This window comes from Chiloscyllium plagiosum, unplaced genomic scaffold, assembly GCF_037043375.1.
Source record: "Chiloscyllium plagiosum isolate Xiang-an unplaced genomic scaffold, Cpla_swu_hap1 HiC_scaffold_32, whole genome shotgun sequence".
Lineage (NCBI taxonomy): Eukaryota > Metazoa > Chordata > Chondrichthyes > Orectolobiformes > Hemiscylliidae > Chiloscyllium > Chiloscyllium plagiosum.
This window is the reverse complement of record NW_028270170.1, coordinates 36,573,312-36,817,104: the sequence shown is the minus strand read 5'-3', so window position 1 is coordinate 36,817,104 and position 243,793 is coordinate 36,573,312. Positions and strand designations below refer to the sequence as shown.

Sequence of the window (243,793 nt, the reverse complement as noted above, 5' to 3'; positions counted from 1 at the left end):
GCATGTTGGTGGATATCTCTTCTCCAGCTTGGGCAGGTTTGAGCAAGAGATTTCCACAAGTTGGGGGAAATGTTGCATTCTGCAGATTTCGAGGACATCCATGAGGTGTTTCCTTTGCCCTCATTCGCAGTTGCTGTACAAAGCTCGGGGCAGCAAATGTGCATTGGGAATCACATGTGAAACATGCAAAAAAAATGTGGACCACCCAATGCAGTTGCATCAACAGTGACTGATCTCAAAACAAATTAAATGTTTGGGGATATTTTGAAGTTGCATAAGGAACTCCTTTTTGAACGGAATCTCGTTTCTCCCCAATCCTTTTTGTCAGGACAAAAGCAATTAATTAATTTTAAACAAATTCCAAATAGGCTGACATTTTAACTTCTTTATTACAGAAAAATGCTAATGTACACATTTTTGTTCAGTGTGCAATAAAGCTCCAATAATTCATTTAATAACCATTTATGTAACAACAGCAAAATACCATACAGGCAACTGGCTAAGTAGAAAAAGGTGAGATACAACTGCAACTCCTGAACAGAATCTTATTTATATAGAATTATATACAAGAACTTGTATTTATATTGAGAAATGTCTCAAGTGCACTTTACATATGGGGCAAGACATATACAAATTAAGAGAGCAAGAGGACACCTAATTGTAGAGAGGTAGATGGCAAGCTTAGCATGGAAAGAGATGACAAGTTTTATTAGGCATCAACTGTATATAAATGATTCAGAGATGCCAGTGTTGGACTGGGGTGTACAAAGTTACAAATCACACAACATCAGGTTATAGTCCAACAGGTTAATTGGAAGCACTAGCTTTCAGAGCGCCGCACAACTGCCTGATGACGGAACGGCGCTCCGAAAGCTAGTGTGCTTCTAATTAAACCTGTTGGACTATAATCTGGTGTTGTGACATTTTTAACTTTGTATAGGAACGGACTTTGCGGAGGGAAGAGAATATTAAGCTTTTTAAAAGGAGCCTGAGGTGGCTGTAAAAATGATAAAAAGATGGGACTGGCTTTAGAAATAACATTCCTGAGGATTATGTTGCAATTACTGAGGAAGCTAGTCTGTCAGTGACAACTAGAGCATACAGGCAAGTTTCCAAGTTGAAGAAATGGGAGTTTTCGACTGTAGGAAATTCACACTAACCAGTTGAGCGAGGCTCAATTGGGATGGAAGGGATCTGAAAGCAAGGAGAAATCCACAGAATTGCTGGAGAGCAGAAGGAAGCCATTCAGCCCACCATGCCAATTTACCTAGTGCCATGCACATTATTCCTTTGCAGGCAATAGCTGGCTTCTCTTTGGAATGTGTCTTGAGATTAATCTTCTGAGGAGCCAGCAGAGCTGAGCAAGTGGAAAAAGAAAAGAAAAACAAATGGGTGAGTGACATTTTGTGAAGGGAAGGTTCAGAGCTACAGCCTTTGAAGGTCAAGCAAGGTGATCACTTGGGAAATGAGGCCATTAGCTGAGGATGGAGTGATGGGCTTTGTAGAAGCAGAGGGCTGAGGGAGTGGACAATTGCAGAGGTGAAAGGAGATGGCTTTCAACTGCAGCAGAGAACGAAAATTCAGCTTAAGGTTAGAGAATACGGAGGTTGGACAGAATGAGGCTAGATATCCAATTACATACAACCCTGTCCAATTACATCATATGTAGGGAGGTATCTGGCCAACATGTGACTCCAGACCCACATCAATGAGGTTGACTTCTAAGTACCCTCTAGGCAATAAAAGTTGGCCTAGTCAGTGATGCCCATATTCCATTACCTAATAATAACTAATACAACTTGCTGGGTGGCCTGTCTTCTCCAATATCAGTGCTAAATGGATGGAGATAGTTTGTTCAGTTGACTAGCATGTGGTTTAGAATAACACCAACAGCATGGTTTGTCTTATTCTGGCTGAAGCAGACCCCATCACTCGCATCCTCACCTTGCCTTTCACTCGCAGGCAATTGAAAACCGACCAGGGACAGAAACAGCCAAAAAAATCGATTCAGAATGAAGCAGACAATGGGCCAGGGCTATGTATTCAGGCATAGCGCGCACATGTACACACCCACCATTGTCTAGAACATAAAAGCAGCCTTGCAAATACAGCATTAGAGCACCCCATCAGGTGTGGTGCATACTTTCCATCCTTCTTCTCCAGTGGTATGGATCCGTCACCCCAAGGAACCAACTATTCAGCTGTGGTAGATGCTTTTGAAGTTTTGCCCTATTGATATCCTCACCCTGATGTCATGCGCACACTTTCTCAGCAGGGGTCAATGGATAGCGATCTGCCTCCCTTGTCCCAAATTTGGAGGCAGTGTGTCCAATTGCAATGTCCTAGAACACTGCAAGAGGCCAGGGATTGAATTAGACACTGTTGGTGCAGTTTAGAAATCCATCTCTCCACAGTGGTCGGTCAGGGAGTCCATTACACTTTTTCATTTTCTAACACTGAATACTCATTACATTAGGTACTTTAAAGTCAGCAGGATTTCAAACTTTAATTTTTTGCCAAGTGTCTGACACTATAGGTAAAGGTGAAAAGGGTTAACACTTTCACTTCTTTAAGAGCTGCCAACTTTGCTGTATTTGAGGCTGTCAGTGTAAGAACCAAACTAACTCTTTTCTCAGAATAAAATAAACAAGCCCAGAACCTTAATTTGATTTCATTTACAGTGATTTTAAATAATATATATAACTCTAGAATCTTTAAGTTATTTACAATTTCTCAGAATGTTACGTTCTAAAAAGTTAGAGAGGTTACATATCACATAAACACAATCAGTAGTTATGAAGTAGAAGCAATCCGCAGATTAATAAAAACAGTTCTTCAAATGTTATGGAATTTGGAATAGGGCATTCATCACAAGAACATGCACAGCTACCGCCTTCGCCATATTAAGTGCTGTTGCTTGGTAACCCTTTTGCCTGAAAAACAGCTTCAACATGATTCCTTCCTAACCCAGATGCTTATTTTCAGAGACTGTGCATTGCAAGTTTAACAATTCCACTAAAATGACAAGCACAAGAAACTACTTTCCAATGAATGTATTAAATAATGTGCATACAAATATTGTAGAAAAGTCACAGTTGTATAATAACTGTATAATCTGGGACTAAGGCAACTCCACTTTAAATGTAATGAATGCGTGAATTTTCTGATGGGTTTTATTTTACACTGGTAGGAACACTTCCATTTTAACTGGTGTAATGTTAGGCAGAGTGTGGCAATTTTACTTTTAAAAATTCAACATAGAGTCATAGAGATGTACAGCATGGAAACAGACCCTCCGGTCCAATCCGTCCATGCTGACCAGCTATCCCAACACAATCTCGTCCCACCTGCCAGCACCTGGCCCATATCCCTCCAAACCCTTCCTATTCATATACCCGTCCAAATGCCTCCTAAATGTTGCAATTGTACCAGCCTTCACCACTTCCTCTGGCATTTCATTCCATACACGTACCACCCTCTGCGTGAAAAAGTTGCCCCTTAGGTCTCTTTTATATCTTTCCCCTCTCACCCTAAACTTATGCCCTCTAGTTCTGGACTCCCTGACCCCAGGGAAAAGACTTCGCCTATTTACCCTATCCATGCCCCTCATGCTTTTCTCAGCAAGCTCACTGGTCTCCAAATGATTCAATAGTTATCATTTATTCAATGAAGGAAGAGCATTTCATCAGTCAACTGCTGTTTAAGGCATTGTGTTTAAGATCTGTTCACCTGGAAGTGGTAACATAAGTAGAACAGAATTGATTCAGGATGAAAGGGGCATTATATTTTGGAGTCAGTGTGAAGTTCTCACTTTTTTTCCTACTAGGGCGGTAGTTGCCAAACCATCCCTTATAGACAAAGTCTCAACGTGTGGCATTCACACTAAGTAAAATAAACACTATACCTTGATGCAGTCAAAGGAACCATTCTGTTTAAATGGATCCCATTTACCATCCCCTGAGAAAAAGAACAGGAAGTGACATCACCAACCCAAGGATACCTAAACACATAAATAAGAAGAGGTCCACACCACCAGTGCTTCACCGGAAGCTCAATGATGATGTTACCTAGTATGGTGATGAAATGTCTGAAAATGAACCTTCCAGCTTAGCAAGCAAACTTACATCCAGAACCTCAACCTGAGCTACAAATTTTCTCAAAACTCACTAAGACTGAACTTCACATTGTATAGGAACAATATGGGATTGAAGATTGCCAGTTAACTGAAATGAGTTGTGGAAAAGAGAAAGGCAATCTACTGACAAACCTCTCAGAGTAAATATAATTTTTGTAGTTTTCCACCCTGTCATCATGTAGACGTCCAAATCAATAACTTACACCCTTTGTCCACCAGAGAGTATACTTTCAATCAATTAAATGTTAATTTTAACTCAGGGTGGTGTCATGCAAATTTCTGGCTCCTTCCCAAAGAATGTATTTTTGTGTTATAGTACATTTCCATAACATCTACCATCACAAAATGCCTCAGAGATTCTTATGTATATGGTGAGTCATGAGATTATATTGGAGGTCGGAAGTTTGCAAAGGGATACTCCCAGATCAAACAGCAGACTTGTGAAGATTACAATCCAGTAAATGAATCACCACTTAACACTGTAATCAATTTCAATGTCTCTCCTTACCCTTTTTCTTAGGAGCGTTCTCTGGATACTGCCCGAGAGTGACTACAACTGTCTTCATGGACTCGGCCATTGCTGCTCAGTTGTATACCAGAGGGGGATGGTGCTAGTGGAGGATATTGGAAGGTAGATCACCAAAGTCTGCCAATCTCTGCTATCAGTTTTGGCTTTCATCTCCCCAGTGAGAACCTCACAAATAGTTTGCATTTCTTCCAGAAATTCTGAATGGGATTGGTAGTTCACCAAATGAACATTGTGGACTAAGAAATACTGACATAGTTGAGTCCTGAAATATTGATAATAAAATATGTTGAGGAATTTTCAGTGCTCTTAGAGACAGTGGCTATATTGAATATCAATTTCTAATATTACAGTGTGGGAGTTTGGGCCTCATCATGCAGTGCTTTCACAGGCTAGGTAAAATGTTTCATCACCACCTCTCTGACACCACATACATCTCTATACTTCTCTAGTTTATTCCCACCTCTGTGGGGACACTGATGCCTGAGGCCTAGCACCTCTTCTCCATGAAGGAAAGGTCAATGATGCTGTCTCCCATTATGTGACCTACTTGGTCTCTCGGATTCAATGGAAGGTCACATGATGAGCTCACCCACTGTCCCAGAGGATTTTAATATTTGGGGTTGCAATGGAGACTTCAATTAAACAGATTCTTAAACAGACATTTTTTATAAATCTAGAGTGAAACTGACATGCCAATGAATCTGAATTAAGACTGCTAGGGCAACTAATATTTATAAACTCTGACGTGTCTGACTGGATCACACAGTTGTGAATGTCACATTGTTGTTGCTGCACTGCAACATTTTCTGTAGGTTATACCACACATGGTACATTTGCCCACAATGTTTTCCATCCCCTTATTTCTAGTGGCAACATTGAGCTTAAGTAAAACCCTGCAGAGAATTGCTGAATCTTTCAACACAACAAAAAGGCCATTCAGCCCCACTGGACCCATTCTGGCTTTTTGACAGAGCAATCTACTAAGCTGTTCATTCTACAGATATTTGAGTATATCTCCATTTGTCCATTTAAAATCATTACTGAATCTGATTCAACCGCTTTCTCCAGATCACAACCTATTGAAATAAAAAAAAAGTTGCACGTCATCTCCCCTCTGAATCTTTTGCTGATTATCTGAAATCTGCATCGTCTGGTTACTAATCCTCCTGCCACTGGGCACAACTATTCCATATTACTGTCTCAGAACTCTCAAAAAGTCATCCATCATTCCAGCTTGCTCTGTATTTCAATAATTCTTACAAACATACATAAGAACTAGGAGCAGGAATTGGCAACCCGAGCCTGCTCCACCATTTGATACGATCTTATCTCAGCCTCAACTTCACTCTTCTGCACGCTTCCCATTATTCTTTAATTGTTACTAATTAAAGTTCTATCTACCTCCTCGTCAAATTTATCCAGTGTCCCAGCATCCACTGTGCACTGGGGTGGGGAATTCCACAAATTCACAACAATTTAGAAAAAGCCATTCTTCCTCATCTGTGTACTCAATCTGCTACTCCTTGTCCTAAAACCATTACCTCTCATTCTAGATTTCCTCACAAGGGGAATCATCTGCTTCAAGTCGATTTGCATCCTTCTCCCTATTGCTTCCTTAAGTTCATTTGCATTCTTCAACTTTTTTGTGCCTTTCCTAAGATTGTTGATAATTGCTTTCTGCATAAGCAAGCTTCCAGGTGTTGTGTGCACCTCAATACTGTGCTCCATAGCAATGCTGATCCCTTCTGGCCAAATCTCTAACTAGATCCAGCTTCAGACATTTGCAACATTCCAAGTTTGTTCTACCTTTAATACTTGGAACATCAGAGACAAAGTCTCCACAATTTCATGGTTAGTGAGGGGTTCCTCATTGGAATTGCAAAGTCAGAAAGTCAACTCCAATTATTCTGGAGAGTAAAATTTCCTTTCACATTGGTATTATTTTAAATGGTGAAAAAGAAATGGAATCTAGAAAGATGCGACTGCTACTTCAAACTCATTTTTTTCCAATTCTTTTCTTGGAAAGCGTCAATTCCATACTTTCTCACTCTTCCCTTTCCTGTAATGTATCATATTAAACCTGACACTGCTTTACCACTACTTCATTTACCTCATTCGACCTCCCACTCTTCTCGAACTTTATTGGTATCCTGCACAATGGGCCTTTTATCTAGGTTTTCAAGTTGGGAAAAAAAAATTACTTGATCATCAAGTAATCTGAGAACATCAGGAGTTGTACAGTAAATAAACTACACAGTGGAATGACTCTTCATAATTCGCTAAAGTGCACATTCTAACTCCTCTAAACTCCACCTCACACTACCTACCACAATTGTACTATCCATCGTCAGAATGTCCTTTTTGAGTAAAACAGTTTCTTTGAAGTGTTAGAGGAAACTACACTATTACATTGCTGTAAGAACACAGTGTATTCAGTTCAACTCCAGCATTATAACCCTAGCTTGCTTGACTATCTGACTTAACAGCCCGGATAAATCATTTTCAATATGACTTTCTCCCACAGGTTTCAGTTACTCATGTGTGATATAATCTCCAGTGTTACAATTTTCCCAATTCAATGTGCTTTCATAAACTGCACAATCAATCATTATACACAATATCAATAAATAGCAATACATAAACATGAACATCCAATACCTTGGGAAGTTAGATCCAGTTCTTATTACTGATTTCAGATCACATGTAAAAATGCCTCAGAATAGAGAGAGAGAGAGAAAAGCACACTTTAAAGTGCTGTGTGCTGATTCATAACAAATTAATCTTGCTGGGCAGAATCCCAAGGACTACCATGAGCCACATAGTGAAAGCAGCAGCTAGAAAGACTTTCTCCAAAAATCATTTCCAGGCGCGAGTTGAAATAAGCACAGCACCTTGGCTGGATCCAGACATAAGGATCTCGGAATATTGAAAACAAAAACCACAGGCACAGCAGCAAAGCAAAGTTGTCAATCAGATGAGAAGGCTCATTTGTACTGTGCCTCAGGGCTCAAGACACTGTCCACCCAGAATGTGACCCATTTGGAATAATGCTTCTCCATCTATAAACATGAAGTTGAGTCAGACCAGGTCCTGAGAAACAGCCTTTCTTCTTTTTGCATAAGGCTATGTCTGCTAGGTCAAATGCATGCAGACACATCTAGCCCCTTATTACTCTAGGAATGCACTCACACGCACACATACATACACACACCAGTCCTCTGTTAGGCTACACTGCCCCATTCTGTTGCTCATCTAAAAATGGTCAATTCCTGGCTTTCATTAAAAAGGTTTCGGTATTGGTTAAGAATGAACTCTACAATCTGGTTCTGGTAGACCATGTGGACTGCGATGTTTCCTGTCTCTGTCTCTGGTCGCAGGAGGGTGGGACCAAACACAATCGCCATACTCTGGGAACTCATCCGATTCTGGTTGCGGTAGTCTATCACACTAGAAGAGAGTGAAGGAGATTATTATAATTTGGAAAGCCACATGCTATTTTATATCACCATTGTTCAATCCTAGAACATACCATTAAAATTATCCTTGCATTCGCTTTGAGTCAATGCCCATATTAGAAAAGGGACAAAAATATTGGAAAAGCAGGCAACATAGCGCATCTCTCAAAAAGATTTAAGTACAAACATTTCAACCCCATCCAGCCCTCAATGCATGGCCAAGTCCATATCAGTAGTTCCCATTGATCAATTAGGAACAAGAATAATAACAGATTTTTGCCTCTTTAACCCTGGATCAATGGGATACTGGGCTAAATTTACATAGTACACAAACAGGCCTTTAAGCCCAACTGCCTTTATCCAGTATTTTATACTTATTATTCTACTTGAGCTAATACTATCAGCATGACCCCTTTTACTCCTGTTTAGCTCGTACTTAGTCAGCTTCCACTCTAACTCACCAACACTTGTCATCTCAACTACTTGCAGTATTCAGTTCCACAATCTAACCAATCTCTAGGTCAAGAAGTTTCTGTTGAATTTCCTATTAGGTTTAATCAGGCATTTTTTATAGCCCTTGGATTCGGTGTCCCCAAAAAGTCAAAAACATTTCCTCAATGCCTACCACATCAAATCTTTCATAACTGTAAACATTAGCTAACTCCTCACAGATTGGAGTTTTTTAAATTCTATCTGATTCCTGGGAATTAGTTTATCAATGGATGACCTTGCTTGGAGACTGGTTGTGAAATGAATTATTTCCTCAATTTTTAAATGAAGATTCTCTTCTTGATTAAACTCATATAAAGCAATATGAAAACTGGCCAAGGACTGTGATATAATAAAAACCATAAGATCTGCGGATGCTGTAAATCAGAAACCAAAACAGAAGTTGCTGGAAAAGCTCAGCAGGTCTAGCAGCATCTGTGAAAAGAAATCAGAGTTAACATTTCTGGTCCAATGACCCTTCCAGACCCAAAACATTAACTTTGATTTCTCTTCACAGGTGCTGCCAGACCTGCTGAACTTTTCCAGCAACTTCTGTTTTTGTGCCACAATATAATAGCTAACTAAAACGGTTATTCTTGTGCAAGTTTGGCCAGGCAGCTGTTTGCCTCTGAGGCACCATGGCTGAGCTAAACTACATTCACACAAAACCACTAACCAAACAGGCCAAGGACTTCAGTTGCTTTCCCATTCATTAGGCTTGGCAAAATCAGGCAAATCGTGCCATATTACAATGACCATAACACAGATCTAATAACTCTGCCTGGATTGAAGATCAAACCTGCACCATTTCAGGTCTAAATCTTTGTATTTCCCTCATTTATTATAACTTATTGATGATCTCTGCACACTAAGTACTGCTATCACTTACACAGTGTTTCCTTCATCCTGTATCAGAGTGTTTTGAACCATCTGCTCTATTAATGCACTCCTTTACAAGCAGGGATTCCTTAGCCATCTCTTTCATATGGCCTAGAGTTTTAAATTCCTCTTGTGATATCATCAGACCTCTGTTTTTCATTTTTCTAAGTTTCCCTCCAAATCCCCACAACATTGATGAACTTTGACCCTTTATCTCAATTTGAACAAACAATCCTTGATGACTAATTTCCCCATAAACATCCACTTTAAATAAATCCAGTCCAGTATTGACTTGCCAATATCATGTGCGGCATGATCAAATATAAACATTTCTAATTGAATACTCTGGTGGAAGCACTCAATGTTAATTACAGCACAGGTTAAAACTGGTGGACTATATGGTAAGTCAAACAAGAGCCACCTAACTCTTGCTAATGAATGCTGTAATGAAAACTAATCACACCTTGTTATATAGTGCCCAACTTAAGACGACACAAAAATGTTTGTGGCCAATTAAAAATAATTATTTGAAATAAAAAACACAGTTTCTATTATAAAGTAGAAATACCATGTTTAAGTGTTTCACAACTTTACTCCTTAAACATCTTTCATAGAATCTCTACAGTGTAGAAACAGGCCTTTCGGCCCAACAAGTCCACACCAACCCTCCAAAGAGTAACCCACCCAGACCCTTTCCCCAACCCTGTTGTCCTATATTTACCCCTGACTAATGCTCCTTACCTGAACAATGAGAGCAATTTCGCATGGCCATTTCACCTAACCTGCACATCTTTGGATTGTGGGAGGAAACCAGAGCACCCGGAGGAAACCCACACAAAGACACAGCAAATGTGCAAACTCCACACAGACAGTCACCTGACGCTGGAATCGAACCTGGGTCTGTGGTGTGTGAGGCAGCAATGTTAACCACTGTGCCACACCTGCTTTCACTTAGAATCATCCAGCATGGAAGCAGACCCTTTGGTCCAATCAGTTCATGCTGACAATAAGCCCAAACTAAACTAGTCCCACCTGCCTCCACTTGGCTCATATCCCCCCCATAGGGCAGGTGGGACTAGATTGGATTGGGATATCTGGTTGGCATGGACGAGTCGGATTAAGAGGTTTGTTTCCATGCTGTACATCTCTATGACTGTATGTACTTCTCCAAATGTCTTTTAAATGTTTTAAACTCTGGCTATCAACTGATCTGCTTTGTCCTAGATGGCATCAAGCTTGAGTGTTTTTGGAGCTGTACTCATCCTGGCATGTGGGGATTATTTGTGACTTGTAGGTGGTGGACAGGCTTTGGGAAGTTGGGAGGTGAGTTATTTGCTGCAGTGTTCCTAATCTCTGGCCTGCCTTTTGGGGTTTTGTACTATGTAATTCATCCAGAGCGAAAACAGGTACTCACTTGCACAAATGTTTGAAGAGAACTTGCATGGTATCATGGTTGGACACAGGGAGTGAATGGATTAAATCTTTGATGTATGTCAAACGCTGTCCAGGATCTCCTAATTCTGTGGAGGAAAAAGAAGATAGCATTTTAACTTTTAGTGCAGTGTTTGGGGAGAAAACATTTTTCCCCAGTTTTGCCACAGTTGTGTTTTCTCACACCATGACCATTTGAAGTTGGTAACAGACTTGCAAGTCCTGCAAGTATCAGTCTGAAAGGTCCAGTGAAGTGCACCATAATACCATTCAGCTGAATGGCAGTTTAACGTAAACTAAACTTATGCAAAAAGAAAAAGAGTATAAATTCATTTGCTGCTGCTTCACCTTCAATCCAGCTTGTCAATAGAGGTCACCAGAAGAACTCAATGAATAAATATAACTCACTTATTTTACACACAGGGTCATTAGGACCTGTGAAAGGTCATGAGACTACAAAGGTGCTTTGCAGGAACATCAATTTTGGCTATTATGATCAAAAGCAGCAACACACAGGATACCTATCCTGCTGGATATCAATTTCCACCGCTTTCAGTTTCTCACTACAAGGCAGTGCACCTGACTGTTTGTTTGCTTAATTATAAACATGAAGAAAATCAAAGAGATTCCCAGAGGAGATAAGATTTCCTTAGTTCACCAGTCATCTTTTTGGCTTGGGTTTTAAAAAAAGTGAAACACCGCATTAAACTATAAACTGTATTTAATAGAGCTGCCAATTCCAGTTAATAAGAAACTAAATCAATTAACCTGCCTAGTTACAGATACTGAAAATGTACTGTTTACATGCTGGCTACAAATGAGGGAACTGAAATTTTCCCAGTTTGTCACGGATTCAAAGCTGGGTTGGAAAGTGAACAATTTAGTCAGGTTAAATGAAGAAGTGTGGCAGCTGGGGTATAGAATACAATGAAAGGTAAATTACCACTATGGCAGAGAAAATAGGAAAACAAAAGATTTTTTTTTTAAAATAGACGACAGACTAGTGAATGTTGGTGTTCAAAAGGATTTGGGTACACTTGCACACAAATTAGCAAAATAGAAAATGTAGGTGGAGAAACCAATAGTGGAAGCAACTGATACGTTAGCCTTTACTATTAATTAATTTTTTTCCTTTATTCTTGGGGTGTGGGCTTCACCGGCAAGACCAGAACTCGTTGCTTGGCCATTTCAGGAAGCAGTTAAGTGTCAATCACATTATTATGGGTCTAGAGTCACATATAGACAAGGCCACTACCCAGCAGATTTCCATCCTGTATTATTGAACCAGGTTGGTTTTTACAACAATCGTACAAATTTCACAATTGTCATTAACAGCACCAGTTTTATATTCCAAATCTATTTATTGCCTTTAAATTCCACTAGCTGCAGTGAGATTCAAACCCATATCCTGACAGCATTTGCCTGAGTCTCTGGATTACCAGTGCAGTAACATTACCACATTGTCTTTCTTCATTCTTGAAGCACAGCAATAAGGACGTTTGACGGCAATCTTTTATACTGCTTTCATGAGATAAAGTGCTTTGTTATCACTTACAACCAGTTCCCACTGACCTGACCATTTTCTATCACCCAATCTCAATTCCCTCTGAAATACAAGTATCTCCATAGAAACCATTCATTTTGAATGCAATATCTATACATTAACTAAGACCTTGTGTAGCACATTATATTCTTATCTTGTTAATGTTTTCTCAGCTTTTCCCCTGCAATGCGAACTGTCATAATAATTAAATGTTCTGATCACTAGTTGACTCTGTTTGATTCCAAAACCTCTTATGTATGCAAGGTGACAGTAAAACAAAGACGTGGGCGAGGTCACAGGCAATTTACACTTTTCAATTTATCAAAAAGCTGCTAGCAAAAGCAGCAATTGGGGCTTAAAATTAGGGAGCATTTGCACAAAGAATATTTCACCTTTACTTACTCATTGCATTGATAAAACTCTCAAAGTAGTTAAATGGGAAAAGTGGCTCAGGCAGTTCTCGGAAGAAGAGTTTCAGGGCCCCAGTGATAACATGGACATCATCCCATGGGCCTTCCTCCAGGTTCACACTTTCTTCTATGAAAGAAAGATAACAAATAAACAAGTTAAGCTACAGGGCCACCACTGACAAAGACTTACACATCTCCACATAACTGGAGTTTACCTGCTGAGCAATCCTTAAGTTACTTGACCTTAATATGCAATGGTCGAGTCACATCTTCCAATGAAAATGACATTGTCCCAATCCCAGTTATAAATTCCAGCATTGTTTGACTGGGTCACATGTTTGGCTGTGCGATGAGAAGAGCTGTGATCTCCAACCTGGTCAAGTAGGTTTTGACTCTCATTGCCAAAGTTTATACAAAGTTTAGCCTTATGGGGAAGAAACTGTCATCCCAATACGAGTCATTTTGTTACTGCCATGTACAAAGATTTGCACTAAAATTTGGACATTATTTCCAGTATAGGCAAAAATTGTCCGTTTGTGGTGCATTGATTGCTAAACCCTAGGATTTAGTGACTTTCTTGGTCACTTCAGAACCACATTTAGGTCCCACCAAATAAGGGTAACAGACTCAGTGTCCACATCACTAACGGCCTAATTTTCATCAAGTTGGAAGGGCTTGTGCCTTAGCCAAAATGATACTTGGGACTGGAATCAATCTGTTCCACTCCTGTTCCATCCATCATTTTTGTGGTGTGGGCTATTTCAGGTATTTCACAGAATCATTGGCACTTTTAAACATGCAGTTACCTTCAAACACAACCAAATTATGTCACCCATGTTTTTGAAAAATGATTTGTCATAGAGTTATAGAGATGTACAACATGATCAGATATCCTAAACTAATCTAGTCTTATTTGCCAACATTTGGCCCATATCCTTTCAAACCCTTCCTATTCATATACTCATCCATGTGCCTTTTAAATGTCATAATTGTACTGATCTCCACTACTTCCTATGGCAGCTCATTCCATACATGCATTACCCTCTGCATGGAAAAGTTGCTCCTTAGGTCCTTTTTAAATCTTTCTCCTCTCACCTTAAACCTATGCCCTCTCGGTTTGGACTCCTCTACCCTGAGGAAAAGACCTTGACTATTCAACTTACCCCTCATATTTTATAAATCTCTATAAAGTCACCCCCCAGTCTCTGACACTTGAGAGAAAATAGCCCCAGCCTATTCAGCCTCTCTCTACAGCTTAAACCCTCTGACCCCGGCAATAATCTTATAAATGTTCTCATAGAATCATAGAAGCCCGACAGTGCAGAAACAGGCCATTTAGCCCAACAAGTCCAAACCAACCTTCTGAAGAGTAACCCACCCAGATCCATTCCCCTACCCTATTACTCTACGTTTCCCCTGATTAATGCACCTAACCTATACTATGGGCAATTTAGCATGGCCAATTCACCTAACCTGCACATTTTTGGACTGTGGGAGAAAACTAGAGCACCTGGAGGAAACCCACGTAGACACAGGGAGAATGTGTAAACTCCACATAGACAGTCACCTGACGCTGGAAACTAACCTGTGTCCATGGTGCTGTGAGGCAGCAGTGTTAACCACTGAGTCACCATGAACTCTTTCAAGTTTAACAAAATCTTTCCTGCAGCAGGGAGAACAGAATTGAACACAGTATTGCAAAAGTGACCTAACAAATGTCTTGTATAGTTGCAAGATTACATCCCAACTCCTGTACCAAATGCACTGATCAGTAAAGGCAAGCATAGCAAACACCTTTTTCAGTACCCTGTCTACTGCGACTCACTTTCAAAGAACTTTGAATGTGCACTCCAAGGTCTTTTTGTTTGACAACATTCCCCAGGTCCTTTCCATTAACTGTATAAGTCCTGCCCTGATTTGCCCTACCAAATGCTGCACTTCACATTTATCTAGATTAAACTCCATCTGCCACTCCTCAGCCCATCAGCCTATTGGATCAAGGTCCCATTGTACTCTGAGATAACCTTCTTCACGATACCACCATGTCTTTTGACATTTGAGGGGAAGTTATAAATCTGCCAGAGCTCTTTGGAGAAGTAATCTACCCTTGTAGAGAGGGTGGATACCCTTCTTTGGAATTGTTAGGAATAGACTTGGATGAGTATAAAAAATGAATAAGGTCTTTGGAACTGACTTGCTGTCAAGTCATTTGAATACACTGCTTTTTAAAGTTTGAAATAAAAAACAATCAATCTGTTGACTTTTTTTTAAAAAAACAGCCCATGTGATTTCAATAGATATTTGTTGACGTAAGGCAGAATTATTGATATAGGTTTAGTGCTTTTTGACTGCATTCACAACTGATCATTATTGGATTGGGAGGGTCTTAATGTCACAATTTGATTAGCAGCCCATAGAGGTTATAAACTTGTCAGTGACATGGGGCTAAGGTTAAAATGTTTGCTTCTCCAAGTTATGAAGTAATTTTAAAACATTTCTTTAAATACGGGATTAAGTATTTGAAGAGAGTTAGAAACACACTTATCAAATTAGACTTTTTAAATACTATAATGTAAGTAGTAAATACTGAGAACTTTATTTCATTTAATCACAGCTGGGCTGCCAAAGTCTGTCCAGGGATGGATACTGGATGAGTTGGCATAGTAGGTGTAAGAGGGAAAAAGTGAGGACTCCAGATGCTGGAGATCAGAGTTGAAGAGTGTGGTGCTGGAAAAGTACAGCTGGTCAGGCAGCATCCAAGGAGCAGGAGAATTGACGTTTCGGGCATAAGCCCTTCTTGATGAAGAGCTTATGCCTGAAACATTTATTCTCCTGCTTGTTGGATGCTGTCTGACCAGCTGTGCTTTTCCAGCACCACACTCTGCGACTCTAGTAGGTGTAAGGGCAAAATATTGTTGACGGAGAGGATAGACAGGCACTAGTTAGCATGGATGGGGCATGTGGTGCCATTGGAAGAATTGGGAGGTATGAGCACTTCACAAAAGAGAGATTTCACAGTATGTTTAAAAGACAGAGGAGACTTCATTTAATATTCATTAAGTTTCTATTTGACTCTCGAGTGAAAACGTTCTGCTGTCTGTGTCTTAATTAGAACCAAGCCCCATGTCCCCATCACTCCTGAGCTACTGAAATACAATGACTTCTGTTCAATTCTTCAAATTTAAAATTCTCACTTATGTGGACAAATCATATGACCTTACCACTCCCTCACTGCCCTCTCGTGCTATCCCAAAAGACTGAGGAGCAGAAATTAGGCCATTCAGCCCATCGAGTCTGTTTCACCATTCAATCATAGCTGATACATTTCTCATCCCCATTCTCCCGCTTTCACTCCGTAACTCTTGATCCTCAAGAATCTATCTGAGTTTTAAATATACTCAATGATCTAGCCTCCCCAGCCTTCTTTGGCAATGAATTCCACAGATTCACCACTCTCTGGCTGAAGAAGTTTCTCCTTATCTCTGTTCTAAAAGGTCTTCTCTTTACTCTAAGGATGTGCCCTCGGGTCCTAGTTTCTCCCAACCATCTAATCTGTCCAGGCCATTCAGTATTCTGGATGTTTCAATTAGGTGCCCCCCTTCATCATGGGGCCCAACACTGCGCACCATGTGATCTGACTAGAGCCTCAGAAGTATATCCCTGCTTTTATATTCTAGTCTTCTCAAGATGAACGGCAACATTGTATTTGCCTTCCTAACTACCGACTCAACCTGCAAGTTTACCTTGAGAGAATCCTGGACTAGAACTCCCAAGTCTCTTTGCACTTCAGACTTCTGAATTTTCTCCTCGTTTAGAAAATAGTCCATGCCCCTATTCTTCCTACCAAAGTGCATGACCTCACACTTTCCCATGTTGTACTCGATCTGCCACTTCTTTGCCCACTCTCCTAACCTTTCCAAATCTTTCTGCAGCCTCCCCACCTCCTAAATGCTGCCTATTCATGTACCAATCTTTGTACTGTCTGCACAGAATACCCTCAAATCTTTCATCTAAATCATTAATGTATAAAGTGAAAAGTTGTGGTCCCAACACTGAGCCTCGGGGAACACACTTGTCACCAGCTGCCATCCTGAGGAGGACCTTTTTATTCCCACTCTCTGCTTTCTGCCAGACAGCCAAGCTTCTATCCATGCTCGCACCTTCCCTCTGACACCATGGGCCCTTATCTTACTCGGTAGCCTTTTGTGCAGCACCTTGTCAAAGGCCCTCTTGAAGCCCATAGTTGGTGACCATGTCTGAAGTCATTTCAATTCTAATTCTCTTTGCCTTTTTTCTTTCTTTTAGATGCACCTATAGAAGTTGCATCTTTGTTCATGTTTTTGGATGCCTCTCCAAATGGTAAGGTGCTATCAAATTCTACCTGATTAAGTTTCTGTGAACACTTTAGGAGCTTTTACTGTGCTAAATACAAGTCAGCAATGTAGTTTTAGCAAGCTTGAATTGAATTATTTTTTTTTGTCACATCTTTGCTAAGCGATGAAGTCTCACCATGATTGACTTTGTAACGTAGCTTCTGTATGATCGCCAGATTCCCACTGACTCTGTACAAGCCATCAATGTCCAAACCTAACAGGTGAGAAAAGGAGATCATTGAGAATTCTTTGCATGGCACAGCTTTCAGTTTGAAATTGGAGAGTCCTGGTGAGAACAGGCCAGAAAGGTTGACACAAGGATAGGACAGAACAGCAATGTCATTCTATTATGTCATGCTATTAGGTCATGTCATGCTATTAATACATCATAAGTATTATATATACTGATGTATGAATCAATGCAAAGAGAATTTGCATGGTTGCTAAGTGGTTAGCACTGCTGCCTCACAGCACCAGGGAGCCAGGTTTGATTCCAGCCTCGGGCGACTGTCTGTGTGGAGTTTGCACATTCTCCCCCTATCTGCATGGGTTTCCTCCGGGTGCTCCAGTTTCCTCCCCAATCCAAAGATGTGTAGGTTAGGTGAATTGGCTATGCTAAATTGCTCATAGTGTTCAGGGATGCATAGGTAAATGTAGAGTAATAGAGTAGTGGCATGGGTGTGGGTGGGTTACTTTTCAGAGGGTTGGTGTGAACTTGTTAGGCTGAAGGGCCTGTTTCCACACTGTAGGGATTTTATGATTCTATTCTATGAATTACATCGAATGTACAACATGGAGACAGGCCACTCAGTCCAAATGGTCTCTGGTATGTGTGTTTCACAGAAGTTCCCTCCCATGTCTCATCTCACCCCATAATTTATTTATCTAGCATTTCCTTAAACTATATCTTGTGATATTAAGTTCCATGTTTCAATCATGCTCTGGGTCAAAAGGAATTAAATTCTTAGATAAGGCTTTCTCAAATCAGGGCAGTGATCATATCTGAATCAAACAACAGAAAAATAGGTGCTACATCAATTCCCCCAAGATACATTCTTGATAATTTGTAATGATCCATAATCAGGATACTGGCAGAGTTTTTATATTCCGACTTTAGGACTAGATGAGATTTCGTCACATTCCCAAAATGCTGGTTTTTCATGCTTGGAAGTGTCTCGCAGACAAACCACGTCATGATGGGCTGTGCAATGTTCCACTGCTATTGATCCATGCATGGGTAGACTGGCTTCACTTCCTGTCTATTTGCTGTCAGCTCTCAAATTGTACATTTCCTGTTGGTGACATCATCTACCATGTGCACGTATATGATATCCAGCTTCATTGCTTTCCCCCCCCCGTTCTCCGTTCTGGATGGTGTGAGTGACAAAGGAGGGAGAGGAGACATTATGACAGAAAGAAGGGGGAATGAGAACGTGTAGAGCTGACAAAAAGAGGTATGTGAGCTATTCAGAGAGCAAAGAATGGACATCAAACAGAAAGAGAACCAAAGTGTCAGAGAAAGAGTTGGAGAGAAAATGGTAGAGATAGACAAAGTTTGAGGGTGGAACACAGAAAAGTTTGCTACAAGGAAAGGGAGGAATTTCGTTTTATCTGTTAATGATCATCACGATGAGAGATTGGAAGGTAAAATTAAAAATGTTTGAGTTATGTGTCTGAAATGATATTCCTCAGAAAAGGTCCAATGTTAAGTGAGAGTTCCCAAACATTACCTCGTTTCTCCACAGCTTGAATGCACTGCATCACAAAATGTGGCACTGTGGTGTTTTCCCTTTGGCACAGGTCTGCCAAACAGCAGCCAAATACTTGATCTGTAAAACCCAAAAATCATATAATGCTGAGTCTCTAGCCATTAAACACAAGCCACACTACAAAACTCAGAACAGTGAATGAAGATCAGAGGAGTTAAAGCAAGGCAGGACAAGGTGCTGTAAACTCGATGATATATGAATGGGTACATTCTCCTAGAATAGTGTCTATGGTAAAATGTATACCATCCATATTACATTTACAGGGCTGATTTAGTCAAATCATTGCACAGTTAGCGCAAGGATGTTCATAGACTTGTGAACTTCCCATCTGAGATTATTTTATATTCACAATATACGTGCTCCAACTCACCAATTACATTAACATGGTGGAATACTATTAACTAACAAGCATGCACTGATATAAAAAAAGACATGAACAGTGAAATACATGATTATACAGAACAAATTATGACTAGATTAATAGAGTATTATATTCATAAACCATTAGACTAATATTTCTGATAATATTCAGATTCAATTAAAATTATTCTATTGAAAAAATAGTATGTCACAATCCTCATCATTTACAAATGCATCTCAAGAATCCCTGAAGACTGGTACTTTCCAAAATTTAAGAGAAGACCTCTGCCTTCGCATTCCTCAATCCTGGTTGGGGAATTTAGAATACAAGTTATTGTCGAAAAAGTGAGGTCTGCAGATGCTGGAGATCAGAGCTGGAAATGTGTTGCTGGAAAAGCGCAGCAGGTTAGGCAGCATCCAGGGAACAGGAGAATCGACGTTTCGGGCATAAGCCCTTCATCAGGAATTCCTGAAGAAGGGCTTATGCCCGAAACATCGATTCTCCTGTTCCCTGGATGCTGCCTGACCTGCTGCGCTTTTCCAGCAACACATTTCCAGTACAAGTTATTGTCTCAGAGTAAGGGGTTCAGTAATTGGGACTGAAATGAGGATAAACGTCTTCATTAAAAGGGTTGTGAATTGTTGAAATAGCCCACCAGCAGACAGCCTTGGATCAGGCACCAGGTACATTCAAGACAAATGTAGATGGAGTTTTGGGAACCAAGGGAATTAAGCGATGTGAAGATACAGCAGGAGATTTGAGATGATGCAGAAAATCAGTATATTTTTCATATAAGCATAACCAGTTTGAATGGCCAATTGTCTTTCTTCACTTTATCTTTTTTCCTTGTTATGCTTTTTATGATATCATTTAAAATTTCCTGTACTAAAAAGAAAAACTCCCCGTATGTTTGAACATAGGCCTTATTGCAAACTAGTACAATAGGCCAAGTGTACTCCTACTGTACTAATTCCTGTGACTTTGAGGTGGACAAAATGTATAGAAATATAGAACAAAAACAAATTGTTCACAGTACATAGAAAATTACTGAGCAGCACTGCTGCTTCCGAGGCCTAGCTGCCTGTTCCACAGCAATGCCAGATTCTAGGAATTGTTGGGAAGGGTCTTGGAAAGGAATTATAAGCAAGGACCAGTGTGTAGCTTTCAGTTGCCACCCTCCCAGCTTCATCTGCACCCTCTGAAGTGGGCCGCTCACTTTTACTAGTCAGGAAACCTCCTGGTGGTCTCGCCTGCTGTAAACAGGGTTAATCATAGCTGTGCCACAAAGAGGCCCTTGTTTGAACACTTAAGGATCTTAATTAAGTGGCGGGAAGGTTTTCATAGCCACAAATGAATTTCTGTGACTAGAAAACGGTAGATTTTGATGCTGACTGATCAATTACCTTCAGGAGAGAAAGATTCCACCTAGGAGTCTCAATTAAAATAGATCATATTGTTAGCTGTTGGAGGGGCTCTAACTAAAACAAAATGGTTGGCAGGTTATGGTAACTTGTGCGATCTCTGAATGCTCTGTAGTTTTTTTTTTACTACGCTGCCTCACATCATCTTCCGTTACCTTGGATATAACCCTTTTCCCTCACACTTTGCAGTGTTGGTCTCCGCTGCAAGAATCTTTTCAATTTGATCTTGACTTTCTTGTGATCTGTGGTTTCAGTACTGCTGACCGAGGTACTTCTGGGAACCCCTGAAATAAAGGTCAAGAGAGAAAGAGTTAATCCTGACATCACTTCCTGTATACCGGGAGCAAGACAGCTCAAAGTAGGGTGCGACCAGGGAACTGCACAAATCTTTACATCACCCAAAAGCAGTTCAAAATGTTGTGATGTTTCAAGATGGAGATCGGTTTGCTCCCAGCATTTGATTCATTGAATCAAATTGTACAGAAAGAGACAATTTGGCCCATCACGTCACTTCAAGCTCTTTCAAGGAAGTTTCCTTGCAACATTTCTCCAAGTGTTTTTAAAGTCATTATTGAATCTGCTTCGACCACCCTTTCAGTCAATGCTTTTGAGACTTAACCCATTCTGTGTAAAACAAATCATTTGATCTCCCCTGTGGATCTTTTTACAATTACCTCAAATCGCTCTTCTCTGGTTACAGACACCTCCCCAACCCCGCCCAACATTCTTACTAAGTTGTGTACTAACCATTCAGAAATTACTGCACAAGCCTCATTCTCAGAAAAGTAATAGATGTGACCTACTGTGCTGAAAAGATATAAGGGGACTCCACACTAAACAAAAAGACCATACACAACTCAGCTTTAAAGGGAACATTGCTTCCGCCATTTGAAACATTTGGTCCTTATTTTAATATTGTTTCTTTTCCATACTTTCAGGATTCAGAATTTAGACCGGAGTTTCTAAGAGATGTGGGAAGGACTTGACAGTGAATTAAGTCATTGCAAAGTTTCGTTCCTGTTGCAATTGGAGAAAATGATTGTCAAACTATGCACAGCAAACAGCATAGAGATAAGTGACCACAATAACTTGTCTGCGTAACGCTACTTCAGAAGAAATATAAGGTAAGACTGCTTTGCTTTTATTCAAATGGTACCATGGGTTCTGTGATGCTCACCCACCATTTACCTTTAATCTAGAAGGTGGTGAGGCCAACAGTGCAGCACTCCCTCAGCATTATACTGGACCTTCAGCCTGGATTTTGTGCTCAAGTTTCTGAAGTAGGACTTTGAATCCACATCTTATGATTTGGAGGAGAGTAAAAGCAAAATACTGCAGATGCTGGAAATCTGAAACAAAAGCAAAGCACTGGAGAAACTCTAACTGATCTGGCAGATCTGTTCAGAGTGAAACAGAGTTCACATTGTGAGTCCAACATGATTCTTCTTCAGACCTGCTGAGTTTCTCCAACAGTTTGTTTTGATTCAGGACATTGTTTTGGAAGAATTTGGAGAAGAATTTAGATGGAACAGACCGCCAGGGAATATGAAATGGGGCCAGGATGCTGGAGAAGCTCCTGGTCATTGCATTGAGGGAAACTGAGATCAAAGGAGACGATGGGTCTACTGTGCACAAACTGTTCTTTTGACATAGATGTTCTGGAACGGACACAACTTAGAACTAGATCTTCATTTCGTTATTGTGACTAGGTCAAAATGCTGGAATTTCCTCCCTCACAGCACCAGTGTCCTTACACCATACGGACTGGAGTAGTTCAACAAAGAAGCTCACCACCATTTACTAAGGGTCATTTGGAATGGGCAAATGCTGGCCTTGCCACCAATGGTATAATTGAAAAAACATTTTTTAAAAATTCATAAAAGTGGGGTAGAAAAATGCCAGGGAATAGGCAATTATAGCACCTTGGGAAGTGATTGGGAATGGGAATGAGTCGCACACCCCATGTAAAAATAGAAAGGTCATGGGTGGATATGCATCTGCCTCAGCCTGTCAAAGCCCCTGGAGACAAGCAGACTGCATCATTACTCAAAAACAGCTATGGAATGTTCAGACCCAGTGAAGCAATTTTACAGAGAATAAGGGAGAGGTGAGAGAGAGAGACACACACACACATCGACGTGAGGTCCTGGGGGATTGGATCTGGGGTTTGGTTTAATTCTGTGATACAAGAATCGGAAATTGGTCCATCATTCCACCATTGCCCAATGGTAAATACACTACAAACTCATTCAGACATTTACCACGAATCCTCTTCTCATCCTTGTCTTTGCTGTTATATTTCTCTGGTCCAGTTACATCAGCATCAACATCATCTGTGCTGATAGTATCCACCTTAAATAGAGAAGCAAAGGAGAATACATTGAATTAATGCCATTACACATGGATGTTAGAGATTTGTGGGTATTTCTGAGAATTACAATCTGGAGGATAATGGATGAGAACATGCTTTGCCTCCGTCATAGCCGTTTCCATTTTTCACAAACTACACACTGGCTCTAGGCTAGACCTATCCTCATACCTGCCACATGTGGTATCTATGGTAACGAGCAACAAGTGAGGAGAAACTATAAAAATATTACAATCCTGGACTTTGGACATCATTCCAATACAAAAAGGTACTTCCCAAAGAGGGAGACACCAATATCGAAGCAGTAGCTGTATGAGAAAATCACAACCCACAAGTTCCCCTTTAAATCACACCTAATTCTGATTTGGAAATATCATCTACTCCTTCAACATTGCAGGGACCACATGCTGGAATTCCCTACACAACAATATTCTGGGAACACCTTCACCACATGGCCTGCAATAAAAAAAATATGGCTCAGAAATAGGCCATTCAGTCCTACCACTCCTTGTCAGTATTAATGCTCTATTTCACCTCTGCCTACCTTTTTCCTCATCTAAATTAACCATTGTAACCATCTCTCCCCCATAGTCTACCCTTCCATGAAATATTACTGATGGAGCAATTTGAAATCAAGATTTAATCAATTAGAATTAGGCTTTATTGTCACACCTTCCCCCTCACCTCCGTCCAAGGCCCCAAAGGATCCTTTCACATTCAATAGAAATTTACCTATAGTTCCACACATGTTATCTACTGCATCTGTTGCACCTGATGTGGTCTCCTCAATATTGGGGAGACAGGATGCCAACTTGCATTTTAGAGAACATCTCTGAGACACCCGCACCAACCAACCCCAACACCCTGTAGCTGAACACTTTAACTCCCCCTCCCACTCTGCCAAGGACATGCAGGTCCTCGGCCACCTCCATTACCAAACTCTGACCACCCAATGCCTTCCATCTTTGGACCCTCCAACCACAAAGGATCAATGTGGATTTCACCAGTTGCCCCATTTTCCATCTCCCCCACCTTATCCCAGTCCCAAACTCCCAACTCTGCACCGCCTTCTTGAATGGTCCTACCTGTCCATCTTCCTCTCCACCCTCCTCTCCGACTATCCCTTCATCCCCATCTTCATCTACCTATTGCATTCCCAGCTACCTTCCCCCCCAGCCCCACCCCCCTCCCATTTATCTCTCAGCCTCCTTGGCCCACAAGCCTCATTCCTGAAGAAGGGCTTAGGTCCGAAACGTCGATTCTCCTGCTCCACGGATGCTGCCTGACGTGCTGCGCTTTTCCAGCACCACACTTTTTGATGTGTATTCATTGATATTGAGATCCATATTCTTCACACTCACACATTTCTTCAGATTTGGATTCCTTTTTGACTGTGTTCTACGAGTGGCCTCAGTTACTTGGCTGTGGCAGATTGCAAATTTAGTCTTCACAGTCACTCCTCCTCCAGAGATCTGTAAAGGTCACCCCGTTCCTGCAGTATATTTCTTAGGATTTTCAACACAAATCCCCACAAGACACATTCTCTCTATAGCCACTTGATTGAAACTTTTAACTTTATTTCCTATGTACTACTTAATCCTGACAAGAATTGTAATGTTGAACTGTTAACTTATTTCTCTATTGTTCTATTCTTAATCTAATATTTTGTACCTAGGAACCTGTACCTCAGATGGTACCATGAATGGCAATGTTGGAAACATTTCACTGTACTCCTGTATCCCTGTACTTAAGCACACGTGATAATAAAACCTAATTCTAATTGATCAAATCTTTATTTCAAATTGCTCGATCAGTCCTCGGTAAAGAAACTGAAACCTAAACTTCCAATCCTACTGGATTTATATTTCCAAAGAAGAACAGACATTCTACAGCAATAACTTTGAGTGTTTGAAGAGCTTCAATGTCCCTTTCCTTTGGTTTGCTGACAGTAAATGTTCCGTCCTCCCAGTGTAATTTTCCCTCATCCATCATACGCAAAATATGTCTGGCTGCTTTCTCAGTCACTTACCTGGTGATTGATACTTTCACTGATTGTCTTATACCAGTCCCCGATGACAGACTCGGTATCGTACTGTATGAGGTACTCTGAGCCTCTTCGGGTTTTCAACTGAAGATGAAAGAAAGGACACATTATGATCATCTTGGGAGCAAGAAATCAGATTGACTCTATTCCAGGTGTTGCTCTGGGTTAAACACATAGCTAGGAAAAACTTCTTTGGGTTGACATTCCTGATCACAGGAAAATATCCCACTTCAGGTGATCTGTGAATCCTTCCCCATCCTGGGACTGAGGAGCCTAGTTATATCCACCCTCACCCGTACATTGAGAGTCATTCTTTGAGTGGACACCTAAGGAATCTCTCTTCACCTTCTGCAGAAGAGAAGATAAGAAGTATGGCAATCCTCTTACTGATTTATGATAGAGCCATTTGATTAATATTAAATGCACTATTTTTTTGTGAAGATCTCCAATAAATTCCAATAAATGTCAAAACTTCACCTTTACTGTCCAGAGGAGCCCTGAAAAAAACATGAGAGTGTGGAGACTCACTGGTCCAGTAATCCCTATCAGGCAGAGCATTTGATAGACCGGGAGATAGAAAACCAGCAATAAAGCCTACAGCTATACCCCCAACTATATGCAGGGAGGGCAAGTTAACTGAGCACACCCTAACAAGATGAAGAAATTGGATAAAGTTAAAAATCACACAACACCAGGTTATAGTCCAACAGGTTTAATTGGAAGCCCCTTAATTGCAGCCCCTGTTGGACTATAACCTGGTGATGTGTGATTTTTAACTTTGTACACCCCAGTCCAACACCGGCATCTCCAAATCAAGAAATTGGATGCACATCTTTGCCACTAGTACAGCATAACATAGATCATCAAAGATGAAGTAAAACCAAAGACAGTTCTGCGGAGAAACCTTTACAGTGCCACACTTTCCACTAAGTCCAGGGTCTAACTGGAGAATTCTGGCAAAGTGATTGGTATGCTAGGGTTGACAGGGCAATGGAATCAGAAGTGGAACTGAAAGCTGGGGAGGAATACTTCGTGTGCAGCCCCTGAGAGGTCACATGGTGTTGCCAACAGGAGACTGCACCAACAGCATGGGCAAGAAGGTTGCCAATGGGTCACTACGTGGGTGTGTACCCCCGGAGAAAAACCTCAGGAGTGGCAAAACCCTCAGCTTACTATTGCCTGTTTACCCATGGGTCAGTCAAAGCAGCAGTAGATGGGCACAAATGGTACAATAGGAGAAAGTGAGGACTGCAGATACTGGAGATCAAAGTCAGAAAGTGTGGTGCTGGAAAAGCACAGCAGGTCAGGCAGCATCCGAGGAGCAGGAGAGTCGACATTTCAGGCATAAGCTCTTGAATCAGGGAGGGCTTATGCCCAAAACATTTACTTTCTGCTGTACATTTCTAGCGTCACACTCAACAACACAAATGGTACAATATGCAGGTGGGGAGAGGGCACGTGTATTATTCAGCCAGTTGTAACTTAATTGATTGATTGATTGATTTAACATTGTCACAAAGACCAAGATACAGTGAAATGTGTTGTTAGTGTGCTATACAGGCAGATCATACCATACAAAGTACATCAGAATAGCAGAGTATTATAGCTCCAGAGAAGGTGCAACAGAGTAACCAGAATTAACATTCAAAAGAACTGTTCAAAAGTCAGATAACAGCAGAGAAGAAGCTGTTCTTGAATCTTTTCGTACATGTATTTAAACTTTTATATCTTCTGCCCAACAGAAGAGGGTGAGAGAATATAACCAGGGAGGGAGGTGTCTTTGATTTTGTTAGGTTGCTTTCCTGAAGCAGCAGGAAGTATAGGTGGAGTCAATGAATGGAAGGCTGGCTTGCATGAGGGACTGGGCTGTGTTCATGACTCTGTAGTTTGTTGTGGTCTTGGGAAGAGCAGCTGACATAGCAAATTGTGATGCATCCAGATAGGATGCTTTCTAAGGTGCATCTATAAAAACTGGTAACAGTCCCTGTGAACATGCCAAGTTTCCTTAGCTTCCTGAGGAAGTGGGAACATTGTTATGCTTTCTAGCCCATCACATCAACATGTGTAGATCAGGACACATTACTGATGATCATCACTACCAGGAACTTGACACTCTCGACCATCTCCACCTCAACACCATGGATGCAGATAGAGTGTGCTCTTCACTTAGTTTCCTGAAATTAATGACCAGCTCCTTCATTTTGCTGACATTGACAGAGAGACTACAGTCTTCACACCATGCCACTAAGCTTTCAATTTCTCTCCTGTATTCTGTCTCATTATTGTTTGAGATCCATCCCAAAATGATGGTGTCACAGCAAACTTGTAAATGGAGTTGAGGCAGAATTTGACCAACAGTCTCGTGGGCACCGGTGTTAAGGATTATGGCGGAGGTGGTGATATTACCTATTCTTACTCACTGCGGTCCATGGTCAGGAAGTTGAAGATCCAGTTACATTGTAGGCAGCCAAGACTTAGGTCTCAGAGTTTAGAGAGGAGTTTGTTTGGAATAATGGTGTTGAAGGTGGAACTGCAGTCAATAAGTAGGAGCATGATGTAGCTATGCTTATTATCCAGATGTTCCAGAGATGAGTGTAGGGCCAGGGAGATAGGGTCTGCTGGGGACCTGTTGCGCCAGTACATGCATTGTAAGGGATCAAGGCAATCTGGCAACTTATGAAACAGATTTTCCAACTTCTCCCACCCTTCATCTGGTGAAATTGTCTACCTACCACATTTTTTTGCGCTTAGCAAGCCAGCATTTTCTGAGACTATAACATTCAGAGCACACTCAATTCCAAGAGTTGAGGGCAGGAGTTTGTTTTGCAGTATTTTCTGTCACTCAGGATAGTTCAGAATATGAGAGAATGTAAAAAATGTCAGAAGAAATGAGTGAGTTGGAGAGAAGGCATCATGTTAGAAATGCTGATTTTCAGCTGCATAAAAAGGGAAGGTGACTGAACTATAGTTACTCAAGTGAACTAGTTGAGTGATCAGAGAAATCAAACAGCATTTAAATGGTTGCGTGTAGTTGGGGTTCAGGGAAGTCCCAGGAGAAGGAGAAGCAATCTCCATGATCTTATTGCTCAAAAAGGCAACTAAACTATATTGAGTTTGAATGGTTAGGGATAGAGGGTAGAAGTCAAGAACATTTGGATATCTCTGTGTTGTTAGTACTCATGCCAAGTTCTAGGAGTTACTAGGCAGCTAGCAGTCACAGTTAGGGTTCAGGAAAAACCTGTGGAAGTTCTGATGACTCACAAGGGGGCAAGATGCCACTAATAGTTCAGTACAGGTGTGAGTGAAAAGCCACAACTAGTATCTGCTTGCTGCAGCTGAGCAAGATGGAAGCTCAGGAATAAAACACAAGCAATGATTTAAGTTGGTGAAAATAGCTACTGGCAAAAAGCAAGAATTGTATCAATGAATAAGTTATTGGAGTGCAGTTTTCACATTCCAGGGGAGTATGGACCCAAGAGATGTGGATGATTGATCAGAGCAGGACAAGTCATTGAGATGGTCCATGGTGGGGTTGCACTTGAGAGTGAATTTCAAGGTCTGATCAGCAAAGGTGAAAAATTGTAATCCTTTGTGAATTTTAATGAGATTTGATGACCTACTATTTTAACATTTGGAGTGTGTTGCTGTGAAATCTATGAGCTGTCTTGATTGCATTTCCTATTTTTGTACGCTCTGCAAGAACTTGATTAACTGCCATTACACATGTTGAATACACATTAATTCCAGATGGTAGAAATAAGTTGTACATGCGTTGTAAATTGTATTACTAATATTATATAGTAAAGTGTATTGTTTGTTCAAAGCCATGGAAGAGAGTCATAGAGATGTGTAGCACAAAAACAGACCATTTGATCCAACTCGTCCATGCTGACCAGATATCCTAACCTAATCTAGTGCCATTTGCCAGCACTTGCCCCATACCCCTCTAAACCCTACTCATAGACTCATCCAAATGCCTTTTAAATATTGTGAATGTACTAGCCTTCACCACTTCCTCCGATGCGCCACCCTCTGCATAAAAAAGCTGCTCCTTAGATCCCCTTTAAATCCTTCCCCTCTCACTTTAACCCATGCCCTCTAGTTTTGAACTCCCCCAACCCAGGGAAAAGACTTTGTCTATTTATCCTATCCATGCCACTCGTGATTTTATAAACCTCTATAAGGTCACCCCTCAGCCTCTGACACTCCAGGGAAAAAAGCCCCTTCCTATATAGCCTCTCCCTATAGCTCAAACCCTCCAATCCTGGCAACATCCTTGTGAATCTTTTATGAGCCCTTTCAAGTTTCACAACATCCTTCTGATAGGTGGGAGACCAGTATTCCAAAAGTGGCCTAACCAATGTCCTGTACAGCCGCAACATGACCTCCCAACTCCAATACTTGATACTCCAACCCATAAAGGAAAACATATCATATGCCTTGAATCTTGAGGCTTTATTCTCTATGGATCTCATAGTTAACTACTTTCAAAATAAAGATTACTGTCCCAACTCAGATAACAGCATCTTTTGGTGATTTTGCCTAGGATCATAACAAAGTGGGTGGCCTGGTTAGAGATCGTTAACTGAAACTAAAAAGGGTAATTATTAATCAAAAGCCACTTTATAATATAATCTCTTGATAAGCCTGCTGGGTTTTTTTTGTTACAGGTAATTTCACCTACAGCTTTATAGTAAAACAGTGTTAATAATGTAAAGTAATTAGCTGCAAGGATTAATATCAGAATACAGACATTGTTGCTTAATACAAAGAGCAAAAACATTTAGCTCAAAGCTACAGTAAGGGATAACTCACCATGGCTCCTTTAACACTTTACTATATAATATTAGTAATACAATTTACAACGCATGTACAACTTATTTCTACCATCTGGAATTAATGTGTGTTCAACATGTGTAATGGCAGTTAATCAAGTTCTTGCAGAGCGTACAAAAATAGGAAATGCAATCAAGACAGCTCATAGATTTCACAGCAACACACTCCAAATGTTAAAATAGTAGGTCATCAAATCTCATTAAAATTCACAAAGGATTACAATTTTTCACCTTTGCAGATCAGACCTTGAAATTCACCTTCCAAACCCACATCATTTACTATCTAGAAGAACAAGGGTAGCAGATGCATAGGAACACCACCATTATCCTAATTTGCAAATATAATCACACCCTCGCTTAATGTTACTGAATCAAAATCCTGGAACTCCCTCCCTAACAGCAGTACGGATGTACCTACATTACATGGAGCAACTAACCTTCTCAAGGGCAATTACTGTTTGGTGCTAAATGCTGGACTAGACAGCAATGGATAGATCTTGTGCATAACCAGAAAAAAAAAGTAGGTAAAAACAATGACTGCAGATGCTGGAAACCAGATTCTGGAATAGTGGTGCTGGAAGAGCACAGCAATTCAGGCAGCATCCGAGGACAGGCAAAATCGACGTTTCGGGCAAAAGCCCTTCATCAGGAATATGAAGGGCTTTTGCCCGAAACATCGATTTTGCCTGTCCTCGGATGCTGCCTGAATTGCTGTGCTCTTCCAGCACCACTAATCCAGAAAAAAAAAAGTGCTGAGCACATTTCCTTAAAGTTGCTTTCTTTGTTATTTTGGAAGAGAGATTTGATTCAAATGTGTCAAGTTTTCCGATCAGCGTGGAATTTGTAATAACTAACTAGGGTGTGAATCCACAATTAGAAAAACAGACTTTAACGTTAAAATAAGTGTTTCACAAACAGCTGGAGAGTTTAGGATAAAGGTTGGTGGTGTTAGACAAAGCTGTTTTCCTTTAAGTTAACAGACAAATAATATTTTAATCTTTTCTTTTATATAATGTCCTTTTCTGGCAATTCGCAAGAGTATTCAATAATTTCCTTGCCAGTGTGATGGTTCTTCAGAAATGATGATGATATTTGGTCACTCAAGAAACTGCATAAGGTGTATTTTAACACTGCTGTACTGCAGCTAATGCATGGCTCTGTCTGACCAGGAAGCTCTCCAACCCGTGATTGGTGTATCCGAAGAATTTACAGATTAGTAAGTGGCTTGGCTACATATGACACACCTTCCATGATTGTCATGTCCTAAATTGGGATTTGAACCTGAAACTTCTGACCCAGATAGAGAAGGCTTCAACCCATTGTACCACAAGAGTTCCTGATGATTTATTTGCCTGTTTGATATTGATAGTGCACATCCTCACCTCTAAAACATTCTTTTTGCTCGATTTGTCCTTTGCTGCCCAGCCGATACTCGCTCCTTTCAGTTCAACCGTATATTCAGATACAAATTGGCCAGCACCTTGTTTCTAGCCAAAAAAAAAAGACATTCAACATGAAAGAGGCTGAACATCGACTTCCACTTGCTTGTAACTCATTTGTTTGATTACTTTCGCTTCAAGATTGTATATTATCTTTATGAAAAAGAATGTGAATTATAACCTCATCATATCTAACCCATTGTGTTGAATGGTTCACCAAGTGTTTTGGCACTCTACCATTAGAATACTGTTGGGTGTCCTTGACCTTGGATGATTTGATAGAGAGATACTTTGTTTCCCTGAAAAGTTGAGTCTGAATTAAGTAGCTTCTACAGCAGCAATTTTACTTGCAGTTGGTGTTGTAGAAAGGATACTATTCAATTGGCCATCATTAGATGTGCATAAACTGCTTTGATGTCAATGGGAAAGAAAAATTGGATGTGATATATAATGGTATATATACAATGTAAACATTTCTCTGGTTTCAACTGTGGTACTGACTGTTGTATTACAGGACAAATGTGATATCGATGAGTCCATTTCTTGTATCTGAAATAGACAAATTGGAATTCAAATCAGGTTGTGATCTATCATGCTGGATTGATTCTGGAGGTGCATTGTGCACAGAATTGGATTACCCAAAGCTTAGTTGATCCATTTAATTGAGGCTTGTAGGATCTTAGTAGGTAAGTTAGTTTCAGCATTAGTGGGAGTTAAAAGGGGTCAAACCAGCAGAGTTTAAAAAGGGACCACTAGGCGTGGCAGAAGAAAAAGCCCAAAGCTTTATAAATGTTTGACATTTTGTATAGTCAGAGTATTTCTCTGGGTTCTAGCAAAGAACTACAGGCCATTGCCAGTCAGTATCACCTATTGCCACACGACCTGACCCAAGGGCCCCTATTAGCATTAAGTTGGCCGCAATCACTGCCATAGATAATGACAAACTGTTTCTGGATGCCCACTTGGTGCTTGCAGCTTGCCAAAAGCAGTTCAGTGCTGCAATTGGGAATGGCTTTGCACTGGCACAACCTGGAACCACGCATAATCCCTCTGTTGAAGTGCTGTCCATTTTGAATGCAAGACCTATTGACGAATTGAGTTTTCCCGTATTGGTGCTGGGTTTATTTGCTCTTCCCAGGCAATGATGTGGTCATGAGCAAGGAAGACAGGAGTCAGAGCATAGAGTAGGTTTGCTGGGCCAACTTCTCATGCTCAGCAATTTTACATGCTTGTAAATCCAAGATGGATGGCTTATCATCGAGAATCACACTCAGTACAGGCATCAAGTTAAACATTCACAATAAAGCATAATTTATCTGCATAAATGTGGCAAGGCATAACTGTTAACCCATTGCATTGAGAAATAAATTACAACATGAGAAAAGCCCAACTGAAAAACATTCAGAAGTAGCCTTCAAATTTACTGTGGCAACCTAGTCAAGTGGATTGCCACTGTTTATAGTTGAACCCCATTGTTCATAGTTTAATATAAATGGCCTAATTTCAAATTCTATGTGGCCTACATTAAAACACTGCTTCCTCCCACCTCGTTTTGTTTATCAAACAAACTCTTGTTGACTCTAGACTGAACTATGCTAATGCTCTCCTGGCCAATAAAGCCATTCACTATAAGTACCAGCTCATTCAAAGCTCTGTTGCCCATATTCAGTCCCATCCAATTCTGATCACCTGACATATATTGGTCTGGCTGACAGACATTGGAATCTTTGTTCCCCCAGTGCCTCAAATTCCCAACCTAAGGATTTTAAAAAAATAGATTAGTATCGTAGAATCTCTACAGTGTAGAAGCAGGCCAGTCAGCCGATCAAGTCCACACTGACATTCGGAAGAGCATTCTATCCAGACCCACATCCCAATCAGTGCATCCACTATAGCTAATCCATTCAACCAACACATCCTTGGGCACTATGGGCAATTTCCCATGGCTAATTCACCTAACCTGCATGCCTTTGGACTGTGGGAGGAAACCGGAGCAATCAGAGGAAACCTACGCAGACATGGAGAGAATGTCTGTGTGGAGTTTGCACAGTCTTCCCAGGCTAGAATTGAACCTGGGTCCCTGGTGCTGCGAGACAATAGTGCTAACCACTGAGCCACCGTGCCACTCCCTTCTTTATGTCTGTAATGTTCTATAGCTCTACAACTACCTGTATCACACCCCCAAACAATAGCCACTGTTCCTTCACCCACATAGGTCTCAAAGCCTTGAATTGCCTTCCTACGTTTTCCCTCCAGCTTCTTTCAATTCTTTTATCGCCTCTTTAAAGCCTGACTTTTAATCTCTTCTTTTTTCTCCTCTTTTCAAGAAATGCTCTTACACATAACTGAACTTTTTTTTTCTCATTATCAAACCTCCTGCATTTTTTTTTTCACCCATTAGTCCCATTAGTCCCACCACCAGTCAATCACCCTTGTTTGCCATTTCAGTCTCTCTTTCTACCATCTCCTTATTGGTCTGAGCTTTGTCTGACTGCATCCTTGGGGACTTTTTTTTTCACTACAGTATAGGTGCTACGTAAAAGCAAGTTGTTGTTGATGATGGCCAAGGTGTTGAGATGATGATGATAATGGATTGTTTTCAATGGTTACCAGGGATTGGGGGTTTACAACAGCTAGCCAGCCATACAACTCATTCCTTTCAGGTTACACAGCCCAGGCTGTGAAGCTGAAAATGATGCTCATCAAATGCACTGTTTCTCTCAGATTTACTGTTTGGGGATATTCTAGATTTAATCTCATTACCAGTGTGCCTGCGGACTGACTCTTGGGATCTTTATAAAAGGTCAGAATTCCACCCTGCAGCACAGTCCATGAGGATGCCCAGTTCTTCCTAAAATAAAACACAAGGATCAGTATAACTCACTTCAACACAACAGGAAGGAGGAGCACGTTTCTAACCAATTAAGCAAATGTCTCATGAGTATTAGTTTAGCAGTCAACTGGTGAACATTTGGATACCCTCAGTTTAAATAGCACCGTCTGATGTGTAGGGTCTAGAAGGGACCATTTTCTCCGACACTGGCTTTAGTGTAATCATGAATGTTTCAGTGACCACGTTACCAACACAGAGTAACCAAGGGAATCTCTACCCCTTCCATTCCTATCCATTCTATTGCCTATGCATTGAAAGCAGAGCAAGGTTTACCCATTTGAACAGGATGTATCGCTGTACAATATAGATCTCAGCACCGAAGGATACGATTGAACCTACACTAGTGCTGGCTCTACATTGGAGCCATCCACATGAATTCCCCTTCCTTGCTGTTTGTTCTTGAAGGAAGTCCTGAGATAGATTTTCTGAACCCTCATTAAGTGTCTTGGAGGCCACAAGTGTACAACAGAGATTGTCAGATGTTCTCTAATGGCATGAATAGAATCAGGAAATCAATCTTCTATAACTTAGTACAAGTGATTGAAGTTTAGTAGCTTTATCGAAGTGATGAAACCCCATTGGTATTTAGGGTATTTGAAATACAATAATTAGAGAATAATTAACAGGGTGCAGCTAGTCATGTGATATTAAAAGCTGGCTTAGATCAGGAGTTAATCTACATTCTGTATGTGAATAAAGCAACATCCTGATTACTCAGTGAAAAACTATTGAATTTGCTTGGTGGTGGCAATAGTGTGTTTGTAAATCCAGGCACCCATGCACGATGCTGAGGATTGATGGTAACCACAGCCTGAATGTCAGCATTGTTCATTTATTGAGGGACAACAGCAATTTCCTGCAAGCTCTCTGTTTGCTCTATAATCGCAGTAATCAAAGTACAGCAAGAAAATAATGCACAGTAGGAATGCAGATTATGGGGATTGGTTTTATGGTGAGTTTCAAATGAAAGGTGAAAATATTGGCAATATGAGCGGAAAAATCAATATCTCAATCTGCAGCAGATATGAATTTCCAACCATTATAACTGGACCCTCAGCCCCTCCGCTGGCCAAATTGCCAATATACATCTGTTATTGTGTAAAGCTCTGTGCTGGTTCACATACACATAGATTTAGCTCCTACAATGAACATAAAAATGTAGTACAGGGTTGGGCTGCATTGTTTGCCCAGGAGCAGGAATCAGAAATGGAGACTATTACCAGGTGCCAAACCCACTTTGGTGGTGAAACAGTGATTCACTGTGATTTTCATAGGCGCCTTCTTAATTGGCCTGGAGACAGGTCTCCCATACAATTAAAGACTTTGGATCTTCAGCTTCACAATTGACCTTCAGCTCAAGAGCAACAGTAGGTTGTGTTGCACCATAAGAGAGAGGTTTCTTCACAATGTTATTAACTCTTTAATTCAAAGATAGCTTGAACAGCCACAACTGCTTGTGCATCCTCTGGGTAAAGGCCTCTGGGTCTGCCTAGAATTTTGCCCCACCCCCACCCCAGCCAAGCCCATGCCTCTATGCACCATCCGGCCCTTACCATGCCCCAGAATCTAGAGACTGACTGGCACTACCTTAATTTAATTGGCTTCAATTAAGCTTTAATGAATCTGATCGACTCCCATGTACAGTGAAAGCATACTGTCCGGCTACATAATGGTATGGCAATTGCTCCGCCCAGGAGCATGAAAAACTACAGGTGGTGGTGTGCATAACCCAAACCATCACAGAAGCCATCCATGGACTCCATTTACATGGCTTGCTGCTGCAGAAAGGCTGTCAACATCAAAGACCCTTTGCACCCAGGTAATGATCTCCTACCACCTCTTCCGTCAGGCAGAAACCAGAACACATGTACAAGCAGCTTCAGGAACAGCTTCTTCCTGGCTGTTATTAGATTGATAAATGGACTATCTAGCCTCAAATAAAACTGATATTGCTTATGTTGATCTTGCCTAACACACATACTGTGCAATATAACCTGCATGCCTCTGTCTAAGTCTTTTTGATTTGTTCATCCTTGCTTGCTATGATCTGCCTGTACTGCTTCTAAACACTGTACTCCAGCACGTGACAATAAGTCAATTAATGCGAGTGGGTAATCCTGTGAACAGACCAAAGGGGCTTTGGAGCTCAAGAACAAGCATGCCAACTTGTGGGGATATCTTTAGTTTCAGATTGCCTTCAATTAGCCAGTCTAATAACTTTCTGTCAAATGAAATTCTATCTTAACTGACCTCTGGGCAATAAATGCTGGCCTAATCAGTGACGCCTTCATCCTGTGAATGAGTGAAAAACAAAACTATAGTTTAACTATATAATGTTGGAGAGTTTAAGGTAGCGATTTATGTGATTGTTTGCCTTTACCTTGAAGCTTTAACATGACAATGGAGATTACAGTTACTGGATGATGGCAAGTCGGCTTACAGGATTGGAATTAATATGGTGGATCAGCTAATGGTTCAAAAAAATTGTCATTACTTCAAACTCCTGATTTTGGATTAATCCAATGAGACACACGCACAACAACAAGATTGCAGGTTTGATTCCTGATCAGTTGCAAAATAGTTCATTTCTGCTGGGTTCCTAATACCAAACAATATCTATTACTCCTTGTTAGAAGTGAGAAGGCTTTGGCTGAAGGCAGAACTGGGTTTGCCTATGTGTATTCATGTGGTCAAATAACCAATGGTCATCTATGAATAATGGCCAGTCAACTTGGGTTACGCATCAGGAGCGCCATCTTGAGGATTGGATGGAGGGGAAAAAAAATCAGCAAAGAACTAAAGCATACAGAAAAAGAAACAATATTTTTTTTTCCTGATTTGAAATATGGGAATCCTAGATATCCACACAGTATCACATATCCATGAGGACTGCCATTGGCAAACCACTTGCCCAGCTGATTAACTTAACCAGACTGTTTACCTTAAAATTCAAGGTGAAGCTATCAAAGATTACAGTTGGTGAGAAAGCCCCATATTTTTGGTGACAAGACGACAAACTAACCAAAAGTATTGCAAATAAAATTTCTAATAATGAGAATGAAGCCATGTATGTGGGGAATAACAATGAATAACAGAACCAAAGTCATAAATATTGGAGCTCAGAGTAATGTGAGCAAAATCCCAAGATTGAGCGATACGTCTGAACAAAAGAAAGAAGTTTTCAGCTGTGGCATTACAGTCCCCATTTTAAGAATAAAGCCCTATGCGACAAGAGTAAAGTATTGAGTAATGGGAGTAACTTAGTCTCACTTAAAACACCATGCTGTAAAGGAATTCTTGGCATTGTGTCCAACTCTGCAATCTATATGAAAGCAAAGTTCCAAATGTCAAAACAAATGCCGAATATACCATTTTAAAACTATAAGGTCTCCATATCCAAATATATTTTGACACTTATTAGTGAGTGACAACAAAATATGCCTGACTGAATTTAATAATATTGTACAAAATAACTAATACAGCTAACATAATATTGCAGAGCTAAAAGGAAACAATAGTTTAAAATATTCAACTGGTATGATTTACTCTGTGAAACAGTGAGGCATCTGAGAAAAGGCGATACAGGAAGGAACCAGTCCATTTTAATTTTTTAAGAGGAGCATGCTTATCATGAAACCACCCAACCATCTGTGAATTCAGCCACGAGTTTAGTTCCTGATCTAAAGCAGCTATGATACTGCACAAATGTTTCTCAGCTAAGTCAGAAAGGCTTCTTACCTCATACGCTTGCCATTATCTGCCACCTTGGCTTTGTTTAGAATTCCAGCTTTATCCAACGACTGAGACTAAATAATTGAGAAACAGCAAATGAGAAAATCTTGAAGTGCAGGAGCAATGAAAGCAGGCAGCAGTTCCAAACCCAAGCTTTACTGTGCAGCACCAGTCTTCCCTTTGAATACCTGCATTGTTTAGTGAACAGAAAATAGCTGCAGGCAAAGGACAAATGAAGGTTCAAAACACCAGAGCCATGGGCCTCAAGGTACAAAACGTTCATGCAGAAAATGGTCAGAACCTGTGCAGCAACAGATAGTTCCCGGCAACAGCAATTGAACAATAATGGCTCAAAAAGCTATCAGGCAAATGGAAAAAAATTATAATTTAAAAAGAAGAACCAGATGTAGTTAAAATATTTAGAGACAGTGAGAAGATGTCACTAGCAGAGAGGATCCCTATTAAAATATCATGCATTAACTGTCGGCTTTGATGTGACTGCAGCTGCGTGTTACACATGAGCAATAGGATTAGGGTAAGAGTAGACCAATGTGAAGGAAGAGGTGGCCTCGCTCACAGTCTGGAAACACTAACGTGGGGAAGCAGGATATCAGCACGGTTCCCAAGTGCGAGTTCGGCACTGTAATCAGACGCATTTCGCCTGTGCATAACTATTGGTCCCTTAAAGAAACAGAATAAAGATTAATTGACATCAAATCTTCTCAGTCAATTGGTTGTGTTCACATAGGGCAAATTCACATGAAGCAATTTTGGAAACATATATGGGAGGGCATAAGAAATGGGACCAAAAGCTAAGGGCTTGTCAAATCCTGGACAACATTTAAGGTGGACTATTGATTTATTTCAATTGTGTTGGATTGCATACAGCCTGATTGCATTGATTAGGGTTTCACTTGAGCACATATTAAGAGACACTCTCCTTTTAAAAGACCATTAATTGTAAATTTGATCTAATTTCAATTATTTGGTACTTTCAAAGAGTACAAAGGGGCATTCACACAGTCTTGTAGTACAGTGTCCTGACCTTTGGATCAGAAGGTGTGGGTTCCAGTCCCACCTGGCCTGGGAGGTGCATTACAACATGTCTGAACAGGTTACAAACAATTAAAAAGGCACTCACTGAAACAGTGGGCAGTTATGTCAGGCTTCTATATGATTGAAGTAAAAATTGGTTGCAGTATGATTAATCACCAACAGGTTCTCTGAAACATAACAACCTGATGCACCAGCTCTTTAAAAAGGAAGGCAGAATGTTTGTGACTCTAGTTATGGACCATGCATCAAACCTCAAAAATTGTCAATTTGCAAACATGGGAACTCAGAATGCAGTCACTGCATCTCTGCAATGTCCTGTATTTAGTAAAGTCACTCAGTGGGAATATTAGTGACTAAAAGGAATGAATAGTGCTGCTGCCTTATTCCTGTCATTTTTCAGGAAGCTTTGAGTCATTAAAATATATTATTTCAACTGTCTTCAGAAATCCGGTAGGAGGATGACAGAAGACAGCTGTGCTGAAATGCCCAGGAAAAAATTACACAAATACATGAGCCAACTAACATAGACATTCCAAACAGTGGGCAAACACAAATATATATCATTGCATAATTGCTGGTATTTTGGAGGGAATATATCCAGTCCATTTTGCCTTGCATATTCATCAAGCAATGGGGTTCATCCCATGAGCATGCATCATTTGAGTGTTGATACAAAGCCAATTCTCAAGCACATTTTGAATTCCCTGCTAATTGGATGATCCACAATACAATTCCCCATGCACAATTATTTATCGTGTTTCAGTGGGAGATCCCAATATACTTGCGGCTTTTCAAAAGCATTTATTGTTGAAGTTGCAGGGAAAGGCATGATTGGCAGCTAAACATCTCAGGATATTGATGCTTCAGGCAGAATAGAGTGGGAGGTAAAAGAGGTGGAGGAGTTGCATTACTGGTCAAAGAAAATATCACAACTGTGCTGAAGGAGGGCACAATGGAAGACTCGACCAAGGAGGCAATACAGGCAAAGCTCAGAAATTGGAAGGGTGCGGTTACAATGTTGGGGGGCTGTACTACAGGCCTCCCAACAGCCAGCGTGAGATAGAGGTGCAAATATGTAAACAGATCATGGAAAGAAGTAGGACCAACAGGGTGGTGGTGATAGGAGATTTTAATTTTCCCAAATTGCTTGAGATTCACAGTGTTAGAGGTTTAGATGGAGCAGAATTTGTAAGGAGCATCCAGGAGGATTTTTTAGAGCAGTATGTCAATAGCCCAACTGGGGAAGGGGCCGTACGAGACCTGGTGTTGGGAAATGAGCCAGCCACATAATTGAAGTTTCAGCAGGGGATTACTTTGGGGGTAGTGATCACAATTCCATACATTTTAGAATACTCGTGGACAAAGACGAGAGTGGTCCTAAAGGAACAGCTAAATTGGGGAAAGCCAACTATACCAAAATTCAGCGGAGCTGGGGAATGTATATTGGGAGCAGCTGTTGAAGGTAACTCCACATTCGATATGTGGGAGGCTTTTAAAGAGAGGTAGTTTAGAGTTCAGGAGAAGTATGTTCCTGTGAAAATGAGGGATCGAAATGGCAAGGTTAGAGAACCATGGATAACAGGTGAAATTGTGGGACTAGCTAAGAGGAAAAAGGATGTTTACATAAGGTCTAGGCTACTGAAGAATATCGGGAATGTAAGACCAATCCGAAATGAGGAATTATGAGGGCTAAAAGGGGTCATGAGATATCTTTAGCAAACAGGGCTAAGGAAAATATATAAGGAGCAAGAGGGTAACTAGAGAAAGGGTTGGCCCACTCAAGGACAAAGGAGGAAAGTTATGCATGGAGTCAGAGAAACTGGGGGAGATCCTTAACGAGTACTTTGCAACAGTATTCAGTGAGAAAAGTGACATGACGGATGTGGAGGTTAGAGATAGATCTTTGAGTACTCTAGGCCAAGTCAGCATAAGGACGGAGGAAGCTTTGGGCATTCTAAAAGGCATTAAGGTAGACAAGTCCCCAGGTCCAGATGGGTTCTATCCCAGGTTACTGATGGAAGCGAGAGAGGAAATAGTTGGGGCATCTTTGAACACGGGTGAAGTTCCGGCTGAGTGGAGAATTGTTAATATTGTCACCTTGTTTAAGGAGGGTAGCAGGGATAGTCCGGGCAATTATAGACCATTGAGCCTGATGTCAGTGGTAGGGAAGCTGCTGGAGAAGATACTGAGGGATGCAATCTATTCCCATTTGGAAAGAAAATGTGCTTATCAGTAATGGGCAGCATGGTTTTGTGCAGGGAAGGTCATGTCTTACAAATCTAATAGAATTCTTTGAGGAAGTGACAAAGTTGATTGATGGGGGAAGGGCTGTAGATGTCACATACATGGACTTTAGTAAGGCACTTCATAAGATTCTCCATGGTAGGCTGATGGAGAAGATGAAGTCGCATGGGATCCAGGGTGTTCTAGCTAGATGGATAGAGAACTGGCTGGGCAACAGGAGACAGAGAGTAGTGGTGGAAGGGAGTTTCTTCAAATGGAGACCTGTGACCAATGGTGTTCCACAGGGATCTGTGCCTGGACCATTGTTGTTTGTAATATATATAAATGATTTGGAGGACGGTATCAGTTGCCTGATTAGCAAGTTTGCAGATGAGACCAAGATTGGTGGAGTAGCAGATAGTGAAGGAGACTGTCAGAGAATACAGCAGAATATAGATAGATTGAAGAGATGGGCAGAGAAATGGCAGATGTAGTTCTGGGCAAATGCAAGGTGATGCATTTTGGAAGATCCAATTCAACAACGAACTATACAGTAAATGGAAATATCCTGGGGAAAATTGACGCTTACAGAGGTCTGGGCATTCAGGTCCATTGTTCCCTAAAGATGGCAACATAGGTCAGTAAAGTGATCAAAAAAGCACACAGCGTGCTTTCCTTCATTGGACGGGGTACTGAGTACAAAAGTTGGCAGGTCATGTTACAGTTGTATAGGACTTTGGTTCGGCCGCATTTGGAATACTGTGTACAGTTCTGATCGCCACATTTTAAAAAGGACGTGGATGCTTTGGAGACGTTGCAAAGGATATTGCCTGGTCTGGAGGGCACTAGCTATGAAGAGTAGTTGAATAGATTAGGATTATTTCATTTGAAATACAGAGTTGAGGGGGGACCTGATTAAGGTCTACAAAATCATGAGATGCATAGCAAGAAGCTTTTTCCCTGAGTGAGGAACTCAATTACTAGGAGTCACGAGTTCAAAGTGAGGGGAAAGGTTTAGGGGAGATATGCGTGGAAAATTCTTTATGCAGAAGATGCTGGGGGCCTGGAACACATTGCCAGTAGAGGTGGTAGAGATGGGAACAATAGCATCATTTAAGATGTATCTAGACAGATATGTGAATGGGCAGGGAACAGAGGGATACAGATCCTTGGAAAATAAGTGACAGGTTTAGATAGAGGATCTGGATCGGTGCAGTCTTGGAGGGTTGAAAAGCCTGTTCTTGTGCTGTAATTTTCTTTGTTCTTTGCACATTACTGAGCAAGCTTCGCACACAGTACAAAAGTAATGTTCACTAAATGTTCAGAGATGGGTCCAGAATATTTGGAACTAAGTCAGGCCAATAAGTAGTCAATAAAATGATCATACTTGTGCCCCCAAGATCACTGCCTTCTACACAGCTCAGGTGAAGCACTACGAGAAACTCGAGCCATATAAAATGGTGCTTTGGTAGCTTCAAGATGCGGGTCCCTTGTGAATTCTCCCTTTTCTTCATTTGTAATTGATGGCCAGACACCAGGTGTCTAAGCCCCAAAGTCTGGGATTCCTGGTTTAAATTGTCACTTCTTACTCCTATTTTAACACACTGTATACTCTCCTCTCTGACTGTAATTTTGGTTATCACTGCTAATCGGCCCAATTTTAATCAAATCCACTCATAAGCACATAGTTAGGCTCAGGCCTAGCATCTCCATCTTTGACTTGGTGCATTAAAAAAAATCTGATTATACATTTTGGAATGGCTTAAGTCATCTTACTACTATAAATTTGTGATATAAAAGGTTATTGTTGTTTAATGTTTAAGGGGAAGGGTGTCTGGTAGCTGTAATCTACTGATTCATTGACACAAAATTCTTTAAAAGGGTATTTGCTAGAGAATCTGTCCTGAGCTATTGTTTGAAACATGGAAATTATATGGCACAGAGGGAGGCCATTTGGCCCTCGTATCTGTGCTGGCCAAAGAAGAGCAGTCCAGCCTAATCCTATTCTCCAGTTTAAATACATCGCCCTGTAGGGTACAGCACTTCAACTATATATCTAAGTTGTTCTTCTTTTTAAAAGCTAATCCAGGGTTCCACCTCTACAACCATCACCACCTTTTGGGTGAAAATATTTCTTCTCAACTCCCTCTAAAATCCTTCTAACCAATTAAATCAAATTGATGCCATTGACTATTGACTTCTCTGGTCAATGGATTAGGACATTCCTAGCTGAGCCATTTATAATTTTATACGCCTTAAGTAAACCTCTCCGCCTGCTCAGTTTCAACAAAACTAACCCCAACCTGTATAATCTAGATTCCTGGCTAAAATTCTTCAAACCTGGTAACATCCTCACAAATCTCCTCTGTACTTCTTCAAGCCCAATCATATTCATCATGTAGTGACTAAAACTATATACAGTTGCCTAGAAATGGCCTATATTGTGTTTTATATCGTTCAATATAATGCTCACCCTACTGAGGGCTGGAGTGGAGCAGGCTGAAGGCCCAAACAGAGGAGGATGGGATGGTTGTTGAACTGGGGACCAGTGTGGGCAGTCAGCGGCTTGCAAACCCGGTCAGACCACGTATAGAAGCCCCTGCGCTGATCCACTGCAATGTAATGTTTATTTATAATCTGTTTACCTGACTGTAATATTTATCCTTTTAACTTTATTTCTTATTTTTCTTACTTACACTATGAATCCCTGTAAGGTATATAACTGTTTTTTTCTTTATTTCTCTATTTTGTATCTAACATTTGTACTTAGGTACTTTGTCCCTAAGACGACACCGTGAAAGATGACATGGTAAACTTTTCACTGTACTGTTGTACTTAATTCTAACTGAAACCAAATTCTACTTCTATGCTTCAGCTAATAAAGGAAAGTAATTGGTCTATCTTTTCAATCACCTTATCTGACTTGTTACTTATAGGAGTCTGTGGACATGCACTCCAAAGATTTTCTGTTTCTTTACACATCTAACCATTTACTGTGTATTCTTTACGTATTGCGTATTTTTGTTTGCCCTTCTCAAGTGCATTATCACATTTTCCACAATGAGTTCCAAATGCCACTTCTCTCTCTGTCTAAACACCTCATCAGCAGCCCTCTCACTTTCCTGAAGAAGGGCTTATGCCCGAAATGTCGATTCTCCTGTTCCCTGGATGCTGCCTGACCTGCTGCGCTTTTCCAGCAACACATTTTCAGCTCTCACTCACCAGCAACTTTTGTATCATATGAAAATTTCGCAATCACGCCCCCTATATTTGAGTCAAAATCACTGATAGGTATCACGAGAAGCAAGGGACTGAGAACTGAACTCTAATTGGGAACGCACAGACTTCCAGTTACAAAAGCAACTGCTGACCATCATCTTTTGTTAGTTCTGAATCAATTTGTCACTTGGCATTGGATCCTGCAGCTTTTTATTTTTCTGAACAGCCTGTTAAAAGTTTGGTGAAAATCCGTGTTAGATGCTTATAGTCCAACAGCTTTATTTGGAAGCACTGGCTTTAGGAGCGCTGCTCCTTCATCAGATGGAGGAGCGTCACTCTGAAAGCTAGTGCTTCCAAATAAAGCTGTGGAATATAACCTGGCGTTGTGTGGTTTTTAGCATTGTACACCCCAGTCCAACACCAGCATCTTCAAATCATGTTAGATGCATTAGCCTTATTGAATTTGTTGATTCTGTAACAAGAAGGGACAATCAGGTTGGTCCAAATTGATTGACGTTGACAGATCCATGCCTTTATCTATGCCCAATGATATAAGGTAGTGTCTCAACCACTCAGGCAAGACACCTGAATTCAAATCCCACATGCTCCTGTGATGTGCAACAAGTTGATAGAAACTATCTAAACCTGATGATTTAAATGGTGCCTCAGAGCTTTTCCAATAGTATGTCCTCCAACATACTGATCTGTAATTAATCACACAATCCATTTCTTCTTAACCCACAAACCTTAGTAGCTTTCCAATCCTCCAGCACACGTGAAAAATTATGGTCAGATCTTGAACTATTTTCCCTTGCTCCCCTTAACAGAGTTTTTGCCCCTGGGCATGGCTGACACTAGCCAGTTTGAATTCGGCGCATCTGGCAAGTAACAGCATTAAATACTGTGCAATTATCCTATCTCGAAACAGCATTTCCCTTAAGTGTGATTTAGTATCAGGAAAATTCATCAAACTTACCCGTAAAAGGTCCATGACAACAGTAACAGTTACATCAAGTCCCCACAATGATTGTAAACTCAAGCAGGTGTAAGTGACCATGGCCTCAAATTACAATGGCCAGTACTCTGTGAAGTTGTGCAGTGTCTGCTGGTCATGTAAAGGGAAACGAGTGATGGCTAACCTACACCACAACACGGCATTGGAGTCGAACAGCTCAGGAAAATGACCCAAGCAACCACTCTCAAAATGACAGCGAAATGGACCAGAGTCACAATTTTGAATGACAGCCTTCCCATGGTCCTTCATCTGGGAGGACAAGAAGAAAATTTAAAAGCCTCACTTTGTTTCTTGATAGTATGTGTTCCCAGACACAGTCAATCTTTTCACGTGGGTTGGAACACACTTTTTGTTCTATATTGAGTGAATCAAGGCCAGAACAATGAAAAGTCTCTTAGACTTGATGAATTAAAAGAGATTTCAGCACCTATTTTAAAACTTTGCCCACTCCCATTTCCCCACAAGATAAAATATCCTCTCAGCATCTGCATCCTCCAGCCCTCTCGATCTTTTTTACTCCTGCACAGAGGCCTTTCTCAGCTACTTTTCAAATGTTTGTCTGCCTCTGTAGTTGCTTGTCTTCACACTACCTCATCATTTCGTTACCTTAACGATATCTCAGAGGAGCAGCTCATGTCCAATGCCAGCAACTCCAGTGAAGCCAGCATTGGGTTTGCTGGGTCAGGCTAGTTCTGAGTTGCAAGCTGCCTTCCATAGGGATGAGACGAGACTGACCAAACTCACCTCAAGTCGAACACAACTGTCCCATCCAGTCCTCATCAGAAAGGTTAAATCAGGCTAAAAGTTCTGTGAATTTATTCACTCCTTCACTCACCTTCTCCTCTGTATTGTAACGCACTGATAGAACTGGCTTCGGAGCAACGCCATGGCGCCAGTTTGAGAAAACAAAATTTCCCTCTTGATCCACTCCATTCCCTGCATTGAGTTGACTGGAGGGAGTTCCATACTGAAGGAGTAAGGGAAAACATCAGTTATTTCACCTGGGCAAACAGGAAAAAATAGCCTAATAAAACACTAAATGCTGGAGAAACTCAGCAGGTCTAGCATATCTGTGGAGAGTGAAACAGAGTTAACAGAACATAGAACATAGAAAAATACAGTGCAGTACAGGCCCTTTGGCCCTCGATGTTGCGCCGATCAAAGCCCACCTAATCTACACTAGTCCACTATCCTCCATATGCCTATCCAATGCCCGTTTAAATGCCCATAAAGAGGGAGAGTCCACCACTGCTACTGGCAGGGCATTCCATGAACTCACAACTCGCTGAGTAAAGAATCTACCCCTAACATCTGTCCTATACCTACCACCCCTTAATTTAAAGCTATGCCCCCTCGTAATAGCTGACTCCATACATGGAAAAAGGTTCTCATGGTCAACCCTATCTAAACCCCTAATCATCTTGTACACCTCTATCAAGTCACCCCTAAACTTTCTTTTCTCCAATGAAAACAGCCCCAAGTGCCTCAGCCTTTCTTCATACGATCTTCCTACCATACCAGGCAACATCCTGGCAAACCTCCTCTGCACCCGTTCCAGTGCCTCCACATCCTTCCTATAGTATGGCAACCAAAACTGCACAGAATACTCCAGATGCGGCCGCACCAGAGTCTTATACAACTGCAACATGACCTCAGGGCTCCGGAACTCAATTCCTCTACCAATAAAAGCCAGTACGCCATATGCCTTCTTCACCGCACTATTTACCTGGGTGGCAACTTTCAGAGATCTGTGTACATGGACACCAAGATCCCTCTGCTCATCCACACTACCAAGTATCCGACCATTAGCCCAGTACCCCGTCTTTTTGTTACTCTTACCAAAGTGAATCACCTCACACTTACCTACATTGAACTCCATTTGCCACCTTTCTGCCCAGTTCTGCAGCTTATCTATACCCCTCTGTAACCTGACACATCCTTCCTCACTGTCAACAACTCCACCGACTTTCGTATCATCCGCAAACTTGCTCACCCAACCTTCTAGCCCCTCCTCCAGGTCATTTATAAAAATGACAAACAGCACTGGTCCCAAAACAGATCCTTGTGGAACACCGCTAGTAACTGCACTCCAAGATGAACCTTTACCATCAATTACTACCCTCTGTCTTCTTCCAGCCAGCCAATTCCTAATCCAAAGCTCCAACTCACCCTCAATGCCATACCTCCGTAATGTTGAGTCCTGTCATGATCCTTTTCCTGAACAGTTCTGAAGAACAGTTATAACGGGCTCTAAATGTTAAATTTATTTCTTTCCATAGATGCTGCCAGATCTGTGGAGCTTTTCCAGTGTTTCTTATTTTTATTTCAGCAGCAACAGTTTGGGGGGATTACGGGGTAAAACTATGCACAGAGCAGTTAAGTGAAGGAATGAATTGGAGGAATCGGGAGACAATCAAACCAAACTGGCTTTAATGGCTGGGTCAACAGTATTCCCAGAGCCCCAGCTGGACTCAACCAGGATGCTGGAAGGGAACAAGAATTTGACAGTAGGAACCTACAACGAGGGACAACAGTGCTGGAGGGTCAGGTTTCCTTGCATGGCCCAGGACACCCACTACTAGTATTTTACCAACAATGGAGCAGTATCGAGGTGCCCACCCTGGGTCAACTGAGGCCCTTAAGTGACCAATGTGTGGTCACATAATGTCCACCTGGTCCCTAATCATTCAACTGGGGTGATGGAGCACGGCTTAAACCTCAAATTCTGATAATTTTAATTGGAATCTTGGTGATCTTATGGAAGTGTTCTCCTCATTACAGTAGGGATCCTTTCCACACTAGTCTCAGTGCACGAACCGTGACAAGGACCAACACCGAGCATTCTTTTTAAGTATACCATTGTTGTCATCTTTCTACCTTCATACACTTTCTTTGGAGTGAATAGTCTGATGTAGGGGAGGACTTCTCAGATTGATTAACAATCTGTGATCATGTATGCTCCTATGATGGCTGTAGACATTTAAATATCAGGCTATGGAGTTGGTTATCTTGCACAGCAGGAGGATTTTATGGGCTTTCACATCTCATACAAGATTCACCCAAACTCACTGAAGTATTTCCCAGTGGACCTAATCCAGAGTTTCAGCTTGATCAGACATTCTGAAACGGGGGTCGAACCCTGTTCCGACAGCTGCAAAGCTACCACTGAACAGAGAAATACACAGTAATGTACTGAAATGTGTTTCATACTGAATACAAGTGGTTAGTCAACAAGACAATGACAACTACTTTTAAAAAGATAATACACAGTGAGCTACTTTGATTCACTCATCTGAAAAGGGGAAGGTATGAAGAGTAGTGTCTCTTCATAAATGTCAGTATTTAAGAAAACTCCTTCACAGCATAATATTCAATACTTGTGGAAATCCCTTACCTGAGGAAGTTCCCACTCAGATTTGGCTCCTTCTGGATTATAGTAATAGAACTTGCCATTGCTGTCAACATGCCTTATCCACTGAGAGGAATGACACAAAACAAAATTGAGGTCACACAGTATCACTTGCTTAATACAAAAGGTGGCAACTCTATAGGGAAATTAACTACTAAAGCCATTGCTCGAATAACTATAACATTAAAAGCACAGAAGTCAAGATGCTGAGACTGATGCAGAATTGTGAACAGACCCACTACACTAGTCTCAGCAGAGTTTAAGAGCTACAAGTCCAATTACAACATAACAGCCATACAGCTCTCCATGTTAACTTATAGTACAGACTCCACACACGTTTAAAGCAGTGCGCCTCACATGTACATTTGAACATACATATAGACCCAGTGTTCTATCATCAGCATTATTTTAATTTTAAAATGGATGTGGAACAGTGCTACTTGGTTACAATGTGTGCACAAATCACTAAAGGTAGCAGGCCAGATTGAAAGAAAAGTAAAGAAAGGTATACAGGATAATAGATTTGATAAATAGAAACACTGAACACAAAGCAAGAATGTTAGGATGAACTTTGATAAAACACTGGTTCAACTTCGAAAGGAATACCGTGCCAGTTCCTAAAGTACTGCATGCAAGCAAGGATAAGTAGTTTAGAGGGGGTATAGAAATTCTTGTGGATTATTGTTAACTTACAGGCTGTTAAATTCACTGGCTGGGCCAACACTTATTGTTCATCTCTAATCACCCTTGAGAAGATGGTGGTAAACTGCCTACATTTGCCCATTTTTAGACCACAGGATTACAGGAGCCAAGTGGACCTGGTGAAACCCGATGTAGTAAGCAAGTTAATGTTGGGTATGTGCTGTCTGGTAGCACCGTCAATAGCACCTCCCATTACTTTGCTAATGATTGAAAGTAGACAGACAAAATGCTTAATGGCAGGGATGGACTGGTCCTGCTTATGTGGACAGGACATAACTGGACAATTATCTACATTTCTGGGTAGATGCCAGTGTTGTAACTACCATAACAACTTGGCTGGGGGTACATTCTGAATGCTAGTTCTGGAGCACAAGTCGTCAATACTATTACTGGCATGAACCCATAGCACCACAGTATTTAATATTCTCAACCTTTTCTTGATGTCATGAAGTAAAACTTAAATTGGCAGAAGGCCTGCATCCATGATGCTGGGAACTTCAGCAGGACACTGACATGGATCATCCACTCAGCACCTCTGCCTGAAGATTGTTGTAAATATTTCAGCGTCCACTTTTGCACTGACATGTCTTCCATCACCGAGGACGTTAACATTTGTGAAGCCTCCTCCTCCAGTGAATTATTTAATTGTCCACCACCATTCACAACTGGATGTGGAAGGACTGCAGAGCATATAGCCAATTCATTGGTTGCAGAATTGCTTGGCTCTGTGTATCACTTGGCTCTAATGCTGCTTGGTTGGTACATTGCCTTGTGTTGAAGCTTCCCCTGGTTAAAAGCTCATTTTTGTATCCCTGCTTCTGCTCCTGGTATGCCTTCCTGCATACTCCAGTGAAGCAAGGTTGATCTTCTGGCTTGAGGGTAATCGCAGAATGGCAGTGTGATGGACCGTGTGCGTGCAGATTATGGTTGAATAGAATTCTGATCTGTGTATCTAAAGATGGGACTTTGTCTTCGCAAGGACTGTCATGGATAGATCAGTCTGTTACAAGTAGATTGGTGAGCTTGAGATCAAATCCATTTTCCCCTCTTATTGGTTGCTTCAACACCTGTCACAGGTCCAGTCCAGCAGATATACCCTTTAGCACTGGGCCATCCCAGTCAGTAATGGGGTTGCTGAGCAACTCATAGTAGTGGATATCGAAGTCAACCACACAAAGTACAGTCTGTGCCCTTGCCATTCTCAGTGCTTCTCCATAAGGCCCTCAACAGATGAGGATGTGTGGTAGGTGGGCACTGCAGATAGTCTGCTTGCCCATGTTTGACCTGATGCCATGGCACTTCATTGGATCCACAGTCAAGAATGGTTCCAGGCATGTGGGACTTCGATTACATGGATAGGTTGGGGAAGGTGGGATTGTTCTCCTTAGAGAAGGTTGAGAGATTTGAAATGTGTCTTTAAAACCCATGATGGGACTGGATAGAGTGTATAGAAATGGTTGCCAATTGTTTTAACGGTTGAGAACCAAAAAAGACTGATTTAAAGTACAAATGGACCAACAGTGACATGAGAGAAAAAGTATTTCTAGTCAGAGAGAGATTAGGATCTGGAATGTGCGGCCTGACAGCACAGTGGAGAAAGATTCAATTTTGTGATTTTCAGAAGAGAATTGGATAAGCACCAGAATGGAGAATAACTGCAGGCCTGTGGGGAAAGAGCAAGTACTGGAAATAGTGGAGCTGCTTTTGCAGACAATTGGCACCGACAGGACGGGCTAAATGACCTCATTCTACCATGAGGCCAGCCAGCAGGAGGACTGGGCTTTCCATTTTCTCCTAATGTGTGAAATAAGGGCATAATTTGCATTCTCTGGTCCATTAACGCAAAATGTGTACTTAATAATTTATTTTAAATGGGATAATTATGAAACTAAGGGACAAAATACGATTACATAAAGCATTGCTAAATTGGTCGATCATGGTGTTGTTTTGAAACCATAGTCTCTGGGGAAAAAGAAAGGCTTTCAGAATAGAAAGTGACAAATTTCACATGGTACTCAACAACTGCAACGGATACAAAAATGTTTCTCACTTTTTCTTGCGTAACTTCACTGGTATAAAGCAGCTGTCCATCTTGGTCCAGCTCAGAGGACCAGCCTGGGGGAGTCTGTGGTTCTATCGGTTGGTATAATGGTGAGTCCACTGGTGACTGTGGCTCGCTGTACTCATCCTGTGACCAGGCTGATGGCTGCCGCCGATGACCTAAGTATGACCCAATGTGAGCTGGAGGGCTCTCCTCAATGAATTCTGGGTAATCCTCTTCTGGAGTAGGAGGCTGAAAGAAATACAGAGGAGTGAGCTTTCACCATCAAAATGCAAGATAAACTTCAAAGGTATGAATGCATAAACAACCAACTGGAAACAGTAACTATATAAGTATAAATTGAGAAGATCAAATATTACACATGGAACAATTTGGGGGGGACCGGATTGCATTGCATTGTTCCTGCCAATTTCTTCCTGTTTCAATCCCTTTTTATACTGATTTATAAAGAATCCATTTCCTGTTCCCTTCTCCTGAAGACTGTACCTACTTGCTGGGATATTATTCCACACAACTGACTGTCCTTGATGCATATCACACTTCTGTGGTCAAACATCCTGGTGTCATTCATTACACCCACTTAGGTACTGTTCATATTCATATCTTTAGAGTGTCACTTGACTGCTCCATCACGGGAAGAGTTACAGACAACATATCCACATTCCCAGAAAGGCTCAGACTTCAAATATTCTAACTTCCTACCCAAGGGAAACTGATCCTAAATGAAACATCTCAACTGCAGCTCAACATAAGACAAGCTAATTCAGAAGTCATGAATCTGTCAATGAAGAGATTTCATTAACAACATTTGAGAATTCATTGATTGTGGATAGGGGCTCATTTGCAAAGACTAATTTAAAAAAAAAGATAGGGTCAGCAAACAGTCATTTGGGACATGTTTTCAAACATGAACATGACATGGTTTAAGCACATAGTGTTGACAAGCATACGTGTGCACTCAGTTCATCCTCTGCCTTCGAGAAAGCCCCTTTGAAGGGACCAGTGTGACGAGGAAACACTGATCTTGCCGCCTTCTTGAAAAGCCTCTGAATTCTCAACAATTCCTGAACTCACTGAATGGCATTTCGAGCAGTTCATAGCTTATCCTTTTTACTTTCAAAAATTAATGATTACTGGCCAAAGTATTTTCTTTAATTCGTGTATTAGCAAATGGCTTACTGATTAGTTACACTTTGATACTTCGAATTAGAAGTTGAACTGAGTTACATCTTTGCCAAATAAGTTCTGATTTCACAATAAATCTATAATTATGGTGTTTATTAAAGAAACCTAACTACTTTCAAAATTGTAATTCTAATACAGATCAAGTATATAATTGGTAATTGGGTAAAGCATTTAAATTCATGTTGTGACTAGACAGAGACAATTCACTCTTCGATCTAGCTATTAACATTTTGAATTTGATGCATATGATCCAGTATGAGGAGAGCTCATAGGAATTTGAGGAGCTGAAAGTGTCATTTGTGTACCATCTGTCTGTAGCTTATGCATGTAGTAAGTACAATTATGTCACGCAAATGACAATTTTATTCACTTTTGTAATGTAGGTATTGCTGCAAAGATGAATATTTGTGACCCATTTGTGAACGCTCTTGAGAAAACGGTGATGTGATGATACTATGGCTTTAAAAGGGATATTTTGTCCTTTTTTTACGAAGAGATGCTTTGTGGCAGAGGAACCGAGCTGTCTATTTGAATCCAATAAAGTAAACAGCTTGCGAGACCTTGGTTTTTTTTAAATGATGGAACAATAAAAGCAATAAAAGAATAGGTGAGATCAGGCTCCACTAGGGCCAGGATTTTTAGTTTTAGTTTCTCAGTAGCAGTTGCTGGGTTCTTGAAGCTGGGTTTGGAAGATGCAGTACATCTCTCCCTGCTACTCTCTCTCTCTGAGTTTCCCTTTGATATGCTTCCTCTCTGTTACAGCTAAAAGCTGAGGGTTCTCCTTCTGCTGCTGGAATTGCATGTGAGATTATCTATTTTTCAGAATTTGCCTTTGCCGCAAGTGTGTTTATGGGATGTTACTGTATTGGAACAGTTACTGTTTGGTAGTTGAATAATCTATTACTCTGTTAGGTTTTCCAAAAGAATTAAGTTATTTGGATTCTTCCTTGTGTTTTTTTTTAGCTATAATGTATGAATAAAATGTGTTTTGCTTCAAGACTTGTAGTTTGATCAATCGACTTGCATCCGGATTGCAACTCCTGGCACTTACCTTTAAAATAAGAAAAAGATAGGGTCAAGACTATCATCTTAATATATTCAGAGGGAATTAGGAAAGGTCCATAACATTAAAACTAAACTTCCTTCTAAATGTGGCAGTCCGAAACCTGAATCAGACATTAGTATTTCAATTGGTTTGGAATTGAACAGGTACCATATTATCTTACTAATTTTGTGCTGTGTCTGGTTCCAGCACATAAAAACAGAACTCATTATGTTAATGCTACTTGTGTTGTTTCAATGAAGCAGACTTTAGAGAAAACTAACCACCATGCCGACATTTTCACATGTTGGTTTTAAGGTTTCAGATTTTGGAACTTGAGATCAAGGATTAAGTTTATTTTTTTCCTGTGGAAAATACTTGTCATGTGTGATTGCAAATGGGACAGCTAATTTGGTACATCAGAGCAGCACAGTGACTCAGTGGTTAGCACTGCTGCCTCAAAACACCAGGGACCCGGGTTCAAATCCTGCCTTGGGCAACTGTCTGTGTGGAGTTTGCACATTCACCCCATGTCTGCGTAGGTTTCTTCCGGGTGCTCCGGTTTCCTCCCACAATCCAAAGATGTGCAGGTTAGGTGAATTGGCCATGCTAAACTGCCCATAGTGTTAGGTGCGTTGGTCAGGTTAAGTACAGGGTAGGGGAACGGGTCTGGCTGGGTTACTCTTTGGAGGGCCGCTGTGGACTTGTTGGGCCAAAGAGCCCATTTCCATACTGTAGGGAATCTAATCTGGCATTTTAAACAATCAGTGTGTCATCAACAGATTTGATAATAGTCCCTGAAAAATTTAGTCAAACTTGCTGTGTGTTATATTTGAGACGAGGAGAATTTTCTTCACCTAGACAGCAAATGTTTCATCTAAGCTGCATGTGAGCAGCAGGTCTGATGTTCCAAGCACAGCAATCAGTGTCAGCGCGTCAATCTCAGAATTGACATCCGATTCTGGAAATCCAGAAGCTATTTCCCTGCAAAGACCTCGGAGGGACAGTTAGTAAGAAAATTAGAGGGAATATTGCCAGAGAGTATGGTGAGCCTGTGGAATTCTCTACCACAGAACAAGTTACTAAATTGAATGATCAGCCATGATCATATTGAGTAGGATCAAAAGGCTAAACGGCCTCATCCTGCCGCGATTATTTCTGTTTCAATGCTTATTAACAGTCGTGATGCATGTTTATATTCATTCACAGGATGTGGGTGTCACTGGTTACATCAGCATTTATTGCCCATCCTAACTTCCCTGCCATCTTGGTGAGTTGCCATCTTGAACCATTGCAGTCCATGAAGGGCAGGTACATCCACATTGATGCAGGAGTTTGACTTGGTGACAGTTGAAGAAATAGTTGAGACACAGGATTATGAAAGTCATTTTTTTAAAAAATGAATTCTTGGAGTGTTGACATTCCTAACAAGGACAGCAATTATTGGCCAACCCTTGAGATGGTGATACACCTTCTTGGGTGGTTTCGGTCCTGATGATGAAAGTACTATCGCAATACTGTTATGTAGGGGGTTCCAGGAATACTGCAGAGTGAAAAGTGAATAACAATAAATGTCTGAGTCAATGTTGTTGGTCTTGGAGGGAAACCAGGACAGAATGGTGCTCAGATGTACTTAATGCCCTTGTCCTTTCAGGCAGTGGACATAGGTGGTTTGACAAGTCAATGAAGTCTCAGCAAGTTGTTGCAATGGATCCTGTAGTTAGTACACAATGCGGAATCAATACGTACTGCTGGTGAAGCAAGTCAATGATTAACCCGAAAAATGCTAGCCCTAATTTTCTTTTGTTTCATTAGTTTGTCTCTGGCTTTACTTGAGGCATTGTTTAGGTCTTCAACAACTGAGAAAGTAAGTGACAAACAATTTAAGAAGTCATAAATATCTTTCATATTTATATTCCACTGCCTCTGTCCCATAACATAATAGAAAAGAACATGAAAGAAACTGCTCCACTACTTTGACCTTTTAAAGTTAACAAATGATTTTCAGATGGAGATTCAATTATTTTCTGAAATAGATGCATGAGACTTTAAAAACAAAGTACAATAAAACACACATTGCAGCACATGTCAAATCAATTCATCACCTGAATAATTACCATGTGTAACAACTATGGACATAAAAAGATGGAATTAAATGGTTTTACTTTAGAATTAGGACACCAATGTCCAGGAAATATTTTTATTAACTCACAAATCATTTCCTGTATCCAGAGGGACAACTACGGACAAATTTAAAGGGAGCACAGAGGTTCCCTCACAGCCCAATCGAATTATAAGTCTCCCAAATTAAGAAGGGAAGCCCAAGAAGTCAATGCAGGCAAATGTGGTATAAGGTTCAATTAAAATGAGTCAGGATAAGATGATTAAATAGGCTGGAGTTTTAAAAAGTTAACAGACCAGGGAGTGTGAAACAGGTTAGTATGGGATATCATTAAGCTTTTTTGTGTAAAAAGAATTCAAATCAAAACCAGACAGATTTATTGCAGGTGTTATTGAATGGTTGTCGAAGGTTCCGGGATTTAGATGTTTCAGGAAAAACAGAGAAAATGGTAAAAGATGGGGAATTGGGGCACTGCTAGTCTAGGACAGTATTACGGTTGCAGAAAAGACGTTTGAGGACTCGTCTACTGAGGTAGTATGGGCTGAGATTAGAAACAGGAAAGGAGAGGTCACCCTGTTGGGAGTTTTCTATAAACTTCCAAATAGTTCCAGAGATGTAGAGGATGAGATAGCAAAGATTAGATTAGATTAGATTAGATTAGATTAGATTAGATTAGATTACTTACAGTGTGGAAACAGGCCCTTCGGCCCAACAAGTCCACACCGCCCCGCCGAAGCACAACCCACCCATACCCCTACATCTACCCCTTACCTAACACTACGGGCAATTTAGCATGGCCAATTCACCTGACCTGCACATCTTTGGACTGTGGGAGGAAACCGGAGCACTCGGAGGAAACCCAAGCAGACACGGGGAGAATGTGCAAACTCCGCACAGTCAGTCGCTTGAGGTGGGAATTGAACCCGGGTCTCTGGCGCTGTGAGGCAGCAGTGCTAACCACTGTGCCACCGTGCCGCCCATATGATCCTCGATAGGAGTGAGAGTGACAGGTCGTTGTTATGGGGACTGTACCTTTCCAAATATTGACTGGGAATACTATAGTTCAAGTACTGTAGATGGGTCAGTGTTTGTCCAATTTGTGCAGGAGGGTTTCCTGACACAGTATGTAGGCAGGTTGACAAGGGGTGAGGCCACATTAGATTTGGTATTGAGTAATGAACCTGGCCAGGGGTTAGATTTGGAGGTAGGTGAGCATTTTGGTGATAGTGACCACGATTCAGTTATGTTTACTTTAGTGATGGAAAGGGTTAGGTATGTACTGCAGGGCAAGAGATATAGCTGGGGGAAAGGCAATTACAATGCAATTAGGCAAGATTTAGGATGCATAGGATGGAGAAGGAAACTGCAGGGGACGGGCACAATTGAAACGTGGAGCTTATTCAAGGACCAGCGACTGCAGGTCCTTGATAAGTATGTACCAGTCAGGCTGGGAGGAAGTTGTTGAGGATGGGAGCCCTCGTTTACTAAGGAAGTTGAAGCTTTTGTCAAGAGGAAGGCGGCGGCTTACGTTAGAATGGGATGTGATGGCTCAGTTAGGGCACTTGAGAGTTACAAGTTAGCCAGAAAAGATCTAAAGAGAGAGCTAAGAAGAGCCAGGAGGGGACATGAGAAGTCATTGGCAGATAGGATCAAGGAAAACCCTAAGGCTTTCTATAGGTATATCAGGAATAAAAGAATGACTAGAGTAAGATTCGGGTCAATTAAGCATAGTAGTGGGAAGTTGTGCGTGGAGTCAGAGGAGATAGGGGAAGTGCTAAATGAATATTTTTTGTCAGTATTCACACTAGAAAAAGACAATGTGGTCGAGGAGAATCCTGAGATACAACCTACCACACGAGATGGGATTGAGGGGCATAGGTGGTGGTGTTGGCAATTCTGGAAAGTGTAAAAATAGAGAAGTCCCCTGGGCTGGATGGGATTTATCCTAGGATTCTCTGAGAAGCTAGGGAAAAGATTGCCAAGCCTTTGGCTTGATCTTTATATCGTCAATGTCTACAGGAATAGCGCCAGAAGACTGGAGGATAGCAAGTGTTGTTCCCTTGTTCAAGAAGGGGAGTAGATATAACCTTGGAAATTACAGACCTGCGAGCCTTAGTTCGGTTGTGGGTAAAGATTTGGAAAGGGTTATAAGACATAGGATTTATAATCATCTAGAGAGGAACAAGGTGATTAGAGAGAGTCAACAGAGTTTTGTGAAGGGTGGATTGTGCCTCACAAACATTATTGAGTTTTTCAGAAAGTGACTAAACAGGTGGATGAGGGTAAAGCAGTCGATGTGGTGTATATGGATTTCAGTAAGGCGTTTGATAGGGTTCCCCACTGTAGGCTATTGTACAAAATAAGGGGGCACAGGATTGAGGGTGATTTAGCAATTTGGATCAGAAATTGGCTAGCTGTAAGAAGACAGAGGGTGGTGGTTGATGGGAAATATTCATCCTGGAGTTCAGTTACTAGTGGGGTACTGCATAGATCAGTTTTGGGGCCACTGCTGTTTGTAATATTTATAAATAACCTGGATGAGGGCATAGAAGTTTGGGTTAATAAATTTGCAGTTGACACTAAGGTTGGTAGAGTTGTGAAGAGTGCCGAAGGATGTTGTATGTTACAGAGAGACATAGAAAAGCTGCAGAGCTGGGCTTAGAGATGGAAAATGGAGTTTAATGCAGAAAAGTGAGGTGATTCACTTTGGAAGGAGTAACAGGAATGAAGAGTACTAGGCTAATGGTAAGATTCTTAGTAGTGTAGATGAGTAGAGAGAACTCGGGGTCCAGGTACATAGTTCCTTGAAAGTTGCCATCCAGGTTGATAGGGTTGTTAAGGAGGCATACGGTATGTTAACTTTTATTGGTAGAGGGATTGATTTTGGACCCATGAGATCATGTTGCAGCTGTACAAAACTCTGCTGCGGCCACATTTGGAGTATTGCTTACAGTTCTGGTCACTGCATTATAGGAAGGATGTGGAAGCTTTGCAAAGGGTTCTGAGGAGATTTACTAGGATGTTGCCTGGTATGGAGGGAAGGTCTTAGGAGGAAAGGCTGAGGGACTTGAGGCTGTTTTCATTAGAGAGGAGGAGGTTGAGAGATGACTTAATCGAGACAATCAGAAGGTTAGATAGGGTGGACAGTGAGAACCGTTTTCCTTGAATGGCGATGGCTAGCACATGGGGAACATAGCTTCAAATTGAGGGGTGATAGATATCGGACAGATGTCAGAGATAGTTTCTTTACTCAGAGTAGTAGGGGCATGGAATGCACTGCCTGAACAGTGATGGACTTGCCAACTTTAAGGGCATTTAAATGGCCATTGGATAGGCATATGGATGAAAATGGAATAGTGTAGTTTAGATGGGCTTCAGATTGGCTCAACAGATCTGTGCAACATCGAGGGCCGACAGGCCTGTACTGTGCTGTAATGTTCTATTGGACAGAAAAGGAGATTTTAAAAAAATAATGAACATTGATGTTCAGTGCACCATGTGAGGCTGTCAGGCCGCATGAGTTGTTAGTGTGGAAATATTCATTGAGAGCAAAACGGTATTCCATTTACTAATGTCAAGTGCCCAGGTATTTCTGCAACCCTATTCCATCAACACAGTTATGTACACACGGACTCAATCTGTTTGAGCGGACACACCTAGTCCAGCAGTAAGATGGATTGGATGGGAGAGCCTCAGCGCCTCTAGATTTTCATTTAACATTTTCACCTGTTAAAATTAATAGAGGGAAAATGCTGTGGACAGCTTCATCTTTGACACCAGATTCACAATTCTGTGCTCTTAGTGGATGAGGTTTCAGAGGCACACCTTCCAGCAAAAGAGAGGAGGTCACGTACCCTCTGGTCCCGGAGATTATCCATGCTCTCTGCCGTATCTTCCTCCAGCTGTTCTGGTCGTTCCCACGTAGTCTCTCCAGTTACAGGATTGTAGTAGTAGGTCTGCCCACTGATTTCATCAAGATGCGATTCCCATTCCACAAAGGGATTGCTTGTACTGGAAGTGCGGGAACGTGGGGTTTGTGGTTCCTTCCCGTCTGGGCTATCAAATGGGGAGTCCCAGGTAGTCTCTCCAGTCACCACGTTGTAGTAGAAGGGCTGTCCAGTTGCTTGGTCAGTATGCGTTTCCCATTCTTCCAGGTGACTGATCAAGTTATCGCTGAGACAAGATGGTTCCTCTGTGAGCTCCTGCCTCAGCTCTGTCAAATTCTGATACACCAACTCCGACTTCGCTTCAAATGCCTTTAAAAACACAAAGAAATAAAATAAAATAAGATTCAGCGAAGAGAGTTGAATTTTAAAAATAACCTGCACTTCAATAATACCTTTCATCACTTCAGGACCTACTATACCAAAGTAAACATCGGGTAAAGAATGTATGAATCTTATCTTTACAACTTAATTATGGAATTCTTAAAAGTCGATATGAAATGTAAGAAGAGAGAGAGATTGGACTGATGTTGTGCCATTATAGTATCATAAAGGTGCTTGAATAAATGCAAAATACTGCAAATGCTGGAAATCTGAAAGAAAAACAGGAAGTATTGGAGAAATGCAGCAGGTCAGGCAGCATTCTGTGGAGAGAGAAACTGAGGTAACGTTTTGACTCTTTGGAAATGTCCCTTCAAAACGTTAAATCTGTCTGTCTGTCTCTCACTCTCCCTCCCTCCCCCCCCTCCCCCCACAAGGGGATATATGGCCAATAGTTTACTTTTGGAAAACAGTCACTCTATTGGCAACAGACAACAGCCAATTTGCCAAATTCTACAAATACAGTTGATGAATGATGCGGGAATGTTTTTTTTTTGTTTAGGATACTGTTTGAGGGGGGTATGTTGGCCACGATGTCCTGAGAAGGTGCCACGCAATGTTTACTTCCACCGTACATTCGTGACTCAACCAAAAGGCAGCAAGTCTGACTAGATACAAATCCAAAACACATGGGGATAGTACTTAAGAAAAGAATATTAATCTGAGTTAGGAGATCTTTGAGGCACAGGCGACCACTAATACATTTAAAACTAACAGAGAAAATGCATTAATGCATTAAGCAGTTCAAAAAAGGTTTACTTGATTCATAGAATCCCTCAAGTGTGGAACGTAAGAACCAGGAACAGGAGTAGGCCATCTGGCCAGTTGAGCCTGCTTCACCATTCAATACAATCATGGTTGATCTTTTCACAGCCTCAACTCCACTTACCCGCCCTCTCTCCATAACCCTTAATTCCTTTACTGTTCAAAAAAGTATCTATCTTAACTTTAAAAACATTTAATGAGGAGACCTCAATTACTTCCTGGCCAGAAAATATCATAGATTCACAGCCCATTGAGTGAAGAAATTCCTTCTCAATTCGGTCCTAAATCTGCTCCACCTAATTTTGAGGCTATTGTCCTCAGTTCACCCGCCAATGGAAACATCATCTCGACTTCTATCTTATTCATTCCCTTCATAATTTTATATGTTTCTATAAAATGCCCCCTCATTCCTCTAAATTCCAATGAACATAATTCCAGTCTACTCAGTCTGTCCTTGTAAGCCAACCCTCTCAACTCCGGAATCAACCGAGTGAAACTCTTCTGCAGCCCCTCCAGTGCCAGTACATCCTTTCTCATGGAAGATAACCAAAACTGCACGCAGAACTCCAGGTGTGGCCTCATCAGCACCTATACAGCTGCAACCTAACCTCCCTGTTTTTAAACGCAATCCCTTTTAGCAATGAAAGACAAAATTCCATTTGCCTCTTTAATTACCTGTTGCACCAGCAGATCAAACTTCTGTGTTCCATTCACAAGGACGCCCAGGTCCCTCTGCATGGCAGCATGCTGTAATTTTTTTTTACCATTCAAATAATAGTCCTTTTTACTGATATGCCTACCAGAATGAATGACTTCATATTTATTAATATTGTACTTCGTCTGCCAGACCTTTGCCCACTCATTTAAATGCTCTATGTCCCTCTGCAAAGTTTCACAGTCCCCTGCACACTTTACCCTCCCACTCATCTTTGTGTCATCCACAAACTTTGATACACTATACGTGGTCCCCAACTCCAAATCATCTATGTAAATTGTGAATAATCGCAGTCTCAACACTGATCCCTGAGGCACACCACTAGTCACTGATCGCCAACCAGAATAGCACTCATTTAACCCACTCTTAGCTTCCTGTTGGTTAACCAATCTTCTATCCATGCTAATACATTGTCCGTAACCCATTGTTATCTTATGCAGCAGCCTTTTGTGTGGCACTTTGCCTATTCCATCCATACCGACACTCTAAAGAACATCCCACCCAGACCTATCCCTTACCCTATCCCTATAAGCCTGCATTTCCCATGGTTAATCCAGCTAACCTATGTATCCTTGGACACTGGGCAATTTAGCACGGTCAATCCACCAAACCTGTACAACTTTGGACATCATTTCCAAGAGATAATTTTACGTGGAACTGTTTGAACACATTAGGTCTATATTCATTGGGGTACAGAAGAATGAAGTGATCTTATTGAAACATATAAGATGTTGAAAGGATTGGATGGGGTAAATACTGGGATGATGTGTCTTCCTGGGGACATAGTTTACGAATAAGAGTTCTCCCGCTTAAGCCAGCAACCTTTTTTCCTCCTCAATAGAGAGTCAGTAGAGTGTGTAAATGTCTTCCACAGAAGACGGCATGGTGGCACAGTGGTTAGCACTGCTGCCTCACAGCGCCAGAGACCCGGGTTCAGTTCCCGCCTCAGGCGACTGACTGTGTGGAGTTTGCACATTCTCCCCGTGTCTGCGTGGGTTTCCTCCGGGTGCTCCGGTTTCCTCCCACAATCCAAAAAATGTGCAGGTTAGGTGAATTGGCCATGCTAAATTGCCCGTAGTGTTAGATGCAGGGGTAAATGTAGGGGTATGGGTATGGGTGGGTGCGCTTCGGCGGGTCGGTGTGGACTGGTTGGGCCGAAGGGCCTGTTTCCACACTGTAAGTAATCTAATCTAATCTAAAAAAAAAGATAGTGGGGGATGAGTTTTTATTCCAAGACTGAATGAGATAGATATTGATAGGAAACAGAGACAAGGGTTATGGAGTACAAACAAAGAGAGTGCATTTGAGGACCAACAATCAAATCAACCATGATCTTCTTGAACGCTGTCACAGATTTGAAGGGCCAAATGGCCTACTGATGCTCCAAAGTCCTATGCCCCTCCCTAGGGGGAGGCAATGGCCTAATGGTATTACCACTGGACCCTCAATTCAGAATTCCAGGTAATATTCTGGGACCCAAGTTCAAATCCTGCCATGGCAGATGGTGGAATTGGAATTTAATTAAAAAAACAAAATTTGCAATTAAGAGTCTAAATTAAATCACGGTTGATTGTTAGAAAAACACATCTGGTTCACTGTTGCGCTTTAGGCAAAGAAACTGCCATCCTCACCTGGTCTGACCTACATCCATGGCCACATCCCATGAATGAATAAAGAAAATACACAACACTATGTGGAGCATAACATTCTCCTCAGGGGATCTTGGTGCTAACTTATGAGATTGGATTCAATAGCAGTGAACAAAACTCAGAAAATCAAAGCAGCTAGTTGCATCCAGTAATCTGTCATAGACTCATACAGAATCAGAGTCATACAGCAAGAAACACCTTATTTATTGGCAAGGTATCTCCAACCAGTTGTTGAACATGTAGTAGGGATGGCAGCACCCAACATGTGAAGCATAGGTTCTTTCAGTTCACCAGAAGCCTGATCCATCACTGATAATGGAGTATTACATTGCATAAAATACACAAAGCTACAGTCTACAATGAGGCTTGCAGAAGCTTCTCTTTCCTTTATAACATACAGATGTTTTCCCAGCCCTCTAATACTGGATTGCATAAACATCTTGTATTTGATTGCACATTTAATATCGTCAACCATCTCTTGGCCGCTCATAGGAAGTGTAACATGACAAGACACTGAGTCATAAGGAGATATTAGAACAGGTAACCGAAAACTAGATCAAAACTGGATCAACACACTTAGGTTAGAGATTGGAGAGGAGGAAGATCTGAGAGGTGATTAGGAGGAGGATGCCGTCACTTGCTGGCTGCATTGAATTGACTTTAGCTGAAAATGTGTTGCTGGAGAAGCGCAGCAGGTCAGGCAGCATCCAGGGAACAGGAGAATCGACGTTTCGGGCATAAGCCCTTCTTCAGGAATGAGGAAAGTTTGTCCAGCAGGCTAAGATAAAAGGTAGGGAGGAGGGACTTGGGGGAGGAGTGTCGGAAATGCGATAGGTGGAAAGAGGTCAAGGTGAGGGTGATAGGTCAGACTGGGGTGGGGGCGGAGAGGTCAGGAAGAAGATTGCAGGTTAGGAAGGCGGTGCTGAATTCGATGGATTTGACTGAGACAAGTGGGGGGAGGGGAAATGAGGAAACTGGAGAAATCTGAGTTCATCCCTTGTGGTTGGAGGGTTCCTAGGCGGAAGATGAGGCGCTCTTCCTCCAACCGTCGTGTTGTTGTGGTCTGGCGATGGAGGAGTCCAAAGACCTGCATATCCTTGGTGGAGTGGGAGGGGGAGTTGAAGTGTTGAGCCACAGGGTGGTTGGGTTGGTTGGTCCGGGTGTCCCAGAGGTGTTCTCTGAAACGCTCCGCAAGTAGTCGGCCTGGCTCCCCAATATAGAGGAGGCCACATCGGGTGCAGAGGATGCAATAGATGATGTGTGTGGAGGTGCAGGTGAATCTGTGGCGCATATGGAAGTTTCCTTTAGGGCCTTGGAGGGAGGTGAGGGGGGAGGTGTGGGCGCAAGTCTTGCACCTCCTGTGGTTGCAGGGGAAGGTGCCGGGAGTGGAGGTTGGGTTGGTGGGGGTGTGGATCTAACGAGGGAGTCACTGAGGGAGTGGTCTTTATGGAATGCTGATAGGGGAGGGGAGGGAAATATATCCTTGGTGGTGGGGTCCGTTTGGAGGTGGCGGAAATGACGGCGGATGATGCGCTGTACATGAAGTTTGATGGGGTGGTAGGTGAGGACCAGTGGGGTTCTGTCCTGGTGGCGGTTGGAGGGGCGGGGCTCAAGGGCGGAGGAGCGGGAAGTGTAAGAGATGCAGTGGAGGGCATCGTCGACCACGTCGGGGGGGAAATTGCGGTCCTTGAAGAAGGAGGCCATCTGGGTTGTACGTTTTTGGAACTGGTCCTCCAGGGAGCAGATGCGGCGGAGTCGAAGGAATTGGGAGAATGGGATGGCGTTCTTACAGGGGGCAGGGTGGGAGGAGGTGTAGTCCAGGTAGCTGACTTTAACCTACTAAAGCAGTTAACTATAAAATCAGATGGGATAGAGTGGGAGTAGATTCTGATCTGTTAAATAAACATTGTCACATTAACAGATAAATCAAATCCCTTCACTTTTCATGGAACGTTTGCTATCATTACATCAGAGTTACATCAGTGGCAGCAGTTTTGACTTTTCTTACGTTTCTACTTCTGGTATGACTGGACTTCAAGTCCCAATAATAGCTGTTCTCTGACCTACACTGCCAGGTTATGCTTTGGGACCTCCTGCACCAGACCTCCTGTCCAACCTTCTTCCACATAGCAGCTTCTCAGCACCAAGCTCAACTCATCCCATCCTTTCTTGGTGCAGTTTAACACATTCAGGAGGTGCAAGGCCAAGGAATCTGTTAAAATTGACTGCAACCACAGTCCCCATTCCCTGGACACCCAATGACTCAAGATTTCAACTACATTAAAAGCTATGATTATGAAATAACTGTAGAGAGGCCAGTATCCTGTCACCAAGTCACCCTTTATTTATACGTGCATAGTACTGGTTCAGCTTTGTCAGAGCCAGCTCTCAGAGTGAGCAGAACCTCTGACAATTCTGTGTACATTTATCAACCAGGACTCCTTGTTTGGACAAGGTTAAAAGCCCTAATCAGGGAACTCAAACCCGCTGAGGTCCACTTGGCTGACCTCATTATAATCCTGAAGAAGGGCTTATGCCCGAAACGTCGATTCTCCTGTTCCTTGGATGGTGCCTGACCTGCTGCGCTTTTCCAGCAACACATTTTCAGCTCTGATCTCCAGCATCTGCAGACCTCACTTTCTCCTCATTATAATCACCACAGGTTACAGTTAAAAGCTTTTTGTTGAGGATTTTCAGATTGCAAAAGTACTCCAGTAAAATGCAGGGAACTTCCTCTCCAAAGCCTTCTTCATTCACTGAGCTGAATTCCATGGAGTGGAATGGCAGCTGATGGGAAGGGGGCAGCAATGTGTATTGTTGGTGGCGGAGAGATGGGAGAAGAAGTGAAGCAGTAAAATAGGGCACAGTGGCAATGGTGTGCAACATGCCAACTCCTGCTGCAATCTTAACAGTAGGAGTGGCAACAGGTGACCCATTCAACCGAATTCTGATTGGAACACTCTAGAAGCTGATTGCCCACTTGAGGGCTTCTACCTACAACCACCAGGGCTTTACCCATGGTAGAGAGGAGGAGGGTCAGGAGATGAGTGTTAAGTGTCCAACCTGCCCTGTGAACCCTGGCAGACTGCAAGACAAGTCTATCAAGTAGGAGGAAGTGCCTCTTTTTGAAGCCCCTATGCAGATCAGAGGTCTTCCCCAGCATATTTTACCACTGCATTTTCCTTCCTCTTCCTTCCTGCCCTATTCCACTGGCCTATTCCACCAATGAGATCCCAAACGTGGCTTCAATTCTGGATGTAACACAGCACAATTCGCTCTGGGGCTCTGTGCAGTACCAAGAGTGGCTTCGGCTTCTATTGGCCGTCCGGTATTAGCAATGCTATCAGCACCTTAGCATTAGAGATATAGTGTTGTACAGCAGGAATCAGGTCTTTCAGTCCAACTTATCCATGCCAGCTAGATATTCTACATTAATTTAGTCCCATTTGCCAACATTTGGCTAATATCCCTTTAAACCCTTCCTTTTCATGTACCTTTGAAATGCTGTTGTAACAGCTTCCATTATTTCCATTCCATACATGCACCACCATCTGTGTGAAAACATTGCCCCTTAGATCCCTTTTAAATCTTTCCTCTCTCACTCTCAATCTATGCCCTCTAGTTTTGGACTCCCCTACCCCAGGAAAAGACCTTAACTATTCATCCTGTCCATGCCAGTCATGATTCTATAAACCTCGATAAGGTCACCTTTCATCCTCCGACACTCCAGGGGAAATAACCCCAGCCTATTCAGCCTCGCCCTGTAGCTCAAATGTTCCAACCCCGGCAATATCCTTGTAAATCATTTCTGAAGCCTTTCAGGTTTCACAATAATTTTCCTCTCGCAGGGAGACCAGTACTGTACACAATATCCCTCGATTAGCTAATACCTGTTAGAGGTGGGGCTGCTTTGCAATTTGCTTTGAGTGGATGCGTGTGTGCGGTAGAAGACCCACCTCAAGCCGCTTAATGGCCTAGTGACATTAAATGGCTGCTGGATGAGCCAGGGGCAAGCTCATCACCAATATCTACATGTGGAGTCAGGCCATCACTGCCAGTGTAAGAATTAGCCCACTGAAATAAACCCATTCCTAAAGACCTAAACTAAAGCAACAAGTTGTTATATTGTTCATGCAAAACATGCAGAACCTAACTACAGAGGAACCTTGATTATCCAAATGACACGGGCGGGAGTATTTTGTTTGTACAATCGAATGCTGGATAACACAGTTCAGCCAAGCATTGGGACCTTGTGATTTTTTTGCAGCTAATCTGAAATCCACATAATCGATATTCTGATAATCGAGGTTCCTCTATATTAATAAAGTTGCATTAAAACACATTTAAATTCAATTAAATACTTCAAATAAAACATTTTGCTGAGCCAGGACACACAAATAGATCAACGAGCAGGGACTTGCAAAATATTTGCATTCAAATTTGCATTTGCAGGGTAAAGTGCTTCTATTAAATTCTTGATTTTTTTCGGTATTCTTTCAAAACAGCATCAAATTTCTCACTGAGAAGAGCTACGTAAAGCTGAACATGTGTAAAGCCACACCCAGGAAAATAAATATAAACAGAGCCTGACTCGTGATGCATTTACAGAGATAGAGACTGAGTAAGTGCGAGGTAACGGGAGAAGATGGTGGCACTTATTCTGGCGGGACAGAGAAGATCGTTGACCTTTTTTTCTATGATGTTCCTCCAGAAGGCCAAGACCGTCCTGACCCAGAAGGCAACATTGGACCAACTTGGCATGGTCTGGTGCCAGTGCTGGGGATACTGAACGATCTGCTTCTGCACCTGCTCATCCAACAGAATCTCCACAAACTTATCCGCATTGAGGGGCAAACATTCTCCCATTTGTGCCGTGACAGGACAAATATCATGACCCATGCAGATCAACTCCGGCTTAACAATATTTGCCTGGGTGCACAATGACCTTTCAAAGATGGTGTTGGCACCAGGGATGCCAGTCCAGATATCCTGGCAGCGGTGAGTATCCCTGAATACAGCGAGTGATAAATGCAGCTCGAATCAGGTGAGATGTACACCATAGTTCGTTAGATCAGGAGAGTTTGGCAAGATATGGGGAGAGATCTCACTAAGGCTCAGAGAGAAACTCTCCATGAAACTGACACTCACAAATAAGAGTAAGATTCAGCCTTTATTTCCTTGAAATCAGCCCGTTACAATTTCCACATTTCTCATCGATACAAAACAGCTTCCTAACAACCAGTCTTGCTCCATGACAAAGCCTTTGTTTAGCATTTGAGTTTCTTAGCAACGTCATAACTCCTTCTTCCTGGAGTCTAAATTCATGCAGTGGCATGCCCACTGATATTGGAAAGTGCAGAAACCCTTCAGGGTATAGACAGTTACCATAACCTTCACCTATAGAATCAATGCTGAGGTATCCCTCTACATTGACATGACAAATTCCCTGGAACGTTATAATTCAAAGCTGTTGAAATTTCATTTTTAGCATTATGTCAAAGCGATCACCTACCCCATATTTGGGACTAAGAAAGAACTGCAGATGCTATAAATCAGAAGCAAAAGTTGCTGGAAAAGGTCAGTAGGTCTGGCAGCATTAGTGAAAAGAAATCAAAGTTAATGTTTCAGGTCCGGTGACTCTTCCTCAGAACTCAAGGGTCACCAGACCTGCTGAGCTTTTCCAGCAATTTCTGTTTTTGTCCCATTTTTGGGACCCATGATCCCATCATCATCCATATTTGAGACAGTTGTCCTGTGTCCAGATTATTTGCTGCTCTGCCCCACAGTATCAGCAGTAGCCTCCTATCCCAGCATTGGCCCCATCCCACGATGTCCCTTATTTTCTTCCTTCAAGTGTTGGTCACACCTCACAAGGTTGTGAAAAGTACTGTACAAATTCTCTGTCTGTTAGTTGTGTTCTTTGACTGTAATTCAGGAGCAGGTCATTTTACTTTTGAAACAACTGTAAGTAGATAGATAAAGCACACGCTCACACAACGGTCATGGGGTTGAGGAAGTTAGGAGGAAAGGGATGTGAATGTGAGGGGATCATCAAGCCAGCATCGACCAGCTGAATAGCCTATTTATGCGCGACAGATTCTATGGAATTCTGCACAAAGAGTCACATAAAGCTTCCACGTTTCCTCAATCCAATATAAGCAGCTATTCTTGCAAAATGCTAAGTACATGGTTATTTGTATACAAAGCTTTTCCAGTTGTCCTGCAGTTATTTCAAGCTTCCCATTCAGTGAAGGTATTAACCTATTTAATACATTAGCACTCCTACTAAAATACCAAAAGGGATTAAAGTTTCAATTAAAGCTTCTGGTTTTCCATTTGTAGTTAGAATAAGCAGAATGCCTTACGAGGAAAGGCTAGGCAGGCTAGGCATGTATCCTCTGGAGTTTAGAAGAGTCAGAGATGACATAAAAGATTAAAACTGGAATTAGAATGAGCTTTATTGTCACGTACTCACACGGGTACAGTGCAAAGTTTACAAGTTGCTACTTATGGCGCCAACTAAGGTACCTAGATGCAGATTCTTAAGTACAAATTCTTAGAGAAAAAATGTTTTAAAAATAAAGTAGTAAAAAGTGCAGCAATAAATTATAAATATAGAGAAACAAGATCCCAGAGTAATCGTCCTTGCAACCCAGAATTCACTGAGTTTCACGTCAAGGCTGGGGGTTCACGCTGGCTTACCCCCCAACATCACCGATACCGCCCGAGGACAGGAGATCAAAAGAAAAAGGGAAAAGAAGAAATCACAAAAAGAGAGAGAAAAATAATGAAAAGAAACGGATGGAGTGGATGAGTTCCAGCTCAGGAATCCTACTCCATTGCCATCTTGGATCCTGAGCGGACTTGACTAGGTGGATGTTGAAAGCATATTTCCTCTTGTGGGAGAATCTAGAACTAGGAGTTATAGTTTAAAAATAAGGGCCTGCCCATTTAAAACAGAGATGAGGAAACATTTCTCTCTCAGAAGGCTGAGTCTTTGGAACTCCCTTCTTCAAAAGGTAATGGATGCAGAATTTTAAATATTTATAAGACAGAAGTAGACAGATCCTTGATTATCAAGAGGATGGAAGATTATCAGGAATATGCGGGTATATAGAGAGGATGTTAGAATCAGCTCAGCCCTGACCTTATTGAATGGTGGAGCAGGCCTGAAGGGGCAGAGTGGCCTTGTTTGCAGGTATACAATTAAATATTTTACCAGGAGTGTAACTTCCTTCCACTCTAACATACATCTTCTGTCTCCTTTTCTCCCTCAACAAGATACTTTGCTAGCTCTACACTTGCTTAAAAAGAAACCTGTTCCTCCTCTGACAATAGGTCATTGACCTGAAACATTAATTTATTCTTCCCTCCATGGAGACGGTCAGACCTGCTTCCAGCACATTCCATTTTTACTTTGGATGACCAGCATCTGCAACATTTCGCTTTGCAAAGCAATGCTAATCGGGTCAAAGTGGAAATGAACACCAAGTGTTCATCTGGGGTCACAAGCTGATGGACAGCAATAGTCACTCTGGAAGTCTGACTGACTAAACCACCCTCCCACTCTAACAGACATTGCCCCCATGCTAACTCTTGGGTCCTTACCTTGAGCAGCACTAATTTTATTTGTATCTCGCCTCTCTTTTGATTCATTTCTTCCATGCTTATCTTACACTTCATGCAATAGAGTCCTAGAGATGTACAGCACAAGAACAGACCCTCGGTCCAACTCGTCCATGCCTACCAGATATCCTAAATGAATCTAGTCCCATTTGCCAGCATTTGGTCCTTATCCCTTTAAATGCTTCCTATTTATGTATCCATCCAGATGCCTTTTAAATGTTGCAATTTTACCACCACTTCCTCTGGCAGCTCATTCCATATACGCACCACCCTCCGCATGAAAAGGTTGCCCCTGAGGTCACTATTAAGTCTTTCCCCCCTCACCTTAAATCTATGCCCTGCACTTCTGGACTCTCCATCCCAGGGAAAGGACCTATTTACTCTACCTGTGCCCCTCATGATTTTATAAATCTTGTCAGTCTTTAAATTGCTTACATCACCCAAAAAGATCTTATGAGCCTTAATCTATTGAAACCCTGTTGAGTTTCTAAAGCATTTTCTGTTATTATTAATGTAAACGTGCTATTGTACTCCCCTCACCCCCATTGCCATTATTTCTTTACATCTTTTAAAGTTTGGATGACTTTCCCAAAAGTACTTACTCATGTTATTTAAAACATGATCTTCAAGAATATGATTCCAAGTGGGTTTCTCACTCATAACCACTGGAGCATCACGACCATCTGAAACATTCTTATTTACAACTGCCACCTGTTTCCTGTTCTTAAGGAAAATATTATCTCTCCGTGTCAAATGTCATGCATTACTGATCATGCATTAACTTACTTAAAATATCTCCCACTGATCCCATGGCACTAACTGTGGTTTCCTGTTAACTCAGGGATAACCCAGACTGATTTGAGCAGCCTATGACCTCAGCATTGCTCCTACACAGACAGGATTCCGTGATATAGGGAGGTCATTTCAAATGATGCCAATGCTTTGGGGCATCCCGAGTACTTGCAAGTGTTGTCAGATTATGGGTGGGTGCAGCAATGTTCAGAAGAGTCAGGAATGACGGGGGATGCTGCAAGGTGCATTCTATCTAAGAACCTATCAAAGAGAACAATATTTATTTCAAAAATGTTATGTCAACTCCCTCATCATGAATTTTCTCGGAGGTGGTGATGGAGAACTTCTTTTGAAATGGGACATTGGTATCGTTGGCTAGCCCAGCATTTATTGCTCACCCTGAAAGGGTCAAAGGGCAGGTAAGAGTCAAACACATCACTGTATGCCTGAAGTCACATGTCGGCTAGGCACATGTCGCAGTGTAGGAAGCAGCTAAATCGTAAGCAGTGAGTGCGATAATAACTAATTAATCATCTTTGTCAGCAATGTTAATTGAGGAATAAATATTTACCAAGATACAGACAAGAAATGCCTTTCTCTTCCACAAAACAAACACTTGGGAATCGCAGAAAAGGGTAAACTTGGCATCATCTTAATGTTTTATTCAATAGACAACACTTCAGAACCAGATCAGCCCACATTCTGTGCTTAAGTTTCTGAAGTGGGTTCTTGAACTTTCAACCATCTGAGTCAGAGGTCAGAGACTGCTACCACAGAACCTCTGATGACACCAGGGTCAAAAAGGAACTGGGCAAATGTTTCCAGACATTAAGTCATGCGTAAAATACCAAAGATATACCAAAATACTGAAACAGCAGAAATGAAAGTAGAATCAGACTTTGAGATCTGCAAAATTCCGCAAATAGAATCTCATACACAAAGGAGATGAAATTTGATAAATGTGTCTAAGGTTTCAACTGGGAAAAGCACCCAATCTCAGAGGGCATGCCAATCTGTACCCAGAATATGCACATGGACTGCAGCTGTTCAAGATGGCAGCTCGTCACTACCTTCTCAAGAATAGCTAGGGATGGGTAAAAAGTGCTGGCCCAACCAGTGAAGCCCACCCGCCAAGTGAATTAAAAAAGTGCTTAGTGGAACAATTATATGTTATCAACAGCAGTGATTATTGTGCCTGCTAATACCCTTCCATGTACAATCCACTTTGCAAAGCCACTGCACCCCAATTATTTTTCAGATCCACCATGGTAACTTAGTCCAGGGCTTGGGCTGATAAGTGACAAATAACATTTACACCATACAAATGCTTAGCAATGACTATTTCTTACAAGAGAGAATCTAAGTGCCATCCCTTTCATTCTGACATTCAATGGCATCACTGAATCCAAATAAACCTGTTGGACTATTATTTGGTGGCCTCTTCATTCCTGAAGAAGGGCTTATGCTCGAAACGTCAATTCTCCTGTTCCTTGGATGCTGCCTGACCTGCTGCGCTTTTCCAGCAACACATTTTCAGCATTGAATTATAATACTTGCTGTTATAAGGGATTGTGTACTTAAATGAAATATTTGCTTTTATAAGACTTTATTAAATTGAAGGAACATGAATGGGTTTTTAAATCTTTTTTTTTAAAAAAGTGGTGTATTTATTCACTATTCTAAAGTAACACTTAGAACATTAATCCCAAGGTCTGTCCATGGTGGATAGGTGGTGAGGTGGCAAGATGGGTGTCAAGAACAAAAAGTGGTGGAGTCATGGATTTGCACAGAGTACTTATACTACCTTAAGAGGTCGGAATAGTAGTCCATTTGGTCCATTAAGTCTACCCACTATACAACAAAATCATAGTCAATCTGAATCCTCAATTCAGGCCCTCTATTCTTTCTATCAAAGTGCAGAACTTCACATTCTATTTTATCTGCCATGTTTATCGTATTCACTTAACCTGTCTGCATGCCTTTATAGATTCTCATGTCATCCCCTCTATTTCCCTTCCCACACTAGTGTGTCATCTGCACATTTGGAGCACTGAAGGATGGACAGAGGCCCAGACGCTGACATTGATGGTCTATGAGGAATGTGTGGAGGGAATGAGTAGGGAAAGTGATTTAGTTGTGTTCTTTTTGAAGAATCAAGCATCACCGTGCCAATGTGTTGCGACAGGCTTCCGTCCAGCCCACCCCATGGCCAGCAGCCTCTTTTACCAATGTGATGGAGCAGAAGCCAGGCTGAAGCACACCCCGGGAGCAGGCACTGTTCATCACGGAAGAGGGAGAGTGTGAGAAACCATGTGAAGAGCTGGGATCCATTGCGACGCCATTGGAGGCAGGTCAATCGCTGGCTTTGGCACAGCAGCAAGAGTGAGCCGTGTGCAGAATGGCAGCAGCCTCCCAGCAGGCCAAGGTAGCCACTACGGATGCAGCTTCTCCTGGTGATTGGAGGCAATGGTGGCAACGTACCACCCACTATCGGAGGCAGTGGTGGCTGCAGACCTTTCAAGATGTCGGCACCGGCAAGACGATATCTCAGAGGGGGGCAGCTAGAGGGGGACTGTTGGTGAGAGGGTGCCAGGGGCTGGTCTGTCAGCACAACCAGGAACTCCTGGTGCAGTAGGCTCAGAGTCAGGATTCCTGGCAACATCCAGGTGGCAGCACAGCCAGGCAATCCCGGTTGCAGTTACAGCAGGCCCAGAACGGGAACTCCTGGTTTGCAACAAGGCAGCAGTGGCAGCAGCTCCCGGCTGCGGTAGGCCGGGAGCCAGGGCTCTTGTTTGCACGGCAAGTGTGGGTTTAGCAATGGACTCGGCATCAGCGGCGACGAGTTGGGCCCAACAGTGAAGAAGTAGTGCCTAGAGAGTGGTAGCCCCTACGTTGGTGGATCCGGCACATGTGGCAGCAAGATGGTGAATGAGGGTGTCATTGGTGAATTGGCTCAGGCTCAAGCAGATAACATGTAACAAAGATAGATTCTCTTTCAGTTTTATTTTTATTCTTAAACTATTCAAAGTGGTGCAGGATTATGGCGACAGTTGAGGCTTTTCATTGTATTTTATTGTATTATTCACTGTAAAATGCAAGTGACGATGCATTATTCAATAAGTTGTTCAATTCTGCACTCATTCCAGGTCACTTGGTTTACATCCCAGGGAAACCCCATCATCCTGGTGCTGGAAACAGACCATGCTAGCCACGTTTCCTGGTTTGCGATGCTAGGAAATGTCTCAATTTGTGAGAGCAAAAATCCAGACCTTTGTTTTTTATTTACCAATTGAGAAAATATAGGCTCGTAAAGAAAAAAAAATCTCAAGCTTAATCCTAAAACACAGAAGGAGATGTGATCAGCAGAATCTACAAGAACTCCACAATGCAACCTTGAATGTTGCTCTGCATGAAAAGTTATATCGGAGTCTGTTCATCGCTAAGTTAGCCAGAAAGTAAAAGCCATCAGCTGTTGATCCAAAACAGAATCCTAGTTGAACCACTTTTTCTTGTCTATCTGGAGTCATGATGGTCAATTAGCAGCCACATACTGCAGCACTAACTGAGATGAGTTAAATCAGTTCTGAAGAAGAGTTAATGAACTCAAAACGTTAATTCTGCTTTCTCTCTACAAATATTGCCAAACCTGCTGAGTTTCTCGAGCAATCAGTTAATTAAACACAGGCCAAATTTAGTCTGTTAGTTTCCCGAAATAAAATATGTTAGATATTGAAAGATGATAATTGCTGAGCTGACCTAAACAGGAAAATGATTATCTCACTTATACCAAATCTTCAACATATTTGTATAATTATTTATATATGGACATTAATACTGTAAACAGTATTCAGATATGATCTTACTAATGTCCTATATAACTGAAGCATAAACTTTTTACTTCAGTTCAAATCACCTCATAAAAAACAATAACATTCTAATAGCTCCCTTAATTAATTGCTGCATATGCACAGCAACAACTGATGATTCATGCATCCAGATCCTTCTGTCTCATGATACTGCACATCACTGGTACTGAAGTGTGACACTGCTTGTAGCTGTCTTTCAGATGAGATGCTAAATTCAGACCCAGCCTGCTATCTCAGGTGCACAAAATGCAAGAATTGATGGGGCGGGGGGGGGGGGGGGGGGGGGGAATGAAAAACCAAAGCCATCATGAGGTAAAATCTTCCTATGTAACGAATATTAGGCTTTAGATTGCAGCAAGTGACAGTGTAATAGCAACAAATGCAATAGTAATTGAAAAAACAAACAATCAGATAAATACTTCAAAGAGAAAAAGAAAGATTGGAGGGATATGGGTGAAAGAGCAAAGTTTTGGGACTAATAGAGTTGTTCTTCAACAAAGAAAATTTAAAACTAATGGACCAAATGGTGCCATTTTCAGTGAAAAGCTGGGTTTCTTGTTCAACATTTAACCCTCACCAATTCTACTAAAACAATTAATCTGATTGTGGAATCTGGAATGCATTGCTTGGGAAGATAGTAAATGCAAGAAACCCCACAACTTTTAAAAAAACGAATGTGGATGACCACTTGAAATGTCACAACATTTAAGACAATGGATCGAGTGGGATGCATGGAGGTAGGTTTGGACAGATTCTTAGCTCAAGGCAAACTACCAAGGACGGCACTGCTGCCTCACAGCACTAGGCACCCAGGTTCAATTCCAGCCTCGGACAACTGTCTGTGTGGAGTTTGCACATTCTCCCCGTGTCTGCATGGGTTTCCTCCGGGTGCTCCATTTCCTCCCACATTCCAAAAGATGTGCAGGTCAGGTGAACTGGTCATGTTAAATTGCCTATAGCGTTAAGTGCATTAGTCAGGGGTAAATGTCGGGAAATGAGTCTGGATGGGTTACTCTTTGGAGGGTTGGTGTGGACTTGATTGGCCAAAGGTCCTGTTTCCACACTGTAGGGAATCTAAACTAATCTGATGCTTGAAATCTGAAACAAACACAGAATGCCTGAGAAACTCAGTAGGTCTATCAGTATCTGTAGAGAGAGAAACAGACCAGTATAACAGTTCTGAAGAGTCATACCAGACTCAAAACATTAACTCTGTTCTTCTCTCTCTCTTTCTCTCTGCACTTGCTGCCAGACCAGACGAGTTGCTCCTGTATTTTCTTTGCTCATTGACATCAACTCAACATCATATTCAAAAACTTCAAAGCTTGAACTTTGCTCTCCATTTTGATATTTCACCCCGCCCTGTGTTGTGCTTTTGTGGTTTTACTTTCAGCAGAGCTGGCCTATATTGTCAGTAAAAGGTATCAACCTCTATACTAACATCATTACAACTCCCTTTGCTTTTAGCTCTGTGACACCTTTGCTCTCTAATATCCCTCAACCTCTAACCTCACCTACCCTTGTGCTCCAGCTGTTCCTCCCTGCTTCTTTTCCAACAGCATAAAACCCACTTGTCTACCTCTCTCCAATACTGGATTGGATTATAAATGTTAACCCTGTTTTGCTTTCCACAGATGCCACCACAGTTACTGCTGCACTATTTGTGTTAGCCTGAACCTGTTATGGGAAAGAACCAGTTGGTAGGTGGTAATGCAGGACTGCCTTTTAATGGACATGTACACCACAGGATGCAGAATGTCTGTCCAAAATAAAACTGTTGCAGACTTCACTTCTATTAATTTCATGAACGTGTTTCCAAAGATGGCTGTGGGTTATTTTCTTTTACCAAAAATTACAGCTGAAGCAGCAAAGGTCTAAACTTGCAGGAAAAGTGCAAAATAGATTAACTAAAGCTGAGCTTATGGAAGGCTGTGAGATGTTTGGAAGACTTGGACACAGAGATAAAGAACCTTATACTGCTCCAATACACACCCCAGGTTCAAGAAACCCCTCCTCAAACCTCTCCACAAGTTGATTTAAACACTCCATTTTGACCCAGCATTTGGTGCCCTTCTTGAGACTGGTGACAATGTTTTGTTTTATAGAGTCAAAGAGTCATACAGCACAGAAACAGACCTTTCTATCCACACAACCCAAACTAAACCCAATCCCACTAGCCTGTGTTTGGTTCATATCCCTCTAACCTTTTCTATTCATGTACCTACCCAAGTGTCTTTTAAATGTTGTAACTGTACCTGTATCTACCACTTCTTCCAGCAATTCATTCCCCATATAAATCACCCGGTCTGCGAAAAAGCTGCCTCTCAGATACCTTTTAAATCTTTCTCCCATCGCCTTGAAAATATATCCCCTAGTTTTGAACGCCCCTACCCTAGAAAAAAAGTCAGTTTAAAAAAAAAGACTTATTAATGTTCATGATTTTATAATGCTCTGTAAGATCACACCTTAACCTCCTATACTCCAATGGAAAAAAGTACCACCCTTTCCAGCCTCTCCTTATCACTCAAATCCTGCAGTTGAGGCAATGCCCTGGTAAATCTTTTCTGAACCCTCTCCACCTTAATAAAATCCTTCCTCTATAACTGTATACATTACTCCAAAAGTGGTCTCACCAATATCCTGCACAATCTCAGCATGATATTCCAACTTCTATACTCAATGATCTGAGCAATGAAGATAAGTGCGCTTTATGCCTTAACCATCCTTTCTACCTGCAATGCAGCTTTCAACGAAGTACGTACCTGAACACCTAGGTCTCTGTGTGACAACACTGCCCAGGATCTTACCATTTAACTGTACAAGTCTTGCCCTACTGGTCACTGGCCTCCAGCCTGAAAAACAACCCTCCATCACCACCCTCTGCCTCCTACTCTCAAGCCAATTTTGTATCCAATTGACAAACTCTCTCTGGGTCCCATGCAATCAAACTTTACTAATCAGCCTCTGTAGAACCATGTCAAAGGCCTTACTAAAGTCCATGCAGATGATTACCACTCTACCCTCAATCTCTGGTTACATCCTCAAAACATCATGATTCCTATGCTAACTATTCCTAACCAGTCCTTGCCTTTCCAAATGCATGTAAATCCTCTCTACTTAACCATTTAATAACTTAGCCACTACTTACATCAGACTCACTGGTCTATAGTTCCCAGACTTCTCCTTATAGAATTTCTTTCATAGAATTCCTACAGTGTGGAACAGGCCATTTGCCCCATCGAGTCCATACCAACCCTGCAAAGAGCAACCCACCCAGACCCACTCCCCCACCCCACCACTCCACATTTACTCCTGACTAATGGACCTAACCTACACATCCCTGAACACCATGGTCAATTTAGCATGGCCAACTCACCTAATCCGCATATATTTGGACCGTGGGAGAAAACCAGAGCACCCGGAGGAAACCTACACAGGTACAGGGGGAATGTGCAAACTCCACACAGACAGTCGCCCAAGGCTGGAATCAAACCAAAGGTACAATATATGCCGCCCTCCAGTCCTCCAGCACTTCACACGTGGTCATAGACACTACAAATGCCAGGGGTCCCGCAATCTCTTCCATAACTTCCCATAACATCCGAGGATACATTTGATCACGCCCTGGAGATTCATCACTTTTACGGTTTTTTTTAAAAAGACCTCCAGCACCACCTCTTTTATAATGTGGACTGTTTTCAACACATCAATATTATAATTCCAGAATTCCCTAGCCTCCATGTCTTTTTCCATTGTACATTAAATATTCATTTAGTATCACTGCCATCTCTGCAGTTTTACACATAGATGATCTCGCTGATCTTTAAGAGATCCAATTCTCACCCTCGTTGCTCTTTTGCTCTTAATGTACTTGTAGAATGTCTTTGAATTACCCTTAACACTATCTGTCAAGGCTGTGGCAGATCCCCTTTTTGCTCTGCTGATTTCTCTCTTAAAAATGCCCCGACTCCCCTTATACTCTTCAAGAGATTATAATGGTCCCATGAAGTGCCTTGGGATGATTTATTATGGTAAATAGTGATAGGTAAATGCAAGCCTTTGTTGTTGACTGCATGCGTTCGAATACATATGCACAGGTCTCTGGTTTCAGCCCATAGACAAAATTAGAAGGATTCGATCATATTTCACAAATAATTCCGATGGCAGCACGATATCAAGGAACCACCCAGTTACAGTTTTGACAGCAGTAAACTGATATCTTGTTTGTGCAATCTTATCATAAAATGTGAAGATATAAACATTAAGCAAGCACAACGTTACAGCAAACTAGTGAAGGTCCTAATGTTATATTGTCCTTAAATGGGTCACTGAAATGCTATTTCTATTCCAAACCCAGGTCCTAGTGATTACAACTCACATGGGGCTTGGAGTTAATGAACAAATTCTCTGACTGCTTCAATTAATATGAGACATACGTAAGACCCTAGATAAAAGGAATGATGATGTTGAAATGTGAGGCTGAAATTTGCCCTGAACTCATAGAAAATACAGAGACACTGGGCCGAAACGTCATTTGAAGATATGGCCAAGTGGTACACTGCAGTGAAGGACTAGATCAAAACTGACTGGAGATTCAGGTAAAAGGCTGGAAAGTGAAAGTAAGAATATTTTAATGCAGTTGTTGCAGATTCCCATCAAATAAAGTAAGCTTCCAGCTGCCAATTCAAAATACATGCGCAAGCATACACATATCTCAACTCTCAGAGAAGGTGGAAAATATGATTTAATGTTGCTCTGGCTGACATTTATTTCAAAACGGACAATGAAAAGCAAATTGTCTGACCATTTATCACATGGTTGTGAACCTTGCTGTCCTCAAAGTATCTGTGTCATTTCCCAATGTAATGCTGTAAAAATTCTTAATTGGTTTTAAAGGACTTTGGGATGTCTCAAGGTCAGGAAAGGCAAATTCTCTCATTATTTCTGTCAACTTCAAATGGTCCAGGACTGAAAAAAACAGAAATGTTCTTCTGCAATAAGTAGTACAATGGAGAGCTGATGAAGCCATATCTGAACAAAACCACCACATCTTGTCTGACCAGTTCTGCCCCAAAGACACCCAAAATACATGTTCTCACTCTCAACTTTACATAAGCCCTTCAATTAATATTTTATCAAAAATTATTTGTAGTTAATTGGAAATCACAAAAGCAAAACTGGAGTAGTGCAGCAATAGTCCATGATTATCATAAACACTTGAAACTATTCCACAGCCTTACCCTACCCCTATGGTGCGATCAGAACTACTCACACACTTAACCACACAGCGCGCTTATCATTTGGTCTATATTTACTGCACCAGTAACAAAATAAGTGACAACAATAAGCATGTAAGCCTGTGCAAGTGGTACACCTCAATAGTGTTGAAAAAAAATCTATTGAGGCGGTGGAATCAATGCCTCCCCTTTGCTAGTCATCTTCAGTTAATTTGCTGCTCCACGCACGACCTTACCAGATTCAGATCATGTCAGAGGTTGTGACTGAGCACGTTTCCCTTTTGTCCAGCTGCTTTTCAGAACATAAACCAATATGTTTCATCGCCTGACACAATCAGCCTGTTGAACTCTTTCTGATGCCTGCCTGCAGTCCTGGGGGTGAATGACGATACCATCTCCCTCTATATAATACACAGCACACGCTTCATAGACTTCTTCCCATGGGAAACCAACCTTGTCTCTTATTTGCTACGTATTGTGTAGTAGAATCTGAAGATTTATTTCAGACAAATCTATTCTCTTCAACCCACCTACCATTCTCGCTCTCTCTCTTTGGGCACCTCTGCCAAATCCTTCAAACAAAGGCATTCTTTAAAGATACCATGACATTACAGTTGAGCCATTTACTTTATAAATTATATTAAGCTCATTATCAAAGACTTCACCCATTTCTAAAACACAGTCTGCAGTTTAAATTTCCACTCCTATACCAACATGGGGTTCTTCAGCAGCAAACATTATCAAATCCCTGGTAGTTATCAAGTTGACTGAGCCAGCACTTGCTGCCAATCAATGAGTGTAAAGCATATCCCTGGGGTGCAACAATGACCCAATGAATCAACAGGACCAAAACTTTCTTCTCATTGTAGTGAAGGAATGAAGGTTCTCTGCAGAGTATGTTCCAATGATTATTATATGGGAGGAATCACTAATGCGGACTTGTGCCTTACCACTCGGTCATTCTGTGCTAGCACACTCAAGAGTAGCCAATCAGCATGGCACTGCTTTGACTTCTGACAGACAAAAAGCTAGTTAAAAAAAGCTGTAATGTCTGTAAATTATATACATGCCTTGTGCAGTACAACTGTACACTGGCGGGTTCTGCTTGGAAACAACTGTTGCACTGGTTTTAGAATGTTTTGAAGCTAAGAACAAAATCTATACATCAATGGGCTTGCAGTGAGTGAGTGCAGGGATAATAGACTGCAGCTTTGACAATCATTAGTTGGAGGAAATTAAAGTTTTTTTTTAAGCAGTCTTAACACCATTCAGTCATTTGGAGAAAACAGCAAAGGTACAGGGATCAATGGAAAACTTCCAAAATTAAGGCCATTAATAAGTGGGGGAATGGCTGCCCTCAAGCTTCTGCATGATGGCACCAAGGATAAGCTTATAGAAAACTGAGGAGGGGGCAAGAGATAGAGATCTGCCATCTACTCAAGGTGATTAATCTGTTTATTTTCTTTTCCCTCTCTTTTCTTCTTTTTACCTCCCATCCTTGGGCAGAATCAGCGATGTCTGGGGTAAAAGCCAGCACAGCCTCAGACTCCCAGCCTCCAGGTGAAGCCCAGTCCATTCTAGCTTGAAGGACTGTTATGATGGACTCTTATTTCTCTATTTTTCCATCTTATTGCTGGAGTTTTTATCTTTCCATTTCTTTTCCCCTCAGAATTTGTACCTAGGTACCTCGGGTATCTAAGATGTGAGTACATGTGACAATAAAGTGAATTCTAATCTAATCATGCATGGAAAGAGAAATCAGTGGAGACAATACAAAAGAAACTTCACAAATGAAAGCCAATACATTAGAAAATAGAACCATAGAAGATCGGTTGTACAGAGAAACACGTTGAAAAGGGTGCAAATGATGTAGATGGTGATGGTAAGACAATACCCCAGGATGTTAATTGTAATGTCCCACCACCAATGTTGGAGAGGTGCATTAATTCTTTTCCAATCCTACTTTTCCACTCGTCATAAAATTTTACATTTGACCAGGGTGGTGATAAGAGTTGAGAGCACAGTGCTGGAAAAGCACAGCAGGTTGGTCAGCATCCGATGAGTAGGAGAATAAGTCAGGAAGATGTGTTGGATATGCTAGAGGTTATGAAGGTGAACAAATCCCCAGGACTGGATGGGATCTATCCCAGATTGCTGAGGGAGGCGAGAGAGGAAATGGCTGGGGCCCTGACAGATATCTTTGTGACATCCTTAAATACAGGTGAGGTGCTGGAGGGTTAGAAGGTTGCTCATGCTGTCCACCTGTACAAGGAGGGTAGTAGGGATATTCTGGGTAACTACAGACCAGTGAGCCTGACGTCGGTGGTGAGGAAGTTGCTGGAGAGGGTACTGAGAGATAGAATCTATTTATATTTAGAAAAGAATAAGCTTATCAGTGATAGGCAACATGGTTTTGTGCGGGGGAGATTGTGCCTTACCAATTTAATAGAGTTCTTTGAGGAAGTGACCAAGTTGATAGATGAAGGAAGGGCTGTTGATGTCATATACATGGACTTTAGTAAGGCGTTTGATAAGGTTCTCCATTGTAGACTAATGGAGAAAGTGAAGTCACATGGTGTGCAGGGTGTTCGAGCTAGGTGGATAAAGAACTGGTTGAGCAACAGGAGACAGAGTAGTAGTTGAAGGGAGTTTCTCGAAATGGAGAAAAGGTGACCAGTGGTGTTCCACAGGCGTCAGTGCTGAGGTCACTGTTGTTTGTGATATACATAAGTGATCTGGAGGAGGGCACTGTTGGTATGATCAGCAAGTTTGCAGATAACACAAAGATTGATGGAGTAGCAGAAAGCATCAGGGACTGTCAGAGAATACAGGAGGTTATAGATAGACTGAGAGTTGGGCAGAAAAATGGCAGATGGCTTTCAATGCAGAAAAATGTGAGGTAATGCATTTAGGCAAGTCTAATTCTACAGCAAATTATACAATGAATAGAAGAGCCTTGGGAAAAGTTGATGGGCAGAGAGACCTGGGAGTGCAGGTCCATTTTACCCTGAAGGTTGCTGCACAGGTGGAGAGAGTGGTCAAGAAGGCATATAGTATGCTTGCCTTCATTGGACGGGGTATTGAGTATAAGAGCTGGCAAGTCATGTTAAAATTGTACAAGACATTGGTTCGGCCACATTTAGAAGACTGTATGCAGTTCTGGGCACCACATTACCAAAAGGATGTGGACGCTTTGGAGAGGGTGTAGAGAAGGTTTCCGAGGATGTTGCCTGGTATGGAAGGTGCCAGCTATGAAGAAAGGTTGAGTAGGTTAGGTTTATTTTCACTAGAAAAAAGGAGATTGGGGGGGGGGGGGGTCTGACTGAGGTTTATAAAATCATGAAGGGTATAGACAGGGTGGACAGAGACAAGCTTTTTCCCAGGGTGAAGGATTCAATAACGAGAGGTCATGCTTTCAAGGTGAGAGGTGGAAAGTTCAAGGGAGATACACGCGGTAAGTACTTCACACAGAGGGTGGTGGGCGTTTGGAACGTGTTACCAGCAGAGGTGGTAGAGGTAGGCACGGTAGATTCATTTAAGATGCGTTTGGACAGATGCATGTGTAGATGGGGAGCAGAGGGATACAGATGCTTAGGAATTGGGCAATAGGTTTAGACAGCACATTTGAATCGACACAGGCTTGGAGGACCGAAGGGCCTGTTCCTGGGCTGTAAATTTTCTTTGTTTCAGGCAAAAGCCTTTCATCAGACCAACCCCTTGGCTCACAGCTTCGTTCCTGATGAAGGGCTTTTGCCTGAAATGTCGACTCTCCTGCTCCTCAGATGATGCCTGACCTGCTGTGCTTTTCCAGCACCACACTCTCAACTCTGATCTCCAGGCATCTGCAGTCCTCACTTACACCGACGGCAGTGATATGGCCAATTGTATAGGTTTTAGACTGTGTCTGGTGCAGTTATGGAAAAATTCAGCCAGATTTCTTTCAGCAAATATGATTGATTAAAAATAAAAAACAAATAAACAAACATGCAAAGATTATTAACAAAAGAAGTTGAGACTGTGTGAAGATATATGAATTATATTTTAACATCACAAAATTTACACGACAAACGATAGTTGAGCATTCCACAGAACACAGCATACAGCAAATGAAATAAAACAGATCCCACAGTTTTCACAACAATCCACACCTTCCTTCAATGGAGCTGCACTTCTCTGGATTCTTAGAAATTGCATTCCAACCTTTACTCATTAACACAACACCAGCTTTTCACAAACAGTGAGTTTCCTCAAGCCAGTTTGCCCCTGGATTTTTTTTGAGCTTCAATTTTGCTCAACTGCCTCACTCCGTTATAGTTAACAACTGTATTAATTAGACATCAGCTTCTTTTAAACCTTTCACAGCGGTTAGGACCTCCTTGAGTTTCACCCAGCAGCCAGGACAGACACTCCTGCAGTACTATGATAATTCTCTGACTCTGATACATACAAACTTTCTTCCAGTTTCACTGCCATCTCCTTTGAACGCTTCAGTGACTGTCCTGAGTGAACTACTGAACTCCTTATCAAATGCCCTGCCATACTGTCAGACAGAATTGAATGTAACTAATATTTTGGAAGATCAGATATAGCACAGTGTGAGCACACTTGCTCAAAGTCAGTAGTTTCAACAGGCAGCTTGCTAGTTTGCTAACAAAAAAGTCATTATGTTCAAAAATGTCTGAAAGTTCATCCTTTCCAGTTGCATAACCCATTGCCCCCACCCTCAAACTCTCTTTCTGTGACTTTGGGATTCTATATTTGTGAAGGTTCCTCAACTGCTAGCTCATGCACCACAAAATGACAACAATTTAAAAAACAATTCTTCAGATAAACTTCATCAGCACTTTCTCACTGCAGGAAGAAAGAGGCAGAAATCCATTAGCAGATATCAGTTGCAATGACAACTCAAGTTTAAAAAGCACATGTACCACAGTAAAATATCCCAAAAGGTTTCAGAAAACATGTGAAACAAAGAGCTTTGGCAGACGGGTGTTAAAGGTTTACAGGTACAGGTGTTTGAAGAAAATTCCAGAGTACGGGATGACAGCAGCTGAGGGCATAGCCATCAGAAAGGACTGATACACAAGGAGGGAAAGTCACTGAGGGAGAAAAAGAGAGAGAGACGAGAAAGAGAGAGAGAGAGAGAGAGAGAGAGAGAGAGAAAGAAAAAGAAAGAGAGAGAGAGAGAGAGAGAGAGAAAAGGAAAGAAAGAAAGAGAGTGTGTGTGTGTGTGTGCATGCATGTGTTTTTGTGTTTAACAATAGGGAGGGTTAGGAGTTGCACGTAAAGGAGACTGACTTGCAGATGTCTTTAAACTTGGGAGATAAGTTTTTTTTGTTAGCAAACCAGCCTGTTCAAATCACTGACATAATACTAAACATTGTGACAAATTTTAAATGATAGAGAATCATAGAATAGTTATGGCACAGCAGGTCCTGTTGTGTCCTTGCCAGCTGTAATAGCTAACCAGAGTGTTCAATGTCAATACCAGAGTTTCACGAAAAAACTCAGGTCGGTCACAAGTCTATTTTAAATACCCTACAGCAATATACTTTTGTCATTTGAGTTTTCTGATATCTAATTTTCCCTTCTCCATTACAGCAGGCTGATTAACGCAGGCCATGACAAGTGACATAGTGAGAATGCCACTGGACTAGAAATCATTGCTAAAATCCAGCTGGGTCACAAGGCATGTCTTTCAGGGAAGGAAATCTGCATTCCTGATCTGGTTTGGTCTGCATGCGAATCTGGATCAACAGCTATGTGATTAATCCGGTTTCCCAGAGTAATTAACTCAGTTCAAAGATAAGTAGGAATGGACAAATCCCAGGAAAGAATAAATGACAACAGAAAGGGTCCTCTGTCTTGACCCATCTTGGGTGACCACAAACCCCTTGCAGGCAAGGAGCTTGACTTAGGTTTGGCAGTTCTGTGCTGCGAGGCACTGCAGAGTGCTTTGAATATCTCCAAAATACAGAGAACCTCGTATGAACACTCACCCTCCCACTGTTGAAAAATGTGGTGCTGGAAAAACACAGCAGGCTAGGCAGCATCCGAAGAGCAGGAGAATCGACGTTTTGGGCATAAGCCCTTCTTCACCCTACCAGTCCCCAATAATGTATCTGAAAGTGCTCGGTGTGGACTTAATGGGGTGAATGGCCTGTTTCCATGGTGTAAGGATTCTATGATTTCAAAAGGGAGGGAGGTATTACCCTGAATGTGTACTGTGCAATGTTTCCTGATCCAAGGAAAGTGCAGCAATTTAATGCAAAAACAAATTCAGTAAAGAAGAGGTAATGTGGCATTCGTTGTCAAGGAGAACAGTTCAATTGCAAATGCATTCCAAAGTCCTGAGCTATCAATGTATTGAGCCATCCTATTTGAAGTGGGTATTTTTGTGTTGCTTTCACTCCTTCATGTATGTGTTGTAGTCAGTTTAACGCTTTGTGCGGTACACTACTGGTTCAACTAGCCCACCCTCCTTCAATTTTCTTTGTGATTCTACATCATTGTATGCCCTCCCCTTGACTATTAATCCAGTCCTCTTTGTAAACGTAATGAGGTGAGACACAAGAAAGACTGCATTCCTGAACTCCAGATAGATAATCGCTACTGCCTCACTCATACCAACCAGATTTGTAACTATTTCCAACCTTACCCAATCTGAAATTAAGAGCACCATTTGAAAAACCACCTCATGCAGCCTTAATGACAGGTGTTAATTTCCTACCACTTTTGTGCCCACATAAACACCTGACATTTTGTTGAATGACTGTAATTAATGACTGACTGCTGGTCTGCTGCCAGGAGTCAGAAAGGGATTAAACTTTCTTTCGTTTCAACAATTGCGTTCCCCTCATTTGCAATGGAGCTCATCATTTGGTACAAAGTCAGTACCCACAGAGAGCCGCCAATGAAACAGAGGATTGCTTTGGGGGTTTGGCATGATGACTCAGTGGTTAACACTACTGCCTCACAGCGCCAGGGACCCATGTTTGATTCTAGCCTCGGGGCAACTGTCTGTGAGGCATGTGTACATTCCCCCCATGTTTGCATAAGTTTTCCTCTAGTTTCTTCCCACAGTGCAAAGGTGTGCGGGTTAGGTGGATTGGCCATGCTAAATTGCCTTTGGTGTCCAGGGATGTGCAGGATTAGCCATGGGAAATGCAGTGTTACAGGAATAGAGCAGGTCTGGGTGAAATCCTTTTCGGAGGGTCTGTGTGGACTTGATGGACTGAGTGACCTACTTGTACACTGGAATTCTATGATCTCAGGAGAGAAAGAGATGTTACCCTGAAACTACAGGGTAGTTGAAAGAGCACATTGAATGGGTGTTAAATCTCAGGGAGAGGCAGACTGGGGGAAGGAGACAGGAAGACTGAGGAATGGGCATTGAGGAGCATGGAAGAGGTACTCATGGAGAGAGATTGAGATAAACTGTTTTAGGGTATAGGTTTGCTCGCTGAGCTGTAGGTTTGATATCCAGACGTTTCATCACCTGGCTAGGTATCATCAGTAACGACCTCCAAGCAAAGCGAAGCTATTGCCTCCTGCTTTCTATTTATATGTTTGTCCTGGATGGGGTTCCTGGGGTTTGTGGTGATGTCATTTCCTGCTCTTATTCTGAGGGGTTGATAGATGGTATCTAGATCTGTGTGTTTGTTTATGGTGTTGTGGTTGGAGTGCCAGGCCTCTAGGAATTCTCTGGCATGTCTTTGCTTAGCCGGTCCCAGGATAGATGTGTTGTCCCAGTCGAAATGGTGTTTTTTTTCATCCGTGTGTGGGGCTACGAGGCAGAAAGGGTCATGTCTTTTTGTGGCTAGCTGGTGTTCATATATCCTGGTGGCTAACTTTCTTCCTGTTTGTCCTATGTAGCGTTTGTGGCAGTCCTTGCATGGGATTTTGTAGGTGACGTTGGTTTTATCCATGGGTTGTACTGGGTCTTTTAAGTTTGTTAGTTTTTGTTTGAGTGCTACTAGGATTCCAAGGGGCCTTAGTAGCCTGGCTGTCATTTCTGAGGCTTCTTTGATGTATGGTAAGGTGGTTAGGGTTTCTGGTGGTGTTTGGTCTGCTTGTCGTGGTTTGTTCCTGAGGAATCTGCGGTCTGTATTTTTTGAGTATCCATTCTTCTTGAATACGTTGTATAGGTGGTTCTCCTCTGTTTTCTGAAGTCGTCTGTGCTGCAGTGTGTGGTGGCTCGTTGGAATAGTGTTCTGATACAGCGTTGTTTGTGTGTGTTGGGATGGTTGCTGGTGTAGTTAAAGTATTTGGTCAGTGTTTGTCGGTTTTCTGTATACGCAGGTTTGTAGTTCTCAGTTGTCCTTTCTTTCGACTGTGACGTCCAGGAATGCGAGTTTGTTATCGGTTTCTTCCTCCTTGGTGAAATTTATGCCTGTGAGGGTGTTGTTGATGATGTTAAATGTCTCTTCTATCTTGTTTCGTTTTGTGATGACAAAGGTGTCATCTACGTAGTGGACCCAGATTTTTAGTTTGATGGTTGGTAGGGCTGTTTGTTCTAGTCTTTGCATTACTGCTTCTGCTATGAATCCTGATAGCGGAGATCCCATGGGTGTGCCGTTGGTTTGTTTGTAGATTATGTTGTTGAAGGTGAAGTGGGTGGTGAGACACAGGTCCACTAGCTTCATGATGTTTTCGTTGGTAATGTGATTGATGGTGGTTGAGGTGTGTGTGATGGTCTCTTCTAAACTGTTTTCCTTTCCACCAGCCCCAAATACTCCTGTTCACTTGCCCACAGGGCCCAGGAATTTCTCACAGCACTTACACAGGTGGGAAGCCATAAATAATAATTCTCAACCACAGGCTGCCTAAGTATTAGAAATGCAATACTATTTGCAAGAATTGCCTCATCTGATCTGATATCACATGACTCAACATTTAACATTCCAGGCAACACATGATAAAACCTCAAGAAATGCCTACAAACAGTTGGCAATCCCAGCCAGTAAAGGTAAAGTCAGACTGGACCCTAGGGATGCTCTCTCATTACTGAGAGGTGGCTGGTGGTAGTTTAAGCTGAGGTGAGGGAAGAGGTGAAGAAAGGGAGTCCTTCATGGTAGACTCAGCCTGTGTAGGAATTAAACACACACCATTGGTCGAACTCTGCATTACAAACTAGCCATCCAGCCAATTTAGCTAACTGAGTCCCCCACCTGCCCCACATCTACATCTTGCTCAAAAATATTCGATAAAGTGGCCAGATGTCATTTTGGAAGCTGACTCTGTTTAGACTTATTCCTGGAGATCACATGTTCTCCAGTCCGGCTACCCAATCAGCCAGCACTTCCCACTTCAATTCCAATATTTTTGCAACTGAAATGTCCAAAGGAAATTTTTTAACAAAGCTCTTTTCAAATTCCCCAGTGCTGTTTTTTTCCCGCAGCAATGTCCAGATTTTGATGCAATCCTGGATGGTTTGTAAATCAAGATAGGACCCTCCTGCTGAGCCCATGCCCACTCTTGCTAATACGCCTGGGTCAAAATGAACTCACACCAGCACTCATCAAATTCTCAACAATCTTCTCACAACCAAGACACAATTTTATTGGTGACGAGATCCTTTGGCTGCATCTTTTATTTAAAAAAAGGTGGTGACTGATGACATTACTCATTCCTCACTTTCTTTGAATGTTACTGATTCCATGGACCTTCCACCAAAGCTTGTGGTTGTAGATTTTATATGTTGTAGGGACTTTTTAAATTTAAGCTGTTCTTTAAAAATTAACAGCTTATACTTTCACATCACCGATAGTCTAATGCAACCGTCCCAAAGTGCACAGAGCATATTTGGGCAGATTATAAAAATTTAGTGCGAGATTTGATTTTACAACCAGTTTTCATGAAGAAAAGCAAGGTCGGGGGTAGAAAGGTTTAAAGATGCAATTCCTAGTGGCCTAGTTGACTGAAGGCACAGATATTGAACAAGTGAATAATTAAAATTATGTGGGTTCAAGAATGTAGTCCGTACTTTTCAATCATTCTTTGTATTTATCAGTATTTTTGCCCAACCTCTGCTTGAATATATAGCTTTCCCTGACCTTCTCCTTTATACACATCCTGAAATTTTTCACAAACTTTCTTGCATTCAAAAACTTATTCTTTTGCCATAAACAAGTTTTATTTTCCTTTTTGATCCTCCATCGCTTTGAGGTTAGATGCAGTGTGTAAAATCCTCCTGAAAACATTCCCATTTTTCTCTAAATCTCTTGCTTTTAAATGGTGCCCATACAGCAGTTTAGATTTTATCCCAAAACCAATTTCTTGAACATCTTTCACGATGGAAGTTGGTGCAGCTTGTATCAGTTGATCTCATTTAGAGTCATAGAGATGTACAGCATGAAACAGACGCTTTGGTCCAACTCATCCATGCCGACCAGATATCCCAACCCAATCTAGCTCCACCTGCCAGTACCCGGCCCATATCCCTCCAAAACCTTCTTATTCATATATCTATCCAGATGCCTTTTAAATACTGCAATTGTACCAGTCTCCACCACTTCCTCTGGCAGCTCATTCCATACACGTACCACTCTCTGCATGAAAACGTTGCCCCTACGGTCTCTTTTATATCTTTCCCCTCTCACCCTAAACCTATGCTCTCTAGTTCTGGACTCCCCGGCCCCAGGGAAAAGACTTTATCTATTTACCCTATCCATGCCCTTCATGATTTTATAAACCTCTATAAAGGTCACCCCTCAGCCCCTGACAATCCAGGGGAAACAACCTCAGTCTATTCAACCTCTCCAGAGAGCTCAAATTCTCCAACCCTGGCAACATCCTTGTAAATCTTTCCTGAACCCTTTCAAGTTTCACAACAACTTTCTGATAGGAAGGAAACCAGAATTGCACACAATATTCCAATAGTGGTCTAACCAATGTCCTGTCCAGCCGCAACATGACCTCCCAACTCCTGTACTCAATACTCTGACCAATAAAGGAAAGCATACCAAATGCTTTCTTCACTATCCTATTTACCTGCGACTCCACTTTCAAGGAGCTAGGAACCTGCACTCCAAGGTCTTTTTGTTCACCTACACTCCCTAGGACCTCACCATTAAGTGTATAAGTGCTCAGTTTTGCTTTCCCAAAATTCAGCGTCTCACGTTTATCTAAATTAAATTCCATCTGCCACTTCTCAGCCCATTGGCCCATCTGATCAAGATCCTGTTGTAATCTGAGGTAACCTTCTTCGGTGTCCACTACACCTCCAATTTTGGTGTCATCTGCAAACTTACTAACTATACCTCTTAGGCTCACATCCAAATCTTTGATATAAATGTTGAAAAGTAGTGGACCAAGTACCGATCCTTGTGGCACTCCACTGGTCACAGGCCTCCAGTCTGAAAATCAACCCTCCACCACCACCCTCTGTCTTCTACCTTTGAGCCAGTTCTGTATCCAAATGGCTAGTTCTCCCTGTATTCCATGAGATTTGACCTTGCTAATCAGTCTCCCATGGGGAACCTTGTCGAACACCTTACTGAAGTCCATATAGATCTCATATGTACTGCTCTGCCCTGATCAATCCTCTTTGTTACTTCTTCAAAAACCTCAATCAAGTTTGTGTGACATGATTTCCCATGCACAAAGCCATGTTGACCCTCCCTAGTCAGTCCTTGCATGTACATGTACATCCTCTCCCTCAGGACTCCTCCAGCAACTTGCCCACCACCAATGTCAGGCTCACTGGTCTGTAGTTCCCTGGCTTGTCTTTACCACCCTTCTTAAACAGTGACACCACGCTAGCCAACCTCCAGTCTTCCGGCACCTCACCTGTGACTATCGATGATACAAATATCTCAGCAAGGGGCCCAGCAATCACTTCCCTAGCTTCCCACAGAGTTCTAGGGTACACGTGCTCAGGTGCTGGGGATTTCTCCATCGTTATGCATTTCAAGACATCCAGTACTTCCTCCTCTGTAATATGGACATTTTTCAAGATGTCACCATCTTTTACCCTACATTCTATATCATCCATGTCCTTTTCCACAGTAAATACTGATGCAAAATACTAGTTTAGTATCTGCCCCATCTCCTGTGGCTCCACACAAAGGCCACCTTGCTGATCTTTGAGGGGGCGTATTCTCTCCCTAGTTACCCTTTTGTCCTTAACTTTATTTACCAAAGCTATCCCATGTCCCCTTTTTGCTCTCCTGATTTCCCTCTTAAGTATACTCCAACTGTCTTTATATTCTTCTAAGAATTCACTCGATCTATCCTGTCTATACCTGACATGTGCTTCCTTCTTTTTTTAAAAATCACACAACACCAGGTTGTAGTCCAACAGGTTTGATTGGAAGCACTAGCTTTCAGAGCGCCGCTACCTGATGAACGAGCGGCGCTCCAAAAGCTAATGCTTCCAATTAAACCTGTTGGACTACAACCTGGTGTTATGTGATTTTTAACTTTGTACACCCCAGTCCAACACCGGCATCTCCAAATCATGATTCCTCCTTTTTCTTAACCAAAACCTCAATTTCTTTAGTTATTCAGCATTCCCCATATCTACCAGCCTTTCCTTTCAGCCTAACAGGAATATACTGTCTGTCTCTGGACTCTCATTATCTCATTTCTGAAGGCTTCCCGTTTTCCAGCCGTCCCCTTAGTTGTGAACATCTGCCCCCAATCAGCTTTCAAATGTTCTTGCCTCAAACTGTCAAAATTTGCCTTTCTCTAATTTAGAACTTAAACTTTTAGATCTGATCTATCCTTTTCCATCACTATTTTAAATCCAATAGAATTATGGTAGCTGGCCCCAGAGTGCTCCCCCACTGACACCTCAGTCACCTCCCTGGCCTTAATTCCCAAGAGTAGGTCAAGTTTTGCACCTTCTCTAGTAGGTACATCCACATACTGAATCAGAATTTTTTCTTGCACACACTAAACACATTCAGCTCCATCTAAACCCTGAACACTATGGCAGTCCCCAGTCTATGTTTGGAAAGTTAAAATCCCCAACCATAACCACCCTACTATTCTTACAGATAACTGAAAGCTCCTTATAAATGTGTTTCTCAATTTCCCTCTATTAGAGGGTCTGTAATACAATCCCAATAAGGTGACCATCCCTTTCTTATTTTCCAGTTCCACCCAAATAACTTCTCTGAATGTATTTAGATTAGACTCCTTAGAGTGTGGAAACAGGCCGCTCGGCCCAACAAGTCCACACCGACCCTCCGAAGAGTAACCCACCCAGACTCATTTCCCTACATTTACTCCTGACTAATGCACTGAACACTGTGGGCAATTTAACTTGGTCAATTCACCTGACTTGCACATCTTTGGACTCTGGGAGGAAACCGGAGCACCTGGAGGAAACCCATGCAAACACGGGGAGAAAGTGCAAACTCCACACAGGCAGTCGCCCGAGGCCAGAATCAAACCCGGGTCCCTGGCACTGTGAGGTAGCGGTGCTAACTACTGAGCTACCGTGCCACCCAAGTTTCAGGGAATATACTCCTCAGTACAGCTGCAATGCTATACCTTATCAAAAACGCCATTCCCCCTCATCTCTTGCCTCCCTTTCTGTACCTCCTATAGCATTTGTATCCTGGAACATTAACCAGCCAGTCCTGTCCATCCCTGAGCCATATTTCTGTAATTGCTATGATATCCCAGTCCCATGTTCCTAACCATGCCCTGAGTTCACCTGTTTCCCTGTTAGGCCTCTTGCATTGAAATAAATGCAGTTTAATTTATCAATCCTGCTTGTTCTCTGCTTTTTCCCTGCCTGCCCTGACTGTTTGACTCACTTCTGTTCTCAACTGTACCAGTCTCAGATTGATCTGGGTCCCACCCTCCCACCTTACTAGAGCCTCCCGAGCAGCTCTAACAAATCTCCCTGCCAGTATATTAGTCCCCTTCCAATTTAGGTTCAATCTGTCCTTGTACAGGTCACTTCTACCCCAAAAGAGCTTCCAATCACTCAAAAATGTGAATCCTTCTCCCATACATCAGCTCCTCAGCCATGCATTCATCTGCTCTATCCTCCTATTCCTGCCCTCACTAGCTCATAGCACCTGGAGTAATCCAGATATTACTATTCTCGAGGATCTCCTTTTTAAATTCCTGCCTACCTCTGTAATCTCCCTTCAGAATCTGACCTTTTCCCTTCCTATGTCGTTGGTTCCTGCTGGCCCCCCTCCGCCTTGAGAACATTCTGCACCCTCTCTGAGACATCCTTGATCCTGGCACCAAGGAAGCAACACACCATTCTGATTTTTCACTGCTGGCCACAGAAACGTCTGTCTGTATCTCGGACTAGACAGTCCCCTAACACAATCGATCTCTTGGAACCCGATGTACCCCTCATTGCATTAGAGCTAGTCTCAATACCAGAGACTTGGCTCTTTGTGCTAAGTTCCTCTGAGAATCCATCACTCCTATATTTTCCAATATAGCACACTTGTTTGAAATGGGGATAGCCTTAGAAGGCTCCTGTACTACCTGCCTATCTCTCTTACTTTTCCTGGAGTTAAGCCATCTATGTGACCATATCTGTGACTTTTCTCCCTTCCAAAACTGCCATCCATCACACCCTCTTGCTCTTGTAACTTCCTTATTGCCTCTAACTGTTGCTCTAACCGCTCCATTCGATCTGATAGGATTTGCAACCAATGGCATTTGTTGCACATATATTCCTGAATAACACGTAAACTCTCTCGAAACTCCCACATCCAACAAAAAGAGAATATCACTCAAAATGGCCATTTTTACCTCTTCTAATCTGCAGACCCAGAAAATAGCACCATCTTATTCCTCTACAAAACACTGCTCCAGGCTAACTCAATACTTAAGGCTTATATTTTTAATATTTTTATTATCTCAATAAAACATATAATCAAAGAAGAACCAACTCTATTCACTACTTGCAGACTTACAGCAAGGCCCCAAGGCCACACTTAAAACTATTCACTTATCCGTCTGTGCTATGACCTCTCCCAAACAGGTTCCTCCAAGATCAGTTATGAATCTCACGGTTTGTTAATTTTCCCAGATGCACTCCGATGATTGTACAATCACGCACATAGCATAATCATATTATGCTGCATGCTGACCAGCAAAGTAAAGAAGGGTCAGCCAGAAAAACAAAATACAAGGTGGCTGTTGTGGTTCTGTGTCAGCTCTTTTGATTCGGAGTTAGAAGGTTGTGCATTCGAGTCCCACTCCAGGACTTGAGCACAAAGAAAAAAGTCAAGGCTTGTCCCCCAGTGCAGTACTGTACTGGGGGCAAGTTACAATTGTCAAAGCCATCACCTTTCAGAAGTAATCAGACACTTTTTCTCAAGGGGAGCCGAGTCATTATCCCCATTATCCTGACCAATATTTATCGCTCAATGGACATCACAAAACACACCATTTAATCATTATCACATTGCTATTTATGTGAACTTACTGTGTGCAATCTGGCTTTGTGTTCCCATGACAGTAACTACCCTTCAAAAAGACTTTAATTAGCCATGCAGGGTTTTGTGATGTTTGGTGGTCAAAGATTTCATATTGAAATAAGTCCATAGAACTGGCGTCCAGTCACCCAGTCACCCTTTATTTGCATGTGCATCGTACTTGACACTGGCCCAGCTTCTTCACAGCCAGCTCTCAGAGTGAACAGAACCTCTGACACTCCTCTTCGTATTTGTCAGCCAGATTAACAGCCCCAGTCAGGGAACTCATATTCTCTGTGTTCCACCTGGCTGACCTCATTACAATCACTTCACATACAAATACAAGACTTTAATTCCAGTAGCCAAAAGGTTAACAATAATGGTGAATAATTTGGAGACTCAGTTCCAGTGACCAGCCTGTTGGAATTTTCACAATTAAAGAGTAAAGCCTCCCCCTCAAACACTAGATTGCACAGAAAATAAACTCAAGTGGAGGGGATTTACCATCTGACACTTAGGCCTAATACTGTTCACAAATAGTTGCTAATTAAAGAAATATTTTACTGAGCTACACCAGCAAAATAACCACTGAGAAATTCTGCACAGTTCAAGTTCAGAAGCTACCTTTTCCTAAACTTTCAGCCCCAAGATAATTTTGTCTATAAGAACTTCCTCTACATTGTTTCAGTTTGAATACTCTCCCTGCAACAACTATTTCACAGCCATTCTAAAATACTGTACAGGATGCACAGGAAGCGATGGGAGGAAAAAGAAGAAGCAACCATCCGCTGACAGTGTCCAACGGTTTCAGCTGCAAGCTTTTTAACATAAAAGAAAAGACAGACAAATGCTAAAGGGTAACCAAATGTCAATCATGTCCTTTACCTGTGAATAGGCTGCAGAGGTCAAGCAGTGGTCCATATTTTTTGAACCCTGGAACGCCATGGGAATAGCATCAGGCATATCAACACAAAGTACAGTTTTGAGCAGTAAACATTTCACATTGTGAAGTCCATCACAACACTATAAAAGGAGGCTATAATTATCATAACTGACTGTGGCGTCATTTCCTGGCTCGATTTCAGATCAGGACATCAACTGCAAAACGGAACCTTTTGGCTGTCAAGAAGCGAAAAAAAAAGGCACATCGAAGCTCAAAGCTTCCTGAGTCAATCACATTAGTGCGTGAGCGGCGACAAAAAAAAAAGGAACAGAACACTTTCGGACTAATTTGATGGTTTCTGAATTCGACATGCATCATTGTACAACTGCTGCATTTGATATATCGACATATGCAAGAAATGTATTTATAAATCAAGAATAAAAATAAGCTGGAATAATTCAAACAGGTCAGGCAGCATCTGTGTACGGAAACAGAGGTCAAGTTATAGCTTTCTGGTCTTTTAGATTTCCAACATCCATACTACCTGGGTTTTGTATACACATTTATTAATAGCCAATCAGAAAATTAAAAGGAACCTGCAAGTTATGAGAACATTGTGTTTACAAAGATTTAACAGCAGAATCACATCCGCTCATTGTTATTGATACTCGATACCACTTTCACACCTTTTCAACAGTTAGATGGTGTGCACAGCGAAACCAGAAACTGCCAGAAAGAGCAAAGTGGCTGATTAGTCACTTTACTGATAAATGTTCCTTCAAAAAAAACATCCTGGTGTTTCCCTTTTTGTATTACAAGGAAACAAAGAAGCTGTTTAAGTCCCAATCACAAACCGTTCTGAAACGACTTCTCAGAGGTCATAAAAGACTATGAACTGCATATTCTCCTTATCAGATCTAGCTCACGCCTCTTTGACCTTGTACCTCATGGTCTACAGGTTGGCATACTTCCCTTTTCTCACAAATACAGTAAACAAAATGTTTCTCCAAACTATACCTGAATCTGACCATCGATTGTATAGTACCACCTTGTAGAAACAGAGGTTTATTTGTTCCACCTCCTTAAAGCTGCCAGGGTAACAGGCAATCTGGAGTCAGTCAGGGACAGAAAAGTTCCTCATAAGACCTCATAAAATGTTTCCCTGACATCCTCTCAGCACAACCCCAGCCTAATCCTCCATTTTATGACATACAACCGAGTGATATGGAGAAGTAGACCACAGGGTTAATGAGCTTGATCCACCATTCAGTATAATCATGGCCGGTCATTGACATCATCTCTCCTATCCTGTTTATTCCCCATGTCCCTTGATTCCAAGAGATCCAAAAAAATCTGTTCATCAGTCTTAAAAATATTCAGCAATGGAGCACCTACAACACTCTTTGGTAGAGAATTGTAAAGATTTGCGCGCATGTACGTGTCTGTGTGTGCAAGTGATTTCTTCCCTTCTCAGCACTAAAATGATCAACCATTGCACCTGAGACAGCATCCATGTCCTCAATAAACCACGAATGAAAACAGACTCTTCGTGTGTCCCCTGCAGAATCTTATACATTTCAGTAAGATCATGCCTCCTTTATCTAATTTCCAGAGAACCTCGACCTAATTTATTCAGCCTTTCAACATAGGCCAACCCCATCAACCCAGTAACAAGTCTAGTAAGCCTTTGCCATACTGCTGCAATGTAAGGATATCTTTCCTCTGGGGTGTGACACATAATGGAAATCCAGATAGATATTTCTACTGGATCGTGCTTTCTACCCTACTGGTGGCATTCTTTAAAAAAAAATGTCAAAAATTTGTCAAACATATTTGTCTCTTTCATAAAACCATTTTGACTTTGTCTAATCATACCACACCTTTGCCTGCATGTTGTTAAGATTTTCTGATGACTGATGTCAAGCTAACTGGTGTGTTTATGTTTTCTCTCTTCCTCCCTTCCTCAATTGTGGTGTCACATTTGTTTCAGCCCCACACTATTTGCATACACCATTAACAAGTCTCACTGTGCCGCAATTTTTGACAACTGTCGCTCAGTCTTGAGCTTGCTGGTGCTTCAACTTTGTCCTGGAGTTTCTAGCAATTGATCTCCAGGACACTACTATGAGCATCTTAGGAGAAAATCATAGGGTTCAAGTTTAAAAGAAAATCTTTCATTTTCAATTTCCTTCACTGGGGGCAAAACTTTTTCCCTAAGAGGGTTTAAAGGCTGTTTTGTAATCTAATTAGACAGCCAAGACGCTGCTCAGTTGCGAATATTTGGAGAAGGCAAGGCACTACAAGAATGGTCATGTCAGGTGGTCAATGGCAGGAACGTGGGAGTGGAGGTGAGAGATCACATGATAAAACTCCAGGAACGGTCCATTCAGGATTGGCAGCCCTACCTGTGAAATCAGATGGGCACTTCTGACACCCCCCAGTACCCTTGGGCATTAGTAAACCACACCTGGAATACTGTACACTAAGTTGAATCACTGATTATGTCAAAGCAATTCCAACAAGATCCACTCTACTCATTCCTTCGATGAAGAGATGGTGATGAAAGGTTTAATAGTTTGAGCCTATATGCTTTGGAGTTTAGAAGATGGTAACCTTACCAAAAGATCCTGAGGAGACTCAATAGGGTTGACTGTTTTTCTTGAGTAAACAAGAACTTCACAGAACAGTATTAAGATGGAAGTGAAGAGAATTCTGTTCCCTCACAGGATGTGTGGGAATCTCTTCCCCAGGAAGCAGTGGAAGTTGAGTGAGATCGTTTATTGATCAACAAGGAAGCCAAGGATTAAAGACGACAGACAAAAAAGTGGAGTTCAGGCCACAATCAGGTCAGCCATGAACTAAACAAATGGTTAGAGTAGGCTTGAAACCCTAATGGCCTACTCCTGTTTCTAAGTCTTCCAAGACCAGCTTGATTGAATTTTCACACTGCCTATTAAATGGAGCTCAGTACCACCATCCTAATCATGTGGGCAAATGTTTAAATAGGTGAACAAGATTTTGACACTGGGTCTGGATCTGTTATTACCATTTCATGTAAAAATAGGAGTGTGTACTCGCAGTTACGGGCTATAGCAGAGCTTCTCGCAGGGATGTTTGGAGGGTATTTCCAAACATCTTTTGAAATTGTTTTTGGATGGAGTGGGGGGGGGGGGTAAGAGGTTGTTTGGAAAGGGACTTTGAAAATACTTGCTTTGTGCTAGGTGGCTGCCACATTTCTCTACATTACAATAGTGACCACGCTTTGAAAAGTTCTTAGTGTATTCAGCACAGAAAGTGGCCATTTGACTGGTCAAGTCAATTATAGCTCTCTAGAAAGATCAATTTGTCTTGTGCCACTTCCAACTTTACTGCATGCCTCTGCACATTTTTTTTTAGGTCTCACCAGTCCTGCAACGCCCTTCTGCAGAAGTCTCATCTTAACCTGCCTCCTCCACACTCTCAGACAGTGCGTTCCAGATCCTAGCCACAAACTGCATCTAAAAACATTGTGCCTTATGTTGCCATTTTGCGAATCACCTTAAATCAAGTGCCCTATCAGTCTCTATTCTTCCATCAATAGGAACAGTTTCTCTCCACTGACTTCACGATCTGGAATATCTCTGTCAAATCTCCTCTCAACCTTCTTCTCTTCAAAGAAGACAATCCCAACTTCACTAATCTATCTATTTAACTAAAATTCCTCATCACTGGAGTTATTCTCTGAAATATTTGCCCTGAATTTTGGTTTCAAATGCTTCACCACTAAGGTTTGCAGTTGCTGGGATTACCTTTGTGAACATTTTTGAACAATCTCCTGCAAACACTCCTATAAAAAGGAGGATTTGAGAATTACGCCTATTGCTTCCATATCACCATTTTAATATCCCTTAGTATCTAGCCAACCTCATAACACAATCACATACATGCACACTGAACATAACTTGGAATCAGAGTAGGAGGGAAAGTAATACATTCTAATATCAAACTACTTTCGTGCTATCTGTCTTTTGTGATTCTATGTGCATCTTGGCATTCCTGTCAGGTACCTCTTGGTTCCCACAATCCTGTCAAGTTAACTTAAACCATTTCCAACAGCACAAGGAAATTGATCCAAGTGCAACTTATCAGGCCTGAACATATCACATTTCCAAGGAATGGTTCAATGTTCCAGGAATCTACAATTTTCCTCCTGCACCATTTCTCCACATTGGCGGAGTTAGAGTTCAAGTTATAGAGTCAGACATGTACAGCATGTAAAGACCGTTCGGTCTAACTTGTCCATGCCAACAGATATACTACATTAACATAATCTCATTTGCCAACATTTGGCCCTTATCCCTCTAAACCTTTCTTATTCATATACCCATTCAGATGCATTTTAAATGTTGTAATTGTACCAGCCTCTACCACTTCCTCTGGTGGCTCAGTTCATACACGCACACCCTCGGCATGAAAACCTTGCTCCTTAGGTCCCTTTTAAATCTTTCCCCTCACCTAAAACCTATGCCGTCTAGGTTTGGACTCCACTACCATGGGAAAAAAAAGACCTTGGCTATTCACGTTACCTATGCCCCTCATGATTTTATAAACCTCTACAGGGTCACCCCTCAGCCTCTGACGCTCCAGGGAAAATAGCCCCAGCCTATTCAGCTTCCCCTCAAACCCTCAAACCCTGCAAATTCTTTGTAAATCTTTTCTGAACCCTTTCAAGTTTTACAACATCATTCCAATACAGGGAAACCAACATTAAATGCAGTATTTTTAAAATGGCCTACTCATCTGTGATGTTTTCTGCTTGCTATATTAATTTAAATATGATACTGACAGTAATGCAGAGATTGCTACTTTTGTGATCCTGCTTGCGAGTTTCCTACTTACTTCCCTATATTCTGACTACAGCAGAAAATAATTTTCTCCCCATTCACGGCATTGGTATTGATATGGATCATAACCATTGGATGTTCACCCTCTGAGTGCTCTGCAGTCATTCAATAACAACCATAAACCTGGTATAATGGAGCCAACATACCATCCTGATTCAGAGTTGCAGCCTCAGTCGCACTAAAACTGAATACTGGTGCGAAAGTGAAACACACTCCGGAACTGTTAATATACATGTCTCTTCCTTTTGGACTGCTTAGTGATCACCCATTTCTTTCATCCTGCATATCATTAAGATGCAAGATGACCACATGAATTAAGTTACTGTCCAAAGTTCTTAAACTCATGAGTGCACCACAGTACCATTAGCTGTTGCTCAAGCTCCAAAACACAGGGGTCAAGCTGCTACAATTGATGACAATATCCGCATGTGGACAATATGTGGATATCCAGGTCATGGGAAGTTTCTTGAAGTTGCCAAATGGAACAAATTGCACACTCTCCATGAGTGTGAGCTGTATTGTTATTCTTCTACATATTAGATAATAAAAACTAATGACATAAATTCAATGAATCAGAGAATGGAATTAAATGATTTCATATGTTAATTAATAAAACTGAAATTACAAGACTTAGTAATGGTGCTCATGAAACCGTTAGAGATGATTGGGAAAAATGTACTGAGTTCATGACCATCCTTTAAGGAAGGAAGTCTACATGTGATTCCAGACCCACAGCAATGGCCTTGCAAGTCATTTAGTGTCATAGAGTCATAGAAATGTACAGCACGGAAACAGACCCTTCGGTCCAACTCGTTCCATGCTGACCAGATATCCCAACCCAATCTAGTCCCACCTGCCAACACCCAGCCCATATCCCTCCAAACCCTTCCTATTCATACACCCATCCAGATGCCTTTTAAATGTTGCAATTATACCAGCCTCCACTACTTCCTCTGGCGGCTCATTCCACACACACATACACACACCACCCTCTGTGTGAAAAAGTTGCCCCTTAGATCCCTTTTATATCTTTCCCCTCTCACCCTAAACCTATGCCCTCTAGTTCTGGACTCCCCCATGCCAGGGAAAAGACTGTTGTTTCTATAAAACTGCTACAAAACATTCAAAAATAAATAAATTGGATGGGCTATTTGCCATTCACCTTGGCATTGGAAATGACATAATAGGGTCAGCAGGGCTGGGTTTGCCAAAGTCTTTAATTAATATCTGGGGGCTAACAGCAAAACTGCCCCACAAACTGTTCAAGAAACAGCCTGAGATAGTCACACTCACCAAAAGGAATGTTACAGACAATGCCATAGATAACACAAACAGCATATCTGGATATGCCCCATTCCACCAGCATGGCAGATCTACCCATAGTGGCAGTACAGTGGTATACACTTGGAAGGGATTGGCACTGCGAGTCCTCGAAACTCTAGACCCCATGTAGTCTCATGATGCCATGTCAAACACGGGCAAGAAACCCCTTCATGATTCCGGTCTAATGCTCCCCTTCCCACTGTCAATAATCCTCTGTTTTCAACACCATTTGAAAGAAACACTGAAGGTGGTAATGACACAGAATGTACTCTGGATAGGAGACTTCACTGTTCACTATGGGCACCATTGCTGGCTGAGCCCCTGAAAGCAATATAGAATCACAGAATCCCTACAGTGTGGAAGTTGGCCATTCAGCCCATGAAGTCAGCACCAAACTATAAAGAGCATCCCACCACGACAGTGGCCTTACCAAAGAGAACGTGCTAGAAAAACTGAAGGGTCTGAAAGTGGATAAATTACCTGGACCAGATGGGCTACACCCCAGAGTTTTGAAGGAGGTAGCTGAAGAAACAGTGAAGGCTTCAGTAGGGATCTTTCAGGTATCACTGGAGCCAGGGAGGGTCCTACAGGACTGAAAAATTGCTAATATAAACCCTCTGTTTAAGAGGGGAGCAAGGCAAAAGACAGGAATTTATAGGCCAATTGCCTGACCTCAGTTGTTGCTAAGAATTTGAAGTCAATTGTGAAGGAAGAGATTTCTGAATATTTGGAAGTGCATGGTAAAATAGGGCTGAGTCAGCATGGTTTCATTAAAGAACAAAGAAAATTTACAGCTCAGGCCCTCCAAGCCTGAGCCGATCCAAATGGACTGTCAATTCCTAAGCATCTGTATCCCTCTACTCCCCACCTACTCATGCATTTATCCAGACACATCTTAAATGAAGGACATTGAGGGGAGACCCTCAATAAACCTAACCTACTCAACCTTTCTTCATAGCTAGCACCTTCCATACCAGGCAACATCCTCATAAAGGGGAGGTCATGCCTATCAACTCTATTAGAATTCTTTGAGATGGAAACCAGCAGGTTAGATGATGGAGAGCCAATGGACGTTATCTATCTGGACTTCCAGAAGGCCTTTGATAAGGTGCCACACAGGAGGCTGCTGAATAAGATAAAGGCCCGTGGTGTTAGAGGCAAGGTATTAACATAGACAGAAGATTGGCTGTCTGGCAGAAGGTAGAGATGGGAGGCTGGTGACTAGTGGTGTTCCACAAAGTGTTGGGACAACAATTTTTCACTTTATACATTAATGATCTCGATGAAGGAACTGAGGGCATTCTGATTAAGTTTGCAGATGATACAAAGAAAGGCAGAGGGGCAGGTAGTATTGAGGAGGTGGGGAGGCTGCAAAAATATTTAGACAGGTCAGGAGAGTGGGCAAAGAAGTGGCAGATGGAGTACAACGTGGGAAAGTGTGAGGTCATGCACTTTGGTTAGAAGAATTGAGGCATGGACTATTTTCTAATTGGGGAGAAAATTCAGAAATCTGAAGCGCAAAGAGATTTGAGTGTCCTAGTCCAGGTTTCTGTTATTGTAAACTTGTAGGTTGAGTCAGTAGTTAGTAAGGCAAATAGAGTTAGATTAGATTTCCTACTGCATAGGAGCAGGCCCTTCAGTCCAACAAGTCCACACCAACCCTCTGAAGAGTAACCCACCCAGACCCATTCCCCACATTTACTCCTGACTAATGCACCTAACACTATGGGCAACTTAGCATAACCAATTCACCTAACCTGCACATTTTTGGATTGTGGGAGGAAATCAGAGTACCCGGAGGAAACCCATGCAGACACGGGGAGAATGTGCAAATTCCACACAGACAGTCGCTCGAGGCTGGAATCGAACCTGGGTCCCTGGCGCTGTAAGGCAGCAGTGCTCACCAATGAGCCACCATGCTGCCCGTTGCCATTCATCTCAAGAAGACTAGAATAATAAATCAGGGATGTACTTCGGAGGCTTTATAAGACTCTGCTCAGACCACATTTAGAGCATTCTGAGCAACTTTGGGCCACATATCTCAGGAAGGATGTGCTGGCCCTGGAGTGGGTCCAGAGGAGGCTCACGCAAATGATACCAGGAATGAAAGGCTTAACATACGAGGAACATTTGAGCACTCTGGGACTATACTTGGGAGTTTAGAAGAATGAGGGGGGATCTGACTGAAACTTACAGAATACTGAACAGCTTGGACAGTGTGGACATTGGGAAGATGTTTCTATTGGAAGGAGAGATGAGGACCCAAGGGGACAATCTTTGCGTAACAGGAAGACCCTTTAGAGTGGAGATAAGGAGAAACCTCTTTAGCCATAAAGTTCTGTGGAGTTCATTGTCACAGAAGGCTGTGGAGATCAGGTCATTGAGTATATTTAAAACAGAGACTGGTAAGTTCCTGATTGCCAAGGTGATCAAAAGTTATGGGGTGAAAGCAGGAAAATGAGCTTGAAAAATCTATCAGCAGACTTGATGGGCCAAATACACTAATTGCTTCTCCTATGTCTTATGGTCTAACAGTATTGGTAAATGTGACCACTGCACAGAAACTGAGGATATCCCCTAGCATGCTGCGAGACGCTATCATCATGCTAACCTGAATAGATATCAAAAAGGTCTAGCAATTCAAAACTGGACATTCCTAAGGTGCCTTGGACCATGAAAAGCAGCCAAATCTGACCACATTCTGTTACCTCATGGTCCCTTCTCTACCATTACCAATAAGCCAGGAGTCTAAGTCTGGTTCAAGAAACAGGGTATGCCAGGAACATCGCTAGTTATATCTAAAAAGAGATGATGAAAACCTGGTGAAGCTCCACTGGACCACTTGCATATCAAATAGTGAAAGCTGCATGAGATAGATCTAAACAGAGCAATCAGATCAAAGCTATGCAGTTTGTGAATGCTGGTGGGCAATGAAATAAACTAAAGGAAGCAGCTCAATGCACAATGTTCAGTACAATTCATAACTCTTGGATACTGAAGTAGTCTTTGCCAATATGCAATAAGATCTAGACAATGTTCAGGCTTGAACCTATATGCGATAAGTAACATTTTTGCCACAAAACCTCCAAGCACTGACCATCTTCAACAAGACAGGGTCTAACCATTGACAATCAGTGGCATTATCACCAAATCCCCAAGTAGTAACATGCTTGGCATTGCCACCAATCAGAAAGTGAATGGACTAGCCATTTAAGTATTGTGGCTACAACAGCAAGTCAGAGGCTGGGAATTCTGTAATAATACCTACTTCCCCATGGCTTGTCCAAAACTCAGAGGCACAAGTCAGGAGCATATTGGAATACCTGGATAAGTGCACATCCAACAACATTCAAAAAGCTTAACACAATCTGGGATAAAGCAACTGCTTGATCAGCACCCCATCTACCACCTTCGACCCCCTCCAATACTGATACAGAGTGGTAGCGGTGTGTACCATCTACAAGATGTGCTTCAATAAAAGTCTGGAATGCTGGATTTTCAAATGCACTATTGGAAGAATCACAACCATCACAGTGAGGTTTCTGAGGAATAACTACATTTATTTTCAGCAATGTTGCATTAGATTTCTCAGGAATATTTTTAAACCACAAACTCATGGTTAATCAATAAAGGTGAGAAAATTGGTTAAATAAGTAGAAAAACAAACTTATTGTTGGTGGCACAGTGGTTAGTACTGCAGTCTCACAGCACCAGAGACCTCAGGCGACTGTCTGTGTGGAGTTTGCACATTCTCCACATGTCTGCGTGAGTTTCCTCTGTGTGCTCTGGTTTCCTCCCACATTTCAAAGATGTGCAGATGAGGTGGATTGTGGATCAGTGGTGGTGGAAGAGCACAGCAATTCAGGCAGCATCCGAGGACAGGCAAAATCGATGTTTCAGGCAAAAGCCCTTCATCAGGAATAAAGGCAGAGAGCCTGAAGCATGGAGAGATAAGCTAGAGGAGGGTGGGGGTGGGGAGAGAGTGGCATGGAGTACAATAGGTCAGTGGGGAAGGAGATGAAGGTGATAGGTCAGGGAGGAGAGGGTGGAGTGGATAGGTGGAAAAGGAGCTGGGCAGGTCGGACAAGTCCGGACAGGTCAGGGGATCGAGTTGCTGGAGGTTAGAAGCTAGGATGAGGTGGGAGAAGGGGAAATGAGGAAACTGTTGAAATCCACATTGATGCCCTGGGGTTGAAGTGTTCCGAGGCGGAAGATGAGGCGTTCTTCCTCCAGGCGTCTGGTGGTGAGGGAGCGGCGGTGGAGGAGGCCCAGCACCTCCATATCCTCGGCAGAGTGGGAGGGGGAGTTGAAATGTTGAGCCACTGGGCGATTTGGTTGATTGGTGCGGGTGTCTCGGAGAAGTTCCCTAAAGAGCTCTGCTAGGAGGCGCCCAGTCTCCCCAATGTAGAGGAGACCGCATCGGGAGCAATGGATACAATAGATGATATTAGTGGATGTGCAGGTAAAACTTTGATGGATGTGGAAAGCTCCTTTGGGGCCTTGGATAGAGGTGAGGGAGGAGGTGTGGGCGCAGGTTTTACAGTTCCTGCGGTGGCAGGGGAAAGTGCCAGGATGGGAGGGTGGGTCGTAGGGGGGCGTGGACCTGACCAGGTAGTCACGGAGGGAACGGTCTTTGCGGAAGGCGGAGAGGGATGGGGAGGGAAATATATCCCTGGTGGTGGGGTCTGTTTGGAGGTGGCGGAAATGTCGGCGGATGATTTGGTTTATGCGAAGGTTGGTAGGGTGGAAGGTGAGCACCAGGGGCGTTCTGTCCTTGTTGCGGTTGGAGGGGTTGGGTCTGAGGGCGGAGGTGCGGGATGTGGATGAGATGCGTTGGAGGGCATCTTTAACCACGTGGGAAGGGAAATTGCGGTCTCTAAAGAAGGGTGAGAGGAGAAAGATTTTAAAGATGAGGTGGATTGGCCATGCTAAATTGCCCATCGTGTTCAGGGAAGTGCAGGCAGGTGGATTAGTCATGGGAAATGCAGACTCAAGGGACAGTGTGGTTGGGGGAGGGGGTCTGGGCGAGATGCTCTATTACGGGTCGGTGTTGGACTTAATGGGCTGAATGGCCTGTTTCCACACTATAGGGATTGTTCGATTCAAAGATTGATTTTTTTTTCTAGCAATGGTAAAAACATAAGAACAAAACATTGGTAAACTCCTCAAACATGGAGGAGGGGTGCACCTAAAGCTCCCTATGCACTCGAGATTCACTTTGGTTAATGTATAAGCTTTGTAGCTGTCAGCTGTGATTCAGTGGTTTCCACGCCTACTTTTAACTGAGGAGATTCTGAATTTAAATTCCACTACACATACATGAGTTCCAGACAGTTGCACCACAGCACCACTGAGGAAATACTGCACTGCTAAAGTGTCAGCTTTTGGATGGAGCATTAAACAGCTCCAATGGATGTAAAAGATCTTCAAAGAATAGTTAGAGATCTTTCCTTATGTGCTGGCGAACAACGATTTCCTCTTGTGTGTCAGTCCAGAAATAGTGATACTGACTTATTATCATAGTCACACAGAATGGAAAAAGACTCTTCAATCAAACCAGTCCATGCCAACCATAATTCCAAACTAAACTAGCCCCATCCATCTGCGCTTGACCAATATCTGTCCAAACATTTCTTACTCGTGCACTTATCTAGATGTCTTTTAAACATTGTTAACTGGACCTGCATACTCTATTTCATCTGGTAGCTCATTCCAAACATGAACCACCGTGTGAAAAAGCTGCCTTTAGGTCTTTTTAAAATCTTTCTCCTCTCACCCTTAGTCTTGAAATCACCCACCCTAGAGAAAAGATACCTTATCTACATCTGTCATGATTTTGTAAACATCTGTGAAGGTGCCCTCTCAACCTCCTCTGCTCATCACAGCCTCTCCTTATATCTCAAACCTTCCAATCCAGGCAAAATTCTGGTATGTCTCTTCTGAATCCCTTCCAGCTTGATAATATCTTTCCAGTAATAAGGGGAGGGGAACTTGTCACGGTCTCATCAACGTGGTGCACAGCCTCAACATAACATCCCAACTTCGAGACTCAAAGGTCTGAGCAACAAAGGCAAGAATGCTGAACACCACCCTGTCTATATGTGATGCAAATTTCAAAGAATTGTGCACCTGAACCTCTAGGTCTCTCTGTTCCACAACACTTCCCAAGGCCCTCCTTTTAATTGTACAAGTCATGCCTTGGTTTGTTTTACCAAAAAGCAATACCTCACGTTTTAGCCAAATTTAACTCCATCTGCCAATCTTCAGCCCATTAACCCAATAGATCTCTTTGTAACCTTAAATAACCTTCTTCACTGCCCACTATACCAACAATTTTGGAGTTATCTGCAGTTGTAGGGGTCATCCTTTCAGGACTGAGATCGGATCTTTTATTTTTAAAAATGTTGTGAGACTTTAGAATTCTGTCTGAGAAGGCAGTGGAGGTGAGCCATTGAATGGGGATAGATAGATTCTTGTTCGAGAGGGGAATCAAGGTTTAAGAAGGGCAGATGGGAATGTAGAATTCAAAACACAAACTAATCAACTGAGATCTATTGATTGACAAAACAGAGTTGGCGGGTTGAATAGTCTGCCTGCTCCTATTTTGCACAGTCAATACTCCCTCAAAACACTCTCGCTAACAAGAAATGATCTGTTAGTGCTGCTTGTGTGTGTTTGTGCTGTCTCCATGTTGGCTGATTTTCCCTTCATCAAACCTGCAGCCCTTCAGAAGTATTTGATTAGTTGTACAGTACTTTGTGACACCAGAGATTGTAGAAGGTGCTCTAGAGACGCAAGCTCTTTAAGTTGTGGTAAAACAAAAAAAACCTGTTGTTTATTCATCATTGCTACCCCAACCACTCAGTCAATAATCACAGAGTACAGGCCTGAACCATACAGTTCAACAAAAGTTAAATTTTTATTCTGTGCTTAATTAGTCCATTCACAAGTGACCAGGGTGTAATTGTTGGTCCCAATACCTCAGGTTCAACTATTTGTAGGAGGATAGTAGTCTTGCATTTTATTCATTGATTTCTTGAAAAGTGCTCAGTGACAGGTGAATTCAGGAATATGATGTCGCTGCGAAGCCAACCATGGTAAAAGAGCTGGCCAATATTTATTATTTAGAGTGTACATTCAGGCAAGTGGTGTCAAATGCTGGGCATTCTAATGAGGAGGGGAGTAAATTGCAAACAGAAGGTAAGAGCAAGATAGCCTCATGCACAGATAAAGCAAATGGTTTATCATGGCTTCCAATGGATGCCAGAATGTACATTCCTTCCATTTTGGAGCTATTGAGGTCAGGTCCTGTCGCCACAACACAATACCCATTTATCTCTTTATGGCAGGGAATTTTTCTGTGGTATAATAGAAACCCTAAGTCATCTTTAACAGTGTACTGTTAAATCCAAAAAAACGTTTGTACCACAATTGAAATCTGAAGGGAAGCCAAACTCTCCTTATATTAGATTGCGTCAGTGGGCTTTGAAACAATGTGCACTTGAACAAGTGTACATTCTGTCGATGATAAAGAGATTATAACAGAACCCTTGCTGTGCCTCAATGCTTGTGTTTTTACAAAATATTCCTCTCTCCCGACACTAAAGTGGTCAGATAGAGAAGGTAATGAGGGGGACGGGGTGGCAGTACAGACTAGAGAAGACGTTGGATTGTTGGAGAGAGGGAATGCCCTCAAGAGAAAAACAGCAACAATCCTTTGGTGAGAGTCGAAAAGCAAAAACATAAGATCAATGTCTCCATTTTTGAGAGGAAGCTTCAGGGAAAAAAAAAATCAAGAGAATTACAGAGATGTGCAAGTGTACAGATCGGTGATACTGGGTTGAAGGGACTTTATATGCGATATTCAACAGAAAACAGTGTCGCCGCAGGGGAACTGGGTTTGCCTGTTCACCGATTTTTGAAGACGGCACAGTATTAATGTCACTGATCTGGTCTTTCTGCTGAAGTTAAATGGGGGTCCATTCAGTTATTGAACCATCCCCAATGTCTCAAAGCATGCAAATTTAGATTTGTTTCTGTAAGAGACGTCTTTGACTTGTTGGATACAGTCAAGCTCCAATGTTTGCTTCCTTGAACAGAACCGAACTGCATTTGGGCCCTGTATATACACAAAGATATTTTGTATAAATAGAGTACATTTTTAAAACTTTAAAAAATTGACTGTTATGATAATCCAAAGGCTGACACTCGGTGGAGACTGGTTCAAATCCCACCATGACACTCTCTGAAATTTAAATTAAAATAATAAATCTTAAATAAAATGCTAGTCTCAGTAAAGATATGTGAAAGTTTCCTGTTTAAGGGGGCAATTTGGATGGCGATCATCCTCACATGGAAGAGTGGGAAGGAAGGATAGAGGGGACAGTAAACCGGCCGTGGGAAGGAAGGACAGAGGGGGCAGTAATCCAGCCGTGGGGAGGTAGGATAGAGGGGGCAGTAATCCGGCCGTGGGAAGGAAGGACAGAGGGAGCAGTAATCCAGCCGTGGGAAAGTAGGACAGAGGGAGCAGCAATCCGGCCGTGGGAAGGAAGGATAGAGGGGGCAGTAATCCGGCCATGGGAAGGAAGGACAGAGGGGGCAGTAATCCGGCCGTGGGAAGGAAGGATAGAGGGGGCAGTAATCCGGCCATGGGAAGGAAGGATAGAGGGGCAGTAATCCGGCTGTGGGAAAGAAGGATAGAGGGGGCAGTAATCCGGTTTTGGGAAGGAAGCATGGAGGGGGCAGAATATTTCAGACTTGGACACAGCAAGGCTGGAAACAGAAGTGGATCTTATTCAGGCAGAATAGTCGGAGAGCCGAACCCTGCCACTTTCCTGCCTTTTCCCAAATAACAGTGTGGGGCAGACAAAGCTGAAGCTTCACTTTCTGCCCCACTGCCAATGCAGGAGCTTGAGTACTCAATCAGCAATCATTCAGGGGCCTCATTCAACTGGGGTGCGAGTATTTCAAGTTTGCGTGTGACAAGAATATGTCAGGCTACCTGGTTAACCAGGGCAGGCAAGATGTCAGTTTCAGGGCAGGGATCACGGAATCTGCACTATCATGTGACTAACTGAGGGACTTTATTTCTGATTTATTCACAGGATAGGCCAGTAGTTACTGCCGCAAGGCCATTTAAGTGTCAACCACATTACTGTCGGTCTGGAGTCACGTGTAGGCCAGATGATGTAAGGACAACAACTACTTTGTCTTAAAAAGACAGTGACTCAGATGGGTTTTTCCAACATTAACATGGTCATTATTAGACCCTTAATTCCAGATTTTTTTTTAAAATATGGAGTCATACAGCATAGACACAGATCCTTTGGTCCAACCCGCCCATGCCATGTTTCCCAAACTAAACAAGGACCACTTACCTGCATTTGGCCAATATTGCTCAAAACATTTTCTATTCTTGTACCTGTCCAAATGCATTTTAAATGTTGTAACTGTACCTGCATCCACCACTTCTCTGCAAATTTTAAAAAGAAACACCAGGTTACAGTCCAACAGTTGGACTATAACCTGGCGTTGTGTGATTTTTAACTTTGCCCACCCCAGTATAAACATCGGCTCCTCCACACCATGACTCTGCTGTTCATTCCACATATAAACCACCCTGTGCATGAAAACATTGCCCCTGAGGTCCTTTTTAAATCTTTCTCCTTTCATCCAATTCACAATCGTTGGAGTGAAATAATTCGCATCTCAGTGCTAAATCACCAACCCTTTATCTTGACACTGTTTCTGCAGAGGAGAAAGTGAGGACTGCAGATGCTGGAGAGCAGAGTTGAACAGTGTGGTGCTTGAAAAGCACAGCCAGTCAGACAGCATCCAAGGAGCAGTTTGGTGGGTGTGGACCTAACAACTCGGCACCACCCTCTTGAATTTTCCTATCTGCCCATCTTCCTTGCCACCTATCTGCTCCATCCTCCTCTCCGACCTATCACCTTCACCCCCAGCTTCATCTACCTATCACATTCCCAGCTACCTTCCCCCGCCCCACCCTGCTCCCATTTATCTCCCACCCCTCTTGGGCCACCTCCTCATTCCTGATGAAGAGCTTATGCTCGAAAAGTCAACTCTCCTGCTCCTCAGATACTGCCTGACTGGCTGTGCTTTTCCAGCACCACACTCTGACTTTTTCTGCAGATCAAGGATCTAAAGCACAATCTCTTAGGAATCTTGTATGTTTTAGTGAACTCACTTCTCACTGTTTGAAACACCAGAGAGCATCAACTCAATTTATTCATCCTCAACCTAGGACCTATCTTTGTTGCACTGCCCCCAAAGAATTAGAATTAGAATTAGAATCCCTACAGTGTGGACACAGGCTCTTCGGCCCAACAAGTCCACACCGACCCTCCGAAGAGATCAAGCACGTCTTTCTTAATTACGGAAACTTCACACAGTAACCGCAACGTGGTCCTAAAACCTATACAAGTGCAACATGTCTTCTTTATATAAACCAGTTCTGAGCACGAGTCACACTGGACTCAGAACATATTGAATTCAAATTCCACCCCAAATTAAACCCAGAAACCCCTGCCATCTTCCCTGCTGGCCAGGACCTCCCTCATGTCTTTGTGGTGACCTTTATTCAATTGTAACATTGTTACATCTGATTGCAGCTTCTCCCTCTCAAACTGCACGGTAAATTCCATCATATTATGGCCAAAGGACATATTACAGCACAGAAACAGGCCGTTCGGCCCTCCAAGCCGGCACCGATCCAGATCCTCTATCTAAACCTGTTGCCTATTTTCTAAGGATCCATATCCCTCTACTCCCTGCCCATTCATGCATCTGTCCAGATACATAGAATCATAGAGATGTACAGCATGGAAACAGACCCTTCGGTCCAACCCGTCCATGCCGACCAGATATCCCAACCCAATCTAGTCCCACCTGCCAGCACCCGCCCCATATTCCTCCAAACCCTTCCTATTCATATACCCATCCAAATGCCTCTTAAATGCTGCAATTGTGCTAGCCTCTACCACTTCCTCTGGCAGCTCATTCCATATACCTACAACCCTCTGCGTGAAAATGTTGCCCCTTAGGTCTCTTTTATATCTTTCCCGTCTCACCCTAAACCTATGCCCTCTAGTTCTGGGCTCCCCGACCCCAGGGAAAAGACTTTGCCTATTTACCCTATCCATACCCCTAAATTTTGTAAACCTCTATAAGGTCACCCCTCAGCCTCCGACGCTCTGGGGAAAACAGTCCCAGCCTGTTTAACCTCTCCTTATAGCTCAAATCCTCCAACCCTAACAACATCCTTGTAAATCTTTTCTGAACCCTTTCAAGTTTCACAGACGACCAGAATTGCATGCAATATTCCAACAGTGGCCTAACCAATGTCCTGTACAGCCGCAACATGACCTCCCCACTCCTGTACTCAATACTCTGACCAATAAAGGAAAGCATACCAGATGCCTTCGTCCCTATTCCATCTACCTGCGACTCCACTTTCAAGGAGCTATGAACCTGCACTCCAAGGTCTCTTTGTTCAGCAACACTCCCTAGGACCTTACCATTAAGTGTATAAATCCTGCTGAGATTTGCTTTCCCAAAATGCAGCGCCTCGCATTTATCCAAATTAAACTCCATCTCCCACTTCTCAGCCCATTCGCCTATCTGATCAAGATCCTGTTGTAATTTGAGGTGACTTTCTTCGCTGTCCACTACACCTCCAATTTTGGTGTCATCTGCAAACTTACTAACTGTACCTCTTATGCTCGCATCCAAATTATTTATGTAAGTGACAAAAAGTAGAGGACCCAGCACCATCTTAAATTACGCTATCGTGCCAGCCTCTATCACCTCCACTGGCAACACTTTCCAGGCACCCAACACCCTCTGCATAAAGAACTTTCTATGCATATTTCCCTTAAACTTTTCCCCCTCACCTTGAACTCGTGACCCCAAGTAATTGAGTCCCCCACTCTGGGAAAAAGGTTCTCGCTATCCACCCTGTCAATACATCTCATGATTTTGTAGACCTCAATCAGGTCCCCTCTCAACCTCGTCTTTCTAATGAAAATAATCCTAACCTACTCGACCTCTTCATAGCGCATGCCCTCCAAACGAGGCAACGTCCTGGTGATCCTCCTCTGCACCCTCTCCAAAGCATCCACATCCTTTGAATAATGTGGCAACCAGAACTGGACACTGCTCCCAGGGAGGGGGGGGGGGGGGGGGGCAGGTTCCTTCACCTTAAGCTCCATAAGAACATCTGCCTCATTACACATCACCAAATCCAGAATTCCCTGTTCCCTTATGGGCTGTACCACAAGCTGCTCCAAAAAAAACATCTTATAGACAGTCCACAAATTCCTTTTCTTGTGATCCACTACCAAAGTGATTTTCCGAGACCACCTGTATATTGAAATTTTATACCTGGGATTGAGTTTCAGAGCCACGAGGTCATGTTTCAGCTGTACAAGACACTATCATGGCAGGATTCAAAGTGAAGTCCCATGGAACATTACCTGAGTCTCAGGATTAGCACGCCAGCAATAATACCTCGAGGCCTCCTTCTGCCCTACCCTTGCCCTTGCTGCTAAACCCCTACACCCCTCTTCCCATGTTCCCCATCCCATGACACCATCCCAATCCCTCCCCAGCAAACACCAAACCTCATCCATGGATAATGCTCTGAATCACCGGTAGCAGTCAACACCCAGGACTTCCTCATCCCAGGGATCTAGTTCTGATAGGAAGTTCACCAATCAGCTTCCTGATTGCAAGAAGATCTGGCAGTCTTTCCCATCTGCACAGGGCGTGATTTCCCTCCCTCCAAAACCGTAAGATACCACTTAGAGAAACTAATTTCCTGCTTAGGGAATCAAGGTCAAAAGGATGTCACTTTAAAGTTATAGCTGGGGTTTTAATGGAGGGAATTACAAAACACACTGTCAAAATGTAATGGAAATCAGACATTTCAAGACTGTGGTTGAAAGTTTCAGTGACATAGTCAATGAGCTCCACATCAGGTGAGGGATATGGAATGGAGGCAGGCAGACAAAACTGAGGAACAGATTCAATATGAACTAACTAAATGGTCAAACTGGCAGAAAGGGAAGAATGGAGCTACTGTTCTTCCTATTCAGACTGAAACATGAACTCACCTGCACCCTGAGCAATGCATTAATATTTACGGTGTGGGGCACAGGGAATTTATATACCAAATTATATTCTAATATGGTTCCTGTACTATAACTCCTATATAACCCTGGAATACTGCATTGGAGTAGGGATGAAAACACAAACAACAAGCCTTTAGAAATGAAACAATTAACCACCAGGAATGATGAAGCTGTAGGTCCGAATTGACAGCAGAGCTAGAAGCGTCACATTATTTGAGTAGGTTAGTAACACCCTTGCCACAATTATTTGAATTTCTTTGATCTTGTCCATTCTTCATCCCTTTCCAGAGGTATTTTGTTTCAACTGTATTTCCATACAGCAGGGCTTAGCAACCTGTGACTCCTGAGCACAAAGTTCACTTAAGTACCTGTTGTGACTCTCTAACCCTGATCGATCAAACATATTTTGATAGTAGTTAAATGCTTTGTCATAAAAAGAAACTATTGTGAACAAAGCACATGAGAATAAAATATTGTTAGCCATCAGTTTGTAAAAGGAAACCTTTAAAATGCGCTTTTGTTTTCCATTATTATTGCCAACATTGAAGCTTTTAAGATATTATGCTAATCGTAAAAATTTTAAAAACATGACCGTTCTGGTTAAGTTAGCCAAGCCCTGCCAATGAATATCAGTTGATACTTCACCTCTTCTCCAAACCTCTAATGCAGTGACAAACCTACTGTAACTCCAGCCACAGTAGCAGACACGTGGGAATATCACCATGTGCAAGTTCCCATCCAAGCCACTCACCATTCTGACTTGGAAATGAATCACTGTTCCTTCAGGATTGCTGGGTCAGAATCCAAATAGCATTGTAGGTCTACCTACAGCATATGGACTGCAGCAGTTCAAGACAACAGCTCATAACCACCTTCTCAAGGACAACCAGGGACAGGCAATGATTGTTGGCTCAACCAGACATGCCCTGATCCCACAAGCAAATAAAGCAAAATTAACATCCATTCGAGAAGGTGGGTAGAAGCCTCTAATTTACTCCCCTCAAAGAAACAGCACTTTTAATACTGGCGCATACTTAGCAAGGAATTGTTTCTGTCAAAGGTGTGGCACAGTTCTTTCTCGTGGCTTGTGTCGATTATAACCAAGATATGCTGTAAAGTAGCAGTCAAAATTGCACACAAAGGACATCACATTACCCAGTCACTGTCCAATTAGTTTGCCTGTCAAGTAGGATACCCTCTGTTATATGATGGCATCACAGACTATGTTTTAATGGTTACATAAAGAGGGTTATTAATCCAGACAACATGGGTTCAAATCTCACTGTAGCACCTTTCAATGTTGAATTCAGTTTAAAAAGCTGAGAATGGACTTATTCGATCTTTGTGAAAAAAAACCAAATTGGTTTCTCAATGTCTTTTAAAAGAAGGCAACCTGTTATCCTTATCCTGCTGACTCCAGGCCCAACATATAGTGGGGGCTGACATTTTAACTGTGGTGTGAAGTAGTCTAGCGACCAACTGCTAAGGGAAATCAGGAATGGATGATAATTAAGAGACACACCCACAATCCAAGAACAAATTTTAATAACTATTGTTCAGGCATGGCTATTTGGACAAAGCACCAGGGAACCAGCAACTGAACACAAATCAATACATTCAGAAAAGAATACTGGTGAGACACACTGCAGTATCAGTGACTCCCAGCCTGTTTTCAGTTCCAATCAGGTCATATTGCTGAGAGCACACAGTCATTTTGAAAAGAGTGCTGTATCTACAACATACATTTGCGTACACTGGCTGGACTGGTTTTGTTTTGGAATATGGGGCTGTAGAGTGAGTCAAACACAGACAGCTGTCATTTTGCTTTTCGATCAGCTGTGCTGTCTGTGGCTGACAATTATTGTGACCTTACACAGTCAGAGTTTCACACAATTCACAAGCCACCAGTGTTTCCTGCTACACTACAAGGAAGAGATGTATTTCTCTCAGTGCATCTCAGAGTTGGGGAGCTGTTGTAAAAATACCTGCTACTTCCTTGAGCAGAATAATGTTTAGGAAAAGGAGCCATGATGAAAGGATTTTCACTCCAAAATACAACTGAGAAACTAATCTGTTCAGAAATCCGAGTGTCCTAAACACTACATAGCTACAAACATTCTGCGTGACCTATCAATAATGCACCACACCCAGGTTACCCTAACTCCACACACAAACTCCTCTCCCTCAAACTCTCCTTGTCACTAGCCTAAGAAAACAGGACAGGAAGGAAAAGAATTCCTTACCAACTATTGAGACATGCTGTGATTGAAGCCAAGTCTGCTGCTTCTGTTAAACCCACTGGGGTTACGCTCTAAATCCTGGGTATGTCTCCCATGAAAAGCAAGTGCTTTGAGTCCTGGACTGCTTTCAGCTAAATGCCTGGCGTTGAAGTGGATTACAGCCTTTCCTGTACCGTGAGCACATAGCATGGCTGGCTTAAATCACGCCCCTTCCAATGACTGCAGAGCGCAGTGACACAGGTACAACACTCCCTCCACCTGAATGGGAGGAGCCTAGTAATTCCTTAAAGCAGTGACAACAACCTGATTAAATTACACACACACGGGCCTGAGAGGGTTAGGAAATCCCTCCATCCGCTCAGAATTCAACAAGAAAGTATCTAATTCATTTGACATGGCATTGAAAGACAGGTTGTTTGACTGCAGCAAGCTTTCGATTTTTATCAATGCTTGTCCAGTGAAGTGAAGCCAGATTTATCCAAGCTTTAAGGCAACAACAGCATTGGGATTATCCAGGCAAATAGCCGTTCTTCCATATTCTTTATCACAGAATCACAATGGTACAGAAAGAGGCCATTCAGTCCATTGTGCCTGGACTTGCTCTATTTCCGAGGGCCAATCTCTTGCCTTTTCCCATTTCAATTCACATTCTGATTTGATTTGATTTATTGTCATATGTACATAAGTACAGTGAAAAACTTTGCTTGCAAGCAGTACAGGCAGATCATAGTAAGTAAGGATGTACAGATTATAGGGTGGGGGAAAAAAACTTGGACAGAGTAAGTCATATAGTTTACACCGCACAGGATGTGTGCAAGGCAAGAACCACATTAACAAGACCAGCATTATTTCAAGTGGAGTCCATTCATCAGTCGAATGGCGGGGAAGAAGCTGTTCTTGAACCTGCTGGTGCAGGTGTTAAAGCTTCAGTATCTTCTGCCTGACGGAAAAGGTTGTAGGAGAGCATTACTGGGGTTGAGCGGGTCTTTGATGACGTTGGCAGCCTTTCTGCAGCAACGAGACATGCAGATAGAGTCCATGGATGGAAGGTTGGCTTCCGTGATGGACTGGGCTGTGCACACAACTTTCCGACATTTCTTACGGTTCTGGGCAGAACAGTTGCCGTACCAGGCCATTATGTACCCAGATAGTATGGTTAATATGGTGCATCTGTAAACATTGGTGAGGATCATTAGGGACATGACAACATTCCAGAGCTGCGTGAGGCATTATCGTGCCTTCCTAACCATCACATCTATGTGGGAAGTCCAGGACAGGTTGTCAGTGATCATTACTCCTGGGAACTTGATGTTCGCAACTCTCTCAACCTCCACTCCACTGAAGTGGATGGGGGCATGTTCGCCTCCTTTTTTTCCTGAAGTCAACCATCAGTTTTTTTTAGTTTTGCTGACATTGAGAGAGAGGTTGTTATCATTGCACCACTTCACCAAGCTCTCTATCTCCTTGCCATATTCTGCCTCCTTGTTGTTAGATATCTGTCCTACCACAGCGGTGTCATCAACTAACTTGTAGATGCCGTTCATTCGGAATTTGGCAACACAGTCATGGGTGTACAGGAGGGGACTGAGGACCCATCCTTGGAGGGCTCCAGTGTTGGAGGTTATTGTGGAGGAGGTGCAGTTGCCTAAATTCACTGATTGCAGTCTATGGGTCAGGAAGCGGAGGACCCAGTTGCAGAGGGTAGAACAGAGGCCAGGGTTACAGATCAGTCTAGAGGGGCTAATGGAGTTGAAGGCGGTAGTCGATGAGCAGGAGTCTGACGAAGGTGCCCTTGTTGTCCAGATGCTCCAGGGACGAGTACAGGGCTAGGAAAATGGCATCTGTCTGTGGACCTGTTACATCAGTAGGCAAATTGCAGGAGATTGAAGCAGGCTGTGAGGTTAGAGTTGATGTGGCCCATGATCAGCATTCTGAAGGAATTCATGATTACAGAGGTCAGATTCACTGGGTGTTATTCAAATAATCATTGAATCATATTATAGAATCCCTATAGTAATATAGCAGGCCATTCGCTATATCAGGTCCACACCAACCTTCTGAAGAGCCTCATACCCAGAACCACAATCCCTACTCTATTCCTGTAACTCTGCATTTCCCATGGCTATTCCACCTATCCTGCACATCCTCAGCCACTATGAGCAATTTAGCATGGCCAATCCACCAATGTCGCCTTGAATGCATGAAAGTGTGCAAAGTAAAATAGATAATTTAAAAAAAAAAGATTAATTCTTGGAATCTTGTGAACAAATTTGGAGATTGGGCAATTCTAGCTGGCGCTCTCTTGTGTACTTCAAGGATTTCCACCTCCCTCTCCATTTATTCTACAACAGACATCACTAACACTGGTCATTTAGTATTCCTCTCTGTGCTGTGTTTTGCTGAGCTTAAATCGTCTCTACTTATTTGGCTGTACAGCATTTTAAGATGTCCCAATATCATAGAAAGTGCTACATAAATACAATGTTCTCATTCCTTCTTGAATCTCCATATTCTGAAGGATTCCATTCTAATCTTTCCAGATTTTTAAATGTTCTCCCTGCACTCCAGAATTGGATGGCATTGGACCTGCTGTGCTTTTCCAGCAACACATTTTTATCTTCCTCCAAGGATATACAAAAGTAAAAGCAAAATACTGCAGATGCTGGAAATCTGAATCAAACACAAACTTGGAGGTCCGAAGGTTTGATTTTGATTTGATTTATTATCGCATGTACCTGGATACAGTGAAAAGATTTGTTTTGTATGTGCTAAACACAGGTCATACCATACAAAGTGCATTAGGGTGACAGAACAGAGTGAGAAATACAATGTTTCAGCTGCACAGAAGGTGCACATACAGAGAGATCAACATTAAATTTAAAATTTGAGAAGTCTATTTAGCAGGGAAGAATCTATTCTTAAATCTGTTGGTTCAAGGACATTGGTTAGGCCACTGTTGGAATATTGCATGCAATTCTGGTCTCCTTCCTATCGGAAAGATGTTGTGAAACTTAAAAGGGTTCAGAAAAGATTTACAAGGATGTAGCCAGGGTTGGAGGATTTGAGCTATAGGGAGAGGCTAAACTGGCTGGGGCTATTTTCCCTGGAGTGTCGGAGGCTGAGCGGTGACCTTATAGAGGTTTACAAAATTATGAGGGGCATGGATAGGGTAAATAGGCAAAGTCTTTTCCCTGGTGTCAGGAAGTCCAGAACTAGAGGGCATAGGTTTAGGGCGAGAGGGGAAAGATATAAAAGAGACCTACGGGGCAACTTTTTCATGCAGAGGGTGATACGTGTATGCAAAATTTGAAGCGGCATTTGGATGGGTATATGAATAGGAAGGGTTTGGAGGGATATGGGCCAGGTGCTGGCAGGTGGGACTAGATTGGGTTGGGATATCTGGTCAACATGGACGGGTTGGACCAAAGGGTCTGTTTCCATGCTGTACATCTCTATGACTATGTATTAAAGCTTTCATATCTTCAGTCCAATGGAAGAGTTTGGCAGACAGTATAACTGGGATTGGAGGGGTCTTTGATTACATTACCTGCCTTTCTCTGCTCCACCCTCTGCAACTGGATCCTCAACTTCCTGACCCATAGACCAGAATCAGTGAGAATAGGCAACAACACCTTCTTGAACTAGAAACATTAACACAATTTCACTCGTGAGATGAGCATCATTTTGAGGTGCCCTGACATTCCTCTTCCAGCCTCAGCAGTGTCATTTAGTGCTGTGGCTCATCTGACACTGCCTTCTTTATTTGGATGATAAATGCGGAGGAAGCTTCTCATAAGATCAGGCAATGGCAGGGTCAAGTTCTGGAAATGCTTCCAATGTGTGGCTCCTGACACCTGCTGGAAAATTAAATTTTTCAACACTTCAGGTCCAAGACCTGTCGCCATCTGATGAGTACACTTATAAACTTATTAATTAAACTAAAGTAAATATAACAAATGAAAGGCACAACATTTGTTATTAGGGCAGCTTTTCAAGGGAATAGTTTAATGCTTGATTTCACTTTGTGCCAAAATGATAAGTTTGTTCGAGAAAAGAACACACATTCTGACATCCATCAGATCAGCAATCCTTTGAACATAAATAGGAGGAAATTGTCTAAACTTTGAAGCTGCTGCATTTCCCCTACAGAGCATCAGGGAGATCACTGCAAATGTTTACTGTCATTTGCTTTATGTTGCCCTTTCAATACTTTTTCATCTGTTTGCATCAACTTGAATGACAGCACAAGCTCAAGGGACTGAATGGCCTACCTTTGTTCATCATTTGCATGTTTCAAACAGGCATAATTTTAACCACAGAACAGCCAGTTTAGGTGGCATTGAAATTTGAATCAGAAATTTCACACAAACTCAATCTGCCTTTTCTCATGTTTGAACATGGATGAACACAGAACATAGAAGAGTACAGCACAGAACAGGCCCTTTGGCCCACGATGTTGTGCCGAGGATTAATCCAAATGTAAAATAAAATAACTTAACCTACGCACCCCTCAATTCACTGCTATCCATGTGCATGTCCAGCAGTCACTTAAATGTCCCTATATGAAATAAACCTTGGCTGGATATTCTCATTCTGAGAGACACTAACTTTTCACCAACTTTTCAACATCCCACCTGCCTTTGAAAACCAGAGAGCTTCTTGCTACTGCTTTCATACTGATTACCTCCTTGCAATTCTCATCTGATTCTTCCAACAACCAACTTTCTTTCAACCCAATAGAATAGTGATTCTTAAACAGCATAAAAGACAGCCTTAGACATTATTCAGTTCATTGCTGATTGAGGTTCTCCACAATATCTTATCACCACACTATATAGGCCAGCCAAAACTGAATACTTTACTGAGTACCATATTCTTGCCGATTTATTTCTTACATTTGATTGGAGGCATAAGCATATTGTTCGTGTATTAAAATAATTCTAATAAATTAATTCACTGAATAGAAATAAAAACAGTTACCAAGGAAAATCTCAAATGACTGTCATTAATTTTGTGACCTATGACTTAATTTGTACTGACAGTTCATTTTATCACTTAGTTCTCCTTGCTCAAAGACAGTTTGCAGTCCCTTAAGGCCTTTTTCCATGACCATCATACTCTCATAATTCCTACCATATATAACTTGACCCAGATTACTCATATCTTATAGTAATTCCTTCACATTCAGGGAGATGTTGTCCTTCCTACTACTAGCAATGGCAAGTCATCAGATGTCTCATCATATTCCATTCCAGCACTAACTTGACCCGAACTCAACATGCTCAGATCTTTTGATACACTGCAGTTAGGAAGGGAGTTCAAGCACTTTGACTCAATCATCATACAGGAATGACATTTGAGCAAGAAATTGGTTCAGAAATAGCCTACTCATACTCTGTCTAAACTGAGGGAGCAGAACAACTAAGGGTGGTAATGAAAATACAAAACTAAAAATCACAATACCAGGTTATAGTCCAACAGATTTATTTGCAAGTACTAGCTTTCGGAGCGCTGTTCCTTCATCAGGTTGCATGCATTGATACCTGCAACGTATTCTAAGTGATGCAAGACTTAACAGCAATCTAGGTACATTCATTATATTGTAGCAGCTGCATGACGCTATGATCTTTTGTTACAAATTCTGTGTCTTAGGATCCTGCTCCACTAGTTACCTGATGAAGGGGCAGTGCTCTGAAAGCTCGTGTTTCCAAATAAACCTGTTGGGCTATAACTTGGTGTTGTGATTTTTAGCTTAGTACACTCCAGTCCAACACTGGCACCTCCACATGATGGAAACACAACGTAGTATGAATGCTCCAGTGAATAAGGGAATATATTGGCCTTTAACATCTCAGCAGGCACATTAGGATCATTTACAGCATCCAAAAATCCAAATATGGCATCTCTGCCATTGTAGCATTGAGCCGATTCACATGATTATTTTGTGCTCTTTATACATTTATTTCTCAATAAACCTGATACTTCCTCCTCTATGCAGGAAATAATCCCTCAGTCTATCTTGAACTTCATTTGTAAAAGGTTGACTGATTCTTTTTGTCATAGAAAGATCCATTTGCTTTTGAAAATATTCCTCTTAACCTTTGTCATGCAAGGAATGATTTGTTGGAGGTCAATGTGATAATAAAAATAAAGAACTTATTTGAACAGTTGGCAACAGAGCTGTGGTGGGCGGAGTAACATCATAATCAGGCACTTCCCATGAGATTGTGCTGTCACCATGTTAACTGCTAGATTTTCATCTGTGTCTCAGGCAGGCAGGGACATTATTACTGTTAAATAGTTGAAGAATGATAACATTCCTTTGGGATTGGAATGATATTAAGTGCTGATCAGGAAGCTGGCCAGATGTGTTCCTGAAGTACATTTTGTTTTGGTTGTCATGCCGGTCTGCGACTCTGTGTTCCACAGAGGAATTTTAAGCCAGTGTCTCCAAGATTGGGTTCATCTCCAATGTTTAAAGATTGATCCCCAAGTACTGGCTATGGTAATCCTGTTTTCCAAAGTTACACTCCCAAGAATTGGTCAGATATTGATTTTCACTGGGTTTGGGCACAGCATTCACTTATCTGAGGGTAAATCTCCTCAAACTCAGTCTGGGGGTTAACTCTACTTTCAGCCACAGCCCTCATGTCCAGAGTTAAAACCAAGGCTACTGCTGTAACCCTCCTATACAGTGAATGGCTGAATCATTTCCTTCACGTTACTCATCATTTTGGAGCAAAAACTGATTAGAAACATTTTTTAAAAGCTCGCATTTTGAAAGGATTTTTTCAATCCTCAACTCTTAACAATTTTTTTGAAATGCAGTCACCATTCAGTACACCATCAAGAACGGGGGCTTATAAAATATGATCAACAATACTGAATACTAAATAGACTAAATAACATGCATTCCATTTTTCTTTAATGCAACCATTAAGAACTTTAATTTTAAATCGATACATACTACTCTTTAGATAGTGGACAAATGTAAGTAATTTAATACATGAAACTGAAAACAAAACGTGCTGGAAATCACACCGAGTCCAGCAACATCACAGATTTTTAAGTATTCCAGCATCTGTAGTAACTTGCTCGTAAATACATGGAGCATTTGTCTGTAGATCTGAACAGCACTTGTTTGGGGCTGAGTTTCACGTGAATATCAAAACAAACCTAAAAACATCAAGATAACATCACGCATGAGATGAATTTGATTCCAGTCTAGTAATTCTAGAGATAAAACTGACAAACTCAAGTAAAACTCTCAGGGATTAGACAGTGATCACGATGATAATTAAAACATAAATGACTTTCTTCATATATAGGTTAGCCTTCAATAAGTTTGATTCTAATATTTCTTCTTTCTGCGGTCCCATTGATACACCATTCCATGTACAATATATTCCAATGTGTCAAAAGAGAAAGGAAAACACTTACATTTGTGTGTGACATCTTTCACCACCTCCAGCCATCCCAAAACACTGAAAGGTCAAAAAATGAAGTGACATTTGGGAAATGAGAGACCCATTTTATGCATAGCAACATCCCAACAAACAAAAATGATAATGACCAGTTAGTCAGTTTCTGTTATCTTGATGTAGGATACCTGCCTTGTTCTTTGAGAAGTCAGGCACAGTTTAAGGTCTCATCCAAAATACTACACAGCCAAGAATGAAGTACTCTTCAGTACTCTTCCTGAAGAAGGGCTAATGCCCGAAACGTCGATTCTCCTGTTCCCTAGATGCTGCCTGACCTGCTGCGCTTTTTTTAGATTAGATTAGATTACTTACAGTGTGGAAACAGGCCCTTCGGCCCAACAAGTCCACACCGCCCCGCCGAAGCGCAACCCACCCATACCCCTACATTTACCCCTTACCTAACACTACGGGCAATTTAGCATGGCCAATTCACCTAACCTGCACATTTTTGGACTGTGGGAGGAAACCGGAGCACTCGGAGGAAACCCACGCAGACACGGGGAGAACATGCAAACTCCACACAGTCAGTCGCCTGAGGCGGGAATTGAACCCGGGTCTCTGACGCTGCGAGGCAGCAGTGCTAACCACTGTACCACCGTGCCGCCTACAGCAACACATTTTCATACTCTTCAGTAATGTTTGGCATATCAATCCAGACTTCTGTGTTTAAATCTCTGGAGAGAGATTTGATGAAACCTATTGGATTCAAAGAGAATGCTTTTGCTTTCAACTGAGCCACAGCTGACTATCAAAGCTATTGCAAAGAGCTGGGTGGCTCAGTGATTAGCACTGCTGCCCCACAGCACCAGCATCCCAGGTTCGATTCCAGCCTCAGGTAACTGTCTGTGTGGAGCTTGCACATTCTCCTTGCGTCTGCGTGGGTTTCCTCCAGGTGCTCCAGTTTCCTCCCACAGTCACAAAGATGTGCAGGTCAGGTGGATTGGCCATGCTAAATTGCCCATAGTGTTAGGTGCATCATTCAGAGGGAAATGGGTCTGGGTGGGTTACTCTTCGGAAGGTCGGTGTGGACTGGTTGGGCCGAAGGGCCTGTTTCCACACTGTAGAAAATCTAATCTAATCTAATCACCTGCAGAATCTGGAAAGTTGAAACAAATGCAGAAATTGCTGGAAAAATTCAGATCTGACAGCATCTGTGAGGACAAAGCAAAATTAACGTTTCAGGTCAGGTGACCCTTCTGCAGACATTGCAAGACTGTCTGAGTCGAAGGAGCTCTACAGACAGAGTTAATCTGAGCTGAAATAGTTGCTAAGGCCTTCATGGAACACAATGGTGCAGAAATATTCCTCGAGTTGTTGGTTTCACGAAGTATTATAACAGGAAAAGTCATTAAAAAGGGAGGTTTAAGAAATCCAGAGTGATTCACTATAAGGCCAATTGGGCACAGGATGAGAAGAAAAGTATGAAGGAAATGAATAGGGAAATAAATATAAAGGGGAGAAAAGTTACTGAGCATTTACAACGTTTAATGGTAGATGATTATAGTAGCGGTAAATGGTTCATATTTTTGGATAATAGAATTACTCTCTCTCCTCAGCAACTCTTGTGCTGTTAAATGTTTGGAAAGTCAGAATAACCATTACATGAAAAATGCATTTCAATTCATTTGATCTTGCCCTTCCAGAATACTACCTTTGCCAGTTTTGCTTTATGGGATCTAGCTGTACAAGATCATGTACATGGTTATGGCACTGGGATTGCCAGTGACATGGACTTTATTTGGTGTGCCTCAACGCAAGTGTTGACATGGTAGCCAGACAAATCTTTACCTACCATCAAATGTAAACTGATGCGGATCATAAGACCATAAGACCATAAGACATAGGAGTGGAAGTAAGGCCATTCGGCCCATCAAGTCCACTCCGCCATTCAATCATGGCTGATGCGCATTTCAGCTCCACTTACCAGCATTCTCCCCGTAGCCCTTAATTCCTCGAGACAACAAGAATCTATCAATCTCGGCCTTGAAGACATTTAGCGTCCCGGCTTCCACTGCACTCCATGGCAATGAATTCCACAGGCCCACCACTCTCTGGCTGAAGAAATGCCTCCGCATTTCTGTTCTGAAATGACCCCCTCTAATTCTAAGGCTGTGTCCACGGGTCCTAGTCTCCTCGTTTAACTGAAACAATTTCCTAGCATCCACCTTTTCCAAGCCATGTATTATTTTGTACGTCTCTATTAAGTCTCCCCTTAATCTTCTAAACTCCAACGAATACAATCCCAGTATCCTCAGCCGTTCCTCATATGTTAGACCTGTCATTCCAGGGATCATCCGTGTGAATCTCCGCTGGACACGTTCCAGTGCCAGTATGTCCTTCCTGAGGTGTGGGGACCAAAACTGGACACAGTACTCCAAATAAAACTGGACACAGTACTCCAAATAAAACTGGACACAGTACTCCAAATTCCCTGAAGAAAGCCCCAGATAATGGGTCAAGCTCTTAGGGTAAGGACTTGGCTTTCGAGTACTGAATAAAAACACCTTTACATAAATTTCAGAACTATGAAAGTTGCAGAGGCTCTATCAGGCATTTGGATAATAAGGAAATCAAAGGATCTGGGGATAAGACAGAAAGGTGAAGTTGACAGGTTCAGCACTGAAGGTGACAGCAGGCTCCAGGAGATCGGTGGCATGGTCCTGTTTCTATTTATTGATATCATTCTGACACCAAAGCAAATTGTAGGATGAAAATTGATCCTTGAGCTCAACAAAGCTTATCATTCTCTCAAATCTGAAATACATAAGCCCACAACTTCAATTTCAGCATCCATAAGGCCAGTCATCAATACTTGATCTGGTCCACAGTCAATACATTTATCAGCAATTGTATAAATATTTATGTTCTGAAAGAAACTTGATCCTAGGTCTCTGTCCTCTAGTTTTTTTTAAAATTCATTTTTTGGAGGATGTAGGCATCTCTGGCTGGGCCAGCATTTATTGCCCATTCCTAATTGCTCTTGAGTAGGTGGAGGTGAGCTGCCTTCTTGAACCGCTGCAGTCTACTTGTTTAGGTTGACTCACAATACCATTGGGGAGAGACTTACAAGATTGTGACCAGCGACAGTGAAGATGATTTTTTTCCAAGTTAGGATGGTGAGTGGCTTGGAGGGGAACATGGCTATAAATAAGGATTCTTTTAAAGACATGGGTTTTCCCTGAGGGATTTCACATCTTATACAGCTCTCAAAATCTCCTTCAATCTCCATAGGCTGCAATGACTTCTTTCACTCAATACCCATCCATTTTGAATCTTATATTATCCTTCTTTCTTTCTCTACATTGACAAATTACTTCAGTAACGCATCTAGATTGCGCATACCTCCAAATGAATGTAATTATGTGCAGGAGAACCAGACTTATAGATTTTGGCAGGATACACACATTCTCTTTTTACATCTCACATGATAATGAATGACCACTGTTGATGGAGTGGCCAGAAATAGCTGAGACTAGACAGAAAATGCAACGAATTTTGGAGCACTTCCTCTGAACTGCAGTTTTGAGGTGAGAACCATACCTATCGTCTCTTAAAAAAAGGAAAACTCAATTAAAAGATTAACATAATGAAGTACGTCATGCATGAATATTTGGGTTTAAGATTATTCTGTGATATTATCTTAATATTACTTGTGATCATGATCCTAGCAGTAAAGTTGTCAAGTGCTAAGATACTTTCCCAGATTTTTGCAAGCGAGAGAGAGGTGGGTTGGTTCATTGAATTAGCATCAAATGTTCTGGGGGGGGGGGGGGACAAGTGTTCAAATAACAGCTAATAAGGTTCCCCATGGGAGACTGATTAGCAAGGTTAGATCTCATGGAACACATGGAGAACTAGCCATTTGGATACAGAACTGGCTCAAAGGTAGAAGACAGAGGGTGGTGGTGGAGGGTTGTTTTTCAGACTGGAGGCCTGTGACCAGTGGAGTGCCACAAGGATCGGTGCTGGGACCTCTACTTTTTGTCATTTACATAAATGATTTGGATGTGAGCATAACAGGTACAGTTAGTAAGTTTGCAGATGACACCAAAATTGGAGGTGTAGTGGACAGTGAAGAGGGTTATCTCAGATTACAACAGGATCTGGACCAGATGGGCCAATGGGCTGAGAAGTGGGAGATGGAGTTTAATTCAGATAAATGCGAGGTGCTGCATTTTGGGAAAGCAAATCTCAGCAGGACTTATACACTTAATGGTAAGGTCCTATGGAGCTTTGCTGAACAAAGAGACCTTGGAGTGCACGTTCATAGTTGCTTGAAAGTGGAGTTGCAGGTAGATAGGATAGTGAAGGTGGTGTTTGGTATCCTTTCCTTTATTGGTCAGAGTATTGAGTACAGGAGTTGGGAGGTCATGTTGCGGCTGTACAGGACATTGGTTAGGCCACTGTTGGAATATTGCGTGCAATTTTAGTCTCCTTCCTATCGGAAAGATGTTGTGAAACTTGAAAGGGTTCAGAAAAGATTTACGAGGACATTGCCAGGATTGGAGGATCTGAGCTACAGGGAGAGGCTGAACAGGATGAGGCTGTTTTCCCTGGAGCGTTGGGGGCTGAGGGGTGACCTTATAGACGTTTACAAAATTGAGGAGCATGGATAGGATAAATAGACAAAGTCTTTTCCCTGGGGTCGGGGAGTCCAGAACTAGAGGACATAGGTTTAGGGCGAGAGGGGAAAGAGACCTAAGGGGAACCTTTTCATGCAGAGGGTAGTACGTGTACGAAAAGAGCTGCCAGAGGATGTGGTGGAGGCTGGTACAATTGCAATATTTAAGGAGCATTTGGATGGGTATATGAATAGGAAGGGTTTGGAGGGATATGGGGGGGTGCTGGCAGGTGGGACTAGATTGAGTTGGGATATCTGGTCGGCATGGACAGGTTGGACCGAAGGTTCTGTTTCCATGCTGTACATCTCTATGACTCTAATACAATAGGACAGATGCGGCACGGCGACTGAGTGGTTAGCACTACAGCCTCACAGCACCTGGGACCCAGGTTCGATTCCAGCCTTGGGTGACTGTGTGTGTGGAGTTTGCACATTCTGTGTGTCTGCGAGGGTTTCCTCCGGATGCTCTGGTTTCCTCCCACAGTCCAAAGATGTGCAGGTCAGGTAATTAGCCATGCTAAATTGCCCATAGTGTTAGGAGCATTAGTCAGAGGGAAATGGGTCTGTGTGGGTTACTCATCGGAAGGTCGGTGTGGACTTGTTGGGCCAAAGGGGTCTGTTTCCACACTGTAGGGAATCTAATCTAATTCAATCTAATATGATAGGGATTTTCACAGATACATTGGGAGTAGTTAAGGGACGTTTAGATAAGCACATGAATAGTCAAGGAATAGAGGGATATGGACTATGGGTAGACAGAAGGGATTAGTTTAATTTGGAATCATGTTCGGCACAATGTGAGCCAAAGGGTATGCCGTACTACGTTCTAATACAGCAATTAGCAAAACATGCATACATATGGAGTTGTGGTGAGTTTTCCTCTTCCAAGCTCAGGAACCAAAGCTCTGCCTTGGTGTCATATTGCTGGTTGAATTGACACCACCTAACTGACCCATACCCCAATACAAAGCCGGTGATCTCCCTTTTCTGAGAGACTTTGTTTTAATTTCTTTTCGAAAATTGTTTTTGAGTCTTCTCCCTCTACAATTTAAGATGGGGAGTTAGATTTAGATATACCCATAATAATGTAACTTTAAACATTATTATAAAAAACACCCAACGAACAACTACAGATATTTATGTCAATTGTTTAGCATTGACCACAGGTGTGTGTCATTATATAGTGCAATTTGTGTGTTCCTGTCGAGCAAACCAAATCCAGAAATAGCTGTCAGTTACACAGTAACAAGTCTGCACTGGTATCTCAAATCTAATAATTGCATGTATCTACAGTTGGGACCTGTAATACTAGTTTTTGTTCTGCTGTAAATAGCAGAGCTGAGCTGTGCATGTTACAGTAGCAATGGAAAGGTACTAACTAACCTGTAAACACCACATATCAGTGCATTGTCTCTGCAATAATGTCTGCAAATTTACCCACCCTTTGACTCTAAAAAAATTCAAAGGAACTGCTGCTATACAGAGCTTAAGGGTAATACTGCTGGTGTGTCTGGAGTGCAAAGTGAGATTTAATTAATAATTGATAAAGGAAGGAGCAACTTTTACTCAGGCAGTGTTTTTGACAAAAAATATTCCAAATATGCACAGAAAACAAACCCTACAATATAAAAGAACAGATGGAGAGCAACTAAATGCTTGACCAATAAGTTGGATGTTAAAGAAGATTAAACAACAGCAGCAGTTTATAATTACACAGCACTTTTAACATAATGAAGCATTCGAGGGCACATGACAGGAATATCAAAGTACAACGTGGGCCAAGGATTTAGTTGGTCAGATGATCATAGGTTTAGATCAGAGTGATGCAGGAAAAGCACAACAGGTCAGGGAGAATCCGAGCAGGAAAATCGTTTCGGGCAAAAGCCCTTTCCTGATGAAGGGCTTTTGCCCGAAACGTCGATTTTTCTGCTCCACGGACCTGCTGTGCTTTTTCAGCACCACTCTGATCTAAACTCTGGTTTCCAGCATCTGCGGTCCTCACTTTTGCCTAGTTGATCATAGGTGTAGTCAAACAGACATGTTAAGTAGCATCTTCAAAGATAAAAGCAAGTTAGAGAGGTAGCATACGTAAAGAGAGAATTCCAGAACCTGAGATTAAGTGAACCGGAGCATGGCCACCGGCGATGAAGTGTTAATGATTATGATGTAAAAAAGGCCAGAATTATGGTAAACTTGGCAGAAATTATACAGGTAGATTGGGGCAAGATCATAAAGAAATTTGAAAACAGGGATGAGAACTTTAACAGCAAATTTAGATCAATGAGTTCAGGGTGATAAGGAACTAGGACTTGTTCAGGCAGCAGAGTTTTAGATGATCCACCTCAAGTTTATGAGTATAGTTTGGGAAAGCATCCATTAGTAAATTAGAATAGTTGAATCTAGAGATAACAAAGGCATGGATAGTGATTTCAGGAACAGATGAGCTGGGACGGGGAAAGTCGAGAGATGTTGCAGAGTGGAAATAGGTGGTCGAAGCAAATAGCAGGTTAGAAACTCATCTTGGGACCAACAGAGGTTGTCGGATTAATCTCAGACTGGGAGAGAGGAGGATTCAAAAGGTGGGGAATAAAGTTTGGTGTGGAGACTGTAAACAACAGCTTTAGCTTTCCCAACATTTAATTAGAGGAACCTTTTGCTCATTCAAGACTGGATGCCAAATAAACAGTCCAGCAATTTAGCAAGTGGAGGGATCAAAGAGGTGATGGTGAAGTGGAACTGGGTGTTGTCAGTATGTGTGAGAAAAACCAATATGGTGCCTTCAGATGATATGAGTAGCCATATGGGGTCAAGGAAAGATTCTTCAGGCACAAGCAATAACAATGCAGGAACATCAAGAGAAGCCAAACGTTTTTTTATTCATTCACGGGATGTAGATGCTTTTGTTATCTTTAGATTGTCCATCCCTAATTGCCCTAGAGGTGGTGAGAGTGGGACAGCTCAATGGCTCAGTGGTTAGCACTGCTGCCTCACAGCACCAGGGTCCAAGATTCAATTCCTGCACTGTCTGTGTAGAGTTTGCACATTCTCCCCATGTCTGCGTTGGTTTCCTCCCACAATCCAAAGGTGTGCATGTCAGGTGAATTGGCCATCGTAAACTGCCCATAGTGTTAGGTGCATCAGTCAGGGGTAAATATGGGGAATGGGTCTGGGTGGGTTACTCTTCAGAGGGTTGGTGTGGACTTGTTGGGCCGAAGTGCCCATTTCCATACTGTAGGGAATCTATTCTAAATCAACTATACTGTTAGTTATGGAGTTCCAGGACTTTGCCCCAACATCACTGAAGGAACACTGATATACTTCCAAGACAGGATCATGAGGGACATGGGTGGGAACCTTCCCACATACCCATTACCTTGTACTTTCAGGTGGTAGTGGTCTTAGTTTGGAAAATGCTAACTAAAGAGCCTTGGTAAATTATAAATCATAACACCAGGTTATAGTCCAACAGGTTTATTTGCAGGTTGGACTATAACCTGGTGTTGTGTGATTTTTTAACTTGTCCACCCCAGTCCAATACTGGCACCTCCACATCTTGGTAAATTATGTCAGTGCATCTTGGATTTGGTACACACTGTTACTACTGAGTGTCAGTAGTGGAGAGATAAAGGGAGGTAAATAGCCTTTAATGTCTGTGAATGTGCACCTCCTTTCAGATCGAAGTGCTGCTGCTTTTGTTAAAACTAAAATGTGTCATCCAATTTGAATCTAGCTTGCTATTCTTCCCCTAATTCCATACTAATGTCTTGTTTCCAATCATTTCCAGGTTTTAAAACCTTTTAAAAGGTTTTCTTAAAGGCCATTAACACTATGTTCACTGCATTGCAATTATTTATGAGAATTGAAAAGCGCTGGAGGAGGTTTTCAAGATTGGGTTCAACAAGACTGATGGAATTTTCACATGGTAGGGAGTTTAAATTTGAAGGAGTAAGGACTGATATAAACCCAGGTGATTTATTTCAAAATAAATTGTAGTCAGACTCAGTAATGGTACAATGCATTTTGCAACCCCCATATCTTAACTCCCTTATCATGTTCTTCAGAAATATAAACTGATCCTGCTTTTTTTCCCCTCATAGTGACAGTTGTTATGCCAACGAATGTTACAGCTTTTTGCACAGATTCAGAATCTCCACACAATCGGGAAATACTCATTATACATTGTGGAACTGATTAAAGGAAAACATTTTGCTCTCATTGAAAGGATGCGATAGGATCATCAACTGCACAATGGCTACACAAATTTCCTGTCATAACAAGAACCAACTAATTGGCTAAATGACAGGTTCAACACGATTGGGAGTCCAAGACAGAAGAAAGAAATTGTATTTATATGGTGCCATTTAATGTCCTTAGAAAGTTCCAAAGGACACCGTACAGCCACAGAATGACTTACAGCACAGATGGGGGTCATTACGCCAAGAATGTTCATGACAGCTCCCAATGGAACAACCTAGTCATTGCACTCCCCACTCCACTTCATCTGCCTAGCCCTGCAGGTTTAGTCTAATCAACTGTGTGTCCATTTTCATTTGCAATGATTTTATTATTTCCACTTCCATCGCAAGTTCCAAGTTATTATCACTCATTGTACACAAATGTTCTTCATTACATTTGCCCTCTCTGCACCTTTCACAAGTCTTAAATCTGTGTCCCCTGATCCCCATACAATGAACCAAGTGAAGAATTTTTTATTATCTATATTTTTAAGTCTCCCATAATCATGCACACCTCTATCAAATCCTGCCTGCTCTAAATAAAACTCCAGCTTTTCCAATTAAACCCTGTAACGAAAATCTCCAATCCCTGGAACCCTCAAGAACCCTTTCTTACTTGCCTCTAGTTATTTTCTGAGTCAAAAGGTGAGGCGCTATCCGAGGAACAGTAGATTCTATGTTTCAGGCATAAACCCGAAACATTGATCCTCCTGCTCCTTGGGTGCTGCCTAACCTGCTGTGCTTTTCCAGCACCACACTTTTCAGCCCTGATCTCCAACATCTGCAGTCCTCACTTTCTTCTAGTTATTTTCTAATCACCCTGTTGACAATTGTTATTGCACGTGTGAAGGTGGGACTTCAACTAGGTCTCCAGGTCCTGATGTAGGGACATTACCACAAGAAACCCTTTCTTGTCTCTTTTGTTTTCAAAATCTCTCCTTGTTTTGCGTGTGGGAACATGACCTTATTTTGAGGGCTTATAGATAAGGTGAATGGCAAAGGTATTTTCCCCAAGTTGGGTGAGTTCAAAACTAGGGGAGTATATTTTTAAGGTGAGAGGAGAAAGATTTAAAAAGGACAGGAGGGGCAACCTGTCATTATTAATGGAGAGTGGTTCATGTATGGAATAAACTGCCAGAGGAAGTGGTGGATGTAGATACAATTACAATATTTAAAAGACATTTAGATAAGGACGTTTATTAGGAAAGGTTTGGAAGGATATGAACCAAATGTAGGCAGATGGGACTAGTTTAGTTTAGGAATACATTTGGTGTTGACTAGTTGGACCGAAAGGTCCGTTTCTGTGCTGTATGATTCTAGGGCACTCTATAACTCAAATTTTAAATAGCTCATGTAAATTAGTTGGTAGACTTGTGAAGATAGGATCCCAAATAAGAGGGGAAACCCTGTAGGTATTTTTAGTCAGCATGTTCAATGATGCTGTGGCACACCTCTAAGGTGGGACTTGAACCCATACCTCCTGGTCCAGAGGTAGGAACACTCCTGCTGTGCCACAGGAACCCTCTTATTTGCCCACATTCAAAGGAGATTTACCCAATCAGCCAGGTTACCATGAGCAGTTTGCATTGAACTTTTGGCTCAGGTTTATTTTTCGGAAGACATTAATGGACTCTATTAATAACACTCTTATTCATAGAATCATAGTACAGAAGAGGCCCTTTGGCCCACTGAGTCTGTAACACAAAAAAATACACCAGTACCAATACTAGATATACGTAGGAGTAGGTGCAAAACCTTGGAAGTTACGACACTTCAAGTGCTCAAAGTACTTCTTAAAGGGCCTAACAATATCTGTAGATATCAGACTTTTACATGGTTGGAGCCTATCCAATTATAAAACATAAAACATTCACTGTTCACAATTTCACTATTTGAGAGATTTCCTCGGAATATATCCTCTGCAAAGTTTGGAATTTTTCTGAATCTCACTGCCAATTTAGTTTAAACATCCACACCTCCAAGAGTGAATCACCATATGGGAATTGCTCCGTGCCCCTCTGAGGTGCAACTGCTCTCTTTTGAATTTGTAACGTCTTCCCCAGAACATGCTGATTAAAAGTATCCTCTTATCTTCCAGTTTGTATCATAGTTAACACATGCGACTGGGACTGATCCTCACCAGAGACTACTATCCTAAAGTCCTACTTTCTAACATTCTCCCTACCCCCAGAAAATCTAATCTTAGACTTAGAGATCCTGACATTGGTATCAATGTTTACCATATTTTCAGGCTCACTCCCAAACCCACCCCACAGTGCCTGCAGAATACCCTTCACCCTCTGCGATGGCAGCCAGGATGTCACTCACCATGCAAGTATCAAATGGTTTTAAACTGCAGGCAGGGTCATTTGGTGCCAGCAGATTAGTGTCCAGGAGGATTCCTTAAGAAGCAAATGAAAAACACAGATTTACTTTTAGTGAGACAGAGAACAAAGCAGACTTTGAAAAGCCTGTCAATAAACCAAAGAAACATCCACAATCAGTATTGGTTTCAACTGGAAGGGAAGTAACTCTCCACAATGACAGGGCCTGTTCATGTGCAAGGTTCTGGAACAAGTTCCAACAGCAAAGAAATTGTGCCACATTGACATTTTCCTGTTAAGGCATAAGGCGGGGGTGTGAATGTAGACTTAACGGTTAGGCCACTATTTACTACCAACCTCTGAATGCACAGAGGGCAATTAAAAGTCAACCAAATTGTTGTGGGATTAGAGTCACATGTAGGCCAAGCCAGGTAAGGATGGCAGTTTCCTTCCTTCAGGATATTAGTGAACCAGATGGGATTTATTTCCCCTGACAAATTGATAATGATCATCATTAGACTCTTAATTCCAGATATTTACTAAATTCAAATTCCACCATCTGCGGTGACAGGATTTGAACCCTAGGTCCCAGAACATTACCTGGATCTCTGGATCAACAGTCCAGTAACAATACCATGAGGCCATTGGCTCCCCTTATGATTCATACACAGACCAACAAAATGGAAGCATTGCATAATCTAACTTGAGAACCAGGCCATCAATAAACAACATGTGGGAAAGGTGGACATCTGGGACATCGCAACCAGCCAATCTGACTTGATAGAGTAATCAGATCAGTGCATTAACATGGAGAATTCACACCTAAAACAGAAAAGGTTTAGTCAAGCAATTGTATATGACAAAAGATTTAGACCCTGGTATCCTGTGGATTAATGCACTTATGTCAATCAACTCCGGAGCATTGCATCCCAGTCTATAACTACACCACTAAGACACAATGAAGTCTGCAGCCAAGTTACAAGTTTTACTTTATTCTTTCACACAGTGTGCATGCCACTGGCAAGGCTGGCATTTGTTGCTCAGCCTTAATAACCCTTGAGAAGGTTATGGTCATAGGTTAACTGGCTATGATTTACTGACAGTCCTCTGCCAGCAATTTGAAAGGAAGCAAGCAATCTTGCCAAAACTATTAGAAGAGCCTTTCCCTTGTCTTTTCAGTCAAGTGTTCACTATTTAACTTCCTTAATTAATTTTCAACAAAATGATATACCATTCAACCAGCATATATGGCTTCTGGAATTAGGTCTTAAAATTTCTCAAGCTGGAAGGCTAAATAACTGAGCAGGTTCCAACCAGAAAGAACGCATTAGGGCTCTTTACTGTACAAGGATGGGATTGGAGAGAGAACAAATGCCCATTGATTGATATGGATGTGCAGGAGCTTCAGCTAAACATACTGCAGGTCTATAGCTTCAGAAGGTTATTCAGACATCAGAGCTTGCTCCAAAATTGAAGCCAATTGGTATTTCAAACCCATTTATTGACCTTTGCACCATATTCCTTGGTTTTCTTACCTCATTCAAATCCCATCAAGCTTATCTTCAAAAGTGTTATTTATCCCGGTACCCACAGCCTTTGGGGGAAAGGAAATACAAAGCAAGTGGCTACCTTTGTGCAATGTATAAGATTCCACCAATCAACCTGGAGGTATTGAGGTAGTTCTTGTATAATGCGCATTTTGTCAGCATAAATTGGCTATAATGCGATTGTTGAATTGTGGACATTGTTTCCATGATGAAACTTTCTGTTGAATGGGTATAGTGAGTTTTCCATAGGACAAAGTTGCAGAGGAACACAACTGATGTGTTATAGCAGAATAACTTGCACTAACGTAGTCTCAGCTTGCAACTTGTCACAAGGCACGATTTGTCTGTAACACCAAATGCCGATACACTGGGTACATTGGAATAGAGTCCAGTAACATGACCAGAGATCTGGATGAACGATCTGGAGAAATGTGGTCAGATAGAGTCATAGTGATGTACAGCACGGAAACAGACCTTCTGTCCAATTCGTCCATGCCAACCAGATATCCCAACCCGATTTAGTACCACCTGCCAGCACCTGACCCACATCCCTCCAAATCCTTCCTATTCATATACCCATCCAAATGTCTTTTAAATGTTGCAACTGTACCAGCCTTCACCACTTCCTCTGGCAGTTCATTCCACACACATACCACCCTCTGCATGAAAAAAGTTGCTTCTTGGTCTCTTTTACATCTTTCCCTTCTCACACTAAGCCTATGGCCTCTAGTTCTGGACTCCCATACCCCGGGAAAAGATTTTGTCTATTTATCCGACCCATGCCCCTCATGATATTGTAAACCTCTATAAGGCTCACCGCTCCAGGGACAACAGCACCAGCTTATTCAACCTCTTCCTCGAGTCCTCTAACCCTGGCAACATCTTTGAAAGGGTTCAGAAAGACTTAAGTTCCACAACATCTTTCAGATAGGAAGAAGTCCAGAATTGTATGCAATATTCCAACAGTGGTCTAACCAATGTCCTGTACAGCCACAACATGACCTCCCAACTCCTGTACTCCATATTCTGACCAATAAAGGAAAGCATACCAAACGCTTTCTTCACTATCCTATCTACCTGCAACTCCACTTTCAAGGAGCTATGAACCTGCACTGCAAGGTCTTTTTGTTCAGCAACACTCCCTAGGACCTTACCATTAAGTGTATAAGTCCTGCTAAGATTTGCTTTCCCAAAATGCTGCTCCTCACATTTATCTAAATTAATCTCCACCTGCCACTCGTCAGCCCATTGGTCCATCTGGTCCAGATCCTGTTGTAATCAGAGGTAAGCTTCTTCGCTGTCCACTACACCTGCAATTTTGGTGCCATCAGCAAACTTGCTAACTATACTGGTGATGAAAAGTAGTGGACCCAGCACCGATCCTTGTTGCAGTCCAGTCTGAAAAACAACCGCCCACCACCACCCTAGGTCTTCTACCTTTGAGCCAGTTCTGTATCCAAATGGTTAGTTCTCCCTGTATTGCATGAGATCTAACCTCGCTCACCAGTCTCCCAGGGGGAACCTTGTCGAACGTCTCACTGAAGTCCACATAGATCACATCTACTGCTCTGCCCTCATCAATCCTCTTTGTTACTTCTTCAAGAAACTCAATCAAGTTTGAGAGACGTGATTTCCCACATATAAATCCATGTTGACTATCCCTAATCAGTCCTTGTCTTTCCAAATAGGTACATCCTGTCTGTCAGAATTCCCTCCAACAACTTGCCCACCACCGACGTCAGGCTCACTGATCTATAGTTCCCTGGCTTGTCCTTACCACCTTTCTTAAACAGTGGCACCTCACTAGCCAACCTCCAGTCTTCCGGCATGCCACCTTTCTCCAATTTAGAACTTCAACTTTTAGATCTGGTCTATCGTTTTCCATCACTACTTTAAAACTAATAGAATTATGATCGCTGGCCCCAAAGTGCTCCCCCCACTAACACCTCAGTCACCTGCCCTGCCTTATTTCCCAAAAGTAGGTCAAGTTTTGCACCTTCTCTAGTTGGTACATCCACATACTGAATCAGAAAATTTTCTTGTATACACTTAAATTCCTCTCCATCTAAACCCTTAACACACAATGGCAGTCCCAGTCTATGTTTGGAAAGTTAAAATCCCCTTCCATAATCACCCTATTACTCTTACAGATAACAAGATCTCCTTACAAATTTGTTTCTCAATTTCCCTCTGACTATTTGGGAGTCTATAATACAATCCTAATAAGGTGATCATCCCTTTCTTATTTCTCAGTTCCACCCAAATAATTTCCCTGGATGTATTTCTGGGAATATCCTCCTCAGCACAGCTGTAATACTATCCCTTACTAAAAATACCACTCCCCTCCTCTCTTGCCTCCCTCTCTGTCCTTCCTGTCGCATTTGTATCCTGGAACATTAAGCTGTCAGTCCTGCCCATCCCTGAGTCATGTTTCTGTAATTGCTATGATATCCCAGTCCCATGTTCCTAACTGTGCCGAGTTCAACTGTCTTCTCTGTTAGGCCTCTTACATTGAAATAAATGCAGTTTAATTTATCAGTCCTACCTCGTTCTCTGCTTTTTCCCTGCCTGCCCTGACTGTTTGACTCGCCTTTGTTCTCAACTGTTCCAGTCTCAGATTGATCTCTTTCCTCACTATCTCTCTGGGTCCCCCCCGCTCCTTACTAGTGGTTAAATCCTCACGAGCAGCTCTAGCAAATCTCCCTGCCAGTATATTAGATCTCTTCCAATTTAGGTGCAATCCATCCTTCTTGTACAGGTCATTTCTACCCCAAAACAGCTTCCAACGATCCAAAAATGTGAATCCTTCTCCCGTACACCAGCTACTCATCTGCTCTATCCTCCTATTCCTGCCCTCACTAGCTCGTAGCACCAGGAGTAATCCAGATATAACTACTCTTGAGGATCTCCTTTTTAAATTCCTGCCCAACTTTCTAATCTCCCTTCAGAATCTCAACCTTTTCCCTTCCTATGTCGTTGGTTCCAACATGTACAATGATCTTCTGCTAGTCCCTCTCCACCGCAAGAACATTCTGCACCCTCTCTAAGACATCCTTGATCTTGGCATCAGGGAACCAACACACCATTGTGATTTTTTGCTGCTGGCCACAGAAACATCTGACGGTACCTTGGATCAGAGAGTCCCCTAACATAATCGATTGCTTGGAACCCGAGCGTACCTCTCATTACATTAGAGCCAGTTTCAATATCAGAAACTTGGCTGTTCATGCTATGTACTCCTGAGTGTCCATCACCCCTTACATTTTCCATACTTGTTTGAAATGGGGATAGCCACAGAAGATTACTGCACTATACCCCTACCTCTCTTACCTTTCCTGGAGTTAACCCATCAGATACATGACTGTATCTGAGACTTTCTCCCCTTCCTATAACTGCCATCCATCACATTCCCTTGCTCTCAAATTCCTCATTGCTTCTAACTGCCTCTTCAAGTGATCCATTCAATCTGATAGGATTCACAACCAATGACATTTCACCAAGGTACCAGGTTCGATTCCAGCCTCAGGCGGCTGTCTGTGTGGAATTTGCACATTCTCCCCATGTCTGCGTGGGTTTCCTCTGGGTGCTCCGGTTTCCTCCCACAGTCCAAAGATGTGCAGGTCAGGTGAACTGGCCATGCTAAATTGCCCCATAGTGTTAGGTCAATTAGTCAGTTGGAAGTGGGTCTGGGTGGGCTACTCTTCGGAGGGTCGGTGTGGACTGGTTGGGCCGAAGAGCCTGTTTCCACACTGTAGGGAATCTAATCTAATCTAATTATAGATATAATCCTCAGTAACCCACAAACTCTCCCTAAACTCCCATATATCGACAAGAGCATACCACTCTACTATAGGCCATTTTTGCTTCTTTTGATCTACAGACCCAGAAAATAGCACTCTGCATTACAGTTGTAATTTTAACAAATTATGTAAATTTGGAATAAAAAAGCTAATATCAGTGATGGCAACCTTGAAACTACCATAATTTCTTTAGAAACCCATTCTACTCAATAAAGTACTTTAGAGAATGAAATCTGTCATCCTTCATCTAGTTTGTCCTGTATCTAACTCCAGATCCCCAATAATGTTTTGGAACTTGCCTACAGCTACTGAATCATATTGAAGCAAGTAGCTCAGCACCATCTGATTGGAGATGGGTACTATTTCTTGGCCTTCTCAATAATATTAACATCCTAATTAGAGCGGCATGGCAGCTCAGCTGTTAGCACTGCTACCTCAGTACCAGTAACCCAGGTTCGATTCCACCCTCAGGGCACTGTCTGTGTGGAGTTTGCACATTCTGCCTCTCCCCCCTCCAGGTGCTTCAGTTTCATCCCACAGCCCAAAGTGCAGGTTAGGTGGATTGGCCATGCTAAATTGCCCATAGTGTCCAGGGATGTGCAGGTGAGGTGGATTAGCCATGGGAAGTACAGGGCTACAGGGATGGAGTAGGATGCTCTTCCGAGGGCTGGGGTCGACTTGACAGGCCGAATAGCTTGCCTCCACATTGTAGGAATTCTAATAAAAAGATTCATTGATGTAGCATATCCTTTAATCAACAGTGTTACACATTTACCCTGGCCAATGACTGTGCTCTTCTAAAGTAAAGAAACAAAGAGTGATGGACATGATTTTTTGCCCTTGGCAATCAATATCACATATTATTGGCCAATTAACTGCTGGTCCGTAAATGTAGAAAAGTTCAACTCCTTTGGCATGCTTCGAGAATCATTTAGATCACAGCTAATACTTAACCCCATCTCTCTGCCTTGGTTTCACAACACTTTGTATTCTCACCCAATGAAACTCAGCTTCAGTTTTGACCAAGACTCCAAACCCCTCGGAGGTTGAGAACCCCGAGTTCCATTATTCTTCATGCGAGGCTGTGCTTTCTGCTGTCATAATGAACAGCATGGCTTTCACAGTAAGATTACGCCTTATTGTTTTGAACTCCCTTCACTAGGAAATAATTTCTATGACTGTATTAATCCTTCCATTATCTTAAGCACCTCAATTAGATTGCCCTTTAATCTCCTGTCTTTAATCTGCCCATATTGAGGTGAGGGAACAATGAAAACAATGAAACCAGATCAGGAAGCAGTAAACTGCGTAGGCTGTTTAGTGGTGAATTTACTTGGTAATCAGAATTGGACTAATAAAAATGAAACTAATCATAATAACATTCAATTGCCAGGTGAGGGAAACCATTGGGAAAATGCCTCAACAACCCAGGTGGTTGACCACACTACTGCACAATGGGCATTATTGACTCAACAATTCTGTATGAAAAATACACCACAGTCACAGTCTGGATCAAAAGTTGGGAATGGGAATCACTGCAGCAAATGTGGGAGGAAAGTAGACTAACCACGTTCTGCACAAAACACTACATAGGACAAAAACAGGAAGACAGCTAACGACCCGCATCCATGAACACCAACTAGCCACGAAACGACACGACCAGCTGTCCTTAGTAGCCACACACACAGATGACAAGCAACATGAATTCAACTGGGACAACACTACTATTATAGGACAAAGTTTGGGTGAAGATTTGTAGCTCGGGTGCTCGTTGTTGTGGTTCTGTTCGCCGAGCTGGAAATTTTTGATGCAAACGTTTCGTCCCCTGTCTAGGTGACATCCTCAGTGCTTGGGAGCCTCCTGTGAAGCGCTTCTGTGTTGTTTCCTCCGGCATTTGTAGTGGCCTGTCCCTGCCGCTTCCGGTTGTCAGTTTCAGCTGTCCGCTGTAGTGGCCAGTATATTGGGTCCAGGCGATGTGTTTGTTGATGGAGTTTGTGGATGAGTGCCATGCCTCTAGGAATTCCCTGGCTGTTCTTTGTTTGGCTTGCCCTATAATGGTATATTATAGGACAAGCCAAACAGAGAACAGCCAGGGAATTCCTAGAGGCATGGCACTCATCCACAGATTCAATCAATAAGCACATCGACCTGGACCCAATATACCAACCACTGCAATGGACAGCTGGAACTGACAACTGGAAGTGGCAGATTCAAACCACTACAAATGGCGGAGGAAAGATCACATCAGGCACTTCACAGGAGGCTCCCAAGCACTGAGGATGTCACCTAGACAGGGGACGAAATTCTGCAACACAAATTCCCAGCTTGGCGAACAGAACCACAACCACGTTCTATAAAATATGGCATGGATTGGTGGGAATTAACAGAAATAAATACCTCATACCCTCCAGCAGTGAGAAAACATGAGGTAGTTAACCATAGAAATGACAAAGACCATGTGTTTCCAAAACCATGAGCTAACAATCATCACCCCCCCCCCCCTTCAATCTTCTTAAATAAATCTCCTTCAATAAATCAGCACATTTTCTTTGCTTTACAAAGTCCAATAACATAAAAGGATATCCTGTTGCTCTCAAGGGATCCAGACATTAAACAGAAAAAGGAAGCATCCCAGTAAAGCTGCTTCCGGAACACTTTCCATTGAGTTACTGACCGAAGCATTGGTTGTGACAGAACATTCATTTTCTCTTTTTACTCATCTATAATTATCTCTGACTCTCACAAGCGGTCATTGTCCAACAGGGCTGCAGAAAATAAAAGAATATACAGAAGACAGACTAAGGCCGAGATTTTGTTAGACTGATGGAGGGTCTTTTGCATCAGTTGGAGAACCAACACAGTCTCTATTGCACTATTCTGTTTGGGGAGCCTAACAGAATCAACTGCTTTTCAGACACTTAACATGATCTCCACAGTTGAGATCCCCATTAGTGAAAGGCTCATCCACTTCTGACTAAATCAGAAAATACATGTTCTTCACCAAAGCACATTTTCAGGTAACCTCTTTATCACTCCAATTCCATCACAGGAACAGACAACCTGGCAATCAGTTTCAGACAGCTAATAAGCAGAACAATCAAACCATAGTCTTTTTATCTCTGCATTCAAAAGGCCAGGAAGAGAGAGGAATTAATTTTGCATTGATTGTAAAATTAATATTTTTGCCAGAGAACTGCAATGTCAAACAGTCCTCCACTAACATGGGTAATTAAGGTCATCTGGTTGGGAATAATCCAGATAAAGGATAAATGGATGCTGTTCAGTCTGTCCATCAAGGAGCAGTTTTTGGCAATATTAATTTATTGTTAAAAATCACACAACACCAGGTTATAGTCCAACATGTTTAATTGGAAGCACACTTGCTTCCAAATAAACCTGTTGGACTATAACCTGGTGTCGTGTGATTTTTAACTTTGTACACCCCAGTCTAACACCGGCATCTCCAAATCATTAATTTTGTTGGACTCACTTCTCTGTCCCTTTCTCTTAAGCTTGCAATTGTTTTCTGAAAATCAGGACTGCCTTTGACACAATCTCTTCCAGACCCTAATCACTTGCTATATTAAATCTTTATTCCTCTTGGCTGTTTTGTTTATCTTGCTAATCTCCTCAAATCAAAGGCTTATGGTGAACAAGCCCCCTTCCAAATGAAACCATCCCTCTCTATTCACTCTCTTATCAAAATGAACACATTATCAAATCTTGTCTCAACTTTCTCTTACGAGATACTATGGCTGCAAGAGGTGTATTTTGTCCTTTTTTTTAAAAAGAAAATCAAGAGAGGTTGAGACAGAGGTTCTGAGCGGTCTGTTCCAAGCCAAGAAAGAAAACAGCTTGTGGGGACTTGGGCATTTTTTACCAAGTTGGAACAATAGAAGCAGCAAGAGGGGGAGTCAAGCTCCCAGAAAAAACAGGATTTTAGTTCAATTTTCAGTCGCACTTGGGGTTTCAAAGCTGCTATACATCTCTCCTTGCTGCAGCAAATGCTCGAGTTCTCTCTCTCCCTCACGTGCGGAGGTTTTTCTTGATGTTCTTTCTTTTTGGATTGGAAAATTGCAGGTGAGAATCTATTTTACTGAATTTGCCTTCACCAAAGGGTGTGTTTATGGGATATTGCTATATTGGAACATTTGTTATTTAATAGGTAAATCATTCTGTTAAGTCTTTCAATAAAATCAAGTTATTCCAATGCTTCTTTCTTTTGTTTGTGTTTTAACTATAGTGGAAGAATAAAGTGTGTTTTGCTTCAAGCCTGGTAGTTGGACTGATTGAACTGCATTCAGAACAAAGCCTTACAATTGCCTTTAAAAATAAGAAAAAGTTGTGGTTTACGCTATATTGATATACTGAGGGGCTTTGGTCTGGCCCATAACACTCTGCTCGAAGGAGAACAGCTCCAGTTTCTCCAATCTATCCACATAACTGAAGTCGGTGATGCCTATTTTGTGACCCTTCCTTAATTCTTCACTAAAGCCTTCACTAAGCTATAATGCTCAGAATTGGAAACAATGCTCTAATTGAATAATATTACAAAGATTCACCAGTAATTCCAGGCTTTTATATCCTACACTTTGATTCATAAAGCCCAGAATACCTTAAATCAAACCACAATCTCAGCTTAAAATAGTGAGGATTAAACGTGAACTGAGATGACAGACATCCAATGGGATACAACTGCCCTCTGGGATTGAGGAACCTCAGATTGTTCTCTATTGAGACTAGCGGATGATGTGGACTGTGTAAGGTGGATAAAGATTCTGAAGATTAAGTTTAGATACCAGGAAGCAAGCAAAACTTAAGTGACTAGAGAGCTTGGGTGGAAACAGTGATGGATGATTGAATACCCATAATGGAGTGTGTAAATTTTGATACTGTTTTGTCATTTCACATTCTGTGACGCTTACATTCCTTAATGTATGATCTGCAGCCTGTCCATCTGGTCAGAGCCCCAGTTAAACATTTGAACGCTATTCGCTCCTCCTGGTTAAATATGCTCCTATCCTTTGCCGTCGAAAAGTGCGGTGCTGGAAAAGCACAACCAGTCAGGCAGCATCCGAGGATCAGGACAGTCGACAGTTCGAGCATTTACTCTTCATCGGGAAAGGGGGTTTGGCCCAAGGGTGCTGAGAAATAAATGGAAGGGGGGTGGATTTTTGGGAGGGGGGCAGGGAGGGAAGGTAGCTGGGAAAGTGCAGGACTTTCTGTGTCTGAACATCTCCTCATAGATATTTCAGTCCAATAAGAAAGTTTTAATGTCTCTGTCCTCGCCAACAAATAAATAAATTTTCTTAAACAGCCCTCCTGAATCCACCTAGAACACCTCTCCTGCTCCACTTTGTGGACTGCCAGCCCCATTGGTGTTGCAACTTGCCCACTTTATATATATTAAGCCTAATGTTCAGCAAGACCCAGACCAACATCGTTAGGCACATGCTCCCATTGTGAGAGTTTTCCACTCTACTTGGTTCATCAACACATAATCCAATTTATTTCCTGGACCCTATATCTTATTGATATAAAACATTATTAAATTAGACTTGAGTGATTGAAGTATTAAGCCTTTGAAAGTTAACAATGTAAAAGGCACCTATTTGTTAATGTTAGTGTTAACCTAATCAGAAATGGAGGCTTGATAGGAAAGTGTTAACCATTCATACTAATATTTAATTCTTAAATGTTTAAGGATACTAATTTTGGGGCAAAAACATGTTATTTAAACTGAAATGTAGACATGGAATGCAACACGATCGTACCACTTTCCCAGTGCATCTTGTGGTTGGCCCAATAATGACTCAAAATATTGACAAAGTACTGTGGCAGATCAGAGACTTTGATATTGCCTATGACCTCCAGCAGCTCTGACAGACTATGCGGGTGTAGCTTTGCAGGATACTGAACTTTGGGTGTGGCACTACACTCAATGAACTGACAACTGTAACAACTGGGCATTTCCAAACTTCATCGTTACCATAAGCAGCTCAGGAATGCAGCATTAACGTAGTGTGGATGCACTGCCAAGCACCACCCAAAACTGTTTCATTTGAGGGCATTCACTCGCCTGAGAATTATTTTTCCATTCCCCTACTTCCTAGATCACACAGTCCTGAGTGAAGTATGTGTCATTGGTTGCCATTGAAACTAGCACATATAAACAATTTTGTTACGTGGTATCTTTAAACCCTTTATTACCATTCCACATTACCTAATTTTTTTTAATAATATATTTTTATTAAGAAAAAATAGATTTTTAAATATTACAAATACAAAACAATGCAATTCAAAACAGCACAAAACCCAAATAATAAAAAATCCCCAACCAACCCTCCTATACGAATATATAAACATATATAGAGAAATATAAAATTTAAAAAAAACCTAAACTAGCTATTTAACTAACTAAATAAATACCTAACAAAACACTCATACATTCGCAGTTCCTCCTCCCTGGATATTGGACTCATGAAACACAATCATTACGGCTATATAAAAGCCCTTGTTAGTGTGGCAGATAAATCTGTGTCCAGGTATTTCAAAAAGGGTTGCCATGTCTTGTAAAAATTCTCAGTTTTGTGGTGTCCCATATTTGTGAGAAAATCCAGGGGAACATGCTCCATAACAATCTTCCGCCAACCCGACAGGCCTGGGGGGGTTTTCTGATATCCAACCTAGCAAGATATTCTTCCTTGCACAGAATGTAAGAATATTGGAAAGTTTCGCTTTATGCGAGTCTGCAGGAAATACAATGGGTAGGCCCAAAAGGAGCAAAATAGGGTCCTTCTCCACCCCTACACCTAAAATCCTCTCCATTGCACCCACTACAGCGCTCCAAAATGTTTGAAGCCTGTCACAAGACCAAAGATAATGGGTAAGAGTACCCTTACAGACCTTGCACTTGTGACATGCTGAAGATATGAGCTGAAAATATGTTGCTGGAAAAGCGCAGCAGGTCAGGCAGCATCCAAGGAACAGGAGAATCGACGTTTCGGGCATAAGCCCTTCTTCAGGAATGAGGAAAGTGTGTCCAGCAGGCTAAGGTAAAAGGTAGGGAGGAGGGACTTGGGGGAGGGGCGTTGGAATTGCGATAGGTGGAGGGAGGTCAAGGTGAGGGTGATAGGCCGGAGTGGGGTGGGGCCGGAGAGGTCAGAAAGAAGATTGCAGGTTAGGAAGGCGGTGCTGAGTTTGAGGGATTTGACTGAGACAAGGTGGGGGGAGGGGAAATGAGGAAACTGGAGAAATCTGAGTTCATCCCTTGTGGTTGGAGGGTTCCCAGGCAGAAGATGAGGCGCTCTTCCTCCGACCGTCGTGTTGCCATGGTCTGGCGATGGAGGAGTCCAAGGACCTGCATGTCCTTGGTGGAGTGGGAGGAGTAGTTAAAGTGTTGGGCATGCTGAAGATACCCCTGGTTTAAATTTTGACAAACGGTCTGGGGCTAAGTGGACCCTGTGGAGAATCTTCAACTGTAAAGCATGGGTCCTATTGCAAATTGATATCTTCCTTGCATTCTCCCAAATATCCTCCCATCCCTCTGAAGAAACTTCAAAACCCAGCTCTCTTTCCCACATCTTGCAGAGTCGATCAGACTCATCTGTGGTGGCACCCCCAATTGGTGATATAGAGTACTGACAGAGTGGACTCTTAGCCCTTAGTACCCCTCTTTCTATGTGAGATTTGTAGGGATCAGTCAAAAGTGTGGTCCTTTTTTGAATAAAATCCCTAACTTGAAAAAAACGAAAGAGGTCTCTATTAGGTAACTCGTTCTTCGATCAGTTAGTACGGAAGTACATCATTACATCTCCCTCAAATAAATCACCCATGCAAGATATACCCCTAGCTGCCCAATGTTTAAATCCTGAATCTATCATACCCTGGTTGAAAACTCGGCATACCCACTAAAGGTGTAAACAAAGATGTTTTGCCAACATTGCCTTCCCTCTGCTGAATTGCCCTCCATGCTTTACCAGTATTGATGAGTATTGGGTTATGGCAATGGTCCCTAACTGTCCTCACCTTGTCCAAAAAAAAAGCAAACTGGTAAGGGGGCACCTTGCCTGGGAGGCTTCGATATCTAGCCATATTGAAAGAGGGTCCCCACAAACCCAATCACTTATGTAGGTCAAAAGCGAGCTTAATTGGTAATTTTTAAGTGTCCGGAAGGTCTACTCCCCCCAACCTGTGAAGCAACTGCAGTTTGGCTAATTTAAAGAGGGACCGTTTACGGTGCCAGATAAAGGAGCTGAACCAACTGTTCAGTCTCCTGAGTGTGTGTTTATTGAAAACCAGGGGGAGCATCTGTATGGGGTATAGAAACGAGGGAGAATATTCATCTTAATAAGCGCTATCCTACCCAACCATGAGACTGCAAGTGCCTCCCATCTTTGGAGATCTTGTTTAATTTTTTCAAATAATTGAGTAAAATTGGCTTTGAACAGCCAATCCAGAACTGGAGTAATGAACATGCCCAAATACACAAAACCCCCCTGTGACCACCTAAATGGGAATCTATAGTCACTCTCAAGAGCCAACTCTTTCGTAAGACCACCCATAGGCATAGCCTCCAATTTAGCAAAATTAATCTTATACTCTGAAAAAGTGCCAAACGCATGAATGCACTGTATCAGGCAAGGCACTGAAACTGCTGGATTTGTCAAGAAAACTAGAACATCATCTGCATACAGCGAGATCTTATGTAATTTTGACCCCACTTCTGGAGCTGATATATTGAGATCCCCACGAATGTCCTCTCCCAACGGTTCAATCACCAACGTAAAAAGTAATGGTGAAAGGGGACAGCCCTGCTGGCTGCCCCTAGAAATATTTAAATTGCTTGATCGTACCCCGTTGGTAATGACGCAGCGAGAGGTACACTGTAGAGAACCTTTACCCATCTTATGAAAACTTCGCCCAGACCAAACCGGTCTAGAGTATAGAAAAGGTACGGCCACTCAACTCGGTCAAATGCCTTCTCTGCATCTAAAGAAATCACCAATCCCTGTATTGACTGCTGTCGGCAAGCTTGAATTACGTTAAGCAGCCTCCTAATGTTATTGGAGGATCTGCAACCCTTTATGAAGCCCGTCTGATCCTCTTTAATAATAGAGGGTAACACAGTCTCCAGCCCTTAACGCAAAAGCCTTAGAGTGGATCTTAAAGTCCACATTTAAGAGAGAGATGGGCCTGTATGAAGCACAGTCTTCCGGATCCTTCCTTTTTTTAAGGATAAGTGAAATATTGGCCTCTCTCTGAGATGGTGGGAGACAAACATGACTGTATGAATCATTAAACATATTCAGCATCGGGCCTGACAGGATACTTATAAATTCCATATAGAATTCACTGGGAAGTCCATCATGACCGGGCGCCTTTCCACTCTGAAGCTGCCTCACAGCTTCCTACACTTCTTGCTCTGATAATGGGGCATTGAGAAAGGACTGTTGTTTGGGAGTCACACCCGGGAGCTTCAGATCTCTAAAAAAGGATTCCATTTTGGCCTGCCCTTTCTCACAATTCTCAGACTGATATAACTTAGAGTAGAATCCCTGGAATGCCACATTAATCTTTTTAGAATCACATGTTAGGTTCCCAGACCCTTCCCTAATCGCTGTAATGGTTTGTGGGGCACTTCTCTTTCTGACAAGGTATGTTAAGTATTTGCCTGGTTTGTCACCATGCTCGTATAACCTTTGCTTTGCCATCTGCGTGAGCGCGGAATTTAGTGCAGACCGCAGTGCCGTAATCCTCTGTAGTTTGACCAACGAGGGTCTGTCAAAATAGGCCTTCTCGGCTGCCTTCAACCGTGCTTCAAGGTTGATGCTCACTCTTCTGTCGCTTCCTACTTGTGGAATATGAAGTAACTAACCCTCTGGCAAAAGCTTTGGCAGTTTCCCAGAGAACAGATGAGCTATCAACCGAGCCCATGTTGATGTCTAGGAATGCCTAAAATTCCTTAGAGAAACACTCCACAAACTTGCTGTCCATGAGAATAAAAGGGTCCATTCGCCAGTACCTTGAAACCACTGTAACATCCTTAATGTTAACCATGAGGTACACTGGAGCGTGATCAGAGATGGCAATATTACCAATCGTACAGGATGCCACCAGATTCAGGGTTACCGCAGGGGTCAGAAAAAAATCAATCCTCGTATGACATCTGTGTGGATTGGAGAAAAACTTGAAATCCCTACCTGTAGGGTGGAGACATCTCTAGACGTCCACCAATCCTAATTCCCCACACAAACCCAATAACTGTTTAGTTTGTGCAGAGGGTATCGAGGGACCTTTAAGCAACCTGTCTACTGTGGGGTCCATGAGGCAGTTAAAATCTCCCCCTATAATAATGTGCCGAGACTTGAGACTTATCAGCTTAGAAAAAGCATCTACCGAGAATTTAAGAGGATGAGCTTGGGGACAATAAACATTTAAAACGTCATATTCTTCCCCATTTATCAAGGCTTTAAGAATTACAAACCTCCTGTATGTGTCTTTAACACATTCCAACAATTTAAATGAGAGATTTTTCCTAACCAATATAGCCACTCCCCTACTTCTGGTATTAAATGATGAAAAATAAACTCGGTCAAAGCCATTCTGCTGTAACTTCAGACGCTCCTTGTCATCCAAATGTGTCTCCTGTAACAAAGCAATATCCACCTTCTCCTTTCTAAGGCTCAAAAGTACCTTCTTCCTCTTAATTGGTGAGTGACTTCCCTTGATATTCCAGGTACACCATTTAATCAAATCATTAGCCATAATCTGCAATTACATTTAAATTCCAGAGAGGAGGAACCCGAACCACAAATTGCTGAGCCTTAGTGTCGCATGATCCACCAAATATAAAAACTACATAAACTAAAACACTACATTTAACAAACATACAAAATTATTAAAAATAAAAAACAACAAAAACCAGGAAACAAACCAACATATAAAGCGCCAATAGCGCTGAGTCGGGGAACTCACTCCCTGCCCGGAGGGGGCAACTACTCATCCCGAACTTCCCATAAATAGGCATCTAACCATCTCAGCCACCTTCACTTCTCCCAGCTAGAGCCGCATCGCAAGCACAAGCTAAAAAGAATAAACACCCCATAGAATATCAATATGAATAAAAAAAATTATTTTATATTAAAAAAAAGGAAATAAATACCCCACCCATCCTTTGGTATGTCCTAACTTAGAAATTTAAAATGTACATTTTAACCACCGCCAGACATAGTTTGAACCAAATTATTATCAATAGAGGTAAAAAAAAAGGGGAAAAACAAAGCTCCAACCGGATTTCCTCCAATTCTTTTGCAGAATGATAAACACATACCCAAGTAACAATATTTATACATACTACAATTGTTTAACTTAGGTTAGTTTGTCCACAAAGTCTCTTGCCTTCTCCGATGTGTCAAAGAGATGCATGGATCCATCCATCGAAGCACTGCCGGATATCTCAGGGAGTACTAAATCCCAAGCTCCTTCAATCTTCTCTCGACACTATCATATGATTTTCGTTTCTGGATCACCGCCGCTGAAAAGTCCTGAAAAAACATGATCTTAGACCCCGCGTAAATTAGGGCCTTTGGATCCTTCCCCTGCAGTCTGGAAGCCTCCATGATTCTCTCCTTATCCCGGTAATGATGGGACCGCACCAGGAAGGGACGAGGGCATTGACCCAGACCCAACCTCCGTGCTGCGACCCGGTGAGCCCTCTCTATCTTCAATCCTCTCATGCCAGTCTCCAAGTCAAGAAACTTTGGAAGCCAATCTTCAACAAATTCCGCAGGCCGCTCACCTTCCTTACCCTCAGGCAGACCGATGATCCGAATGTTTTTTCTCCTGCCCCTGTTTTCAAGATCAGCCACTTGGTCACGCAAATTACGAACCTGCGTCTTCAGGGCTTGGATCTCTTCCTTGAATGAACTGGCATCAGCTTCCACCACTGTGACCCTGTGCTCCACCTCATTCGTCCTCTTCTCCAGGTCTCCCAGCTGCTGCTCATGCTTCTGCAGCATGAGAGTGACTGGAGCCAGCTTCTCTTCAATCGGTTTCCCCAACATCTCGCGAGATTTCGAGAGCTGGTTCACCAGGTCTTGGAGAGTAACCTGCTGCAGGCTGAGCTGCAGGCCCGGCCTCAGATGCTCCTCCTTCCTTTTTAGGCATTTCTGGACAACTGAAAATACAGGTAAGTCAATTTTTAAATGTTTCTTGGGGCTCCACAATCTTTCCAACATCCCAAGAAATCCTGATGACCTGGGTTGGGTGGGTTAAAGGACTGTCCTGCTCCTGCTGCGATGCGAAGCTCTGCAGTGTGATCTTCTCAGATCACCGCCATCTTAGATTCCCCCACATTACCTAATTTTAAACAGACTTAGGTTGAATTTCATAAAAAAACCTTAATGCCTCTCCATGAGAAGTTTGTAAAGGTACTGGTTAATGAGACAATAATCCAGAACACTAGTCACCCCCAGGCTTGGTCTCTGATCCATGTACAGTTAATACACCTCAGTCATGTCAGTATCAGTAGATGGCATCAAGGACATCTTGGCTTCAGAAGAAGACGACCAAAGAGTGTTAACTCTGCTCATCAGGGGAGGGGAAATACCCAGTGGTATTATGACTAGACTATTAACCTAGAGAACAAAAACCAGAAGTTCTGGAAAAGCTCAGCAGATCTGGTAGCATCTGAGAAGAGAAATCAGAGTTAACATTCCAGGTCCAGTGATCCTTCCTCAGGACACATTAATCCAGAGACCCAGGTAATGTTTTAGGGAAATGGATTCAAATCCCATTACGGCAGAATTTGAATGGAATAAAAACCTGAATTTAGAGCTTAACGATGTCCATGAAACCATTATCAAGAAAAATGCCTATTTGGTTCACTAATATCATTTAAGGTGGAAAGCAGCCATCCTTTCCTGGTCTGGCCTACATGTGACTCCAGACTCCCAGCAATGTGGTTGACTCCTAATTGGGGACAGGCAAGCCAGTGGTACTCATATTCTGAGAACGAATAATTAAAGTAAGGAAACAGAACGGTGATGACCCTTGTGGCCAAACCACCTCCTACTCCCTGCTCAAGTTCACAATTGACAAGTGATTATGTGGGAGGGGCATTTAAGGGCTGATACTCTGAAAGCATGGCCGGCAACATTCCTGGGAGACAAGAAGAAAATAAATACACTGAAATGATAGCATGTTATGCTATAGGTTGCTAGACCTTTTGTGTAGAACATGAAGCTATTCGGATCTTTAGCTACTGGAATGGCACTGACAACTTGTGCAACAAACAAAAACTTGCACTAAGTAAAGGTTTCTATTGCCATGAGAAAAACATTATCCCACCCTTATTGGTATAATGGAATCATAGAAATGTATAGTATTCAGCCTACACAATTTGTGCTGGGTGTTGAAACAGCAGCCCCACGACTTGGTCCATATCCTGCATGTATTTTATCATCCAGTACCTATCACACATTCTTTTTAAAATTACTTACAGAATGAGCTTCCGTGTCTTAGGTCGAGATTCCAATGTCTGAATGAAAACATTCGTCTTCAACTCCCCCGGCTACCCCTTTTGTCAATGGCTTGAAATGGCTAATCACTGATTATTGAACCACTTAGTCAAGTAGTTACAAAAACCTGCCCATAAATACATGAAGGATCAACAATCAATCACAAGACAACAGTCTATAAAAGGGTGCCATCAGCTTCTCATGCTGTATAAATCCAGCAAATTGTATGTGGGAGCATAAAATCCTCCTTCAAACCACATCTCTCATAAGCTACAGGAAAGTACAACTGGACTGGAAAGACTGGTCTCCTCTCTCTCATCTTCAAACCGCTAACGTTTTATTAAGCGGCACATATGGAGTTTACCAGTTGATCAAATATTCCGGTTGATCAAGAGGTCCACATAATCAATGTCAAAACACCCAGGAAGTAATAAAAATGTAATGCAGGGAGGTATACACATCACTGCTACACTTCATACACAGCATTAATCACTTAAATAATAACACAACTTTGCCTTAAATAAAGCCTACCAGCAGAGAGCCTTCTCACTCACACCTTCAACTAACTACTTGGACATTGCAGAGATCACGATAACACAATAAGCTTCTGGTATTTCAGGTATACAACATTTGCCACTTTATTGTTAGTGCTGGTTCATTTAAGGTGCTAGTTAAAACAAAGATTGCTATATTACTAGCCTTCCCAGGATGGGAATTCACTTTGCTGAAACTCCTTAATTAGATTATTTAATCACTTATCCTAGTTCAGTTCTTGGGGCTTTGCTGTGGAGAATGTGTGTGTGTCATAACAATGTGCATTTATATGATAGATGAATCATTAGAATGCTAAGAACAAGTACAAGTAAAGATGAATGGATTATTGACCTTTACTTTCACAGAAACAGGAAGAAATGGGTTAGAAGTCATGCATCAAAAACAAAGCCAGAGACCACACCTAGATTACAATGAGCAGTTCCAGGGACCACACCTTAATTCACTGGCCCAAAAGAATGTGCAGCATAGAATTACCAGAATAATAACTGGACTTGATGCATTAAAAGAGAGATCACACAATCCAGGGTTGTTTTCTCTGGAATCTAGAAGATCAAAGGATCATTTGCTTCAAGTTTTCATGATGTTCATGGAGTCATAGACACAGTCGTACAACACGGAAAACAACTCATCCATGCCAACCAGATATCCTAAATTAATCTACACCCATTCACCAGCACTTGACCCATATTCTTCATATACCCATGCAGTTGCATTTCAGCCTCCTCCACTTTGTCGGGCAGCTCAGTCCATATATGCACCATCCCCTCCCCTTAAGTGGCTTTGAAATCTACTGAGCCTCTTCCTCGTGAGAAAAGTATATAATTTGCTTGTTTGTTTTGGCATCTTCACACCCTATCCTCCTCTGAGAAAATGGATTTGCAAGCTAAACCCATTATGAGTAGCATTTGTAAACACTATTAAAAAAAAAGGCTGTCCATCCAGATTGGAAATGTGTTGCTGGAAAAGCGCAGCTGATCAGGCAGCATCCAAGGAACAGGAGAATCGACATTTCGGGCATAAGCCCTTCTTCAGGAATCCTGAAGAAGGGCTTATGCCCGAAACGTCAATTCTCCTGTTCCTTGGATGCTGCCTGACCAGCTGTGCTTTTCCAGCAACACATTTTCAGCTCTGATCTCCAGCATCTGCAGTCCTCACTTTCTCCTGTTCATCCAGATTCCCTAATCTAACAGATTCCAGTTGTGTAGCACCTTCAATGTGGTTCAACTTTCCCAGGCTGTTAAAGCTAACAGGAAGAGGTAGGCCTTTCGGTAATTAAATGATGCTCAACTACAAGGAATGTTGCCTTCGGACAGGTTTACCACAGGGGAAAAAGAAATCATCATCACAATGTTCAAAGTATCTTCTACACCATTTAGGTTGGCAGGAGACTGGTTGAGATATAAGGAAACACTGAATGGGTGGGGCCTGTTTTCCCTGATCAATTTAGAGAGCTCTAGCTCTCTAAATTCATCAACTGCATACTCACATGGTCAGGCAGCTTATATTGAATCGTGCATGTAGGAATAATTGAACATATTTAATTTTTCAAGTCATTTATTCTTTCACGGGGCTTGGGCATCAGTGACAAGTTTGGTATTTGTTGCCCATCCCTATTTGCCCTCCAACAGAGTGGCTTGTTTAGCCATTTCAGAAGACAATTTTGAGCCTCATTGCTGAGTCTGAAGATACACATAAGGCAGACCTAGTATGGCTACAGGTTTCCTTCCTTAAAAGACATCTGATGGTGGTTTCTCAGGAGGGATGAGATTTACCCTCTATTTTTCTCCAGTGTATCGGAGACCAAATGCAATAAAAAGCATGAGTGACACATTTCCCATGAACCCATCCTGTCAGCCCTGTAATAATACTGTCAAGCTATTCCTATTAGTTTTGAGCTCATAGCCACATTGATCGATGTTTCTCTCTCTTTATTATTTCGCAGTCTGAGCATTACATGCTAGATCAGTATTTACTGTCAATCCTTAACTGCCCTTGAGGTGGTGCTGGTACACTGCTTTCTTGAACTATGTGGTGCAAGAGCACCCAGAGTGCCATTCGATCAGCAACTGTGGAAAAAAACTGTGGGAGATTTCTAAGTTTGGATGATGTCTGGTAACCGGTTGGGTTCCTGTGCATCTGCTTTCCTTTTCTTTCTAGGATAATGCTTCCCAATCTTCATCTCCATCATTATGTTAATTCAATGCTTGAAAATAGTCAGAAATGCTCACAGAAAAGGGCAGTAGGGGACAGAGAGGTCTGCTGGCCATCTTCCTTCCCATCTATCTGCTCCACCCTCCACTCCGACCGATCACCTTCACCCCCACCTTCATCTACCTATTGCGTTCCCAGCTACCTTCCACCAGCCCCACCCCCCTCCTATTTATCTCTCAGCGTGCTTGCTCCTCTCCCCCACCCCCAATTCCTGAAGTGCTTATGCTGAAAATGTCAACTCTCTTGTTCCTCTGATGCTGCCTGACCGGCTGTGCTTTTCCAGCACCACACTTTTTGACTCTTATCTACAACATCCGCAGTCCTCATTTTCTCCCTGCTGGAACAGAAACGCAGCTATTATAGTTCTTCAGAACTCCAGGGCAGCTATGGAGAGGAAGGTAATTGTGTAATGGTAATGTTATAACATAGAAAGTGACAGCGCAGTACAGGCCCTTCAGCCCTTAATGTTGCACCACCCTGTGAAATTAATCTGAAGCCCATCTAACCTACACTTTCATTGTAGTCATATGCCTATCCAATGACCATATAAATGCCCTTAAAAGGAGGCATGTCTATAATCCCTTGTGCTAGCCATCACCATCCTCGGAAAAAGGCTCTCACTGTCCACCCTACCTAACCCTCTGATTATATGTCTCAATTAAGTCACTTCTCAACCACCTTCTCTCTAACGAAACCAGCCTCAAGTCCCTCAACCTTTCCTCATAAGACTTTCCCTCCATACCAGACAACATCCTAGTAAATCTCCTCTGAACCCTTTCTAAAGCTTCCACATCCTTCCTACGATGCGGTGACCAGAACTGTACGCAATACTCCCAAGTGCAGCCGCACCAAAGTTTTGTCCAGCTGCAGCATAACCTCCAAACCTTGCCCCCTCTACTAATAAAAGCTAGCACCCTGTATGCCTTCTTAACAGCCCTATCAACCTGGGTGTCAACGTTGAGGAATCTATGTACATGGACATCAAGAGCTCTCTGCTCATCTACACTACCAAGTATCTTACCATTTGCCCAGTACTCTGCATTCCTGTTACTCCTTCAAAAGTGAATCACCTCACACTTTTCTGCATTAAACTCCATTTGCCACCTCTCAGCCCAGCTCCGCAGCTTATCCATGTCCTTCTGTAACCTACAACATCCTTCAGCACTATCCACAACTGTACTGACCTCAGTGACATCTGCAAATTTGCTAACCCATCCTTCTATGCCCTCATCCAGTTAGTTTACAAAAATGACAAACAGCAGTGGCCCCAAAACAGATCATTGCGGTACACCACTAGTAACTAGTAAATGAACATTTCTCATCAATCATCACCCTCTATCTTCTTTAAGCTAGCCAATTTCTGATCCAACCTGCTAAATTGTCCTCAATCCCATGCCTCTGTATTTTGTTACTGGATTAGTAATCCAGAAGCCCAGGCCATTACTCGGCGGTATGGGTTTGAATCCCACAGTAACAGATGGTGAAATTTGAATTTAATGAATTCTGGAATAGAGAAAAAAAAATAAAAACACCTGGTTGACTAATAGCCATTAGGAAATTACACACTCTCGTATAGATGCAGCACACCAGAACTGCAAAAAGAGGAAGAGGAACACCTATACAAGGTATTCGCAAAAAACGGATATCCTCGCAATTTCATCAACAGATGCCTAAGGGATAGACAACAGAACGAGGACATGCCGCAAGCCAAAGGACTAGCCACACTACCATACATCAAGAACATCTCTGAAATGACAGCCAGACTACTGCGACCACTAGGACTCATAACGGCACACAAACCAACAGCCACTCTCAGACAACAACTCACCAGAACGAAGGACCCAATACCCAGCATGGGCAAAACTAATGTAGTGTACAAAATCCAAGGCAAGGACTGCACAAAACACTATATAGGACAAACAGGAAGACAGCTAACGATCCGCATCCACGAAGATCAACTAGCCACGAAACGACACGACCAGCTATCCCTAGTAGCCACACACGCAGATGATAAGCAACATGAATTTGACTGGGACAATACTACCATTATAGGGCAAGCCAAACAAAGAACAGCCAGGGAATTCCTAGAAGCATGGCACTCATCCACAAACTCCATCAACAAACACATCGACCTGGACCCAATATACCCCCACTACAGCGGACAGCTGAAACTGACAACCGGAAGCGGCAGGGACAGGCCACTATAAATGCCGGAGGAAACACCACAGAAGCGCTTCACAGGAGGCTCCCAAGCACTGAGGATGTCACCTAGACAGGGGACGAAACGTTTGCAACAAAAACTTCCAGCTCGGCGAACAGAACCACAGCTCATATAGATGCGTCTCCAAACCTACAGCAAATCAGCTGTATCTTTACTGCCCTCGGGATGATAAGGAATCGATAATAAATGATCTAACCAGAGATGCCCACATCCCATGAACAAATGAACTAAAGGTTGCCTAAGATTGTAAACCCAAACATTTCAGCTTGCTCCCCTACTTGGGTTCCAATCTCCATTTTGGGAAGCCTTGTACTTTGTGGTAGAATTTCTGGCTTTGGTACATGGTAGTGAGGCAGCTGAGTGGGAGAAAGATTATGAACACCAAGTTTCAAACTTGCCTTGCCACCCGCTACTTAAACTGATATTAAGCATACCCTGACTGCTCCTTCAGGATACAACTTGAAGTAAACATCTCACAAGAAGCTGCCACAGATGTCAAGTGCACTTGGGCAACATATGTTCTGTAATGCAATACTGGTGGTGAGTCCCGGGCCGGGCCAGGCATCTGCGGGGGTGGGGGCAGCCCCAGGCCAGACCAGGGCATTCATTCGAATGCACGTGACAATAAAAGCTAATTCAAGACTCTTTTTTTTGGTGAACCACTACTGTCGAAAAAATAGTAATTTATCATGACTAAAGGAAGTTAGCTTGGCTGTTACAGCGTGATATCAGCAAATTCTAAATAAGTATTTTCATAATTCGCTTCAGTTATGAAATGGACAGACATTTGGTGAGACAAGTCAAATAACTCTCTCAAGAACTGGTACAGGTTAGTCACAATAGACCAAATGGCTTTCTTTTATTTTCATGGGATGTCAGTGTCCCAGCATCTGTTGCTCATCTCGAATTACCCCTCGAGTTGTGTGGCCGGTATGGCCAGTTCAGAAGGCTGTTATGGGTCAAGTACATTGCAATGGAGCCACATGCATCACAGATCTCCTTTCTCAATGGAAATAGAAGAACCAGATGAGTTTTTACAACAATCAAATGACAACTGTCATGGTTACCACAATTGAGACTAATTTCCAAATCCAGAATTATTACTTAATTTTCAGTTCCAATGTGAGATTCCAACCTGTGTTTCCAGAGCATTCGCCTGGGCCTCTAGATTAATACACAATGAGTGACATTTCCATGACACTACCAACTCCACCCCTCCCACACTGTAAAATTCTGGATTCAGGCGTTGAACATGCCCTGCCCACTTTATAAGGTGCGGCATCACACGAATGAAGCTTTGAGCTTCAAGGCTTTCTCATGCAAAAGAGAAAATTATTTTGGATGGAATCCCTGGTTTGAATAATTCACAAAGTAGCCAGGAATTCACAAATGACAACCCCTTCAGGAATTTTCCAAGACACGGTGCTCTGAGGGCACAGATCTCCGAGTCAGAGTCAATTAGTAATTGTTCAGTTTATGCTGTATCTCCTGCACCATAAAAGACTGCTTTCGCAAATATTTACTTAGGGCTCAACTTGATAATGGATGAGCTAAATCTGGAAACACAAAGATTTGTGGCCATTATCTGAGCGTAACTGACAATCCTTTCACCGAAACATTTGCAGGGCTGTTTATTCTTCCCAGCAAGATTAAAAGTTGCCACCTATAAGTTATCTATGCTAGTATCCCATTCAATGTAAAATCACTTCTGACATCCTGAACAGAGCTAGATAGTCTCAAAATTGTTTCATTTTTCAATTATACAAAACCTCTAAATTATTCAGGAATTAAAACAGGTGGTAGATGTTTCACAAATCATTAAAGGTTTGTCATTCTGTAACATTCCTGACAAACTCCCAGTTCAGAGAAGGCTTACTCTATTTATTCCTGGAATAAGGGTGTTATTTTACAAGGAAAGATCGGATCGCAATTTGGACAGATTCATTGGCTTTTAGAAGAATGAGAGGTAATAAAACATAGAACAGTACAGGCCCTTTGGCCCTCAGTGTTGTGCTGACCTTTTATCTTACTCTAAGATCAGACTAACCTACATACCCCTCATTGTATTATCTTCCATGTGCCTATCCAAGAGTCACTAAAATGTCCCTAATGTATCTGACCCTACTATCACTGCTAGTGGTGCATTTCATGTATCCACCACTCTGTGTAAACAACCCACCTCTGACATCTCCTCTAATCCTTCTTCCAATCACCTTAAAATTATGCCTCCTTGTGACAGATATTTCTGCCCTGGGAAAACGTCTCTTGCTATCCACTCTAAGCCCCATCATCTTGTACACCTGTATCAAGTCACCTCTCATCATTCTTCTTCCAGTGAGAAAAGCCCTAGCTCCCTCAACCTTTCTTCATAAGACATGCTCTCCAGTTCAGGCAGCATCCTGGTAAATCTCCTCTGCACCCTCCCTGAAGCTTCCACATCTTTCCTATAATGAGGCGACCAGAACTGAACATAATATTCCAAATGTGGTCTAACCACGGCTTTGATAGAGCTGCAGCTCATGGCTCATAAACTCAATCCCCCTGCTAACGAAAGCCATACACCTCCTTAACAACCTTATCAACTTGGGTGGCGACTTTGAGGTATCTAGGGACATGGACCACAAGATCCCTCTGTCCCTCAACATTGCCAATGAGAACGTGTGTAGGGAAGGAGTTAAGTTCTGAGTTTTGTGAAACATGTGGTTCAGCTGAGCATGACTCAGATCAGATAAGAACTAGCAGTTAATAATGGGGTGCTGGAGGCAAGGATAATGGGTTAACAAGGTGGAAAAGCATGCATAATGTCAAGCCATTTAACAATACTGGAAGCATTCAGTACATAAGATCAGTTTAACAAGGTGAAAAGTATTCATTAATGTGAAGCCAGTTAAGGTTAAGAATATTCACTGTGTAACAGCAGGTGGCTTAATCTTTAATATTGACACTCGTTGATTGTAATGGTCATCCAAAAAATATGTTGCCTTATCTCGATGCTCCTCCCTGTAAAATGACTATATAATTCATTAAGAAACTGCTTTTCCAGAAAAGACTGAGAACCCAGGTCTCTGTTCTGACTCTCTCCAGGGCTGGAATAATGTGAAGGAGATAAAACTATACTGTGTCTCAGTGTTTTGCTTCGACTGAGGGGGGAAAATGAGACACCACCAAGAATCCAAACTTTAACCTAGCTTTCAAATTTGATCTTCCAAAGTGGATCACTTCATATTTTTCTCGGTTAAATCCCATCTGCCACCAATCAGCTCAGCTCTGCATCCTGTCCAATGTCCTGTTGCAACCTACAACAGCCCTCCACACTATCTTGCGCTCCACCAACCTGTGTGTCATTGGCAAAACTACTAACCCACCCTTCCACTTCCTCATCCAAGGAGAAAGTGAGGACTGCAGATCAGCACCACCCCTCACCTTTTCCTCTGCTACATTGATGACTGTATCGGCGCTACCTCGTGCTCCCACAAGGAGGTTGAACAGTTCATCCACTTCACTAACACCTTCCACTCTAACCTCAAATTTACCTGGACCATCTCAGACTCCTCCCTCCCCTTCCCAGACCTCTCCATTTCTATCTCGGGCGACCGACTCAACACGGACGTTTACTATAAACCGACCGACTCCCACAGCTACCTAGATTACACCTCCTCCCACCCTGCCCCCTGTAAAAACGCCATCCCATATTCCCAATTCCTTCGCCTCTGCCGCATCTGCTCCCAGGAGGACCAATTCCAATACCGAACAACCCAGATGGCCTCCTTCTTCAAAGGCCTCAATTTCCCCTCAGACATGGTTGACTATGCTCTCCACCACATTTCCTCCACCCTTGAACCCCGCCACTCCAATCGCCACCAGTACAGAACCCCACTGGTCCTCACCTACCACCCCACCAACCTCCAGATACATCGTATCATCCTTCGTCATTTCCGCCAGCTCCAAACAGACCCCATCACCAAGGATATATTTACCTCCCCACCCCTATCAGCGTTCCGGAAAGACCACTCCCTCCACGACTCCCTCGTCAGATCCACACACCCCCACCAACCCAACCTCCACTCCCGGTACCTTAGCCTGCAACCGCAAGAAATGCAAAACTTGCGCCCACACCTCCCCCCTCACTTCCCTCCAAGGCCCCGAGGGATCCTTCCATATCTGTCAGAAATTCACCTTTACCTCCACACACATCATTACTGCATCCGCTGCACCCAATGTGGCCTCCTCTATATTGGGGACTCAGGCCGCCTACCTGCGGGACATTTCAGAGAACACCTCTGGGACACCCACACCAACCAACCCAACCACCCAGTGGCTGAACACTAACTCCCCCTCCCACTCCACCAAGGACATGCAGGTCCTTGGCCTCCTCCATCGCCAGACTATAGCAACACGACACCTGGAGGAAGAGCGCCTCATCTTCCGCCTAGGAATCCTCCAACCACAAGGGATGAATGCAGATTTCTCCAGCTTTCTCAATTTCCCCTCCCCCCACCTTTTCTCAGTCCCAACCCTCGAACTCAGCACCGCCTTCTTGACCTGCAATCTTCTTCCCGACCTCTCCGCCCCCACCCCCTCTCCGGCCTATCACCCTCACCTTAACCTCCTTCCACCTATCGTATTCCCAACTCCCTTCCCCCAAGTCCCTCCTCCCTACCTTTTATCTTAGTCTGCTTGGCACACCTTCCTCATTCCTGAAGGGCTTATGCCCGAAATGTCGATTCTCCTGCTCCTTTGATGCTGCCTGACCTGCTGCGCTTTTCCAGCAACACATTTTTAAGCACTTCCTCATCCAAATCATTTTTAAAAACCACAAAGAGCAGAGATCCCAGAACCAATATCTGCAGAACACCATTGGTCACCGAGATCCAGAATGAATACTTTCTATCTACCACCACCCTCTGTCTTCTATGAGCCAGCTAAATCTGTATCCAGACAGCCAGATTTCCCCTGTATTCCATGTCTCCTTACTTTCTAAATGAGCCTGCCATGTACACCACAATCACTGTTCTAACTTCAAAATGATCTTAGAAAAAGCATATACATTCCTGAGGGACCTGGACAGGATGCTGACAGGATATTTCCCCTTATGAAAGGGACTAGAACCACAAGAGATGATTTAAAAGTAAAAAATCTCACAGTTAAGATGAAGATTAGGGATTACTTTTCTTTCAGAGGGTTGAGTCTCTACATGGAATCTTACTCAAAAGACATTGGAAGCAGCATCTTAGAATATATTTAAGGCAGGGCAGATACGTCATTGTTTAGCGAAGGTGGGGAAAATTTTACTCAGGGCAGCCAGGAACAGAGTTCAGATCAACCACTACTTTATTCATTGGCAGAGTAGATTGAAGGGACATGACTTTTTCTGGAGTTTTGGCATCCCCGAATTGTAAGGTCCCCTGATTTCCAAAATTTAAAACTAAGACACATCGAAAAACCATAGGAAGAAAAGGTTCCAATGGCAGGGGTCCAACAGAGGGACAGAAGAAGATGGGAAGTTATGTGATAATATCACCTATTAAACTATCCAGTCCGATTTGGCAACATTTTTCCACAACTCATCAGCAATGGTGTAGTCACTGCCAAAAGATAGTAACTCCTCCCTTGGAAGCATCAGAAAGGTAGGTGGGGCAAGCGATACAGTTCTGCTGCACGAGATATGATGGATGTTGACAGGAAAGAAGCAAATTTCACAAAAATGTCCTCTTTCCAGGTCCAGTTTACCTTTGGCAATGAGAAAGGAACAAGTGAAAATCAGGACAATTAAACCATTTTTACAAACTTGACGGGATACTAGGACATTTAATGAAAAGTCAGGACTAGCCCAGCAAAACTAGGATGTCTAGTTACCCCACAACAGCTACGTTTGATTTTCTATGAAAGGCCAAAGATGCACTGGAAGGCAACAGATTGAGACGGTCTCACTTTCAGTTGGAGGCCAAGTGTGTCAGGTTTCCAACAGCACACAATGCAGCCCTCCAGTGGGGCAAACAAGGTACTGCACTTAGAGTCCTTTTACTATCAATGATGTGCTACTGTAATACAGGAACATGTAAGAATGGATAGCCTCTTTCTAGTGAAGTTGGTTGAGGGATAAATATCAGGAATAACAAGAGGAAGAACTACTCCACTCCTCTTTGAAACAGTGACAAACATTTGAGAGAGCCTAAAAGAAAGCAGCTCCAATAGTCAGTACTCCCGCAATGTCAGCCTTTATTTCATGCTCAAGTTTCTAGCCCGGGCCCTTGAACATACAACCTCCAGGTCTGAGCCTAGAGTATAACTACTGAGCCAAGGCTGCCAATGAGGGTTTTCAAGATCATTAGCATGCTGAACAGAGTGGAGAAGCTGTTCCAGATCCTAAAAGGAAAATAGATCCAGGAGGCATAGATATAAAGTGATTAGCTTAGATTAGATTACTTACAGTGTGGAAACAGGCCCTTCAGCCCAACAAGGTCCACACCGACCTGCTGAAGTGCCACCCACCCATTCCCCTACATTTACCCCTTTACCTAACACTGTGAGATATGCAAATGAAGCAAAAGTAATGAGAGAAAATGAAAATATACTGCCTTGAAATGTGATGCAGGTCAGTTCAATTGAGCACTGGATAATTATTTGGATAGGAGTAGTGTGCAGGGAGATGGGGAAGGATTGGGACAAGGTAATAGAAATGATACAGGGAAGATGGGCTGAATGGTTTCTTTCTGCATTGTAACAATTCTGTGATTCTGGGGCAGGATGGTGCAAATAGGGCAACTGGATTAGCCTATTAAAGGCAAATTAAAATATACTGACAATATTCTAAAATACTGGACAAGTCAAGCCAGAAGTGGAAAAAATCATTTAGATCACACAGATACAAAGTTGTGTCTTGGACAAGGTTTACTAAATATTCACAACTTTCCATTAGTAATGCCATCTGTTCCAATGTAACTGAAGTAAGGCAGGTGCGTAAACATAAGAACATAAAAGTGCTTTCACACTGCAGAGGCTAGTTTATGGGAACATGCCCTAAATACATTCTAAATCCTTCATATTTACTTTTAGATCACAGCCTGTCTCTCTGTGGTTCCCTTTGTTTATTCTTTCACGGGAGGTCACTGACATTGGCGAAGTCTGCATTTGTTGCTCATCCCTAATTGCCTTTGAACTGAGTGGCTTGTCCAGCCATTGCAGAGGACAATGATGAATCAGCCACCCATGTTGGTCTGGTGCCATATGTAGGCAGATTGCCCTCCCTTCAAGGGCATTACTGAGCCAGATGGGTTTTTACAAAGCAAAATCAATGACACTTATCACGGTTACCATTATTAGCAATACTCCAGATTTATTCTTTGATTCATCGAGTTGAGGACCTTCTTTGTCACCTGAAAGGCTTGTGAAACTGTGGAATTCCCTGCCCAGTGAAGCAGTTGAGGCTACCTCGTTGAATGTTTATAAAGCAATGATAGATTTTCAAACAATAAGGGATCAAGGGTTATGTGAGCTGGCAGGTAAGTGGAGTCAAGTCCACAAAAAGATCAGCCATGATCCTGTTGAAAAGCAGAGCCGGTTTAAGGGGCCACATGGCCTACTCCTGCTCTTGTCTCTTATGTTCTAATTATAAAGTCCATTAGCACCTTAACAGGATTTAAACTTATGAATACAAAACATTAGGAGAAAGCGAGGACGGCAAATGCTGGAGATCAAAGTCGAGAGTGTGGTGCTCGGAAAGCACAGCAGGACAGGCAGCATCCGAGGAGCAGGAGAATCAACGTTTCGGGCAGAAGCCCTTCATCAGGAATGAGGCTTGTGGACCAGTGGGCTGAGAGATAAATGGGAGAAGGGTGGGGAAGTTATGAGAGAATGCGATTAGTAGATGAAGGAGGGGGAGAAGGTGATAGGTCGGAGAGAAGGGCGGAGTGGATAGATGGGGAAGGTGATGAACAGCTCAAGAGGGGTTGCCGATTTGGAGGCTTGGGACTGGGATAACATGGGGGCCGAGGGAGACTTGCCTCCAGGACTCGCCGTGACCATGAGAGAGACCAGCTCCCTCATTTCCCCTCCCCTCACATTATCCCAGTCCCAAGCCTCCAACTCAGCACCACCCTCCTGACCTGCCCATCACCTTTCCCATTTATCCCCTCCACCCTATCACCTCCCCCACCCCCCAACCTGCATCGACCTATCACAGTCCCAGCTATATCTCCTCCCCCCCCCCCCCCCCCCCCCATCAGCACCGCAACCCACCCACCCCAACCTCACCCCCGTTGGCCCACAAGCCTGATTCCTAATGAAGGGCCTAGACCCAAAATGTCGATTCTCCTGCTCCTCTGATGCTGCCTGACCTGCTGTGCTTTTCCAGCACCACGCTCGAGTACAAAGCATAATCCTGGGTTACCAGCCCAGTGGCATTATCGCTACACTGCGATGCTCCCACAGCACATAAAAAAAAAACAAACAGACTGACCTTGACATTTGGCTTCTACATATCACTGATTTGCTGCCGCAGTACGAGTCTATCTAAACAGAAGGCAATACAGGCCTAGTTTACACAAACAGTTGGCGGAATTTATCTCTCTAATCCCAGCTTTATTCAGAAATCCACAAAACCAGGTTATAGCCCCAAAGGTTTATTTGAAATCACAAGCTTTCAGAGCACTGCTCCTTTGTCAGGTGAAGGAAGGAGCAGCACTCCAAAAGCTTGTGATTTCAAATAAACCTGTTGGATAGAACCTGGTGTCATGTGACTTCGGATTTTTTTCACCCCAGTCCAAGACTGGCACCTCCACATCCCAGCTTTATTCAAGTGAATCTGCACCACATGCACTTTACGGTCAATCTATCTTTTCAAGAAGAAGTTTTGCAAAGTCTGCAAGGAACATTTGTTGCTGGACACTAAAGTAAGTGAAGACTAAGGAAGAAGTAGGTTCTCCCAACTGGTGTCTTCGAAAATTTGTAAACTCAGTTTGGATTATGCTGCTCTCTCCCTGTTATGGGATACATATAAAAGCAGTTTTAAAAGAAACTGAAGACTAATTTTGCTCATCAAACCAGCTCCTTCAGTAAGCTTCGCAGCCTTGTCTCTCATGAACTCTGTATAACACATTTCAAATTTTAACAGAGAGTTGAGTTGAAGACAATTCCAAGACAAACTGAAGTTTGTGTTGTTGCATCACCCTATACGGAGGTTAACACATCTTACAGATGGAAAATGAATCAACACTTGCTCATTTTGCCCATACTTAATAGATACTGCGTGCATGCCTCAGTCAGTTGGACAGATATTTCTGCCCATCTATTCCAGACAGATGGAAAGATCTTTGGGAATCTAGACAGACAGAAATATGCATACATGCCTCAATCAAGATGACAAATGTGCTTGTATTCATTCTAAATAGGTAGGCAAGCATATACACAGCAGTGAACTGCCCTAGATGTGTCGTGCACAAGTCCTAAATAGATCAGTCACCTTGAACTAGTTCCAAAATTATATGTGAAGTCAGAGATCAACCCACAAGGCCACAGCAAAAGTATAACAAAAGGATGATATTAGTGAAATTATTGCTTTGGAATTGAATTTTCTTTCACAAAATAATGAGACAGTTATTGATGAGAAAGACTAATTTTTCCCATCTTAATTCATCAGTTTGGGAGACGTTGAATTGTGGCGGCCAACTTGTTTTCTAAAATGATTCCAGAATTTTTGCCTCCATACTCCAAAAGGGCAATCCACATATTCAGCACTCTGAAGCAGAATTTCCCAATAACTTCTAAAATCAACTTCTGAGAGTTTGAACCCAAGCACTCTAGCTTTATTTCTGCATCTTAATTTAAACTAAAATTCCAGGTTCATTTTGTTTATATTTTAACAATTTGACATGAAATCACTTCATCGCTTTATTTGAAGTCAACAATCAAAAGTCTGTTCTAATATATACCTCTGACAACAGTGTGCATCCTCATGGTCCTTTCTTGCACTACCTCCAGCACTTTCTTGTCCCTTGGGGCACCAGGACTACACAAAGTATTCAAGAAAAAGTCTGACCAGAAACTTTAAAGTTTGGTCACAACTAGTTCTGCTGTAGTTAGGGCAACATCCAGTTGCTCAGTCTTGATTTAAATACCCTAACATTCCTCACTCTGGTTTAGCTTCAAACCAGAGGCATTTCAGCATTAAGCATGCTTATTATTTCACTTGCTTTTTTCATTCACTTATGAGATGTAGGTGTCACTGGCTGGCCAGCATTTCTCGCCTGTCCCTAGTTCCCCTTGAAGATGGTAGGCAGTTGTCTTCTTAAACTGATGCAGTCCATGTGTTGTAGGTAGACTCAATTTGTCATTAGGGAGGGAATTTCAGCATATAGACCCAGTGACAGTGAAGTAGGGTGACATATTTCTAAGTTAGAAGTTCTGCACATAGCAACCTGAGACTACTTTAAATACCTCCCCCAACTTACATATTTTGTTCAATGCATTCCAGTCTGTTAGATCTGTCTGTTCTGAATCCACCATTCCTCCTAGTTTGGTATCACCTGCAAACTTGATAATTTTATCATGAACAAAGATGATTACATTTAGAAATCAATTGTCATCTTGCAGTTGGTAGTACCTTCTTTAAACTGCCTGGCTTTAGTGAGATCACAGCAGGTCTCACTAAAGCTTTGCACACATGTGCACCTGTGTCCATTAGCAAAGATTAAATATCTTGAGAACATAAACATGAATGTCCACACTCAAAACATTTGGGCGGCACGGTGGCACAGTGGTGAGCACTGCTTCCTCACAGTGCCAGAAACCCGGGTTCAATTCCCGCCTCAGACAACTCTCTGTGCGGAGTTTGCACATTCTCCCAGTGTCTGCGTGGGTTCCCTCTGGGTGCTCCGATTTCCTCCCATAATCCAAAAATGTGCAGGTTAGGTGAATTGGCCACGCTAAATTGCCCGTAGTGTTAGGGGAATGGGTCGGGGTGGGTTGCGCTTCGGTGGGTCGGTGTACACTTGTTGGGCCGAAGGGCCTGTTTCCTCACTGTAAGTAATCTAATCTATTTCATAAAGCTTACAAAGTTTAAGAATGACTATTAGACAGAAAGGTTGTGCTTTAAATGTTGTTTTACAATAGGAGTCCCTGTGTGAGCAAATAATTTGAGTTACCACATTCAGAATTTCCAGAGCAATGCTTTTAGTCACTGGTTTCCCAATGGAACTCGAAACAGTGCGAAAATCTCATGGGTGCTGCATGGATTACATCCTCATTCATTACTTTTGCTCAAAAAGAGATGGTACCACTCCCTGCTGGTGACTAAATGCCATGTCAAGGTGGATCGCTCCATTGCGCAGTTCAGAGAATTGAAGTATTAAAAACAAAACTACAGTATATGGTTACAATTTGGAACTATTTTTAGATCATTGTTAAGTCCCCCTACAGAAAAAAAAGTAATAACAGATTAGGTCGAGCAAAAATGCACAGTTTAGAAACTGGAGTGAGGAACTGCATGCAATAGTATCATAGGACGGTTGCAACACAGAAAGTGACCATTCAGGCAGCCAACACTGCGCTAGCTCTTTTCAAGAGCCAATCAACTCATTCCACTCTCCTGCGCTTTACCCATAGGCTTGCATTTAATTTTTCTTTTTAGGCACCTATGCAACTGCCTTTCAAAAACTACAATTAAATCCATCTCACCACATACTCTCATGAAGTGCAGTCCAGGTGAAAACAAAAACAAACAGCTTTTGTCGCAATGATTTTCTTTTGCAAATAAACTGACATTTATCTTCTAGCACTCAAACTGCCATCACTGGTAACATTGCTATCTATCCTGCCTACACCAAACATGACTTTGAGAACCTTTATCAAATCTCATCTCAATCTTCTCCACTGTAACTAAACAATTCCAACTTTGTAAACATATTCACATAAGTGAAGTCTTGTCATAAAAACATTGAATCTTGTCATAAATCTTTTCTGCACCTTCTCTAATTCTTTCACCTTCCAATGGACACTTCAGTCTCGAGGTCTAAATAGAAAGACCCGAAGAGGTGATCTTGAAGAATTCTGAGGTCGTAATGGGAATAGAAATCCAAAAACTAATCCACCTGCCTATCTTAACCTGAAATAGTGGGTGGTATTTAAAGTTTCCATTGAGGTTTCACAGTTAATGGTAGCCCCAAGTTGCCTCTCACTGGGAAGGCCCATCACATGCAATAATATCACAGAGAGAACAAAGAACTGTTGGCCAGAGACTAGCAATTCTACTGAGTGGCAGCACCAGCAGGAGTCGGTGGCTGCTATCGGTACTATACCCATCCAGGACACAGGCAAATGGCAATGGGAGGAAGGAGCAGATAAGTGTCTGAGATTTAGCAGGGAAAGAGCAGGGAAGTGTCTGTCAATGCACTACACACCCCCAATCACCACACCCTGATGTCAAGTCCCTTAATCAGGTATTGAATGCATTTGTACTCTGCAGTCAGTCCATGAGACACTGTTGCTGGCATTAAATATTGCCCCTTGTCTGCTATCTCAATTCAATCCTTCTCCAGATTTCCTTAAAATTCTAGGTGGTCGCAATTTGGGAACTTTCTATTTGTTCTAACTGACCTTTGAACAAGAGATTAAATTGTGAACAAAACCTTAAGTTTCTCTTAATTCAGTGCCCCACTTGGGTCTTAAGATTCTAAACAAAATATTTATTCATTCCTGTTGCATGTGTCCATTCCAACCTCTCTCAGCAGCTAGACTAAGGTCTGTAAAGGTGATGATGTACTCAAGTAAGACTGTTAAATTGTATTTATGACTGGGACATCCAGGCAAATAGAAATTCACTATCTAGTACTAGCATGAAGACTAAACCAAAATCAAATCTCCGTGGTCCCATTACTAGGAGAGATTATAGCAGTGATCAGAGCACAGATCAAGGCAACAACTAAAACTGATGGAAACAAAAGCTGGACAAAGGAAAAAGGCTATGAGTGATTGAATAACACTTCCTCAGACAAAAATCAAACAAACAAACCTTTTCTCTCTCTGAGACAGACAGACAGAGACACACACACGTTCACCTTGTTCCCAAAACTCTTAATGCCTCTCTTTTGTCAACATACCTTTGGTGAACCACGAGCTTTTTCTTTTCGGGTTTTAGTCTTTGGCTTTGGTAAGTCTGGAATCGATTCATAAACATTTTCAGAACCATAATCTGGTGTCTGTGGTAAGGATTTGGAGTTCATTACATCCTTTCTCTCTGCAGTTCTCGGGCGTTCCAATGTCATGGCAATGGTCTCTGTTGAAGAACATTTTTTGGAACTGATCTCATGGCTAAAGCTTTGGCATGGGTTGAGCTGTTCTGATTGATCAATGTCTTTTCCCACACTGAGTCTGAGCTTGGGATCTAGGGTCTGGGGACTAAAAGCCAGCTGTGCTGGACTGAAGGTTCCCACCAGGCTAAGTCTTTGGGTATGGTTACCTTGCTGTTTGGGACGTACTCTGACTGTGGAGCTTTGCCATTTCGGTGCTTTTGCAGGGGCTAACTTTGGATTCTTGGATTCTTCATTGTTCACTGCAGGTCTGTGTACTTCACTGTAACATGGGAGCAAATGAGGTGTCACGGTCAAACTTGGTGGAGAGTTTGCTGAGCCATGCACTGTTGGAGGGCTATTATTTCTCACCAGATTGAGTGAAAGGTTCTTGTCTTGAGCAGGACTGGAGTTCTTTATCTCCTGGATTGGATCAGAACTGCAGCCATCCTGGCCTGGTTGGTCTTGGAAAGGGAGCTGATATTCCCCAACATCACAATAGTTTTGAGTCACACCTACTGTATCTGTTGCCTCGCCGACATTTTGGCTATCAGGACAGTCAGATCCATTCAGGGACTGCACCCCAGGAGAGGCCGGAGCTTCTAGAGGCAATTCCCTCACATATTGTGCTGGCAGATAGAAGGCTTTGGAGTGGGAATCCTTTTTAACATACCACCAGTTGGCATTGGTTCTTGAGACAAGAATGTATCGCTCATTTTGCTTAATAGAGATGAGTCTCCCATCCCTTGTGTACTCATAGTCAAATTCAACTTGAACAAACACTTTCCGTTGGACAGTAGACATCTCCAACCCAGAATAGATGCTTTCAGTGAGATTCCTTTTAGCAATGTAACCTCATCTCTGTAAGAGAAAGAAATATCAATCAGTACCTCATGCTGTAAATCGTTTGCAACAAAGTTTGATGCTAGTTATTGTTTCATGGGCATTGCATGGGCATATCCATGCAAATAGCTATGAAGATATACAGATCTTAAACAAAAAGCACTGAAGTCAAAAAACCTTTCATCTTGAACTCATTAGAACTGAAGCAACAAAAAGACAAGTTTGAAAAGGTACCAGCTATTTTCACACATGCAGGGTGCTCAATGAATTTCTATGCCAGCCATAATCCAACATTTCACAGTCAACCTGCATGATTTAAATTGATGAAATTATCCATAAGTAGCTAATCATTCCTTTTGTATCTCCATGCCAAGCAATCAGCACCATCATCTCCCCAAGTCTGAAATGTTTCTTTTTCTGAAGTTATTTTATTCTTGCATTTCAGTCCTGGAGAGTGCAAGACAAAAGCTTCAACTTTATGTTTCCTTTCAGCAATACCTATGCAACCATTTCCTGTGTATGCATCAAAAGGGTGAATGGAGGTCAGCAAACTATTTGACCATATATTAGCTGAGCCCAGACCTATCATCAACTGGCATCGACACAATATACACACCACACACAGTCACCTTTGCAATACATAAGGCCATTGTGTAACATTAATCATAAAAAAATTGGCTGATTCCTTATCTAACTTTTGTGTTGTACTTTCTCTATGGTAGCTGGTCCCACTGATACCAGACAATTCAGCATAACGGGCAACTTTTTCCACACAGAGGGTGGTAGGTGTATGGAATGAGCTGCCAAAGTGGTGGAGGCTGGTACAATTGCAATATTTAAGAGGTATCTGGATGGGTATATGAATAGGAAGGGTTTGGAGGGATATGGGCCGGGTGCTGGCAGGTGGGACTAGATTGGGTTGAACCGAAGGATCTGTTTCTATGCTGTACATCTCTATGACTCTATAACTGGTAGACAGATCCAAGAATCCACATGACTCACATCCAGACAGTGTGAAGCATTTACAGCTGAACATAGGAAAGAGTTCTGAAAATATGCTCTTAATCAAGTATCCAGCATCAAACTGCAGCCATTTATTAGTCTCACTTCTGTTTAAATCACATATTCAAGATCAACTCTGTTTGACCATCAAGGGGATGAAATTTCTTACTGTCTAAAACAGACATAATCGCAACTTCAACGAATACTAACCACTGAGCAGCTTGTAATATTGTCAGAGTTCAGACCTCTCTCTAATAGGAGCGCAAGACTTTTATGAGAAAGGTTTAAAATGTTTCCAGATCTAGCTTTGTTAGCATCCATTTTAGCAAAGCAAAAAAAAAAAAAACAGGTATTTCTCACATTCCACTAGGTTTTCGTTTTTAAAACAAATTATTAGGGCAAAATGTATTTTGAAAGGTTGTCCAGAGACATCTGCTGCTGGATTTGGTCTTGCATGTTTGAGATTTTGGAAAACTTCTGAATGGCAAATTGCTATAAAACTAAGTGGTTAAAAGCCTGCAGAAAGAAAAAAAAAAATGTGGGAACTGAAGGAACAATCTAGCTGTGCATTCTGAAGCAGTTGAGGGCAATTCAGAGTCAACCACTTCAGCAAAGGTTTTACTGAATTCAATCTCCACCACAGTAGGATTTGAACCCAAGTCCCCAGGACATTAACTGGGTCTCTGGATTAACAGTCAGGTGATAATACTAGGCCATCACCTCTCCCCACAGATGCTACCAGATCTGCAGAGTTTTTCTCGCATTTTCCACCTTTATTTCGGATGTCCAGCATCTGCAATTTTTTTTAACACAAGTCCGAGAAAACTACCTTTTCTGTTTTCTCTGATGCCAGGTTTCAGGAATCATGAAAACTTGTCTGGAGACCAAATGGGTGAAAAGGAAAGGTCACCAACTGCCTGTCCAAACGTGGAAAACTAGATACTATCGTTTTCGGAGAACAACCTCCACGTTTGCTTTCAAAATCCACTTCCACAAAGTATTAAATACTCTACCCACTTTAAAAAAAAAACCGTCTCAGTCTGTTTTGGCTTTGTAATATATTTTGGCAGACACATGCTTTTGCTCTGAAATCATGTGATATTGATTGTCCTAAGCTAGATCTGCCGTGTTGGGCGGCACGGTAGCACAGTGGTTAGCACTGCTGCCTCACAGCGCCAGAGACCCGGGTTCAAATCCCGCCTCAGGCGACTGACTGTGTGGAGTTTGCACGTTCTCCCCGTGTCTGCGTGGGTTTCCTCCGGGTGCTCCGGTTTCCTCCCACAGTCCAAAGATGTGCAGGGTCAGGTGAATTGGCCATGCTAAATTGCCCGTAGTGTCAGGTAAGGGGTAAATGTAGGGGTATGGGTGGGTTTCGCTTCGGCGGGTCGGTGTGGACTTGTTGGGCCGAAGGGCCTGTTTCCACACTGTAATCTAATCTAAAATCTAATCTAATCTAGATGAATCAGCAATTTTCAGTGAAGCTGAGGAGATTGAATTAAACAATTTGAGGGGCAATTTAAACAAACCCACTGATTCCCAAGATACTATTTGCTAAATCTGTGATACCTCATGTTATCATCGCACAAATAGAACCATAATGGTCTTTCAATGAACAAACTGCACACTTCCTTTCAATCAATACTTTCAGTAACAAGGTTAACATGAGTAGGAAACCAGGCATCTGCAGTCCTCACTTTAATCAGGGGTAATGTGTCTTATAAATTAAAAGCGTACTGAATTATGTCTTAGTATTGTTGCTATTGTTAACCATTGCTAAATTTACCTAATTATTGCAGAAGATGCGATTTTGATTCATGGGGGACAGGTATCATCACTCAGGAAAGAGCTGTTCAACAGCGCTTGGCCCAATGCCAATTGGCACATGGCTTAGGGAACAATCCCAGAGAATATTACCTTTGACGTTCTGCATTTTAAATTGGACCCTAATCTCTCATGGGAACATGTTTTAATTACATTATTTGTTCCTACAGGGGCATTTTCCCCTTCCACTCCAAGTTCATCACAAGCATGAGGAGATGGCCTTAACTGTTGTGTCAGGCAACGTGACGATTTGAGTTCCTAGCAGTGGCTAGAAAGTTTCTATCCCCTGATTATAGTGTTCCCTATTACTACCACAACTCTCAGCAGTGCAGCCAGAAATGCAACTATGCAGCATGTGCAGAAAACACATCTTTCACACATATTGTCATTCCTCCTTCGAGTCTATGGTCATAAAAAATAGTTCAGATTCACTTTGACACTTTAAAGCGGGCTTTACAAGCAACCACCGGAGACAGATTCAATCAGCTCACTATCCTTTATAAAGAAATAGCTTCCAGCAGTTCCCACCTTCAATCCAAGAGAAAAACACGTCAGAGAATTGAGATTGATTTTTAATTGTTTTCTATTTTAGATTTTTTTTTTAATTCAAATTAATTTAATTGATATTTGCAGCTAATTCTATTAGCTTAGTACAAAATATTTTGAATAATCAGAAGGATATATAAAAATGTAAAGATGATCACTGTAGTAGCTAACTAGTCTGTATTTCTTCAATGTTTTATTCCAGTTCCTACCTGTGCATTTTGTATGATCCCCAAGAACTAACAACTTGAAATCAAAGTTCCAGTTCGTAACAGAAAAGATAGCAGAGGAAGATTGAATGTTTTAAGGCATTTACCGTAAAGACAGACAAGAACTATTGACAAACAATATTTCTGTGGGCAACATACGTAAGTAATGCTAGCCAGTTATTTGCAGAACTGCTACAAATGTACCCTAGTCGGGTGGCTCCCAATGACTAGATTAGGTTTACAGCATGGTTAATTATGAAGTGGAAATTAACATGCTATTAATAAAGGAAAGTACACCCATAGTGTCACTTCCACTTCGAGCAAACATTGGGAAGTTACAGCTGTTCCCTTAGAATGGGGAAAAATTGGAATGGAATGGACAGGATTTTGGTGATGCATTATCCCAGCTGGTTAGGTCATGGGCCACTATTGTAATTTCCTGAACTTTATGTTTCAGTCCATTACTGGATTCATTGAGAACTAAGGAAACAGTGAGAAACACATTCAGATGGTGAAAACAAAATTGTCCAAACTTCCAGTGCTCCACAATTAAACTGTCACTGGCTCAGAATTCTGAAAAGCAAATGTGATGAACAAAGTTTTTAAAAATTAAATATTCAAAATGCAAAACATACTTGCTCTTTAGTTAACATTAGCAATTCTATCATATCCTTCATAGTGACAACACATGACAAAAGTAGATTTGGGAAATTATATAAACTGAAACAAACAATATCCTTGTCTCAGATTCCGATACCCACTTTATCTCCGTCATCTGTTTGGTTACAGCAGACGGACAACTTAGTGCACACCGGTAGATAGGTCGACTTGCAAAGAAACATAACAGGAAATATCACCAACACAATGAGCAGTATCAACTTTATGTATTATTGTCATTGCACAGAAATCTGTATTATACCAGCAGTGCATCTTCAATGTAAGAAAATGTCACTTGATTTTTCCGCACATTAAATCAGCCAATAAATGTCATTCCTCAAAAGATAAAAATTCCCATCAACACGTATCCCGCAAGATATCGGACTTGCCCAATGAAACTCATTGCATACAAGGACCTTGGTTCTCCTATTGAACCACTTTTTTCTAGTATTTTCTCTGCCATAACTAAGTCCACTGCTTCAGCACACAGGTTGTCCTATTGAACCTCAGTCCTTTACTCTTTTATCTTTTTCATTAGTGTTATAACACAACCAAATGGAATTTTTCCCACCACAAATCACCCATGGTACTTTTTATCTATCATCCACCACCACTTAAATCATCCGTGTTCCCAATTAATCAAATTACATGCAATGTCCAATAAGGGCAATGCTTTATCACTACAATCATTGCAGCCCCATTCTATTAGCATTCTGTACTATTCCAAATAATTGTCATTTTTTTAGCTTTTCTAACATTAAATTTAAAAATTCTAATTTACGTTTGTGTCCTCTGAATTTACTGCCTATTTGATTTGAATTATTAATTTCACTTTGATTATACATTCAATGTGCAAACTTATAGAATAAATTGATTAAATACATAATACAGATCTAAATATAACATTTCATTGTAAATATGTTTGTGCACTTGTGATCTATAAACTTTTTAAAATGAGGCATAAGTAAATTTTCATTTAAGTTTCATTGTGTAGTTCATGCACCGAGTAGCAGACGACTCAGTGTCCTTTTGAAAATTAGTCATGAAGGGTAAAAAGGCCCTTGTTCAATCCTTATTCAATCTCAGTATTTAACAGCTTATGGATGTTTACGCATTCAGCCTAGTCAGTACAATTTTATTTAGCTGGAGAAGGACAAAGAAAAATCTATTGCTGTCCTTGATCTTGATCAAAACCAATAAAAACTGAGTGCAGGGCAGCATAACGGTTCAGTGGTTAGCACCGCTACCTCAGAGCTTCAGGGATGCAGGTTCAATTCCACCCTGGAGTGACTCTCTGTGGAATTTGCACGTTCTCCCTGTGTCTAGGTGGATTAGTCGTGGGATATGCAGGGTTACAGGAATAGGGTAGGGGGTTGGGTCTGGGCGGGATGCACTTGAAGGTCAGTGTGACTCGATGGGCCAAATGACCTGCTTCCACATTATAGAATTATTAGAGTCCCTACAATGTGGGCATCAGCTAAGGGCAGGTCCAAACTCAGCTAGCATGTGTTCAAAAGTTTAAGTCATATCCATTGCGGAGACTTACTGTCAGGGGACAGTCTAAGATTGTGATGGTGATCTCTAAAGGGAGTATGGAACACAATTCAGGTAGTGTTGGAAGGATGGCAAAGAATGTATTTCAGAGGATCATACTGCCTTCATCAAAAATAAAGGAATTGTAAAATTTGCAGTTTTGAAGTTGTGCACATCTACTGTCTACAATTCTTGCCCCCAGCGTTGGGCACTTAGAGTTATCCTTCAGCAACTTTTCAGCCTCAATTGAGTTCTTCAACGAGAAGAAGAAACTGCTGCAGCTGAACATTCTCATGGCAAAGCTCATTGTTTACTCTGCCGTCCCCACTGGGACCAGGTAGTGACAACGCAATTAGATTAGATTTTTTTTTAAGATTACATTACAGTGTGGAAACAGGCCCTTCGGCCCAACAAGTCCACACCGACCCGCCGAAGCGCAACCCACCCATACCACTACATTTACCCCTTACCTAACACTACGGGCAATTTAGCATGGCCAATTCACCTGACCTGCACATCTTTGGACTGTGGGAGGAAACCGGAGCACCCGGAGGAAACCCACGCAGACACGGGGAGAACGTGCAAACTCCACACAGTCGCCTGAGGCGGGAATATTCTCGACCTGGATGTACATTGACCAATTTGGGGACTGCTTTCAAATTAAGGACACCATCAAGATCTGGACCAATAAAGTAATGCTTAAGGTGAACGATAAGGAAGCAATCCTTCAATCCTCCCTCCAAGCTTCACTGTTGGATAGTGACTTCCTGGATTCCCATGAGCAAATCAAAGTCTATTTTTCCTGTCGCAAATCTGGCCAAGTGGTGGCCAAATGTATTACAGTTATCCTTGAGACATGCAAGCAGGAAGAATATCACATAAATATAGCAATCTGCATGGTGAGTCAGGCCACCTCTACAAAGGCTACCCAAAACACTGCCTCAGTTTTGTAAAGAAAAGGGAAATTTAGGAGGGACATATGTATGGAACCACTGTCAGGTAGTCCTGCAACTCACCATCCACCAATTCCTCCACTGCAGTTTCAATCATTCGGTGGGAATCTGAAACCTGGAGCCAGGCAAGCTAACTCTATTCTATGCATGTGTTGCAGAGAAGTTTTCACCAAATCCATCAGGAAGGATGCGAGAATGAGAGGGGTGGCTATCACAGGAACTGCAGGCTGTCAGGTTAAAGCCTCCTCATCGATGGACAACAGCATAGCCTTCAGATTAAATGCACTAATGGTGGGCAAACTGATTAATTTTTACAACCAATTTGAATTGGCTTCTGAAGCCAAGGTAAATCAAAGCAAGAGCAAGGCCATGTTTTTGCTAACTGGCCACACACGTCTTTGTCCCTTTCACTGTCAGGTTAGGTTACCCAATGTGCTAGTGGGTTTTTGTTTGGTTAAGTTTCTCCCCACGCAGCATTGTACTTTGCACTATGGGCTGATTCTAGTTTTACATTTAGAGACAAACATCAAACACACCTGGAGGGTCAACAACTCTGTGAAAGATGCTCTTTGGTCTGCCTGAAAACTGCTGTCTTCCAACACGTGGAGCTGCTCTTGATTCAAGTGTTGAAGTTAGCACATTCTAAGTCAAGGACCACATTCAAACTGATGCAGTAAAGCTCAGGGCAGTTGTTACAGAGGCACAATGGCAAAAGGATGCTGCTAAGGCCTTTCTGTAACAGCATAGAAACCACAGAACCCTTTGTGCTGAGTACATTGTATTCATAATGTACATTCTTTGCAGAGTATTAAAACTATTTTGAGGCATCTCAATGAGAAAAAAGATGAGAACGATTGGATTATCTATCATTTCTGGTTTAAAATATGAAGAGTTTGCATGTTCTCCCAGTACCTGTGTAGGTTTCCTCTGGGTGCCCTGGTTTTCTCCCATAGTCGAAAGACATGCAGGTTAGGTGGATTGGCCATGCTAAATTGCCCATAGCATCTAAGCATATACAGGCGAGGTGGATGAGCCATGGGAAGTGCAGGGTTATACGGACATGATGGGGGACTGGATCTGGGCGAGATGCTCTTTGGAGGATCAGTGCAGGACTCAATGGGCCGAATGACCCCTTTCAGTACTTTAAGGATTCTATGATTCTAATAAAATGTTGCTGCTCTCTGGTAGTACATGGAATATATTGCAGAAAAATTAAAGCCATTACAATTGGATTGAGTTGAGTGGAACAAGCTGTATGGAGACAAGTTGAATTCTATTGCAAACTTTGTAACATTCAAGTAGAAACGTTTTGTGATGTAGGTTTACAAATTTTATGAAGGTGCTATATTTTTGGAAAAAAAGACTGGATTGATAAAAATTCATTTCACATTTTGTCAAGGTCCCTTCAGAATAACAGGGGCTAGGAGTCAAGGAGGCTAAGTTGGCATAAAAAGTGCAATAAAATGGTCCAATAAATGAATATGTAATTTGCTTTCATGATGTTTACTTCTTAATTTAAAGTACCTCAGCTAACAGCTCACACTAACTTGGTTAGGGACAAGCCTCCTGCTTGTCACCACACTCTAACTAGCCAGTATGAATAACACATTTAACAACATTTATCATATTATAGCAACTTGAAGTCTAATGGCAGTGTCCATGGAGAAGTTGGCTTTTCTCTATTAAGCCAATGCTCTCACCACCCTTGCATTAATGTTATATCATCAAAGGTCTCCCCACAACAAACATTCTAAGTTCCATTTCAAAGCATTCTCTTTTGCCAGTGAGGTAAATCTGTGGATTATCAGGAGTTTGGGGATCTCTAGATACACTTTGGAAGAAACCACCCTGAAATAAATGCCTTCCTTTCTGTTCTTCCTTTCTATTTTAAAAGTCTGATGTCTCAAATAAATGTAGTTTCTCAACATGTAGATAAAGGAGAGAGGGGAGAGGAAATACTGTGGGCAATAAATTTGAAAAAAACATGTCTAGAATATCTAATTGAAAGGTATAAACCCTAATCTTATCCTGTCCTTTTTGGTTTCAGACGGCAATGAGCCAGCTGTATATTTCAAGCACTTCTTGAACAATTATCACTTTAATCTAATGTTACAGAGAGTCCTCTGTGATTACGCTTCACATTTACCATCTGTTGAACGTATGCTGGCTCTACAGCCCTTTGCATCTTCTGCCATGCTGTAATAAATGAACTGCAGTGAATAATAGATCGAATCTCTTAAACATACCCCCTAGGATATATTCCCATATATGTGGCTATTGGTATCCAGGATTTTACAAGTCATTAATGCATACTCTCCAGAACTGTACAGTATTAAATTGTAAATTATTAACAAAATCTTATGAAACTCTTTCATCTAGTATTTCATTTTTTCATGATTTTTCCTTTATTCTTTCATAAAATGTGGACATAGCATTTATTGCATGTTCCTGTTTATCTTCAAGGTGGGTGTGAGCCACCTTCTTGGACCACAGTAGTCCATGTGTGCAGTTACACCCAGTGCTTCTAGGCAGAGAATACTGTATTGCCTTTGAGTCATGAACATGTAGGTTCAAGTCCCACTCCAAAGTCTTGAGGGCAAATTCCAGGTTAACCCTCCACAGCTCTACTGAAGGAAAGCCACACTATCAGAAGTGCTGCCTTACAAGTGAAAACTTTAAACCAGGGGCCCTGCCAGCCCTTGCATAAAAATTCAAGCATCATTATTCAAAGTGCAATGAAGTTCTCCTTGGTGCCTTGGACAACATTTATCCCTCAACCAATAATACTAAAAAAGATTATCTAGTTGCTATCCCATTAGTGTGCAAAGTGGTCACACTAAAGTAACTTGGTTTTGAATTATATTTAACTTGAGAGAACTTTGGAGTATTCCCACTATACAAATCAGAGTCTCTTTCTTTATTGGGATTATTAACCCATTATTGAACGAGTGTAAGATTAATCTTTAATTCACTCACCGTATATGGGCATCACTAAATGGGCCAGCACTTATTGCTAATCCCTAATTAGCTGTGAGAAAGTGGTGAATAACTGACAATGGAATGTCAGATGAATCCATCAGTTTCAGAACTATGATATTCCTCATTGTAATTACTTGTGCATTGAGCTATGTTCTTACATGTAATTTCACTTTTAATTGGATATTCAACTGTGGCATGATCCTGTGATCCAGCACACACAAGGAGGAATCGTTCTCACAGGATATTCACCTCCGTAAGCATGGGCATGCAGTTCGAGAGTTTCCACTCTACGAAAACGAAAATTGTCTGCAATTTCCTACGGAAGCACAGGATCATGGATTCACCCTTTATAAATGCAATATCAAGAAAACGATTAATAGTTGAAAAGCAGACTATCTTTTGGAAACACTTCACCATAAAAACTCTCAATCAGCATATATGGAATTCCTGCACACAAGACTGTTAACGATGTACCACCATTCTCACTTTGTCAGACATATTTAAATGTCAGTTCTACTTCTGATCATTTCAAATAATTGCAAAAACAGTAGTCAGCTTTTAATTGGGAAACACTAGCAAGTTGCCACTGTCTCCTGTATTCTACCACCTCTCTTCTATTCCTATCAATATGTTATGATTCGGAGATGCCGGTGTTGGACTGGGGTGTACAAAGTTAAAAATCACACAACATCAGGTTATAGTCCAACAGGTTTAATTGGAAGCACACTAGCTTTCGGAGCGACGCTCCTTCATCAGGTGATCACCTGATGAAGGAGCGTCGCTCCGAAAGCTAGTGCTTCCAATTAAACCTGTTGGACTATAACCTGGTGTTGTGTGATTTTTAACTTTATCAATATGTTAATTGGTTTATGTTCTACGTGATAATTGGCAAAATAAACAGAGGTGAGATCAGATGATCCTTTCTTACACAACTGTTAATAATCTGGAATGCACTTCCTGAAAGAGTGGTGAAACCATATACAATAATAATCTTCAAAGCAGAATTGGGTAATAAAGGTGATGGGGCAAAATACTGGAATGTAATGATGGAAGAGCAGAGGTGTTGAACTAATTGAGATGCTCTTTCTAGCGCAAACATATGTGCAAATGACCTCCTTCTGTACTGTGGGATTCCAGAGTAATAATTTAATGCACAGTTGTCAAGTGATTATACTGTACTGAGCTGATAGATTGCAGCACCATTCAAGCCTTTATAGTGTAAAAAGCAGATTATGTAGCCTATAGCCTTATCCTGAAAACATTCATGATTCAGTTATCTAACCCATATAACAAACTAAAAAGGAGGAAAGCATGAAATAGTTAAGATAGATACCAAACATTAGTACACATTTTCTTTCATTTGATTCAGTTTCTAAAGCAAATCCAACAAGCAATCTCCCTGTCCCAGCACAACCTAAGAGAATATCACTAAAATTATCTTAAATGTCAAAATGAATTATTTTACCCTCCCTCCTTGTATTTGGCTATTGAAACAAAACGTAATTTCTTTTCTCTCCCCAGTTTCGGTTCCTGCAGAATTATTTTGAGGTTTGCTGTGATGATTGACTTGTGTTAGGTCTTTTGCAAAGTAGACAACTGTTCCATTTAATATAGGATAGATGAGCCATGCTCAACAAGTGATTCACTGAATTCCTGTTGAAGGTGAGAAACAGGAGCCACTTAATGCAGGAATGAAATAAGAACGAAACTAAGTGGAACACTTATGGGTGCATTGTCAACAGGATCCTATGCTGCAGTTTAATGAGCGACTAGAATGGTGTGAGTTGCATCGTAAAGTACAAATCAGTTTTCCTTTCCTTTGCAGTCACTATCTGACTGAATACTAATGAACCCATTTTTTATAGTTTTTCACACAAGTGCAAACTCAGAATGGTCTAGGATTGATTATTGCTATAATAGGAAACTTGCTATCACACTAGGCCAGTAATCCAGACACCCAACAGAATGATCAAAATTGCCCTATAGTGTCCAGGGATGTGCCAGCTAAGCAGATTAGCCATGCGAAAATGTAAGGTTGCAAGGCTACGGTAGGGGGTGGGTGTGGGTGGGATGCTCTTCAGAGGGTTGTTGTGAACTCAATGGGCCGAATGGCCAATTTCTACATTTCAGGGATTCTATGATTCAACAAGTGATGCAAGTTAGAAATTCCACTTCTGGTTCCACCCAGTGCCATTTGTGTAGCCTGGAAAAACAAACAGAGTGCTGGCAGAATTAAAACCCACACCTTTCAATGGTTCACTTAGCATTGTTGTGGGCTCATTAGATGCATACCTCGGGAAGATTTGAGATTTTGACGAAGGCTGCCAGACATCAGAAGCCCTCGAGAATCACTCCAGCTGGATAAAGTGGGGAAATGGCATGGATGCAGGCACAGATGGAAACAGCAAAAGTTTATCGAGCTTAGAAAGGAAGGAGTAGTAATCAGGTCTTTCAACAACTTCTTTTGAATGTACAACTTTTACTACTGGGTAGGTCAAGAGTAGCAGATCCATGGGTACACAACTACTTTTGGAGTATTGTGTACAATTTTGGTCTCCCTCCTATTGGGAGGATGTTGTGAAAATTGAAAGGGTTCAGAAAAGATTTACAAAGGGTGTTGCCAGGGTTGGTGCATTAGATCTACAGGGAGAGGCTAAATAGGCTGGGGCTGTTTTCCCTGGAGCAGAGGCTGAGGGGTGACCTTATAGGGTAATTTTACAAGGTCTTTTCCCTGGGATGGGAGAGTCTAGAACTAGAGGGCATAAGTTTGGGGGGGGGGTGGGGGGGGGGGGGGGGGGAGAAAAGAAGGGGAAGAGATTTAAAAGGGACCTCTGGGGAAACTTGTTTAGAGGGTGGTGCTTGTATAGAATGAGCTGCCAGAGGAAGTGAAAGTGGCTGGCACAATTTTAAAGACATCTGGGTGGGTATATGAGTAGGAAGCGTTTAAAAAGGGATATGGGCCAAGTGCTGGCAAATGGGACTAGATTAGGTTAGGATATCTGGTTGGCATGGAGGAGTTGGACCAAAGGGTCTGTTTCTGTGCTATACATCTCTATGACTCTGACAACCAGCTGTACGTTCCCCACCAAGCCAAACATCATACTGACTTGGAACTATGTCACCATTCCTTCAACTGTCACTTAGTCAAAATCCTGGAACATCCTTCCTAACAGCAATGTGGGTCTATCTACCCTCCAAAGACTACAGTGGTTCAAGAAATCAGCTTACCACTGCCTTCTCAGGATCAATTAGGAATGGATATTAAATGCTTGCCAGGCCAGTAACACTCACTATTGGTAAAGAATTATTAAAAACATACCTTGAAGGAGTCAAGGATCAACCAGAGGGGAAAGTGGACACTGATTGAGGCTTATTTCAAAAATCAGCATAATAACATTTACATTGGCAGTAGGTTGTGCAAAGACGCAAGATGTCTGAAGGCAATAGTGAGGTGGTATCTGCTGATGGGGTTGGATTAATTCATATATGTGTGGGTGTTGGGTTCTCCTATCCCAGATGAAGCTGGCTTTCCATCTTACCCACCACCCCCACTTACCTATGGTACTCTATGCTACTTTCTCCCCGCCCCCACCTCCCCCTCATTTATCTCTCCAATCTGTAGGCACCCTGCCTCTATTCCTGATGAAGGGCTTTTGCCCGAAACGTCGATTTTCCTGCTCCTCTGATACTGCCTGACCTGCTGTGCTTTTCCAGCACCACTCTAATCTACACTCTAGAATCAGCCTACCTTCTTTCCTATTTTGAGGCTGCCACGTAGACACCAGACCTGTCTCCATCATGAAATTTCACTCTGATAGCATGAAGATGAAAGAAGGGCCACAACTGTGGGATTAGTGGGACCATCTATTCCAATCACTGGCAAGAAAAATCCAGCCAGAGTTCAACATTCAGCCTGGCAGCTAGGGAATTCAAAGTCAATGCACCGAATACCATCCGGAACAAAAAGCTCGTGTTGGCAATGGTAGCCATAAAACAGATTATTAAAAACCCGCTGGAACACTAATGTTGGAAGGATGGGGGTAATGACAACATGTGACACCTAATGGCTGGATCTAGCCTCTGTACCTCCTCTCAATGCAATCATCATAAATTGAGGGGTGATTGGGATGCTCATTATCCCACCCGCCCTTGAGGCTTATAACTGACCAATTAAGGCCCATTTAAGGGCATTATCCCCTTCCACTGCCATAATATGCCAGTACCAGAAGGCAGGTGATAGTTGGAGGCATCTTATTTTAACCATTACCTCTTTTTGTGCCTCCCTGCTCGGCCTCCAAACCTACCCCCACCCCCAGCATCTCTACGACCTCTTGGATAAGTGCAGCTATGAATCACAGGCAAGGTCATTTGCCTTTGAATACCTTTGTTAGCCTTTACCAGATACCACGACGGTGTCCCTTTCAGATTTAAACCTCACGTTAACGCATCCTTGATTGTGAGATACAGTTGATGGCTCTGTTCGATAGCTCATTACTGATTCAGAGACTGAAAAGTTGCATAATCAATAATTCCACACCACTCTGCCAGGGTGATTTTCAAAAATAGCTACCATTTTGATAGATGAAGCCAAAGAGGCAATGTTGGTGCCTGAGCAATCTCTTGAATGCACCATTCATGACTGAACCTATTTTGAGCGTCAATTGATCTGCTGGTTGTGGGATTGCTTAGCACGGTCAAAGGCATGCTGCTTCCACTGCTTAGCATGTCTATAGCTTGTGTTGTAACTTTGTCACACCTTATTTTTAGTTACACCTATGTTATACCACATGAGTTAACCAACTGAGTTTTTATGACAATGGTCATTTATTATCAAGCTTGTGATTCTCCCTTTTTATCCTTTGGCAACACATTTGTACAAAGTGTCTTTGTTTGCTTGCCATTAAAGTACTTATTTTAAAATGGCAGCAAATTTCATTGAAGCAATTTAACATTTGTTTCTGGTTTGAACTTTCATCCGAGAAGTGACAATTCATATGTTAATCTCTGTTTGACAACCACAGATTACAACCGATTTGTAATTATCAAAAGTATTATAAATTTATTGTTCAGCGTAAAGGTGAAATCATATAATTAAAAGCATCCATGGCATTTTTGACACCAGGAAACAGCCTGTGCAACCTGCATCATTATGAATGAAAATACTTGGCCAAGCACAACAGCAATTTCCTATTTGTTTGAAACAGGAGACAATGTTGGAGCTGTACCAAAGGTATGTTACATTCAGCAGAAAATCCTTAAATCGAGGTTATATTCTGGGGCCTGTTGTGGCATTGATGAAAGTGTCCTGATGAGTGAACATTATCCTACTGCACTTCTTTATGTTGATAGCCTCCAAATAAGTTAAGACCACCTCCCTGCAAGTGGACTATGGCCAAGCCTGCACAGCTGGCTAGGACTTGTTCTTATTCATTCATGGAATATGGGCATTGCTGACCAGATGAGCTGCTTTCTTGAACTATTGCAATCCACATTGCTGTAGGCAGATCATTAGAGAGGGAATTCTATTTCTAAGTCAGGATGTTGATGCTCAGAGAGGGACTTGGTGGTGTTCCCATGCATCTGTTGCCTTTGTCTTCTAGATGGAAGTGGCTATGGATTTCAGAGGTGCGGTTGAAGGATCTTTGGGACATTTCTGCAGTGCATCTTGTAGACAGTGCACACTGCTGCTAATGAGCATCAGTGCTAGAGGGAGTGGATGTAGTGGCAATCAAGTAGGCTGCTTTGCCTTGAATGATATTAAGTTTCATGGTGTTGTTGGAGCTGCACTCATCCAGGCAAATGGGGACTGTTCCATCACACACTCTATTTGTGCCTTGTAGATGATGGACAGGCTTTCAGAATCGGGGGGGGGGGGGGGGGGGGGGGGGGGGGGGAGTTACTCAGTGTATCATTCCTAGTCTCTGACCTGCTCTTGTAGCCATTGTATTTATACAATGAGTCCAGTTTAGATTCTGGTCAATGATAACTCCAACATGTCATTAGTGGGGATTCAGTGATGATAAGTTTAGATCAGAGTGGTGCTGGAAAAGCACAGCAGGTCAGGCAGCATCTGAGGAGCAGAAAATCGACTTTTCGGACAAAAGCCCTTCATCAGGAATGTCACTGTCATTCCTGATGAAGGGCTTTTGCCCGAAACATCGATGTTCCTGCTCCTCAGATGCTGCCTTACCTGCTATGGGTTTCCAGCATCTGTAGTCCTCACTTTTGCCTATTCAGTGATGATAATACCATTGATTGTCAAGAGGTGATGGTTAGATTTCTTTTATTGGAGATGGTCATAGCCTGGTATTTGTGGTGTGAATTTTTACTTACCAGATTCTAGCCCAAGCCTAGATCGAGGAATATTGCAATGAATAACTCACCTCCTGACTCCAGAAAGCCTTGGTTTTCTAGATCTTGAACAAGTCAGGAGTGTGTGATGAAATACTCCTCACTTGCCTGGATGAATGCAGCTTTGACAACACTCGAAGCTTGACACCAGAGGTCAAAACAGCCCACTTGAATGGCATCACATTCACAAACATTCACTACCTCCAACACTGAAGCTCAGTAGTAGCAACGTTTACTATCTACAAGTTGCACTGCCGAAATATATAGCACGCATTCCAGGAGAGAGGAGCGTTCCTCCGTATTCTAGCCAATATTTAATCCCTAACATCACTGAAGCAGATTATTTAACAGCTTCTCCTCTGAGAATTTGCCATGTACAAACAATACCATTACAACAGTGATGACACTTCATAATGCTTCACTGGCTGTAAATTGCCTGGAATGTCCTGAAGTCAAGATAAGTGCAATTCTGACTTTTATCTTGAGCTCTTCCTTATCCATTAAACAGCAAAAGTGTTTGTGCAAGGAGTGGATCTTCCTCTGAATGACTGTTTCCAGTAGAGGCATGTCTTAGCAGCTGAAAAACATGAACATGGGGTGGGGAGTATGAAAGCCAATGAGATGCTTAAAAGGCAGATAACTTGCAATCAAAACTAATGTCACACCTAATCAGACTAGCCCAGTATTTGGCAAAAAGATGATCTCATTTACAGCATAGCAGTCATTCTGAGAACAAAAAGGGAAACAAAAGAGTTGCAATTATGTAGTATCTTTTAGAACCTACATAGAATCATACAAGACAAAAAAGACCCTTCAGCCCAAATTGCCTATACCATCAAAAATGGCCGTAGTTACACTAGTCCCACTTTCCTGAACTAGGCTCATGGCCTTGCATGTCATGACACTTCAGGTGCTCATCCAAGGACTTTTTAAAATGACTGTACAGTTTCCTGCCTCAACTATCCCAGTCCTGAAGAAGGGTTACACCCAATATGTCGACTTCTACACCTCCTGGTGCTGCAGGTTTGCTGTGTCCTTCCAGTCTCCTGCCTGTCAACTGTTCTCCCAGGCACTGCAGTCCAAACCCTCACTATCCTTTGGGTGAACATGTTTTTCTTCAAATCCCCACTAAATTGCATGCCTTTCACTGCAAAATTATTCACCCTTGTTAATGACCCTCCTTCTTTTCACCCCATCACCTATTCAACTTGTAATCTTATACACCTCTATCAGGATCCCCTTAACTTTTTCTGCTCCAGAGAAAGCAACTAGAGCTTACTCAGCCTCTCATCATCACTGAAATGCTCCATTGCAGGCTTTGTCCTGGTTAATCTCCTCTACAACCCCTCCAGTTGCTTCCAGTGTAATCACATCCTTCCTACTGGTGACCAGAGCTACAAAGAGTATTCTAGCTATGACCTAAGCAAAGGTCTGTACAACTCCAACATGACCACCTTGCTCTTATAATCTATGCCACAACTGATAAAGTCAAGCATCTTATATACCTTAACTACCCTATTAACCTGTCCTGCCACCTTCAGGGATCTGTGGACAAGCACCCTTCTATTCCTCTAAGCTTATTTGTGTCCTGCCATTGTTGAGAACTCCCTTGTTCCTTCTTCACATTTATCAGAATTAAATTCCATCTGCAACTGACTTACCAATCCAACCAATCATTTTATATCCTCCTGTAACCCAAGACTTTCCTAGTCTCTATCAACCACCTAGCTAATCCTTGTGCCATCTGTAAATTTACGGATCATTCCCACCCTCTCACTGTTTGCTTAATTTATGAATATCACAAACAATAAGGAACTATAGGGATCAATGCTGGGTATGCAACTACACAGCAGGCTCCAGTCACACAAAGAGCCTTCCACCTGCACCCTCTGCCTCCTGCCACTGGACCAATTTTGGATCCAACTTGCCAAGTTACTCTGGATCCCATGAGCTTTTACATTCTATCAGTTTGCCATGAGAAAAACTTGTCAAACGCCTTCCTGAAATCCATATAAAAATAGATCTACTGCCCCACTCTCACCTAAACATGTGGTCACCTACTCGTAAAATTTCAACAGATTTGTTAGGCATGACCTCCCTTTGACAAAGCCATGCTGACTATCCCGGATCATAGTTTGCCTGTCTAAATGGAGATTATTTTTCTCCTTCACTATTTTCTCAAATTGTTTCCCTATCACTGATGTTTAACTGATTAGTCTATGATACCCTGGCCTGTCTCTACCACCCCTTTTGTAAAGTGGAACCACAATAGCTGTCCTCCAAGCCGCTTGCATCTTCCCGGTGGCCAGAAGCAATTGAAAAATTTGGGTCAGGACCCCTTAATTTCCTCCCTCATCGCCCACAGCAGCTTGGGTTACAACTCATCCAGACCTGGGAATTTATTCATTTTTAAATCCATCGAAAAACCCCTAGTACTTCCTTCTTGTATCAATCTGCTTAAGAATGTCACAGTCCATCTTCTTGAATTCTGTACTTGCATCCTCCTCTTTCTGAATAAAGACAGATGTGAAGTATTCATTTAACACTCTACCAGTGTCCTCCAGCTTCATGCACAGATTGCCTGCTTGGTCTCTACTCTTTCCCTGGTTATTCACCCACCCACTTACCTTGATATACTTATGGAATATCTTAGGATTCTCCTTCATCTTGCCCAGTGTTTTTACATGCAGGATGTCCTACAGAATATTCAAAACCACTGTACAGACATTGAATACAATTCCAGAATTGTTTAAATGTTACAATGGAAGTAATGCAGCAGCCATTTTTTTTGAAAAGTACAAGTAGACGACCCTTTATCTGAAATCCCAAAATCCGAAAAGCTCTAAAGTCCAAGGGCTTTTTTTGTGAAGTTTTTTTTCTCATTAACAAGGTTGCTTGGCATGCAAACAGTTAACCCAAGTCGACGCGTGTCACTCAGATGCGACGTTTGTTAGCGGGTGTCTGTGTGTGTGTGGGGCCCAGCACTGGCAGACCTCAATTCTATTTTCAGGCCCATTTTACTCAGTGAGTCTGCTGTCTGGTAAGATTTTTTAAAATTTCACCATTATATTGTCATTTATTCTGAAATTTGAAAAATTCTGAATTCCGAAAAGCATTTGGTATAAAGAGTTTTGCACTTGCAGTATAATCCCACTTCTGCTAATGACCAGAGATAGAGGAGGTATAGAAGAGGGATAAACACTGGCCTAAACATCAGGAGAACCTCTCTGCACTACTTCAAAATAATGGAAATACAGGGACACAGTGTAACATCTCAACTAGAAAATAGTCTCTCAAAAAGGCAGCTTTTGTATTTTTATTCATTTATTTTCACCATAAAATTTTACAGAAGTCTTTATTTAGTACAGTGTCTGCATTCTTCCAGAATCTCAGCTGCGAATGCGAACTACTGAGCACTGCTGTTCACACTTCAGTAGTACTATGTACATACAGATCTCCGTTATCAATAAATAATGCTATCAAATCAATACAATCAAGAAAAGCTGTATATGTTGCACCAAGTAACAGAGAAAAATCACCAGTACAGGTCAATAAGCATCAGGGGCATCAGTATTAACCACAACAGGTGCAAAGTCCACTACAGGATTAATCTTTGTAAAGTGGTTTTTGTGGGTTACTAAGTTTAAAATTCTCTCTTGTTCAAGGGGTGGAGGTGAATGATAATGTTGAATATTCAACTTTAAATTATATAATTTAAAGAGCTATCCATGCAGAAATTTTAGTGCCAGACATTTCCCCTTCACTTTCATTGATCTTACGTTATGTAATTTTTTTTTTTTAAAAGCTACCAAGAAGAGTGGACACCCAGAGTCTTTCTTCTCTATTTTGGAAATTGTTTGGAAAGTTGTAACTTTGAGATGGTTCCAAGGTTCAGGCCATCAAGGCAATTCAACAAGTAACAAAAATCAGCTAGTGACAAAAAGCAATTTGCTTTGTTTCTATTTACAGCAACTGCGTGCACCAATAAACCTTGCATTAAGCAAGGAAGCGGTCTTAATGCTTTGCCACAGTCAGTGGATGAAGATTACGATTCTCCTGTGAATACCCTTGCCATAAATGCAGCAGGTGTAAATTCCAGGGCCAGACTGCAACGGTCCTACAGGGTTCATTCTGAGGCCGTGCTCTCTTCTACCTGTTTCACTTCTCTCCCAGCTACCTCTCTTCAACTTCTCAAAGCAACACAAACCTCCTGTGTGACTTGTCACTCAGCACATTATCTCTACAAACTTTTTAAACCTGCGCCTAAGTCAGCCCAGCAACCTTGCTTTAACTTAATTCAAACATTTGGGTGTGGCTGAAAAGCTGCTCAATTATTTTCTCAGCCGCAGAATCTTACAGGAGTCTGTTTAACCCATTGTGCCCATGGCTGTGCCAGCTTTTTAAATAAATCCTACTCCCTCGCTCTTCTGTTTCCTTGAAGCATCTTCCTTTCAAATATGCACTTAATTCTCTTTTGAAAGTTATTAGAATTTGCTTCATCATCCTTCATGGGAGTCCATTCCAGATCCTAACTCAATTTCAATCAATCAAGCTTCAAGGTGTTTTTCTCAGGAGTAGCAGCACTAGGTAAAATTAACAGGGAATGGCAGCATATTGTTGTTGATACCTGTTTTACGACCAAATCCAACGCATCTTTCAGTATAATTCAGAGATATTCCATTGATTTTCCAATTCTGAGAACTTCCCCACCAGAATTTCTTTTCATTTAACTGGCTAACAATTAGACCCATTCCTGATGAATACTGCTAAAGGAAATGCCAGTAGCAAGTTACTGATTGAAAGAATGCTAAATGGAAAAATTGTTCCTCACACCCAATAAATGCCTGCTGATCCGCTCATGGGGGGGTCGGGTGGGGGGGGGTGGTGGGGGGGGCGGGCGGAAGGGAGAAGAGAGGAGAGAGGCACGGTGGCACAGTGGTTAGCACTGTTGCCTCACAGCGCTGGAGACCCGGGTTCAATTCCCGCCTCAGGTGACTGACTGTGTGGAGTTTGCACGTTCTCCCCGTGTCTGCGTGGGTTTCCTCCAGGTGCTCCAGTTTCCTCCCACAGTCCAAAATGTGCAGGTCAGGTGAATTGGCCATGCTAAATTGCCCGTAGTGTTAGGTAAGGGGTAAATGTAGGGGTATGGGTGGGTTGCGCTTCGGCGGGTCGGTGTGGACTTGTTGGGCCAAAGGGCCTGTTTCCACACTGTAATGTAATCTAATCTAATTAAAAGAGGTGAGGGGGAGGGGGCGGAGGGAGGAAGGGGTAGAGGAGAAGAGGGTAGAGGGAGTAGAGAAAAAGAAGAGCAGACTCAGGCTCAGCAGCTTTCCTCCAGTGCCATCTTACCAGAAGTAAAATAGGGCTGAGTCAGAATGGCTTTATCAAGAGATATCACAAAAGATAAATTTATTAGAGATCCAGGAGGAAGTAATAAGCAAGTTAGAGAAAGGAGAGCTAGTGCATGTGGTCTATTTCAATTTCCAGAAGGCCTTTGACAAGGTGCCATGTAGGAGGCTGCTAAATAAGAGTACATGGTGTTAGAGGCAAGGTACTGGCATGGAGCGCGCTTTGGCTGACTGGCAGAGAGTGGGGATAAATAGGGCTTTTTCAGGATGGCAGCTGGTTATTAGTGAAGTTCCACAGAGGTCAGTGTTGGGACAACAACTATTGATGTTACACATAAAATGATCTGGATGAAGGAACTGAGGGCGGTGTTGCGAAGTTTGAAGATGGGCGCAAAGATAGTTGAAGGGACGGGTAGTGTTGAGAAAGTGGGGAGACTGCAGAAGCACTGAGACTAGGAGAGTAGGTGAAGAAGTGGCAGAAGGAGTACAAAGTGTGGAAAGCGCGAGGTTAAGCACTTTGATTGGAAGGAGAGAGACATGGACTATTTTCAAAATGGGAAATGGCATTGGAAGTCTGAAGTACAACTTTTCTTACAGTTAACATGCAGATTCAGTAGGCAGTTAGGAAGGCAAATGCAATATTAGTATTCATTTCAAAAAAGCTAGAATGCAAGAACAGGAATATACTGTACAAGGCTGAGGTTAACTGCATTTGGAACATTGAGTGCAGTTTTGGGCCCCATATCTAAGGAAAGATGTGCTGACCTTGGAGGGGGCCCAGAGAAGGTTCACAAGAATGATCATGGGAATGAAGAGGTTGGCATAAGAGGAGCGGCTGAGGACCCTGGTGTGCACTTAGTGGAGTTTGTAAGGAATAGATTTGGTGGGGGTCGGGGTGATTGCATTGACACATACAGAATACTAAGACACCTGGATAGAGGGCAAGTGGAGAAGATGTTTCCGCTAGGAGAGACTATGACCTGAGGGCACAACCTTAGAGCGAAGGAAAGATGCTTTAGAAGGGAGATGAGGAAGAATTTCTTCAGCCAGAGGGGTGGTTAAACCAGTGAGACTCATTGCCACAGAGGGCTGTGGAGGCCAAGTCATTGAGTGCATTTAAAACAGAGAAGGATAGGTTCTTGATCAGTAAGGGGATCAAGAATTATGGGAAGGCGGCATGAAAATGGTGTCGAGAAACATTAACTTCGATCAAATGGTTGAGCAGATTCAATGGGCTGCATGTCCTAATTCTGTTTCTATATCTTCTGCTCCTGTTGGCCATGAGATGTTGGTGGCAATTTGCTTTGATGAATCACTGCAGCTCACACACTGTAGATAAACGCAGAGTCCTGTTAGGAAGGGAGCCTCAGCATTTACATCCAGCTGTAAGTTAATACATTAAGGCTTTAACCTCAATATGGCTCATTATGAATGCTTGTGTGTTTTAATAAAATAGGAGAAAGTGAGGACTGCAGATCTTGGAGATCAAAGTCAAAGATGTGTGGTACTGGAAAAGCACAGCCAATCAGGCAACATCCAAGGAGCAGGAGAATCGAGGTTTCAGGCACAAGCCCTTCATCAGGAATGAGGTGGCGGCCTAAGGGGGCTGAGATATAAATCTGAGGGGGTGTGGGGGAAGATAGCTGGGAGTGCAATAGGTAGATGGAGGTGGGGAGGTGATGGTAATAAGTCAGGAGGGTGGAACAGATAGGTAGGAAGGGAGATGGACAGGTAGGACAAATTGAGGGGGCTGTGCTGAGTTATAAGGTTGGATCTGAGATACGGTGGGGGAGGGAAAATGAAGACACTGGTGAAATCTGCATTGATCCCACGTGGTTGGTCAAGACAGAAGATGGGGCTTCCTTCCTCCAGGTGTCGGGTGGCCAGAGTTTGCTGGTGGAGGTGGCCCATGATATCTGCATGTCCTTGGCGGAGTGGGAAGGGAAGTTGAAGCAGTCAGCCACAGGACGATGAGATTGTTTGGTGTGCGTCCTTCAGACGTTCTTTGAAATGTTCCACAAGTTGGTATCCCATCTCCCCGATGTACAGGATACCACACCGAGATCAACAGATACAGTAGAGGATGTGTGTGGAAGTACAGGCAAATCTGTTGGATGTGGAAGGATCCTTGGGACGTGGTGGGGGGGGGGGGAGAAAGAGAAGAGATGTGGCCGGAGGTTTTGCACTTCTTGTGGTGGCAAAGGTAGGTGTTGGGAGTGGAGGGTGAATTTGTGGGAGCTGTGGACCTCTTCTCATCCCTCCAACACACCTCATCCACCTGGACTCCCCGTGCTGGTCTCTATCTCTTCTTCTCCAGCTGCCGTTGAGACACTGACCACCTCGACCTGTCCATCCCTCTCACCCTTGCAACACGCAGTCCTCCACTCCCTCTGCTCCAAACCCAACTTTAAGGAATCTCCCATCCACAGCCTCCAACCTCAGACCAGGAACCCCACTCCGCCCAGTTCTACATCCTATCCAAAATTCACAAACCTGACTGCCCCAGTCAACCCATCGTCTCAGCCTGCTCCTGCCCCACTGAACTTATCTCTGCATACCTTGACACCGTCCTGTCCCCCTTGATTGAGAATCTCCCCAAACCATCCACCTCCTCCATGTTTTTTGTTTCCCTGGCCCCCAACGCCTTACCTTCACCATGGACATCCAGTTCCTGTATTCGTCTATCCACCATGTTGAAGGCCTCTAAGCCCTCAGTTTCTCCCTCTCCCACTAACCCAACCAGTACCCTTCCACACTCACCCAATAGTTGTCAACTGAGTGGGTGAACTGGACTTCATCCTCAACGATTTCTCCTTCCAATCCTCCCACTTTCTCCGGCCAAAAAGGCGTATCCATGGGCACCCGCATGGACCCCAGCTATACCTGCCTCTTCGTCGGGTACGTGGAGCAGTACATCTTTCGCAGCTACACTGACACCATTCCCCAGCTTTTCCTCTGCTGTATCAATGACTGTATAGGCTCCACCCTCATGTTCCTGTGAGGGGTTTAAACAGTTTATCAACTTCACCAGCACCTTCCACCCTGACCTCAAGTTCATCTGGACCATCTCAGACACCTCCCTCCCCTTCCTGGATACCTCCATCTCCAATTCCAGCAACAGACTCAACACTGACATCTACTTCAACCCCACCGACTCCACCTCCTTCCACCCTGCTTCCTGTAAAAACACTATCCCTTATTCCCAATTCCTCCGCCACATCTACTCTCAGAGGAACAGTTCCACCATAGAACATCCCAGATGGCCTCATCCTTCAAGGACCGCAAATTCCCTTCCCACATGGCCAACAATGCCCTCCAGGGCATCTCCTCCACTTCCCGCACCTTCGCCTTGGAACTCTACTCCTCCAATCCGAACAAAGGAGAGATTCCGCACCCCCCACCCCGGTCCTCACTTTTCACCGCACCCAGATACAACCATCATCCTCTGTCATTTCCATCACCTACAAACAGACCCAACCACGAGGGATCTATTTCCCTCACCACCCTATCTGCATTTCAGAGAGACCAATCGCTCCAGGACTCCATTGTGAGGTCCACAGCCCCCACCAGCCCACCCCCTGCACCTTCCCTTGCCACCACAAGAAGTGCAAAAGCTGCGCCCACACCTCCCCCCTCACCTCCACCCAAGGCCCCAAAGGATCCTTCCACATCTGACAGATTTACCTGTACGTCCACACATATCATCTGGTGAGCATTGCTCTCTGTAAGGTTTTCGAGGAGAAAGTGAGGACTGCAGATACTGGAGATCAGAGCTGAAAATGTGTTGCTGGAAAAGCGCAGTAGGTCAGGCAGCATCCAGGGAACAGGAGAATCGACGTTTCGGGCATGAGCCATTCCTGAAGAAGGGCTCATGCCCGAAACGTCGATTCTCCTGCTCTCTGTAAGGTCTCCTCTACATTGGGGAGATAGGAAGCCAACTTGCAGAATATTTCAGAGAACATCTCTGGGACACATGCACTAAGCAACCCCACCTCCCTGTGGCCAACCACCAACTCCCCCTCCCACTCTGCCAAGCACATGCAAGTCCTGGGCCTCCTCTGCCAGCAAATACTAGCCACCCAACGCTTGGAGGAAAAACGGCTCATCATCCATCTTGGAACCCTCTAACCTCATGGGATCAATGTCGATTTCTTCACTTGCCCTCTCCACACCTTACCCCAGATCCAACCTTCCAACTCAGCACTGCCCTCTTGAACTATCCTACCTGTCCATCTCTCTTCTCATGTCTACCTCATCAATCACCACCCATGCACCCCCCCCCACCCCTATCTATCTATTGCATTCCCAGCTATCATCCCACCAGCCCCACTCCCCTCCCATTTATCTCTCAGCCCCTTTGGGCCATGCCATCATTCCTGAAGGGAATATGCTTGAAATGTCGACTGTTCTGCTCCTTGGATGCTGCCTGACGAGCTGTGCTTTTCCAGCACCAAAAAAAAATGTGATATTGTTAATTGAATCAAAAAAGTCCAGATTGGTTAAATAACCACCGGAGAATGCTGAGCCCTGGTTCTAAGTTCAGGCTTGACATCTGATGGGGAGTATTTGTTCTATGTGGGTGTTGTTAGGGATACCTGACCCAATGCAGTCATTCTAAGGGTTTAAAAGCCTGGATCCATGCTGCTGTTTCGGTCTACCCAACCCACGGTCATAGTCACACAAGGGAACGTTCATGTCAGAGTATTAATTAGCTGAAATTCCTTCCATTGCAAAATACCAAGCAAAGTTATGTGAAGTTGCAAAACCAACCACCTCTATTAAAATACTGCACTTCTGTAAGGTATACATGGCTCTGGACAGGATACTTGCTTCAGCCATTATAGACTAATCACAAGTAGAATTAAATTTTTCTGAAATATTCCTACAAGGTATCAGAATAACAACCGTACATTGTTTTTAAAATTGTGGCATGAAACCAAAGAGGCTGCAATTCTTAGACTCAAAGCCATAGAGAATGGTGTGGTCTGCAACACAGGGTGGTGCAGCAAGATGTGGTTTGCTGGAGCTTGTCAGGTGCCTTGCTTTGCTGAAGCTTTGTTATAAGAATACTTTGACCCAGTTTCTGCTCATCTGCATAGCAGCTCTTTCTCGACATGGTTCTAAGGAACTGTGCACATTTCTGTCTATGTGATTGTGTGGAATCTCCTGCATCTAAAGCAGACACAGTGTTTGTGCAGCTTGTCCAATCATTCCCCATCAGGCAACCCACTCATTCCAGAAATCAATCTAGCAAACCTTCTCTGAGCTGCCTTCATCACCGTCTTCATTTACCGTCTTTCTGAAATAAGCAACACCAAAACTGCAATGTGTCATTATCAATGTAAAACACATTGTCATATCTTGAGGACACAAAAGGCCACATAACAAAAACATGCTATTTCTTTTGCAATTTCCAAATGGATTCAGACATTTTACTCACCAGCAAGAACAGTTTAACATAGCATTTTTTTACCACTTGATTTTACAGCTAATTCTAAGATGTTCTATAGCAATTACAATGTAAACACAGACATGGTCAATTGTGGGACTATAGAAGTTTGATTAGCAAACTACAGTTGACTCCTCCCAAAAACAATGTACAAATTTCTATCAGTAACATCAGACCTCAAATGCAAACACTTCATTAGGAAATGGGATGAATTTAGCTTCCGTTCACTATTATTTATTTGCATAACAATAATCAGGAAACATAACATCTAATTCTGACCAGAAACTGCCTGACATTCTTCCTCTGTTGTTTCATCATAAATGCATTGGTAATGGAAAAGAAGATATACTAATGTTTTTGCAATAGATACTCCATGCAAAGTATCAACCAAAAACATTACTGTAATTGAATTACCCAACACTGACCCAGTTGCCTTTGTGCACAGATTTCAGATGTGTGTCGTTTGTGGGCATTTCCAAGAGCTAGCTCTCTGACACAGAGGGTCGTTTCAACATTCGATCTATGTGAAATCGTAAGAGGGCCAGCAAAGCTCAGGGAATGCAGAAGGCAGGGACTGCTGTCACAGATAGGCTCCCTGTCTGGAAATAAGCCCCAACGACAGGCTTTGCTTTCAGTCAGGCAGGGATTACTGTGAGAGAATCGATTCTGGGGGCAGGTGTTTGAAGGTCAAGCAGTCAGAAGGCCATAGACCTTAGGAATGGACTGAAGTTTCTAGGAGGAGGAACATGGGGGGCACAGAGGAGCAAATCAGAAACCTCAGTATTGTAGGTTGAGATTAGAGCCTTCAGGTGCTGGATGATCAATTGGATACCTTGATTGGGAGAATTCTGAGACCTCAAGGAGATCAGAAAGGGACAGGGATTCAAATTTTTAGATCATTGGGATATTTTCTGGGGCAGAGGTGACCTGTTCAAGAGGTTTGCACCTGAACTGAAGGAGGCCCAATATCTTAGCCAGTTTTGCTAATGCTGCATGGGAGGGTTTAAACTAGGAGGAGAAAGTGAGATCTGCAGACGCAGGAGATCAAAGCTGAAACTTTATTGCTGGAACAGCACAGCAGGTCAGGCAGCATCTAGGGAACAGAAGATTTGACGTTTCGGGCACATGCCCTTCTTCAGGGTTTAAACTAGATTGACCAGGGGGTGAGATGGGATTCTAAACAGCAGCAAAGCAAGCGTAAGCCTCAAAGGAGACACAGTAATCAGAAATATTAAGCTGAAAAGACAGGCCATGCTGGAACACGACAGGGAGTGAGGAATGCCTATTGGATTAAATTGCATCAATTTCAATACAAGGTGGGGGGAGCTGACAGGTAGGGCCGATGAACCCAAGGCATGGATAGGTATGTGGGAATAGCCATTACAGAAACATGTCTAAGGGAGGGACGGGAGTGGCAGCTTAATGTGCCAAGGTACAGGTGCTTTAGACGGGACAGAGACGGTGGAAGGAGGGGAGGGGGAGTTGCATGTTGATTACTGCTGTGATACTCGCCTTAATCAGAGATGAAATAACTGAAGGATCATCCAAGTAGTCTTTATGGTAGCTAAGAAATAAGATGGGAACGCTGGCAAATTGGGGTTGTACTATAGGCCCCCAAATAGCCAATTGGAATTAGAGGAACAAATATGCAGGGAAATTGGGGAAGACTTTCAGGCAGGAAATCAGGAGGGCAGAAAATGGGCAAGAGATAGCCTTGACTGAGAAGATTAGGGTGAATTCAAAGAGGTTTGTAAATAAAAGAAAAAGAATAAAGAGAGAGAGATTAGGACCCCTCAAGGACCAAAGTGGACATGTGTAGATCCTCAGGAGATGGTGTTCGATGAGCATTTCTCCTGCGGTCACCATGGAGAAAGACATAACTACTTGGGAAAGTGAGTGGTGATATGTTGGGGACAGTCCATATCACGGTAGAGATGGTGTCGGACATATTAGAGTGTATGAAGGTGGATAAATTTCCTGGTATTGACCAGATTTATCCAAGAACACTGCAAGAGGCTAGAGAAGAAATTGTTGAGACCCTGGCTGATATATTTGCATAGTCATTGGCCATGGGTGAGGTCCCAGATGAATGAAGGGTAGTGAATATTGTGCCCTTTTTCAAAAAGGGCTGCTAGGAACATCATAGGAACTATAGACCAGTAAGTCTAGCAGCTGTGATAGTTAAGTTACTTGAGAAGATTCTGAGGGATAAGATATACATGCATTTAGAAAGACAGGGTTTGATTAGGAATAGTCATCATGGCTTTGTGCATAGTAGATCATGCCTCACGAGTTTGTTAGAGTTCTTTGATGAAGTGACCAGGAAGGTTAACAAGGGCAGATCAATAGACGGTGTTGATATGGATTTCAGTAAGGCCTTGGATAGGGTAAGCTGCTCTCAAAGGTTAGATCACCTTGAATCCAGGGGAAGCTGGCAAATTGGATACACAATTGGCTTGATGGTATCAAGGAGAGGGGAATAGTGAAAGGATGCTTGTCAAACTGGAGGCTTGTGACTAGTGGTGTACCTCAGGGGTCGGTGCTGAGCCCATTACTGTTTCTTACCTATATCAATGATTTGGATGAGAACGTACAAAGCTCGATTAGTAAGTTTGCAGATGACAATATAGTTGGTATCATGGACAGTGAGGGAGATAAGAAATTGCAGCAGGACCTTGATCAGTTGGGGAAGTGGGCTGAGAAATGGCAAAAGGAGTTTAATATAGTTAAGTATGAGGTCTTACATTTTGGAAAATCAAATCAAGGTGGGACTTTCTTGGTGAATGGTAGGGCCTTAAGAAGTGTAGTGGGAACAGAGGGACCTCGGAGTTCAAGTGCACCGTTCTCTGAAAATGTAGTCACAGTAGACAGGGCAGTGAAGGCAGCAGTCAGGGCATTGAGTATAGAAGTTATGATGCAGGTGTACAGGATGTTGCTGAGACTGCACTTGGAGTAGTATTCAGTTTTAGTCACCTTGCTGTAGGACGGATGTTATTAAACTGGAAACAGAGTGAAGAAGAAATTTGCAATGATGTTGCGAGGACTCAACAGTCTAAGTTATGGGGAGGTTGGACAAACTACAACTGTTTTCTTTAGAGTGTAGGAGACTGAGGGGGGATCTTAGAGGTGTAAAATTCATGAGAGGCATGGACAGGATGAATGCACTCAATCCTTTTCCCAGGGTTAGGGAATTGAGGACTAGAGGACATCAGTTTAAAGGTTAGAGGGGAAAGAATAAAAGGGAACCTGAGGGGCAATTTTTTTTTTTAAAAAAGACAGTGGTATGCATATGGAATGAGCTACCGGCAGAAGTGGTTGAGACGGGTACATTAACATTAAAAGGCATTTGGACAAATACACAGATAGGAAAAGGATTAGAAAGATATGGACTAAGTGCAGGGAAATGAGGTTAGTGTGAATGGACATTTGGGTCGACATGGACCAGTTTGGGTCAAAGGACCTGTCTCGGTGCTATAGGACTCTGAGAAGACACTCGGTGTGTTGGGGTGGTCAGATGTCTTGCAGGGGAGTACAGGGATCTGGAGGACTTGGCTTTGTGATTGGAGGCATTGTTCCCTCTAAGTTGTGCAGAATCTTGAAGATAAGCACATGGCACTCATTAGCTCTAAGTAATCCCTTTAAGGTGGGGGTGGGGGGGTTGCATGTGCACACACATGTGCAAGTGACAGACAGATGACAAAGAAAAAAACGTTGTGTTACTTTCTTTTGTATTATATGTAAACACACCAATCATATGAAAAGGTCTGGCATAATGCTATGGCTTTTTTTTTATTTGGAAAGATATTGGTACTCGTACACAGTTTTGCCAACTTGCATCTGTGTGGATATAATCTAGACGGAGGCAAAAGCCCTGTTGGGTCCACTATGTCAATACATTCTTTAGAGACTTTGAAAAGATTTGTAGCTTGGGTTGTAGATGAGATCTTAGATTCATTTGCTGATCTGATGTGGTTTTTTACACACGTTTCATCACCTCGCTAGGTGACATCATCAGTGCATCTTCGATAAAGCGTTAGTGGTCTATACTGCCTGGTATGCATGTGTCTCTGCTTTTTGGTACTTCCGGTTCTGTATCTGAATGAACTGGATTCCATACACAAACCAATGTGTTTATTGATTGGTGTGCCAGGCTTCAAAGAATTCTCTGGTTGGTCTCTGTTTTGCCTGTGCTCAGATGGTTACATTGTCCCAGTTGACATTGTGTCCTTTGTTTTCTGTGTGGTTGGAAACGAGAGAGAGTACTAGTTGTGTCCGGCAGTGGCGAGCTGATGTTTGTGCACTCAGCTTTCTTCCTGTTTGTCATATTTAATGTTTTTCAGAACCCTTGGAAGGTATCTTGCAGATAACGTCCGTCCTGTTGAACGTGGGTGTCCACTCTTTAACCTTTGAGAGGAGCTGGTGAAAGGTGTTTGCCGGTTTGTAGGCCATTAAGATTCCTGTGGGTCGGCGTAGTCAGGTAGTCATTTCTGATCTGTCTTTGATGTATGGTATAGTCACTATTGCGCCTGGTCATGTAGTGTTTTTCTTCTTTAGGTTTGTTGGCTAAGTATTGGAGGATCGTACTGTTGGGATACTCATTTAATTTAAATCCCTTGAATAGGTGCTACTGTTCCCCCTTCTGCAGTTCTGGGTTGCTGTTGTGTGTTCTTGCTCATTTGAATAGCGTCCTAATGCAGCTCAGTTTCTGGGTGCTGGTGTAGTTGCTGTTATAGTTCAGTATCTGGTCTGTATGGGTATTCTTCCTGTACACACTGGTCTGGAGTTCACTGGTAAGTGTGCATTTCACTAGTACATCCAGGAAGGAGGGTCTGCTGTTGTTTTCCTCCTCTTTCATGAACTTTATTCCTGTGAAGAAGTTATTAATGTGGTGGTGGGTTTCTTCTAGTTATGTACGTTTGGTAGATACCTTTGGTCATCACTTACCAGTTCACCGAAAGGAGACTCCCCTTCCTGGATGTATTAGTGGAATGCACACCTACCAATGAACTCCAGACCAATGTGTACAGGAAGAACACCCATACAGACCAGATACTGAACTATAACACAACTACCCCAGCACCCACAAACGGACCTGCATTTGGACACTATGCAAATGAGCAAGGACACACTGCAGCAACCCAGAACTGCAGAAGGCAGAACCGTAGCACTTACTCAAGGGATTTAAATGAAATGGGTATCCCAACAGCACTATCCTCCGATACTTACCAATAAACCTAAAAGAAGAAAAAACACTACATGACCAGGTGCAATAGTGACTATACCATACATCAAAGACAGATCAGAAATGACTACCCGACTACGCAGACCCCTAGGAATCCTGATAGCAATCAAACACCTTTCACTAGCTCCTCACAAAAGGTCAAGACCCAACACTCACATCCAACACAACAAACGTTATCTAAAAGATACCCTGCAAGGGTTGTGAAAAGCACTACATAGGCCAAACAGGAATAAAACTGACTATATGAGTGTACGAACATCAGCTCACCACTGCCAGGCATGACTAGCACACTCATTTCCAACCACACAGACAACATAACCATCATAGCACAGGCAAACAGAGACAGGCGAGAGACTTTCTTGAAGCCTGGCACTCCAGCCGGAACTAAAATCAATAGACACATTGAACTGGGCCCTATATACAAATCAGGAGAAAAGTGAGGACTGCAGATGCTGGAGACCAGAGTTGAAAAATGTGGTGCTGGAAAAACACAGCAGACCAGGCAGCATCCTAGGAGCAGGAGAATCGACGTTTTGGGCATAAGCCCTCCTTCAGCCCCTATATACAAATCACTTAAGCACAGAACCGGAAGTAACAGAGACCTGACAGGATAGACAACACTTTAAATCAAAGACGCACTGACTATGTCACCTAGCGAGGCAATAAAACATTTGCAGAAATTTACAGCAGCTCGGTGAACGAATCTACAACCTAATACATTCTTTAATATTCACAGAAGGTCTTTTCAATGTTGATTGAGGAATAAAGATGAGAATAAAGCATCTGTCTTCTGCAAAATTAGGATCTTCAAGCAGAAAGATGGAGCCTCGTTTTTAACATCACACCCTACATGCAGCACTTCCTCAGTACTGCGCAGCAGCCTTGAGTTTTTGCGCTGTGGTTCTGGAGTCCCAGTACCTTGTGAGCCGAGGCTCAAGTGTTACCAAGTCTTAACTCACCGACTTGGATACAGCACTGCTTTGACACGATATAACATTTACAGTCCCCTTCCACCCCAAAGATTCTGCCATCTTCTCCTAAGCCACAGACTCCAGCAGCAATAAGGCAAAATGAATTCATAGAAGACCATAAGACATGGGAACAGAACTAGGCCATTCGGCTCATCAAGTCTGCTCCGCCATTCAATTTGATCATGGCAGATCTGAATCCTCAACTCACAATCCAAAGATGTGCAGGTCAGGTGACTTGGCCACGCTAAATTGCCCGTAGTGTTAGGTAATGGGTAAATGTAGGGGTGTGGGTGGGTTGCGCTTCGGCGGGTCGGTGTGGACCTGTTGGGCCGAAGGGCCTGTTTCCACACTGTAATGTAATGTAATCTAATCTAATCCTCTTTCCTGCCTTAAGCCTTTAAATCCCGAAATCTTTAAAAGCTTACCTTGGAGAGCAGAGGTTTCTGGGAAAGGAGGGCCTTTTCTCCCCCTTCAGCTATATAAATGTGTTTTCTCTAAACCAGAGACTCTATCCTGTAGGGCCTCCCACCCATCCACCTCCTCCAACCTTAAACGCCAGGGACACATCAGGTAAGCTTCTCTTTTTTTTTTACTATCTGATAAGGAGGAGAGCAGGGATGGCAGTGCAGGGAGAGGAATGTTCCTTCTGCATGATGTTTGAGGTGAGGGACACCATTAGTATCCCATCCAAGTACATCTGCAGGAAGTGCACCCAACTCTTGCTCCTCCAAGACCACATTAGGGAACTGGAGCTGGATAAACTTCAGATCATGCGGGAGGCAGAGTCTGTGATAGAGAAGAGTTACAGGGAAATAATTACTCCCAGGCATGAAGAAAAGTGGGTAACTGTTAGGAGGGGGAGAAAAAGACACAGTCAGTGCAGGGATCCCCTGTGGTCGTTCCCCTGAAAAACAAGCATACCGTTTTGGATACAGTTTGGGGATGGGGGGCCGGGCCGGCTTACCAGGGTCATGTATTGGGGTGCTGGTCCCTGGCACAAAGTATGTCCCAATTGCACAGAAGGGAAGGAGGGAAAAAGGAGGAGTGTGTTAGTCACTGGGGACTCAATAGTTAGAGAGTCAGATAGGTGGTTTGTTGGGAATGAAAGAGATTCACGGTTGGTGTGTTGCCTCCCAGTGCCAAGGTTTGTAATGTCTCGGATCGTGTCTTTGGGGTCCTGAAGGGAGAGGGATGTAATTTGTGGTCCACATAGATAGAAAGAGGGAGAGGGATGTAAGGCAGGATTTCAGGGAGCTAGGGGGGAAGCTGAGAGCTAGAACAAACAGTTATCTCTGGTTTATTACCTATGCCAAGCGATAGTGAGATGAAGAACAGGGAGAGATATCAGCTGAACACGTGGGATGGTGCAGGAGGCAGGGTTTCAGGCATACGGATAATTGCGCGCATTCTGGGAAAGGTGGAACCTCTACAAACAGCACAGTCTTCACTTGAACCAGAGGAATACTAATATCCTGGATGGGAAATTTGCTGGTGCTATTCAGTGGGTTTAAACTAGCTCAGCAGGGGGATGGGAACCTGTGTTGTAGTTGCAGTGCACAGGAGGATGAGTGTAAGGAGGACAGGGACAAGATTTCATGGTCACAGGAGTGTGCTGGCAGACAGCAAGCTGGTTTGAAGTGTGTCTACTTCAACGTCAGGTGTGTCCGGAATAACATAGGTGAGCTTGCAGCATGGATAGGTACCTGGGACTTCGACGTTGTGGCCATTTCAGAGACATGGATAGAGCAGGGTGAGGAACGGATGTTGCAGGTTCCAAGGTTTAGATCTTTCCTTAAGATCAGGGAAGGCAGTAAAAGAGGGGGAGGTGTGGCTTTGTTAGTCACGGACAGTATGGCTGAAAAAACCTTTGACGAGGACTCGTTTAATGAGGTGGTATGGGCTGAAGTTAGAAACAGGAGAGAAGAGGTCACACTGCTGGGAGTTTTTTTTTTATAGGCTTCCTCAAAGGTCCAGGGATGTAAAGGAGAGAATTGACAAAACGATTCTGGGTAGGAGTGAAAAGATAATGGTGGTCATTATGGGGGATTTTAACTTCCCCAAAATTGACTGGAAATGCTATAACTCTAGTATGTCAGATGAATCAGTTTTTGTCCAATGTGTACAGGAGAGTTTCCTGACACAGTATGTCCGAGGGCCGACAAGAGGGGAGGCCACACTGAATCTGGTACTTGGTAATGAACAAGGCCAGGTGTGAGATTTAGTGATAGGTGAGAACTTTGGAGAGAGTGACCATAATGCCATTAACATTGCTGAGAAGTCCATGAGCTCAATCTAGGGTACAGGAAAGGAGGAACTTAATTGTAACAGAGCTGTCAGAGGCACTTTCCAAGTCCAGATTGGTATGACAAATGAAAAAGTGTGACCTCTTGTGAAGTGCAATTAGATTTGATGACCCATCATGTCATTAGTGTTTGGTAGGAGTGGTAATTAAACTTGGGATAAAGGTATGCATGTAGGTGCAGCAGGCAATAAAGGCGGCAAATGGTATGTTGGCCTTCATTGCAAGAGGTTTTGAGTACAAGGTCAGGGATGTATTGTTGCAGTTATACAGGGCCTTGGTGAGGCCACACCTAGAATATTGTGGGCAGTTTTGGTCTCCCATCTTCTATGTTTGTGTTAAATCTGCTATCTCTCCACAGGTAAAAACAATGACTGCAGATGCTGGAAACCAGATTCTGGATCAGTGGTGCTGGAAGAGCACAGCAATTCAGGCAGCATCCGACGAGCAGCAAAATCGACGTTTCGGGCAAAAGCCCTTCATCAGGAATAATTATTATTCCTGATGAAGGGCTTTATCCCGAAACGTCGATTTTGCTGCTCGTCGGATGCTATCTCTCCACAGGTGCTGCCAGACATGCAGAGTTTCTCCAGCAACATCTGGTATTGCATCTGATTTCCAGCATCATAGAAATCACCACCAGGGTGGCACGGTGGCTCAGTGGTTAGCACTGCTGCATCACAGTACCAGGGACACAGGTTTGATTCCAGCCTTGGGCAACTGTCTGTGTGGAGTTTGCACATTCTCCCAGTGTCTGTGTGGGTTTCCTCCGGGTGCTCTGGTTTCCTCCCATGATCCAAAGATGTGCAGGTTAAGTAAATTGGCCACGCTAAATTGCCCATAGTGTTCAAGGATGTGTAGGTTAATTGCATTGTTCAGGGGTAAATATAGGTTCAAAGGGTAGGGGAATGGGTCTGGGTGGGTTACTCTTTGGAGGATTGGTGTGGACGTGATGGGCTGAAGGGCCTGTTTCCACACTGTAGAGAGTCTATGATTCTATGTAAAGTCATAAAGACACAAGGTGAAACAAGCTGCTGAAATTTAGAAAAGGAATTCAAAAACACATTACTGTGACCCAGAATAGTGAAGTATGTGACCCAGAATAGTGAAGTATGCTATGACATTTGAGATTGTAGAATCCTTACAATGGGGCATCAGGCCATTCAGGTCCGTGTCAACCCTCCAAAAGACATTCCACTCAAACTCACCCGCTACTTGCATTTCTACATTCCTGGACATGAGCAATTTAGCATGGCTAATCAACCTAACCTGTACCATCTTTGGATTACAGGTGGTAACCGGAACACCCAGAGGAAACCCACGCTCAAGGGGAGAATGTGTCAAACTCCACAGTCAGTTGCTTGAGGGTGGAATCAAACCTGGGTTCCTGGTGCTGAGAAGCAGCACTGAGCCACCATGCTGCCCCATTGCAGAGATTACAGAGTTATCATGAAGAAAAACAACCCATGGACAAATCTGTAAATAAAAATGAAGGCTTGCAAGTGAATTTTTGTGAATGGATCACTTGTGAAAGGCTGAAGTAAGGTCAATGTAACACGACAGCAGCATGATGGTTGAGTTGGAATTTGCAGTGTCAAGCTGAGTAGGTGAAGACAAGCAGCTTTACAAAGATCAAGCCACTGTGGACCAGGGGTTCTTGAAATGAATTTGTGGCAGATAATGTTGCGATAGGGCAAATTTTGGATAAGGCTATTTTCAAACATTAATGTGCAATGCCAAATTCAGGTGTTACCATTTAAAGTTGTTGCATTATCTGAAAATTCCCACAATTTGGAAGAGGCTTCCAATTAGAAGAGCACAGCTGTCAACTCTATTCTTAAATAGAAATGGCTGCACCCCAATGAAAGGAATGGCAACCCCAAAGTAGTAGGTAGACATCCTTGCTGCCATTGTCCCAACAGTAAACACTGGAAGACAGTCCAATGGATTGATATATGTCCAATATTGTAATGTTTGCATCCTTTGGCAGATCAGAGGGTTCAAAGTTGGACATCAACCACAACAGTTTACTTTAAAAATTCACAAGGCAATATTTGTCAGTGAGTAAATGAATGGAAGTCAGAAAACCCATCAGGGCAATTACAGTTTTATCTGGTAAGTGTTAAGAGTTTATAAGTTTGTACTTGAAGCATGAATGATAATTGTGACTAATTAGGGTATTTTTGGACCTGGAGCTTTAGCAGTGCTGCATCAGCTTGCAGATAAAGTTGGAGCAAGCTTAGCAGTGGAAATTGAATTGCTTGTGGACACTCATGGTTCAGGTCCAACCATAAAATGTCAATCAATAGGCTGAGAAACTAGAAAATATCGCATGCCTGAGAACCAGACAGGAAGAGTCAACAGTACAGGGTAACTGAGGAAGAGGTGAAAATTAGCCAAAGAAGTCGAATTGTCTCCCATGCTTGGTGAAGAAACTAAGCAAACTACGGAATCTCACTTGAGACTCAATTTTAGTTTGCATGTTAAAGTTAGCAAACAGAAACAATTGTCCATAACTTGTTAAAAGCAAATTTATCGTTACACTTTACCTGTATGCAAATCACTAGTGTGAAAGAGCTATTCACAGAATAACTGGTCGTCATATCTGAAGCCAACATGTCACTGTGTTATGTTGAGCACAAGCAGCCAGATTGGTTTAAAGTCTAGAATTTAGGAGTTGGCCATTCAGCCTATCAAGTTTTCCCTGCTATCTAATTTATGGTTGACTTGGATCTGAAATTCATCTCTCTGCCTTGGTTCCATAACCCTTTTTTTAAAAAAAAAGCAGTCTAACAAAAATCCATTGATTTCAGTTGAGGTCTTTCAATTAAGCAGTGGTCTCAATCGTTTAAGGCAGATTGTTCCAGATTTCCACTAACCTTGGTTTGCTGAAATTCTTCCTAAAATCACCTTTGAATGGCCATAATCTAATTTTATCCCTGAAGGAACCATGACTCTGAAGGAAACTGTTTCTATCCACAGCACTTTCATCATTATACACATCTGGGCGGCACGGTGGCACAGTGGTTAGCACTGCTGCCTCACAGTGCCAGAGACCTGGGTTCAGTTCCCGCCTCAGGCGACTGACTGTGTGGAGTTTGCACATTCTCCCAGTGTCTGTGTGGGTTTCCTCTGGGTGCTCCGGTTTCCTCCCACAGTCCAAAGATGTGCAGGTCAGGTGAATTGGCCATGCTAAATTGCCCGTAGTGTTAGGTAAGGGGTAAATGTAGGGGTATGGGTGGGTTGCCCTTCAGCAGGGTGGTGTGGACTTGTTGGGCCGAAGGGCCTGTTTCCACACTGTAAGTAATCTAATCTAATCTGAATTAGATCATCCCTCAATTTTTCATACACAGAGGAATGCCCAAACATGGCCTATGCAACATGTCTTCACAATTTGACCATTTAATCTCGGTATTGTTCTGTTGGGTTGATTGCCGAGTTTAGATACCTAAAGTGCATTTTGCAGAATAACACCAAAGTTTGGGTTCAATCTCTGCAGATAGTATCAGGACTTAACCCCACACTGATATCATAGCATAAGATTGATCAGAAACTCAGGGGACGAAAGGGCAAATGGAAGGGGGTTGGGCCACAAAACCCTTCCTGGGAAATGGGGATGACTTTTCATTCCTGGGTCCTGAGTAACATGCTGAGAAGAAAATTGGGCCTTGAATTGGAAAAAGCAGCACCATCGAGAAGAGTTTGAAGGAAACAGGCCAACCCAGTAGTGGTCTTCAGAGGCCTTGTTGAATTAAGGTTAGGTGAGCTTCTCAAGCTGGGGAGTCAATAGGAAGTCTGCTACCAGTGAAAGATTAGCAACTCTACTGTCATTGGTGGGGAAAGGGGGCAGCACCTCAAGATGGAGACCATCTGAAGACCTTGCAGTGTTTAACATGTAGGAAGTGGCCACAGCCATAAGGCCATTATTATGGAGGGGCATTCGGTCTCCCCCACTTCCCCCCAAAACTGAATTACCCAGACACACCAAGTGTAACCATCTGCAGCGAGTAACTCACCTCCTAACTCCCCAGTGTAGGCCATGTGGGGAATTTCAGAAAGTGCCTTCCACAGACACTCTTCTCATTGAGTAGCTACCTCGGTGATCAGAGAGCCATCACTCTGCCAATGCTGCTTCCATGATCACAGAAGTTTGGTCTGCAGGTACAACAGGCAATTAGGAAGGCAAATGGAATTTTGTTCTTCATTGCTAAAGGGATTGGGCTTAAGAGCAGAGAGGTTATGTTGCAGCTATACAAGTTGCTGGTGAGGCCACCTCTGGAACGGTGTGCAGTTTTGGTCTCCTTACTTAAGGATGTACTGGTACTGGAGGGGGTGCAGAGAAGGTTCACTAGGCGGATTCTGGAGCTGAGGGGCTTGTCTTATGAGGACAGACTGAGTCGAGTGGGATTATATTCATTGGAATTCAGGAGAATGGAGGGTGTATCTTATAGAAACATATAAAGTTATGAAGGGAATAGATAAGATAGAAGTAGATAGGATGTTTCCACTGTTAGATGCAGATAGGACAAGAGGGCATAGTCTCAAGATTAGAGGGAGCAGATTTAGGACTGAATTGAGAAGGTACTTCTTCACCCAGAGAGTTTTTAATGGATGGAATTTCTTGCCCAGTGAAGTAGTTGATGCTAGTTCAGTAAACATTTTTAAAGCTGAGATTTTTTTTGAACAATAAATGAATTAAGGGATACGGTGAATGTGCGGGTGAGTCCGCAAGAAGATCAGCCATGATCTAATTGAATGGCGGAGCAGTGTCGAAGGGCTGGATTGCCTCCTCCTGCTCCTAGTTCTTATGTTATGATGATACACAGAATAGGCTGGAGCATGTTCTATTAAATTGTAGCCCATAATGCCCAGAACTAAATGCAGCAAACTCAAATTAGACAAATGTTTAACACATTTGCAGGACAGTGGATCTGATAACTTAATTTGCTTGTGAAACTGATCCTTTTCCAGTGGTAAATGCCCCCGTTCAAATAGCAGACAAAGAAATACTGTGTAAATACCTTAACCTTTCACCTGCCAATATTGCCAGTGATAAGTCATGTCAACTCTGCATTTACAGCTGTAAAAGTGTACTTTTTCCATAAATGAATACAGCTCTCGCTGTCCTTTTGTTCAGTGATTGAGATTGCCATTAATTTAGCTATGTTTTAAAATTGCACATGGTTACATGTGGGCTGAACAAGTATTCCTACACAGGAATGGCACCTTGTTCAAGAATAGACAAGTATGCAGGCTGAGGTAGAAAATACCACTAGTTCTTAATTGTGCTAAAATATTTACCCTGAGGATACAAAAGTGACCAACGTTTTCGTTGGATGCATTTTGATCATTGCTTACTGCCTAGCTATATGTCACACTACATAATTGCCAGGATAGTCATTGTTAATGCTTTGTTTGAATACAGCACAAGTCTGCACTGCCCCACCATCCTTGGAGCTGAATTATTGGCAACAGTAGTTCAAATCAAAGAGGTAAACAGCAACCAAAGGAGAACAGCTGATCCAAATCAGCTCCAGGGATTTGCATAGTTTTTTGAATTGCTTCATTTCTCCAATTGCTGCCATTGCATGTTCCAGCTGCACCAACTGACAGATCATCTCATCAGTTGTGAACGCCCTTGGCTGAGTCTTTTTCCCTTCCCAGCTACTGTACCTTTCAGCTTAGCCCCACACAGTAATTCAACAACAGGAGCTCCACTTCTTCCCCCAGTGAATCACTTGATATACACAACTCAAAAGCAACAACATGTGTAGATTTATTGCCTTTAACATTGTAAAGCCTCCCAGGACAGTTACCAAACAAAAACCTGACAGTGCCACTTGGGAGAAATGGCCAAAGTGACCTCCTCCAGAGCAAAATGTTGACGCTGGCAACAAGAGAGGTCAGCCTCATAGGTGGATGGCAGATGGCACTGATCAAATGTTGCAGGCACCAATCTGCAATGGGTCTGAGGATGGCAGAAGGCAGACAGGCATGATATACCAGAACAGCATACTTCATGGTAGGAGCAGCTACAAACAGCCGCAGGAACAGACCAAAAGCTTGGTCAAAGAGGGGAGGTTTTAAGCAGCATCTTAAAAAAGGAAATGAGAGAAGAGGTTGGGCAAGAGACTTTCAGGATTCAGAATGTGAATGTACCTACTAGAGAAGGTGCAAAACTTGACCTACTCTTGGGAAATAAGGCAGGGGAGGTGACTGAGGTGTCAGTGGGGGGAGCACTTTGGGGCCAGCGACCATAATTCTATTCATTTTAAAATAGTGATGGAAAAGGATAGTCCAGATCTGAAAGTTGAAGTTCTAAATTGGAGAAAAGCCAATTTTGACGGTATTAGGCAAGAACTTTCAAAAGCTGATTGAAGGCAAAGGGACGCTGGTAAATGGGAAGCCTTCAGAAATGAGATAACAAGAATCCAGAGAAAGTATATTCCTGTCAGGATGAAAGGAAGGCTGGTAGGTATCGAGAAATTTAGGATTTGGTTAAGAAAAAGAACAAAGCATATGTCAGGTACAGACAGGATAGATCGAGTGAATCCTTAAAGTAGGAGTATATTTAAGAGGAAAATCAGGAGGGCGAAACGGGGACATAGCTTTGGCAAATAGAATTATGGAGAATCCAAAGGGGTTTTACAAATATATTAAGGACAAAAGGGTAACTAGGGAGAGAATAGGGCCCCTCAAAGATCAGCAAGGCGGCCTTTGTGTGGAGCCACAGAAAATGGGGGAGATACTAAATGAATATTTTGCATAGGATATGGAAGATATAGACTGTAGGGAAATAGATGGTGACATCTTGCAAAATGACCAGATTACAGAGGAGGAAGTGCTGGATGTCTTGAAACAGTTAAAGATGGATAAATCCCCATGACCTGATCAGGTGTACCCGAGAACTCTGTGGGAAGCTAGAGAAGTGATTGCTGGGCCTCTTGCTGAGATATTTGTATCATCGATAGTCACAGGTGAGGTGCCAAAAGACTGGAGGTTGGCAAACGTGGTGCCACTGTTGAAGAAGGGCGGTAAAGACAAGCCAGAGAACTATAGACTGGTGAGGCTGACCTCAGTGGTGGGCAAGTTGTTAGAGGGAATCCTGAGGGACAGGATGTACATGTATTTGGAAAGGTAAGGACTGATTCGGGATAGTCAACATGGCTTTATGCATGGGAAATCATGTCTCACAAACTTGACTGAGTTTTTTGAAGAAGTAACAAAGAAGATTGATGAGGGCAGAGCAGTAGATGTGATCTATATGGACTTCAGTAAGGCATTCGACAAAGTTCCCCATGGGAGACTGATTAGCAAAGTTAGATCTCATGGAATACAGGGAGAACTAGCCATTTGGATACAGAACTGGCTCAAAGGTAGAAGACAGACAGTGGTGGTAGAGGGTTGTTTTTCAGACTGGAGGCCTGTGACCAGTGGAGTGCCACAAGGATCGGTGCTGGGCCCTCTACGTTTTGTCATTTACATAAATGATTTGGATATGAACACAGGAGGTACAGTTAGTAAGTTTTCAGATGACACCAAAATTGGAGGTATAGTGGACAGCGAAGAGGGGTACCTCAGATTACAACAGGATCTGGACCAGATGGGCCAATGGACTGAGAAGTGGCAGATGGAGTTTAATTCAGATAAATGCGAGGTGCTGCATTTTGGGAAAGCAAATCAAGTATTTATACACTTAATGGTAAGGTCCTAGGGAGTGTTGCTGAACAAAGAGACTTTGGAGTGCAGGTTCATAGCTCCTTGAAAGTGGAGTCGCAGGTAGATAGGACAGTGAAGGCAGCATTTTGTATGCTTTCCTTAATTGGTCAGAGTATTGAGTACAGGAGTTGGGAGGTCATGTTGCGGCTGTACAGGACATTGGTTAGGCCACTGTTGGAATATTGCATGCAATTCTAGGCTCCTTCCTATCGGAAGGATGTTGTGAAACTTGAAAGGGTTCAGAAAAGATTTACAAGGATGTTGCCAGGGTTGGGGGATCTGAGCTATAGGGAGGGGCTGAACAGGCTGGGGCTGTTTTCCCTGGAACGTCGGAGGCTGAGGGGTGACCTTATAGAGGTTTACAAAATTATGAGGGGCATGGATAGGGTAAATAGACAAAATCTTTTTCCTGGGGTCGGGGAGTCCAGAACGAGAGGGCATAAGTTTAGCGTGAGAGAGGAAAGATATAAAAGTGACCTAAGGGGCAACTTTTTTACGCAGAGGGTGGTACGTGTATGGAATGAGCTGCCAGAGGATGAGGTGGAGGCTGGTACAATTACAACATTTAAGAGGCATTTGGATGGGTATATGAATAGGAAAGGTTTGGAGGGATATGGGCCGGGCGCTGGCAGGTGGGACTCGATTGGGTTGGGATATCTGGTCAGCATGGACAGGTTGGACCGAAAGGTCTGTTTCCATGCTGTACATCTCTATGACTCTATGACTTAGGGTTGAACCAATTCACACAGCTGATAACACGGGAAGGGGAGGACATGCAAGCGGCTGAGTTTGGAGGAAAATGGAGTTTTTAGAAGTTTGCAGAGATTAAAGGAATAAAAGGGAGGAGTGAAGTCAGCCACTGGCTGATATCTCCCATCTCTGCTGGGCTAGCTGCTCCTTGCAGTATAGGGGGCCTAGTCAGCTCAGTTGGCTGGACAGTGAGTTTACAAAGCAATGTGATGCCATCAGCGTGGGTTCAGTTTCCGCACCGACTGAGGTTGCCACGAAGAACTGTCCTTCTCCTCAACCTCTCCCCTTTGCCTGAGCTGTGGTGGCCCTCAGGTTAAATCACCAGTCATCTCTCTAATGAGAAAGCAGCCCTACAGTCTGGTAGGTGTATTGGCAATTTGACCTTGAGACACTGAAATCAGCCTCACTCAAAAAGGTGAATAATTATCCACACCCACTGTCATCCAATAATTCCTGCTGGAGACCATACTCACGTGAATTTCTAGTGAGGTCGGTACTGAAGGAGTAAAACAAATTGCTTCACTCTATGCTAAGGAGACAGCAGCCTCTAACAATGTATCTATATAGACACCCACAGCCCTAGACACCAACAGTTCAGCATAAAATCCCCAACATTGTCTCTTCATAAGTGGGGATTTCTTATACACCTGTTCAGATGTAAAAATTCTCAGAAAAGAAAACCAGAAACTATATCCAAATACAGAAAAAAACTACACAAAAAAATTAAAATTGACTGTGTTTTCCATGTTATAACAGCTTGACGACTTTTAAAATGACAAGGCATTTGTCTCAAGAGTAACATTTCCCATCTCTTTCCATTTCACCATTCTGAATCAATCTAAACCTGGTAGAACAGGTGATTTTTAGAAGTGCGAGAGTAGGGATCTCTAAACAGGCATTGACAGTCCCAGAGTAAACTTGTCACATTTGTAAAAACAGGCTGTGAATTCCTGTGAATACATAGCTCCAGTGTAAATTATAAAAGGAGACACTGTGGAATCACTACTGCATTAGAAATTCCAACCAGGAAAACATTTGCACATTTATGATAGCATCGTAAATAGACACAGGAACCAAAGTAGTTAAAAGGTGAAATAAATACAATGGGCTAGCTATTAATTGATTCTGAAGGGTCACTGGGCTCAAAACATTAACTCTTTTCTCTCCACAGACGCTGCCAGACCTGCGGAATTTCTCGAGCAAGGTGTTTTTTTTGTATAGTCATTACTTTGTAGAGCTGGATTGAAATGGCTGAGAGCAAGTCCATATCCATTCTACACATCCAAATGTTAACAGAGCAATGGGATTTAACCGAACCACATAGAAGAGACTTACACTAAAGCCTTTGCACAAAGTGCATAATCCCTACTTTCTTTACATTGTGAAGCATGATGCTGTCATCTATAAACTTGCAGGAATAGTTTTGCATTCTGGTGTCTTTATTATGTTGTTTAGGATTGGCTGACATATAAATCAGATAGAGTAGCCGGATCGAGGAATAACTGACAGCTATTCATTGAAGCTCAAGCAGTTCAGAACTGACAGTCTGTAAAAATAGTGGTATTCATGGTTTATGTAATTTTTTTTAAAATCCCTGAATGTGAAATGGAATATGCCAAACACTTGTATTAATAACAGTGTGGTGAAAATGACTTTACCACAAACTTTCAGTTGCTATTCTTTTCAGAGAAATGTTCAGTGCTTCTGTTTTAGGAAAACACCTGTGCTTTTCGTTGGTGAATCCTACTTTCTGTAAGGTTTGTTTTGTGTTCAGACTGCAACAAACTGAATTGTAACATTCAGAGCACATTCACTGCTAAGATTTGGTAGGTGGCTACATTTAACTCTGCCCACAAACAGGGACAAGGTTTCTTGCAACATCTTTAATAAATGACTCTCAAGACAGTCCAAGAGCGACAGAGGTGGAATTCAGGAGTTACAGGAAGTTAAAGAAAGAGGCAGGCACTGGGGAGTCAGCTAATGAGGATGAGAGGGGTACAAGGTCAATTCATTCAAGGAGTAGTGTGGTTAGCCGTACACCACGGAAGACAGTTTCTGTGTAGTATACTCAATGAGGAGAAAGTGAGGACTGCAGATGCTGGAGATCAGAGCTTAAAAATGTGTTGCTGGAAAAGCGCAGAAGGTCAGGCAGCATCAAAGGAGCAGGAGAATCCACGTTTGCGCACAAGCCCTTCTTAGTCAAGAATAGCTGGACCTCTTGGTGCTATTAGAACCACAGAGAAGTTCAGGAATTAGTAGGCAGCTAAGTGTTGAAGTCAGCACTTCAAAATCATCCTGGGAAATGGAGAAAGTGGGCTTGCTCTCTGTTGGAGGAAACCTGAAATCACTAATACTTCAATCTAGCATAGAGTGAGAGAGACGAAAATATCACCAGGAATAATTGCTCGGTACAACTGAGCAAGATTGGAGTTTGGGGAAAATCCTGGGAGCTGACTGACTCAGTGAAACTAGCAGTCAATAAAGAGTGGGAGGTTTGCTTGTTAATTAATACTGGAATGCAATTTTGTTGTCCAGGAGCTACTGGACCCAGGGAATTGGGAATTCAAACACAACATGACAGATAATTGAGGCAGTGCACAAAGCTGTTCAAGGAGGAGGTTCCAAGGCCAACTTAGCAATAGTGAAGCTTTGTGATCCCTTGTGAAGTTTATTGGCATTCACTGTCATTAATTAGATTACATTACAGTGTGGAAACAGGCCCTTCGGCCCAACAAGTCCACACCGACCTGCTGAAGCGCAACCCACCCATACTCCTACATTTACCCCTTACCTAACACTGCGGGCAATTTAGCATGGCCAATTCACCTGACCTGCACATCTTTGGACTGTGGGAGGAAACCGGAGCACCCGGAGGAAACCCACGCAGACACGGGGAGAATGTGCAAACTCCACACAGTCAGTCGCCTGAGGCGGGAATTGAACCCGGGTCTCTGGCGCTGTGAGGCAGCAGTGCTAACCACTGTGCCGCCCACACGGGGAAAATGCCTGAGAAATCTATGGGATCAGTCTTGATTCTATTTGTTATTTCGTGTGCCCTGTGAGGGTTTCAGTAAACTACCTGTTAATTTGTGATTTAAAATCCACAAACAAATAGGAGTGCTGGGATATGCTGAAGTTATGGGCTGGCTGATAGTATCACGGTAAAACTTGCTATATGGTTTACCAACCAAAATCACGGTTTGTTGCTAGGACTTTGCTAGAAAAGTAAGCTTCATCCATGAATGATTTGCAAGAATTAACCAAGGATAGGTAAACAGCACAGGCAGAAAAGTGGACTTGAAATTAAAAAGGTCTAACAATGCAGGGTTAATGGAGGTTTTTTTATTAAGATTAGGTACAGTGTGAAAACAGGCCCTTCCGCCCAACAAGTCCACACCAACCCTCCGAAGAGTAACCCACCCAGTCCCATTTCCCTCTAACCAATGCACCTTACACTACGGGCAATTTAGCATGGCCAATTCACCTGACCTGCACATCTTTGGACTGTGGGAGGAAACCAGAGCACCTGGAGGAAACCTATGCAGACACGGAGAATGTGCAAGCTCCACACAGACAGTCGACCGAGGCTGGAATCAAATCTGGGACCCTGGTGCTGTGAGGCAGCAGTGCGAACCACTGAGCCACCGTCACCCTTATAACATGACATCAGCAATTGAAAGAGGAAGAATCTAACCCAGGTGGGACATAGCTTGTGTAGCTAGAATTCAGTTGCAGATATCAACAGCTTGAAACAGAAAAAGAGAAGAGAACTCGTGAACTTGAAAAAGACAAATCTTTAAATCCAGAGAAAGAAATTGTTAAGATAGTTCACTTTTCTTGTTTCTTCAAAGAGAGGAAGAAATCAAAAATCATGAAGTGGGTACAAGATGCTTTCGGTTATATGATTTAAGGGAAGCTGAACCAGTCAATAGGAATTACACTATCGAGAATAAAAAATGATTTCAAAAAGCCTGTATATTTTCCTTGCCATGAGGGGGGGGGAATATAAAATCAATTCTTAGAAAGTGGAATGGTAAACCGGTTAGAGAAACTAACATTTAAAGGAGTCTTCAGAAAACAATATCAGTAAAGGAAAGGAGTGTTGAAATGGTGACACCAGAGCACATTAAAATGTATGCTCTCAGAAACTACTAAAACAGAAAATTCAGCTCAGGATAATTAGTGGAATACTTCAAGTACTGCAACATTGAAATCAAGTTACTGTAGGTAATTGAGGCTCTGTCTCCGAAGGTGAAGTGTTCCCTTGCACCTCAAAAACTAAACAAATTGATATATTTGAAAGCTACTGCATAGATCGGTCATTGATGATGGTGTACAGTACAATTTGTATTCTAGGTGAAAAGAAAGCTTCTCGATGTGGTTTACGAGTGTGTTCCAGTACAAAGTTAATCTATGAAGTGACTTAAGAGACAGTGTTCTTACTGTGGGAATTGTTCCAAGTTTAAGTATTGAAAAGGGTGGATTTTATATTGAGTAATGTTTTGGCATATGTAAAATTCTTAGCAACTCTAAGAGCAAAGAGAACTAGTTGAGGTGAAAAAAAACAAGAGATTTTTTACGAAGAATATCCTTGATTGTTGTCTATTCGCAAAAAAACCATAGGCTAAGTTCAAAGTTGGACAGGGTAAAATAGAAAATTGACTAGCCCAGGACCAAGGAAAGTCAGTATTAGGTATCTAAGAATGTCAAAGGCAACATCAGGAACTAGCTCGGCTTAAGAGAAACTGGAGTGCAAAGAACCAACTTCTATTGTCTCAGATGAGTTTGTTAATAAAAAAAATGGGAAGTGGGTGACAACACTTAAACTTTGTTCACAGGAAGTGAAAACACTTGAATGAGGGCTTGCAATGTTTTATGATAAACCTGTAGATCCAACAAAAATAGATCTTCAATTAAAACCTGAAAATCTTCAGATAATAGAAGTCTCTGAAGTCTGTATAAACTGCCTTGAACAGGAGAGGAACAGATGGCTGAATACAGAATTAAAAGCTCAGATTGACGGACTATAGGAAATGCATCTTGAAAAGAGCAGTGAAACTTTTGAGCTACAATGCAATCTGAGAACAAGTACAGGAGATATACAGTAATAATTAGCAGCTCCAGACTTTAAGAGCAGCTAAGGTTAATTTCAAGGAACAGAATGAGGAGCTGAAGCACAGATTGACAAAGCTCATTGTCAATCAGAAATACATGTATTCCAGAGCAAAAGTAAAGGACTTGTTGCAAGTGTATTTTTATCAAGAGGGAAATAGTATTAAAAACCCATGTTCATCTGTATTCCAGTTGAGAAATCCAAGTCATTTATATCATACAGCAGAATTAATATACATCCATGTGTGAAGGGGAGGCGTTCTACAGCATTTGGCTTGTAGTTACACCAGATTGAAAACCCCCAGTACAAAATAGAAGTACAAGCTGATAAAGAGGTTTGAAAGAAAACTTTGATGTATATTCACTGCATTTGATTGAACATGAAAAGAATGTAAAAACAAAAGCCCTTAATCATTGATGTGATGCCCAGAGTTTAAAGTACAGGTACATGGAAAACACCGGCATTGAGCTATATTAATGTAGTGATGTTTATATCTGGTTAATCTTACATGTTACATGTTACATGTTCTTGCGGCTATTTAAGTTAAGCTTTGACATATCACATTCATAGAACTATAAAAGTGACTAAATGAGATAACTGCAAAGTTTGTAATAAGTTTATGATAAAATGTTTGCTGCAATTCTAAAGCTATTTTAAAGAAATCTTAACATTGTAAAATGTTCTGTCTACCTAAGGCAAGATGTGACGAATGTTTTCCACCTATCCACTCCACCCTCTCCTCCCTGACCTATCACCTTCATCCCCTCCCCCACTCACCCATTGTACTCTATGCTACTTTCTTCCCACCCCCACCCTCCTCTAGCTTATCTCTCCACGCTCCAGGCTCACTGCCTTTATTCCTGATGAAGGGCTTTTGCCCGAAACGTCGATTTCGAAGCTCCTTGGATGCTGCCTGAACTGCTGTGCTCTTCCAGCACCACGAATCCATAGTTGGGGCCTTTGTGGGTGCCTGTGGCTACCCCTTTCGTCTGGAGAAAGTGGGAGGATAAAAGAGACAGGCAGAGCTGGGACCCATGCGGGTGCCCATGGAAAACGTCAGAAGTCACACAACACCAGGTTATAATCCAACAGGTTTCTTGGAAATCACAAGTGTTCAAAACGAAGGAGCAGCACTCAGAAAGCTTGTGTTTTCAAATAAACTTGTTGGCCTATAACCTGGCGTCAAGTGACTTCTGATCTTAGATAATTACACATTTAAAGCATGTCAGACTACTGACTCCAATTAATGATAATACCCATATCAGTGAAGGCTGAGATTATGGTGAGTGCTAGAAACTTGGTCAAATTTGATATCATTAATTCTTTGCAAACCATCAGATGATAGGAAGATCAAATAGGAAATGCACTGCTGGAAGACTTGTATAAGTCTCTTCTCCCAAAATTTACACTACAAATGAAAAAAACCACAATAGACTCTTGTCCAACATGCATAAATTAGATATTGTTGCTCACCAGACTGAATTTTGCATGAGTAAAGGTTAATTTTCATAAGCACAACGTTGTTAGGAGTTTTTGGGGGGGGGGGTTGGTGGTGGGAGGATAGAGAGAGAGAGGCCAGAAGAGAACGCTGTGAAAAATATTTTTAATTCAATTGGAAAAAGGGCAACACAACTTTGGTTATAGGAATATACAGCAGGGAAACACACCGTTCGGTCCAACTCGTCCATGCAGACAAGAATCCTAAATTAATCCATTAGCCAACATTTGACCCATATCCCTCTAAACCTTTCCTATTCATGTACCCATCCTGATGCCTTTTAAATGCTGTAACCGTATCAGCCTCCTCCACTTCATCTGGCACCTCATTCCATAGACACACCACCCTTTGCGTGAAAATGTTTCCCCTTAGGTCCTTTTTATATCTTTCCCCTCTCACCCTAAACCTATGCCATTTAGTTCTGGATTCCCCGACCCCAGGAAAAAGATCTTGTCTATTTACCCTATCCGTGCCCTTAATGATTTTATAAACCTTTATAAAAAGGTCACCCCACAGCCTCCAAAAGAAACAGCCCCAGACTATTGAGCCTCTACTTATAGCTCAAATCTTTCAACTCTGGCAACATCCTTGTAAATCTTTTCTGAACCCCTTCAAGTTTCACAACGTCCTTCCTATAGGAAGGAGATCAGAATTGCACACAATATTCCCAAAGTGGCCCAACCAATCATGTACGCCTGCAACACGACCTCCCAATTCCTATATTCAATGCTCTGACCAATAAAAGGAAAACATACTGAATACCTTATTCACTATCCTATCTACCTGAGACTCCACTTTCAAGGAACTATGAACTTGCACTCCATAATCTCTTTTGTTCCATATCTCATTTGGGTCGGAATGCAAAGGGAAGGAACTGATGCATTGAATGAAACCTTGGCCAAACACTATGTTGACTACTGTAATCAGTCTTTGTTCCTCCTCTTCAGGATGGATATATTGGCCTTGCCAGAATAAAGCACAGCTTCACCAGAATTATACTGGCACTTAAAGTAATAACTTAGGAAAATGGATTTTACAAGCATGTTTACACTGTGTTCGGAAGGTTGATGACTGATCTAATCAAAAGGTATTAAATATGATGAAAGGATTTTGTTAGCAAATTCAGTAGGGTTGAAAAAGAAAACTTTTCAGCACTGTTGGGAAATCAGAACAAGGAAGCATACTTTTCAAATTAGACCTAGGCCATTTAGTAGTGAAATCAGAATGCTATTTCTGAAACGCATTCCTCCCAAAAGGTGTGGAGAACCAAACTTTTCAAGAGTTAAGCATTTTCCTTAAGCATAGAAAAGGAAAGTGGGTAAATGGAGTGGAGAGACGGGTCAATCATAGTCAAAACAAATGGCTAAGGTAAGCTCAGGGAGACTATACCTGTTCCCATGTACCTCACCAGGAAAAACTAACTTTGAGAAACCTCCATAGTTGTATATTTAACGGGGAATCTGTGGGAAGATTGTAGATGACTGCAACATTAATTCAACTGCTTGAGGTACTCAGCTTACTTTAGTGATTGGATCTTCAGCACTGTACACCATTAGAATTGAAATATTGAGAGAAGCAGGAAGTGTCTCTTAAATCATCACTTTTGTACTGAGAAATTTTAAACAGTATTGAAGCATCTTTAATATTTAATTTTCACATAAATCTGCTATATTGATTTTCTGTTCTATTTTGATGCAGATGGTTATAATGTACTGCCTTAGAGGATTTATAATAGTTTTAAATGTACGATCGTCTGCAAAAATTGTCTGTGAATGAATTTTAAATAGCTGTAAATTTGTATCATCCTTTTAAACCACAGGATCTATCATAATTAGAATTCACTCATTAGATAAGACCAGAGAAGAATCATTACTTCTAAAATATCTAATCACTGTACAATTGTAGGTAGGGTTGACAAGGTCAAATATCCAATGCAATATAATTCCCTTAAGTTGTTGGAACCACATGAAATTTCATTTACAAATACTGAAGTCTAGGAGCGAGCAGCAAAATATTGCAGATAGTAAATATGTACACCGAAGTTTCCATCATGAGACTGATGAGATTGCTAACGGTCTGTGGAAGCATTTAGCAAATGGCTTTTGGTAGAGACAATACATTTTGATGTCATCATCTGGGAATAATTCCAAAATGGCAAGCCTGGATAGGAAGTCATCTTCACTTTTTATGGAAGGTGTATTCATACTTATATAACCCTACTCTGTTAGGTGTCTTATCAGCAACATTTGTTTCAACTACTTTTAAACAGTATTCATCCAAAATTGAATTTAAGGTGTTTATTTCCATTATTCTACATTCCTCCTCTGTTGATGACTACTCAAGGGTAATGTTGCCGTTTTGCCGTTTTGCCAAAAAGATAATTATCAGTAGGCTAAGTGACCACAGATGGCACCAGAACCCCCTTCACACAATGTCCAGCAGGATCATTGAATATTAACCAAGAGTAACTACCTTTATTGGTTTCTTCTCCATCCTTGATAGCCTGAATTTTAGTTGCATTTGATATCTTTACTGAGCATAGCCTAAGAAGTTAATACAAGATTTCATGATTTACCAATGTTGCATTTATCTATAATGCTGGGGCACATTGCTGAAGTGTTTTATCTGCTAAGAAATTCAACTCTTTGCACATAATCAGAGCAGCATTGTTGCACAGGAGGACATTCTGCCCATTGTGACTTCAGTTTGTTAAATGGGTTTTGTTACCTAGTTCCAATCTCCTGCCTCCCCCTCCCCTCCCCTCCCCCAATCCCCTCAGACACTATTTTTATCTAAATCATCCAATGCCACCTTGAATGACTGAACTGAAATGGCCTCTGCCACACCTCCAGACAGCGCATTCTTTCCTCTAACTACTCGTTGAGTGAAAAGGTTTTTCCTCACTTCATCCTCCTTTCTTTTGTAGATCACATTAACTACATTGTTATGGACTAGACCACACCCCCTAAAATATATTAAAATAGCCTAGATTTGAAAGTTTACTTATTTTACAGTTAAGTGTAAGGCATTGTGTTCAATAAGCCAGTTCTTTTCTTTTATTATATATATCTGTTCCTATATAGTAACATCCCATAAACACACCCTTGGCAAAGGCAAATTCAGTAAAATAGACTGCCCATCATGGCCGCAGCTTGTTAAATGAGTTTTGCTACATAGTTCCAATCTCCTGCCTTCATTGGTAGCACCTACCCCCAAGACATTATTTTGCGATTCTAGCAGCCAGAAGTGAACCCCAGTTTTTAGCTGTAATAGAGGGAGGAATCCAACTTCAGGATCTCAGCAACTGCTGAACGGTACAAATAAAAATCCTGGTGCTGTTGGAGCTCTATCCCATCCATTCAAGCTGCTTCTAATGTTCCAACTTCTAAAATAAACCAAGGCCTCAAGTTGTTTACTTTATTGACTTTTGAGCATATCACTCAACACTTCTATCTCAACCTTTCTTCATAAGACAACAAGAGTGCACCTCCTAAAGCCATAGTATCGTCACAATACGCCTTCACTTGTATTCCTTTTAGAGGCACGAACAGGTTTTCCATTGTTCTCCTGCACCCTCCAACCACCCTCCCATCTCTCCTCCAGGAATTGAACAATTTCATGTTGTCTTTCGATGTATTTTCGCAGAAGGAACATCCCCTCACTTCTTTGAATTGAAACTCAGCTGCACACTACTTTCATTTCTCCAAACCACCTATGTCATAATAGATAAAATAAAACATTCCCTGGTAAACTGATGAATTGAAGAGTTAGAATAATATTGTCTGGCAGTTACCTCTTCAATATTGCTCTGTAAATATTGGCATATTGGTGTATAGAAACCCTGCCCATTTTATAGAAACAGTAACACTACCATTGTGGGAAATCCACTTTAGATTATATGTGCAAAATAAATTTGATAAAAAAAAACTTTGTGCAGATATTAGGCCACATCAGAATCTCTGTCTTCGCAGCCCTTCGACTACCTGCAAGCTTCCTCCTTCAGTTTTCCTAATCTTGCGCTGTTATATTAAATACTTTCTTCTTTTCACTACATTCAAGTTAGTAATATAAAATGTTATCCAATAAATGAAACCATCATTACTCACTGAGGGTACATCAATATATTGAAATACATGCAGTAGATCCCTGGAAGTAACTGATCAGGAGTCTCTTTTGAATACTACCAAACTGACTGAATAAATGTCAAGTGAAACTTTATTTATTCTGATGTTAAATTGCACCCTTTTTCGATGAATGACATTCTTAACAGAAACTGCACACCTCTGAATAGGCTTGCAACCTGTGCTCTGAGGAAATATGTCACACTTAACATTTTGCCTGACATTGGAGATTCAATCGTCACTTGAAGCCTTAAAAATTAGGTCATGTTCAAAGCACCGCCCTGAATTAAACAGAATGTATTGTCTCAACTTTGCCCCTTATATGAACAGAAACTGCCAATGCGGTTACAACAACCATGATATATGAAGGCTTGTTTACTTATTGCCAACAACAAACTATAAAACTGTGACATTACAAAGCAATCTCTACAGAAATTCTAACGATAATATTTTCCAAAGAATAGGTTTTCTCCCCTTCAAATAAAGTGTGCTGTTATATTTATAATTAAATTATGGTGTAATTAAAGTGTTCAAACTTAAAGGGAATGTGTGGTCATTCCTAACCATTTTTCAACTACTGCTATTTCTGGTTGACCGGATTGAGAAGTGCTGTCGGTTTGTTTTCAATTCAGCTCAGCCCATGGAAAATGTCTTCAGTCCAAACTTCTAACACTGCCCTATTTAATGTAAATATATGTACCAACCCAAGTGCGGAAACACTTCCTCCGTCTCGATCTTTTTTAAAACCTCAGCCGGCAATCAATATGCGCTTTGAACAATGAACACGGGCTTACAAAATAAAATTGTCGAACCAAGCTTTATTCCCTCCCAACTTAATTTTACAATCGGACTGATTCTTAAATAAATTATTAAAAAGGGGAAAAAAAATCCTCGTTAAATGAGCTGGTATTTTTAAAAAGATTAACCCTTTGATTAAAAATTATTTTTACCTGAAATTTCTGCTTGTAGGTGAAACTTCACCTTCTAGAGAAAAGGGCTACGCTCCAGCAGTTTAGTCCAGCAAACAGGTTCTCCCAAACGTGACCGGAATTCCTGCATATTTTTCCCTCCCTTTGGACGGTTTCTGCGGCGTGCCCTTGAAGGGTGATGTGACCCGCGTCTGGATTGAAGAGAGTCCTGGTAGCTCCGTATTGTGTAGTCACTGACAGTGCTCTGATGTTTAATGGGACGTCCCAAAGCTGACCCGCATATCTACCTCTCTCTCTCTCTTTTCCTCTGCGGGTAAAGACTTGCTCACAGTAGCTCTCTCCCTTTCGCTATTCGTCTCTGGCTTCCGCTTGAAGCTAATTCTCAAAACTTCCTCAGTCCCACAGTTTCAGTCTCGGTCTATCTGCAAAATTAGAGAAATAAGATTAACCGTCACACTCTAAAATGCAAGACCACTTTTTAAAAAAATTCTAAAAATGTTTTCAATAAGGGACAATGGTCATGTGTGAGATAAATACGTCAATTAACATTTTCTAGAAAGTTAAGAAACAGTGCTGTATTCAATAAGTTTTAAACTAATTGATAATGAATTAATAAAGGTTGGGATTGAATAGTAATAATTAAGTTAAATTACTAACTGTGATCCATTTAATAAATGTATTACTGAGGGGTAAGGAGGATGGTGTCAGACAGTAATATTCCGCTGGGAAGTCCAGGAAAGGAGTGGGTACAAATTACAGGCTGTGAAATGTTAAAGTTACAATTAGTTTTGTTTTCATTAATGGCCGAGGCTTCAGTTGGAGAAGATGCTGTTCCCCAGAGAATATGCGGGTGGCCTGCACTCAGTGCTGTAGCTGATTGCATAGAGGACTGGCTTGCATCCAACAGCTGCCCAGAAACTCACATCACGACTTCCTGAACCCCTTCCTGTTGTGATCCGAGTTAAATGCCTCAGACTTTGCGTGACCACAGATTGAAAAAAGGGGTAGGGGATGGGGAGCAGATCATCCAATTGTTCAGCAATGGGAGGGGTTTCAATTGCAAAACAGGGTGTGACCAAAAAAAAAGGCGAGTTTCTCCAAAAGGTAAAGCAAACACCTATCTATTCATGGGGATTTTTTTTGCAACAGAAATCAGACCTCAGACAGCAGCCCATTAGGTCACACCTATCAACAAAACAAAACAAACATCAGCTTTAAAAGAACCATACTATGCTGACGAGGTCGTGGATACGTTTAGTAAATTGATCACACTGCAGATTAGGATTGCTGAGGGAGAAAGGGAAGACCAGTCAAGACCATTGGTCCTGATGAAGGGCTTATTCCCAAAACATCAATTCTCCTGCTCCTCAGATGCAGCCTGACCTGCTGTGCTTTTCTAACACCACGCTTTCAGTGCTGTAATACAGGCCCACCAACAGTGAGTGTGAAATAGAGGTACAAATATGTAAACAGATTATGGAAAGATGTAGGAGCAACAAGGTGGTGGTGTTGGGAGATTTTAATTTTCCCAACATTGACTGGGATTCACTAAGTATTAGAGGTCTAGATGGAGCAGACTTTGTAAGGAGCATCCAGGAGGGTTTTATAGAGCAGTATGTAAATAGTCCAACTGTGGAAGGGGCCATACTGAACCTGGTGTTGGGAATGAGCCTGGCCAGGTTACTGAAGTTTCAGTAGGGGATTTATTTGGGAATAGTGATCACAATTCTGTAAGTTTAGAATAGTCATAGATAAAGATGAGAGTGGTCCGAAAGGAAGAGTGCTAAACTGGGGGAAGGCCAACTATAGCAAAATTCGACAGGAGCTGGGGAATGTGGATTGAAGCAGCTATTTGAGGGTAAATCCACGTTCGATATGTGGGAGGCTTTTAAAGAGACGTCGATTAGAGTGCAGGACAGAACTGTCCCTGTGAAAATGAGGGACAGAAATGGCAAGATTAGAGAACCATGGTTGACAGGTGAAATTGTGAGACTAGCTAAGAGAGAAAAGGAAGCATACACAAGGTCGAGGTGACTGAAAACAGAAAAAGCTTTGGAAGAATATTGGGAAAGTAGGATCAATCTGAAATGAGAAATTAAGAGGGCTAAAAGAGGTCATGAAATATCTTTAGCAAACCGGTTTAAGGAAAATCCCAAAGCCCTTTATTCATATATAAGGAACATGAGGGTAACCAGAGAAAGGGTTGGCCCACTCAAGTACAAAGTTGTGCGTGGAGTCAGAGAAAATGGGGAAGATTCTTAATGAGTACTTTGCATCGGTATTCACCAAGGAGAGGGACATGCAGATCATGATGTTAGGGATAGATCTTTGAGTACTCTAGGCCAAGTCAGCATAAGGAATGAGGAAGTGTTGGGTATTCTAAAGGGCATTAAGATGGACACATCCCCAGGTCCAGATGGAATCTATCCCTGGTTACTGAGGGAAGTGAGAGAGGAAATACCTGGGGACTTAACAGATATCTTTGCAGCATCCTCGCACTTGGGTGAGGTCTCAGAGGACTGGAGAATTGCTAATGTTATCCCCTTGTTTAAGAAGGCTAGCAGGGATATTCCAGCTAATTATAGACTGGTGAGCCTGATGTTAATGGTAGGGAAGCTGCTGGAGAAGATATTGAGGGATAGGATCTATTTCCATTTGGAAGAAAATGGGCTTATCAGTGATAGGCAACATGGTTTTGTGCAGGGAAGGTAATGTCTTACCAACTTAATAAAATTCTTTAAGGAAGTGACAAAGTTGATTGATGAGGGAAGGGCTGTAGATGTCATACACATAGACTTCAGTAAGGCATTTGATAAGCTTCCCCATGGTAGCCTGATGGAGAAAGTGATGTCACATGGAATACAGGGTGTACTAGCTAGATGAATAGAGTACTGGCTGGGCAGCAGGAGACAGAGTAATAATGGAACGGAGTTTCTTAAAATGGAGACCTGTGAGCAGTGGTGTTCAACAAGGATCCTTGTTGGGATCACTCTTGTTTACAATATATGTAAATAATCTGGAGGAAGATATAGATAATCTGATTAGCAAATTTGCAGATGACACTAAGTTTGGTGGAGTAGCAAATAGTGAAGGCGACTGTCAAAGAATGCAGCAGAATAGAGATAAATTGAGCAGAGAAATGGCAGCTGGAGTTCAATCCGGCAAATGTGAGGTGATGCATTTTGGAAGATCCAATTCAAGAGTGAACTATCTGGTAAATGGAAAAGCCCTGAGGAATATTGATGTACAGGGAGATCTGGATGTTTAGGTCCATTGTACCCTGAAGCTGGCAATGCAAGTCAATAGAGTGGTCGAGAAGGCATACAGCATGCTTTCTTTCATTGGACGGGGTACTGAGTTCAAGAGTAGGCGGGTCATGTTACAGTTGAATAGGACTTGGGTTTGGCCACATTTGGAATACTGCGTACAGTTCTGGTCACCATATTACCAACAGGATGTGGATGCTTTGAAGAGGGTGCAGAGGAGGCTCACCAGGATGTTGCCTGGTATGGAGGGCATTAGCTATGAAGAGAGGTTGAGTAGATTAAGATTATTTTCATTAGAAAGACAGAGGTTGAGGGGGGACCTGATTGACGTCTACAAAATCTTGACCCGTATAGTCAGGATGGATAGCAAGAAGCTTTTTTCCAGAGTGGGGGACTCAATTACTAAGGGTCATGAGTTCAAGGTGAGCGGGGAAACATTTAAGAGAGATAGGTGTGGAACATTCGTTATACAGAGTGTGCTGGGTGTATGGAACGCCTTGCAGCCAAGGTGGTAGAGGTGGGCACAATAGCATCATTTAAGATGAATCTAGACAGATACATGAATGGGCAGGGAGCAGAGGGATACAGATTCTCAGAAAATAGGCGACAGGTTTAGATAGAGGATCTGGATCGGTGCAGGTTTGGAAGGCTGAAGGGCCTGTTCCTGTGCTGTAATTTACTTTGTTCCTTATTCACACAGTTGTCAGAAATCAATCCCAGCTCCAAATTGGTAACTCAGAAATCTTCCAGAACCAGGACTCAAGGTTTAAGGATACATGATGGGCTATTTAGGACTAAAATGAGGAATTTTGTTTCACCCAGAGAGTGAAGGAAAGTGGTCAATACCAAACATTGAATGTTTTCAAGAAGGAGTTCTTAGAGCTAAAGGGATCAAAGGGTACAGGGAGACTGAGTTGGATGATCAGCCGTTTTCATATTGAATGGTGGATCATGCTCCAAAGGATGAAAAGCCTACTCCTATTTCTATGTTTGTGCTACAACTCCAGGTGAAGTCAAGATCCCCAATTTGGGAATTCTTGACTTGACTCCAATGAGGAGAGGGCAGAGGCACCGTGGTGTGCAATTTCTTCAGTTAAGTAGCTCACAAAAATAATAACCCAACCTCTCCACTGTGTTGTTAATATATGAGACACAAAGGACATTTAATCCCATCCATTTTCTTGTTACAAGCATTGAACAGTTGAGGCAAAATCAGGGGAAGATGAGTTGTTTACCATATTTAAATGCCAAGGACTTCACTTCCACTGTCAGGCTGGGATTGTGTTTAGTATCTCAGCTAATCATGAAAATGAAGTGAAACTTTCAATAAACCAATGCATCCGGAACTGAAACAGCCAAAATACATTACTTCTATTTTTTTAAATCTTGGGTGCCACTGTTGGATTTAAATTTTGTAAATTACGAAATAAAAATCAAAATATCCAGCTCAGGATTATACACCAGACAGAATCACTGTTATTAGTAAAATTGGTGCAGTAGATTTCAAGCGATTCATGCACAGTGGCTGAAATGAAGTGAAAGTTGATGGGATAGTGAAATCTAGTTGTCCCTCCATGGTAGTCTTAGTGGTGCAGCATCTGACAAAACTGGGATGCCAACACTCCAACCAATCAGACTGACCAGCCAAGTGATGTCATTGGCTGGACTAAAGGAACAAGCTTCTCACTGGGGATTTACATTTTACACTTGGTCCCAGATAATCCTGAAGGGCAGAATACCCATAGATGGTGAGGCACTGAAAAGTTTAACAACATTCCATAAGCTTCAATTTTAATAAGTCAAATTTTGCCAATGCCCTTTATGCATTGTTGACGGAAACTAAGCTTTGGCTATTTTCAACATGTGCTTAATTCTTTGGGCTTCAATAAGTAGGACATATCCCTATGGAGAAGGAGTGCACATTTAATATTAAACAGTAAGTCTCAAAGAGTGGCCAGCTCCTACGCTTAATTCATAATTTTGTATATCAATAAATAAGAGCCCTCCCAGTATAGATGACTCAATAGCTTGGATTAGAGATTCTGTGAAGCTGGCTGATAAGTTTCCATAACTGTCAGTTACATGTTTGAGCACAAGGACAAGACAACTTTCATTATCAATTTGAAAGTTTGGACAGTGTTGCATTTTTGTAGACTTTCTATTGCTTTTGATAAGCCTTCGATAACAAAAACACTGGAGAAAATGCCATAGCAGCACACACGTATTCTGCCCTCAAGTCAGAAAGGGAGAATAAGATATAGAAACCGAAGCTGTCCATCGAGCCTGCTCCACTATTTGATAAGATCATGGCTCATCTTCCACTTCAACTGCATTTCACTGACCTAACCCATACCATTCAATACCTACAAGAAAAATGCAAAACTATAAAAAGGACAGAAAGAGAAATAAGAAAAGTAAAGTATCAGAAGTGCAGGTTGTGGCTGTGTTTGGACAGGATGCAGTCACAAGCTTTGCTTTCATTCCTGTTTATGGAGTTGTGAAGCTACACAAGGTACTTTTGATCCAAACACATGCATGGAGTGAAGCATGTCAGCTTCTCAGTGTGATTTGTCATGTACAAAATATTGTAGGGGTGTTCGTTCTCTTTCATCATTCCAAAGTGAGCTGTAGGCAGCAGACTTTCTTTGAAGTTTTTTCTCGAGGGGTTCATGTTGAAGCCATGGACTTATTCTATCGGACAGAAAATCAATGTTTTGAAAAGGCTCTGCCACCACTTGAAGATTTTGAGGCATGCTAAGTCTCTACACTAGAAACCCATAAACTCCCAGTGGATCCAGTCAGAACCCATCTGAGATGTACTGATCAAGGAGTTCCCTTCTCAATACAGAGTTAGCTGGTAACTTCAAATTTACCTCTGCATCCTGGTCAAGGTAAGAATTATTCGTCGAAGCTCCTCACTACTATCCAATGTTTCATGTTGTAAGTGTATTTGCTCATGGTTCTGTTGTGAAATCCCAAGCGGAGCAGTAACCTGATGTCAAAACTTACATTTGGACAAGCGACTGGAGAAAGGTACCTGTGGATCCAACACAAGGTTAATGCTTTCATGGAAAAGGAGCAAACATCAGTGAGAAAAAAGTAAAAAAAAAACTGTGTGGTGCAGCAAATAAGTGAGTACTTCATTCATTGCAGGTTAAGTCATCAGTCCTTCTGTAATTTTCAAATTATTATTTTAACACACCGGCATTTTATAGAATTATAGAGCTGTACAAGCATTTCAGTCCAACACATCCACGTTTACCAGATATCCTTATCTGATTTAGTCCCATTTGCCAACATTTGGCCCATATCCCTCCAAACCCTTTCTATTCACTTACCCATCCAGGTGCCTTTTAAATGTTGGAATTGTACACACCACCTCTGGCAGCTCATTCCATAAACACACCACCCTCTGCATGAGAAAGTTACCCCTCAGGTCCCTGTTAAATACTTTCCCTCTCACCTTAAACCTATGCTGTCTAGTTTTGGACTCCCCTATCCTGAGAAAAAGATCTTGGCTATTTACCCTATTCATACCGCGTATCTTTTTTATAGACTTGTTTAAAGTAACACCCCCCACCACCACCACCTCAGATGCTCCAGAAAATAGCCCCAGCCTATTCAGCCTCTACCAATAGTTGAAACCCTCCATTCCAGATAACATCCTTGCACATTGTTTCTGAACGCTTTTGAGTTTAACAACATTCTTCCGCTAGCAGGGAGACCAGAATTGAACGTAATATTCTAAAAGTGGCTTCACCAATGTCCTGTACAGCTGCAACATGACATCTATACTCATATACTCAATGCACTGACCAATGAATGCAAGTGTGCCAAATGTCTTCTTCACCAAACTGTTTACCTGCAAATTCACTTTCAAGGAACTATGCACCTACACCTCCAGGTCTCTCTGTTCGACAACACTTCCCAGGGGCCTACCATTAACTTTGTAAATCCTGCCCTGATTTGCCTTACCAAAATGCAATACCTCGCATTTATCTAAATTTAACTCCATCTGCCACTCTCCACCCACAATGAGTTCTTATTTTAAAATCATGAAATGTTTGGTTCTGCATTTTTACACTTTCACATCTGGCACACACATCGGGAGCACACTCACACTGGGCATACTTCAGTGTCAGTCATTGTATGGCCCATATCAATGAACTGCAGCTTAAAGTAGGAACATGATGAACAACTTCATAAATATCCAACTCTCAAGCTTCTGGTCTGTACCGTTGAACTGTTGTTTACTGTGAATTAGTTATGTTATAGGTAGAGGAGAAGATGTTATAATCCCAGCTGTTATGGACCAGACCAAATCCCCTCAAAATATATTAAGAAGGTAGCCTTGACCCCAACATTTTCTTATTTTTAAAGTCATGTGTAAGGCGTTGTGTTCAGATGCAATTTGATTGGTCAAACTACCAGGCTTGAAGCAAAACATACTTTATTCTTACATTATCATTAAAATATAAACAGTAGAAAGAAGAATTGAAATAACAATTCCAGTGGAAAACTTAACAGAATAATAGAGTATTTAACTACTTAACAACTGTTCCTTTCGAGCAACAACCCATAAACACATCCATGGTAAAAGCAAATTCAGGAAAATAGATGCTTTTACATGCAATTCTAGCAGCAGGAAAATAACCCAAAATTTTAGCTTTAACAGAGAGAGGAATAACAGCTTCCAGATCCAGCTTCAAGACCCAAACAATTGCTGAAAACTAAAACTAAAATCCTGCCTATGTGGGAACTTGACCCTACCCCTTCATGCTGCTTTTATTGTTTAAATTTTAAGAAAAAAACAAAGCTAGCTGGTCTCAGAGCAGGCAGCTCAGTTCCATGTTTACAACACTTGCTTTCAAAAAATATGACAGAACAAATCCTTCACAGAACACATCTCAGAACACAGCCAATGGTAACATTGGAAAGGTCATATCCCAGAATAAAACGTGAATTGGTAGATCATATATTAAACTTTTACAGTTGGTTAATGTAATAAAGGTAAGGTTATCATTGTCATACCAGCCCATAGAACTGCTGTCTCATTAGAGAGAGATGAGTGGTAGTGGCTTAACCACAGCTCAGGTAAGGGGTGAGGTTGAGGAAGGAGTCCTTTATGGTAGCCCCAGCTGGTGCGGGAATTGAACAGGAATGCTGTTGGCATCAATCTGCAATGCAAACCAGATGTCCAGGAGAAAATAAGGACTGCAGGTGGTGAAGATCAGAGTCAAAAAGTGTGATGCTGGAAAAGCACAGCCAGTCAGGCAGTATCTAAGGAGCAGGAGAGTAGACATTCTGAGTATGAGCTCTTCATCAGGATTCCTGATGCTGCCTGACCAGCTGTGCTTTTCCAGCATCACAGTTTTTGAAACCAGCTGTCCAGCCAGATGAGCTAAGCAACTCCTTGGTTAATGCAGCTAATCACTGAAACATATTCACATGTGGATGCAGTTGTAATTTAATCACAGAGTTTAAGATTATTACACAAAAGAAAAAAAAATCAGTTGGAAAGATATCTCAAAGATCAAATAAAGTGACAAACTGTTTCCCCACACTATCTGTTACAGATACTCAATCACAAAGAAATATTACTCATTTGTCAGTTTTTTTAACCTTTACTTAAGAAACACTTCCTCTTGAACTGCTGAGTCCTTTTATTTGACGATTCCTTTCTGAGTCCATTGGCATGTTTTCTGATTGCCTCAATTTTTTTTTCAGTTCTAACAACTTGAAGATTTCTATAATGTTTTCCCATTTTGGAAACTCCACAGATGAGAATCAATTTCAACTGAGGTGACTGCACCCCTGAATTGTTCTGGAAAATTTGGTTCCTCTGCAAGGAGAAAAACTGATCTCTTCTGAACTGACCTTTGGATTTGTCAAAATTAAAACTTTGAACTTTCTGCTCTGAAATAATTTCTTTAATGTGTTCTACCTACCTATCTATCTATTTATCTATCTATCAATCATGAATTCAAAGCTTTAAACAACTTATCCATTAATACTACAGGAGTCTGCATGGCAATTGTCTGAAGTCATAAGCCTTCTCAGAAATGATGCATTTAGGTCACTGAACTAATGACATTTAAAGAAATAACTTCACAAGACGAATCAGAACCCACTTCTTTTTTTTTTAAATGTCCAAAAATGGTAGTAATATATTATGAACATAGATAGCCAGCAAGATGATTAGAGGGAGCCTTGCCTGTGATGTGTTTCCCCCAAACTCTCAGTATGAGACGTCCATTGTATATAAAACAACCTGTAACAAGCTGTCTTTAGAATTGAAATATTAGTATGGTAATTCATATATTTAAACCCAAGAGATGATGTTTGAAAGACTTTCAGAGATTTAGAAGGGTTTTATCGCATCTGCTCTCACAAGCATACAAAGAAAAAATAAGAAAACATAAAAGAACATAACAAAAAGTTATGATTAGGAATTCATGTTTTTTTCCCCCTTAGTCTGAGTCCAGAAAATCAGTGTTCTTTTAAGGTTCTTTGGAGTTTGGATTCAGGTTGTGTTTAACTGAAGTTTCAGGATTTCTTCAAGGTGCAGACTCGGTTCAATTTTCCAGCAATAACCTCAATTTTCAGCGAACTAAACTTCAAAGAGGTGTTGGACTTGAGGCGGGCTTAGCTCAGCCTGGAGCATGGTTTTCTGCAGGTTGTCTTGATGTTAACAGAAGACAAGATTTTTACCAAACTGAAGCAGGATTTAGAAAGTTTACAATTAAATCTTATCTCAGAAACCCAAAATCTGAGGTCATATGACTATCCCTTTAATGATAGTAGACAAACAGGAGGCTGGATGACCACAGTAAGCCAGGCAGCATCAGAGATTGGAGAAGTCAACGGTTCAGGTATAACTTTGGACTAGCTGTGGGGGGAGGGGTGGTGGGAGAGTAGCAGATTGGTGAGGTAGTGATAGGTGAACCCAGGTACTGTGTACGGCCTAGTTGTTCCTTGGGAGAGATGAATCCAGTTGGTAGCTGGAAGGAAGGGTCAGTAGATGGGATGGAAGGGAAGAGGCAGAATTGCAAAGGGAGCTGGAGGATGGATGGGAAGGTTATTTAAAATTGGAGAACTCATTATTAAGTACTTTGGGCTGTAGGCTGCCCAGACGGAAGATAAAGTGTTGTTCCTTCAATTTGCGGTCTGAAGGTGGAAGAATTGGGAAAACGGGATGGAGTTTTTGCAGGACACAGGGTGGGCGGAGGTATAGTCCAGGTAGCTATGGAACTCTGTGGGTGTATAGCTGAAAATGTGTTGCTGGAAAAGCACAGCAGATCAGGCAGCATCCAAGGAACAGGAGAATCGACGTTTCGGGCATAAGCCCTTCTTCAGGAATGGCTTATGTCCGAAACGTCGATTCTCCTGTTCCTTGGATGCTGCCTGACCTGCTGCGCTTTTCCAGCAACACATTTTCAGCTCTGATCTCCAGCATCTGCAGTCCTCACTTTCTCCTCTGTGGGTGTATAGTAAATATCAGTCAGTAAACTGTCACTAGACATGGAAATGGAGAGGTCAAGAAAAGGGAGGGGTGTCTGAGCTAGACCAAGTGATTTTGAGGGCAGGTGGATTGTTAACGAAGTTGATGAACTGCTCCAGTTCGGCCTGGGTGTAGGATGCAGCACCAATGCAGTCATCGGTGTAACGGAGGAAGAGTTGGGAAACATTATCGGTGTACGTACTGAAGACTGTTCGACATAACTGACAAAGGGCCCACGCAAGTGCCCATGGCCACTCTTTGGATTGAGAGAAAATGGGACGAAATGAAGGAAAAGTTATTGAGGGTGAGAACTAATTTGGCAAGGCGTAGCAATGTATTGGTTGGGGAGAACCAGATGGGTCTGTTGGAGAGGGAAAAATTGAGGCTGTCATTGTGGGGTATAGATGTGTGTAAGGACTGCACATCCATAGTGAAGATGAAGTGCTGAAGGCCAGGGAACTGGAGATTTCTAAAGAGGTGGAAGGCATGGTTTGTGTTCCGGATGTAGGTGGGAAGCCCTTGGACCAAGGGGGAGAGAATGGAGTCGATATAGGACGAAATGAGTTTGGTGGGGCAGGAGCATGCAGAGATGATGAGTTGGTTGTGATAGTTGGGCTTCTGGATCTTGGGGAGCAGGTAGAACCGGGCACTGTGGGGCTGGGGGACTATGAGATTAGAGACAGTGGAGGGGAGATCACAAGAAGTGATGAGGTCATGGACAGTGTGGGAGTTGGTGGCTTAATGGGCCATGGTGGGGTCATGTTCAAGGGGGGGAGATAGGACATGGTATTGGACAGTTGGTCTTCGGCCTCTGCAAGATAGAGGTCCGTTGTCCAGACTGCTTTGTCAGCAGGTTTGATGGTGAAATGAGGATTGGTGCAGAAGGAAGGGAGCACTGCATGTTCAGAGGAGATGATGTTGGAGGGGGTGAAGTGATGTGGAGAAATGGAGTTGGTTAATGTCGCACCGGCAGTCAGCAATAAGGAGGTCTTGGGCTGGTAAGAGGCTGGGAGGGGATGTCAAAGAAGAGGCGGAAGGTTGGAGGGTGAAGCAGTCCTCGGAGGATTGTTGGGAGTCTTTATCAAAATAGAAAGCACAGACACAGAGGAAGAAGAGCTCCATGTCATGGTGGGCACAGGACTTGATGAGGTGGGGGCAGAGGGACACAAACATGAGCCCTTTCCTTAGGATATACCATTCAACCTCAGAGGGTCGGAGGTCGGTGGGGAAGGGGTGTGGTGAATATGCAGAAAGGCTCAGGGATGGGATTTTGGGAGTGGGGGGGATCTCAAGGAGGATAAAGAAGGAGAGGGGGAAGGGCGATAGCATGTGATTGGTGAGGGTTGGACACTGTTGGGACTGGAAATAATTGTGGGAGGGAAAGGAGAGTGGGAGGGTGGTGGGCGGGGGGGGTGAGTTGGAGGATAGTGTGAGGGGAGTGGGCAGATGAGGTAGAGAGGAGGGAGGTGAGGTGGAGGGGTAGCATAATTTGTGAGGATGGACAGATGAGGAGGGAGAGGTATACTGGCTAGTTGCAGGTGGATAGTATGATCCAGATGTGACCAAGGGGATCGGAGTCCTTGTATTGTTTGGCCAGTGGGTGGAGTCCCCTCAGCTACCAAGTGGATTCATCCCTCCCATCTATCAACCAGTCATACCCACTACCTGTGTTCACCTGATACTACCTCACTATTACCCTAGTCTCCCCAGCCCACTCTCCCTTTCTTTATCTGTAGCTCCCCCTCCCCTCATATCTGGTCCTGAAGAAGGGTTATATCTGAAACGTCAACTTCTGCACCTCCTAATGCTGCCTGTCTTGCTGAGTTCTTCCAGCCTCCTGTTTGTCTACTTTGGATTCAAGCATCTGCAGTTTTTTTTTGTCTCATCCCCTTAATGGTAAG

General features: G+C 42.3%; 1 protein-coding gene and 2 long non-coding RNA genes across 6 annotated transcripts; 1 reads left to right on the top strand and 2 right to left on the bottom strand.

Annotated features, from left to right (window-relative positions):
* Window positions 1-370: 370 nt before the first annotated feature.
* Window positions 371-232,109, bottom strand: LOC122539999 (rho GTPase-activating protein 27). 4 transcript variants are annotated; one of them, XM_087977913.1, is made up of 19 exons: window positions 232,049-232,109; window positions 231,147-231,547; window positions 174,607-175,656; window positions 59,996-60,397; window positions 51,781-52,023; window positions 49,014-49,094; window positions 46,455-46,586; window positions 38,701-38,787; window positions 38,113-38,180; window positions 34,245-34,332; window positions 31,425-31,529; window positions 25,193-25,291; window positions 23,057-23,147; window positions 20,951-21,079; window positions 18,975-19,073; window positions 17,381-17,458; window positions 12,864-12,998; window positions 10,902-11,007; window positions 371-8,111 (listed from the first exon to the last, which is right to left on the bottom strand). In XM_087977913.1, the coding sequence occupies exons 3-19, from the start codon at window positions 175,597-175,599 to the stop codon at window positions 7,913-7,915; spliced, it is 3,135 nt and encodes a 1,044-aa protein (XP_087834039.1). In that variant the 5' UTR covers window positions 175,600-175,656; window positions 231,147-231,547; window positions 232,049-232,109; the 3' UTR covers window positions 371-7,912. The 4 variants fall into 4 exon arrangements, with proteins under 4 accessions (XP_087834039.1, XP_087834038.1, XP_087834037.1 ...); XM_087977912.1 differs by lacking the exon at window positions 232,049-232,109 and adding an exon at window positions 231,906-232,000; XM_087977911.1 differs by lacking the exon at window positions 232,049-232,109 and adding an exon at window positions 231,783-231,987.
* LOC148141808 (uncharacterized) lies at window positions 110,502-119,169 on the bottom strand. The gene is made up of 2 exons (XR_015752512.1): window positions 119,001-119,169; window positions 110,502-111,725 (listed from the first exon to the last, which is right to left on the bottom strand). It is a non-coding gene; the product is annotated as an uncharacterized LOC148141808 (long non-coding RNA).
* Window positions 194,663-220,890, top strand: LOC148141807 (uncharacterized). The gene is made up of 2 exons (XR_015752513.1): window positions 194,663-194,726; window positions 220,636-220,890. It is a non-coding gene; the product is annotated as an uncharacterized LOC148141807 (long non-coding RNA).
* Window positions 232,110-243,793: the final 11,684 nt, after the last annotated feature.

Bases quoted from the DNA above. Each gene is read 5' to 3' on its own strand.
- LOC122539999 (XM_087977913.1), bottom strand. From the start codon at position 175,599: ATGTCTACTGTCCAACGGAAAGTGTTTGTTCAAGTTGAATTTGACTAT. The intron at 38,788-46,454 runs GTGAGTGAAGGA...TGTTTCTTTAAG, and splicing joins GTTACAATACAGAGGAGAAG to GGACCAATAGTTATGCACAG. The intron at 11,008-12,863 runs GTAAGTAAAGGT...TTTCCTCCACAG, and splicing joins GAGTTTTATCAATGCAATGA to AATTAGGAGATCCTGGACAG.